The sequence below is a fragment of the Notolepis coatsorum genome (genome assembly GCF_963971535.1).
Source record: "Notolepis coatsorum genome assembly, chromosome: 3".
Taxonomy (NCBI): domain Eukaryota; kingdom Metazoa; phylum Chordata; class Actinopteri; order Aulopiformes; family Paralepididae; genus Notolepis; species Notolepis coatsorum.
In genome coordinates this window covers 72,974,877-73,263,234 of record NC_140167.1, presented here as the reverse complement: position 1 = coordinate 73,263,234, position 288,358 = coordinate 72,974,877, and the positions used below count along the sequence as shown (strand labels likewise).

Sequence of the window (288,358 nt, the reverse complement as noted above, 5' to 3'; positions counted from 1 at the left end):
GCACATTGCTGCCTCCCAACTCCACTCCCATCTACAGTCCAATACCCTCTATGAACCCCTTCAGTCTGGCTTCCGTCCTTCACACAGCACCGAAACCACACTGGTCAAAGTCGTCAACGACCTCCTCATCTCCACCGATTCTGGTGCCCTCAACATCCTGATCCTACTCTATCTTAGTGCAGCCTTTGACACAGTGTGTCACTCCATCCTCCTCCAAAGGCTGCACCAACTGGATGTTGAGGGCACAGCACTTGACTGGTTCACCTCCTACCTCACTCACCACCTTAGACCCACACCAGTTTGCCTACCGGGCAAACCGATCCACAGACGATGCCAGCTATAGCTCTCCACTCTGCGCTGAGCCACCTGGAACACCGGGGGAGCTATGTCAGAATGCTCTTCATCGACTATAGCTCAGCCTTTACTACAATCATCCCAGACATCCTGGTCGCCTGTATATTTTCTGCGTGATTTTTTTCCGTAGCCTATGTTTGCGAAGACGCTCTCTGATTGGCTAGCCGCATACAGCGAAGACCCTCTCTGATTGGTTTAGCGCCGAAGGGTCTCTTCCGCATATTCAACAACAATTGATATGTTGTTCCCTAACCCTAACCTTAACCTTAACCCTAACCTTAACCTTAACCTTAACCTTAACCCTAACCCTAACTCTAAGCATAACCCACTTCGAAAGAGGGCCAAAGCATAACCACTTTGAAGCAGAGAATATATATGTACAAGGAAGAAAGAGACCCTTCGGCGCTAAACCAATCAGAGATGGTCTTCGCTGTACGCAGCTAGCCAATCAGAGAGCGTCTTCACAAACATAGGCTACGGAAAAAAATCACGCATATTTCCCCCAACGGAGTTTCACTTACGCATTCGGTTTGCGCGATCTGATTGGCGCCAACCACGTTACTCCTAACAAACTGGTTAAGCTTGGCGACTCTTTCGAAGTCGCTCTCTTTCGAAGTTGGTAAAGGTTAGGGTTACGGTTAGGGTTAGGGTTAGGGTTAGGGTTAGTTGGTTAAGGTTAGGGTTACGGTTAGGGTTAGGGTTAGTTGGTTAAGGTTAGGGTTAGGGTTAGTTGGTTAAGGTTAGGGTTAAGGTTAGGGTTAGTTGGTTAAGGTTAGGGTTAGGGTTAGTTGGTTAAGGTTAGGGTTAAGGTTAGGGTTAGGTGGTTAAGGTTAGGGTTAGGGTAACAGCCTGCTGGCGCGATTGTTAGGAGTAACGCGATTGGCGCTGAAAAAAACATCAGTGGCCAATCAGATCGCGCAAACCGAACACGGAAGTGAAACTCCGTTGGGGAAAATATACACGCATCCTGGTCACCAATATTTTGTATATTGTTATTTTGTATATTGTTGTTATTTTGTATATTGTACAGTATTGTAACATTGTTTTATTGTATAGTATTTTATGTTTCTCTTTTATTGTGTGGTTTTATATTTGTTTCCACTACTGCACCTTAAGTTTGAGTCCCAAATCTCGTTGTATGCAAATATAATGACAAGAAAGTACAATCTAATCTAAATCTAATCTAATCCAGCTAAAGTTAATTCGGTGGTCATCACAAGTAGCTTTTGGTCTAGTTGGGAAATCGCACAGCACTTCATTGCGTCACTCTGTCTTCGCTCCGTCTGTTGTGTGTCACAAGCTTCAACTCGTCTGAAGCACTCGACAACTCATTCCCACACATTTATCAATGGATTACTTAATCCAGGTATCTCCTCAATCAAAACCAGTTTGAACAAAAGGTGACTCAAAGGAAGGAAAAATGCATAGAAACCCCTCCGCCTTCTGAAAACCATTGGCTTACTTTACTTTGGCTAACCTCGGTTAATTCGCTAATACTAAAAGCCCTGCACATCAGACTTCAGCTTGGTATCATCTCCCCAGCGCTCCCAGTTGCAGCTTCCAGTAAAGTAATACAGTAACGTTAGCAAACGTAAAGGTGCAGTTTTTGTCACAAGGGTAAATTACCTTGCAACTGTAACATTTCAGGGTATATACCTCCCCTTTTCAACATCAACGGCAGTGTGAAAGGTAGGCTGAGATCTACCAAAACATGTACCTATGCACACAACATTTGGTAAAGACACAGACAATCTCTGGTGATGGAGAGACGTCAGAATTACACTAGTATATTCATAGTGTCATAGATGTGAAGCATTCTCGCATTCTCAAAGTCAACTTCCTGTCTGTTGTTGCTACGCAACTGCAGCGTGGGGGGAAACTGTCCCGCCTGGTACATTGTGTACGCTTCATTTAGTGGAGAAACGGATCGTTAAAGTGGCAAATTAAAGACAATCAAGCGGAATTTTCTTCAGTCCTTCACAATGCCAAAGAGCTGCTGTGTTACGCGTTGTACTAATGACAAAAACAGAAATCCAAATCGCAAGTTTTATACCATCACGGAGGAAAAAGTGGCTGGCAGCTAACGTTAGCTACGTTAACCTAGACAAATAGCTACATGCTGAGCTAACGTTAATTATATCATATCGAACCGATAGGAGCTTATCTTATCTAATCTTACGTGGATGTTTGATCGGGTAGTGGCACACGTGGTACCACCATGTAAAAATAGATAAAATAAGCTCCTATCGGTTCGATATGATGTAATTAACGTTAGCTTAGCATGTAGCTACCACGACCACAACACCAGAGGCATCATGGGGAGCTTCTTTGACTCATATCTCGCCTTAGAATCACCAGAAAGGCTTTCGAAAAAGTGAAATGCCATGTTGGCCTCAATATTTTCAATACAAATCGTATGAAAATGTTATGAAATTAACAAGAATGTGATAAAACATGTAATAAAAACGGAGCTCAACGCATGCATTTGATGGTAGAAATCCGTTTGTTACCCTCATACCAAGATGGCGGCGGTCTCGTGACATCAGAGTGTCTTCTAGAATAGATTGAACTGGTCCTACACAAGGTGCCATGCCTGTGAGCCACCATTAGGGGCAGACTGGCTAAATGTGAATGAATGAATGAATGAATGAATGAATGAATGAATGAATGAATGAATGAATGAATGAATGAGTGAATGAGTGAATGAGTGAGTGAGTGACTTTGACATTCATTGAGGTGCTGTTGTGACAATTTATAGATCAATCTCCTGCTGTGTGGGTTCTCTCATTCATAACAATGGAAGGGATCACACATTCTATCTGGCAAAAATCGCCCGCCGTGTGCATTGGATTTAAGAGCTTCCCTCTCCCTCATTTCGGGTTTATTTTTTCCCCTTCCTGATATCTGCCAACAGCACTGTCAGGTGCAAACAGCTCCACAAGCCAACTGTGCTGACAGATACCAGGAGCAAATTGCACATCTATGGGCGTGTTTGCGCTAGTATATCATCCGCGCAATATCATTAGTGAATGGCTCGCAAAGTACATGGCTTGTGTCCCCTCCCCACAGTACATGGCTTGTGTCCCCACAGTACACTGCTTGTGTCCCTGTAGTACATGGCTTGTGTCCCCACAGTACATGGCTTGTGTCCCCACAGTACACTGCTTGTGTCCCCACAGTACACTGCTTGTGTCCCCACAGTACACTGCTTGTGTCCCCACAGTACACTGCTTGTGTCCCCACAGTACATGGCTTGTGTCCCCTCCCTGCAGTACATGGCTTGTGTCCCCACAGTACACTGCTTGTGTCCCCTCCCCACAGTACATGGCTTGTGTCCCTGCAGTACATGGCTTGTGTCCCCACAGTACACTGCTTGTGTCCCCACAGTACATGGCTTGTGTCCCCTCCCTGCAGTACATGGATTGTGTCCCCACAGTACACTGCTTGTGTCCCCACAGTACACTGCTTGTGTCCCCACAGTACACTGCTTGTGTCCCCACAGTACACTGCTTGTGTCCCCACAGTACACTGCTTGTGTCCCCACAGTACATGGCTTGTGTCCCCACAGTACATGGCTTGTGTCCCCTCCCTGCAGTACATGGCTTGTGTCCCCACAGTACACTGCTTGTGTCCCTGTAGTACACTGCTTGTGTCCCCACAGTACACTGCTTGTGTCCCCACAGTACACTGCTTGTGTCCCCACAGTACACTGCTTGTGTCCCTGTAGTACACTGCTTGTGTCCCCACAGTACACTGCTTGTGTCCCCACAGTACACTGCTTGTGTCCCCACAGTACACTGCTTGTGTCCCTGTAGTACACTGCTTGTGTCCCCACAGTACACGGCTTGTGTCCCCACAGTACACTGCTTGTGTCCCCACAGTACACTGCTTGTGTCCCCACAGTACACGGCTTGTGTCCCCACAGTACACGGCTTGTGTCCCCACAGTACACGGCTTGTGTCCCCACAGTACACTGCTTGTGTCCCCACAGTACACGGCTTGTGTCCCTGTAGTACATAAGATGTATCTCAGTGTTACAACATAATTTGACTCTCTCCTTTCCCCCAGGGACGTGGGTCACTCAGGTGACGGCCACAGACGCTGACAAGAATGGCACCCTGCACGCAAACGTCACTTACATCATCATGAAGCAGGAGCCGTCCGATGGATCTGACCACTTCTTCGTAGACAGGAGGAATGGATCCGTATACGTTAAAGATGCAGATTTAGATAGAGAGGTGAGTCTAGGTGAGGGATGATGCACGGACACCAAGGAGAATTCCCCCCAAAACTGAAATCTGATCGCAAGAGTTACATGTAATCAGAGCAGAATCTCACTACTTCAGTTCTTCAGTGTTACTTAATTATTCATGTTGATTTTCTTCTCCACAGAGAGTGGATTTGTATATATTGACTATCAAAGCAACTGATATGTTTGGAGCACCTGATGGCATGACAGGTACCACCGAGGTCAAAGTCAAGATCAGAGACATCAACGATAACGCCCCCACGCTGGAGAAACTGGAGGTTTGAACATCAGCTTGGCTTTGACATGGAAAATCCATCCTAAAACAGAATGTACATTGTGCTATTCCAATTATATTGGACAGATCAGTCAATATAGACTAGGTGAGTCTAGTACAGCTAGACCCAGGAGGAAAAGTAATGTTTTCAGAAGACAAAAACATTACAGCCAAAAGAGTAAGTAAATGAATAATGTTACGAAGGATCAGATTAAACCGAATATATATATTTATTGATTGATATATATTGCATAATATTTGTATATCGTCTGATATCCCTTGTGTATTCTTTGTACATATACACAGAATATCCCTTTAACCTAGTACAGACCATAATATTTCGTTCTCCTATTGGACAGCGGTCCCCTAGGCGCCACTGCCATACCCCCAGGGTCTGGTTCAAAGTCACCGCCAGAGACATGCCTGCACATGAACGGCTCTGCGCAAGAATACGAGACAGGAATAAGGCTGGTACTAGTTTGTTCGCCTAACGTATAAATATGGCGCAGGTGAATACAGAAGTAGTTCGAGTTACCCAAGTGAAGCCTGACCCACGATACAACGTGCGGTGAAGTAGGGCCCGTTTGGCCCCAAATAGAGCATTGAGACCGCATGCGAATTGATAGCTGAAGTATCAGAGTTTAACGCTGTACCGTCGAGTTCGACCTATTCTATTAATTCAGTAATAGTCTATTTATGTATAGTGTATCGTGCGGCTACCGTTCTACAGTGACCAGCATCACCAGCGTTTCCTCGTACCAGCTAGTGTGCTTATCCAGGCTGGGCAGCTTAACCTGGCGCCTTCCCCGAGGAGCCCTAGACGAGGACCGTGTGGACATGTACACTGGATAACCTACCCGACGACTACATAGCCCTTTTCGTCTGGATTATATTTGCTTTGGTCCTGTAACTGATGGAGCGGAGAATCGTCTACACCCACAATTGTGTGGGATTTACCCTGTGAGGAGCATCGTCGAGCCCGCCTCTAGGACGCCCGAGGCTGGCTAGCTTTCTTCAATGCGGAGCTGCATACCGGAGAATAGCTGCTGCTTTCGTCTGCTGATCAAGGGAGTAATGTACCGTCTCCCGTAGCAGGAGCTTATTGAGTCCCCGTTGATCCAGACTTTCGTTACCGACAAATCCTCTCCCCTTGCTGGCCTACAACCGGAGGGACCCTACCAGTATCTCCCGCTGCCTTACTAGTGTACCATAGATATAATTCCTAAGATACAGGTGGTATTCATTATCTCCTGCATAATATGCCAATGGACTTACGTTATTGATTTACTCACGCACATTCTTTCGCCTTATAAGCGCGACCCTACGTAAAGTATTGTTATATACTATCATTGCTGCTAATAAATATTATTATAACCCAGATTTGTGTGGAACCGTGTCATTGTGGAGGTGTTCATATCATATACCTGTGTACTGTATGGCCAGTAGTAATGTACATAAGACAGTAGTGGTTTAATGATACCATACTTATTAATACAGTCAGGGAATTGTACCCCTCAGTTACAATTGGTCCTTCGAGCCGGAGGGTATTAGCGTAATATTAATATAATATTAATATTAACATGGCCGATGATGAACACTCCACAAACGGTTCTCCCGAGCTAGAACGCCCGCAGCGCAGACGGCAGCCACCTCCCTATCTAGAGGCATACACTGTCAGTCCAATACCTAGCTTTAAAAGGAAGTTAAATGCGGATAAAATAACTAAAGCGGATAGTAAAAGTATGTCAAACCCTACCGAACAGGCGACCCCGCCAGTAGAGACCCTAGTGGGTTCTAACGTAACTGACCAAGCTCACGGGGGGGGACCAGGAGGGACATGACATGACTTTACCCCCCGCCGACGCCAACGAGGTAGTCCCCGGAGAGCTCCAGGATAAAGAAAGCGCTCCAGGGACGGAACCCGACCCACTACCAGAAGAGACGCACACCCAGGATATGGACCTCCTCGGAGCGCGACAGGAGAACGGATCTCCAACGAGCACTGCCAGAAGCCGATCACCTCCGCCTGTGTCTTCCCCCAGCGAAGCGGACAAGATGCTGGCGCAGGCACTCATCGCCACCCTGGCAGCCTCCACCGAACGCGATCGACTTCAGGGTGAACGCGATCGACTCCAAGCGCAACAGACGAGCGAGCGCGAACAAGCTGCAGACGAACGAGAGCGCCTTCACGCGCAACTCCAAGCGCAAGCCCTCAGTGAACGCGAACATTCTGCAACCAAGCGAGAGCGCTTCCAGGCGCAACAAAGGAGTGAAGACGACCGCATAAGACTGGAGACCAGACGCCTTCAGACAGAAGAGAACATTGAAAGAAGCCGCGCCGAGGCGCAGCACGCCGCCGTCAATGCGCAGCGCGACGCCGCCCATGCCAGCGCCAATGCGCAGCGTGACGCCGCCAATGCCCAGCGCGAAGCAGTGCGCGAAGCCACCCATGCCCAGCACGAGGCAGAGCGCGACCGGCTGCAGGCGCAGCTGATGGACAAATTGATTGCCATGGCGACACCCCCTCACTCCGCACGGAGCTCCCGGAGATCATCACGACAAGGGTCTAGGGCACATTCCCCTACCCGACCAAGCGACCCGGGACCCCGCCAACAAGAGGATCCTGTCCACGTCTCCGAACCCCCTCCCCGGCCGGTCCATACGAGACCCAGCAACCGGGAAGAACCGGACCACGCCGAGAGACTGAACAGAAGACTCCAGGACCTGGCAGAGGAAGAGGAGGAGGAAGAGGAGGAATGTCAAGCCGACCAGCAGCAACGTACTCTGGACCAGGAGGCCCAGTACAGCCCCGACCAGCAGCAACGTACTCTGGACCAGGAGGTCCAGTACAGCCCAGACGTCAGCCCCGAGGCACTACGCTACAAACCCCCGACTCAACTCACGGGTGAGTTTGACGCACCGCCAGCCCCGAGGAACAGCACCTGGGTACCCGGGCTTCGGTACCCACCAAGTACCAGCCCAAGACGACACGCACGGGGAGACTCGCCCAGGAGGCCTCTCCCCCAACGCTCACCGATGTGCCAGCCATCCATGGCATCGTACCTTGGCACACCGACGTTCCCGGACTTCACACACGAGAACAGAGCACAGTACACAGAGCTACGAATGTGCTTAGAGACAATGATGTCCGATGTACCAGATGAAACGTACAAGTATGCTATCCTACTCAAGCACCTGAAGGTGCCCAGAGCGCACAATATAGCGCTGGCATATTCCAACTCTACTACCCCATACACCGCGGCGCTAGTAGCCCTCGACCAACGTTATGGACGCATATGGGACTACGTGATACAGGAGATAAGAGACATTGACCGTCTCCCCCCAGCCAGAGACAACAGAGCATTAGATGACCTCTCTATCAAGGTACAGTCCCTGGTAGGGATGCTGGGGTCCCAAAAGGAAAAAGGGATCTATGAACTGTACGCTAACTCTAATGTAGAGAGGATATTAGAGAAGCTCCCTCCCGCCCGACAAGAGCGCTTTCGGCGGCAGAGAGACCACCGTGACCCCAACGGCCCAGAGGCATCCCTCCTAGACCTGTCTGAGTTCCTCGCCAGGGAGGTCAGCAGCTTACGACTGGACACGTTCGTATGGAGTGGACCAAGCCCAAGACCAGGACCTCTGGGATTAAATGATAACCGCCGGTCGGTGACCGTTATGCACCAAGCCGAATCAGTACCGCAGCACAAGAACCACGACACCCCCTCGACGAAAGAGGAGTGGAAGATTGAATGCCAGTACTGTGAAGGGGAACATCGGCTGTATCAATGCGACGATTTCAAGAAGCTGACCACGGATGAGGTGAGTCAGTGGATCAAGGACCACCGCCGCTGCTTCCGCTGCGCGCGCAGCCACATGGCAGCTGCGTGCCGCTTGAAGAAGAAGTGCGGCAGGTGCGGCGGCGCCCACTTGGAGGTCCTGCATGACATCAACAGGCGTCAGCCAGGACAACAGAGTGTGCCCGTCGCGGTAATGTACCATGCCGAGGCGGTGGCACCAGTACCGAAGATCCACCAGACCGCTCCCTACTGTTCCGACTGCTACAGCAGACACTGGGAGTCACGGTGCTACTCGGACGACCGCGAGTCGGCACCACCCCAGACGATCCAAAGCACAGGAGTGCTCCACATTGACCAGCATAGCGGGACCCCCCGAGTGCTCATCAAAGTGGTCAGAGTGCTCCTGAGCTACGAGGACAAGGTCCTGGACACTTACGCCGTCCTGGACGATGGGTCTGAAAAGACTCTCCTCCTCGCTTCCGCAGCAGCCCAGTTGGGCCTGCGGGGTGCCAAAGGTACCATGACAATACGCACCATCAGAAGGGACCAGAAGACCATAAAAGGTGAGAAGGTCTCCTTCAAGATAGCAGCGGTGGACCAGCCCGAGAAGCAGTATAGTATAACCAACGTCTTCACCAGCCACGACATAGGCCTGTCCCAGTACACCTACCCCATCCCACAGCTGATGGCGAAGTATGTGCACCTACGTCAACTACCTATACCGCTTATCGACGGCGCCACACCGACCCTGCTCATCGGCTCCGACCACGCGGACCTCATTCTCCCAATTGAGGCGGCCCACATCGGACCCAAAGGATGCCCAGTCGCGGTTCAGACCCGACTGGGGTGGACTCTCCAGGGCCCCTTCTACGGACTTGACAGTCAACCCACGTCTACACGCTGCCTACACACAAAGGCGAGCGACACCGGCCACTCCCTCGTACAGCCCGTTGAGAGGCTATTGACATTAAGCGAGAGGCCTGTGAGAGAACCGTGGGCACAAGAGGGAGTTCGGAACTCCACCCCCCTCAGCTGCGCTCCAGACGTAGCTGACCTCGAACCCAGCACCCCAGGCGACTCCTTGACGGGGCGGCCGGAACCGGCCCCTCCTCAGACGGGGTACAGAGCAAACAAGAGAAACAGACGGAGGAGGAGGAGGCACAGCCAAGCACAGATCAAAGCAGTCTCAGGCCCGCTTCCTCCTAAGCCCCCCTTCATCCCGTCCAGTCGTCATGATCATAGACCAGTCACTACCCCGAGCTGCGTGGCCGGCCGGCCGCGTAAGCAAAGTGATCACTGGTGCCGACGGAAAGGTCAGAGCGGCAGAAGTGCTCGGCCAGGGGCGGACATACACCCGACCCGTGGCGAGGCTGATAGAGTTGCCAAGGCTCCCCGACTCGCTTAATGACGACCATGACCCCTGACTTTGTGAACTGCCCTACCCTCACAACGGACATTGAGTAGTGGACAGTGCGGTTAATCTGTCTCTGCTTATCTAATTAGGTGGGACTAATTAGGAGGCGGCTGTTACGAAGGATCAGATTAAACCGAATATATATATTTATTGATTGATATATATTGCATAATATTTGTATATCGTCTGATATCCCTTGTGTATTCTTTGTACATATACACGGAATATCCCTTTAACCTAGTACAGACCATAATATTTCGTTCTCCTATTGGACAGCAGTCCCCTAGGCGCCACTGCCATACCCCCAGGGTCTGGTTCAAAGTCACCGCCAGAGACATGCCTGCACATGAACGGCTCTGCGCAAGAATACGAGACAGGAATAAGGCTGGTACTAGTTTGTTCGCCTAACGTATAAATATGGCGCAGGTGAATACAGAAGTAGTTCGAGTTACCCAAGTGAAGCCTCACCCACGATACAACGTGTGGTGAAGTAGGGCCCGTTTGGCCCCAAATAGAGCATTGAGACCGCGTGCGAATTGATAGCTGAAGTATCAGAGTTTAACGCTGTACCGTCGAGTTCGACCTATTCTATTAATTCAGTAATAGTCTATTTATGTATAGTGTATCGTGCGGCTACCGTTCTACAGTGACCAGCATCACCAGCGTTTCCTCGTACCAGCTAGTGTGCTTATCCAGGCTGGGCAGCTTAACCTGGCGCCTTCCCCGAGGAGCCCTAGACGAGGACCGTGTGGACATGTACACTGGATAACCTACCCGACGACTACATAGCCCTTTTCGGCTGGATTATATTTGCTTTGGTCCTGTAACTGATGGAGCGGAGAATCGTCTACACCCACAATTGTGTGGGATTTACCCTGTGAGGAGCATCGTCGAGCCCGCCTCTAGGACGCCCGAGGCTGGCTAGCTTTCTTCAATGCGGAGCTGCATACCGGAGAATAGCTGCTGCTTTCGTCTGCTGATCAAGGGAGTAATGTACCGTCTCCCGTAGCAGGAGCTTATTGAGTCCCTGTTGATCCAGACTTTCGTTACCGACAAATCCTCTCCCCTTGCTGGCCTACAACCGGAGGGACCCTACCAGTATCTCCCGCTGCCTTACTAGTGTACCATAGATATAATTCCTAAGATACAGGTGGTATTCATTATCTCCTGCGTAATATGCCAATGGACTTACGTTATTGATTTACTCACGCACATTCTTTCGCCTTATAAGCGCGACCCTACGTAAAGTATTGTTATATACTATCATTGCTGCTAATAAATATTATTATAACCCAGATTTGTGTGGAACCGTGTCATTGTGGAGGTGTTCATATCATATACCTGTGTACTGTATGGCCAGTAGTAATGTACATAAGACAGTAGTGGTTTAATGATACCATACTTATTAATACAGTCAGGGAATTGTACCCCTCAGTTACAAATAAGTTACTTAGCTATTTAGATATTTCGTCCTTCCTCAGACTCCTTCGTTCAACACAGAGGATGCGCTAATGTTGCCGCTAATGCAGCCGCTAATGCAGCTACTAATTACTAATGTAGCTCCCTAGCAACTAATTACTAATGCAGCACTCCCTAGTTACTAATTACTAATGCAGCACTCCCTAGCTACTAATTACTAATGCAGCGCTCCCTAGCTACTAATTACTAATGCAGCTCCCTAGCTACTAATTATGAATGCAGCTCCCTAGCTACTAATTACTAATGCAGCTCTCCCTAGCTACTAATTACTAATGCAGCGCTCCCTAGCGACTAATTACTAATGCAGCACTCCCTACTAATTACTAATGCAGCGCTCCCTAGCTACTAATTACAAATGCAGTGCTCCCTAGCTACTAATTATGAATGCAGCTATCTAGCTACTAATTACTAATGCAGCTCTCCCTAGCTACTAATTACTAATGCAGCGCTCCCTAGCTACTAATTACTAATGCAGCACTCCCTAGCTACTAATTATGAATGCAGCTCCCATAGCTACTGTGACGTACCTGGGTACGTGGGTTGGTCATTACCATTATTACTGTATTTATGACACCTTCTGAACATCAGGTTAGTATATTTAATGTGTTGTAGATGATGTGTGTGTGTGTAAACATGAGAGCTAATGCTGTCTCTTCTCTCCCTGTCAGGTGCTGCCCATCCCTACTGAAGAGTGCTGATTGCTAATGAATGACAGCTGATTGGCAATTAGCTCAAGAGGGATGGGTAGCCAAATACCTGACAGCACACACACGTCTCGGCGCCTCAGTCTCAGTCAATTGCTGGTGACTAGAGAGGAGTGAGGTTGCCATTGTTAGACCACTGTTGTGTGCATATATATATATATATTGTTGGCCTAGGTGCCACTTCTCTACCTGAGTGAGTATCCTCTTGTTGGCCTTTGTGCCTATTTTCCACTGAGTGTGGAGTGATACTTTACTGCCCTTTTGCTATTGTTCCCTTCAAGTGGAACTGTATATATATATGTGTTGGTAGGCTGTATGCCATTGCCACTTTATTTATATGTCTTGTTTGTCCTCCATTACCTTTTCCCCTTTGTGTGTGCGTGGGTTGAAATCCCCACCGACAACATCCCCTTTTCCTTTTGGGAAAAGGGCCGTGGGTTGAAACCCCCACTATATAATAAAAACCTGATTTACCATTTGAAAACGTCTTTGTTTACTATCTGCCTACCCGGGACTGTTTGAGAAGCATTTTTCTACTGAGGGGGTTGTTTTTTGCTCATGTAACACCTGCCCAGATTACTATCTTGTATGGTCAATAGACCTTCGTACATGACATGGGGGCTCGTTAAGTTTGCGCAATTGTATGGTTCCTTGTTGGTAAAATAACGGGGTCACTTGTCGATTGAAGCATATCAGGTGTAATAAGATAGCGTTTTCTAAATTGGTATTGGTAGGGGTCCATTGTCCGTGCATAGTTGATTGATGTAAGTCATTATTGTTGTGATGCTCTTAACCATTCTATTTTTCTGCCACATAGGTAACGGGGGGGTCACCTGCTTGGCTAGAGGGTGGGGGGCACGAGTCGTGATTCCGGTGGAGCGCGCAATGAAATCGGTAAGCGATTGAAGACATGTGTAGCCTTTCATCCATCTAGTGGAGTAGTTTATCTGGGATAGGCTAGAGTGACACAGGTGACTCCTAGTTGAGTGGTTAGGACCATTTGTTATTATTTTCATTTAGTAGATGTGGTCAGTTGGATTGTTTTGGTTAAGAGGTATAAAAGCAGAATGTGTCTATTATTATTGTGCACGGTCATGGTTAATTAAGTGAGGACGTGATATATATGTATATTTTTTCTTTTTTTCTCACACACACATAAAAACATAATATGGCTGTGTCGGCATTTGTTTTTGAAGCCTTTATAGCGGATCCGACAGAGGGTCAAGTGGAAGGTTGCACTAAGGCGGAATTAGGCCTTATTGCTAGGCATTATGCTATTGCTGTACAAAATTCCCAATCCAAGGCGGATATGACGGCAGCTGTTATAGCGCGGTTGGTGGAGCAACAGGTGTTCAGCCCGGCTCAGGGAGTAGTGAGTCATAGTGATCAGGAGGTTGCACACACTGGCGAATGGGTTAACTCTCCCTTACGTGATCTTAACATGGATGGTGGTGCTATTAGGAAGGATGGTAGTACGGCCGGAGCTGAAAGTGAGGCCGCGGGCGATTCGGATAAAGACTCCACGTCTTCTGGCCATGCGCGCTCTAGTCTGCGTTTGGCCCGTCTCCAGATGGAGGAGAGAGCGCTGTTGCGCAGAGAGGACAGAGACAGGGAGGACAGAGCAGCTGACAGAGAGGACAGAGCAGCTGAGAGAGATAGACGGGACAGAGCTGACAGAGAGGACAAAGCAGCTGAGAGAGATAGACAGGACAGAGCAGCTGAGAGAGACAGGGAAGCTGTACGAGATAGGGAGGACAGAGCAGCTGACAGAGAGGACAGAGCAGCTGAGAGAAACAGGGAAGAGAAGGAGAGAGATAGAGAGCTCCAGATTACACTGAAGAGGATGGAGCTGGGGAGTGTTGGCTCTTCTTCACCCTCATCTGAAGGTGGCCATGGCAGTTTTAATGTTGGGCAACATATTGCTATGGTTCCTGTTTTTCGAGAATCTGAGGTGGAGACCTTTTCTTTTGAATTTTGAGCGGGTAGCGGGGGCTGCGAATTGGCCGGAGGATCAGTGGGCACTATTAGTGCAATATAAGCTCACGGGTAGGGCTCAGGACGCGTGCCAGTTTTTATCAAAGGAGGACAGCATGGTATATGAGAAAGTGAAGGGTGCTGTCTTGCGCGTATATGAACTGGTGCCGGAGGCTTATAGGCAGCGGTTTAGGGGACTAAGTAAAGCTCCCTCGCAAACACATGTCGCATTTTCCCATGAACAACGGATGGTGTTCACTCGTTGGTGTGAAGCGTGTAAAGTGGATGGGGTCGAGGCTTTGAGCGAGTTAATCCTCATGGAACAATTTAAAAAATTTGTGCCCGAACACATGATAATACAGTTGGAGGAGCGAAAGGTTTCTACCCTCCAGGAAGCTGCAGTTTTGTGTGACGAGTTGGCAATGATCCACAAAAATGTTTCTGCATCACATGGTTCTGTGCGAAATGATGTGTATGTAGGAGGCGACGAGCGATCATTTCGACCACGCTCGCCTCCGTCAGAAAAGAGACATTGTAATTATTGTAGCAAGCAAGGTCATTTGGCGGCGGACTGTTGTGCATTTGTGCGCAATCGGCAAAATACTGACAGGCCAGCTCAGGAACCAAAGGTGGTGGGGTTGGTTAGCACTGTCTCACGCCCTGGGCGGAGGAAACCGGACAGTTGTTTTGATCCTTTTATATCTTCTGGTTTTGTGTCACTGTCGGGTAAGGTCTGTGACCAGCGCGAGGTGAGGATCCTTCGTGATACAGGTGGTTCACAGTCCTTTATGCTGGCGGATGTATTGCCGTTAAGTGTGGAGTCGTCTTGTAATACAAGTGCTATTGTGTGCGGAATAGAGATGGGCTACACGCCCGCTCCGTTACATATGATACATGTGAGGTCAAAACTAGTCACAGGTTGTTTTCCCGTGGCGGTTCGTTCCTCTTTTCCGGTAGCCGGAATTGATTTTATCATGGGAAATGATATAGCTGGGGGGAAAGTTCTGTGCAATGCGTTGATTGAGTCGGCAATCCGGCCACGCTCACCGCCGTCTAGGAGACCGGTGGTGTGCAATTATTGTAAAGAGACAGGCCATGTGGTGAAAGGATGTCGTACGCTGAGGAAGCGACAGGACAGAATCACAAAGTCAGCCCAGAAACCAAAAGGTGTGAGTGTTGATTTTGTCGTGGGGAGCAAGTTTGCTGGGGAGAGTGTGATTCCTGTAGTGGGGGTTGAAAAGGCTCCATTGGCTGACTTGTGTTGTGATAATGTTGATAATAATCACCCCAATGTGTTTTCTGCTTGTGTTGTCACCAAGGCACAGGACGGAATGCGAACTCAAGTTTTGTCGTTGAGTGACTCTGTCGGTGGCGAGGCGGCTCTCGCCGAGGACAGGGGGGCCGTCTGTTGGAGAGATGGAAGAGGTTGCTATATGTAGCGTTCAGGGGGAGCTGGTAGTTCCCGAACCCTTTATTGGAGAGTTGATGATGGAAGACATACCACTACCACCTGAAGTTGCATTCGTCAAGCAGGGTCGCCCGAGCAGAAAAACTCTAAAGCGAGCTCTAAAGCGGTGGAGGCTGGGTGTGTAGCTGACCATGTGCATTTGACATGGTTTTTTGTGAGTTAGATCTCACCGCATTTTTGAGACCGGTTTGCATTCGGTAGTCGGTGTGTGCTACATGCAGTTTTCAATGACGTCACTGCGCGTCTATTTTTGCATACGTGCATTGATTGTGAGAGGAGAATTTTGTTTTTGTTGTTTCTGTTTTCCCTGGTGTGTGGTACTAATCGGATGTTGGGTAATAAGTAATAATGTTTTGCTAACCCTACAGGTTCGCTCTTATGGGGGGAGGTGTGACGTACCTGGGTACGTGGGTTGGTCATTACCATTATTACTGTATTTATGACACCTTCTGAACATCAGGTTAGTATATTTAATGTGTTATGTTTTGTAGATGATGTGTGTGTGTGTAAACATGAGAGCTAATGCTGTCTCTTCTCTCCCTGTCAGGTGCTGCCCATCCCTACTGAAGAGTGCTGATTGCTAATGAATGACAGCTGATTGGCAATTAGCTCAAGAGGGATGGGTAGCCAAATACCTGACAGCACACACACGTCTCGGCGCCTCAGTCTCAGTCAATTGCTGGTGACTAGAGAGGAGTGAGGTTGCCATTGTTAGACCACTGTTGTGTGCATATATATATATATATTGTTGGCCTAGGTGCCACTTCTCTACCTGAGTGAGTATCCTCTTGTTGGCCTTTGTGCCTATTTTCCACTGAGTGTGGAGTGATACTTTACTGCCCTTTTGCTATTGTTCCCTTCAAGTGGAACTGTATATATATGTGTTGGTAGGCTGTATGCCATTGCCACTTTATTTATATGTCTTGTTTGTCCTCCATTACCCTTTCCCCTTTGTGTGTGCGTGGGTTGAAATCCCCACCGACAACATCCCCTTTTCCTTTTGGGAAAAGGGCCGTGGGTTGAAACCCCCACTATATAATAAAAACCTGATTTACCATTTGAAAACGTCTTTGTTTACTATCTGCCTACCCGGGACTGTTTGAGAAGCATTTTTCTACTGAGGGGGTTGTTTTTTGCTCATGTAACACCTGCCCAGATTACTATCTTGTATGGTCAATAGACCTTCGTACATGACATGGGGGCTCGTTAAGTTTGCGCAATTGTATGGTTCCTTGTTGGTAAAATAACGGGGTCACTTGTCGATTGAAGCATATCAGGTGTAATAAGATAGCGTTTTCTAAATTGGTATTGGTAGGGGTCCATTGTCCGTGCATAGTTGATTGATGTAAGTCATTATTGTTGTGATGCTCTTAACCATTCTATTTTTCTGCCACATAGGTAACGGGGGGGTCACCTGCTTGGCTAGAGGGTGGGGGGCACGAGTCGTGATTCCGGTGGAGCGCGCAATGAAATCGGTAAGCGATTGAAGACATGTGTAGCCTTTCATCCATCTAGTGGAGTAGTTTATCTGGGATAGGCTAGAGTGACACAGGTGACTCCTAGTTGAGTGGTTAGGACCATTTGTTATTATTTTCATTTAGTAGATGTGGTCAGTTGGATTGTTTTGGTTAAGAGGTATAAAAGCAGAATGTGTCTATTATTATTGTGCACGGTCATGGTTAATTAAGTGAGGACGTGATATATATGTATATTTTTTCTTTTTTTCTCACACACACATAAAAACATAATATGGCTGTGTCGGCATTTGTTTTTGAAGCCTTTATAGCGGATCCGACAGAGGGTCAAGTGGAAGGTTGCACTAAGGCGGAATTAGGCCTTATTGCTAGGCATTATGCTATTGCTGTACAAAATTCCCAATCCAAGGCGGATATGACGGCAGCTGTTATAGCGCGGTTGGTGGAGCAACAGGTGTTTAGCCCGGCTCAGGGAGTAGTGAGTCATAGTGATCAGGAGGTTGCACACACTGGCGAATGGGTTAACTCTCCCTTACGTGATCTTAACATGGATGGTGGTGCTATTAGGAAGGATGGTAGTACGGCCGGAGCTGAAAGTGAGGCCGCGGGCGATTCGGATAAAGACTCCACGTCTTCTGGCCATGCGCGCTCTAGTCTGCGTTTGGCCCGTCTCCAGATGGAGGAGAGAGCGCTGTTGCGCAGAGAGGACAGAGACAGGGAGGACAGAGCAGCTGACAGAGAGGACAGAGCAGCTGAGAGAGATAGACGGGACAGAGCTGACAGAGAGGACAAAGCAGCTGAGAGAGATAGACAGGACAGAGCAGCTGAGAGAGACAGGGAAGCTGTACGAGATAGGGAGGACAGAGCAGCTGACAGAGAGGACAGAGCAGCTGAGAGAAACAGGGAAGAGAAGGAGAGAGATAGAGAGCTCCAGATTACACTGAAGAGGATGGAGCTGGGGAGTGTTGGCTCTTCTTCACCCTCATCTGAAGGTGGCCATGGCAGTTTTAATGTTGGGCAACATATTGCTATGGTTCCTGTTTTTCGAGAATCTGAGGTGGAGACCTTTTCTTTTGAATTTTGAGCGGGTAGCGGGGGCTGCGAATTGGCCGGAGGATCAGTGGGCACTATTAGTGCAATATAAGCTCACGGGTAGGGCTCAGGACGCGTGCCAGTTTTTATCAAAGGAGGACAGCATGGTATATGAGAAAGTGAAGGGTGCTGTCTTGCGCGTATATGAACTGGTGCCGGAGGCTTATAGGCAGCGGTTTAGGGGACTAAGTAAAGCTCCCTCGCAAACACATGTCGCATTTTCCCATGAACAACGGATGGTGTTCACTCGTTGGTGTGAAGCGTGTAAAGTGGATGGGGTCGAGGCTTTGAGCGAGTTAATCCTCATGGAACAATTTAAAAAATTTGTGCCCGAACACATGATAATACAGTTGGAGGAGCGAAAGGTTTCTACCCTCCAGGAAGCTGCAGTTTTGTGTGACGAGTTGGCAATGATCCACAAAAATGTTTCTGCATCACATGGTTCTGTGCGAAATGATGTGTATGTAGGAGGCGACGAGCGATCATTTCGACCACGCTCGCCTCCGTCAGAAAAGAGACATTGTAATTATTGTAGCAAGCAAGGTCATTTGGCGGCGGACTGTTGTGCATTTGTGCGCAATCGGCAAAATACTGACAGGCCAGCTCAGGAACCAAAGGTGGTGGGGTTGGTTAGCACTGTCTCACGCCCTGGGCGGAGGAAACCGGACAGTTGTTTTGATCCTTTTATATCTTCTGGTTTTGTGTCACTGTCGGGTAAGGTCTGTGACCAGCGCGAGGTGAGGATCCTTCGTGATACAGGTGGTTCACAGTCCTTTATGCTGGCGGATGTATTGCCGTTAAGTGTGGAGTCGTCTTGTAATACAAGTGCTATTGTGTGCGGAATAGAGATGGGCTACACGCCCGCTCCGTTACATATGATACATGTGAGGTCAAAACTAGTCACAGGTTGTTTTCCCGTGGCGGTTCGTTCCTCTTTTCCGGTAGCCGGAATTGATTTTATCATGGGAAATGATATAGCTGGGGGGAAAGTTCTGTGCAATGCGTTGATTGAGTCGGCAATCCGGCCACGCTCACCGCCGTCTAGGAGACCGGTGGTGTGCAATTATTGTAAAGAGACAGGCCATGTGGTGAAAGGATGTCGTACGCTGAGGAAGCGACAGGACAGAATCACAAAGTCAGCCCAGAAACCAAAAGGTGTGAGTGTTGATTTTGTCGTGGGGAGCAAGTTTGCTGGGGAGAGTGTGATTCCTGTAGTGGGGGTTGAAAAGGCTCCATTGGCTGACTTGTGTTGTGATAATGTTGATAATAATCACCCCAATGTGTTTTCTGCTTGTGTTGTCACCAAGGCACAGGACGGAATGCGAACTCAAGTTTTGTCGTTGAGTGACTCTGTCGGTGGCGAGGCGGCTCTCGCCGAGGACAGGGGGGCCGTCTGTTGGAGAGATGGAAGAGGTTGCTATATGTAGCGTTCAGGGGGAGCTGGTAGTTCCCGAACCCTTTATTGGAGAGTTGATGATGGAAGACATACCACTACCACCTGAAGTTGCATTCGTCAAGCAGGGTCGCCCGAGCAGAAAAACTCTAAAGCGAGCTCTAAAGCGGTGGAGGCTGGGTGTGTAGCTGACCATGTGCATTTGACATGGTTTTTTGTGAGTTAGATCTCACCGCATTTTTGAGACCGGTTTGCATTCGGTAGTCGGTGTGTGCTACATGCAGTTTTCAATGACGTCACTGCGCGTCTATTTTTGCATACGTGCATTGATTGTGAGAGGAGAATTTTGTTTTTGTTGTTTCTGTTTTCCCTGGTGTGTGGTACTAATCGGATGTTGGGTAATAAGTAATAATGTTTTGCTAACCCTACAGGTTCGCTCTTATGGGGGGAGGTGTGACGTACCTGGGTACGTGGGTTGGTCATTACCATTATTACTGTATTTATGACACCTTCTGAACATCAGGTTAGTATATTTAATGTGTTATGTTTTGTAGATGATGTGTGTGTGTGTAAACATGAGAGCTAATGCTGTCTCTTCTCTCCCTGTCAGGTGCTGCCCATCCCTACTGAAGAGTGCTGATTGCTAATGAATGACAGCTGATTGGCAATTAGCTCAAGAGGGATGGGTAGCCAAATACCTGACAGCACACACACGTCTCGGCGCCTCAGTCTCAGTCAATTGCTGGTGACTAGAGAGGAGTGAGGTTGCCATTGTTAGACCACTGTTGTGTGCATATATATATATATTGTTGGCCTAGGTGCCACTTCTCTACCTGAGTGAGTATCCTCTTGTTGGCCTTTGTGCCTATTTTCCACTGAGTGTGGAGTGATACTTTACTGCCCTTTTGCTATTGTTCCCTTCAAGTGGAACTGTATATATATGTGTTGGTAGGCTGTATGCCATTGCCACTTTATTTATATGTCTTGTTTGTCCTCCATTACCTTTTCCCCTTTGTGTGTGCGTGGGTTGAAATCCCCACCGACAACATCCCCTTTTCCTTTTGGGAAAAGGGCCGTGGGTTGAAACCCCCACTATATAATAAAAACCTGATTTACCATTTGAAAACGTCTTTGTTTACTATCTGCCTACCCGGGACTGTTTGAGAAGCATTTTTCTACTGAGGGGGTTGTTTTTTGCTCATGTAACACCTGCCCAGATTACTATCTTGTATGGTCAATAGACCTTCGTACATGACAGCTACTAATTTGCAGCACTCCCTAGCTACTAATTACTAATGCAGCACTCCCTAGCTACTAATTACTAATGCAGAACTCCCTAGCTACTAATTACTAATGCAGCTCCCTAGCTACTAATTACTAATGCAGCACTCCCTAGCTACTAATGCAGCTCTCCCTAGCTACTAATTACTAATGCAGCTCTCCCTAGCTACTAATTACTAATGCAGCCCTCCCTAGCTACTAATTATTACTAATGCAGCACTCCCTAGCTACTAATTACTAATGCAGCACTCCCTAGCTACTTATTACTAATGCAGCTCCCTAGCTACTAATTACTAATGCAGCGCTCACTAGCTACTAATTACTAATGCAGCTCTCCCTAGCTACTAATTACTAATGCAGCTCCCTAGCTACTAATTACTAATGCAGCGCTCCCTAGCTACTAATTACTAATGCAGCACTCTAGCTACTAATTATTACTAATGCAGCACTCCCTAGCTACTAATTACTAATGCAGCTCCCAATTACTAATGCAGCGCTCCCTAGCTACTAATTACTAATGCAGCACTCTAGCTACTAATTATTACTAATGCAGCACTCCCTAGCTACTAATTACTAATGCAGCTCCCAATTACTAATGCAGCTCCCTAGCTACTATTTACTAATGCAGCTCCCTAGCTACTAATTACTAATGCAGCTCCCTAGCTACTAATGACTAATGCAGCACTCCCTAGCTACTAATGACTAATGTCACACACCTGTGGTTAACTGCTGGCATTGGGGGGAGGGTTTGAAAGGCAGCAATCGACACCACAGTCAAATAATAGTGACAGTGACAACAGGCGCTCCGCCCGCTCCGTATCTGACAGCTGAAACAGCCGTAACAGCTGTTGTTTGAGAGCGGCGTATTTCCCCATGGCCGGCGGCTCTCGTAAAAATCCCATGACGCGACGGGTGGTCTGTGCATCCAATGCAGCGACGACATGATAGTATTTCGTGTCGTCCACTGTGACACCTCGCAGATGGAATTGAGCCTCGACATGTTGGAACCATGGGCCCGGGTCGTGCTGCCAAAACTCGGGCAACTTGACAGACACCGCAGCCGCCACCGCAGCGGGCCGAACAGCGTTCTCTTCGTTATCACTCATAATAATAATAACAATAACAATAATAATCGTTATCACTCATAATAATAATAACAATAACAATAACAATAATAATCCAACGATCAGGGTCACCAATGTGGGAAGTTGAAGGAAGAGGCGAATCAATAACGCGCGTGACAGGTCCTTCAGTGACTTCCTACTTTATTCATTCACAGAATCAACCACGTACACACACCTACTACTCCCCTATATCCCCTCCCCTGTGACGCGTCAACTCTGGCGTGAAAGACTCCCATAATGTGACACCACAATACTGCTCAATGTAGCAGCAGTCAAATTAAAAATTTAACACTAATGAAATATTACTCACTTTAGCTGCCCATATGATGTCACCTGTGTAGCTAGTTGATACACAATGATTATTTACAACACAGACCATCGCTTCAGCTGTGGCCTGGCCCTGACAGTTAACACCCACTATAGCACAACAATGGCAGTACCGAAACCAGTCAAGAATCGCCCCACTTAAACCAGTTAAAATCACCCAACTATTGACACTGCAGACAAATACTAGTATAGCCTACTGCTCAATGTAGTATCAGTCAATTATTTTCAAATACTCTAGATAGAACACTAATGAAATATTACATACACTTTAGAATGCCCGTAGGATGTCACCTGTGTAGCTAGTTGATACACAATGATTATTTACAACACAGTCCAGTTCTTTTAACAGCTGTGGCCTGGCGCTGATACAGTATTATTGTTCATCCTATCATACATAGTAGGGCCTATATATGTATAGTTATATGCAGGTGTATAAGTACATTAAGTAGGTATATAGAAGGATTATAATTGTATATTCAGATAGATATGGGTATGTGTATATATAATATGCAGTAAATATATAAATGTATGGTATATACAGCACTACATTCACACCAATACCAGCAGTTAAAATAATGAATACATTAAAACAACATGTTTGAAAAGTAGAAGAGAAGGAGTGTATGCAAACAAATCATAATAATAAAACTGGTACTGAACCAAAAATATCTGATTGAAGTAAAGTAATGTCAGCACACAGTACACTACTGCCCCCTGCTGCCAGGGTGAAACGTTGATATCATTTAGTGTGGTGAAATAAAGCACAGGATGATTACGTGTGTCATTCCAAAATGTCATATCATGTCTATCGTTGGAAAAAATAAATGTTACATAATGTTCTTTGATGAATATGAATTAATATATTAGGTAATATATTAGGTTAATATTCACAAGTCAACGTTACCCGTAGCTGAAGTAGCAAACACTAAACCTTTACTACTGGAATAAGGATATCCATAATTGTGATACATTGCAAGGGTGTTTATTAATACATATGAATCAATAATTCTCTTTATCCATAGCGAGATTAAATTACAACCTTCATAAATGTCTAAGGCTGTCCCCGACTAAGGATTTGGATAGTCGACTATGATTGGCCGAAATTTGCAGATAGTCGACTATTAGTCGACTAAGAAAAAAAAATGGAAAAAAATAGTATAATTTTTATTTTTATTTTTATATCATTCCATTTGGACTGTGGGGGTGCTTAATGTCTGAAGGAGTCGACGGAAGGCTTCTTCCGTCCTCTGCAAAAGCATGCAATTGGTCCACTGATGGATACATCTTGATATTTGTCTAGTCTAGTGTGTTCATTAGATGGGTGAAATCCTCTTTCAGTGCCTCTGTGCCTGTTTTCTTAGGCAGTTAGCCTCTGGTATGTGTGCCATTAGCGTTAGCCACGCTTCTAGGCCTCTTTTCTTTTGGAAAGAATGATACAAAAAAAAAGATTTATAAAAAAGAAATTTGAAAAAAATAATACTTTTTATTTTTTATTTTATTTATTCGACTAAGAGGTTGGCAGTTGGCAGTCGACTACGGCTCCTTTCGACCGATTAGTCGACTATTCGACTAATAGGGGTCAGCCCTATAAATGTCCTTCATGGAGAGTCATAAAATGTTATAAGAGCTTCTCTAGGCTCATACTGTGTACACTATAATAACACAATATAATTATTACATAATGGATATAATCTACAGTATATATTTCATTACTTTTTAACAATACAATAATGATGGTGTCACATGTGCCAAAAATGTACTTGCGTTATGTTCCAGTGACTTGAAACCTGGACTTGACTTATGTTATGTTCCAGGGAATTGTACCTGTTATAATAACTTGAAACCTGTACTTGACTTACATTTTGTTCCAGTGACTTGAAACCATGGACTTGACTTACATTTTGTTCAAGTTTCAAGTTCAAGTTTCAAGTTTCTTTAATAGTTGTCATACAGAAGTACAGAATACTTTTGTACAAAATGCTTCTTACTGTTGCGCTCCAGAGACTGTGCATGACAAGATAAGTATGAAATAAAAACATAGTAAAATTTAGAAGTAAAAAAAGAGGTCACAGTGTTCAGTTTAGACATATGTACAATGTTCGTAGACGTAGTTACCATACAATATACAATACTGTGCAGTGTACTAATATACAATACTATACTATATAGTGCAAGGCACAAATGGACGAGGTGCAGTTTAGGTACAATTCACAGTAGGTGTACGAGTTGTAGTGCAAATCCTTTATCAATAAATATAAAGTGTAAGTGTGTTTGTGTGATCTAAAGTGTGGAGAGTGGGTGCTGCAGTGTGTTGTTTGTTTGAGTGAGTGTGTGCGTGTGGGTGTGTGTGCTGTGTGCATTTGATGGTTGTTGCATAGTGATTATTGTTCGTTTAGCGATTTTTTTTCGTTTAGCAGCCTGATGGCCTGGGGATAGAAGCTCCTTCTGAGTCTTTCTGTGCTCGCCTTAAGACTCCGGTATCGCTTGCCTGACGGCAGCAGTTCAAAGAGGCAGTTGTTCGGGTGGCTCGAGTCCTTAATAATTCTCTTAGCCTTCCCCTTGCACCGCTTGTTGTAAATGTTCTGGAGGGTGGGAAGCCCCCCTCTAATTGTGCGTTCGGCTGAACGTGTCACTCTTTGTAGTCTGCTACGGTCTTGTGCAGTGCTATTCCCAAACCAGGAGGTGATGTTGCCGGTCAGGATGCTCTCTATTGTACATGAGTAGAAGTTCCTAAGGATCTTCTGACTGACTTGGAACTTCCTTAGGCGCCTGAGGAAGTAGAGGCGTTGTCGTGCCTTCTTCACAACACTGTCAATGTGTGTGGTCCATGTCAAGTCCTCGGATATGTGGGCTCCGAGGTACTTGAAACTGTTCACTCTCTCAACCGGTGCCCCGTCGATGCTGAGGGGGCTGTAGTCCTTGACCCCCGACCTCCTGAAGTCCACAATCATCTCTTTTGTTTTGCTGACGTTCAGGGAGAGGCAGTTCTCCTGACACCACTGTGACAGGTTCTCTACCTCTTCCAGGTAGGCCCTTTCGTCGTTGGCAGAGATCAGGCCCACCACTACTGTGTCATCAGCAAATTTGATGATGGTGTTGTTGTTCCGCTGTGCTACGCAGTCATGTGTGTACAGGGAGTAGAGGAGGGGGCTCAGAACACAGCCCTGGGGGGCCCCTATGTTGAGCGTGATGGATGAGGAGGTGCAGTTGCCGGCTCTTACCACCTGGGGTCTGCCCGTCAGGAAGTCCAGGACCCACTGGCACAGGTCATAGTTCAAGCCCAGGTCCCTGAGCTTGGCTATGAGTTTGGAGGGGACTATGGTATTGAATGCTGAGCTGTAGTCGATGAACAGCATTCTCACATAGTTCCCCTGCCTCTTGTCCAGATGTGATGCTGCTGTGTGTAGCACATGGGCTATGGCGTCCTCCGTGGACCTGTTGGGGCGATATGCAAATTGCAGAGGGTCCAGGTTGATGGGGAGGGAGGAACAGATGTAGCCCTTCACTAGCTTCTCAAAGCACTTCATGGCTATGGAGGTGAGGGCTACAGGGCGGTAGTCGTTGAGGCAAGCGGGCGTAGATTTTTTGGGTACAGGGATGATGGTGGACTTCTTCAGACAGGTGGGGATGACGGCCTGTTCCAAGGACAGGTTGAAGATGTCAGTGAATACCGGGGCCAGTTGGTCGGCACAGACTTTTAGGACGCGGCCGGGGATGCCGTCCGGTCCTGCTGCCTTCTTGATATCCACTTTTTTAAAGATCCGTCTCACCTCATGCTCTGTTACCCTGAACACTGAGTCTCCATCAGCAGACCCCCCCCCCCCCCATTGCCGTGGTTTGTAGGCTGGTGTTGTTATTCACAGCCTCAAACCTCGCATAGAAGGAGTTGAGATCATTTGCTAAGGAGATGTCACTGTTCAGTTTGAGGGGGGTTCCTTTGTAGTCTGTCATTGTTCTGAGGCCCTGCCACATGCCTCTAGAGTCAGCCTGTTCAAACTGAAGTTCAACTTTATCCCTGTAACGCCGTTTTGCCTCTATTACTGCTCTCCTGACGTTGTATCTTGCCATCTTGTGTTCTTCCATGTTGCCTGTCACCAGCCCGGTGTTGTATGCTGATGTGCGCACTTTCAGAGCCTCACGGACGGATTTGTCTACCCAGGGCTTTTGATTTGGGTAGATATTAATTTTGGTGGAGGGGATTATTACTTCTACCTGAGTACAGACATAGTCAATCACCGTTTCTGTGTATTCGTTAATATTGGCTGTGTTATCACGGAATACACTCCATTCTGTGCTTCCCAGCACTGCTTGGAGTGACTCCACTGACGTCACGGCCCAACGCTTAACCTCTCGCGAGACCACCGGCGTTCGCTTGAGACTTTGTCTGTACTTTGGCAAAAGGAAAATGGCGGCGTGATCGCTTTTACCGAATGGACTAAGAGCCTGTGACTTGTACCCATTCTTAAATTGCGAGTATACATGGTCTAATATGTTCTCGCCTCTGGTGGGACAGGTCACATGCTGATAGAAATTCGGCAGCACCTTTTTAAGACGCGCGCTGTTGAAATCCCCCAAGACCAAAATGGCAGCGTCAACATTAGCTGCCTGGAGTTTGTTTACCTCGTCGTGAAGTTTTGAAAGTGCGACCCCAGTGTTCGCGTGTGGTGGAATGTACACTCCGATGAGGATGATGGACGTTAACTCTCTTGGGAGGAAGAAGGGTCGACATTTTATCGTGATAAACTCCAGGTCTGGGGAGCAGTGGTTAGACAGTTCCTTTGTGTTGCCTAAATCGCACCACTCCTTGTTTATCATGAAGGTGTCGTAAATTAATTGAATCAAAAATGTACAATAGTGCTAAGTAATGAATTTAAGAGACAGCATCTCAAAGGAAAATAGGATTCAGTGTGCAAACAGTAAAATACCCTGGCTGGTTAATAATAGACTTGGGACGAGGGGCAGACATTCTGGTGACATCCAACAAAGTGGTTTGCTAAAGTCATAAACTAAGTCCCTCCACTATATGCTAATGATAAAACTAAAGGTTGTGGGTGATCAGTTCAAAGATAGACCAGAGCATTTGTGCAAACCTTCCCCCCTGTTACAGTTTGAACCTTCTGGTCACATTACTTAACAAGAACCAACAGACAGGAAGGTCAGAGGGCGTTTAGGGCCGTCAGCAGGGCCGTAAGAGGAAATAGCAGAACGCAGCTGTGTAGAGATTAAGTATTTAGATTAGGAAGCAAAAGACTAAACTCCAAAAACTATAAAGAATTATTAATTAAAAGATAAAGTAGAGAACAAATCAAGAAAGTACAAGCACAATGACACTAAAAAGGAGACTAATTGATCACTGCTAAAGGGAAACACCACATAGGTTCCTCTCAAAATTGGAGAAAACATATCATTGTCAAAGAAATAGAATTCTAGTTAATTTAGGAATAATAGTTAAAGACCATTACCAGCGAGAGACTAAATTAAATAACACAGGATTTAGAACTTAAATTAAGATAAAGTAAGATTAAAACAAACTGTTATCCTTTCTCCTAATACATTAATTAGATAGGGAGTTATTGCATCAAACATTATATAAAGGAAACTGTGGCCACAATGATCTAAATCTGAATTATACTATAAGATTTAGATAGTCTAGCACAATCTGGAATGTAACAGTAAAAAGCATTTAGCAAAGTAGTGTGTGTTCATTTAGTAAAAATGCTAAATACTATGAATTGAAAATGGGTGATCCTGATGTAAACTTTCCAAAGAGGGTTTTTGCTAATCTAAATCCCTTTGGCAAAGTTGTGTGCTTGTGCTGTGTTATAACCATTCTGCAATCTGTTAAACAAAAGTATTCACTCATATATTTTGATCAAACAATAACTGTGTAGTCTTTGAAAAACGGCCCGAAATAAGTTACTTCACCTCCTTATTTGGAGAGGAAGACAGTCTCCTAGAGTGGTAAGCCAATCACATTGGAGTCCTTGGCATGTGACATCACATCTCAGGGACTCGATCAATGGGGGATGGGTTGTCGAGTCCCTATATCTACCACAGGATCGAGACATGAGAGACACCCACGGAGACCAGGAGCAGACCACGAGGACGCACGGAGAAAGCATCTTGAGAAAACCTCACCCGCGCTGAAAACCTATCCAATCGAGACGTGCTGCAGATGCTGTTATAGAATAGGAAAAGTTGACAAGAACTTTAAGCTGTTTGGATCTTCCAATAAACGACGGCCAGACTGTCTTTGTACCTTAGCGCCTGGCTCCGACTCCAAATCATTTATAAGACAATTGAACAGAACGTGTGAGTACAACAGCCGAGATACTAGAAAGAGATCCACTATACGATTAGAAATACACGTCAATCTGGAGCCGTTTTCCTGAGCTGAAAATCCACTATACCATCCTTCGAAGACAAATCTCTCATCTGGCAGAGCAACGACGTTTTCAACGACTGTCTACACTCTACTCTACGGACATCCAAACGCCGGCGGAGAATAGACGGTAAGTTGCGTCATGAGAGATGGGTTTAGGGGGATGCTGGGTGGGCAGCCATGGACTGGGGGTTGTGACAAGGCACCTAATGACATCAAAACAGCCGACGTTTGGCTCCAGTTCTCACATGACTGGACTGGCGTCAGCTGTTGTGATGAAGAGTTAGATGCTGGGAGTCGGAGGAAGGACGCGGGCAGTTGGAACAGGACTCAATCATAAATGTAATAGACTAGATTGTGTTCGTTCGGCCGCGTCGTCAAAAAGGTAAATTGCTTTTTCCGTGCTATCAATCACGAACTTCACTCTTAGAATCGGCACGCATGTACGGACGAGTTTAAAAAGACGTTTTGAGACGGATCTGATATATGGTGGCCCGACGTTAATCTGCTTATAGAATTCGCCAATTTGTACGGATTCATAGGAAGGCATTTGGTCGATTGAGTGCGAGACGTATAGTTTCCTCAACGATGCTTGAATGTCAAAGATAGAGAGGCTGAGAAGAGGTTTGGTGGGGGTAAAAAGTAGAAAGTAAGCCGTGGGATGGAGCACTTATTGAAACTGCGCTTAAAATAAAATTAAAAGAAGGGCACTTAGAAGCATTATGAGTTAGTATATAAAGCACTGTTTAGTAGCGGGGCTAATAAAGACCTGTGTAGAAATGTATAAAAATATGGGTAAGGGATGTAAATTGAGATATGCATTAATTCGGTGTGATAGGACACTGATGCGCCAGCTTAACATTTAGCGTCACGAGGTGCGGCGGAAACCGTGATAAAAAGTTGCCGTTGGAACCCGTGGGATAGTGTTATGCTGGAGCAGGCTGGATACATGCTAAAGCTAGGCTACAAGCTAACGGGTGATGCTGGGAGCCGGTGGAGCTTATAGCATCGTGTCGGGTGGCTGGAAAGCTACCGGGCGGGGCTACATGCTGTGTTGAGCTGCCCAGGGCTGAAGGTTATTATAATGTTGGATGAGAGTATGTGTGTGATTGTGGCGTTGTATGAAAGAGAATGGGGATGAGTTGTTTAGGAGGTTAGGAATGAATGAATGAAACAGATAATTTTGTAAACAAATGAAGTCCCGTGACGAAGCCTCGCGTGTTGCTATTCTGGTGTCCAACGAGATCTCAGAAATGGCGGACGTGACGTAGTTTCGGGGATGACGTCTGCAGGAAGCCGGCCTGCAAGACGAACTACAATTCGGTGCAGGGGATTCTGGGTGTTGGGGTTAAAATTGAGAGGGCACGTGGGCTGGCGTGCTACGTAATGATGCACGTGTGGTTAGAAGGTTGAGGGCGCCTCCTGCAGGATGTTTGGGGGTACTGTGGTGCAATAGAAGTGATGTGCGAAAAAATGCAGCAGGGGGCGATGTTGTCATAGGAATTAATATAGCCTCTGTTGTGCCACGGTCCCCTTTGCTGTGAGGGGTGCTTTCAAATCTCCCTCATCTCTCTCCCTCCCTCCCTCCTTCTCCCTCCCTCCCTCCTCCCTCCCTCTCCTCTCCTCTCCTTTCCTCTTCTCTCCTCTCCTTTCCCTCCCTCCCTTCCTTCCCTTCCTCCCTCCTTTCCTTTCCTCTCCTCCTTCCCTCTTCTCCCTCCCTCCCCCCCCCTCCCCCCCCCCCTCCTCCCCCCCCCCTTCCCTCCCTCCTTCCCTCTTCCCCCTCCCTCCCTCCTCCCTCCCTCTCCTCTCCTCTTCTCTCCCTTCCTCCCTCCCTCCCTCCCTCCCTCCCTCTCCTCTCCTCTCCTTTCCTCTCCTCTCCTCTCCTCTCCTTTCCCTCCCTCCCTTCCTCCCCTTCCTCCCTCCTTTCTCCTCCCTCCCTCCCTCCTTCCCTCTTCTCCCTCCCTCCTCCCCCCCCCTTCCCTCCCTCCTTCCCTCTTCCCCCTCCCTCCCTCTTCTCTCCCTTCCTCCCTCCCTCCCTCCCTCCCTCCTCCCTCCCTTCTTCTCCCTTTCTCCTTTCCTTTCCTTCCCTGTCTCCCTCACTTCTCTCCTTCCCTCCGTTTCTCTCCCTTCCAATCTCCCTCACTTCTCTTTCACTCCCTATGTGGTGCAGTCAGCAGAGGTTTAGTGTGAACCCGCCTCCCCTCCATCCTCTCCTCCCCGATCCCTCCCTTCTCCCCCCCCCCCCTTCCCTCCCTCTTTCCCTCTTCCCCCTCCCTTCCTCCCTCCCTCTCCCTTGAACCCCCCTCCCCTCCTCTCCCTCCCTCTCCCTTCCTCTCCACTCCTCCCTCTCTCCCTTCCTCCCTCCCTTTCCCTTCTTTCCCCAGGAGTACCCCCCCCTACAGTGATGCACCCTTCCCCCCCCTTTCCCTAGACGCCTCCCTCCCCTCCCTCCCTAGTGTATCGTTCCCTCATTTCCGTTTATGCTATGGTATGTGCCCCCCGCCCCGCTGTAGGATTGAGATATCAGTTCTCTCCGCCAGAGGGGTGAGACCCCGTGCGGAAATGGTGCGCTTTTTGCCCCCCCCCCCCCGTCCCTTCCTTATCTCTGGGTCCCTTTTGGGGGGATCCGGTCTGGGTTCTGTGACGCTGTAGGCAGGGTCTAGGGTGCTAACAGGGTTGGGGTGTTGAATGTGGGGATTAATTGGGCAATTAAGGTTGTCTAATGCTTGACTGATCTGACTATTGAAAGATGGTGAAAGGCCAGACGGTGGAACGGCGGCCTGCACCACAGGGCTGGTTCGCACGGACAATCGCAAGAATGAGGGGAACCAGTGCGCCATCTGCATCATCACAGATGACTCGGGGTGCCCTGGTCAGGTCAAAAAGACTTATGAGGGAACTTCAGGAGGTCAGACGTCTGGGTGGCGGTTTTATTACAGCAGAATTGGTTGGGGATGATCTGTTTAGCTGGGAGATTAGGTTGTTTCAGTTGGATGTGGACTCCTTGTTGTGGCAGGATATGAAGGAGGCTAAGACGGAGTTTATATTGTTGGGTGTCTCTTTTCCACAGGATTTTCCGTTCTCTCCGCCTTTTATGAGGGTACTCTCCCCGAAGTTAGAACATGGTTATGTGAGCAAGGGTGGGGTCATATGTATGGAATTATTGACACCAAGTGGTTGGTCTAGCGCTTATACCATGGAGGCTGTCGTGAGGCAATTTGCGACTAGTCTAGTGATGGGTCAGAGTCACATGGTTAAGGGGGGAGAGGGAGCGGGAGGGGCGTCTTTGAGTCAGAAAGAGGCAGAGGCAGCCTTTAAAACACTGGTGGAGACCCATGATAGGTTTGGCTGGAGATCTCCACCAAAGTCGGAAGGTTAGGAGGCAACGCCGACCGCCATTTAGACATAGGTAGTGTTGTGGTATGTGGTGGTATTGTTGTTTCGGCCCCCCCTCTTGTCAGATATTTCTTCCCCCTCCCCTCCTGTCCTAGCTCCTTTCCGAGGTGCGTCACTCCCTCCCTAGTGGTGTACTCCCTCACGGGACGTTCCCTCCCTTCCGGTCTAGCATAAACGTGCTCTGGTCTAGACCGGGTCTCCTCTCCTCTGGGGGAATTGGGTGTGCTCCCTCCCTCCCGGGCCTTTCCCAGTGTGTGTCCCCATCCCCGGCCCGGGGGCGCTTTCCCACCCCCCCCTCTTCCACTCTCCTATTAGGGATATATTGGAGGGTTGGTTAGGGGGAAAAGTAGGAAGGGGTAAAATGTTGTATAGTGAACAGTTTGTAATAAGGGATGTTGTTGGTTGTTGTCTGTGGGGCGTTGCAGGGAGAGTGGGGAGACGCGCAGCAGGAGGAGGGAAGCAGTGATAACGCAGAGGAGTGCAGGCCGGTCCAAGGATGTTTGGTTTGTCTAGGCGTGCAGAGTGCGTGTTGGTTTTGGGCGCTCTGGTAACGGGTTGGTTGCTTGTTGTGGCGGGAGTTTTGTTTTATTTTTGGCCCCAGGCACCCGAACTTATAAATATAGACGTGGACAGGCGAGAATTGCGTGAGCCTCACACGAATATGTTTATAAAAATAGCAAGGGAGGTGGCGAAAAGTGCAAATAAAACTGATTGTTATGTGTGTGGCCTAGCGCCAGAGTCGTCTGCAGCCGGTTTGCCGTTGATGGCCCACCCAGTTACTGAGTGTCATAACTCTGTGCTGAGGGGTTTTAATCTACCTTTCCTATGTAAGGGCGTGAGTGAGGAGAGGCAAGAGGGGTATCATAAGGCAAAGGGTTTGTTAGGGGCAGTGGCGGAGCAGGCTGTGTTGGATGTTACGCCTATTCCAGTGGCAGTTAGGCCAGAAGAGTTTACGAGGTGTGAGGACGGCGAAAATGGTAAATATATGGGCACGCTGGGAAATTGTGTAGGAGGGGTGAGCCTGGGGGCTGCGAAGGTGGCGGCACGGGCACCCCCAGGTACGTATTGGGTTTGTGGGGACAATGCATATGCAGCGTTACCGGCAGGTTGGAAAGGAAGGTGTGCGTTGGGATATCTGGTACCGGCGATGAGGATAACTGATGTTTTGCCGACGCACCCTAGGGCTAGGAAGGCGCGAGCTGTGAGTGCGGATCATTTTTTTAGGGTGGCACTTCCTGCGTATGGGACATATGCTAATTGGCAGGAGATTGATCACTTGGCTGCATTGTTTGAAGAGATGACGATCACAACAACTAAGGGGTTTAGCCTAGAGAATGAGGAGATGCGGTCGTTGAGATTAATGGAGATGCAGACAAGGGCGGCAATGGATTTTTTGTTGTCAGCTTCAGGGGGTACGTGTGCGTTGATTGGTCAGGAATGCTGTTCTTATGTGCCAGCAAATGATGAGATAGGGATGCCAGATGTGATAGAACATTTGAAGAACATTACGAGGGATCTCCATGAGACTCGGGAGACATCGTGGGAAGATTGGGGTCAGGAGCAGATGGGGTATATAGGTTGGGTGATAGTTAAGTACGTTCTCTGTGCGGTAGTGATATTTGTGATATTGGTCGTGTGTGTGTCGGTGATTAGAGCATGCTTTGGGTATCTGATTAGGACTCTCTGCGCAGCCGGTCCGGCGGTGGAGAAGTCACTCCGCTCGGCTACACCTGTTATGACTAGGATAATGGCGGTGAAGGAGGATGACGAAGGGGGCCGAGCGGGGGTGGGCGTTCCGTTGGTGCAAAGGTACCATGAGTACGCCCTGTCTGTCGCTTTTTGATCTGGGCTGCTGGACAGTCTGGGTCGAGGGGTGAGGGATGGGGTGTGCATGGGGTATGATGTTGGGGGACGTGCCTGGGGATATTGTAAAGGTAATGTTGTTTTTGTGAATGAGTTTTGTTTCCATAAGTAGGTACAAGGAGGAGGACTGTGTTGAGTTGTTAGGTCCCTGGGGTCTGGTGCTGAGTCTGTACGGTTATGCATGATCGTTTAGCAGGGCACTGGGCTTCCTGGGGTAAGTGACAAGAAGGGGTGCCTGGGCGTTAACTACCTTGTACCTGTGGTGAGGTTATCCTGTCCTCTGTGGGGAGTCTGTAATGGACGCTTCGGAAAACAGAGGGTGGGGCCTCGCGGCGTGCAGGGAGTGATGTCGGAAGGTGCGTAAAAACAAAGTTAGTGGACACGTGTCTGAGGAGGACAAATGTCCACTGGGGGGAAGTAGTATTGAAAAATGGGAACAAGATGATTGAATGAAATGTAATAAGGGCTGAGACACTAATCAAAAACTTTGTGATTTTCGAGGTGAAACAGAACATTGGAGCGGGAGAACGGGGAAAACATCGGAAAGCGGATATTCAACGAAGGAGGAGTCAACATAAAAGCGGAAATAAGGGAGTAGACACCGAAAACGCAAACACCACTGTCAATCACAACATCTCTCAAGAATTTGAAAAAATTGTATGAATTAAGTAAATGATTATTCATACTGTTGATAACCAATCTCTCAAAAATTAGATGTGGTATGAATATTAGATAGAAGATATATTCATACTGGAAAAACGGAGTAAAGTGAAATTCCAGTTGAAAAATTAAAAAGAACTGTTGTATTTTGTGCTCTATTTTTTCAGCAGTTCTGCCAGGCAACAAGGGCACCACAAGTCAGGTAAGACTACAGATCACCAGTGAAAATGGAAAGGAGAGAATAGACAGGGCTACAGGTACCGTTAGCGGTTGTTCGAGTAGGAGATAGTCACACAAGCATAGACACCTACACTTAGACAGGGAATACAAAGATCACTCTTGCCTGCTGCCATTTTTAAAAAATAAAATAAAGTACATGAGAAGAAGAAACGCATATAGAAAAATGACAACGGAGGCAAGTAAAGATGTGAGTACACCAATTGGTTGGATGGAGGATACCCCGATACAAGTGCTTGCTAAAAATAATCCTTACACAGAGGACAATCCTTACTATGTGGAAAGACTTATTAAATTATCAGAGAAATGGAATAAAAGATGGCCACACATCACCAAACCCTGGCCTATTGAGGGCTCTTTTGATTTAGAAATAATATCAGATCTGAATGCTCTAATTAGGACATATAGAACGGGAGAGGAAAAAGTGGGGAAGCTGACGAAGAGAGGGAAAAAACGCATGTTAGAAATGGACACCTTATCAAAATTCGCTCGGGAAGCTGAGAGAAGGAAGAGTATGGTTGAGGACAGTTCGACTGTCAATAAGGAGGCCCTGCCGACAGAGGAGCTAGCTCCCATTCTGATCACTCCCCTGGCCCCTAAAAGGACAATAGTCATCTCCCAAAAAGCACCTGAGGTAATTATAGCACCTCCACCATATGCCAGCAGGAATAGGGAACCAATCTACCCTATCCTGCCTATAATAGACATGGATAGCCAATACGAGATAACCAATAATAGCGGCAGTAGAACAGAGATGGGACGGGCAGTGACCACAATCACCCTAACACCTGAAGTAGACGAAACGGACCAGGAGAGAAGAAGGGAGCGAGACGTTCAGTCCCACAGTATTCCTTATCCCAGGGCGGCGGAGAGATATCGAGACGAAGAGAGACATCGAGGCATATATACACCACTCAGTTCCGCAGCCAAAGAAATTCTCTGGGCAGAAGGAGAGGGACGTCGAAGCGATGACATCAGGGAGATAGATGACAAAATAGATAGTCTATACGTCAGGAGTCGCAGCCACAGAGGAGACTATCCCCGGGAGAGGTCAAGACAAGCTCCCAGCTATCGCCGGTCCTATTCCCCCGAAGGCCGCGAATACTGGGAAGACACAGAGGACGAGGACCAGACATGGGAGCCCCAGACCAAGTATCAGGAGAAAGACAGAGAACGAGAGGAAGAGGAGAGAAGGGAGAGACCCATCAAAGGAGTGACGCCGAAGACCTTACCTGCTCCAAGATACTCTACAACACTCTCCGTGCCCTCACCTTCCCTCGAAGGAAGCAACCGGCGGATGAAACTGACGGCTACCATGGAGGAATTAAAGCGACGACATCATGGGATGAATAAGGAAAACCGAGAGATGGAAGCACAGATACAGGCCTACCAAGAGGAAAAAGACACTGATTCCGAGGGATACCGAGCAATCGCCGAACGCTGGAGAAGGGGCACCGACGCACGAACAGAATTGGAAGACCAAATGAGAGAAGCAAGAGATGAAATCAAAGCGTTGAAAAGGGCGGAAGAAAAAAGAGTGACCAGATCCAGTACCCGAGAGTCTACGGTCAACATACAACCCTTGATGATAAGACATCAGGGATTGGAGTACCAGCCATGGAATGCTTCAGACATGTCCCAAATATCGGAGAAGTTGCCCTCCCTCCAGAATGGGGCTTTTCCATGGATTGCCAAGCTGGAGGAAATAATGGTAGGCCAACAGCTGGCTATCGGCGATGTCAAGCGACTACTCTCTCACAAAGTAGGAGTCGCTGGCATGGAAGAACTACTAACCAAGGCTGCCTTGGTGCGGTATGTGGTGTCTGGAGCCCACGACCAAGACCTCTTCGCCGCTCACCGAGGAGCACTGTGGCGGGTCCTGCGAGAGACCTATCACACCCTGATGCATCCAGATAAGATCCACATTGGTGCGTTGGGACCTGATACCCCCCCCAGAGAGTATGTGGCACAAGCCTACGCCACCTGGAGAGACATGACCGGCCAAGACCCTGCACAAAATCCAATGGGAGAGGCGATGCTAAGAGAGAAAATACAGAAGGGCCTCTCCAGCGAGGTGAGACAAAAACTGAACGAAGTGGTATGCCTGGGAAGCCTTCCTTTAGATGCATACATGGAGAACGTGAGCCATCAAGTGGAGCTGCACAGGAAGAAGGAACAACAGGCCAAAGACAAAGAAACGGCAAGTCAGCGAAAGCTCATGTACCAACAGCCGGTCGAGGCAGTCAAGATGGTAGAGTACCTCCAAGCCCTGGTACAAGCCACACCACCCAGAGCCGAGACGGGGAATAGTGGACAACTGAACAACCAGGAAACAGCACAGCCCACCAAACAGGAAGCACCGGCACCCACTCAACAACCAAATCAGAGGGGATCAAACGGGCAGTTACGACGAGGAAATGGACAGCAAAGAAGTGGACCCCTGGAATGGCCAGCGTCAGCGGAGTGTTGGCATTGTGGAGAAATCGGACATTTCGCCCGGAACTGTCCGATGGCTGGTTGGCGAAGCCAAGGACCCAGCAGCAGGGGTCGAGGAAATAACAGAGGAGGTGGTCGAAGAGGTTATGGCCGATCCCAGGAGCAGTGGTACGGACCCAACCAATACCAGAACCAATACCAGAACCAGGACCAGATGCAAGACCAGAACCAGCAACAGAACAGGGGCCCAGTGAATCCGTCCAGAGGGCCGGAACAGGAGTTCTGACGAGGCCCAGAGAGTTCAATGGGGGGGTGCCAGCTGTCATTGTCACACTTAAGGGAGGAACCGATAGTGCACGTAGCGGTGAATAATAAATCTGTCAGAATGATGGCAGACACCGGGGCGGCGTACACTGTGGTCCAACCTAAAGATGCGACACACCTGCCCATGTCCAGTCGATATGTACGGACCATTGGATTTGAAGGGATAAAGAAGCTGATTCCAGTGACAGAGCCTGTCACCCTGAAGTACAGAGGCAAAGAGGCGACGGTTTCCATCTTGGTCTCCGACACCGCACCCATTGGCTTACTGGGCAGAGACGGCCTTGGTATGTTGGGGATGAACATTCTATGCACGCCGGATGGTTGTGTGATCGACGTCCCAGAAGACCAATACTACGAAATGATGCAAAGAACAGACCCCCGACCCCCGGAAGTATACTGGTTGGGGAACCTAAGCCAGGAGTTGCTCGGACCAGCGTTGGAATGGGAGACCTTCATCACCGCCAATATGCCATCGGCAAGGAACCCAGAGACACCATACCACTGCACTCTACAATACTATAAAGATGCGGATGAAAGACAAGCCGAGGAGTGGATGAGAAATCAACCAGAGGAGGTGCAGCTCAACGCCACCAGCATAGTGATGGGTCCCCAAGGAGCAGCAATACGGCTTGCACGAAGCAACTATCTACAAAAGGAACACGAGATCACAGACAGCGTTCCCCACGTGACGCTAAAAGTGACCGACTCGTGCGACCAACAACACATCGGAAGGATGATGAAAGAGGCAGAAGGAATAAAGTTCGAACAGACGACGGAGAACCGACTCATATGGATAAGCCCAGACAAACGGTTCATCAAGATAATGATTCAAGGCACAGGGATGGGACGTCCCCAGACGGTGCAGCTGTCACAGGAGACAGTAGAAGAAACCCCCCAGAAATTGAGCCTCCAGGAGGAGATGATGGGGGCCATACCAGAAGTGCTGTGGTCAAAACATAGCACCGACATTGGACTGATCAAATCTGCTCAACCAGTGAGGGTGGAGCTTAGACCAGGAGCAACCCTGCCCTGGAAAAGTCAGTACCCACTGAAGGAAAAAGCGGTGGCCGGAATTGAGCCACAAATCAAAGGACTTCTAGAAGCCGGAGTACTACGAAAGACAAAGAGCCCCAAGAGCAACACGCCGTTGCTGCCAGTGGAGAAACCTGACACCTCGTACCGTCTGGTACACGACTTGAGGGCCGTCAATGAGGTTTTAATTGACTATCCCGCCGATGTCCCAGATCCCCACACACTACTGACATTCATCCCGCCGCAAGCTGAGTATTTTACAGTTATAGATTTGTGTAGCGCCTATTTTAGTGTACCTTTGAGCAAAGAGTGCCAGCATTTTTTTGGTTTTACCTATAAGAATGAGCATTATGAGTACACTAGGCTCCCACAGGGATTAAAGCATTCCCCACACATCTTTAACAAGATCTTGAGAGAGGATCTGGACGGGTTGGACCTGAGATTAAAATCCAGAGTCATTCAGTATATGGATGATATTATCTTGTGTGCCGACGATCAGACAACATGTCACAAGGAATCTATTGAACTATTGCAACTACTAGCAGAGAAGGGACACAAGGTGTCTTTGAAAAAATTGCAGTATGTCAACCTAAAGTAGCATATCTAGGTCAAACGATTTCAAAAGGCCATCGAGCTATTACAGAGGAACATTTGGCGGCTATTAAGAAAGCTCCAAAGCCAGTGACTGTAAGACAGATGATGATGTTTTTGGGAATCGTCGGGTATAGTTCCACTTGGGTGGAGAATTATACAGAACTAGTAGGGCCTTTAAGAGCTATGATAAAAGTTTGCGGAAATGATAAGTTGAGTGCTAAAGTAACCTGGACTGAGGAGGGCCTAAGGGCATTTGAGACCATAAAGACCCGTATGTTAGCTGCCCCGGCCTTGACTTTGCCTGATTATACCAAGCAGTTCATACTGTATGTCTCTTCCTCTTCAGATCAGAGGTATGCATGCGCAGTACTGGCACAAAACACCGGAGTGGGGATCCATCCACAACCAATAGGATACTACTCCATCGCCTATTCAGAGGTGGAAATGGGAATGCCTCCGTGCTACCGAGATTGCGCCGGAGTCTTCCTGATGTACGAGAAAGCTGCAAGTATCATGATGGGGTATCCAGTCAATATTATGGTAGGACATGCGATCCAAAATTTGTTGGAATCTGGTAAATCTGCACTAACGATACCCCGTCTGAAAAACTATTACAGGATTTTGGAACAGGAAGATGTTACTTTGACTAGGTGTTCCACAGTGAACCCAGCGCAGACCCTTCCTAAGCCTGAGGATGGAGAACCTCACGACTGTGTGGAACAAGCTGAGAGGTACTCCAGACTTAGAGCTGACTTGCAGGCTTTCCCGTTTAGCAGTCCTGATTTGGAACTTTGGACAGATGGCTCATGTTACAGAGTTGGAGAGGACCTAAAAGCAGGTTACTCTGTAGTAAAATCACAAGGTGATGGGTTCGTCGTAGAAAAGGCCGAAGCCTTGACACAACCCTGTTCAGCTCAGCTGGCGGAACTAGTCGCTCTGACTGAAGCGTGCAAAATGGCAGAAGGTAAGAGCTGTAATATCTTTACGGATAGTAGCTACGCACAAAATATAGCTTTTCTCTACGGAGCAGTGTGGAAAGGGCGAGGTTTTAAGAGAGCAGATGGTACCGCCATAAGACACTGTAGTCAGATAACCGATTTGTTGGAAGCAATAATGAAACCCAAACAAATTGCGATTATCAAATGTGCTGCCCATCAGTCTGATGAGTCTAAAGTGACCAGAGGTAACAACATGGCGGATGTCGCTGCCAAGCAAGTGACAGGTGCGGACAGAGCAGGTAAGGTATTGGTTATCACACATGAGGTGGAGTTGGAAGATAAGATTACTTACAAAGATGTTTTGACCTTTCAGGAAGAGGCGAGTCAGGTGGAGAGAAATCTCTGGTCAGCAAGAGGGGCTAGTAGGGATGGGACAGGTTTGTGGCGGAACCATGAAGGACTTGTGGTTGCACCAACTGGCCTGGTCGGACTGCTGATCCAAACTGCGCATGAGTTCTGTCATGCCCACCGGAGAGAGGTGAGTAGGAAAATTGAGGAGTATGGGTTTTGGGCGCCAAACCTGCTACGGCAGATTGATTGTGTAATAAGTAGATGTGCAATTTGCTTGAAGAACAATGCACGCAGAGGGATCGTTGTGTCTCCGGGACACATCCCCACCCCAAATGGCCCAATGAGAGAACTTGTGATTGACTATGTAGACATGATAAAACCGATTAACCAAAAAAGGTACATTCTTGTCGTGGTGTGTCGATTTTCAAAGTGGGTGGAGGCTTGTGCGACTAAACATAAGGATGCTGCCTCAGTGGCTAAGTTCTTATGCCGTGATATAATAAGCCGTTACGGAATTCCCGATAAAATCGCGTCGGATAATGGAAAAGAGTTTGTGGACAAAACTGTACGTTTAGTACTCCAACAGATGGGGATAAAACAGCGTTTCGGGTCCGTTTACCACCCTCAGAGCCAGGGGGCTGTGGAACGCATGAACGGGGTACTTAAGAACAAATTGGTTAAGATCTGTCAACACACCGGTCTAAACTGGCTGAGCGCGTTACCGTTAGCATTAATGGCTTGTAGATCTAGCGAGATCCGGGGCCTGCGTTTAACTCCGCACGAAATGTTGTTTGGCCGATGTATGGTTGTGCCCGGATTGCGCGCAGCAGGAAAAGGTCCGAGTTTGGATATTCTAGACCACGAGATGCGTGAGTACGTGAAGTACATGTCAAAGCTCCACGGGGCAATCTATGATTATGTCTCTAGTAAACGAGAGACAGAGGAGGAGGAGGATAGGCGGAATGTTCCCCAGATAGTACCAGGGGACTACGTTTATGTTAAAGTGTTCAGACGTAAGTGGTATGGAGCGCGGCGGGAAGGACCGTACGAGGTCGTAAGAGCTACGGAAAGAGCGCTACAGGTAAAAGGATCTTCAATGTGATTTCACCTTTCGCATTGCGTAAAAGCCCTGCAAGATGGGCAAGAATTGGAATCTGAACCCCTGTTCATTGATCAAGAACAGGAGGAAAGGCACGACGAAGGGGAGAATGAAGACGATTATGGGGAACCAGACCGAGGCGAACATGATGGTCCCTCTAGGGGAAATGAAGGATTTTTGCAGGAACCAGACAGAGGAGATCATGAATTGGAATTGGAAAATGATGATTTTTCCTCTGTGGATTTTGGCGGAGTACCAACAGCGGAACCAAGGACGTTGGAGGAGAGAGCGATTAGCGCAACTGCAACGAAAGAGACACGGCCAAAAAGGGTTATTAATAGACCGCAGAGGTTTCAGTGAGGATAACTGGTAGAATTGCAGCTAAGAGGAAATAGACCTCAGAAGGTCTTTTGCGAAGGAGAAATTTAGTTTTTATATGTTTATGGTTTAAGTCTCCTTCGGGGTTTTTATTAGAAATGTTAGTCTTCTATTTGTGTGAAGTAGAATCTTTTCTTGCAGAGGCCATTACACAAATAGACACAGGTGGTAAGTAAGGACATGGATAAATATAGTCGTAAACAAAAAGAAACTGAGAATGGTACGATCATCTCTTTGCATAGAGAGACGGACCTAGACTGGATGTCATAATAATAACTGATAATGTGTATAACTGTGCAAGAAGAAGAGGTAAGTGAAATTTTGGATTTTTTGAATTTTTGAGAATTTTGAGAAATTGTTTATATTTTATGGAAATTATATCATTTTTGATTTTGGAAATTTACTGGTTACATAATGAGGGTAGACCCCTCAGAGAAGGGATTGTCGTAAATTAATTGAATCAAAAATGTACAATAGTGCTAAGTAATGAATTTAAGAGACAGCATCTCAAAGGAAAATAGGATTCAGTGTGCAAACAGTAAAATACCCTGGCTGGTTAATAATAGACTTGGGACGAGGGGCAGACATTCTGGTGACATCCAACAAAGTGGTTTGCTAAAGTCATAAACTAAGTCCCTCCACTATATGCTAATGATAAAACTAAAGGTTGTGGGTGATCAGTTCAAAGATAGACCAGAGCATTTGTGCAAACCTTCCCCCCTGTTACAGTTTGAACCTTCTGGTCACATTACTTAACAAGAACCAACAGACAGGAAGGTCAGAGGGCGTTTAGGGCCGTCAGCAGGGCCGTAAGAGGAAATAGCAGAACGCAGCTGTGTAGAGATTAAGTATTTAGATTAGGAAGCAAAAGACTAAACTCCAAAAACTATAAAGAATTATTAATTAAAAGATAAAGTAGAGAACAAATCAAGAAAGTACAAGCACAATGACACTAAAAAGGAGACTAATTGATCACTGCTAAAGGGAAACACCACATAGGTTCCTCTCAAAATTGGAGAAAACATATCATTGTCAAAGAAATAGAATTCTAGTTAATTTAGGAATAATAGTTAAAGACCATTACCAGCGAGAGACTAAATTAAATAACACAGGATTTAGAACTTAAATTAAGATAAAGTAAGATTAAAACAAACTGTTATCCTTTCTCCTAATACATTAATTAGATAGGGAGTTATTGCATCAAACATTATATAAAGGAAACTGTGGCCACAATGATCTAAATCTGAATTATACTATAAGATTTAGATAGTCTAGCACAATCTGGAATGTAACAGTAAAAAGCATTTAGCAAAGTAGTGTGTGTTCATTTAGTAAAAATGCTAAATACTATGAATTGAAAATGGGTGATCCTGATGTAAACTTTCCAAAGAGGGTTTTTGCTAATCTAAATCCCTTTGGCAAAGTTGTGTGCTTGTGCTGTGTTATAACCATTCTGCAATCTGTTAAACAAAAGTATTCACTCATATATTTTGATCAAACAATAACTGTGTAGTCTTTGAAAAACGGCCCGAAATAAGTTACTTCACCTCCTTATTTGGAGAGGAAGACAGTCTCCTAGAGTGGTAAGCCAATCACATTGGAGTCCTTGGCATGTGACATCACATCTCAGGGACTCGATCAATGGGGGATGGGTTGTCGAGTCCCTATATCTACCACAGGATCGAGACATGAGAGACACCCACGGAGACCAGGAGCAGACCACGAGGACGCACGGAGAAAGCATCTTGAGAAAACCTCACCCGCGCTGAAAACCTATCCAATCGAGACGTGCTGCAGATGCTGTTATAGAATAGGAAAAGTTGACAAGAACTTTAAGCTGTTTGGATCTTCCAATAAACGACGGCCAGACTGTCTTTGTACCTTAGCGCCTGGCTCCGACTCCAAATCATTTATAAGACAATTGAACAGAACGTGTGAGTACAACAGCCGAGATACTAGAAAGAGATCCACTATACGATTAGAAATACACGTCAAAGGCAATGCCGCCTCCTCTCGTCTTTAGTGACTCTTCTGCCGTCCGGTCTTTGCGGAGAACGAAGAAGTGGTCTGCCGGTTCTATTGCGTGATTCGGGACATCTGGACTCAGCCAAGTTTCTGTGAAACAGAGGACGTTACAATCCCGAATGTCCCTCTGGAATTGGATCCTTGCTCTGATGTCGTCCAATTTGTTTCCTATCGATTGCACATTGGCCAACAATATGCTGGGCAATGTGGTTCTGTGTCGTTTGGACCTCAGTCTGTTCCGGACCCCGGCTCTCTTTCCTCGTCTTCGCGGCGGCTTCTTCTGGTCTTGGCCATGGCCGGCATAACAAAGGATCTCGGCGGGCCATTTCTGCTGTTCAGCGATCCGATCCAGAGAGCAATCCAAACGGTAAGATTTTCTTAATCCAATGTCAATGATTGACTGACGGTCATACACATATAATGCACCAACAGTTGGTGCAAATAAAACTCCTAATACTATAAAAATTAACAAAATAAAGCACAGTCTCGTCGGAGCGATCAGAAAGGCAGCCATCAGAGCAGCGCCAGTGGTCATTTGTTCCAGTGACTTGAAACCTGCACTTGACTTGAGTTATGTTCCAGTGACTTGAAACCTGCACTTGACTTACCTTATGTTCCAGTGACTTGAAACCTGCACTTGACTTACTTTATGTTCCAGTGACTTTGACCTGTGATATGACTTGAAACCTGGACTTGATAAGGCGACTGGGTAGCGTAGCGAAGATTGCGCTCGTCACCAATGCAAGAGACTCCGGTATCTAATCCCAGTCTCAGCATTGCCTTCGGTTTGGACCGGCCGTCGTACTGGCTCATTTGGCAGAGTCAGCGGGTGGATGTCGATGGGTGGGGATTGGACGTTGTGGACAGTGACCCCTACAGGTCGGTTGGGAGACGCCTGCACAGCAGAGACAGGAAGTGGCGAGGGTAGTGTGAGCCTCCCATGCGTTACACCTTGCCAATGAGAGTCCGCGCTGGCAGGCGAAAAGATGTGACAGGCTGCCTCCTCGTGTGCCGAAGGGAACACGTGATGCACGGCTTCTATCCTCTCTACAACCGACCAGTGGGCGGCATAGTCGAGCAACGTTCAAGACAGGGGAGGGGATAATTGGATACACAAAATTGGGATGGGAGAAAAATAGAAAATAAGGAGAAAAAGTGGATAAAACAAAGAAACCTGGACTTGATTTACATTGTGTTCCAGTGACTTTGACCTGTGATATGATGATTTCAAAATGCATTCATACTTGGACTTAAGGGTGGGTGATACACCGGTAGAAATGTGTGCTATGGTACAAATGTACCTGTATAATTTCTACTGGGTGGGTAAACAGGTATGTGATGCCAGGCTGTAAATACTTCAGTCAAATAGAAAGTCATCAAAGTCATCCAGACCGAGTTGTGAAAGAGTTTGTATGTTGCATATATAATATAGTTCGCACTGCGAGAGGTTACATGCACCTCCTTTATAGATCATCATCTATCAATCATCCCATGCCTCATAACATTAGACTCGACTAACCTTTGTTCCAATTATAATGTGATGGTTGTAACGCTATCCTGACATTTAAATGTAATGTAATGGTCACGATTTGGGTAGGTGTGTTGGACCCAGGTGCAGTGCAGAACGGATAGACGAGAGGCAGGTGTTGATTCTCAAACAAAGGATACTTTTATTGTAACTGTGCAGGGTTTACACAACGACAGCGGCGTACAAAGAAAAGAGGAGAATACTTTGTCTCAAAAAAGGGAAAGCAAAGGGGATAATTCAAGTCTCCAAAAACACGCTGTAGCATAATATATAAACTGAGCTGTATTACAAAATGGGGAAAGCAAAGGGGAGAAACGTTGTCTCCAAAACACATAACAAAAGAAACACGTCGGGCGACGGTACTACATCAGCACACAGTAACGTTATACCAAAACGATAAGCTACGACACGATAATCTAAATATGAACGGCGAATTAACTTATCCTCCGTGGCAAGGAATGATAAGACATTAACAGGAATGCAAGGTACTTAGGGCAAGGTTCAGTGATCGACTGACAATCTCAACAGTAACCAGGAAGAGCATATAAAGCCAACCTAACTAGACACACCAGGTACCAATGAATGCAATCAGGGCAGATAGACAGGTTAATTACCATCAGGTAACACTAGGGGTTTGCTCCCTGAGGAGAGCAAAACCCCAAACGTTACAGGTCGTAACGCTATCCTGACATATCAGTTTAAATGTAATGGTTGTAAAGCTATCCTGACATATCAGTTCAAATGTAATGGTCGTAACGCTATCCTGACATATCAGTTTAAATGTAATGGTCGTAAAGCTATCCTGACATATCAGTTAAAATGTAATGGTCGTAACGCTATCCTGACATATGAGTTTAAATGTAATGGTCGTAAAGCTATCCTGACATATCAGTTTAAATGTAATGGTCGTAACACTATCCTGACATATCAGTTTAAATGTAATGGTTGTAAAGCTATCCTGACATATGAGTTTAAATGTAATGGTCGTAAAGCTATCCTGACATATCAGTTAAATAAATGTAATGGTCGTAATATGTGGGCCGTTGCATGTTAAAAATAATTAATGTGTATGGTCAGTTACCATTTGTAATAATTACATTACCTCCACTGTCTGCAACAGGTCTCTCTGCTCATGGAGTGGCATGTCCATATATAAATAGTCTATGAATAGGGCCTACTATGCAAAGTGGGTGACATGTTGTTTGCACAATTTGGAAATGCATAAACTAGGGCTGGGACTTTATCGCATTAATTTTGATTAATTAACGACAGAAAGAATTAAAAAGTAAAGAAAATTTATGCATTTAATCGCATGAGGATTTTTCTTTATTGTGTAAGAATGTTACCTTTCAAAGGAGACCAGACTCATGCAAGTGCTATAAGTATAAAGTATAATAAATCACAAATAACTTTTTTTCTTAGTCTGGTTTGTTCATAAAAAAAATTAAATAAGAGAAATTGAGATAAATCAAGAGTTTTTTTTCCCCAATTGTCAACTGTTCTGGAATGTACTTGAAAGTACTGCGTTTTACTTTTACCTCGAAAGTGCTTGAGTTTACAAAAGGTCCTTTGCGCTATATATATATTATTATTCCTAAAATTGCTGCACTTTGTTAAAAATGGCATTGATCTGTTGGTCTGTGTAGTAGCGAATACAGGAGTTTGCTGCTTAAATGTATGTATAATGTATATTCATTGATTCACTCGTATACCCAAATTAATTTGAATTGAAAAATCTAGCTTTTCGCATCAAATATTGATAATAATTGATATGCGATTAAAATGTGATACATTTCGATTAATTAACTATAAAGTCTCAAATTAATTCGATAAATTTTTTTAATCAAGTGCCACCACTAGCATAAACACAACCCACTGTTTTTATCTTATTTAGCTAGCTTTCAACGCAACAAATCTTTCGGGGTACGCTCTCATGCTCCACAGCTGACCAGTGTTGTCTTCCTGCAACTCGCACCTTGCAGGATTTCAGAGCGAGATTTCTGTTTCAGTGGCACAGACGAGCACTAATCGATTCATCAATTTCTCACGCCCATCCCTAAATCTCATGCTCCAAAAGGAGCATTTGTGACCACGCACAGCGATATCGACCAGTATTTGGCTCGCATTTCGTGTGAGATCAAAACAAACTTAAAATTTTTTATTGTTTTCATATTATCACAGTTTGAATGTTTAAGAACATATTTACTATAAAAGTGAACAGTTATAGTATCTCTAATAGTAACAATTCTTTTTATTTTTTAAAGGCTGTTTCCGTGTCCATTGCATGGGGCGGAATCAAATTTGCATGCGAATCAAGACAAATGTTTTCATTGGCAAGTTTGATGTTATGGTTTGACACCGACCCCAAACGCAACGACACAAGAGAGTTGGATTCAGAGTTGCCAAATACAAGGGCTTGTTTATTTGGTGACTAGAATAAGTGAAAACAGGGAAAGCAGGTCAACAAGAACAGGTACAATGAACAAGGGGCAAAGTTCTGCTGCTCTGCAGCTTCTCCCGGAAGGGTAGTCTTGGGAAGCAGGAGCAGACCTCTGTACCGCTCTGCAGACTCTCACGGCGGACCTCTCAGATGTTGTGCAAGACCGAGAGAGGGAGAGAGGGAACGGGTCAGTGACAGAGCAGACTTGAAACGAGCTGGAGGACAGGGTGTTATATTCTTCGTGTTAAACAACACAGTGATGTGCAATATTCCAAAAACAGCCCAAGTGATTATCTTCATGTAAGCACACAGTGAGCAAAAATCCAAACACCGTCCAAATGTGAAATACTATCTTCGTGTAAACACACAGTGAGCAAAAATCCAAACACAGTCCAAATGTGAAAACAATATCTTCGTGTAAATACACAGTGAGCAAAAATCCAACACAGTCCAAATGTGAAATAATATCTTCGTGTAAATACACAGTGGGAGGTGGAAGATCCCGAAATATTATTCCATAAAGGAAAGGGCAAAAACGATAAAGGCTGGGTGAGTGACTGTCTGACAAAAAGGTGGTAGACTTCAGTGTAAAGGTTACACACGAAAATAGGAAATAGGTCAAGACAGTCAATCTAGAAAAACTCACCCAGACGAGCTGCGTAAAGGAACAGGAACAAACAGTGGAGGCGAGCGCGCGCCACGGAGCAGGTATCCAAGCGAAGGCTTCTAGGAATTTCCTGGAGATTAGCACAGTGAAACAGAAGCAACGGGGAAAAACATCCAGCGACAAATCAAGACGAACCAACAACTTAGGGTGGGGAAAACGGGGTATAAATAATGAGGGATCGATTGATTGAAAGGCAGTGACAGCTGGGGAATGTGATTGAAAAGCGTGGGGAAGTGAGGGAACCAATCAGCGACGTCTCAGATGACGTCAGCGGGGAGAAACGTGTGAACAGAAAAAATGAATGAAAACAAAGCGAGGGTGGTTAAAGGAACAGAACGAGTGAGAAGGCAAGGACAGAAACCTCACAGTACCCCCCCCTCAACGGGAGCCGCCCGGCGACCAGGCCGACCCGGCTCGTCAGGATGGGCCCGATGGAAGTCGGTGATCAAGCCGGGATCCACGATGAGCTGCCGGGAGACCCAGCTACGCTCCTCAGGGCCGTAACCCTCCCAGTCCACCAGGTATTGGAATCCCCGGCCCCGCCGACGAACGCCCATCAACCGGCGGACCTGCCACTGGGGGTGACCATCCACTAGCACAGGAGGCGGTGGATCAGGAGCCGGAGGCATAAGGGGACTGAGGGAGACGGGCTTAACCCGGGAGACATGGAACACGGGGTGGATGTGCATGGATGCAGGAAGCTTCAGGCGCAGGGCCGCCAGACTGAGTACCTTCAGGACCTCGAAAGGACCGACGAAGCGAGGGTTGAGCTTCTTGGCCGAGGACCGTAGCGGGAGGTCCTTCGCGGAGAGCCACACCCTCTGCCCAGGGCGGTAAGTCGGCGCGGGAACCCGGCGCCGGTCGGCACCACGACAGGCGCGCTCAGATGTCCGGAGCAGCGCGGTCCTGGTGATCTCCCAAACGCGACGGCAGCGGTCGAGGTGGACCTGCACGGAGGGAACTGCCACTTCCGTCTCCAGTGCGGGAAAAAGAGGGGGCTGGTAGCCTAGGGAGGCCTCAAAGGGGGAGAGGCCGGTGGCGGAACTGACCATTGAGTTGATCGAGTATTCAACCCAGGGAAGGAAACGACTCCAGGATGCCGGCCTCTCGGCTGCCACACACCGAAGAGCAGACTCCACGCTCTGGTTCATCCTCTCCGTCTGCCCGTTTGTCTGGGGATGGTAGCCGGAGGAGAGACTGACCGTTGCCCCCAATCCCTTGCAGAAAGCCCGCCAAACCTGGGAGGTGAACTGGGGCCCCCGGTCAGAGACGATGTCCTGGGGGAAACCGTGAAGGCGAAACACGTGGTGTGTCAGGAGGTCCGCCGTCTCGGCCGCCGAGGGAAGCTTGGGAAGGGCCACGAACCCCCTTGCTGAACCGATCCACCACGGTCAGAAGGCACGTGTTCCCCTGGGAGGAGGGAAGACCCGTGACGAAGTCCAGCGCCACATGTGACCAAGGACGGCTCGGAATGGGAAGCGGCTGTAATAGCCCGGAGGGTGCCTGGTGGGAGGCCTTGCTGCGGGCGCAGACTGTGCAGGCCAGTACGAACTCCTTGACGTCGTTCCTCATGGTGGGCCACCAGAATCGACGAGCCAGGAAGGAGAACGTGCGATGAACGCCCGGGTGGCAGGCGAACCGGCTGGTATGGCCCCACTGGAGGACCCGGGACCGGACCGAGTCGGGGACGAAGAGACGATGAACCGGTACATTGCCTGGAGCGCGATGGAAGCGCAGGGCACGCCTTACCACCCCCTCGATGCCCAAGGTGACGACTCCTACCACCCTGGCCTCTGGGAGGATGGGAGTCGGGTCCTCAGTGGTTGGAGCCCCCTTGGAGTGTAACCGGGACAGGGAGTCGGCCTTCGTGTTGCGGGAACCAGGGCGAAACGTCAGCGAGAAGTCGAACCGACTGAGGAAGCTGGCCCATCTTGTCTGCCGGCCATTGAGGCGCTTGGAAGCACGGATGTACGTCAGGTTCTTGTGGTCCGTCCAAATGGTAAACGGCTCCTCGGCCCCCTCTAGCCAATGACGCCACTCCTCCAAGGCAGCCACAACCGCCAGCAGCTCCCGATTGCCGATGTCATAGTTCCTCTCGGCAGGGAGGAACCGACGCAAGTAGAAGGCGCACGGATGTACCTTCTGGTCTGTTGCCGACCGCTGGGATAAGATAGCTCCCAGTCCAGTATCCGAGGCGTCCACCTCAACGATGAACTGTCTCTTGGGGTCTGGATGGAGCAAGATCGGGGCGGAAGTGAACCTCTTCTTGAGGGAGCGGAACGCAGCACACGCCGCTGGGGACCAGTCGAACGGCAGGGCGGGAGAGGTCAGTCTGGTAAGCGGTTCCGCCACTTGACTGTAGTTCCGGATGAACCTTCGGTAGAAGTTGGCGAACCCGAGGAAGCTCTGTAACTCCTTCCGAGAGGTGGGTTCCGGCCATTCCTCCACGGCCTGGATCTTGCGAGGATCAGCTCGGGTCAAGCCTCTCTCCACGATGAAGCCCAGGTAATCGACGGAGTCGGAGTGGAATCGGCACTTCTCCGCCTTGACGAAGAGCCGATTGTGGAGGAGGCGCTCCAGCACACGGCGGACATGCTGGATGTGTTCCTCGAGGGTCTTGGAGAAGATGAGGATGTCGTCTAGGTATACTACCACAAACTCCTCCAGCATGTCATGAAGGACGTCGTTCATGAGCGCCTGGAATACCGCCGGAGCGTTGGTGAGGCCGAACGGCATCACCAGGTACTCGTAGTGGCCCCTGGGAGTCTTGAAGGCGGTCTTCCATTCATCGCCCTCTCGGATACGGACTAGATGGTAGGCACTCCGGAGGTCCAGCTTGGTAAAGACGGTAGCCTGGGTGAGAGGCTCGAAGGTGGAGTTCATGAGAGGTAGAGGATACTTGTTCTTAATGGTGATCTCGTTGAGCTGGCGATAGTCGATGCAGGGTCGAAGGTCTCCGTCCTTCTTCCCAACAAAGAAGAAACCGGCCGCCACAGGAGAGGAGGAAGGCCGAATGAGTCCTGCTTCCAAGGACTCAAAGATGTATTGATCCATCGCTGCCTTCTCCGGGACGGTCAGACTGTAGAGGCGGTTGCCGGGAAGGGGAACCCCTGAGCGGAGGTCGATGGCACAGTTGTAAGGCCGGTGAGGCGGAAGGGCCTGAGCCCTGGACTTACTGAAAACCTCCATGAGGTTGTGGTACTCGGAGGGTATGGTCGAGAGGTCCGGAGGCGGCTCACCAACGGATCTCCGGGGCGGGGGACAGGACGCCGCCTGAAGACACTGGGCATGACAGGAGGAGCTCCAACCCTTGATGGTACCGGAGGACCAGGCGATGTGGGGCTCGTGCAGCGCGAGCCAGGGCCGGCCCAGGACTACTGGGACAAGAGGGGATCTGGTGATAAGGAACTGGAGTCTCTCAACGTGGTTACCAGCAATGGTGAGCAGGACAGGGCAGGTGCGTTGAGTGATGTCAGCCAGGCGGTGTTGGTCCAATGCGAATACCTCCAATGGCCTCACTAGGTCCTCAAGTGGAATGTTGGCCCGGGTAGCAAACTCGAAGTCTAGGAAACTCTCGTCAGCCCCCAAGTCAATGAGTGCCTCCACCGTGGCCCGTTGGTCCGCCCAGGCCAGGGTGACGCTCATCAGACGGCTAGGTGGTGCACGGCTCTGGGAACGAGAAAAACGGCTCACCAGGATCTCCCGGGGTCCCGGCGAGCCTGGTCTTTTGGCCGGGTGGGGCAGTTGGCGATACGGTGTCCATCCCGACCGCAGTAGAGGAAAAGGCCGGACCTGAACCTCGCCTCCCGTTCAGCTTGGCTAAGATGAGAATGTCCCAGCTGCATGGGTTCCTCCTCGGGCACCGAACGGGAGGGAAAAGATCCACCAGTCGTGTTGGGAGCAGGGCGACCAGCAGTACCGTCACGAGTACGGGGGGTCCGGAGTACCTCTGGAGGTCCCAGTCGGGTTCTCTCACGTCTTCTCTCCTGGAGGCGTCCGTCGATGCGAATGGCGAGGCTGAACAGGTCCTCGAGGGACTCAGGTTCCTCACGGGTCGCGAGCTGGTCCCTGACTGCGTCGTTGAGCCCTCTCATGAAGGTGAGACGAAGTGCTTGATCGTTCCAACCGCTCTCCGTAGCCGCCAGTCTGAACTCCAGCACGTAGTCGGTAACCCCGCCACTGCCCTGCCGGAAGGTACCCAACCGGGCTCCAGGGTCCTGGCCACGGGCTGGGTGGTGGAAAACCCTGCGGAGCTCAGCCACGAAGTCAGGGTAGGAAAAACAGAAATCTGCCCCCATTGCCCAGGAGGCAGTGACCCACTGGGCTGCCCGGCCTGAGAGCAAGTTAGTCATATAAGCCACTTGGGCTCCCCTTGAAGTGAATCGACTGGGTTGATGACGAAAAACCAACTCACATTGCATGATGAATGTGGCACAATCCTCGAAGTTACCGTCGAACAACCGTGGTTCGGAGAGACGGGGCTCCCGAGGTGCGGGATCGGGAGGCGCAGGGCCTGCCAGGGCTGCGGGTGATGCTCCGGCCGAGGCTCCTGAAGGAAGTGGGGTTACAAGCAAGGTGTTAACGGTTTCACTCAGCGTTTGTAAGTGGAGGAGAATATTAGCCTGCTGGCTACCCAAACAGCCCAGGGACCCCTGAATAGGCAGGACCTGCTCTCGGAGTTCCTGTACAGCAGCCGCAGCCGCATCTAGCTGAAGGCTGTGGTCGTTGGTTAACTCTATCTGGACTGCTAACGCTGTTCTGACTCTCTCTGTGTCGGCTGGGGTCGTCATGGTTGGATCGTAATGTTAGGGTTTGTAACCGACCTCAAGCGCAACGGCACAGAGAGAGTTGTTTCAGAGTTAGCCAAAGCAAGGGCGTATTTATTTTCTGAGTCACAAGATTGAATTAAGTTGAGCAACAGAACAAACGGGGAATCTGGCATGTGAAGATTGTTGCGGCTCTGCAGATTCTCCCAGTAGGTGGTGGTGAGGAATTAGCTTGTGACGTCTGAAGCCGCTCTGCAGATCCTCCCAGCTTTCACTCCAGGTGGAAACGGAGAGAGAGAGAAATCTGAGTTAGCCCAGCGCACAACAGAAACAGAGGGGTGACTGATCCAAATAAATATCCAAGTGACTTGATCTTCGGTGTAACACACACAGTTAGCAGAGTCCAGAGAAAAAACAATACGGTAATCCAAAGTGTAAATCCAACACAAAAAATAGGTGAGAACAGTATGAACAAAAACGGGATCTCTTCGGTGTTTCACAAACACACAAAAAACTGGTGATCCAAAAAGAACTGTTTCCAAAAACTCACCAGAGCGCAACGCGTAAAGCGGGCAGATAACGAGGCGCAGCTTCGAACGGGGAATCAGGTTCTCCACAGGGATTACTTCACGAAAGTCCTGGGGAGCAACAGACAGGGAACAGCGACGGGGAAGACAGGCAAATGCAGGAGTATATTCAAAACGATCCAACATCGATATTAGGGGGATCAGGGTATATAAAGCCACAGGGCGCTGATGACAAGCTGTGACAGCTGCGGGATGAAATTGATCATTGCTCCAGAAGCGTGTGGTGGGGAGAGCACCAATCAACACGGCACTTTACAGGAACGGAGCGTGTGGCGGGGAATGCAATTAATCAACAAAGTACCTTAAAGGAACTGAGAGTGTGGGTGGGGAGCGGACCAAACCTCACAGAGGGGAGCTGGGCATACTGGTAACCCACCACCCTATAACTGTATTCCAATGGTAATTAAGCTGATACTGTAGGTGCTGTGTGCCCATGAAAAGTAGCATCAACAATTTGAAAGATTTCCAAGGACTTTCCTTGTGTTTTTCCCCTCCCCAGCCTGTTGATTTTGAAGAGACTCCCGACATTAATCTTGGGCTGGTGGTGTCCAACATAGCGCTGATAGTTGGAGAGGGGGGTGGAATAGTAGAGGTGGAGCTTGCGGGTTCGGCTACAGCAGAGGTGGAGCTTGCTGGTGGGGCTACAGCAGGGGTGGAGCTTGCAGGTGGGGCTACAGCAGGGGTGGAGCTTGCAGGTGGGGCTACAGCAGGGGTGGAGCTTGCAGGTGGGGCTACAGCAGAGGTGGAGCTTGCTGGTGGGGCTACAGAAGAGGTGGAGATTGCAGGTGGGGCTACAGCAGAGGTGGAGATTGCAGGTGGGGCTACAGCAGAGGTGGAGATTTCAGGTTTGGCTACAGCAGGGGTGGAGCTTGCGGGTGGGGCTACAGCAGGGGTGGAGCTTGCAGTTGAGGTTGTAGCTGTAGCTGGGGCTGAAGTTGAGGGTGGAGTTACAGCCATATCCAGCATATCTAAGACGACGACGCGGAGGAAGATTAAAGCGTACCCGGTGAAAATCAAGGTGAAGAATGCACCTGATGGAAATTCATTCAAGCCCAAAGTTATGCTGGTGCCTGTGTCTGAGAACCCGGAGGATAATCTAGTGTCGGCGGTTGTAGCGGTCTATCAAGCCATAGACGGAGACTCTGGAATGCCCGCCAAGGACGTCCGGTGAGATGAGCCGCCACCCATCTCTCTGCCTAATCCCTGCAATGTTATGCTTCATAAAAGTAAAAGTAGGAGGAAAATGTAATGGTAAAAAACAAATCAAAACTACACAGCTATAAAATACTGGCATCAGTGTGAAATGTAAAACTTGTCCTCATGCCCACAGATATGCTAAAGGTCACGACCCGGCCAACTGGTTGGCCATCGATCCGGAAACGGCTGAGATTATGCTTAAAAAAGTGCCAGACAGAGAGTCACCATTCTTGGTTAATGGGACCTACTATGCTAAAATCCTCTGCATGTCTGAGAACAAGGGTGAGGACATTTTAAATCCATGATTTTAAACCATTCTGTCTCTGTTTGTACCTGTCTCGGACTCGAGATAGAACATGTCTCTCTGTTGTATCTCTCTATAGCCTTGTGCTGTCCCACAACCCCTTCCCTCTGTCTGTGTGTGTCTTTCTCTGCTTTTCCTCCTCTCCTCTCCACAATGGATTGCATTTGTATATGTATAGCTCCTATCATTATAATTCAGCTGCCGCTACAGCCTCCAGAAGATAGTAATGTCAGCTGAATCCAGGCCATTCTATATGGATAATGCACTAAGGTACCATAAATATGCACCAAGATATCATACATATGAACTAAGGTATCATAAATATGCACTAAGGTAGGGTGACCAAATGTCCTCTTTTGCCCGGACATGTCCTCTTTTCACGCCTTGTCCGGGGCGTCCGTTTTTTTTTTATAAATTCATGAAAATGTCCGGGTTTCAAAGACCTGCGGTGCGTAAAAAGATGCTCGCCTGACATATAATCATGTAACTCGGGAACCGAGGCACGAGTGAGGTGACATTTGAATGGCAACAAAAATAGATCTTTCTAATGGTATATTATATGTTCAGCAAAAAATGCAGCCCGAGCCGCTATACGCTCGCAAAGTGCCGTGACTTGCATACGTAAGCAGGCAGGACGAGACTGAGTGACAATAAAAAATTGAGCTTTACTTGAAACAGAACTAAATGCAACAACAGAGGTACTTCACTATACACTACGGCTGACCCCTATTAGTAGATTACTCGACTAATCGGTCGAAAGGAGCCGTAGTCGACTGCCAACCTCTTAGTCGAATACAAAAAAAAAGAATTATAATTTTTTTTTTGTATTATATATGTAGCAGGGTGGATTATCCCTGCTTCGTGGGAACGGGTGTGCACAGCCACTGGGTAGCGAGACACAGTAGATCTCTGTCCGACTGCACCTCCGTCTTTGGGTCTGGAGCACTGTTGTGAAGGATCAGATTAAACCGAATATATATATTTATTTATGGATATATATTGAATAGTATTTGTATATCGTTTGATATCCCTTGTATATTCCTTGTACATATACACGGAATATCCCTTTAGCCTACTATAGCCCATAATAGTTCATTCTCTTATTGGACAAGGACCTGGCGCCAGGAGACAAGCCCCTTGGAGCCAAGTTCAATGGTACCGACGAGACATGTCTCTACTAGCCCCGGCTCTGCGCAGGAATACGGCTACCGAAAGGAGAGTGGCACTATTTGTTCACTGTGCATATAAATATGGCGCAAGTAAATGTAGAAGTCCTCTTATCCCTTAGTCCTTTACCCTTCTACCCAACTAAGTAACAGAACGTGAAGCCTCACCCACGATACCGCGTGCGGTGTAGTATGGCCTGTTTGGCCTTAGAATAGCATCGAGACCTCGTGCGAATTAATAACTGAATTGTCATAGTTTGGCACTGTACCGTCGAGTGCGACGTATTTCTATTAAGTAATAATAGTCTATCGTGTATGGTGCATCGTGCGGTTGGAGTTCTAAAGTGAGCAGCATCCCCATCGCTTCCTCGTGTTATCTAGAGTCTTAACCAGGTTGGGCAGACCACACGTGGCGCTTTCATCCGAGGAGTTCTAGGCGAGGACCGAGTGGACCTGTACATTGGATTACTTACCCGACGACTGCTGAGCCCTATGCGGCATGGAATATATATTTGCTTTGGTACTTTGATTTGTGGAGCGGATAATCGCCAACACCGGTGAGTGTTGGATTTACCCCGAGAGGAGTCAAGGTGAGACGGCGCTCAGACCAGACTGAGGTCGCCTCGCTTCTTCTTCATTGTGGACCTACAGCTACAGCTACAGCCTACAAGAGAGCCAAGGCGTATTCATCTGTGGATCAAGATTCTACTGCACTGTCTTCTGTACCTGAATTCTCTCTAGAAATCGTTGACCAGACGGGCTACTACTGACGGCTCTCCTACCCCCCCTACCGGCCTACAACCGGGAGGACCCCTTCCAGAATTATCCTGCTATATCATTAAGAGTACCATAGATCTAATTCCCTAAGAGCCAGGTTGTATACTTGCTTCCTGCGTAACCAGAGATTGGACATTCAGTGTTGATTTGCCTACGAGTACTCATTTGCCTTACAAGTGCATTCAAATCATAAATGTAATAGTAACTATTATATGTACCCTTTGCTATATATTAAATATTTGATTATTACCTTTGTGTGGACCCGATTTCATTGTGGGAAAGTGTTCATCATATTTAGATATCGTGTACTGTATGGCCAGTAGTTAAAGTACATAAAGCGGTAGTGGTTTAATGATACCATACTTATCAATACAGTCAGGGAATTGTACCCCTCAGTTACAATTGGTCCTTCGAGCCGGATGGTAATTAGTGTAATATTAATATAGTGGTATTAATATTGAAATGGCCTATGATGAACACTCCACGAAACGGTCCTCCTAAAGTAGAACGCCCGCAGCGTAGACGACAGCCACCTCAGTACTTAGAGGATTACGCTGCCAGTATACTACCTAGCCTTCTACAAACGGTAAACGCGGTAAAAGTAGAAAGTAAAATTATGTCCGACCCTATCAACCAGGATACCCCGACCACAGAGGCCCTAGTGGGTTCTAATGTAACTGACCAAGCTCACGGTGGGGACCGGGAGGGAACTGACACGACTTTACCCCCCGCCAAGACCGAAGAAGTAGTCCCCCAAGAGCTCCGGGAGGAAGACAACCCTCCAGAGATGGAACTCTGCACGGAACAAGATGAGGAGAGCGCCGAGGAGATAGAGCTCCAGGACTCCCCGCAGGGGAACGCATCCCCAACGGGTACTGCCAGGAGCGGATCACCTCAACCAGCGGCTTCCCCCAGCGAAGCGGAGAGGATGCTGGCACAGGCATTCCACGCCAGCATAGCAGCCTCTACGGAGCGTGATCGACTCCAAGCAGAGCGCGATCGACTCCAAGCACAGACGCTTAGCGAGCGCGAACATTCTACCATTGAAAGAGAACGCCTCCAAGCGCAGCAACGGAGCGAAGAAGAGCGCATACGTCTGGAGATGAGACGCCTTCAGACGGAAGAGAATATGGCAAGAGACCGGGCCGACACCCAGCGTGCCGCTGCCGGTGCCCAAAGAGAAGCAGATCTCACCAAGCGCGAAGCCGAGCGCGACAGACTACAAGCCGAGCGCGACAGACTACAAGCGCAGCTAATGGAGCAGCTGATCACCAGGGCAACACCCCCTCCCTCCACAAGGGGTTCCAGGGCCTCGTCAAGACACGGGTCAAGGGCACCCTCCCCTAACCGATTAAGCGACCCTGAGCCCGACCACCAGAGAGAGCATACACCCCCCTCCGAACTCCTTCCCCGACCGGTCCAAGTGAGACCCAGCTACAAGGAAGGAACGGCAGACACCGCGGAGAGGCTAAATAGACGACTACAGGATCTAGAAGACCTGGCAGAGGAAGAAGAGGGAGAAGAGGAGAGTCAAGCCCGACAGCAGCACATTACTCCACAGGACCAGGAGGTCCAGTACAGCCCAGGCTATACCCCCGCCGCTCTGCGCTACAGACCCCCGACTCGATTCACGGGTGAGCATGACGCACGACCAGTCCCGAGGAATAGCACCTGGACCAGCGGGCCATGGTACCCTGCCGGTACCAGCCCACCGAGAGGCGTAAGAAGAGACTCGCCCAGGAGGCCTCTCTTCCAACGCTCACCGATGTGCCAGCCATCCACGGCGTCATACATTGGCACACCGACGTTTCCAGACTTCACCCATGAGAACCGAGCACAGTACACGGAGCTACGGATGTGCTTAGAGACAATGATGGTGGATGTAGCTGATGAACGCCACAAGTACGCTATCCTATTGAAGCACCTGAAAGTGCCCAGAGCGCACAACATAGCGCTGGCCTATGCCACCTCTACTACCCCATACACAGCGGCTCTAGCAGCACTAGACCAAAGATATGGACGTATATGGGATTACGTAATACAAGAGATAAGGCATATTGACCGCCTACCCCCAGCAACAGACAATCGCTCACTAGACGACCTGTCTATCAAAGTACAATCCCTGGTAGGGATGCTGGGGGCGCAACGAGAAAAGGGTATGCACGAACTATACGCAAACTCGAACGTAGAGAGGATTTTAGAGAAGCTGCCGCCCGCCCGACAGGAGCGCTTCAGGCGGCAAAGAGACCACCGTGATCCTAACGGTCCCGAGCCATCCCTCCTAGACCTAGCCGACTTCCTGGCGAGAGAAGTCAGCAGCCTACGGCTGGATACGTTCGTGCGGAGCACACCAAGCTCCAGAGAGGGACCTAGGAGAGCAAACGATGGCCGAAGATCGGTGACTGTCATGCACCAATCAGAATCAGTACCGAGCAGCAAGAACCACAGTACCCCCTCGATGAAAGAGAAGTGGAAGATGGTGTGCCCGTACTGCGAGAAGGAACACTGGTTGTCACAATGTGACCTGTTCAAGAAGATGACCGCTGAAGAAGTGAGTCACTGGATAAAGTCCAACAGGCGCTGTTACCGATGTGCGCGCAGTCACATGGCAGCCGAGTGCCGCCTCAAGAAGAGGTGTAGTCGGTGTGACGGAGCCCACCTAGATGTCCTACACGACAGTAACAGAAGAAAGCCTGCACCATCCAGCAGCACAAAGGCCAGCGTTATGTACATTGACCCCGCTAGCAGCAGCGGCGCCCAGGTGCTCTTAAAGGTGGTCCGCGTAACACTGAGTTACCAAGATAAGGTCATGGACACTTACGCCGTCCTCGACGACGGGTCAGAGAAGACCCTTCTCCTCGCGTCCGCTGCGGCCCAGCTGGGGCTGCGGGGGAGCGAGAACCAGATGACGATTCGGACAATAAGAAGAGATCTAAAGACGATAAAGGGCGAGAATGTCTCCTTCACTATCGCAGCAAGCGGGCAGCCCGAGAGACGGTATAGGATTACTAATGCTTTCACCAGCCAAGAAATAGGACTATCGCAGTACACCTACCCCATCGCCAAGCTGATGGATAAATATGTGCACCTGCGTCAACTCCCTATCCCGCTCATAGACGGTGCCACCCCGACCCTGCTGATAGGCTCCGACCATGCAGACCTCATAGTCCAGATAGACCGGGTCCATACAGGACCCAGAGGTTGTCCTGCAGCAGTCGAGACCCGCCTAGGATGGACATTACAAGGCCCCCTCGCCAAGTCTCTTAACCGAACAGCAGCCACTAGCTGCCTCCACTCCAGAGCGACAGAAGGAGACACCACACTCCTGCAGCATGTCGAGAGGCTATGGACACTAGAGACAATGCCCTTTAAGAACGAAAAGAAAGACATTCGTTCTAAGGAAGATATTTACGCCATAACCCTCCTCGAGCAAGGGACAAAGAGAGTCACAGTCAACGGAGTGATGAGATACGCAACTCCACTCCTGAGGCGAGAGGGAATGCCCACCTTTCACGCCACAAAAGAGGGGACGGAGCGGTATCTATTGAACACAGAGCGGCGCCTAGCCAAAGACCCCGCTCAAGAAGCTGTGTACCGCGCTGAGATTAACAAGCGAATCACAGCGGGACACATAAAGAAAACTGACTGGCGACGTCGTGCACTGCTCCGCGCCTCCCTGATCAAAGGCGGCTTTGATATCAGGCAGTGGGCCAGCAGCGACCCGCAAGTATTGCGCAGCCTCTCCCCCGAGGACAAGGCAGCGAGCAGCGACACCTGGATGGCGACCATCCCAGGAGAAGCCCAAGAAATGACACTAGGACTAGTCTGGCGGTTCAAAACAGACTCGCTCCATTATAGACACAAACCCCTGACCAAGGAGCAGGGAAGGTCAACGGCAATACCGACCACCAGACGGAGTGTATACAGAACACTCGCCAGACAATATGACCCGTTGGGATGTATTCTACCTTACACCACCAGGGCAAAGATGATTGTAAGAGCGCTATGGGACAAGGACCAGGGCTGGGACGATCCCATACCCGAACACCTTGCATCCACATGGAGAGAGTGGGAGACGGAACTCCGCTCACTCCCAGGTGTTAATATACGCCGCAGCTACTTCCCACCCACAGTGAGGCCAGAGACATGCAAGATGGACCTGCACGTATTCAGCGACGCCTCCGAAGTAGCCTACGGTTCGGTGGCCTACTTGCGTGCCCGAGAGGAGGGAGGAGAAATACATACTGCTTTCATCCTGGCTCGCTCAAGAATAGCCCCACGAAAGCAACAATCCATCCCGCGTCTAGAGCTCTGCGCAGCCCTAGCAGGAGCGCAGCTCGCCACGTTAATCCAACGTGAACTCACCATCCCGGTGCAAAGAACAATCTTGTGGTCAGACTCCACGACCGTACTCACATGGATCCGGTCTGATTCGTGCAGATACAAGGTCTTCGTGGGAGTCAGAGTCACCGAGATTCAAGAGTTAACAGAAGTAGCGAGCTGGAGGTATGTGGACACCAAACACAACCCAGCTGACGTCATCACCCGGGGAATGTCCCTGGATGACCTCACCCGTCACAACCTCTACAGTGACGGACCAGAGTTTCTCAAGCTCCCCGAAGAAGAGTGGCCTACACCCACCTCACGGGAGGCGAGTAAAGAGGAGGCCGAAAACAAGAAACCTATGTTCTGTGGATTGAACACACTTGTCTCCACAGACCCCGACATAGACGATTGCCTCACCCTACAGAGTGCGCAGCTAAAGACATTTCTGTGGCACCACCCAGAGGTTCAGCCCACAACTGACATTTCAGCAGCTGACTACGAAGAAGCAGAACTTCTTCTACTACAACGAGCCCAGAGAGACTCGTTCCCCGATGAGCTAGCCTGTCTACAGGGAGCAAAGCTCGTCCCATCAGACAGCAGACTGCTCCACCTAGCCCCCGAGAGCGACGCCCATAGTCTCATCAGAGTGGGTGGTCGTCTGCGGAGAGCCCCAGACTTACCGGATGACGTCAAGTACCCGATAGTCTTGAACAGCCGACACAAGGTCACGGAGCTGATCATAAAGAAATACGACGAGGATGTGCACCACGCAGGAGCAGAGAGAGTCTTCGCGGAGATCAGACGTCGTTATTGGATACTGCAAGGGAGAGAAGCAGTGCGGCGCTTCCAGCGAACCTGTCTAGACTGTCGTAAGTGGCGAGCCCAGCCCAGTATACCCCGGATGGCTGACCTACCTCCCTGTCGCCTCCGACTCGGCGACAAGCCTTTTCACTCCACCGGTATGGACTGTTTTGGCCCGCTGTATATAAAGAAAGGAAGAGGAACCGAGAAGCGGTGGGGTATTGTATTCAAATGCATGACCACCAGAGCGATACATATCGAACTCCTTCCAACCATGAGCACAGACTCATTCCTTATGGCCTTCCGAAGATTCACATCGCGGAAAGGAAAACCGTCTACATTGTTGTCTGATCACGGGACAAACTTCAAAGGCGGAGAAAGAGAGCTGAGAGAGAGCTTCCAAGCTATGGGCCCAGAACTTAAGACCCACCTCGCTCCATCCCAGATTGACTTCCAGTTTAATCCCCCGAACGCACCTCACTTCGGTGGAACCTGGGAACGAGAAGTACGTTCCATAAAGACAGCCCTGTACGCCGTGCTTGGGGCCCAGACCGTGGCGGAAGAAGTCCTAATGACAGTCCTCACGGAGATCGAGGGAGTATTGAACTCAAAGCCCCTCGGTTACGTCTCAAGTGATGTAGCAGACGTCGACCCAGTCACCCCCAACACACTCTTGATGGGGCGGCTGGACCCCGCGCTACCCCAGACAATGTACAGGCCTGAAGAAGCGAACGGCCGAAGAATGTGGAGGTACAGTCAAGTACTGGCTGACAAGTTTTGGAACAGCTTCCTACTCCACTACCTACCGTCTCTACAGACCCGCCAGAAATGGGTGAAAGAGAGAGACAATTTGACAGAAGGAACAGTCGTCATGATTATCGACCAGTCACTACCCCGAGCTATGTGGCCGGCTGGCCGCGTAAGCAAAGTGATCACCGGTGCCGATGGAAAGGTCCGAGCAGCTGAAGTGCTCGTCCAAGGGCGGACTTACACCCGACCCGTGGCGAGGCTAATAGAACTGCCAAGGCTCCCCGATACTATCGATGACGACCATGACCCCATGACTTTGTGAACTGACTGACCTTACAGCGGACATTGAGTAGTGGACAGTGCGGTTAATCTGTCTCTGCTTAGCTAATTAGGTGGGACTAATTAGGGGGCGGCTGTTGTGAAGGATTAGATTAAACCGAATATATATATTTATTTATGGATATATATTGAATAGTATTTGTATATCGTTTGATATCCCTTGTATATTCCTTGTACATATACACGGAATATCCCTTTAGCCTACTATAGCCCATAATAGTTCATTCTCTTATTGGACAAGGACCTGGCGCCAGGAGACAAGCCCCTTGGAGCCAAGTTCAATGGTACCGACGAGACATGTCTCTACTAGCCCCGGCTCTGCGCAGGAATACGGCTACCGAAAGGAGAGTGGCACTATTTGTTCACCGTGCATATAAATATGGCGCAAGTAAATGTAGAAGTCCTCTTATCCCTTAGTCCTTTACCCTTCTACCCAACTAAGTAACAGAACGTGAAGCCTCACCCACGATACCGCGTGCGGTGTAGTATGGCCTGTTTGGCCTTAGAATAGCATCGAGACCTCGTGCGAATTAATAACTGAATTGTCATAGTTTGGCACTGTACCGTCGAGTGCGACGTATTTCTATTAAGTAATAATAGTCTATCGTGTATGGTGCATCGTGCGGTTGGAGTTATAAAGTGAGCAGCATCCCCATCGCTTCCTCGTGTTATCTAGAGTCTTAACCAGGTTGGGCAGACCACACGTGGCGCTTTCATCCGAGGAGTTCTAGGCGAGGACCGAGTGGACCTGTACATTGGATTACCTACCCGACGACTGCTGAGCCCTATGCGGCATGGAATATATATTTGCTTTGGTACTTTGATTTGTGGAGCGGATAATCGCCAACACCGGTGAGTGTTGGATTTACCCCGAGAGGAGTCAAGGTGAGACGGCGCTCAGACCAGACTGAGGTCGCCTCGCTTCTTCTTCATTGTGGACCTACAGCTACAGCTACAGCCTACAAGAGAGCCAAGGCGTATTCATCTGTGGATCAAGATTCTACTGCACTGTCTTCTGTACCTGAATTCTCTCTAGAAATCGTTGACCAGACGGGCTACTACCGACGGCTCTCCTACCCCCCCTACCGGCCTACAACCGGGAGGACCCCTTCCAGAATTATCCTGCTATATCATTAAGAGTACCATAGATCTAATTCCCTAAGAGCCAGGTTGTATACTTGCTTCCTGCGTAACCAGAGATTGGACATTCAGTGTTGATTTGCCTACGAGTACTCATTTGCCTTACAAGTGCATTCAAATCATAAATGTAATAGTAACTATTATATGTACCCTTTGCTATATATTAAATATTTGATTATTACCTTTGTGTGGACCTGATTTCATTGTGGGAAAGTGTTCATCATATTTAGATATCGTGTACTGTATGGCCAGTAGTTAAAGTACATAAAGCGGTAGTGGTTTAATGATACCATACTTATCAATACAGTCAGGGAATTGTACCCCTCAGTTACAAGCACCAACTGGAGGCTGGCAGTGGGAGTGGATGGGGCCCGGGATTTACCAACCTGGTCTGGTACTCTGGTCTTCCTCTAGGGCGGTCAGCAGTACTCCCCAACACGCTCTCACCTCCCCCAATTACTCCTTTAACCCTCCCACACCTAGTGACTGAATTGTAAATAAATAACTTGGTTCCCCCCGCAAGCAGTACCCTCCCTCAGTGACACTAGAAACCTTACAATAAAAAGGGAAAAGTGGAATAGGAAGGGGTTAATTATAGTAGCGTTACCCACACCAAAATAGCTAATACTGTGCACAGTAATGGACACGCACACATTTACATTTTATCCAAAGCGACTTACAAGTTCTGTACGACAAGCATCAGGAAGGGCACAACTCTATCAGCTGAGCAACAATGTTCATCAAAGTGTTGAGTGCTACAGTGTAGGTTAGTTTATTAGGACAAGTGCATGACAGTACGGTTAGTTAGGGTTAGATCTTTTTTTATTGTTTTTTTTTTTTTTTTTTTTTTTTTTCAGATAATGGTTGAAGAAGTGCGTCTTTAGTCGACGGCGAAAGATTGGACGTGATTCGGCTGTCCTAACTGGGGTGGGTAGTTCATTCCACCATTGTGGGGCAAGGACTGAGAATAGGCGACTTCTCTTTGATGACCCTCCCGGAGCTTGGATAGGAGTAGGTCTGAGGCGGCCAGAAGATGCAGAGCGTAGGGGTCTTGAGGGTGTGTAGTTAGAGACCATTGACCGGAGGTAGGCGGGAGCGGTTCCCTTTGCCGCACGGTATGCTAGGTCGAGGGCCTTGAAGCGGATTCGTGCAGCAATGGGGAGCCAGTGCAGGTCCCTAAGAAGTGGGGTGACATGGGCCGACTTCGGTAGGTTTGAGATCAGGCGGGCCGCTGCGTTCTGAATGAGTTGAAGAGGCTTAGTGGCAGTGGCCGGGAGGCCAGCGAGCTGTGCATTGCAGTAGTCGAGGCGGGAGATGACTGTTGATTGGACGAGGAGTTGGGTGGCTTCTTTTGTCAGGAAGGGGCGTATCCTTCTGACGTTGCTCAGGAGGAATTGGCAGGTTCTGGTCGTCGCTGCGATGTGAGCAGAGAAGTTCAACTGGTCGTCGAGGACAACACCAAGGTTCTTGGCGGTCGGGGACGCAGTCACAGCTGCATTCTCGACTGTGATTGAAAGGTCGGTTAGGGGGGAGGATTTGGCCGGCAGGTGGAGCAATTCTGTTTTGCTTAGGTTCAGTTTGAGGTGGTTGGACGTCATCCAGGCTGAGATGTCGGACAGACAGGCCGAGATCCGCTCAGAGACGTGGATATCTGAGGGAGGGAAGGAGAGGAAGAGTTGAGTATCGTCGGCATAGCAATGGTAGGAGAAGCCATGAGACGTGATAATGTTACCCAGTGATTTAGTGTAGAGGGAGAAGAGAAGGGGTCCTAAAACCGAGCCCTGGGGGACACCCGTCCGCAGGGGGCGGGTGGCCGACAGGGTCCCTCTCCATGACACTTGGTAGGAGCGGTCATTGAGGTATGATGACAGCCATGTCAGCGCAGAGCCAGCCACTCCCATTCCTGCGAGGGCCGCAAGGAGGATCTGGTGGTTGACTGTGTCGAAGGCTGCAGATAGATCTAGGAGAATCAGGACAGAGGAGAGGCCTTTCGCTTTTGCTAAGTGAAGTGCCTCTGTGACCGCAATGAGGGCTGTCTCTGTGGAGTGACCAGTCCTGAAGCCTGACTGATTAGGGTCTAGGAGGTCATTCTGTAAGAGATAAGCAGTAAGTTGGTTGGATACAGCACGTTCAAGTGTTTTAGAAAGGAAGGAGAGAAGAGAGACAGGACGGTAGTTGCCTATGACGGTAGGGTTCAGGGTTGGTTTTTTTATGAGCGGCGTGACTCTGGCTTGTTTTAGGGAGGTGGGGACCACCCCCGAGTTGAGTGAGGAGTTGATGGTTGCAGTTAGGAATGGGAGGATGTCTGGTGCTATGGTCTGGAGGAGTGGGGAGGGTAGCTGGTCCAGCTGGCAAGTAGTCGGACGGTTTGACGTTACCAGTGTCAGGGTCTCTGCTTCTGTAATGGGAGAGAAAGATGACAGAGTGAAGGATGAGGTTCTCGATTCAGCATTTGGAATGGGTGGGGGTTGGGAGAAGGAGCTGCGGATGTTCTCCACTTTTTCCTCAAAGAAGATCGCAAAGTCTTCGGCAGAGAAAGATGAGGGAGGGGGGGGTGGGGGGGGAGTGAGGAGGGAGGACATGGTAGCATGCAGTTTGCGAAGATTCTTGGCAGAGGCCTCGATCCTATGGTGGAAGAAAGAAGCTTTGGCATTAGTGATGGTTTTGGAGAATGTTAACAAGAGGTTGTGATATGTGTCGATGTCAGCAGTGAGGCGTGACTTTCTATACTTCCTTTCAGCTGCTCTCAGGACCTGTCTTTGTTCTCTCACTGGATCTGTCAGCCATGGACTGGGTGGGGAACGGCGGGCAGGTTTCTCAACGAGGGGACAGAGCTTGTCGAAGGAGGTTGCAAGGGCTGAAAGGAGGGTGGAGGTTGCCATCTCTGTGGAGAGAGCAGAGAAGGTGTCACTCAAAGGTAGAGCGGATAGTATGTCAGAGGAGAGGGTGGAGGGGGATAGGGAGGGCAGGTTGCGTCTGAGTGAGACTGTTTGAGTTGGGGTGAAGACCTTTCGGTTAAGCATGAGAGTTAGTGAGAAGGATATGAAGGAATGGTCAGATACATGTAGGGGAGTTACCGTGGTGTTAATGATGCTGGAGTTACGGGAAAATATGAGATCCAAGGAGTTGCCTGCTTTGTGGGTGGGAGGCATGGCAGTGGGAGTCAGGTCAAACGATTGTAGGAGGGAGACTACTATGACTGACTGAGATGAGTCAGGCAGGTTGAAGTCGCCCAGTAGAAGGAGAGGGGTACCATCTTCCGGTAAGGAGCTAAGAAGCATGTCCAGCTCATCTGTGAAGTGATTGAGTGTACCTGGAGGGCGGTAGAGTGTAACAATGGTGAGATTGAAAGGATTAGAGACAGATACTGCATGATATTCGAGAGAGGAGAGTGACAGTTCTGGGAGTGGTGTTACGTTTGTAGCCCATGAAGGAGATGTCATGAGGGCAGTGCCTCCACCCCGTCTGGAAGGTCGAGGTGTGTGAGTGAAGTTATAGTTTGTAGATAATGCTGCAGGTGTTGATGAGTTATTGGGGGTTATCCAGGTCTCAGTTAGAGCCAGGAGCTGCAGATTTAGACTATGGGCGTAGGCAGTAATGAAGTCAGCTTTCTTGACTGCTGATTGACAATTCCATAAGCCTCCCCGTACTGTGACAGGTGTATTAGTGGCTGTAGGAGGGTAGGAGAGATTAGCCGGGTTGCTAGCAAACTGGCGTGGATGGGTAGAGTCAGTTCTGGAGGAGCAGATTGTGGATATAGGTATGAGACACATTGTCTTGTCAAGAGTGGCAGGGAGGAAATAGAGAAATAGCAGTGTGGGAGGGACATATAGGATTATGGTGTACTTAGCACTGGGTGGATCGGTGGATCCCTCGGCGGAGAACTCCAGGAAAACTCCTCCTCTTTGTCCCTCTTCGTTTCTCGACGCTTCGCTGACGCTACACCAGCAAGCCTTTAAATCACTATCACTAATTAGTGCTGTCTTAACACCTGGCCCTTAATGGGGGCACTTAACAAAACAAAATGGCCGTTTTAAACACGCCCCTTTAATCAAGTCAGCTGGTTCCTCACTTTTAAGATTCACTAATAAACTTAAAATGGCTTACCCTAGTTTTCAGTATAAAGCAATGTTTCTCAGTGAGTGTGTCCTGTCCTTCCTTAACAGAGCTCAGTACAGAGTGATTTCAACACAGTCTGGACCTCTGCTTTTAAACAGGGCAGGCTCTTAATGGCTCACTCAGCAAATCAGATGCTACTAGTAAACAGGAAACAGTCCCTTAATGGGGGCACTTAACTAAACAAAATGGCCATTTTAAACACGCCCCTTTAATCAAGTCAGCTGGTTCCTCACTTTTAAGATTCACTAATAAACTTAAAATGGCTTACCCTAGTTTTCAGTATAAAGCAATGTTTCTCAGTGAGTGTGTCCTGTCCTTCCTTAACAGAGCTCAGTACAGAGTGATTTCAACACAGTCTGGACCTCTGCTTTTAAACAGGGCAGGCTCTTAATGGCTCACTCAGCAAATCAGATGCTACTAGTAAACAGGAAACAGTCCCTTAATGGGGGCACTTAACTAAACAAAATGGCCGTTTTAAACACGCCCCTTTAATCAAGTCAGCTGGTTCCTCACTTTTAAGATTCACTAATAAACTTAAAATGGCTTACCCTAGTTTTCAGTATAAAGCAATGTTTCTCAGTGAGTGTGTCCTGTCCTTCCTTAACAGAGCTCAGTACAGAGTGATTTCAACACAGTCTGGACCTCTGCTTTTAAACAGGGCAGGCTCTTAATGGCTCACTCAGCAAATCAGATGCTACTAGTAAACAGGAAACAGTCCCTTAATGGGGGCACTTAACTAAACAAAATGGCTGTTTTAAACACGCCCCTTTAATCAAGTCAGCTGGTTCCTCACTTTTAAGATTCACTAATAAACTTAAAATGGCTTACCCTAGTTTTCAGTATAAAGCAATGTTTCTCAGTGAGTGTGTCCTGTCCTTCCTTAACAGAGCTCAGTACAGAGTGATTTCAACACAGTCTGGACCTCTGCTTTTAAACAGACAAACACAGAATCCCATCTAATGTTTTTATGTTAATTGGTACGCTTGATTACAAAAGTTTAATAGGAGTGGTCCAATGGAATGAAATCCTACTACTGCTCAGTTGTAACTCAATACCTTATGTACACGTATATTCTACCCACACCTCTGTGTTAGCACCAGGAATAAGATACTTTAATGTATTTCACTCATCACCCACGTCTGGGTCAGTACCATGTATCATACCTCTATCAGGCTTTAATTATATGGTAGGAATAATACCTCAGGTCTGTAACCTCCCCACTGGGAAAGGGTTGATTAGATGGGAAATTATTATTAAAGAACCAACACGTTATCACACTCAAAGGAAATCAAAAATGTGGGCCCACTGTACCAAAACAAAAGTCCTATACTAATGCCGGCATATAATGTGTATGGGGTACCCCTATGAACTGGATTTAGCAACGTTAGCTTCGCCCGTAGGCCGCATTACACTGTGTACTGTGCAATAAGATCCGGAGCACTGGCGCTCTACTGTACTCAACCAAGATGGCGTCCTCGCCGCGCCACCACTGTTCGGGGTAGCAAGATGGCGTCGAACACTCTCGTCACGGGCACTAGCAAGCGGGGCTGGAGCAGAGGAAGCAGTAGCGGCCTGGGAGCGTGTGCTGGATGATGGCGCCTCTGCTGGACGGGAAGAACTCCCGCGCTGGGCTGAAGACCGCCGGTGCAGAGCAGACATCCACGCCGGCGAAGACTGGTTGTTGACGGCCGGTACTGGATAGACGCGCAGCAACACTCTGGCCCTACCTTAACTGAAGCTACTCTTAGGGTCCCAAACAGCCCTCCTGCTAGCCGTGATATATAATGACGCAGGGTGTCTCTAAACACAGGTCCTCTTCAAGCCACGCTGGCGGGGCACCTCACTAGAGGGAACATCTTTAACTTAAAGTGGAGATGAAGCAGTGCGATAAATACATATTCATAGCATCACATTAGTATTTAGATAAGCCACAGAAGAAATCACGTTATAAAAATAAGCAGTTTCTAAGAAAAAACGATTTGTTGTGTGCATTTCTGAAGCATTTAGCATTATGGGCGCGGCCATTTTGTTGCTGACGTCATGCCGCTGGTTTGGTGTATACACTGCTGGTCAGCTGCCTATAGTGAATGGGTCAGTAAGTAAATAAAATGTTGCCTACAAAACAACGGGACCGCGGTGGTTCTGTTTGTATTGCTCCTGGCTGTTCAAACTAATTTTACCATGTGAGAGAGAGGAAAGTTGGTTAATTTCCACAAACTACCAGTGAAAAAAACAGTGTTGTTGGCATGTTGGCTCAGGCTGGCTGCACTCAGGCGGCGCGACCAGCCTGTTGGACAGGGAAGGAGGATCTGCAGAGAACACTTCATTGCCTCGGATTATGTTGTTGGGGTGGGATGTTTGTCCAGAAGACCACTAATCAGCTGAAGCCTGATGCGGTTCCCTCGGTCTTCGACAGACAGACGGACTGGCGTTAGCAACCGGGAGCGTCGCGGAGCATTCAGCCTGCTGGCTACCTAGATCCACTTCAACCAGCGTCGCGGAGCATTCAGCCTGCTGGCTACACAGCTTGTCGGTGTGCTAATAGCCTCTGCAAGCTAACGGTAGCTGGCTAAACAGCTTGTCGGTGTGCTGGAGCCTCTGCAAGCTAACGGTAGCTGGCTACACAGCTTGTCGGTGTGCTGGAGCCTCTGCAAGCTAACGGTAGCTGGCTACACAGCTTGTCGGTGTGCTGGAGCCTCTGCAAGCTAACGGTAGCTGGCTCCAGGCTATTAGCACATCGACAAGCTGCTGGAGCTCCCGACGCTCGGCTGGTTGAAGTGGATCTAGGAGGTAGCCAGCAGGCTGAATGCTCCGCGACGCTCCCGGTTGCTAACGCCGGTCCCCGGCTGGTGCTAACTAGCTAGCGATCGCTCCCCGGCTGGTGCCAACTAGCTAGCGATCGTTCCCGAAAGCTAACGCCGGTCTGTCTGTCGAAGACCGAGGGAACCGCATCAGGCTTCAGCTGATTAGTGGTCTTCTGGACAAACATCCCACCCCAACAACATAATCCGAGGCAATGAAGTGTTCTCTGCAGATCCTCCTTCCCTGTCCAACAGGCTGGTCGCGCCGCCTGAGTGCAGCCAGCCTGAGCCAACATGCCAACAACACTGTTTTTTTCACTGGTAGTTTGTGGAAATTAACCAACTTTCCTCTCTCTCACATGGTAAAATTAGTTTGAACAGCCAGGAGCAATACAAACAGAACCACCGCGGTCCCGTTGTTTTGTAGGCAACATTTTATTTACTGACTGACCCATTCACTATAGGCAGCTGACCAGCAGTGTATACACCAAACCAGCGGCATGACGTCAGCCATGACGTCAGCAACAAAATGGCGGCGCCCATGTTGAAAACAGGGATATTATATTTGATTTTTCAGACAAATAAGATAGATTTCACATTTGATTATAGAACCCTGTCTTACACAAGGTACACAACAAACAAACTAGGATCACATTGCTCACTGCTTCATTTCCACTTTAAGCCACACTTGGCTATACCGCATTTCTTCTAGGATAACTCGTTGTATCACTAGGGTTATTCAGTGGGGAAAACATGCAACGCTCCACTACGGTTACTTTTCTAAGATAACCCGTAATATACTCAAGTTCAATACGTTCACCCGTGTGGTACACCACGGGGCTCCGTCTAGACACGACCGATCACATCCAAGTCCAATGTCGAAGAGGCTCGTTCCTCCCACTTCCGTCTCAGTTGGCTTGCTTCCTTCTCCGTCTCTCTCGTACGCTCTGCCTGCCACCGCTGCCCCCTGCTGGTACCGCCAACTAGCCCTGCAGGAAAGCACTGGGTGGAAGAATATGATCCAGTGTTACTGTTTATAATCCATATTCCAGCCGGTAGGAGAAGGAGAAACCCGCGTCATTGTTCGAGAGAATATCAATGGAAACTAGTTAATAAGTCTTGGTGCACCAGGGGAGATAAAAGGCAAGTCAGCACTTCTGAATAATAGCCATATTTTCAGGGTGCTACATATATTTTTTTATCATTCTTTCCAAAAGAAAAGAGGCCTAGAAGCGTGGCTAACGCTAATGGCACGCATACCAGAGGCTAACTGCCTACGAAAACAGGCACAGAGGCACTGAAAGAGGATTTCACCCATCTAATGACTAGACTAGACAAATATCAAGATGTATCCATCAGTGGACCAATTGCATGCTTTTGCAGAGGACAAGAAGCCTTCACTCGACTCCTTCAGACATTAAGCACCCCCCACAACCCAAATGGAATGATAAAAAAAATGTATATATATATTATACTTTTTTTTTGTCGACTAATACTCGACTAGCGGCACATTTTGGCCAATCATAGTCGACTATTCAAATCCTTAGTCGGGGACAGCCCTACTATACACTATACTTAACACGAGGGGACCAGGAACAAACAGCAACGATAGCAAAGGGTACAGGAACATCCAACTCCATGAATGACAGGAAACAGAATACAATGAACCGGCAGGGAAGACAGCGCAGACCAGACATATATACACCGACTAATTATCACATGAGGGTTGAGTGGAAACGAGACACACCTGGGAGGGAATACAGACTGGCAGACTACAGTGACACTAAATACAAGACAAGACTGAACACTAGACAAGAGTAACCCTAGAAACATACAACAACACAAGGAATAGGAACAAGACACTAACAGGGGATAGGGAGCATGGAGGGCCAGAGACACACTGGGAGAGGAAGGATACAGAGGAATATGTAAGGGATAATGTATAGCTACGAGGTCATTGTCGCAAAATAATTGACCGACACAGAGTTTAAAATACCGAGCCGCCTCGGCGAGGTGTTTTAAACGTCAGTGAAGGTCAATTATTTTGCGACAATGATCGAGTATAGCTATACATTATCCCGCTTATTACATGGCTAACTTACTAACAATATACCTAATTCATTTTACATCGACTCGCAACACTGGTTCTGGCTGCGTTCTGGCTCCGCCCCCTGTCATCGCCGGCAGCAGAACACCGGCAGTGTGTAATTGCACTGAAACAGTGTGTGTCAGTGGGCTTGATTGCGAACAGCTGCGCACAGCGGTCATTATTGTCCCACAGCGGTCATTATTGTCTGATAATGACCGCTGTCGGGGGGCTATTGACCAATCACAAGCAAGCATTTCGGCGAATGTGAAAACGCCATGTAATAAGGAAACCTTAACTAAGCACAAAAGAATGAGGAGCAGTGGGGGCATTTGTCCAGCAGGTGGGGGTAGAGGACCACGAATGGGTGGAGAATAATAGGAGAGCTGTCCAAGAGAGAGTGAGGGAAGGTGAGGTGCAGGGATAAGTCTCTGAATAGGAGGGGGAAGTGGGCAGGTCCAGGTGGATTGTAACAGTACCCCCCCCCCTCAAAGTACGGCTTCCAGACGGCCAATAAGACCGACCGGGAACGGGCAAGGTGGGAGGGTGGGATCCAGGAAAAAAACTGGGGCACGAGACCAGGATGAAGGGGACTAGGATGAGGGGGCCTGGAGCAGGGAGGCGGTGACATAACCTTAGGAGGAGGTTTAATATTATGATGTAATATTGTGGTAGTGTAATATTGCACTAGTTTGTAAGAGTGTGATATTGTGCTAGTGTGTAATCATGTGTAATAGTGTGTAATACTGTAATATTGTGCTATTGTGTAATAGTGTGAAAGTGTAATACTGTGCTAGTGTGTAATAGTGTGATATTATGCTAGTGTATAATAGTGTGATATTGTGATAGTGTGTAATGTGATATTGTGCTAGTGTGTAATAGTGTGATATTATGCTAGTGTGTAATATTGTGATATTGTGCTAGTGTGTAATAGTGTGATATTGTGCTAGTGTGTAATAATGTGATATTGTGCTAGTGTGTAATAATGTGATATTGTGCTAGTGTGTAGAATATAATAGACTTTTAATTGCCATTGCACAGTATACAATGAATATAGTGTGATATTGTGCTAGTGTGTAATAGTGTGATATTGTGCTACTGTGTAATAATGTGATATTGTGCTAGTGTGTAATAGTATGATAGTCTAATATTGTGCTAGTGTGTAATAGTGTGATAGTCTAATATTGTGCTAGTGTGTAATAATGGGATATTGTGCTAGTGTGTAATAGTACGATAGTCTAATATTGTGCTAGTGTGTAATAGTACAATAGTCTAATATTGTGCTAGTGTGTAATAGTATGATAGTCTAATATTGTGCTAGTGTGTAATAGTACGATAGTCTAATATCGTGCTAGTCTGTGATAGTTTGATATTGTGCTAGTGTGTAATAGTGTGATATTGTGTTAGTGTGTAATAGTGTTATAGTGTGATAGTGTAATATTGTTAGTGTAATATTGTGTTAGTGTGTAATAGTGGTATAGTGTGATAGTGTAATATGCTAGTGTCTAATAGTGTGATAGTGTAATAGTGTAAAGGTTTTTCTTGTGTGATATTTTGGTTCCATCCTGTGATTGAAGCACATTGAACAGTGGATATTTGTGCTCTACCAAGCTTACCTTTCTAGTTGCTTCTGCTTGAGTGCTGCTGCATCTTTAACACCTTATGGCGCTTTTCCACTGCATGGTACCTACTCGACTCCATTCTACTCTACTCTGCCTTTTCGGTTTTACATTCCCGGAATTTGCGGATGGTACCTGGTACCGGGTACTTTTTTTAGTACCTGCTTTGTTGAGGTTCAAAGCGGGTAAAACGGGTACCAAAAAGTGACCTGAAACACTGATTGGTCAGAAGATAGAATCATCGCTACATCATCTTTGCGCTACACAGAGCTTGCACAAAAACACAAGCCCACCATCTTTAAATAGCCTCGCGAATACTAAACATTAGCATTCATTATTTGTTTGCAGCAAGAACAAAGTGCAATACAAATTTTTTTACTCATTTTTACTCACTGTACTTAGATTGTACTTAGGTTGTACTTTCGATTGTATATTGTATTGTATATTCCTCTTTTACTTTTTTTACTTACCTTTTTATTGACTTTTTTACTGTATGAAGCACACTCTCAGGGGCTCATACAGAACCAAGCATTTCACCGTAAAGTCCTACATGTATTTTATTGTGACAAATAATAAACTTGAAACTTGAACTTGAAACAATAAACAAAAAAAGATACATTCACAGTGTATTCTGCCTCATTTATTGATGAAACTAAACCAACAGCAACACAATTTACCACCAAGAACAAAGACTTTAGTCTCACAATTTTTTTTTGCTTATGTGCTAATGTGACTGGGATTTCCCATTCTAACCGTTAGCATTTCCTTAGCTAATAAGGCACTGGTTTCATAACTAGCTCCTCCTTCAGTCTTCTTCGGTCTCCTTCAGTCTTCTTCAATCTCCTTCAGTCTCCTTCAATCTCCTTCAGTCTCCTTCAATCTCCCTATACAGCCATGTTCTCTGTCGTTCCTCCAGGTGTTCCTAGCAAGACTGCCACAGGAACAATAGCCCTGCAAGTGGGGGATGAGAACGACAACTGCCCCGAGCTGATGAACGATCTGGAGTACATCTGCTCAGACACCCAGCTGGTCAACATCACGGCGCGGGATAGGGACGGAGACCCCTACGGACCCCCCTTCCATTTCAGTGTTGTGCCCAAAGAAACCACAGGGGAGTGGGCAGTGGAGCCTCATGCTGGTATGGAGACCCGTCTGCTAGGACATGGAATACTAGAATCAGTGGTATGAAACCCCTCTGCTAGGACATGGAATACTAGAACCAGTGGTATGGAGACCCCTCTGCTAGGACATGGAATACTAGAACCAGTGGCCCCATGCCCATTAAAAAAGTTTTGGTATCTCTCTGAAAGGTAATGTATTTTACACCTAGGTCTTCAGTGCTATCAATTAAGCAATTTAAACCACTTCGAATAACCTTGTCATGACACTATGGCTATTAGGCTATTGTCATTTGACGTAACCACCCCATATTCACAGTGACAGTAAATTATTGAGTGGAATAAAGTGATTTAACAGAAGGCTCAACACTTGAGTTACAATACACTAATTGCAGAGACATGATGGTGACTGCTTTTTTAATTATGCACCACTATTCCGCAGTATGACAGAATGCTGCATCACAAATACTCTGATGTCTCACCTCTGCCGAAAGGTAATGGTACCAGACGATATTACCATCATCCACAGGCTCTAGCTGGCTGACTTTTTAAGCTAATGTAGCATGAATCTAGTGTCATCATTTCATCACAAGGAATTTGTACGTATCATGTCATGCTAGCATACAAGGGGCTAAATGTTGCTCCAGAATTAAGCAAAATGTTTACAGGAAATATTTGCATGGCGTTTTTCAAAGGAGTCTCTCTACCATGTACGTGGAGGTATCTGAATAGAATCAGGCTCAATTAAATCACAAGACTCTCACCTTTACAGACATGCCACATTAAATTAACTGGTATTGTCCATGCTGGAGCATTGGCACATCTAAATGTATAGAGCAGCTTTAATTAATTGGTATTGTCCATGCTGGACTCTGGAGTACTGGCACATCTAAATGTATAGAGCAGTTTTAATTAACTTATTTAATTAACATATTGTCCAAAGTAATATATATTAGATCACAGTACTACCATATCATCACAGTACTACCATATCATCACAGTTTAGTAGTCACATCAGTACTATATCATCACAGTTTAGTAGACACAGCAGTACTATATCATCACAGTTTAGTAGTCACAGCAGTACTATATCATCACAGTTTAGTAGTACAGCAGTACTATATCATCACAGTTTTTTTTTTAAACTTTGACCAGACAGTTGGTTCTTTTTAGCGTTTATCGCTTTTTTCTGGTCAAGCATGACCGACAGAAACAGGTTGAATGGGATATAGATCAGGGGAAGACACTCTGAGAAAATACGGCGAGTCCGGGAGTCGAACTCGTGTACCCCAGATCCGTGACGCGCACGGTTGTCCCAGACGCCGAAATAGCGGCGAGATACGCGGTGAGCTACTGGAGCTCCCTATATCATCACAGTTTAGTAGACATCAGTACTATATCATCACAGTTTAGTAGTCACAGCAGTACTATATCATCACAGTTTAGTAGTACAGCAGTATTATATCATCACAGTTTAGTAGTACAGCAGTACTATATCATCACAGTTTAGTAGTACAGCAGTACTATATCATCACAGTTTAGTAGTACAGCAGTACTATATCATCACAGTTTAGTAGTCACAGCAGTACTATATCATCACAGTTTAGTAGTACAGCAGTACTATATCATCACAGTTTAGTAGTACAGCAGTACTATATCATCACAGTTTAGTAGTACAGCAGTACTATATCATCACAGTTTAGTAGTACATCAGTACTATATCATCACAGTTTAGTAGTACATCAGTACTATATCACAGTTTAGTAGTACATCAGTACTATATCATCACAGTTTAGTAGTACAGCAGTACTATATCATCACAGTTTAGTAGTACATCAGTACTATATCATCACAGTTTAGTAGTACATCAGTACTATATCATCACAGTTTAGTAGTACATCAGTACTATATCACAGTTTAGTAGACACACCAGTACTATATCATCACAGTTTAGTAGACATCAGTACTATATCATCACAGTTTAGTAGTACATCAGTACTATATCACAGTTTAGTAGTACATCAGTACTATATCATCACAGTTTAGTAGTACAGCAGTACTATATCATCACGGTTTAGTAGTCACAGCAGTACTATATCATCACAGTTTAGTAGTCACATCAGTACTATATCATCACAGTTTAGTAGTACAGCAGTACTATATCATCACAGTTTAGTAGACATCAGTACTATATCATCACAGTTTAGTAGTCACAGCAGTACTATATCATCACAGTTTAGTAGACACAGCAGTACTATATCATCACAGTTTAGTAGTACAGCAGTACTATATCATCACAGTTTAGTAGACATCAGTACTATATCATCACAGTTTAGTAGTACAGCAGTACTATATCATCACAGTCTAGTAGTCTCAGCAGTACTATATCATCACAGTTTAGTGGTCTCAGCAGTACTATATCATCACAGTCTAGTAGTCTCAGCAGTACTATATCATCACAGTTTAGTAGTCTCAGCAGTACTATATCATCACAGTTTAGTAGTACATCAGTACTATATCATCACAGTTTAGTAGACATCAGTACTATATCATCACAGTTTAGTAGTCACAGCAGTACTATATCATCACAGTTTAGTAGACACAGCAGTACTATATCATCACAGTTTAGTAGTACAGCAGTACTATATCATCACAGTTTAGTAGACATCAGTACTATATCATCACAGTTTAGTAGTACAGCAGTACTATATCATCACAGTCTAGTAGTCTCAGCAGTACTATATCATCACAGTTTAGTAGTCTCAGCAGTACTATATCATCACAGTCTAGTAGTCTCAGCAGTACTATATCATCACAGTTTAGTAGTCTCAGCAGTACTATATCATCACAGTTTAGTAGTACATCAGTACTATATCATCACAGTTTAGTAGACATCAGTACTATATCATCACAGTTTAGTAGTCACATCAGTACTATATCATCACAGTTTAGTAGTACAGCAGTACTATATCATCACAGTTTAGTAGTACAGCAGTACTATATCATCACAGTTTAGTAGACACAGCAGTACTATATCATCACAGTTTAGTAGACACAGCAGTACTATATCATCACAGTTTAGTAGACACAGCAGTACTATATCATCACAGTTTAGTAGACACAGCAGTACTATATCATCACAGTTTAGTAGACACAGCAGTACTATATCATCACAGTTTAGTAGTACATCAGTACTATATCATCACAGTTTAGTAGTACAGCAGTACTATATCATCACAGTTTAGTAGTACAGCAGTACTATATCATCACAGTTTAGTAGTACAGCAGTACTATATTATCACAGTTTAGTAGTACAGCAGTACTATATCATCACAGTTTAGTAGTACAGCAGTACTATATCATCACAGTTTAGTAGACAGCAGTACTATATCATCACAGTTTAGTAGTACAGCAGTACTATATCATCACAGTTTAGTAGACACAGCAGTACTATATCATCACAGTTTAGTAGACACAGCAGTACTATATCATCACAGTTTAGTAGTCTCAGCAGTACTATATCATCACAGTTTAGTAGTACATCAGTACTATATCATCACAGTTTAGTAGACAGCAGTACTATATCATCACAGTTTAGTAGTACAGCAGTACTATATCATCACAGTTTAGTAGACACAGCAGTACTATATCATCACAGTCTAGTAGTCTCAGCAGTACTATATCATCACAGTTTAGTAGTCTCAGCAGTACTATATCATCACAGTTTAGTAGTACATCAGTACTATATCATCACAGTTTAGTAGACATCAGTACTATATCATCACAGTTTAGTAGTCACATCAGTACTATATCATCACAGTTTAGTAGACACAGCAGTACTATATCATCACAGTTTAGTAGACACAGCAGTACTATATCATCACAGTTTAGTAGACACAGCAGTACTATATCATCACAGTTTAGTAGACACAGCAGTACTATATCATCACAGTTTAGTAGACACAGCAGTACTATATCATCACAGTTTAGTAGTACATCAGTACTATATCATCACAGTTTAGTAGTACAGCAGTACTATATCATCACAGTTTAGTAGTACAGCAGTACTATATCATCACAGTTTAGTAGACACAGCAGTACTATATCATCACAGTTTAGTAGTCACAGTGGTACTATATCATCACAGTGTTCAGGAAATGTTATAAGCAAAGAAGTGATCTCATGCCTTCTTAAAATTCTCAACTTCATTATTTACTCCAGCTAACATTTGTTGACACTATTTCTAACACTTTTTAAGATCTGGAGAGGATGTACTTTTCCAACATCTGAGGATCATTTGTGCACTTCTATTACTGCAAAGTCATATTTTAATATACTGGGCTACTTCTGTTTTGTCCACCAATAAACTTGGTGGTTCTTTGAGCTCTCCTAGATATTCTATATGTTTTCCCAGAATGGGTAAACAAGTTTACACTCCCAAATTACATGTAGAAATGTTCCTGTTTCTGTATTATATAGGGGCGACAGTGGCTCAGGAGGTAGAGCAGTCGTCTGGCAATCCGGAGGTTCCCGGTTCGATTCCCGCTCCTCCTGGGCAGCGTGTCGATGTGTCCTTGAGCCAGACACTTAACCCCTAATTGCTCCCGATGAGCAGGTTGGCATCTTGCATGGTTGCTTCCGCCGTCGGTGTGTGAATGGGTAATATGTAAGTAACTAATTGTAAAGCGATTTGGATAAAAGCGCTATATAAAAAAGCAGCCATTTACCATTTACCATTATTACATTTCCAACATAGATTATTAGGCATCAAGCCCATCATTTGGAGCTTAGGGGTTTAAATAAATCATATGTATGCATTGTATTGTGTACATTTCCCGCTAGCCTTCTTTATATATTTCCCCAGTATTTGAGAGTATGTGGACCCACTATTAATGTTATTTGCTGCAGCTTACATACTGGAGATTTGCCCAATTTATCTCACTTCTTTGTTGGAGTGGACATCTGGACCCTATAATACACGTTTCAATGACTGGCTCACGCTTAAAGTTTGTACTGGACTTGTGAGATCTGCTTTTAGCTTCTGTGCTCCTGACACGTGGAACATCAAACAACAGACTAAAACCTCTTTAGTATTCTTTGGTCAGTTTAAATCCTCAATCACCAACCATTCCACCATAATCTGCAGTTGTATTAATTGATTGTACAACTATATTATTATGATTAGTATATATGAGTATCCTTGAGCAAGACACTTAACCCCTAATTGCTCGGAGCAGGTTGGCACCTTGCACGGTCGCCTCCGCCGTCTGTGTGTGAATGTGTGAGTGAATTGTAAAGCGATTTGTATAAAAGCGCCACATAAATGCAGCCATTTGCCATTTACATTGTATTGTTTATTGTATTTATCATGTATTTATGAGTATGCTTGTGTGCTCGACTTCATAGAAAATGAGGGCTTTCCCTCGATGAATATTCCAGTTCAAATGAAGATTGAATGAATGAATAAATATCTCTGAATGCTCTGAATGTTTCAGATGGTACCAGTGCCTCGCTGAGGGCTAAGCTGCTGTGGTCCGGGCACCACGCGGTGACGCTCGTCATCCAGGACCAGCAGGGAACGTCCTGCCCGGAGCCCCAGAGGCTGGAGCTGCATGTGTGCACCTGCGCTGACGGCGACACCTGTGCACCAGGAGATCGAGTGGGAGCACTCAAAGATGCAAGGACAACTCTCGGAAAACCAGCCATAGCTGTCCTGTTCCTGGGACTTGTGATGCTGTTCTGTGAGTGTGACTTAACCCTTTCACTACCACACTACAGAAAGTTAACCGTCTGTAGTGTGGTAGTCAGGGGTGCAGTCGTAATATGGGCGAAGGCCAAACGCCCGCGCACGCGCGTGCACGCGCATACATGTTCCCTCTGTTGCGCACAAAACAGATAATACACCTTGTCTCATATCCTTCCAGTGAAGTCGGGAGATCAAGCAAGTTCAAGTTCTTTAATAGTTGTCATACAGAAGTACAGAATACTTTCATACAAAATGCTTCTTACTGTTACGCTCCAGAGACTGTGCTAGACAAGATAGTATCAAATAACATAATAACATAATATAGCATGAATTTAGAAGAAGAAAAATGAGGTCACAGTGTTCGGTATAGACATATGTACAATGTTCTGAGTTACCATATAATATACAATACACAATACTATGCAGTGTACTAATGTACAGTACTATCTAGTGCAAAGCAGAAATGGGATGAGGTACAATTTTAGGTACAATTTACAGTAAGGTGTACGAGTTGTAGTGCAATCCTTCATCCATAAATATAAAGTGTGGGGAGTGGGTGCTACAGTGTGTTTGTTTAAAGTGGGTGTGTGCTATAAGTGTGTGGAGTGGGTGCTACAGTGTGTTTGTTTAAAGTGAGTGTGTGCGTGTGGATGTGTGTGCTATGTGCGTTTGGTGGTTGTTGTTGTGTAGTGTTCATTCATTGTTCGTTTAGCAGCCTGATGGCCTGGGGATAGAAGCTTCTTCTGAGTCTTTCTGTGCTCGCCTTGAGACTCCGGTATCGCTTGCCTGACCGCAGCAGTTCAAAGAGGCAGTTGTTCGGGTGACTGGAGTCTTTAATGATTCTCTTAGCCTTGCCCTTGCAACGCTTGTAGTAAATGTTCTGGAGGGTGGGGAGCCCCCCTCCAATTGTGCGTTCGGCTGAACGTGTCACTCTTTGTAGTCTGCTTCGGTCTTGTGCAGTGCTATTCCCAAACCAGGAGGTGATGTTGCCGGTCAAGATGCTCTCTATTGTACATGAGTAGAAGTTCTTAAGGATCTTCTGGCTGACTTGGAACTTCCTTAGGCGCCTGAGGAAGTAGAGGCGTTGTCGTGCCTTCTTCACAACACTGTCAATGTGTGTGGTCCATGTCAAGTCCTCGGATATGTAGGCTCCGAGGTACTTAAAGCTGTTGACTCTCTCAACCGGTGCCCCGTCGATGCTGAGGGGGCTGTAGTCCTTGACCCCCGACCTCCTGAAGTCCACAATCATCTCCTTTGTTTTGCTGACGTTCAGGGAGAGGCTGTTTTCCTGGCACCATCCCGCCAGGACCTTGACCTCTTCCAGGTAGGCCCTCTCGTCGTTGGCAGAGATCAGGCCCACCACCACTGTGTCGTCAGCAAATTTGATGATTGTATTGCTACTCCGCTGAGCCACACAGTCGTGTGTGTACAGGGAGTAGAGGAGGGGACTCAGAACACAGCCCTGGGGGGCCCCTATGTTGAGGGTGATGGATGAGGAGGTGCAGTTGCCTGCTCTCACCACCTGGGGTCTGCCAGTCAGGAAGTCCAAGACCCACTGGCAGAGGTCATAGCCCAAGCCCAGGTCCCTGAGCTTGGCTATGAGTATGGAGGGGACTATGGTATTGAATGCCGAGCTGTAGTCGATGAATAGCATTCTCACATAGTTCCCCTGCCTCTTGTCCAGGTGTGATGCTGCTGTGTGCAGCACATGGGATATGGCGTCCTCCGTGGACCTGTTGGGGCGGTATGCAAATTGCAGGGGGTCCATGTTGATGGGGAGGGAGGAGCAGATGTAGCCCTTTACTAGCTTCTCAAAGCACTTCATGGCTATGGAGGTGAGAGCTACAGGGCGGTAGTCGTTGAGACAAGCAGGCTTGGATTTTTTGGGTACAGGGATAATAGTGGACTTCTTCAGGCAGGTGGGGATGACAGCCTGTTCTAAGGACAGGTTAAATATGTCAGTGAATACTGGGGCCAGTTGGTCGGCACAGACTTTTAGGACGCGGCCGGGGATGCCGTCCGGACCTGCTGCCTTCCTGATATTCACTTTTTTAAAGGTCCGCCTCACCTCATGCTCTGTTACCCTGAACACTGCGCCTCCATCAGCAGCCGACCCCCCCCCCCCCATTGCCGAGGCTTGTGAGCTGGTGTTGTTATTCCCAGCATCAAACCTCGCATAGAAGGTATTGAGGTCATTTGCTAAGGAGATGTCACTGTTCAGTTTGAGGGAGGCGCCTTTGTAGTCTGTCATCGTTTTGAGCCCCTGCCACATAGCTCTAGAGTCAGCTTGTTCAAACTGGAGTTCAATTTTATCCCTGTAGCGTCGTTTGGCCTCTGACACTGTCCTCCTTACGTTGTATCGCGCCACCTTGTGGTCATTCATGTTGCCTGCCACTAGGCCGTCGTTGTATGCTTTGGTGCGCTCTCTCAGAGCTTCACGGACGGATCTGTCTACCCAGGGTTTTTGATTTGGGTAAACTTTCATTTTGGTAGTGGGGATTGTTTCTTTCACCCTAGTACAAACATAGTCCAGCACTGTCTCCGTGTAGACATTAATGTTATCTGTGTCGCGGAACACATTCCAGTCTGTGTGGTGAAACACTGACCGGATCGTCTCCTCTGACGTCAAATCCCATTTCTGCACCTCTCGCGAGACTACGGGAGTACTTTTAATTCTCTGTTTGTACTTTGGTGAAAGAAAGATGGACGCGTGATCTGACTTACCAAAGCCACTATCAGAATGAGCCTTGTAGCCACCTTTAAATTGCGTGTAACAGTGATCTAGGATGTTACCGCCTCTGGTGTTGCAAGTCACATGCTGATAGAAGTCAGGCAATACCTTTCTCAGATTGGCGCTATTGAAATCTCCCAGCACTAAAATGGCGGCGTTAACATTCGCCACTTGGATTCTATTTACCTCGTCGTGGAGTCTGGAGAGCGCAACCTTGTTGCTGGCTTGCGGTGGAATATACACTCCGACCAGGACGATCGCCGTTAACTCCCTCGGGAGGAAGAAAGGACGACACTTGATGGTTATATATTCCAGTTCTGGGGAGCAGTGGTTGGATAATTCCTTCACTTTAGTTGGATCGCTCCAATTTTTGTTAAACATGAAGGCAATACCTCCTCCACGTTGTTTACCGGACTCTGCTGATGTTCGATCCTTGCGATGGATAAAGAAGTGATCAGCCGGTTGAATTGCGTGGTCTGGGACGTCCGGCGTCAACCACGTCTCGGTGAAGCAGAGGACGTTGCAGTCCCTAACGTCTCTTTGATATTGAATCCTTGCTCGGATGTCATCCAGTTTATTGTCAATTGATTGTACATTGGCTAGCAATATACTGGGCAGTGGTGTACGGTGGCGTCTGGATCTCAGCCTGTTACGGATCCCAGCCCTCTTCCCTCGCCGTCTGGTTCCTCTGTTCCTGGGGTCTAGGAACAAAGGATCTGGTCCTGATCTCCGGAGAATTTCTTCAGGCCATTGATGCGGGCTTGTATTTGGTTGTCGGTATCCTATTATTATGCAAAGTCTAGGTGATAAGTGGCGCGACGAGTCATTTTATCACCTAGACTTTGCATAATAATAGGATGCGCGCACTTCGGCCTCAGTGACGAAGGCCAAACGCCGTTTGACCGCGTTTGCCCAGCACTGCACCCCTGGTGGTAGTGAAATGGTTAACCTTCTGTAGTGTGGTAGTGAAAGGGTTAACACTTTGTCGTGTGGCAGTGAAAGGGTTAACCTTCTGTATTGTCGCAGTGAAAGGGTTAACCATTTGGTAGTGTGGTAGTGAAAGGGTTAACGTCTGAACCAAAGCCTTCTGATAGCCAAACAGAAAGTCTGCTTTGAGTTTTCACATGAGTTTTTGAATCTCAGTGTCGAAGTTGGCCATTGTGTACAATCGTTTGATGTCGATACATTGATCATCTGATAATTGATGCGCCCTCGGAATGACCTCCAACTCACTCTGAAGTTGGAGGTTCTTCCAACATTTACAGAAGAGGATGATTTCCGATCACTTTGGGTCAACTTCAACAACTGATTTAGTTGTTTATTTAAATTTCTATTGTGTTACGTGACTTTGTTTATTTGTCTTTTTTAGTAGATCGTAAATGTGTCGTTGAGGAGAACCTCAGCTTCCCAACGAGTTGAAATAAAGTTTTGAAATTAAATGAAAATGAACGGTCCAAATGATTTGGATTATATTATTGCAAGGCCTCAACTATGATACATGCCCAAGTAATAATGTGAAATATATGGGTTTTAAACGACTCCTGTCTTTGTGTTTCCAGTCATGGGCCTTTTACTGACCACCTGCTCCCCTGGAGCTTTGACCTTCACTGAGCTCGCTGTCGGAACCCAACACCTGATCTCCTACCACACAGAGGGCCAAGGAGAGGACTGGGTGAGTTCTACTACTGTGTGTCTACTACTATTGTGTCTACTACTGTGGGGTGACAGTGGCTCGGGAGGTAGAGCTATCGTCTGGTAATCCAGAGGTTCCCGGTTCGATTCCCGCTCCTCCTGGGCAACGTGTCGAAGTGTCCTTTAGCAAGACACTTAACCCCTAATTGCTCCTGATGAGCAGGTTGGCACCTTGCATGGTTGCCTCTGTGCCGTCGGTGTGTGAATGTGTGAGTGAATGGGTAAAATGTGAGGAACAAATTGTGAATCGCTTTGGATAGAAGCGCTATATAAAATGCAGCAATTTACTAAACACAGCCATGAAGACAGGAAGCTACTGTTCAGGAAGCTACTTGTGTGATGTGTAATTTCAACATTCCCGATGGAGGGCGAGGCCGGTGTCATGGAGTAAAAAGCCTTTCCTTAGGTGAAACCCGTAAGGTTTAAATCTGAATAGACCAGCTGTCTGAGATCTAAACAAAAGGTCTTTCAGAACCTCTTCACACCTAACAGGAGGTTTCTCTGGGAAACTCACACAAATTAGCTTCACGGGAGAATTGACTGTCCTCCATTCTCAAACCACCATATGACCTTTCGTTCAAACAGGAGGTCACCGTAGTTAACTATTTATACAATATTATTAATAACACCTTATTAATATACCTCATAAACACATAGATATTACAGATAAAAGTAATTTTGCACACAGAAAATATGGGCTTCACCATAGCCTTAAATACATTTAGGATTACCTTTGAATCTTAAGATCAGACTGAAGATTGTTCGAAGCTGTAGGTGCAGATTTTTTTTTTTTTATTATTATCCACTTTTTCTCCTCCTTTTTCTATTTTTCTCCCATCCCAATTTCGCCTCGCCAATTCTCCCTTCAATTCTACCCTCCCCTGTCTCGAACGTTGCTAGACCATGCCTCCCACTGGTCGGCTGCAATGTGGACGAAGCCTTGCATCACGTGTCCCCTCCGGTACACGAGGAGGCAGCCGTCGGATCTTTTCACCTGTACAGCGCGATCTCTCAGTGGCGAGGAGTAACGCATGGGAGGCTCACGCTGCCCCCGTTGCTTCCTGATTCTGCTGTACAGGCGCACCAACCGACCTGTAGGAGTCGCTGTCCACAACGTCCGATCCCCACCCACCAGCTTTCCCACCCCTAACACTGCCAATTGTGTTAGTATGAACGACCAGCCAAGCTGGTAGCAACGCCGAGAGCGCTAGTGGCGAGCGCCTTGCCCACTGCGCCACTTAGTCGCCCTTAGGTGCGGAAAACTTAAAAGATTTCTTTCCCATTTCTGTTTGGACTTTGGGAACAACACAGTGCAGAAAGTCGTAGCTGACCTTACGTGATAGTTCTGGTTATTTTCAACCTTCACTCTATTTTCATATCATCTAGCATCATACCAATCAATTCTGACCAACATCTCAATCAATGGGACCACTACTGAGCGCTGTGTTGTTTGGTCCTTGTATTAGCTGAAGCTTCTCTCCCGGCTGCACTTCAATAGACCTCTCATGCGGTCACATCATTATGATGTCATAATGCATTTTGTTTCCCCGCCTATAGCAGAAATAAACTGTCTTTTTCATTCCCATTTCCCAGTAGCTTTGTCCCTGATGCTGCATGTGGGGTTAACTTTCACCAAAGGAATTTATATTTTGTTAACGTTCCAATTTTCAAAAGCCAAATTGCTAACCCTAAATGATCGGCTGCTGCAGAGAATGCACTGACGCTGGTCATCAATTCTGTCCCATTTGCCAAACTCCCATCTTTAGCAACATTGCCTGTTTCTTCAAAAGGTTTCCCTGCAACACTTAAATGATTGTTGCCTCTCTATTCAACAGGAGGTTCCTCTCTCATCAGTTCCACTCCCCGCTTCGCTTCAGATGACACAACCGGTCCTGCTGGGCTCTGCTGGGGCCACGATGGATATAGACAGTATAATAGACAGTATGTTTGAAGAGAGCATCCTTGGAGGACAATACCGAAACTATGAGGAGACGGATATGCAGGATTTCAAAGGTAATGTCAAAATGTAATCTGTTACGGATATGCAGGATTTCAAAGGTAATGTCAAAATGTAATCTGTTAACTGTCGTGGCCTGGCTCGAGACTCTAACAAAAAGTGTCCCAACACACCAGTTAAACGAAAATGTCTAATTAAAAAATATATATATTCTCCACATAGTAAATACACAACATGTTTACAGGAACGTTTTGGAGTTGTATTTGGAGTGTATTTCGTGACTGTTGGGAACTAGGCTACACTGGCACACCTACTTCCAGTGAATGATGCTAATCTAGGCTAACATTGTGGCTGTTCCCTAAGCCTAATGCATGCACAGAGAAGAAAAGGGTATGTATCTGCTTGTCTAACTCCAGGGTAGATAGCAAATAAGCAAATTTCCCAAAAGGTTGGCGTGTTCCTTTAAGGTGTTTAACCCCTGACTGAAATTAAGGCATGTTTAAGGGGTTTGTATTGATTGATCTTTATTAAGGGGTGTGTGCATAGATTAAGGCAGAGCATTTCTAAATTAATTTGAAAGCATGTACCCTAGTACTGTAATGGAAAAGCCCAAAAGCCTCCTGGGATTCATAGGTTTTCTCACACAGTGCTGCCAGTTAGTCATCCAGCCACTGCCACCTCTGAACCAATGCACTCAAGAAAACTGCAATGTATAGAGCCATAACATAATATGGAATAGGATCCCATTGCATATCATACGGACGGAAAACGAGGACAGTTTAAAAAATAAACTTAAAGGAGCCATAATCCGGAAGGAAATCAATATGTCATGCATGAGTGTAGCTGCAGCCATGTTATCCAAACTTCTTCTGTTTACTTTGTGTTTGAGGTATGGTGAAATGGATTCACCTATGACCTTTTGTTTTATTTTTTTCATTGATTATGTATGTGATATAATCTGATTTATACTGAATGTTTCATATTTGTATGTGTATATCTGTGAGGACCCCAGGAAGAATAGTCAACACGTCGATGATGACTAATGGGGATCCTAATAAACATAAACATAAACCTTTATGGGAAGAACCTAGAAATACAACTTCTAGATTAGAACCCAGGCAACAAACATCCAAACAGCAGGGCTGGTAAAAGATCAGGCTGTGACATCACATCTACTGCCATTTCAAGATGTGGAGGATGATTATGAGTAATTCCAAAAAGTATTCACCTTCATTTTGTTTTCCAAAAGTAATTGCTATCTAATTGTGTTGTTTTTTCCAGTAACTGTAAAACACATTTGTTACCAATAATTTGTAATATGATTACTGTGCTCTGATTACAATTAATATATTTCTCTCCAACCCAGCTGATGCGATGTATTCCATGGCAATGGAAGAACGAAGACTTGATTATGAAGGCATCACACTCCCTGATGAATACCTGCATGCTTACTTCTCACAGGTCAGTAATCATGTTTACACACTGCCAGATATGGAGACATAGATATGAACTCCTTTCAGGCTCATAGCTTTGTTTTTTCATCATGTTTATAATGTGATTCTTAGTCAGTAACCTTGTATAAATGTTGAGTACCTCAGACAAATCTGTTTTAAGTTTTCAGAGGAACAATGTTTTCAAACTATTATCTAAATATGGTAAGTTAGTGTTGTGTTCATTCATAGTTAAATACAGTAGAGGTTGAGTACTTTATTGTCTAAAGATGGTAAGTTAGAATGTTGTGTTCATTCGTAGTTAAAGACAGTAGAGGTTGAGTAGTTTATTATCTAAAGATGGCAAGTTAGAGTGTTGTGTTCATTCATAGTTAAAGACAGTAGAGGTTGAGTACTTTATTATCTAAATATGGTAAGTTAGAGTGTTGTGTTTATTCATAGTTAAAGACAGTAGAGGTTTGGCACTTTATTATCTAAAGATCGTAAGTTAGAGTGTTGTCTTCATTCATAGTTAAAGACAGTAGAGGATGAGTACTTTATTATCTAAAGATGGTGAGTTACTGTGTGTGCAACAGCCTCTTGGTCTTCCACTTGTGAGTTTATCAGGTTTTAGCTGTTGGACATGTCTGGGAGTTCTCTCTCCATTTTGTCCTCAACTCTGGAGTCCTCCTTCTGCATAGCTTCGGCTCGCTGTGAGGTTTCCCAGGCTAATATTTTTCACAGAAGGGTTTTTTCTATGTAACCTAGGGCAGGCTACCCTGCTTTCCTTATTCCTTACCCTGTATCTGTTCTTTTACCCTACCCCTACTTTTTAACAGGGACGTGAGTTGTTTATCCCTCTACTCTGGTCAGGGCTTCATGCTAGCTTTGCCCACTTTTCCAATAGGTGAAGCAAGACACTGAAGCCAGTATGAGATATAACAATGGTTATGTTATAGTAATAATGGCAAAGCATCTTGCTTTTACTTCCTGTTGTCCCTAGTTTATTTTACATGAAAGAAGCTTTGGGATAGTGATTAGCGGCTACAATACCTGCTTATATGCAAGAGGGGAGAGCACCAATAGGTGGCAGGAGCAGTCCAATAGGTGAAGCAAGACGCTTTGCCAGTATTAATATAACTAGGATTACAATTCATAACTTTCATTATGATAAATACTAGCTAATGTTATCAAAGATAGAAACTCTACCAAGTATAGGATATAATGGTAGCTAATGTTACTACCAAAGCTATTTAAGTGTTACATGGTGCGACAGTGGCTCAAGAGGTAGAGCAGTCGTCTGGTAATCCGGAGGTTTCCGGTTCGATTCCCGCTCCTCCTGGGCAGCGTGTCGAAAGTGTCCTTGAGCAAGACACTTCTCCCCTAATTGCTCCTGATGAGCAGGTTGGCACCTTGCATGTTTGCCTCCGCCGTCGGTGTGTGTGAATGTGTGAGTGAATGGGTAAAATGTGAGGAATAAATTGTAAAGTGCTTTGGATAAAAAGCGCTATATAAATGTAGCCATTTACCATTTACATTGGCTCGCATTTGCTAGTCACTAACTGAATCAGAAACCGGGCTCCATTGCACTGTGGGGTCTTTCTTTAGTGTAAATGATGGGGAATGGACTATAAGTAATTAGCATGCTTTTCAGTTTCTTTGTTTTGATTTTTACCTTACTGCAGAAGGTGAGCTGTGCGGGGGAGACCCACCTCCAGAACGACAGGCTGCTGGTGTCCAACTACGAGGGCCAGGGTTCTCCTGTGGGCTCAGTGGGCTGCTGCAGCCTCTTGGAATCTGACAAGGACCTCCAGTTCCTCAATGACCTGGGATCCAAGTTCAAGACATTGGCTGAAATCTGTTCCCCGGAACCCCTACCGCTCCCAAAAGTTGAACACATTGCTCCCCCTAAACTTGAGCCTGTTCGTAGCACCCGATTAGAGCCTAAACCTACCACTGTCAACAGGGAGACCACCACCATCGCTAAGAATGTTGCCAGCCCATCACCTATCAGCAATGTAGGCTTTAGCCACTCCTCAACCAGCAACATTAATGCCAGTCATATGAATGCCAGCCACATTAATGCCAGCCACATTAATGCCAGTCACATTAATGCCAGTCACATGAATGCCAGTCACATGAATGCCAGCCACATGAATACCAGCCACATGAATACCAGCCACATTAATGCCCGCCACATTAATGCCATCCAGTCATTGAGCAACGCCAGCAGCATCTCAGCTCAGCAATCGCCTCCAATCAACCCTATCACCACAGTTACCACTGCTGCTCTACCCCCTACTGGCCAGACCTTCCTACTGCAGCAGCAGCCAGTCTACTACACTCCCACCACTATGCTCCAGCCCATGCACTACATAGTCCAACCACAGGTTAAGAACCCGGCTGCTGCCAACCTGCAGGACATGATAGTGGTCAGTGGTGCCCCGTCAACGTTGCCCCACGGTCTGATGGTGCAGGGCGTGATGTCCAGTGGCGCAGCCCCAGGACGCGGCGTGGTGCTGGTGGAGACGAGCAGCGGTGGAGCTCAGGGCGGTGCTGCCAACAGAACCTTTGGTGACACAGTGAATGGTTACGCAGTGTACGTCAGAAATGAGGTTGTGTCTGGTGGCCCAGGACAGGCCACCCTAGGCAGGCGGGAGAATGTGGTTGTTATGCGGGGTGGGGGGATAGGCCAGAGTGTTATGGTGGGGGGTGGTGCTGGCTCTATGGGCATATTCCAAAGTCCTCAGAGCATCATGCTAGCAGGGCCAGTGACCCTGGGGCAGGTGGGGTTTGAACAGGGGATGGCAGAGCAGGTGCTTCAGGGAGGGCTCATACGGGGAGGCAGCCATATCATGGTGGAGCGTCCCAAAAATCTCAGTCCAGTCTCCTTGGGCCCAGTATCCATGAGTCCAGTCTCCTTGGGCTCAGTATCCATAAGTTCGGTTACTTTGGCTACATCTCCAGCAGGGTTAGGGTCAGTGCACCCAGTGCCAACCAAGGTGGGAAATGTGATTTTGGGGTAGAGGCAGGTGAACCGTGCCAAGATGAGGCCAGATCAATAGATGTAATTCAGACTAGAGGAGGTGATGTTGCACAGCTGCAGGCCGGATTAGAACTTGTATGGAACAATTCCGATGATGCTCATATTATGAGTAACATATCACTGCATGGGTTGTGTTTTGTGTGTGAGGGTTCGCTTGAAAAAACATGACTATGGGAAATAATTACAGTATTCATGAATGAAATGTCTTTATAGTGTCCTTTTATGTATTTTAGGTATGTTCTTCATAGATTGTTAAAGACGCTAGGGAGGGACTTGTCGTGGATATTGATTGCCGTTTACACTAGCTAATAGCGATGTATGTGTGTTATGGTCAACCCATTAGCTAGCAATGTTATCAAAGTTATGAATGTTACACAACGTTAGTAACGTTAGCAAGCTAACGTTGAACATTGGTTTCAAGGCTGAGAGTGTTAGCTTAGTTACAATGTGCAGTAAATGTCATTCTAGAAAGCATTTAATTGAATGCAAAATTAGTACACACCCCTGTGTGCAGGATGACTCATCAATTTTTTTGATTGTTTTCCAGGAAATTGCCAACTCTAAAATATTATTAAGAATACCTACAAAACTACTTTTTTGTCATTGTTGGGACAGATACTGGCATATAGGTGACAAACAGCGCAAGCCATTTGTGATAAAACATCTATTTTGATTTCATGGGGCCTTTAACACTTTCAGCGTCACGCTATATCCCCATCTGCGCTGCCGTGGACCACGCTTAAAAAGATGGTCATTTTCACAGTGCTTCATGATGTTTGCAGAGATATATCTATATTCTATATTATAGCTATGGAGACAATACTATGGCTCATTTGACAGTCACTATCTCTCGTCATAAATTTTTTCATGTATACGTTCGCCTGTTATCCCGTGGTGAATATTGTATAGTTTCAGAGTGATCCGGGCTAATTCCTGGAAGCTGAGTTATGGAGCGCTATGTGCATTTTGCTAAAGTCATTTGCGTTGCTTGCCTGGACACGATACTATTTCCAAATCAAAGGTATATAATAGGTATTATGTTTCATCATGAAGGCATCAAAGGGGGGGGGGGTCGTTCTGTGATGGAGTATGTGACGTATGATCGTTTCGATCTATGTGAAATCATTGTAGGATCAAAGTAGGGTTGACGTCATATAGTCCTTACCTTTGAGGTATTCCAAAATGAATATTTCAATTGTCTGATCGCAATTTCCAGTATTGATGTCCATCGGGTCCCTGACATGGAATGGGACAAACTATGCATCAAGTGTGCTGGACGCGATCCAAGTGGCTCGAATGAAGCATTTCACTTGCCCGGGTCGCGTGAATACTTTCGACAACAAATGTTTGTTTCCGCGTTCGAGTTTTGCGCTCTGATTGGCCAGGTCATGTGACATGTGCGCCAATCGTGGGACGGCAAGTTCGGCGCCTATTTCCGGGTCTAACAGCCTGCAAACACATTAAAGGATGCATAAAAACTAGCACAGATATCCATAGTATTCATTCCAAAACAAGTGCATAGACCTAATACTGTCTCAGCCTCCAGTAGTAGTAGTTTTATTTACATTAAGTGCAAACTTAAGACCAGTAAGCGCATCTTGCAGAGTTGTCAGTCAGCAATACAATAGACAATAGTGTCCTCCTGGTGGTAGGCCTAGTTTTGCACAGACCACGTTGGATATGAGAACCCGCTATCTCTGCACGGAGGAAAGGTGAGATAATGGATGCCATCATGAATTGCGTTGACATGAGGCCCATTGCCTTGTCGAGGGAGAAGGCTTCAAGAAGATAGTGAAGATCCTGGAGCCTGGTTAGTACCAACACGAGAGAAGGTTATGCATAATACTAACATCAAAATATCAATACATACAGTATATCAATAATATCATATAAAACACAAAATAAATAGTTTTGCAGTGGGTCCCTGGTAACCAGGTTGTACGTTTTATAACAGACACACAGACATCTCTGCATGGAGTATGTGACCATTTTATTGCTAAAACAAATGGAAGAAGCCCACACAGGTTAAAATATCACCTTGAGACTTTGTGAAGTGACCTTTTGGACCCCCCAGGGAATCCCTTAATTACATCAATGTTGTGCTGTCAGAACAGTATTATATTTTTAGGTGAAGTATTTAATGTTCACCATATTGGCCATTGTGTACAGCAACCAGGAAATGTCCAAGAGAAAGTTGTAATATATGCCACAGGTTGACGGGACAGAGATCTCCTACATACCCTCTTCCTGACTGACATTTTAACATTCACTTTTTGTTATTCATGAACACTAATTACTCCTAAGACTGTGGAATATGCCCCCATTGCATTACCAGTGCGGTTGGAGTAAGATTAATATACATGTGGATTATTGCATAACTGAAACGCAACTATGAAACGCTTGAACTGTGTGTTGCAGGATGTCTCTCCCACAGCTGTGCCCATAAAATTTTCTGACAAATTTATACGTGATTGGGCACCGCTATGGACAAACAATGGTGTCGGGAGTGGACCTGGGCATTGACTGATGGCTTTAGTTGCACCCTCCAACTTTGTCCTCTACCATCCATCCCAATAGCATAAAACTGCAGTGCCGCAGCCCCATACATAGGAGGGGCCTGTACTGTGCGTTGGGGGCCTGTACTGTGCGGTGCACTACTGCGCATGCGAGAAACAGAGTAAAGTAATTCTAATCTAGTCTAAGGGTTAAGTTTAGGCCCTCATCCAGAAGAGGTTAAGTTTAGAGTAACAGTCAGGGCTGGTAATACAATTGATATTCAGTTTAAGATAAAAATTCTAGTCTATAGACAATTGGTTGCATTGAATGCTTTATTTGGTTACTCCTAATCCAATTGATATTCAGTTTAAGACAAAAATATTTTGGACATTAGGTCCTATTTTCCGTATGTTACTTTATGTTCCGTATGTTACTTTATGTTTCTAGTGTCCTATATTATATGTTACTTTGTTTCTCGCATGCGCAGTAGTGCACCGCACAGTACAGGCCCCCAATGCACAGTACAGGCCCCCAACGCACAGTACAGGCCCCTCCTATGTATGGGGCTGCGGCACTGCAGATATACCCTACTCATCCATCCTCTCCACGGCCGGTGCAGAGGCTACTCATCTGGGGGGACTTCAACTAGAGTTGCTGCGGTGATGTGAAATTTCCCATGACTAATAAACACTGGTATTAACCGGTGACACCGGACATTTGACCAAATAACGCTCAATATCTGTAGAGCGCTTACTTTACTAATCTAAGTCTGTTTTTAATTCATTTTCAATGACTAGTATCCATTTGTTGGACAGACAGAATTGACATTGTGTTAAAAAATAAACCAACAAGGCGGCCGGGTGGCGCAGTGGGCAACGCAGGAGATACTGGTATCGAGCCCAGCTCTCTGCGTTGCTTCCGGCTTGGCCGGCCGTCGTACTAACACAGTTGGCAGTGTTAGAGGGTGGGAAAGCCGGTGGGTGGGTCCTGGTCGTTGTAAACAGCGACTCCTACAGTTCGGTCGGGGCGCCTGCTCAGCGAGGAAAGGATCTAAGGGGGGTAGTGTGATCCTTCCACACGTTACACCCTCTCAGTGAGAGTCCGCGCTGCCAGGTGAAAAGAAGCGGTTGATTGGCTACACATGTGTCGGAGGAAGCATGTGATAGCCTCCACTATCCCAGACCGACTGTAGGGGGTAGGTGGAGTAGGGTATATCTGCAGAGCCGCAAGCCCAACGTCTGGGCGGGGCTTCAGGGGCAGGGCTTGTACTCTGTTTGAGGCAGGGCTTCAGTGCTTGTACTCTGTTTGACTGTGCGTGGGCGGGGCATCGGGGCTTGTATCTTGTCTTGTTTCCTGTAAAACCCGGAAGTAGTCGGTTTGTGCTGTTTATTTTGAACCCTAACCCTAACCTTAACCCTAACCCTAACCTTAACCTTAACCTTAACCCTAACCTTAACCTTAACCTGCAACACGGAACACAGAAATGCAAATGCTGCCGAGTCCTCACTGCTTGTAAAAATAAACAGCACAAACTGACTACTGCACAGTCAAACAGAGTACAAGCCGAATGCACAGTCAAACAGAGTACAAGCCCCGAAGCCCCGCCCAGACGTTGGGCTTGCGGCTCTGCAGATATCCCCTATTGGAGCCTGTGGCTCTTCTGGTTACTAACTGTCATACACAATGTAACCACAGGGTGGAGCAGTTGACTAAGCAGTTCAAGTTCAAGTTTCAAGTTTGCTTTTATTTGTCATATAAAGTACATGTACATTACAGTGAAATGGTTGGTTCTGTATGAGCCCCTGAGAATGTGCTTCATACAGTAAAAAAAATTAAGTAAAAGAGGAATAAGTCCCAACACTATACAATATACAATATAAAGTACACCCTAAGTACAATGACGTAAAATGCAGACAATGAGGTACAAAAACCTTTTAAAAAGGCAAAATGCAAAATGAGGTATGGATGTAGTGCAAATCTCTTTAATAAATAGATAAATATGATGTAGTGTTAAAGTGTCTAAAGTGAGTGTTACGGTGAGTGTTTGTTTAAAGTGAGTGTGTGCATGTGGATGTGTGTGCAATGACCGTGTGATGGGTTGAAGTTACATAGAGTCATTGAGCATCCTGATGGCCTGGGGATAGAAGCTCCTTCTGAGTCTTTCTGTACTGGCCATGAGACTCCGGTAGTGCTTGCCTGACCGCAGCAGTGCAAAGAGGCAGTTGTTTGGGTGACTAGAGTCTTTGGCTATTCTCTTAGCCTTGGCCCTGCAATGCTTGGTGTAAATGTCCTGGAGAGTTGGAAGCCCATCTCCAATTGTGTGTTCGGCTGATTGGGCCACTCTCTGCAGTCTGCTGCTGTCGTGTGCGCAAACCATTCCTTAGGCGCCTAAGGAAGTAGAGGCGCTTCCATGCCTTCTTCACTACACTGTCAATGTGTGTGGTCCATGTCAAGTCCTCGGATATGTGGACTCCGAGGTACTTGAAACTGTTCACTCTCTCAACCGGTGGCCCATAGATGCTGAGGGGGCTGTAGTCCCTGGTCCCCGACCACCTAAACTCCACAATCATCTATTTAGTTTTGCTGACATTCAGGGAGAGGCTGTTCTCCCGGCACCACATCGCCAGGTTCTCCACATCTCCCAGGTAGGCCCTCTCGAGATCAGGCCCACCACAGATGTGTCATCACCAAACCTGATGATTGTATTGCTGTTTTGCTTTGCCACACAGTCATGTTCAGTATGTACATCAATGATTTGCCTTCTGTGTGTGGTCAATGTTATGTATTGATGTATGCTGATGATACAGTGATCTTTATACACGGTAAAACCGCAGAAGAGGTTGCAACCAAATTGTCCGATGTCATGGTGAATGTCACGTCCTGGAACAGTTGTCTACAATTGAATGTCTCTAAGACTGTCTGTATGTTCTTCTCTAAGGGCCACAGGGAAGTTGCAGTCAGAGCAGGATATCTTCATCTCTGGACAGAATTTGCAGGTAGTATCTAGTAGACTACTGGTGCTGTTTGTTATTCGCGTTAGGCCTTTAACCATTTGAGTTAAGTTAAAACTGTAAGTAATTTGCTTGAGCTTCTTTCTTGTTGCCTTGTCTTCCCAGTTCAAAGTCACCCATTACAATGACCTCTCTCTTAAAATCACATTGAGAGGACAGATTACTTTTGGGTGGAAGCTCACCACACACAGAGACTGAAGTCTCACAAGGCGAACAGCTTGAGGCTTTTCTTCCACCAGCTCTGGCCTCTGTGGGACTGACAATTCCGCATGGAGATTCTCATCAATGCACCACGTGTTCTGCCCTGTGTGAGCTAGCTGGCTAGCTGTGCCATGTTGGCTGGGCAATCTACGCCCAGGGCGGCAGCATTCAATTGAATTCCCCATCCCGTTCATTAGCTGTCTCCCCATGTACGTATCTTCTCTACCTCATTTATTGTGTTTTTATAGATGTAACATCCACCTGCATAGACGGTGCTTCACACCCGCAATTATTTACATGTGTGGCCATTTGGTGTTTTCCTCATGTGTGTATACGTTTCACCAGTTTGCCGTAGTAACTGTGTATATGTGCCGCCATTTTGGCACCTCTATCCTCTTGCTCAGTGTTGGGGGGTCAGAGTACCGCCCGATCCTTGCTTATAGGCTGCTGTGGCCACGTGAGGTGTCCACAGCATCGAATAGGAGGTTCCCTGGCCCCAAATTCCTCTTTTTCTTAAAGGTGCTGTAAGTGGTATTTTCTTTGTTAAAATAAGTGGTCTACATGTTAAAGGATAACTCCACTATTTTGGGAAATTTGCTTATTTAACATCTTCCCTGGAGTTAGACAAGAAGATGCATACCTTTTTTGTCTCTGTGCGTGCATTTTAGCTTTGGGAATAGATGCTCCGTTAGCATAGCTTAGCTTCATCACTGGAAGTGAGGCAGGACAGTAGCCTTACAGTGCCTTACAGTGTATTGCAAGGTCTGACATTGACCAAACTTGATATGCATGACCTTGGTGGGCTCTAGGTCAACTCCTGAAAAGGGGGTCAATGTCAGACCTTGCAATCAAAAGTTAGGGGCGCACTGAAATTATGGCAAGGGTTATTAGCCCCCTAACTTTTGATTGCAAAGTCTGACATTGACCCCCTTTTCAGGAGTTGACCTAGAGCCCACCAAGGTCATGCATATCAAGTTTGGTCAATGTCAGACCTTGCAATACACTGTAAGGCACTGTAAGGCTACTGTCCTCCCTCACTTCCAGTGATGAAGCTAAGCTATGCTAACGGAGCATCTATTCCCAAAGCTAAAATGCACGCACAGAGACAAAAAAGGTATGCATCTTCTTGTCTAACTCCAGGGAAGATGTTAAATAAGCTAATTTCCCAAAATAGTGGAGTTATCCTTTAATATAATATCTCTACATTCCAACAGCCATCATCGATATAGAGTGTTTGGTCAGTAACACGGGGTCTCCCAGTCCCTCCACTCTGCAATAAACAGAAAATTGATTTTCTGATATCCCGTTCCCCCTTTATCCAATTAGGAGAGAGAACTGCACACTGCAAAAAAATGGTTGGACAAAAGTAAGAAATACAAACTAGCTTTAAGTAAATATGTGCTTGAAACAAGTAAAATAATCTGCCAGCAAATTAGGCTTGGCAAGATTTCTTGAAATAATTAGAAATATCTAGGGTTCTCTGTCCTGAACGGATAAAGTGGGAACAGGATACCAGAAAATGTATTTTGTGTGTACTGCAGAGCTGAGGGACTGGGAAACACACGTCTTCAATCAATATCTGAAAAGATTAAACAAACGATCCCACTAACCTTCTCACTGTCCTATACTACCATGCACTCCTATACTAATATGTCTTATTTCTATGCAATACTGCAGCACCCAAGTTTCAGCACTGTATGATTATCATTGTTGCTCAGGGTGACAGTGGCTCGGGAGGTAGAGCAGTTGTCTGGCAATCCGGAGGTTCCCGGTTCAATTCCCACTCCTCCCGGGCAGCGTGTCGATGTGTCCTTGAGCAAGACACTTAACCCCTAATTGCTCCCGATGAGCAGGTTGCATGGTTGTCTCTCGCCATCGGTGTGTGAGCGAATGGGTAAAATGTGAGTAACAAATTGTAAAGCGCTTTGGATAAAAGCGCTATATAAAAAAGCAGCCATTTACCATTCAGCTGAAAGAGTTGTACCCTTCCTGCTGACTTGTCGTACAGAACTTGTAAGTCGCTTTGGATAAAAGCGTCAGCTAAATGCTAAATGACAACATGTAAATGTATACAATCCTAGTAGCCTATTAAGTATTTCATATTTATGGCAAGCCTATAGCATAATAACTTTTGTGTTCCTTTCAGACCATACACACACACACACACACACAAACATTGATTGATTGATTGATTGAAAACTTTATTAACAGATTGCAGAATGGGTACAATACAGTACAGCTCAATACACACAATTGTTATGGGGATGCAGACCAGAGAAAGACTTTCGTCTTGTTTACATCAGGGTCCCCCATTTTCAATTCATCAGACCTGAACAACAATAAATCTGTAGAGTATCAAGTTTCCTGTCCTGATAGACACCCCTCTCCTAAACCGTATAGTTAGTCACTTAATCTAAACCATTACAAGACATTCTGCCTGCTTATATATTCCTTTATGCTGTGTAGCAAACGGAGAGTAAGAATCCCATTATACTTGTTGTATTATGGCAAATAAAATCTGAATCTGAAAATGTAGTATAGTATATTGAGCGCTTCTAGGGTAAGCACTTTTTTTAATCCACTTTCATTGTTCTATTTTTCTCCCATCCCAATTTCGCTGTTTCCAATTCTCCCCTCCCCTGTCTTGAACGTTGCTCGCATATGCCCCCCACTGGTCGGTTGTAGGGAGGATAGAAGCCTTGCATCACGTGTCCCCTCCGGTACACGAGGAGGCAGCCTGTCACATCTTTTCACCTGCCAGCGCAGACTCTCATTGGCGAGGTGTAACGTGTGGGAGGCTTACACTACCCCCGCCATTTCCTGTCTGCTGTGCAGGCGTCCCCCAACCAACCTGTAGGAGTCGCTGTCCACAACGTCCAGATTACCACCCATCGACTTCCACCAGCTGACTCTGCCAATTGAGCCAGTATGACGGCCGGCCCAAGCCGGAGGCAACGCCGACAGCCGGATTCAAACCTGGTGTCTCTTGCGTTGGTGACGAGCGCAATGTCCGCTGCGCCACCCAGCCGCCTAGGGTAAGCACTTTTATACTTCTAATGATTTATTTTTGTCACGTTTTGTTGATGCTGCTGCAAGGCCGAGGAGCCAAGAACTAAATTTATTTCACTCCTTTTTAGCTAAAGTCTGAATCTGAATTATAGACAGCCGCTTTTATTTTGAAAACACCAGACCGGAAGTATTTCTCTTGTTCTTACAAAAGTTCGAGCAAGTTAGACGCGCTTGTTTTTCTTCAGGTTGTCGGTGGAGGCGGACTGAATAATTCAGTAAACAAACTTTTTCCAGTTTTGCAAAACATTCGTCAAATCCCGGTCCGTATTTCAATAGGCGACTTCATTTTGAGGTACGTTTCTTTTAGTTTTACCAACAATTCATTTTTACCTCAGATTTGTGTGGTCTTGGTGATTAAACTGATTATTAAACACAAAATAAAATAATAACTTTGAATGCCTTCGCAATATGTGCCAACGTTGTATGACTCGATAAACAGAGAGGGGGGGGGGGGTGGCATCATGTTGCGTGAGGAGTCTGATTGAATTGAGACTCATCATTACCAGGTTTCTTGTCATAACTGCCCTGGCTTCACACACGCGACACTGACATGAATGAATGAATGAATGAATACTTTATTTAACAGATTGCAGAATGGGTACAATATGTACGGCTCAATACACACAATTGTTAAGGGGATGCAGACCTGAAAAAGACGTTTGTCTTGTTTCCATCAGGGTCCCCCATTTTCAATTCATATAGACATTTATGACATACACAACATACATGCCATTTATGATGATAATATGATGAATTGAAAATGGGGGACCCTGGTGGAAACAAGACTAAAGTCTTTCTCTGGTCTGCATCCCCTTAACAATTGTATGTATTGAGATGTACTGTACTGTACCCATTCTGCAATCTGTTAATAAACTTTTCAATCAATCAATCAATATGGCATAGGGACATATAGGTATTTAGTACTGATACATTTGTGACATAAACGGTATTCAAATATACAGTACTGTTACCCCTAGATCCTGACAGAGTATATACATATGATGGGGAGGGGACTGTACATTAGGAGGGGGTGGGTGGGTGGGTGGGAGAGAAATATCCATACGGCGGGGAGGGAATATATGCGGTGGGGTCCGTGGGGAGGAGACTGTCTATTAGGAGGTGGTGGGGGTTTTGGGCATTTACGGTGGCCAGTTTCGAATTGCAGCCTCCCGTAGGTGCTCTTTAATAGCAGTTTTGAATGTGGGTAGGGATTCACATTCCTTTACAGCTTTGGGTAGGGTGTTCCACATTGATGTGGCATAATTGCGAAACGTGTTTAGTCCCTTGTTTGAGCCGAATCTGGGTTTAACATGATTTGTTGAGCTTCCTCTGGTGTAGTGGTTGTGGTATTCATTGACCTTTGGGAAGTATTTTGACATGTACATGGGTACCTTAGTCGTATAGTGTATCTTGTAGACCAGGCCCATTGCAAGTTGCTGTACTCGGGCTGGTTCCCCCCCCCCCACCTACCCAACCTCCTCCAATGTACAGTTTCTACGTCGAATGTATATACTCTCTTTTTTAGACTATTTTTGTATCACAAACAGTACTGTATTTGTAAATCTGGTATGTCATAAATGTATAGATGTAGCAGCAGTACTGTCTATCTGTATGTCATATTATGTTATGATGAATTGAAAATGGGGGACCCTGATGTAAACAAGACGAAAGTCTTTCTCTGGTCTGCATCCCATTAACAATTGTGTGTATTGAGCTCTATACTGTATTGTACCCATTCTGCAATCTGTTAATAAAGTTTTCAATCAATCGTTCTTAGCCCCCCATTTCAACCATACAACATCACACATGCAGGCACACTGACTTGATTGATTGATTGAAAATTGATTGAATTGATTGATTGAAAACTTTATTAACAGATTGCAGAACGGGTACAGTACAGTACAGCTCAATACATTTGTTAAGGGGATGCAGACCAGAGAAAGACTTTCGTCTTGTTTACATCAGGGTCCCCCATTTTCAATTAATCATAACATGACATACACGACATACAGATAGACAGTACTGCTACATCTATACATTTATGACATACCAGATTTGCAAATACAGTACTGTTTGTGATACAAAAAGAGTCCAGAAAAGAGAGTATACATTTGACGTAGAAACTGTACATTGGAGGAGGTTGGGTAGGTGGGGTGGGGACGTGGGTTGGGTGGGTGGGTGGGGGGGGGACTGTACATTGGAGGTGGTTGGGCGGGTGGGGGTTGGGTAGGAGGGGTGGGGGACACTGTACACTGGAGTTGGTCCCCGGGCGCCCGGACTGACTGTGCCTCTACCCACCGCTCCTAAATACCGGCGTCAAGTATTATCTCCCGACTCCCGAGTGAAATAACGTCCGACTTCCTGCAGTCTGGTACTGTCTGCTAGATGGGTAGCCCCTTTCGTGACTGTAATGCACGCCAACAAGTTTTGGCCGAGTGAATACACACATCACAGTCACGAAAGGGGCTACTAGATGGGATACATGAGATTCCAGCAAGCGATATCTGTTTTTAGGTTATAGCCGGGGTTACACATGACTCCAGTACTTGTAAATACTATACGTGCATACATACATACTCCTTATATATTTATATTTTCCGCATATGTCTGTCTGAATATACCTGCATATAATCCTTTCTATATTCATATGTCCATAAGTTAACCCATATAATTCTGTACGATAGCATGTACAATAATGCTAGTATATACTGTATTCAGGCATGCATTGCTCGTCTTAGAACTAAGTATGGTTTTGTCGATATTCCAATGTACAGTTTTGCTTGTACAGTTTCCCCCACCCCCCCCACCCAACCACCTCCAATGTACAGTCCCCCCCCCCCACCCAACCCCCTCTTTCTCTGGTCTGCATCCCCTTAACAATTGTGTGTATTGAGCTGTACTGTACCCATTCTGCAATCTGTTAATAAAGTTTTCAATCAATCAATGGGACGACTGGTTGCACTATGTTTTAATGACGCCACGCGCTCCCGCATAAATGTCCCTCGCATAGCACAGACTAAAGACAGTGCCTAATTGCCTCTACGAATGGAATGTAAGACATTTCATTCACAAGTTTTGTGTGAATGTATCTGAGAACGTATTTGAACACACCTGACGACCGGCCGTATTGTTATGCAAAGTAGTACTTAGCGCAGGGGTGGCCAACCAGTCAGAGTAAGAGCCACAAAAATGACTGTGGTACCACAAAGAGCCACACCATATACCAGCGTTTCTCAACTTTTTTTTTCAGTCACGGCACCCTTCATGTGTTTATACAGTAGGTCTCACCCTCTGGCCTCTGAAGTTGCTAATGTCTTTTTTATTTGGGCCTCACAGGGTTAACCTCTTAAGCCCGATATATACAGTAAAAGTGTATATTTTCAGCATTACGTTTGTTTACCAATTATTTTAACTGTTATTAGTGAAATATAAGATTATAGAAATCTCAGGGCATCGAGTCGGAAACCGGCGCATATTGACAGGAGGAAGTGGCACAGCCAAAAGTGAGTGTAGTCTTTTGAAGGAAGAGACTCAGGGCTTTTGAATTTCGAAAAACTACCCTACCCAGCTCACACCAGCCCCTGTCAATCATCTGACTTCTGGATTTACTTTTTTATTTCTCCTATTGTTTGGGATTATCTCTCACAAACCTGAACGTTATTGCCATAGAACAGAACGCAGTTAGTTTCTCTACCTTTCTGTGAACGTCTTGCAAAAAACGGTGTTGCAATACGATGAAAAATGGTGGAGAAATGTACATTATAAAAAAGATGGCAGAATTCAGTACTGTATCTACAAAACCTTCTGTTTAATCATCTTCCCTTTATTCATTTGCTTAGATTTTTCAGGTCTGGTAAATTTTAGCATGGTGTTATTCACAGTCAAAGATAATTATATATTTTTTTAAATAGAATTGATATTCTCCTTTGGTTCATTACAATTTACTCAAGCCTAGTAACAGACACACTATTTCTGACACTGATCCATATATGTCCCTAGATTCAGATACCAAGAACATGCAAATGGTCCATTAAAAAAAAAATATTGTAAATGTTTATTCTACGTCCTTATGGAATGAGTGACATACAAAAAGAATTAAAAAAAGTTAAAAAAAATGTAATTATTATTGTAACTGAGGGGTACAATTCCCTGACTGTATTACTAGATATGATACTTACTACCACTACCTTTGTACTTAATATTCGGCCACCCAGTACACGGCATAAATATATTATCATAAACACTCTCACGTAGATGAAACGGATCCAACACAAATGTACGAAGTCGAAACAGGTCTTTATTTCTACACAGCGATGGTGTGTAGAACAAGCACTTAATCACTTAATTACATTTATGAATTGAAATAGTATGCACTTTTATGGCAAAGAGTATTCGTCGGTATATCAATAGAGAATGTCCAATCTCTGAAGGCGCAGGTGGTAAATATACGACCTGGAATAGTTAAGGAATAACAGCAATGATACTTTAATGATTATATACTAGATACACTAGAGGGGGTTAATCCGGTCGCTTGTAAGCCGACAGGAGTAGGAGGGGGGGGGGGGGGTAGAATCCGGCTGCCTCGTCCGGCCAAGGGTATCCCAGGTGAACCCACTGTAGTGCCGTTCAATGCGCCGGCGATCCTTGGACCACAGATGAAAGCAGGTGGACTCTTTGTGGGCCGGCTCTCTCCGGTCCACGGGGGAGAGACGTGAAGCGACCTCGTCTTGCAGAGCGTCTCCTCACCTTGCGTCCTCTCCAGGGGGGGGGGTTCCAACACACGGCAGTGTCGGGGGTCTTTATCCATGGAATAATCAAAGTATACAAAGCATAATCCGTGCCTGGGAAGGCGGGCTGTCGTCGGTAGAATAATCCGGTATACAGGTCCACTCGCTCGTCGGCTCTGGGGCTCCTCGGGTGCAGCTTCACATGGGGTCAACCACCCTGGGTAAGCAGCCAGTTCTCTGCCCGAAACGATGGGGTACTGACTACGGTAGTATTCTCACCGCACGAAGCACTATATATTAACAGACTATTATTAGCTTAATAGACTACGTCCAACTCGACGATATAGTGCCAAATATGACTATTCAAATATTAATATACACGATGTCTCAATACCGATGGTAGGCGAACTTGGCCTTACTCCCACACGTGGCGTCGCGGGGAGGCTTTACGTCTGTGACTCTATTGGAGGGTAAGAAACTGGACTGAAAAGAAAGTCCTACTTTAGTAGCGCAGTATATATACGCACTATGAACAAATAGTCCCATTAGTGGTGCGGTAGCCAGATTCCTACGCGGAACTAGGACTTGTTCGTACATGTGGAGCGGTACGTTTGAACTGGGTCTGAGGGGTATGGCAGCCTGGCACCAAGGTCTCGACCAATAGTAGAATGGAGACTATTATGGGATGTTCAGTAGGCTAGAATGGATATTCAATGCATATTGTACAAGGAATATACAAGGGATATCAGGGAATATTAGAGAATATACAAATACAATTAAATATATATATATAAATAAATATATATATTCGGTTTAATCTGGCCCTTCACAACAGCCACCCCCTGAATAGGTCCCAGACATAATCAGTTAAACAGAGACAGATTAATCGCGTTGTCTATTTACACATAAGGGTTTGCTGTAGGGGTCAGTCAACTTCACAAAGTCATAGGGTTGTAGGGTCATGGTCATCATCGATTGTGTCTGGGAGTCGAGGCAGTTCTATGAGCCTCGCCACGGGACGGGTGTAAGTGCGACCCTGGACGAGCACTTCAGCTGCTCGGACCTTGCCGTCGGCACCGGTGATCACTTTGCTTACGCGGCCGGCCGGCCACATAGCTCTGGGCAGTGATTGATCAATAATCATGACGACTGTTCCTTCTGTCAAATTGTCTCTCTCCTTTACCCACTTCTGGCGGGTCTGTAGAGACGGTAGGTAGTGCAGTAGGAAACTGTTCCAAAACTTGTCGGCTAATACTTGGCTGTACCTCCACATTCGTCGGCCGTTCGCTTCTTCAGGCCGGTACATTGTCTGGGGTAATGCAGGATCTAGCCGCCCCATCAGGAGTGTGTTGGGGGTAACTGGGTCGATATCCGCCACATCACTGGAGACATATCCGAGGGGCTTCGAGTTAAGTACTCCCTCAATCTCCGTGAGGACTGTCATTAGGACTTCTTCCGCCACAGTCTGGGCCCCAAGTACTGCGTACAGGGCTGTCTTTATGGAGCGCACTTCTCGTTCCCAAGTGCCACCGAAGTGGGGTGCGTTTGGGGGGTTGAATTGGAAATCAACCTGTGCTGGAGCGAGGTGGGTCTTAAGTTCTGGGCCCATAGCTTGGAAGCTCTCTCTCAGCTCTCTTTCGCCGCCTTTGAAGTTTGTCCCATGATCGGACAATAGGGTAGACGGTCTTCCTTTCCGTGATGTGAATCTTCGGAAGGCCATAAGGAATGAGTCTGTGCTCATGGTCGGGAGAAGCTCGATGTGTATCGCTCTGGTGGTCATGCATTTGAATACAATACCCCACCGCTTCTCGGTTCCTCTTCCTTTCTTTATGTGCAGCGGGCCAAAGCAGTCCATACCCGTTGAGTGGAATGGCTTGTCACCGATTCGGAGGCGACATGGAGGAAGGTCAGCCATCCTTGGTATGCTGGGCTGCGCGCGCCACTTGCGGCAGTCTAGACATGTTCGCTGGAAGCGTCGTACCGCCTCTCTTCCTTGTAGGATCCAGTAACGACGTCTGATTTCCGCGAAGACTCTTTCTGCTCCTGCGTGATGTACATCCTCATCGTATTTCTTTATAATCAGCTCTGTGACCTTGTGTCGGCTGTTCAATACGATCGGGTATTTAATGTCATTCGGTAGATTGGGGGCTCTGCGTAGGCGACCACCCACTCTGATGAGGGTATGAGCGTCGCTCTCGGGGGCCAGGTGAATTAATCTGCTGTCGGATGGGACGGGCTTTCCTCCCTGTAGACAGGCCAATTCATCGGGGAACGAGTCTCTCTGGGCTCGCTGCAGTAGAAGCAATTCTGCTTCCTCGTAGTTAGCTGCTGACATATCAGCGGGGGACTTGCACTCCGGGTGGTACCGCAGGAATGTTCTTTGTTGTGCACTCTCTATGGACGTGCAATCGTCTATGTTAGGGTCGGTGGAGGCTACGGTGCTCAATCCACAGAACACAGACTTCTTATTTTCCACCTCCTCTGGACTTGCTTCCCTCGGGATAGGCATGGGCCACTGTCCTTCCGGGAGTCTTAGGAATGCGGGGCCGTCACTGTAGACATTGCGACGGGTGAGGTCATCCAGGGGCATCCCCCGGGTGATGACGTCAGCTGGGTTCTGTTTTGTATCAACGTAGCGCCACTCTGTTTCTCCGGTTAACTCTTCGGTTAAGTCTTGAATCTCGGTGACTCTGACTCCCACGAAGACTTTGTACTTGCATGAGTCCGATTTGATCCAGGCGAGTACCGTCGTGGAATCTGACCACAGGATTGTTCTAGACACCGGTATGGTGAGCTCACGTTGGATGAGCGTGGCTAGGTGCGCTCCGGCTAGGGCTGCGCAGAGCTCTAGACGTGGGATAGATTGTTGCTTGCGTGGGGCTATTCTCGAGCGGGCGAGGACAAATGCTGTGTAGATCTCTCCCCCCTGGTCTTGGGCCCGCAAGTAGGCTACTGATCCGTATGCGACCTCTGAGGCGTCACTGAAGACGTGTAAGTCCATTTTACATGTCTCTGGCCTCACCGTGGGTGGGAAGTAGCTTCGGCGCATATTAACGCCTGGGAGTGAGTGGAGCTCCATCTCCCACTCTCTCCAGGTGGATGCAAGGTGTGCGGGAATGGGGTCGTCCCAGCCCTGGTCCTTGTCCCACAATGCTCGTACAATCATTTTTGCCCTGGTGGTGTACGGTAGAATACATCCTAGCGGGTCATATTGTCGGGCGAGTGTTGTGTACACACTCCGTCTGGTGGTCGGCGCGCCGCCGGCCTTCCCTGCTCCGTAGTCAGGGGCTTGTGTCTGTAGTGAAGCGAATCTGTTTTGAATCGCCACACCAATCCCAGGGTCATCTCCTGGGCTTCTCCCGGGATTGTAGCCATCCAGGTCTCGCTGCTGGCTGCCTTGTCCTCGGAGGAGAGGCTGCGCAGTACTTGCGGATCGCTGCTGGCCCACTGCCTGAGATCAAAGCCGCCTTTGATCAATGAGGCGCGGAGTTTAATCAGGAGAGCCTCGGCTTCTTCCTGGGTTGAAAGGCTTTGTAGACAGTTGTCTACGTAGAAGCTGTTCTTTACGCTGTGTCGGACCTCTTCGTCCGCTGCTGGGTCCTCTGCTACATGTTTCTGTAGTGCAAATGTCGCACAGCAGGGGCTGCACGTCGTTCCGAAGGGGAGGACTTCCCATTGGTAGATGGCTGGGTGCTCATCTCCTGGTTTCTCTCTCCATAGGAACCGTAACAGGGGCTTGTCCGCCTCTACTAATCTCACCTGCAGGAACATTCCTTTAATGTCCCCGCTGATGGCCACCTTTTCCTGGCGGAAGCGGAGTAGAACGCCGAGTAGGGAGGGGCCGAGTGTGGGACCGGGCAGTAACTCTTTATTCAGATTTTGGGATCCGATCTGGTAGCTGCAGTTAAATACTATGCGGTCTTTACCGTTGTGATGGACCTTGTGGTGGGGCACGTACCACGATTCAGTGGTCTGGTCAGCCTCTTTAATGTCCATCTTTGTGACGTGTCCCGCTGTGATGAGCTTCTCAATCTCAGCGCGGTATACACTCTCTTGGGCGGGGTTCTTGGCTAAGCGCCGCTCCGTGTTCAGCAGGTACCGTTCTGTGGCGTCTGTCTTGGCGTGGAAAGTAGGCATTCCTTCTCGCCGCAGGAGTGGCGTGGCGTATCTCAACACGCCGTTGACCGGGACTCTCTTGGTCCCTGTCTCGAGGAGGTGAATGGCGTAAATGTCATCTTTAGAGATCGAATGTCTTTCTTTCCGTTCTTAAAGGGCATTTGTTCCAAGGTCCATAGCCGCTCTACGTGTTGCAGGAGTGCGGTTTCTCCCTCTGTGACTCGGGAGTGGAGACATCTAGTGGCTGTACTTCGGTTGAGAGATTTGGCGAGCGGGCCTTGGAGAGTCCATCCCAAACGGGTCTCGACTGCTGCAGGACAGCCTCGGGGTCCGGTATGAACCCGGTCTATCGGGACAATGAGGTCTGCATGGTCGGAGCCTATCAACAGGGTCGGCATAGCATTGTCTATGAGCGGGATCGGTAACTTGCGCAGATGTGCATATTTCTCCATCAGCTTGGCGACGGGGTATGTGTACCGCGACAGTCCTATTTCTTGGCTGGTGAAAGCGTCTGCAATCTGGTACCGTCGCTCAGGCTGGCCGCTTGCTGCGATAGAGAATGAGACATTCTCGCCCTTTATCGTCTTCAAATCTCGTCTTATTGTCCGAATTGTCATTTGGGTTTCGCTTCCCCGCAGCCCTAGCTGGGCCGCAGCGGAGGCGAGCAGCAGGGTCTTCTCTGACCCGTCATCGAGGACGGCGTAAGTGTCCAGGACTTTATTCTGGTAGCTTAGTGTCACACGCACTACTTTTAGGAGTACTCGGGCTCCACTGCTGCTGGCGGGATCGATGTACATGACGCTCGCTTTGCGGCTGGATGGTGCGGGTGAAGGGCGCCGTCTGTTACTGTCGTGAAGTATGTCCAGATGGGCTCCATCGCACTTGGTGCACCTTTTCTTTAAGCGGCATTCGGCTGCCATGTGTGAGCGCGCACAGCGAAAACAGCGCTTGTTGGACTTTATCCATTGACCTGCTTCCTCCGCGTTCAGCTTGGGGAAGGAGTCACATTGCGCTAGCCAGTGTTCTTTCTCACAGTAGGGGCACACTATCTTCCACTTCTCCGTTCTGGAGGGGGTACTGTGGCTCCTGCTGCTCGGTACTGACTCCGATTGGTGCATCACAGTCACCGATCTTCTTCCATCATTTAGTCGTCTGGTTCCTTCTCTGGAGCCAGGGGTGCTCCGTCCGAATGTATCTAGCCGTAGGCTGCTGACTTCTCTCGCCAGGAAGTCTGCTAGATCGAGGAGGTTCGGTTCGGGGCCATTCGGGTCTCTGTGGTCCCTCTGCCGCCTAAAGCGCTCCTGACGAGCGGGCGGCAGCTTCTCCAGGATCCTTTCCACATTTGAGTTGGCGTAAAGTTCATGCCTCCCCTTCTCTCTTTGCGCTCCCAACATCCCTACCAGGGACTGCACTCTGATGGACAGGTCGTCCAGTGCTCGATTGTCTATTGCTGGGGGTAAGCGGTCGATGTGTCGGATCTCCTGGATCACGTAATCCCATATGCGCCCATACCTCTGGTCCAATGCTACCAGCGCTGCTGTGTATGGGGTGGTGGAAGTCGCGTAGGCGAGCGCTATATTATGTGCGCGGGGTACCTTTAAGTGCTTCAGTAGGATGGCGTATTTGTGGCGTTCATCCAATACATCCACCAACATGGTCTCCAGACACATGCGGAGTTCTGTATACTGGGCCCGGTTCTCTTGGGTGAAGTCGGGTACCATAGGCGTGCCAATGTATGACGCTGACTGTGGATACATCGGCGAGCGTTGGGGGAGAGGCCTCCTAGGCGAGTCTCCTCCCGCTCCTTGGTATGGGCTGGTACCGGCAGTGTACCATGGCCCGCTTGTCCAGGTGCTGTTCCTCGGTGCGGGTCGTGCGTCGTGCTCACCCGGGTATAGAGTCGGGGGTCTGTAGCGCAGCTCCGCGGGAGTATAGCCTGGGCTGTACCGGGCCTCCTGGTCCGGTAGAGTACTGTGCTGTCTTCGGGCGTGGTTCTCCTCCTCTTCCTCTTCGTCTTCAGTTAGGTCATCCAGTGCTTGTAGTCTCTGGTTTAGCCTCTCCACAGGATATGCTGCTCCTTCCCGGTTGCTAGGTCTCGCTTGGACCGGTGGGGGGAGGTGGTCTGTGGGGGGTATAGACCTCGTCTGTTGGTCAAGTTCAGGGTTGTTTACTCGGCTAGGGGATGCCGCCCTGGAGGTGTGTCTAGACGAGTTCCTGGAGCCTCTGGCGGAGGGAGAGGGTGTTGTCCGTCTGATCAGCTGTTCTATTAGTTGCGACTGCTGTCTGTCGCGCGCTGCGTCCCGTTGAGCACCGGCTCGTTCTCGGGCCACATTCTCTTCCATCTGAATGCGTCTTATTTCTAGACGTATCTGCTCGTGTTCGCTTCGCTGCTGGATCTGCAGTCGGTCGCGTTCAGCAGCGGCGTTCAGGCTGATGAGGAAGGCCTGCTGTAGGGTCCTCTCTGCCTCGCTGGGAGAAGGCGGTTGTATAGGGGAGCCTTCCCTCGGGGTACTCCTTGCGGAGCCTTGGAGTTCTATCTCCACGGTGCTCTCCCCGTCTTCTTCCGTGCCGAGTTCTCTCTCGGTAGCGTTGTATTCCTCCCGGGACTCATCGGGGACTACTTCTTCAGTACTGGCGGGGTGTGAAGTCATGTCTGGTTCCCACTGGTCCCCACCGTGAACTTGGTCAGTTACATTAGAGGCCGTAGGGGCCTCTATGGTCGGGGTAGTCTGGGCGTTGGGGTTAGACATACTTTTACTTTCTAGTTTTACCGCGTTTACTGTTAGTAGAAGACTAGGTTGTTGACTGACAGCGTAAGCCTCTAAGTACTGAGGGAGCCGTCGTTCGCGCTGCGGGCGTTGGTTAGGAGGATCGTTTCGTGGAGTGTTCATCATAGGCCATTTCAATATTAATAACACTATATTAATATTACACTAATTACCCTCCGGCTCGAAGGACCAATTGTAACTGAGGGGTACAATTCCCTGACTGTATTACTAGATATGATACTTACTACCACTACCTTTGTACTTAATATTCGGCCACCCAGTTCACGGCATAAATATATTATCATAAACACTCTCACGTAGATGAAACGGATCCAACACAAATGTACGAAGTCGAAACAGGTCTTTATTTCTACACAGCGATGGTGTGTAGAACAAGCACTTAATCACTTAATTACATTTATGAATTGAAATAGTATGCACTTTTATGGCAAAGAGTATTCGTCGGTATATCAATAGAGAATGTCCAATCTCTGAAGGCGCAGGTGGTAAATATACGACCTGGAATAGTTAAGGAATAACAGCAATGATACTTTAATGATTATATACTAGATACACTAGAGGGGGTTAATCCGGTCGCTTGTAAGCCGACAGGAGTAGGAGGGGGGGGGGGGGGGGTAGAATCAGGCTGCCTCGTCCGGCCAAGGGTATCCCAGGTGAACCCACTGTAGTGCCGTTCAATGCGCCGGCGATCCTTGGACCACAGATGAAAGCAGGTGGACTCTTTGTGGGCCGGCTCTCTCTGGTCCACGGGGGAGAGACGTGAAGCGACCTCGTCTTGCAGAGCGTCTCCTCACCTTGCGTCCTCTCCAGGGGGGGGGGGTTCCAACACACGGCAGTGTCGGGGGTCTTTATCCATGGAATAATCAAAGTATACAAAGCATAATCCGTGCCTGGGAAGGCGGGCTGTCGTCGGTAGAATAATCCGGTATACAGGTCCACTCGCTCGTCGGCTCTGGGGCTCCTCGGGTGCAGCTTCACATGGGGTCAACCACCCTGGGTAAGCAGCCAGTTCTCTGCCCGAAACGATGGGGTACTGACTACGGTAGTATTCTCACCGCACGAAGCACTATATATTAACAGACTATTATTAGCTTAATAGACTACGTCCAACTCGACGATATAGTGCCAAATATGACTATTCAAATATTAATATACACGATGTCTCAATACCGATGGTAGGCGAACTTGGCCTTACTCCCACACGTGGCGTCACGGGGAGGCTTTACGTCTGTGACTCTATTGGAGGGTAAGAAACTGGACTGAAAAGAAAGTCCTACTTTAGTAGCGCAGTATATATACGCACTATGAACAAATAGTCCCATTAGTGGTGCGGTAGCCAGATTCCTACGCGGAACTAGGACTTGTTCGTACATGTGGAGCGGTACGTTTGAACTGGGTCTGAGGGGTATGGCAGCCTGGCACCAAGGTCTCGACCAATAGTAGAATGGAGACTATTATGGGATGTTCAGTAGGCTAGAATGGATATTCAATGCATATTGTACAAGGAATATACAAGGGATATCAGGGAATATTAGAGAATATACAAATACAATTAAATATATATATATAAATAAATATATATATTCGGTTTAATCTGGCCCTTCACAACAATTATACTTTTTTTTTTTTTTTTTTTTATGGATGGAAGAGCCGCACATTGACGGGGCAAAGAGCCGCATGCGTCTCTCGAGCCGCAGGTTGGCCACCCCTGACTTAGCGAGTTGGCGCATCAGTCGAGTGCAGCGCATTCCTGTGTGCACGCGCGTGCACATCCGTGCATGTGCGTGCGTGACTGCGCGTGCTTCTGCTCACAGACTGTTTGCACGGCGTGCAACTCCGTCCCATGAGCAACGCATGCCTGACTGTATTATCTACATCTGTTACATACCTTTCCTTCCATTGTCTCAATACATACAACCTCCATCACATAGATCACCTCTCCTCAAACCCCCCCTCTGTTGTCTCAAATGCATATACGTCAGTCTTTCCATCACATAGATCTCATGGATCACCCATCCTCAAACCTCTCCCTCTGTCGTCTCAATACATACGTCAACCTCTCCATCATGGATCACCCCCCCCCCCCTCTGTTGTCTCAGTTCATAATGTAACTAAGTATTTCCATCACTTAGACCTTATGGATCACGTCCATCCATTCTCCCTCCGTCTGCACCACCTGACTCATCCACTTCCTTGTGAGAGCTTGTTTGATTGCCAACCTAAGTACATCACTTCAAAATGTAATGGTATTTCTGCTTCTAGTGGATGGACAATCCCAGAAGATATGATAGTGCAGGGCTGTACGGTAACCCCCCCCCAAGGAGCATGCAAACTTAGGAGCACACAAAGAAATTTAGGAGCACAGTAATTTTTTTTCAAGTAAAAGAGTTTATTAACAAACTATTTATTACATGCATATTATACTGTGCGTGCGTGTGCATACTAAGGCCATGACCAACATCTGTGCCAAAATACCACATACCAAAATCACACATTGGCCTATGCCTACTAGACACAAAGGATATCGGTTGTCAAGCTGCTTTTGTATGTTGTAGTGTTGTCACGATACCAACATTTTGACTTCGATACAGATAGGAAAGGTAATGGAATATATTATTAGATGACAGAAGAACATGGAAAATTCTTTATACAATTCTTTAATTCATTATAATTTAAACGCTATTGACCTTGCGAGATGAGTTCTTACAGAGCTGTCGAACGCAGGGCTAAATAGCTAGATGTCATGGCTTCTAAAATTGAAGGTTCGTGCTGCTCTGTCTAATATGAAATGACAATTGCGCGTTGACACGGCCACTACGCAAAACTATTACTCACACACTGTGCTCCTAAATGATTTTACCGGTTTGCATAAATACATTTTTAGGGGCAAATGTATGAAATGCCCGCACTGTAGAGCCCTGTAGTGGTAGTCATCTTTATTCCTACATTCCCTCCAACTGTCTGCTCCCTCATCGTTCCATTTCTCCTTGATATACAGGTATATGTGTCAGTTTCAAGTTCTGTAATACTTTCGCTATAATCCTTCTAATCGGTTCTGATTTGTATGCTGCTAAGAATACCTTCAATATACCTTCTTCTATAGTTCTTCTATACTATTTTGCAATGGTTTTATTTAAATAGTGACATACCTGGATATATCTATAGAAGTCATGTTTTTTCCAATCCATGTTTCAGTTTCTCAAAGCATTCTATTGCCCCCTTACTAGTATATAGTTCAGAGTGGAATGTGAGGCCTTTCTGCTTCCATCTCCCCCCCCCCCCCCATCTGTTCAGGATGAAGTCGTCGTGTGCACACCATCTTAACACCCTTCCCTCATGTCTCACATTTTTTATATTTCATTCAATATCTTGAGTGGTAATTTGATCCATGGGTTTTCTTTATCGGCCAGGTTCTTCATCAGAGCCCTGCATCTCGAACCAATGCCACCTCTCACCAAGTCACTTTATTTATATATCCTTCCGTTTTGCATTATAGTCCCAACACACAGAGCAGATGGCCCTGTTGTCAGGTGTTTTAGCTCCGGTGTGATTCAGACATTGTTTTTGTGTGACATTATTGAAACATTACCTTGCTTGTGTAATCCATTGTTCAGTAAAGCCTCTCTGAGAAAACATTTCTGCAAGTCAGTATTTCAAAATCATGGTCGTTGCTGCAGAGATCCTCTGAACGTGGTTGACTTGGGAGAGTGGTAGGTATTTCTCTCAGAGGTATGGGATGAAATGACTGGCCATGTAGAAGAGAGTTCTTGTCTGTACTTTCTCTAAAAAGTGCGTAGTCCATACTGTTATCTAGTCTAAATCTTAGATCTCATGAGCCATAGTAATTTTAAGATGTCTGCCTTTTCTGCTTTTTAAAACCAATTCTTTTATCCACTTTTTCTCCCCATTTAAAATTTTTCTCCCATCCCAATTTCATATTTATCCAATTCTTCCCTCCCCTGTCTTGAACGTTGCTAGACTATGCCTCCCACAGGTCGGTTGTAGTGAGGACAGAAGCCTTGCATCAACGTGTCCCCTCCGGTACACAAGGAGGCAGCCTGTTGCATCTTTTCACCGCAGCAGCTCGAACTCTCAGTGGCGAGGAGTAACACATGGGAGGCTCACGCTGCCCCCGCTACTTCCTGCTTCCGTCGCACCGGCGTCACCAAACCGATCTGTAGGAGTCCACAACGTCAAATCCCCACCCACCTGCTTTCCCACCCTCTAACACTTGCCAATTGTGTTAGTATGAACGACCGGCCAGCCGGTAGCAACGCCGAGAGCTGGGCTCGAACCCAGCGTCTCCTGCGTTAGTGGCGAGCGCCTTGCCCACTGCGCCAATCAGCCGCCCCTTTTTAAAACATAATTTAAATGGAAAACACAAGGGTAAGTTCCAAATAAGTTTAAGTTAATTAAGTACAATGTGTAAGGTTGCATAATTGTTTAACTCATTCAGAGCCACGCCCTTATGACCATATTAGGGCTAGCGTGCCAACACTGAAGTCAATGGGAGGACGGGGAAATTTGCGAATGCTTAAACTATATCTTAAATTATGGGTTAGGGCTGGGCGTCGTGGCGATATAACGATAACGATAACTATAATTATCGCGATATATTTTAATAATCAATATCAATATTTTTATTTTTTTGTGACCTGCAACAGGGCAGTTTTAAAACCAGAGACAGTGGACAGACTTGTCTTTCTTGCCTGCAACTTAAAGTAATGGCTTTGCTTGTCCAAATGACAATACTGACCAAATTGAGATTTTTTTTTCTCTTGTCCATTTAGTCTGGTCAGTTTAGGCATAATGGCTGCAAAAAATGATTAACATTTGAGCCAATGTTTTTCTGTTAATTTAGGGCCTGATAAACAAAAAAATGCAAGGAGCCCAAAAAATTTGCTAGGCGAAGTCCCTGAAACGGCCATGCCCACTTTTTAGGCCTGGCATTTTGCATCTCGGCTCCTGAAGGTCAGAGTTGATTTTGGGCTCAAAAGTTGCGGAAACACCACATTTATATTAGTGTTATGCCCTAAAACTTTTACTTTTTCTCATTCATACTTTGCTTTTATGGGTGGGTTGCACCTTGAGAAGGTTTCTCTGGTCTGTGTTGGCCAGTTGATAAAAGGAACTGGCCTGGATACCATCTTAACCTCAGCTAATCTGAACATCACTGGTCTGACAACTGCTGTATGTGATGTGAATACCATTAAGAAGGCTAGATACTGCATTCAAATCCTGGCTGTGGTCCTGGCCAATAAGAGAGACGGGCATTAATTTCCAGGCAAAACATCTAGAGGACAACAGTTTGATTTGGAGCAATTGGGTGGCCAATGAAAACAGCCCCATGTTTCACTACTGGACCAATGTCCTTGAAGCAATCAAGAAGGATCTTCATCATGATGGTCAGTGGACTTGAGCAGCTCATTCCTTTTTACTTTGCACTTGATCATACACACTATGCCAGATGGACATCAGTGTTTCTTCAGGATCTCAAAGAGCTCAAATGGAGACACCCAGAGTTGTTCAAGGAATTTCTATCGGGCTCTTTCGCAGTAAACACCAGAGGTAACCGATTTTCGAAGATTGTATGTGATCAAAAGCAGGAGCATAATATAAAGGTCATCAAGTCTGACACTGGATACGTCGATATCATCAATCGGGGAGATCAGGAATTCTTCAGGAAACTCGAACTTGCCCTACCAGAAATCCAGTGCTACCTAGCTGAGGTCGAAGGTCAAGATCTAGCACACGGACACAAAGAAATGCTGGACTCCTTCAAGGAAACGTTTTCAAGCCACACTCTCAAGGTGTATCAGGGGATCCTTACCAACAACCAAGCTCCGTTCATGAGGTTGAACTCATCCATTCCCTTCCCAGATGTGGTAACTAAAGATGCCAGCCTTGTTTTTACAGTTGGCAAAACACAGCATGACCAGTTTGTGCAGGAGCGATTTCTATATGCTCAGAAGGATGTTAGTGCGAAAATCTCCCGAAATGCCCTGAAACTCCCAAGTTCAGGTGCAAAAGTCCAGCTTGCTAGCCCTGCAATCAAGCCACCTAAAGGAACCTTTGCAAAGCTGAAGGAGGCCTGCAGATCAAGAGAAAAAGAGACAAGGAGGCTCTTTGGTGGTGAATTCACAGGTAAATCTAGTTGATATAATTTCAAAGTTATTCAATGTTTTAGACACAGGCAACTTTCGTCTTACCAGATTCTCGATACAGTGACAGTTCAATTATTCATTTTATAAGTGAATTGATTTGACAGTGCTAATTTAGTTTTGGTAAAACTATTCATTTCAATCACAGGTTTACCAGAAGCCCTGTCAAGAAAGGATGGAGACATTTATCACAGCCAAAAGTCTCAAATGCTGAAGGACATCGGAGTACAAGTTCAATCTACAGCCTCAGAGGGACTTGTGATAGATCTATCTGTGCAAGTACGAATCCTGGCCAAGTCTCTCACCAAAGGCATGACATTCCGGGACTTTGTCTTCAAGGTGTTGAACAGCGTTGCCAAGATTGGTCATGAGGAGGGAGCAAATCGTATTGACATTGTGGCTGACCTCTACCAGACTATGAACATTAAGACTGCGACTAGGAATAATCGGGGGTCAGCAGGTAGTTCACAGATGGCCTTCAGCGAGAATGACACCGTGCCGGAATCTAAGCAATTCTTTGAAGGTTTTCTGTCTAATCAAGACAACAAGGTAGCCCTGAATTTAATGTTTGCCAGGATTGCTAAGGAACATGCATGGAACTGGAGCAAGGAGTTCAGCATCACCTACGGCCGGAAGATCCTTGCCAATTTTGTCAAATGTTGAGATCCAGCTTTATGACCGCATAGAGATGCTTGAGGAGGCTAACAACCGCATCATTTGCCATGAGATGGACATGCTAAACAAGGGGATCAAGTCAGTTACGGTTAGAACAGTCGACTCCGATGTAGTTGTCATCCTACTAGGGTTCACTACAAAGTTCCTGTCAGTATGTTGTGATTTGCAACTTCGTCGACTTTGCTGTTCCGGACAAATGCCAGTTCTACTCAATCACAGAAGCACACAAGAAGCTTGGTGGAGATGTGGCTGATGCCATGCCTGTGTTCCATTATTTCAGTGGCTGTGATTCTGTGAGCGCCTTCTTTGGCCACTCAAAGAATGCTCAATTCAAAGCCTGGATGAACCACAGGAAGTTGACAGAGCTCACTGCTGCATTGAGAGGACTAAGTTGCTGCCCTAGTATTGAGACTGTTAGGAACAGCATGGAAGTTATTGAACCCTGGGTAATGAGCTGGTACAACAAGGCTGGACTGTACGACTGCAAGTATAGATGGACTCAGATTCCAGCTGTTCAAGCAGTCGGTTAAAGATGAGCTGTGAGACCTGCCCCCAAGACAGGATGCACTTCTACAGCATCTGTTGAGAGATACAGTCCAGGCAGGATGGCTGTGGGGGAGCAGCCTTCTACAACTCCCTTGTCCCCCGGTTGTTGAATGGGGATGGACTACCGATGGGGAGAAACTCTTCGTCAAGTGGAGCACAGTTTCCACAGGAGACACATTGTCTCAGGTAACAGGGGTGTGTAGCTGCAGATCTAATAAATGCACCTCATGTTCTTGTGCTGGCAGGGGGATGAAATGTCTCATTTATTGCAAGTGCCTCAGCAAGTGTTTGAATCCTGTGTGATGTGTTCAAATTAGGGATGTCCCGATCCGATCACGTGATCGGGATCGGGGCCGATCACGTGATTTTCCGAAGATCGGGATCGGCAAAAAAATAAATAAAAAATCAGCTATTTTCTTTTCTTTTTTTATTCAACAAACATGACCATGTTCACGTCTTAAACTCATACTGAGGCCTTCGTTTTGGTTTTAAATTGCATATCATCATCCATTTATTTATTGTCACACAGAGCAGAAGAATTTTGCCAAAACAAACCAATAGTATCCAGCTGCAGAACGGCAGACCAGCCACACTCTCAGACCCAAATAATTTAATTTTTATTTTTTTAATCCCAATTTCTCACATTACATTCACCCTGAATGTTGATGTTATCCAGGTGAAAAGTTTACTTCATTCAAGCGAGGCATTGCAATCCTTGACATAAATCATTTGATGTATAATTAAATCAAAGGAAATGCGTTTGGGTCTGAGAGTGTTTCAAGTTTCTTAAATAGTTGTCATACAGAAGTATCTGCCGTTCTGCAGCTGGATACTATTGGTTTGTTTTGGCAAAATTCTTCTGCTCTGTGACAATAAATAAATGAATGATGATATGCAATTTAAAACCAAAACTAAGGCCTCAGTATGAGTTTAAGACGTGAACATGGTCATGTTTGTTGAATAAAAAAAATAAAAATAATTTTTTTTTATCGGATCGGGAAAGATCGGTATCGGTAGCAGTGGCGTAACTCTGTTGCTAGTGGTGCGGGGGACAGATTAGGGGGCGTGGTCAGTGCCAGCGGTCGCTCAGATTACAATTTAAAACAACACAGCACAGCTATCCGACATTAAACTGGGCTCAGCGTAGGGCTGGGCGATATAACGATAACGATAAATATCGCGATATATTTTAATAATCGATATCACCTGCGGTCGCTGCATTTCAATGCCCACCAAAGCGCACTGGTCACTGGCACACTCCCAGATTGCATTCCACGTTTCACCGTTGCGTTTCTCTTTGAGGGCATAAATCCACAGGACCACCAGGCCTTTTGCCGCCAATGACGGCAGATATGGTAGTCAACGGTACCTCTTCTCGCCCGACTCCACTCTCATTGTCATTATCCGCGTCTTCTGCCGAAGATGAACCCTCCGCGGGCCTCGCCACTACCCTTCGTAGGGCGAACTGTTTGAGCGAACCACGCAGCCGCAGAATGCTCCCAAAACTCCGCCAATCGAAGAATAACGGCATCGTTTGCCATGTTCGGTTTGGTCCCTGATACTTCAGCGAGACCAATGTCGGGGTGGTCACCAGTGTAGTGCCGAGAGATGGGAGTCGGAGACCGTGGCTCGAGGCAGAGTGAATAGCATTTATCGACTGACCTGTGATGGCAGGTAGTGCCACCAGGTATAATGTTCGGGCGGAACTCTTGTTCCTAACAATAGTTCCGTGGGTGAATTATGTACAATTAACAATCACTACATGTACTACATGTATAGACGCCTGCGTAATGGAGCATTCGGAGCATCTGCTCTCCCACTATTGAACTTGGGGGAGCAAAGGTATGCTCTTGCTCCACCAGTTTTTGATCACATGAAAAATATGATAATAATTGCGTAGTTATGGTTAGATTTATATATTGGGGGGGTATATAAATCTAACCATAACTACGTAATTTCAATCAAATTAATAATACGCAATGACACTTAATAGCAAGTTTTTAAGTTTCCAAAGATTGCGACCCCCCCCCCTGCCCCCCCATATGGTTTGAACCAGTGCCTCTCCCACCCCCAGCAGAGCAGACAGTGGCGCACGGCGCTGGAGCTGCAGGTAGGCTGAGTGTAAATATCAAAGGCCACAGAAGTGTGTCATTTGGTGGCAGGCAGGATTTTCCAGTAAGTTGTTCAAACAAAAGATTATTTATGTTAGACATGTCTTTACTATTGAGTGGTAGAACTTCTACCACGCAATACAATAAAAGTGTTTCACATCCCGAAATGCCATCTGGTCATACCGTAAATCCTCTAATAATAATAATAATAATAATAATAAAGTTTCCCTCTGGTTGGCGTTAGCTTTAGTGCTAGCCGCTAGCTAACGTTGTCATATTATCTAGATATGTGGTGTCAGCTGTTGGGTTTGCAAATTTTAACGTTCGCTATCTATATGGCAGACGAGCAGGGCCGGATTAACGACGGCCGCGGCCCGTGGGCCTCTAGTGACTTAATGTAGAATGATATGGTGACTGTACAGACTCAGGAAGGAGAGAAAGAGACCCAAGAGTTACAGGTAATGGAAATATCAGACAGCTTAAAGTGTAGGATAACATAACAAATTAAGACACAAATACTTGGATCATATATCCCCCCTCTCTCTCCCTTTCTTTACAGAGTAGCATAAAGATTGTGTATTCAAACCGGTTCAGTGTATTCATAAGTGTATTGTTCTCCTTAATGTAGAATGATATGGTGACTGTGCAGACTCAGGGAGGAGGCAGAGAAGGAGAGAGAGACCCAAGAGTTACAGGTAATGGAAATATCAGACTGCTTAAAGTGTAGGATAACATAACAAATTAAGACACAAAATAGGCTATATTTACAGCAGACCCTGTTATTGTTCCTTGTTGGTATTTTTTCTCTCTTTCTTATTAAAAACTTGGCCTATTTGAAAGGAGATTGATTTAATAAAAATAAAAGAGCGAAAAATCAATATACAGTATATATACAGTATATATATATTAATATATTATTATTATAGTAATTGGCTATCATACTGCAATATAAACTGAGTTTTATAGTGAAAAGAGCAGCAGCTTTATTGGTCAAGATTGAAGGATCTATATTGCAGGAAATTGCACATACAGGTTCATTAAATGAAAAAAAATATCGCCCTCCAAACCACCCCTTGCCTGTCCCAAAAAAATTAAAATAATAAACAAAAGAAAAAAACAAAAAATTTATTAAATAAAAAATAAAATATTTGCACCCCCACTTTCAACTATAACTAGGCGGCCATGATATTATGCAAAGACGAGTACTGTAGCGAGTCACAGTGCTGGTCGCGCGGTCGCGTGCATGTATTATCTTTGGACGGTAAAAACGTGGGGGGGGACAATACGTGCATTCTGAAATCATGCGGGGGACATTTCCCGGGGACCCCCCCCATAGTTACGCCCCTGATCGGTAGATACTTACATGATCGGGATCGGATCGGGAGCAAAAAAACGTGATCGGACATCCCTAGTTCAAATAAAGTTTTTTTGGGGGCGGCTGGGTGGTGCAGCGGACATTGCGCTCTTCACCAACGCAAGAGACACCGGGTTCGACTCAACTTCGGGTTGCGCCAGCCATCATACTAACTCAATTGGCAGTTAGCGGGTGGAAGTCGATGGGTGGTAATCTGGACATTGTGGAGAGCGACTACTACAGGTCTGTTGGGGACGCCTGCACAGCAGAGACAGGAAATGGCAAGGGTAGTGTGAGCCTCCCACACGTTACACCTCGCCAATGAGAGTCTGCGCTGGCAGGTGAAAAGATGTGACAGGCTGCCTCCTCGTGTATCGGAGGGGACACGTGATGCAAGGCTTCTATCCTCCCTACAACCGGCCAGTGGGGGGCATATGCGAGCAACGTTCAAGACAGGGGAGGGAAGAATTGGCACAGTGGAATTGGGATGGAAAATAGAAAAATAGGAGAAAAAGTGGATAAAAAAATCGTTTTTTTGGACTTCCAAGTGGTTTGCTTTGTTTCTTGGGTGGTTGTTGGGGTCCTCATCTTATAACAAAGCCTCAACCTAAACACTAGTATGCCCCATGAGTAGATTTAGAACTTTGGCCCAAACTAACTGCATGGCCTTCATGAGCAGATTTGGCTGAAGTGACTTGGGCGCTGATCAATTCAGAGATAAAAAAGGGTTTTTCATGAATATCTCAAAGTTAAGCTTTTAGGGCATATGCTTGTTCATAACACTAATATAAATGTGGTGTTTCCGCAACTTTTGAGCCCAAAGTCAACTCTCTGCGACCTCCAGGAGCCGATATACAAAATGTCAGGTCTAAAAAGTGGGCGTGGCCGTTTCAGAGACTTCGCCTACATAATTTTTTGGGCTCCTTGCTTTTTTTTCTTTATTGGACCCTAAATGAACAGAAAAACATTGGCTCAAATGTTAATCATGATTTGCAGCCTTGACCCCATATTTGCCCCAAACTGACCAGACTTTATTTTGTTTGCTTTCTAAAATACAGTTTGAAACCGTCTGTACACAGTAGGCTATGTGTGCTAGATAGAAAAGAAACGAGCAGAGCCAGAACTGTTCAACTCCCCTGGAGCCACAGCCAGCAGAGAAGCCGGTTTACTTTCGCTTTCAAACCAGCTGCAGCCTGAGAACTGGAGTGTGAGGGGATGTAACACTAAAGATGGCGGCAACGACAAAGAATTGCTGCAAAATAAACATACATCTGTTGTTTAAAAATAAATAAATAAAATAATAATAATACTTGCCTTTTTTATATCGAGTGATATGATATTGTTATCGATATCGTTATCGCGATATCATTTTTGGCCATATCGCCCAGCTCTATTATGGGTCTAATACACCCGTCGCTTATCAATGACTTGCTTGCAGTCAACATGTACGAAACGGATTGTTTTTTCATTGGTACATTTCCGTTTTATACCGTTTTGAATAAGAGTATAGTTTTGGAGATGTCTAGTAATTCCAGAGAAATTCCGCGATATTAGCTCTTTAGTGGAATACACAAAACGTTGTCATTTTTCGGCTGATTTATGAATCTTTTTCAAATAAACGCTAGATTATTGATAGTATATGTGTACTTATGCACGCTAGAGAAGCGGGCTGAAAATCGATTATCCATGCCGTGGTCAGCGCTAACGTTACGCACACACACACACACACACACACACACACACACACACACACACACACACACACACACACACACACACACGCTGCGATGGTGGAGAAAAAAACATCTGATTAACCCAAGACTCGTAAAATAGAGTCCTTACCTCACATCAGATGTTCTGCAAAAAGATTAATCCAATTCCTGATCGCCATTCCAAATATTGATCACGTTTATTGATCCAACGTTATAGCAACAAGACACATAATCGACGCTGCTCCGAGCCTCCCCAGTGAATGTGGTAACGGCTACTGCTTGCCCGAGAAGGGAAACCCCGGGACCAGAGTTTTTTTCTGATTCACAGTCTCACCCAATCCAATCCAATGATGTGCAATACCATCCGGGAGACGATAGGCGGCGGTATTTGCCCTTTTCGAGCTCAGACCCATTCCCAATGATAACGTCAGGCTGGATGGATGAAAAATGTATGGATATTGCTAATAAAATAAATAACTATTAAAACCCGAGTTTTCTCGGGTCTTGGCACTCAACGCATGGCGAGTTAACCTGACTAATCTCATGGTTGGCACTGAATGGGTTAATGTTGAACACGAAAACACACACACACACACACACACAGAGGATGGAGCAATCATGTATTAGACAATGATGCATCGGTTTCTAAGCTTTCACTGCAAAAAGAAACTCATACCATTGTTTAGGGAAAGGTCCATGATGCATTTAGTACCAGGAGCTCTGCCATGTTGTTGGTTTAAAAGAAATACAAATAAAAAAAGAGTGCTCCACAGCTTTGAGTCCCCCATCAAATGGAACGCTAGTGACTCAATGTCTATGGTTACTAGCATAGGCGTAGGTGTAGAGGGGGGCTGCAGGGGACATGTCCCCCTCAATATTGAGAATAGTTAAATTTGTCCCCCTCTAAAATGTTTGCTAATGAATGCCTAGTCGTGAATATCTACACTATCTAATTCATACCCAAGATACCATAATTTGCGTACAGCCAGAATCCAGCAGAGCCTGATGTGTGCCCCCTTGTAAGTTTACGACATGCTGTACACCTCTACCAGGCCGGGAGAGGAGGCAGACTGGAAAAGAGACTGGAGGGGGAAAACGAAAATGTCCATTTATTTTTTCACATGGTAAATACACAGGTCACAACATGTTTACATGGACATTTTGGAGTTGTATTTGTAGTGTATTCCATGACTGTTGGGAATTAGGCTACAATGGCACACCTACTTCCAGTGAATGACGCTAAGCTAGGATAACGGTGCGGCTGTTCCCTAAGTCTAGGCTATGCACAGAGAAGTAGAGGGTATGTATCTGCTTGTCTAACTCCAGGATAGATGGCAAATAAGCAAATTTCCCAAAAAGTTGGCATGTTCCTTTAAGTCCTGCCATTTATAGACTGGTTTGTCTGGTTTCTAGTACACTAATCAATCATACTCCGTGTTGAGTCATTCATTACAAATGCCTGTTGGCCTGTACAAGCAAAGTCAAGTCAATGTTGCATCAGAGAAACGGTTATTTTGCCATGATCTAAATGCCTCTCATTCACCCTGCCCTTGTGAAGGCATGGGGCAGCAGAAATGAGAGGGACACATGGTCCCATTTGCTTCTCATTAAAAACTTGGATCTAATGAACACTCCATGTGGCACTCTCTGCCATCGTGCGGGCCCGTTTGTGTGAGTGAGCAGGGGATGCTGCAACAAACACCCACAGCTGCATGCAATAAAGCACATACTATTATTTTAAAGTCCTAACTGCATGATTCCAGCCTCTTGGCAGATATCGAGTCACATTTACACCTCAAGCTGCAGTACACACCATTTGATTACTCAACATGAAATCACATCACATTTACTTATTTTCTCAAAGTCAAAAGTCATTAACGTTTGTTCCGTTGTTGCCACCATCTTCCACCTGTAGTTTGAGCAATAACACTGGCGCCCAGAAAAGTGGCAATTTTTTAACTTGAACTTGAGGACTTTTTTTGCAAAGCTGAACTTTATATACTTTATACTTATAGCACATGCATGAGCCTGGTCTCTTTTGAAAGAGTGAAAATTCACTTTTAGTGCTAATGAAATAGAGTAACATAGGTCTGAACTTGAGTTGTAGAAGAACTTGTTACTCACGTTTTTCTGTAGTAGTTGCAATATCCAAATATAGTATTTCCAAAAAAGAATTATGAGCTGGAAAACACCCTGGGTCCATAGCCTGAAGTCTTATGTAGTCCATGTCCAAATTTAAAACTGGTAAACTGAAAAGCGGTTTTTCTCGTCCTGTTTTGGCTCGTGACTTTTCACCTAGATCCCTGATTCGCAGATCCCCACGTGGGGTATCATTGGAAAGCCACATTGGTTACAACCCTCTCCAATAATTTTTGAGATCGCCAAATGATTGACTGAGCTAGAGCCTCGGGAGTTGCGGGTAAAAAATGTAAGTCTGCCATGTACTTTGGCACACGCCTCACATATCGGCATGTAACTCGAGAACCGCTGAAATGGCAATCGACAGGCAACAAATAGGGCTTTAATTCGATATATATATTGTATTAAAAAATATGCACACCGAGCCGCTAGAGGTTGCGTGTCATGCTGGTGGGCAAATCGTCCTCAAAACGTCCCGGGCCGGGTCGGTGCCAGTTAAGAGGTTAAAATGGGATTTTAGGTGAACGTCTTTGTTTTAGACGTTCCATAGTCATATTTTGACCAGTATTCATATCTTGTAATTGGGTTGTAAACATTATATTTGTATACCTTTTTTGAGCTTTCCAGATCGAGCAAACTGCAAATAGGATTTTAGGTGAATTAAAACGATTCACAGCACTCGTTATTGATGGTAATCTGTATTTTAGATGTTCCAAAGTCATGAATCAGTGCACTGCATTGTGGGTCATGAAGCGAACATCAGTGAACAGAAGTGGCTGAAGTGAAAGCATCATCTGCTCCCTCGAGTTTTTTTTATTTTTTATTATATTTTTTCCGATTTTTCTCCCATCCCACTGTTAGTTGTTATGCCAATTCCCAACCCCCTTCCTGGTTGTTGCGCACTTTCCCCTACTGTTGGTCCGAGAGGCCGGAGACTGTCACATGCTTTCCTCCGACGCATGTGCAGCCAGCCGGCAGCCAGCCTGGCCGCGCAGATTCTCACTGGGAGAGTGTAACGTGTGGGAGGCCGCACTACCTCTCTCCAGATCCTACCCTCGCTGAGCAGGCGCCCCGACCGAACTGTAGGGGTCGCTGTCCACAACGCCCAGGACCCACCCGCCAGCTTTCCCCACCCCCTAATACTGCCAATTGTATTAGTGTGAACGGCCAGCCAAGCTGGTGACAACGCCGGGAGCTGGATTCGAACATGCAAACCCAGCGTCTCCAGCGTTGGTGACGAACGCAATCTCCGCTACGCCACCTGACCGCCCCTCCCTCGAGGGTTGAGGGTTCAAAGTAGTGAACTTGACCTGTATCATTCATGGCCTGGACCGAGACTTTGTGACATAAAAAACAACATAAATGGGGTCTGCATTTATATTACAAAGAGCTTTACAACTTATGCCTCATATTCACTCACACACCTACACACCGACCATGCAAGATGCCAACCTGCTCATCGGGAGCAGTTAGGGCTTTAAGTGTCTTGCTCAAGGACACTTCAACACACTGCCGGGAGCAGCCGAAATCAAACCTGGAAACTTGTCATTACCTGAACATCTGGTTTGAATGGGGATTCCCCAAAGGGCTGAGGGTGAGGGGATCCAGCCAGAGATTCCCTGATTCAAGCCCCGGCACCAACAATAGATTCAAGATTCAAGATATTTATTTGTCATATGCACAGTTAAATAGACAAATCTTTGCTAGTCCACCCTTGAAAATCACGAAATATAGACTTAAACTAAAATTGTATTATTGAGAAAATGTTTAATGCTAAAATAAAGAATCTTAAAAAAGATAAAGAAGAAAAATAAGGCATGAGTGACAGTGTTGCACATCCAGTTCACAGTGTAGTGGTAGAAAGGATGTAAAGTGCGCTATGCATTGTTGCAAATATTGGCAGTGCAGGTGACGGTGAGGTCACGGCAGCATTCAGTGTCTGTGCGTTCACAGTTCAAGTGATGTGGGGGGGGGGGGCTTGTTGAGGGAGCTGTTCGCCTGAATGCCTTCTACAACAGAACTGCGTTTCCGCGTCTCTGATTGGCCAGGTCATTTCTGGTCATGTGACATGTACGCCCAATCGTGGGACCGCAAGTTTCTACACTGGTTAAGCTTAGGCGCTCTTTCGAAGTTGGTTAAGGTTAGAGTTTGTCTTAGAGCATGGCGATAGAACGCCTGCCCTGATTCCGACGGTTAAGCTTAGGTGCTCTTTCGAAGTTGGTTAAGGTTAGAGTTTGTCTTAGAGCATGGCGATAGAACGCCAGGTAGTTTGCAGGCTGTTAGACCCGGAAATAGGCGCAGAACTTGCTGTCCCACGATTGGCACACATGTCGCATGACCTGGCCAATCAGAGCGCAAAACTCGAACGCGGAAACGCAGTTCTGTTGTAGAAGGCATACACGCGAGCTGTTCACAAGCCTGATGGCCTGTTTGTTGTCTAGTGGTCCTGGATTTCAGACTCCTGTTATGTAGCGTCTGCCAGATGGCATGAGAGTGGATATGGCAGGAGAGTGGAGAGTCTGTGCTAGGGTGTGATTGATTGATTGATTGAAAATTGGGTAGGCGGGGTGGGGGGAAACTACATTGGAGGGGGTTGGACATTTACAGGGGCCAGTTTTCGAATTGCAGTCTCCCGTAGGTGCTCGTTGAGAGTGGTTTTGAAAGTGGGTAGTGATTCACATTCCTTTACAGCTGTGGGTAGTAGGGCTGAGCCCAAACATTCGAACCTTCGTTCGTTACGTTGGCATTCGAATTCAAATTTTTAGAATTGTCATGTCATTTTTTTTTATGCATCTATTTTATTTAAACCAATGGGGTTTTTCTTCACAGTTGCAGATAAAGGTTAGGCTACACTAATATTATAGTATTAAAAGAAACTGATGAGTTATATTCATTAAAGAAAGTTGATTTAATAAAAAATAAAAAAAATACTAATTTAATCAGATTCATCACTTTATTCAAATTGAGGATTTAGTTTGAGGATATAAAAAAAAAAATATATAATCGGAAAAACCCTGACGAAGTCCGGGGGGGGGGGGGGAGTCTTAGGCTGAACGTGCTCTTCATTCTGGCCAGCTCCTCGTAGAGGGGGTGAGAGGGGTTCTCCAGGATGGCTTCTAGCTTTTTCCTCATCCTCCTGTCAGCCACCACCTCTAGATTATCCAGCTCACCACCCACTACTGAGCTAGCCTTCTTCACCAGCTTGTTCAGCTTGCTGGAGATCCTCGAGTTGATGTTGCCCCCCCAGCACACCAGAGCAAAAAAGAGGACGCTGGCTACAACCGACTGGTAGAACGATAGCAGCAGTCGGCTGCACACGTCGAACGACCTGAGCCTCCTCAGGAAGAACAGCCTACTCTGTCCCTTCCTGTAGAGGGCCTCAGTGTTGTCCGACCAGTCCAGATTTTTGTTCATGTGAACTCTAAGAAACTTGTAGGACTCCACCATCTCTACCTCCTCCCCTCCAAGGATTATGGGAGAAGGGGGACCCTTCCTACCTCTCCGATAGTCCACCACCAGCTCCTTTGTCTTGCTGATGTTGAGTTGGAGATGGTTACTGTCCGACCATCCTACAAAGCTCTCCACCAGAGCCCTGTATTCAGCCTCATAGTCATCCACAATGTAGCTGACGATGGAGGAGTCATCGGAGAACTTCTGCAGGTGGCACGTCCTTGTGTTGTAGCGGAAGTCAGAGTGAATGAATGAAAACTTTATTTAACAGATTGCAGAATGGGTACAATACAGTACGGCTCAATACATACAATTGTTAAGGGGATGCAGACCTGAGAAAGACGTTTGTCTTGTTTCCATCAGGGTCCCCCATTTTCAATTCATATAGACATTTATGACATACACAACATACATGACATTTATGGCATAGGGACATATAGGTATTTAGTACTGATACATTTGTGACATAAGCGGTATTCAAATATACAGTACTGTTACCCCTAGATCCTGACAGAGTATATACATATGATGGGGAGGGGACTGTACATTAGGAGGGGGTGGGTGGGTGGGAGGGAATTATACATACGGCGGGGAGGGAATATATACATGCGGTGGGGAGGAGACTGTCTATTAGGAGGTGGTGGGGGTTTTGGGCATTTACGGTGGCCAGTTTCGAATTGCAGCCTCCCGTAGGTGCTCTTTAAGAGCGGTTTTGAATGTGGGCAGGGATTCACATTCCTTTACAGTTTTGGGTAGGGCGTTCCACATTGTTGTGGCATAATTGCGAAACGTGTTTAGTCCCTTGTTTGAGCCGAATCTGGGTTTAACATGATTTGTTGAGCTTCCTCTGGTGTAGTGGTTGTGGTATTCACTGACCTTTGGGAAGTATTTTGACATGTACATGGGCACCCCGGTCGTATAGTGTATCTTGTAGACCAGGCCCATTGCAAGTTGCTGTACTCTGTCGTCTACTCTAAGCCATCCTAGGTTGTCAAAGTGGGCAGGGGTGAGGTGGGTTCTGGGGTTCAGGTCAAGTAGTAGTCTGACCAGTTTGTTTTGTGATGTTTGTCATTTTGTTTTAAGCGCCTTTGAGGTGCTTTGGTACCATGAGGTGCATGCATAGTCATAGTACCCTTGAATGAGTGCTCCTGCCAGAGTCTTCAGGGTATTCTTGTTTACCAGAGAGGAGATCCGGTACAAGAATCTAGTTCGTTGGTTGACTTTTTTTATTACATTGGATGCCATTTTGTCACAGGAAAGATTTGCCTCTAGGATGGAACCCAGGTAGGTAATTTCGTCTTTCCTTGTGACAATATTGTCACCCACTGTAACTGAGAAGCCGTCGGTCTTGCTGAGTTTGTTATTTGAACCGAAGAGAATGGACTCTGTTTTGCCCATGTGTAATGATAGTTTGTTATCAGCGAGCCATATGCAGATTTTGCCTAGTTCCGTGCTGAGGGTTTTTTCAACCTGCAACTTGTTCTTGTCAGAGACCAGCAGGGCTGAGTCGTCCGCAAACAGGAACAAGTTGCAGTCACAGGCTGACGACATGTGATTTGCATAAATTAGGAAGAGTAGCGGTCCTAGTATGCTTCCTTGTGGAACACCACAGCTCACTGTGAGGGGGGGGGGATAGAGTACCGTTTACCTCTACCATCTGTTCTCTCCCCTCCAGGTAGGATTGCATCCAGCTCACTGATAAGCTATCAAAACCAATTGCTTTTAGCTTGTCCATTAGAATGGAGTGATTGACAGTGTCGAAGGCCTTTTGTAGGTCCAGCATGACCATGCCGCAGTATTTGCCCGCGTCCACCTCTTGTTTGATGTGGTCGTTCAAATAGAGGAGGCATGTGTCAGTGGAGTGGGACGTTCTGAAGCCAGATTGGAATTCGTAGATTAGATTTTTTTCCGCCAGGTACTTTTCGACCTGTTCGTAGACTATTTTCTCCATGACTTTCGAGATGGAGGTAAGAATAGAAACAGGGCGGTAGTTGCCTGGGTCTAATTTGCTGCCCTTTTTGTGCAGAGGGGTCACTCTCGCAATTTTGAAGTCCTTGGGGACGTGCCCCTGTTTTATAGAGGTTTATTATGTGTGTGATGACTGGGGTGATGGTAGGGCTGGGCGATATGACGATATTATATAAATATCGGGTACAGTTCATTAACGATACACTTTTTTAACGTATCGTGGATATCGTGATGTTTTGCCCAAGAGGATTGTGTCGCGTCAATCTGGTCCACCCCGTTCAAACTTTTGAACAACGCCGCTCCCACACACACACTACTGCATCAAAGTTAGTTAGTACTTATGATTAACAAAGGCATTCGTTTTGTGGCATCAACATTATATAGTTACACGTTATATAGTTACACATCAGCGTATTTACCCAAACATAGCAACGTCCGATGACGACATAGATAGCAAGCGTTACTGTTCATATCTCAGTCCGTGCCGAGTTGTGCGTGCCCATTTTGCGGTCTGTTAATAAAGTTTTCAATCAGACAGATGTATGGAAAGGCTTTTATTATAACATTTGTTGCAGTAAAATCATTATGCCTCGTTGTCATGCTGCGGTGCGCTAGTAATCACTCGTCGGCTGCGGTGAGCTGTTGTTGTTGTCGTTGAGCTGAGCTCTCGTTAAAATCAAGGAGGGCATTCAGGAAGTAAAAAAAGAATAGCGCTGCTTGCCGATTGGTGCTAAGAACAGCAGGGCGGGTACAAGCGGTGTGACGTAATTGGCAGACTCAACTGTCAATCAAAATTATTCTGTTTCCGGCTGAATGATTGAATGAATGAACGTTATTAACGATTGCAGAATGGGTACAATACAGTACAGCTCAATACAACAACAGTGGACTGACTGGAGGATGAAGACCAGAAAAAGACTTTCGGCTTTTTTACATAAGGGTCCTCCATTTTCAATTCATCAAAACATTTAGACATACAAATATACAGTAGTTTCATAAAAATGCTAAAATCCTATTGATTGATTTAAAACTTTATTAACATATTGCAGAATGGGTACAGTACAGCTCAATACATACAATTGTTAAGGGGATGCAGACCAGCGAAAGACTTTCGTCTTGTTTACATCAGGATCCCCCATTTTCAATTCATCATATTTCATATCTAAATCATATAATATCTCATTGCTAAATATATGCAATATATAATCTAATAATCCAATAATCTAAATCTAATATATAATATAAAAATGCTAAATGCATGGGTATTTTATTTTGTCTTTAATGTTAGCTTGCAAACTCAAATACTGTCTTGGTAAGCCTCATAATGAATTGTTTGGGGAAAAAAAGAAAAACATCGTGATGCGTATCGTGTATCGCCGAAAGGTCAGAAAATATCGTGATATCATATTTAGGCCATATCGCCCAGCCCTAGGTGATGGCGGCTGCTGCGTCTCTGAGGAATTTGGAGGGGATGTTGTCATGGCCAGTGGCCTTGTTAGGTTGGTAGATTGGAGGTGTAGAGGGTAAACAAAAATGGTGACAGCACGGTACCCTGGGGAGCGCCGGTGTTGGTAGGTTGGAGGTGTAGAGGGTAAAAAAAAATGGTGACAGCACGGTACCCTGGGGAGCGCCGGTGTTGCTCACCAGCACCTCTGATTGGCTGCCCTGAAGTCTCACGTACTGAGGTCTGCTGGTGAGGTAGTCAGTGATCCAAGCCACCATTCCCCGGTCCAGCTGCATCCCAGTGAGCTTCTCCTCTAGCCGCAGTGGCTGGATGGTGTTGAATGCGCTGGAGAAGTCGAAGAACATGGAGCATGTAGGTGATGGCATCCTCCACACTAGTGTTGTCACGATACTGGAATTTCGACTTCGATACGATACCTTGAAAAGTATCGATACTTCGATACCATTTCGATACCAAAAAAAATAAAATATATAATATTATTTTTTTTGTTGCTGGTTGATTCTCCTCAGCTTCTCTCTGGTACTATACGAGAAGATGAATACACTTTTAAAACCCTTTGTTTATCTTTAGATCAGAGAATGAGAAAGAGAGAGTGGCTGCTGGAGATTTGAGGTCTACTGAGCGCACCTTTCTAGTTATGACCCGAAAACAAGGGTACTTGAGAGAAAGAGAGAGGGAGATTTCTCCGGAGCTATGCTCGGAGCATTTATTAACGTTACATTTTCAACAACATTGCTGCTAATTGGACACTTCATGGAGGCGGGGTAACGTTGTGTCGAGTTCATGTGTGTACTAGTGTAGGATGGGCTCCGCTCGACCTAACGTTGGAAACGGGGTAGTTGTGTCGAGTTCATGCGTGTACTGGTGTAGTGTGGGTGGGCTCGGCTTGACGTTACTCCGTTTCCATGAAGTAATAGGTGGCCAGCTAGCTAGCATAAGCTAACGGAGGAACGACAGCTAACGTTAGCTAATAATAGCTTTGTTTACTAACTGAAGACAGGGCTCCTGTGAGGGGGAGGAGGCTGCAGCAGCCTGTGTCTGTTGCCAGTCTCTGAGGAGGAGGAGGAGGAGGAGGAGGAGGAGGAGGCGGAAGGGCAAGCGTGCTCTGGCAGCGCGTCTGTCTGTCAACAACTTGCGGGAGCAAGCCAGCTGGTATCGGTATTGCAGAAAGTATCGATACTTCGGGAAATGAGTATTGAAACCATTTTAAATATTCATGTGTATGTATCGATATTTCGATATTTTTGACAACACTACTCCACACCAATGTTTGCCTGGTAAGCAAACTGCAGGGGGTCCAGGGAGTCACTCACCAGGGGCTTGAGGTGCTGCAGGACCAGCCGCTCCAAGGTCTTCATGACGTGTGACGTCAGAGCGACCGGCCTGTAGTCATTGAGGGCACTTGGGTGCCCCTTTTTGGGCACCGGGACAATGCAGGAGGTTTTCCATAGCTGGGGCACCCTCTCCAGTCTCGGGGAGAGGTTGAAAATGTGCTGGAAAGGTGCCGCCAGTTGTCCAGCGCACTTTTTGAGCACCCTGGGGTTGGTGTTGTCGGGTGCTCTGGCTTTGTTCATGCTGATTTTGGAGAGCTGCCTTCGGACCTGGTCATTAGTGATGATCAGTGGGGGTGGGGTGGTGCGCCTGTCATCGCTGGTGGCGGTGGGCGGGGGTTGGGTGGTGCGCCTGTAGTTGCTGGTGGGGGTTGGGGGGTGGGGGACACTGGTGCGTATGGGTGGGTGGGGGGGGTTTGTCAGGTCAAATCGGTTGAAAAACCGGTTCAGCTCATTTGCACGTTCAAGGGGCCCCTCCACGGCCGTGCTCTGTCGGAAGCCTGTTATTTTCCTGACCCCTCCCCACACCTCTCGAGCATTGTTTGCTTGTAGTTGGCCCTCCAGCTTGTCCTTATAGATGTGCTTGGTGACTCTTGAGTTCTTTTTTGAGCTCCTTCTGTACAATCTTGGCTCCCTCAGTGTCCCCAGCCATGAATGCTCTCTTCTTCCTGTTCAGGAGGTATTTGATGTCCCTATTGATCCATGGTTTGTTATTAGGAAAGCAGCGTACCTTCTTAGTGGGTACGATGCTCTCCTCACAGAACCTGATATAATCAGTTATACATTCGGTGAGTCCATTGATGTCCTCACCGTGGGTCCGTTGGAACAGGTCCCAGTCTGTGGAGCTAAAGCACTCCCTTAGATCTTCCTCAACATCCTCCGACCACTGTGGGACAAGCCTAGTTGTTGCTGGCTGTCGTTTGATCACAGGCTTATATATTGGATCAAGTCTGACCAGGTTGTGATCTGAGCTGCCATGCGTATGCTTCCTTGATATTTGCATACAATAAGTCCAGGGTCTTGTTGTCTCTTGTTTTGTAAGTGACATACTGTGTGAAATTGGTCAGGGATCTGGATATCCTGACATGGTTGAAGTCGCCGTTTATAATGATTAATGCCTCAGGCTCAGGGTGTTTTGTCTGTAACCCCACGACAGTGGAGTGGATGACGTCACACGCCTGCGCCGCCGCTGCACTGGGTGGGATGTAAACAGTGACTGCGATAACGTGTGAAAATTCCCTTGGTAGATAATATGGTCTCATGCTCAGGGCCAACAGCTCAATGTCCGGAGAACACATACGCTCTTTAACCGTGATATGACCGGGGTGACACCAGCTGGAATTAACGAAAACGGCAAGACCACCTCCCTTCCTCTTACCGCTCTGTTTATTCCTGTCAGCTCGTACTACGTTGAACCCCTGTTGTTCCACGCTGCTGTCCGGGATGTTGTCGTTCAGCCAGGACTCCGTGAAGCACAATAGACTGGCTTCTCAGTATTCCTGCTGGTTATTAACCAGGGCTGAGAGCTCATCTATTTTGTTGACCAGCGACCGCACATTACCCATGACAACGGAGGGCAGGTAAGGCTTGAATCTTCTCTTCTCCCTTATCTTCCTCTCCTTTACGGTCACACCAGCTCTATTGCCCCGTCTGTGAATCCTGATTTCTTTAGGTAAATTCCTCTGTGGTGCTGCGGCTCTATCCTTGAAACAGAGTAGCTCCTCTCTCGAATACACAACAGTGTTGCTGGCTCTGTTGTCGTTGGCAACAACAACAACAATATCGTTGCCGTCGTCTTGTTCCATTTTCTGGCTAGACCTAACTTAAACTAACTCTTAGCTGTCTAACTTCATGGAAGTGTTTAGCCTACAAACCAAGTACTGTTAGAAAATGTAAGTATCGAAAAAATAAAGAGTATAATCAAAGATAAATAAGTAAAGATGGGGAGAGGGGCTCTAACAGGCTGCCATTCTCTCCAGGCGCCATGACAATGATTATATGCTACGCAAAGAGGTTCGGGCTGCAAAACGGCGATATGCGAACAAGATGGAGACACGGATGATGGCACAGAACGACACGAGAGGCTTATGGCGGGGAGTACGAACGATAACTGATAAAGTCAGCCCCCCCTCAATAATGAGTGCCGATGCCTCTCTCGCGGATGAACTCAACTCCTTTTACGCCAGGTTTGGGGCGAGCAATGGCGACGTTAGCTCACCGGCTAACGGCGCCACTGGCGTGCCGGCTGACGCGGGGAGGGGGGGTTCATCCGTGGGGGGGACACACACACTCTGTCATTGACGGAACACAGCGTGAGATTAGCGTTTATGGGAGTAAATACTAGAAAAGCTACAGGCCCAGATGGGATAACAGGACGAATACTAAAGACCTGTGCATCAGCTGGCCCCAGTATTTACAACCATATTCAATCTATCCCTGGCTGAGTCCGTGGTCCCTGCCTGCTTCAAAATGTCCATTATAATCCCTGTACCAAAAAACTCCTCTCCAGCAGGCCTAAATGACTACAGACCGGTGGCACTCACCTCTGTGGTCATGAAATGCTTTGAGAGGCTGGTCAAGGACCACATCTGTGCCTCTCTCCCTAGTAACATGGACCCACTGCAGTTTGCATATAGGACAAACGGGTCCACTGACGATGCGGTCTCCCAAGTACTACACAACACACTAACTCACCTTGACAGTCAGAAGGGGCTATGTGAGATTGCTGTTCATTGACTATAGTTAAGATTTCAACACCATAGTCCCACATACATGAAATGGGGTCGTGGTATAAAGGTTTGAGAACCCCTGATCTAGACGGTCTCTAAATATCTCATGTGCGTAAACCGTGCGTACGATCATTTCTAAGCAAAGTGTGGGATTTATCAATTTGAACGTGTGCTTGAGATTGTGCATATCTACGCAGAGCTCCGACCGTGCGTACATATGCACCAAGCGGTAGAATATGAAAACTTCAACAGACGGGATAAGCTACCATGCAATCGTTTGAACATGACGTGTTGGGTATGACACGTAATTAATTATAGTTCATTGTAAAATAGCGGCATTAGTGTAATTATTGTCAAACCCTATAATTAGCATTTGGAATAGGTCTTTCTGAATGAATTCAGCATGGTTTATAGCGTTATAGGAATACTTCTCGTGGGGTGCGACCGTGCGCTCCACTGGGAGTTGTTTTCAGAGATGGGGCAGTCTATTTGCAGAGAGAGAGAACATAATATTAAGTAGAGTCCGCTACCCTTAGACACATTCTCCTTGATTTGTACTGCAATTTGGTACCCAAATTGGAGCGTGGAACAAAACGCAGTGTTGGATGTCATAATTTCCCCAACCCCCAACTACATACTGTACAATATCCATATATCAATAATAACAGCAGACCAAGGCCAAGAGAGGATTTTATGCCAGGTTACCCAACATCATCGGAGCAATAGACTGTACCCGTGTAGCTTTCAAAGCTCCATCAATAAACAAATCCAGTTATGTGAATAGAACGCAAAATAGTGGTTACGAGTAGAGTTGTGCCGATACCAGTATTGGAAATGCCTCCGATACTGCCTAAAATGCTAGTATCTGTATCGGCGAGTACCCTCTAATTCTGCGCTCCGATACCATATGACGTAATTTATCAACAACACTGCTGAGTGAGCATTATAAAACAAATGTGTTTTTAATCGACCGTGAATTAAAGTGTCAATGCCATTTGTCATTTTAACAGCAGATACTTTCTTAAATGCCATCGTCCCGACAGAGCAGTGTTGACGGGGAGCTCTGATGGGCTTGCTTGCTGGTGTTATTAGCATTAGCTGAACAGCTAACCGAAAGCTAGTTTTAGCTTTAACGTTACCTTGGCTAAAGTTCGGGCTATTCATAATCCAGCAATAATGGCTGCAGACCTGCAAGCAAAGTACAGCGAGTTGGCACAGGAGTATTCCAAGGTAAATCACTTTCACCAGTAACATTATATTGCCTTGTTTCCATCTAAAGTTAGCTCACGTTAACCTAGCTCACGTTAACCTAGCTCATGTTAACCTAGCTCACGTTAACGTAGTCACTGATCGACCTCTCGCACACAATTAATGACATGTTGCGGACAGCCATATCGGTGACAATGTTTAGCTTTTAGTGCCAAATGATAAGCGTCTGAGGCGGAGTCTCAAAAGAGAATGTTGAATATTTATTGTGCAAAAATCACAACAGAGCCTCTGCTAGCTAACTGAAGTCACCGGAGCCTTCTGGATAGGAAGTGCGCAACAACATATAACGTCCGTGCGGAATCAATGTCTCAACAACCGTTCCGTGGGTGAACTCATTGAGCATAGTTGTCAATTAATGATACTAATACTAATCTATACAATCACCTGTTAGTATATATAAACAGTAGCTGTAAAAAATAAAAAATAAATAAAGTTTTATAATTTTTCTTTTTTTTAATGTATGCACTGGTATCGGATCAGTATCGTTATCGGCCGATACCCAAAGCTTAGGTATCGGAATCGGATCGTGAAGGAAAAAATGGTATTGGAACATCTCTAGTTACGAGTTAGTTTGTATTCTTCATTGGGTTGCACAGATATCGGTGTGCTTCAGCGACTCGTTCATTTCAGTCATTACAGTGCTTAATGTCGGGTCAGCTTGTCATTTATTTCTGTCAATGTGCTGGTTCTGTAGGAATGGGTCAGTCAACATCCTTGGCTCCTGGCGCACCGAAGATAGTCTGCATGCTCCCTCCTCCTCAGCAGAGTTGTCTGTGAAATTGACAACTTCATTGGATTTATTTATTCTCAAAAAATATCTATAATCATACAATTAAATATTGTTTAAAGGGGAAGTATTTTGCTATTTTATTCACTATTTGCTAGGGGTGTAAAGGTACACGTATCCGTACCGAACCGTTTCAGTGTGTACCGTACCGTACCGAGCGGCTCTGTACCGAACTAATACAACGGTATGTTAACCCTTTGATCGCCAGGCTTAAAATATTAATATACCATCCTCCGCCAGCCCTATTTAATATGGAGAAGTTCCCCTTCTTTGCAGGGCTATAACTTTTTAAATTGTATTGCTAAATTGACATTACTATGGCCCATTCAACGTCCTATATCTATTGTTCAGGGTGTAGCAACGTTATACTTTTCCAATCACATATTCATACTAAAATACGGTCTAAAGTATAAGTATGTTTTTATCGTTTTCTAGAGCTTTCTCCAGAACGTGATTTATAGCCCCAAATGCATTATATTGATGATCAAATACAGTTTGATAGCAATCTGCGCAAGATAAAAAATTTCAAATGGACGTGCTTCTAGAAGTTACTACTTATGATCTGATGTTGACCGGATGGGGGGGGGGGGGGTCGTTTATAATTCCGTGGCCAACGTTATATGATTCATCTAGTGTGGGTGATATGATCATTAGAGCAGTTAGTATCGAACACGTTAAAAAATAACAATGAATCTTACCGTAGTTTCCTCATAGCGTTGGGCGATGAGCGTGGAACAGAAATTTTCCTATTATGGGATGTAGAAATATGCGATCCATTTCCAGGTTGTATAATAGTATATACGTCCAAATCATGTTGTTTATCGAGTTATTGGTAACAGATTGCTATCCGTTGTGTCCAGCTCTAGTCATGGGACTATTACCGAGTGATCGGACCGAATTGAAATGAGCACCAGCTTCCATTTTCTGTTTCCGCCCTGGGCGATCGGCCACCAGATGGCGCTCTTGAACCGTTGGAGAGTTGAGAGGGGATCAACAGGAGATCTCAGGTCTCCGGGGGAGAAATATGATTTCGATCACATATTTTTGAAATATTGATATCAAAGACGTGGTACGGCGTCTTTGGCAGAATGAGCATGGCGGGGAAAGACGTCCTACGGCGTTTTTGGCGATTAAAGGGTTCTTAACCACTAACGACCGCCCACTGGGGGCAGTTTTTTTCACAATCTAATATAATTATTATTATTTAAAAAATTTTACAAGTCGATTATTAATTTCAATATAGAATATTCGTTGACAGCCCTACAAGTACAATTAGTTACTGCACACTACATCACCCCTGAGTGGAACATGGAAAGCCAAACTTTCCCCCACTGTACCGAAAACCTGTACCGAACCATGACTTCAAAACCGAGGTATGTACCGCCCATACTCGCAATGCGCTTTGAGTGACAGTCACCCACCTGCACTGGCAGATAACTTTGGGAGGGAGGGAGGGAGAGAGGGAGAGAGAGATAGAGAGATAGAGAGGAGAAATCGCTCCAAGAGCGCGCGTGTGTGTGTCAAAAGCAGGGGGAGAGACAGAGGAGAGATCGCTCCAAGACTCGCACGCACCGTATGAGTCTCTTTCTTTCTTTCTTTCTTTCTTTCTTTCTTTCTTTCTTTCTTTCTTTCTTTCTTTCTTTCTTTCTTTCTTTCTTTCTTTCTTTCTTTCTTTCTTTCTTTCTTTCTTTCTTTCTCTCTTTTGGGGAAGTGCAAGTGTCTGACAGGGAAAACGCTTCCGCATTATTTCCACTAGCTCCGTTTTGGTCATAACTTCAATGTTACACTAAGTTCCTTGAATTATTGATTGTGGGCGGTGGCTACAACCACAGAAGGAGCTGAGGTTACGCAGATCACTATTCTTACACTTCACAGATTGACGTAAATTCAGAATGGCTTCGGTTAGTGGGGGAGGATCTTGTCTCAGCTGAACTGGAGGAATGTGCCTGAATGAGAATTTCACACCTAGTCAGTGTTGGTACAACCCCACATTGCTAGAAAACAATGCAAACTACTGGAAAAGGCCATTTATAAGATGGGGGACCTTTAAAATAAAAAGCTAAATACTATTATTCTGTGTCATGTTTCCAAATAAGATTGTTCACAACGGAGCTGTATACGTTAAATTTGTTGGTTAGACCTCCGTGATCAATCTCACTCTTTCAGTGAAGTTTCTCATAGTTCGCTCAGCTTAGTAAATGTTTCCACATTTCATGGGGGTTGTTACCTTTTTCCGTGTTAACTCGAACCTTAGTAAGAGTACAGGAGAGTGTTCTCTTCACTCTAGGGCCGAAGTGGTCATGTACAGTCACGTACTTATTAACGTACTGTCCGGACTTCGGGGTAGTTTCAAGTTTCTTTAATAGTTGTCATACAGAAGTACAGAATACTTTTATACACAATGCTTCTTACTGTTACGCTCCAGAGACTGTGCAAGACAAGATAAGTATGAAATAAAATAACATAGTATAGCATGTAAATTAGAAGTAACGAAATGAGGTCACAGTGTTCAGTATAGACATATGCATAGACGCCTGCGCATAAGAGCACGCGATGCAGCTGCTCTATGACTATTGAACATGGGGGGGCAAACATCTGATTTTGCTCCCCCACTTTTTGATCATATGAAAAATATGATATACCCCCCCCTCCCATATATAAATCTAACCACAACTACGTAATTTCAATCAAATTAATAATACGCAATGACACTTAATAGCAAGTTTTTAAGTTTCCAAAGATTGTGTGACCCCCCACTTTAATGGTTTGATCCAGTGCCCACGGGCCACGGTTCGTCGGCATGACGTATACGACATGTTGGGGGAGGCGGCTTTTTCGAAAGCCCTTGAAAAATTCAGGCTGGATATTGGATAACATTGTTGTGAGGATTATTCTTCGGCGTTTACATCAAAATGGAGCAAATCATCATGTAAGTCGAACACTGTGACTGTATACTAAATGCGCAAACAGATTGAAACTGAATATTTCTCGTATGGTGAGCCTCGGCGCTGCTGCGCTGCACCGAGTGAATCCAGAGATACGGGATGGTGCGCAGGCGCTGTGATCACCCAACGGCGGAAATAATGCCGCTTTGAGCAGTTTATAAAAAAATATTAAAAATATTTATTAGCAACGCCGAGCTTTCAAACCATCCCGTATCTCTGTGCGAACCCCTCGTGCAACTGTGAGCACCTTTGTAATGTCTCTGTGATACTTGTATAACGAACGGTTCGGCCAGAACCAGTCCTTCATGGTAAATCTAGGTTAGTTTCCCATTGAGGAGCAAGTGACTGTGGATTCACTCGGTGCAGCACAGACAGTCACGAAAGGGGTTAACATGGACCCTGATGTAAACAAGACAAACATCTTTCTCTGGTCTGCATCGCCTTAACAATTGTGTGTATTGAGCCGTACTGTATTGTACCCATTCTGCAATCTGTTAAATAAAGTTTTCATTCATTCATTCAGCCGCCGCGCTCACTGGGGCTATTGATAGCGTCAATTAGTTGTTGTTGTTGTTGTTGTTGTTGTTGTTGTTGTTGTTGTTGTTGGTACTGCGCTGCGGATGTGAACGGGGCCGGAGGGGCTTTGGGAGGATGGGAAAGTTATTATTATTATTATAATAGTAATTGGCTATCATACGTGCCTAGCTAGCGTTAGCTAAAAGAGCCCTTGCAGTGAAGTTATTATTATTATAGCTATCATACTGCAATATAAACTGAGTTTTATAGTGAAAAGAGCAGCTTTATTTTGGTCAAGATTGAAGGCTCTATATTGCAGGAAATTGCACATACAGGTGTTCATTAAATGTTAAAAAATGTTCGATGCAGAATAGACGTAACTGAGTTTAATATACAATACTATGCAGTGTACTAATATACAATACTATATAGTGCAAGGCAGAAATGGGGTGAGGTGCAATTTAGGTACAATTTACAGTACTGTAGGTGTACGAGTTGTAGTGCAAATCCTTTATCAATAAATATAAAGTGTGTTTGTTCAAGTTCAAGTTTCAAGTTTCTTTAATAGTTGTCATACAGAAGTACAGAATACTTTCATACAAAATGCTTCTTACTGTTACGCTCCAGAGACTGTGCTAGACAAGATAGTATCAAATAACATAGTATAGCATGTAATTTTAGAAGAAGAAAATGAGGTCACAGTGTTCAGTATAGACATATGTACAATGTTCTGAGTTACCATATAATATACAATACTATGCAGTGTACTAATGTACAGTACTATCTAGTGCAAAGCAGAAATGGGATGAGGTACAATTTAGGTACAATTTACAGTAAGGTGTACGAGTTGTAGTGCAATCCTTCATCAATAAATATAAAGTGTGGGGAGTGGGTGCTACAGTGTGTTTGTTTAAAGTGGGTGTGTGCTATAAAGTGTGTGGAGTGGGTGCTACAGTGTGTTTGTTTAAAGTGAGTGTGTGCGTGTGGATGTGTGTGCTATGTGCGTTTGGTGGTTGTTGTTGTGTAGTGTTCATTCATTGTTCGTTTAGCAGCCTGATGGCCTGGGGATAGAAGCTTCTTCTGAGTCTTTCTGTGCTCGCCTTGAGACTCCGGTATCGCTTGCCTGACCGCAGCAGTTCAAAGAGGCAGTTGTTCGGGTGACTGGAGTCTTTAATGATTCTCTTAGCCTTGCCCTTGCAACGCTTGTTGTAAATGTTCTGGAGGGTGGGGAGCCCCCCTCCAATTGTGCGTTCGGCTGAACGTGTCACTCTTTGTAGTCTGCTTCGGTCTTGTGCAGTGCTATTCCCAAACCAGGAGGTGATGTTGCCGGTCAAGATGCTCTCTATTGTACATGAGTAGAAGTTCTTAAGGATCTTCTGACTGACTTGGAACTTCCTTAGGCGCCTGAGGAAGTAGAGGCGTTGTCGTGCCTTCTTCACAACACTGTCAATGTGTGTGGTCCATGTCAAGTCCTCGGATATGTAGGCTAGGTACTTAAAGCTGTTGACTCTCTCAACCGGTGCCCCGTCGATGCTGAGGGGGCTGTAGTCCTTGACCCCCGACCTCCTGAAGTCCACAATCATCTCCTTTGTTTTGCTGACGTTCAGGGAGAGGCTGTTTTCCTGGCACCATCCCGCCAGGACCTTGACCTCTTCCAGGTAGGCCCTCTCGTCGTTGGCAGAGATCAGGCCCACCACCACTGTCGTCAGCAAATTTGATGATTGTGTTGTTGTTCCGCTGTGCTATGCAGTCATGTGTGTACAGGGAGTAGAGGAGGGGGCTCAGAACACAGCCCTGGGGGGCCCCTATGTTGAGCGTGATGGATGAGGAGGTGCAGTTGCCTGCTCTTACCACCTGGGGTCTGCCCGTCAGGAAGTCCAAGACCCACTGGCAGAGGTCATAGTTCAAGCCCAGGTCCCTGAGCTTGGCTATGAGTTTGGAGGGGACTATGGTATTGAATGCTGAGCTGTAGTCGATGAACAGCATTCTCACATAGTTCCCCTGCCTCTTGATGTGTGGTGGTGACAATAAACCACTGGAAACCGTTATCTTCAGGACTGTGCATTTATTTCCATTGTATTCTTCATATCATGCTGTTGACTAACGTTACATATCTCACAACAAGCTACCTGCTTCTGTTCCTGTGTACACACAGTCTGTCTCATCACCTATTCGCTCCTTGCGTAGCTGACCTGTATGCGTGGGTGCCTCCCTCTTAAAGGAACAGACCATAATCTTATAACAGGGTGTTTCATTACCATATATGGTCAATTATGGCCGGTTCTGTATAGGGCTGGGTGATATGATATATCGAGTATACTCGATGTATCGCGGCTTGTTCTACATGAGATGTAGTAAATTACTATATCGTGAACAGCGAGTATTATGTCATCACGTCACGGCAGAGATGAGACTTGCTTTAGCGCAGAGCTTTCCTCATTTCATTATAGACACAGACCAGCGCGGACCTTCAATGACATGCATTTTAATTGATGCGAGCAATGGGCTAACGTTAGCTGCTAACTAAGTTATCCCATAACTAGGCTAAGCTAACTAGCATTAGCCGCTAACCCTGGAAACGTTCAAAGCGACTCCACGACACCAGGTCCATTTGTGAGGAAAGGGGGTGGGTTATATTGACTAGGCTTGACAACAGAGGTTCAAAGATAACTTCATATTTATTGGTTATTCGTTTCTTTATATCGGGCATCCAGTTTCCATCTTCGTGTGTTCAACTGTTCCATGTGTTGAAGTTAGAGTGTGACATCATCGCCTACGGCAGCTTACACGCTCAAAACGCAAACCTAGAAACAAAACCCGGGGGGGGGGGGGATTGGCTGGCTCTCTCTCTCTCTCTGTTCAATGATTTAAAGTAGCCAAACGTTACAGTATAAATACTAACTGGATAGTTGATGATATAAACATTTAATTTCATTATCTGAAATATTCTAAAATCATTAAGCCTGCTATAAGCCATTATCCCTTTGTGTGTGATTATTATTTTCTCACAGTAGTGTGTATATAAGTGTGTGTGTGTTTGGCTAAAGTGGATAGAAAACAGTACTGTACAAAAGTCTTAGGCACCCAAGAGTTTTTAATATAAATTGTCTTAGATGTAAATCAATTTTTTATTAGTGTGTCAGTAGACTACTCTTAGTACATTTTCATTTAATAATTTTTTAAAGCATCTTCATGGTTTAATAATGCAAACATGTTGCAGGGACTATTATAATCATCATATTGGCATGACTGTATGCACCAAAGGCTTAAATCAAGCATTTTTAAGTGCTTTAGAGGAAATGTCAAAATATTGCGATATGTATCGTGATATGTCAAAAAAATATTGCGATATCATTTAGATTCATGTCGCCCAGCCCTAGTTCTATATGCAAATACTTAAAATCGTGCATGAGCGAGGAGCATAGAACAAGTGGTATTTATCAACACCGAGTACTTGCAGGTGTGCGTAGGACCTGTGTACGCACGTTTGATAATCCCAATTTTTCTGTGCGTAGAGACATTCTAAATTATGTGCTTAGGAACGAAAATGGAACACTTTCTACGCATTATTGATAAATGAGGGCCCTGGGTTTTTTAAGTCGTATTTGGGGGCAATTGACCAATGGTAGGCTTTTAAAAAATCTGGGTAAGAGTTTCTTATCTGGGTAAGAGTGCTCTCGGCCACTCTTAGAATTTGGTCTTGCCTAAGAGAAAAGCAAAAATAAGAAATCATTGCTGAATCCCAGGTAAGAACAAAATGCTAGTTAAGAACAAAATAAAAGGAAATCTGTTCTTATATCGCTTCGTGAATGAGGCCAAATCTCTCTGGCTGGTAGTTTTTTAAATCTAAATGCAAAAAGTAAATGTTCCCTGTTTTTCAGCATTTAGCTATAGGCATAGATAAATTGAATGTAATGATAAACAATGTCATAGTAACTGGTGGGTGTTATATTATTTCAAGATAATAAAGTGTATAATGAGTCGATAGATAAAAATCAGTAATGCCATGTAGGTTACTCACCCTGACCATACTCATGTACAGTAGGTAGGCATCCACACTACACAGCTTTTACAGACGTAAATAAACTTCATGGCTCATCTCCTACTCTGGGTATTTAGTAGGTGGTGTCAAGAGAGGCAACAACCCATGTGACCTAAGGATAGTAGTACCACACTTGAAAAACATGTAAATAATTAGTTTGTGAAATGTTCAATTGCAAGTTGAATCAATTGTTGTTGTTTTTCTGGTAAATTGATCATTTTGATTAATTGACTAATTGATCAGATTAATCTCAGATTAATCGATAACAAAATAATCGTTAGTTTCAGCCCTAATATATTCTAACTTCTAGTGAACAAGTTGATGAAATTAAACTTCCCCATTTTTCTGAGGACCCCCTGCAATTCTGTGTGCACTGACTGCACACACACACGCTTGAGTTAATCAGATGGAATCAGAGGGCAACGTGTGAGCTGGCCTCTGGTACACTAAGGTGGCAGCTTTCATGCCATCTGGCCAATGTGAAGGCTCATAGTGGCCGTGACGTTTGGCCGGAACACAGCCTCTCTTTGAGAGCACCTTGGGCCAGTCACCTCAGCTAATTCAGACAAGTGGATTGACCGCAGCTGTCTTGACACGGAAGGCCAGGGAAAGAGGACCATGAAGCGCACAGTGGAATTACTGCTCTGCTGTCTCCATCGCGTTTGACTATGGACAATGGGCCACATAAGAGATGAGTGGCGTTCACCTAATCCACCTCTACTTCAAACAGTGATTTTTCTTTTTTTTCCTTCTTACAAATCACAAGCACGGCAGTGTTTTCTGTCTGCGTAAGCTGCAAGCAAGCTGAATGACGACTTCGCGGGGGAATTGTTCCAAGTAGCAAGGGCCACTTAAGAGTGGCTATAATCACTGCTGTGTCTCGCCACTAATTGGAAGTGACACACACCATCAGGTGGCTCAGAGCGGTGGGTGGGGGCCAAGACAAAGGAGAAATGCAGCCATTTGGCTAAACCCGGCTTAGGACTTCAGATGTCGAGATTTCAGCCTTCGCGGCACCTGACCACCAGGGTCAGCTGGGGATCACAGAGCAGATTTAGCCCTTTGTTTTGCTGTTAACGCAGGTCGGCGCGGCACTTAAAAATTTTTTCCCCCGGATGGCGACAACGTGGAGGGGAGCACTAGTTTTTTGGTCGGCGAGTGGTTCACTGTGGCATGCGGTATGCACACCAAGGGAGAGCGACTGAGGAGTGTTTTTTTGCGGTGTCCACAGAGAGCCTCCGAGATGTCCATCCTGTCAAAATGTCTAGAATGCATCAGAATGAGAAGAGGGAAAAGGTATGCAGTGTGGTTGGTTCACATCAAATTAGTTAATCAAATTTGCTAAATGTTCTAAATTTACAAATGTTGTAGTCCTGTCCTCTATGCCTGGCCAATATGGCTAGATTTTCAGGGAAATCTAACATAAGAAGCAGCCCTTGTCACTGAGCACAAACGTAAGGGATTTTAATGACGCAGGACTTCAGAAAGCACACATCTCCTACATAGGAGACTCAATGGCTTGTCGAAGGTTTGTCACCGTTCCCTCCCGCAAAGGGAAGAGGTAGCTTCTGAGTCACGTAGTTGCCACCCACGTGTAGCATTGCAGCTGGGGCATGCTCTCTGTGGTACAGTATGCGCTCTCCGCACTTGGTCCTGCACTTATATCAGTGGATAGAATTAGGGATGGCACGATACCACTTTTTCATGTCCGATACCGATATCACAGCCTTGAGTATCGGCCGATACCGATCCTACCCCCCCCCCTCTTAAAAACAAAAACCTGTGTTTAACCTAGCCATATATGAAACATCACGCTAAAACTGTGAAACAAATCCTACTCCCCTAAAATAATAAATACATAGCATACACTACTCAATTATGCAATAGTGCTGCTGCTTTTTATTTTGTTCAAATCTTTTACTACAGCGATATCATGATGGCTTCCTGTTCCTGGCTTCCTGTCCTCGCCCCCGTTTTCCGGTGCAATGCGCAATTTTTTTTTAATCATTGGCAAACAAACGTAGTGCTGAAAATATACACTTTGACTGCTGTTTTGATAGGGTTATGGTCTCTACATTTGAAAAAATGCTATATTTGGGATAGCCGTGTTGGAGATAAAATACCGGTTTGGCAACATGAAGCGAGGATAATGTCGGAAACCAACATTTTCAACAACTGAAAGGGGTTGGTTGTCCTGCACAATAAATTCAGTTATTTTATTTATTATTTTATTTAGTTATGAGCTTTGCTTTGTTACCATCTGCAGGGAGTTTCTCGCACTTCTGAATGGTTTCCAGCTACGTTAGTTGTGGCAAAACCTTTCCTCTTGGCATTCGTTGCACGTATAAACTCGGCATACTCAGTTTCCATGATTAATCTGCAAGTGTTTAATTAAGTCTGTGGTGTGGTGTTGAAGTTTCCAGTGTTGCTGCCACCCCTAGAAATACTTCCATTGCAGTAGTGTTGTCACGATACTGGAATTTCGACTTCGATACGATACCTTAAATTATCGATATTCGATACCATTTTCGATACAAAAAAAAAGTAATAAAAAATGTATATATATATATATATATTTTTTTTTTTTAACAAATTTTGCTTTTGTTGCTTGTTGATTATCCTCAGCTTCTCTCTGGTACTATACGAGAAGATAAATATAACACTTTAAAACCATTTGTTTATCTTTAGATCAGACATTTAAAAATAACTAAATTATCTAATCTAAATCAAACCCCTCTTAAAAACAAAAACCTGTTTAACCTAGCCATCTATAAAACATCATGCTAAAACTGTGAAACAAACTCTCCTAAAGAAAGAAATACATAGCAAACATGACTTAGTTATGCAATAGTGCTGCTGCTTTTTATTTGGTTAAAACAACTACAACAATTTTCATGACGGCGAGAGAGAGAGAGAGTTCATACGTGTACTAGTGTAGTTAGTATGAACTCGATTTAACGTTACTCCGTTTCCATGAAGTAATTATAAAGGTGGCCAGCTAGCTAGCATAAGCTAACGTTAGCTAATAGCTGTATCGTTGGCACTGCTCTGTAACAACGCTTGCAAATGGGCATCGTGGCATCTTTAGCTTTTCCCGAAACGGGGTAACGTTATGTCGAGTTTATACGTGTACTAGTGTAGTTAGTATGAACTCGACTTAACGTTACTCCGTTTCCATGAAGTCATTATAAAGGTGGCCAGCTAGCTAGCATAAGCTAACGTTAGCTAATAGCTGTATCGTTGGCACTGCTCTGTAACAACGCTTTAGCTTTTCCTTCATCGTTTACTTCAAACCCGAAGTACTTCCAAACAGCACTTCTGCTGTTTTCTTTATCCACAAGCACAAGTTGCGGAGGCTCTGCACTGGCCATATTCTGAGCTAAAATCTTTGTTTACAAACTGAAGACAGGTCTGTGAGGAGGAGGAGGGGCAAGCGTGCTCTGCAACAGCGTGTGTCTGTCTGTCAACAACTTGCGGTAGAACACTGCGAGCAAGCCAGCTGGTATCGATACTGCAGAAAGTATCGATATTTCGGGAAATGAGTATCGAAACCGTTTTAAATATTCAGTATCGATATTTCGATATTTTTTACAACACTACATTGCAGATATTACACTCGGCTGTGTTGTGTTATTCCACAAGTATACACGTGAGTCCTCTGTATGTGTGAGTGTCTTTATTGTTAGCTGTTAGCTCTGTAGCTCCACCATTATCCGCTCCTAGTCTACTCTGCCCTGCATACTTCCTGTTTTTCCGATATCCGATCCTGTGAATTTGACCAGTATCTGATCGGTGCCATCCCTAGATAGAATTGCTCTTGTATTTTGGGAAATTGCTACACAGGGCTGTCTTTAAAAACAATATCCTACCTATTGGCACTTTACTAATTTTCAGCATCAAAAACCGAATGAGCTTTGTTTCTAAAGTATCTAACATTATCACATTGAAAAATAGAAAATCCTTAAAAAAACGTGTTTACTAGTTGCCATTCGCTTCTTTTTCAAAAGCAAATGGCACATAGCGAAATAATGTTACACAATCGCACACGGAATAGTTGACTCTTATATTCTTATATTATTCTGTCCTTATATTCTTACTTGGGATGCACCGATCCGATATTGGCATCGGTATTGGCCGCCGATAATCGGTAAAATAGCTGGATCGGGTATTGGTAAAAAACAAAAAAAATCTGATATATATATATTTTTTTAATAATAAATAAAATAAGAAATAACCATTCAGTACATTTATATCTGTGTAAATTTGTTACATTTAGTTTCACTAAGTTAGGAAAGTAATGTTTTAAGTCAAGCGACTCAAGCCTGATGTTGCCTTGCACAAAATAATGATCCCAGTCTCTTCCACACAGTGACAGTGAGGCATACAGTTTATTAATTAATTGAATGAATGAAGTTTATTTTCTGTCTTCGTTTACAACAAATCAAAAACACACTTGTGATCCTTTACAATTCATATATATATTTGAATATAAAAAAAATGAATGTGGATTAAATATTTGACAATGGGTATCGGATTGGCCGATACCCAAACCCAGGTATCGGTATCGGGACTGAAAAAGTCGGATCGGTGCATCCCTAATTCTTACTCTTATTTCTTACTCCTAACACTTTCCGTGCCAGCCATGCGGTGCCCCGGAACCCCGTTGCGTGCCACCACCCACTTCAATGATAGAGCTCTCATATTTGCGAACGCATAAACTATATCTTAAATTATGGCTATGTGTCTAATATGGCCGTCGCTTATCAATGACTTGTTTGCAGTCAACATTGTCGAAACGGATTGTTTTTTAATCGGTTCATTTCCGTTTTATACCATTTTGAAAAACGCTCGTTTTATGAAAGTTCCAGAAGAAAATAACGATTCTGTGATAAACGCCCTTTACTGGAATACACTGGAATACACAAAAACGGCCTATTTATGAATAGTTTTCAAATAAACGCTAGATTATCGATAGTATATGTGTACTTATGCACGCTATAGAAGCGGGCTGAAAAATCGATGATCCATTTCCCGATCAGCACAATCACAGCCACACACGCACATAGGGCCCACGTTGATATATCTGTGAAAAAAGCTCTGATTATCCCAAGACTGGTAAAATAGATTCCTTACCTCAGATCAGATGTTCTCCAAAAAGATTATTCCAATTCCTGATCGCCATTCCAAATATCGATCGCGTTTATTGATCCAATGCTGGGTACTGGAAACACACATTATCCGCTGTGGTCGGCAATGACTTCGATCGTCTCGGGTTACTTGTCTGACAAGTAAAATGTGGAAGCAGGATTTTTTTTCCTCCATGAGTTTCATTCAATCCAATCCAAAGGTGTGCAGTACCATCCGGAGCAGTGGCGGCTCGCCACTGGTGGCGCTATGGGCGCCGACCCACCTGTTAAATGAGAGAATAAGAAAAAAATAAAACTTTTTTGTTTTTTGTTTTATAGCCCTATAAATAATATAAACATGTTTAAAATGAATAATATTTACTCATTTTAAGTATGTTTGTATTTCCAATGCACAATATAACGTTATTATCTAAATTAAAAAAACAGCGTTTTCATGGGCAGGAAGTGACGTTTTTTTTTATTTTTTCGTATTTCTCGCCCGGGCAAGAAGCGATAGCGCTCTGAGTGCGCGTCACAGTTTGATCGCTGTCTCCGTCACAGCCAATCAGTGCATACGGCGTTGTGCGTTGAAATATGACTATGTTGGAATCCGAGCACGATTTGAAGCGGTCTAGAAAGCAGCGTGAACTTCCGTGAGAATTTCCATAGCCGCATTTCGCGGAGACGCTCTCTGATTGGCCGACGCCAGTATTTTTTTCTATGGCAGAATTTCACAGAGACGATCTCTGATTGGCCGAATCCAATTTCTAATGTTCCAATTCTAGCAAGTTCTAGCTTGGTTCCTGGTACTAGGACTGTTGTTTGTCTTAGAGCGTGCCGTGCTGTGACTGCAAGTTCTTTAGACTGTTAAGCTTAGGCACTCTTTCAAAGTTGGTTAAGGTTAGAGTTTGTCTTAGAGCATGGCGATAGAACGCCAGGTAGTTTGCAGTCTGTTCGAGCGGAAATGGACAAAGGAATGTACTTGTTGAGTGTTGTGCTAACGTCGACGAGCTCAGCTGAGCTAACACTTGGCTAACAAGCTATATGGCGGATTATACACGTTTCCTGCCCTGGACGTTTCAACTAAACAGTGAGTCTCTCTCTCTCTCTCTCTCTAACGTTAGTACTACTAGGCTGGTGCGGGCTAACTGGCTATCGTTCTGGGAGCTAACGTTAGTAGTACTACTAGGCTGGTGCGGGCTAACTGGCTATCGTTCTGTGATTTGTTTACTTGGTAACACGGGTTGCTAAGGAATTTAGGTTCGAGGTTGAAGAAATCTCTCTCTCTCTCTCTCTCTCTCTCTCTTCTTAACGTTAACGGTTGTAAATAGTTTTTTTAGGAGCAGTACTACTGCTGGCCATTCATGAAGCGAGACATTGCTGATTGTTTATTTATCGATGGCTCATTGATTTAACTACTGCAGCTCTCTCGGATTGAAAATACGTGGATTATGGCTTGTTCAATATCGTCTATGTTTGAATGAATGAATGAATGAATGAGAACTTTATTAACAGATTGCAGAATGGGTACAATACAGTACGGCTCAATACACACAATTGTTAAGGGGATGCAGACCAGAGAAAGACGTTTGTCTTGTTTACATCAGGGTCCCAGATTTTCGATTCATATCGATAGTTTAATAGCTAGCCTTGGCTCGTTTAACAATATGCAAAATATGTGTACAGCCCTGTACTCATACTGAAGTTATTCTTGGTATATAATAGGTCTGATTGTGTAACGAATCGATTCCACGTCGCGCTGTGTGTGAGAGAGAGAAGGAGAGAGGGAGAGATCTGCCTGTGTTTGGAGACGGGCGAGTTTTGTTTCTAACTTTTCTATTTATATTGTGTTTCAAGTTGTGAATTAGAGTCTAGACTATACTTTATTTGACTGGTTGTGTGTTGTTGTAGTAACAGCTGAGCGACTCGTTCATAAGAGCCGATTCATTGCCGTGAGCGTGAGTCGAATCGCTCACGTCTTGCCATGAGTCTTGCGTGGTACAGTACTGTACTGTACTGTACATGTTCGCAAAATATTTGGTATAGCGCCCCTAGTGGCGAAGTACCCAGCGGCCGCCACTGATCCGGAGAGACTATAGCGCAGGGCTCTACGCTAACCTTTTTCACTAGGGGCACAGGTGCTCCTAAATGAAAAAATTTAGGAGCACACAAAGAAATTTAGGAGCACCCAAAAATATTTAGGAGCACAGTGAAAATATTTCAAGTAACAGAGTTTTTTTTTTTTCAAAAATAAATATATTTGTACTGTGCGTGCATGTGTGTAAATTAGCTCTTGCTACAACCCTGCATGTTTACATTTTGTATTTTGTACTTGATGTTCATTAACATGTGCTGTCCCTATCAAATAAACTATCAAATCAAACTACTGCTACAAAAGGTTCAGTCACTTAACTTTAGCCCCTTTTATGCATACAATGCTTATGTTTTGGCTGTGTTGCTCTTCTAGAAAAATAATCCTTTCAGGGTTGCCTATTGAAATACTGTACACTTTCCTACTGTACACTTTCCTGATTAATTGAAATGGGGGACCCTGATGTAAACAAGACGAAAGTCTTTCTCTGGTCTGCATCCCCTTAACAATTGTGTGTATTGAGCTGTACTGTATTGTACCCATTCTGCAATCTGTTAATAAAGTTTTCAATCAATCAATCAAACCTCCAGTACAGAAACATTGTTTGAGTTTGCGTGTCAGGTAGACCATTGATTGACAGTCGAGTCTGCCAATTACATCACATCGCTTGCGCTCCGGCGCTGCAGCTGGACCCATTGCCCACCTCTGCTGTTGATAACGCTAGCCAAGTTATTATACACACAGATACACAGTGGGCCAGTGACTTTGGTGTAGGGGTGTAACAATGCATCGATCCTAAGGGGGAAATTCAACTGCATCGATTTGAAAATGTTAGAATAGATTATCGCAATTTTAATGTGTACACATTGTTATGTTATTGTCATGTCCGTTACAGCCAACACACCGACATACGCTACTGCATCAACGTTATGATTAACAAAGCAAGGCATTCGTTTTGTTGCATTAACGTTATATTACTATTGCTATCGATAAATCTAGGTGTTCTAAAATCTATTGCTATTGGTAAGAGAGACTATAATAAATTGGTGTCTCGGAAAACGAGAGCCCTGATCGCGGAGTTTCAGGAAGTAAACAAGAAAAATGAGAGCTTCCGATTGGTCATTTGCTTTATTTCCCATGAAACCAGTCACTTCACTCTACTGTGATTGGACCGTTGGCTTGAGTGCAATGTGGGACTTGTAGTTTTTTAACGATCTCGCAGCGGAGGAAAAAAAAGACGAGAGAGGCTATAATCTGTATTTGCACAGCGTGCGCGTAATTGATTTTTACCGTTCGCATACAAATATTTTTAGGGGCATATGCGAGCAATTTGGTCGCACTGTAGAGCCCTGTAGCGGGCGGTATTTTCCTAATGGAGCTCAGAGAGTTCCAGTGGTAACGTGAGGCTAGATTGATGAAATATGAATAATAAAAAAAAAACAAGATCTCTCGTAGTTGGCACTGAGCGGTTGGCCTGAACTAACGAGAAATCTCGTCGTTGGCACTCAAAAGTGTTAACAAACGCATATAAAACAAATGTGTCATTTAAAAGTGGTATTGGATTTGAAGCGTCAGAACCAGTGACTGTATTGAAGCATTTTCCACAGACGTCGCTTTACTGTCAGTCGCTGGCATGCAATATGCCATAGCTACAAGCCGGGACTCATGCATGGCAGCTTTAATATGTGATTCTTATGATGTAATAAGGGTCTATCAACCCTGAATTTCCCCAAGGGGATCAATAAAGGAATATGGTGGTGCTGGTGCCTTGTCATTGTACTATTGCTTAGAGAAAGCCCTGAGCCTCTTTCCTTAGCCAATACTGAGATGACTGCGAGAGCCTGTCTGTGGATTGTTTTGATTCCTGAGGTGTGAGGGATGTGTGGAGTAGGGGGGATAGTAGGCGCCGTCAGTGTAGAAGTCAAGACTCTCTGGATTAGGGGTGTGCACAAATAACTGGTGTGCTCCAGCTAACCGCTTATTTTCAATTATTCTGATATTCATAACAGTCCATTTGCATATATTGGATATTATTTAGTATTTATTTTAAAGGGTGCCAAAAAATAAAAAAGTTTAAAAAAAAAATTAGATCATTGGCATCGAACCAGAGTGCAAGGTGCCAGTAAAATGCAGAGAATAAAATAAATAAGTTTAGAATATACAGTGATTTAAATGAAATATATATATATATATATATATATATAACAAAGCTACTGACTAATCTGATGCATGTATAGTATTATAACTAGCTGACTTTTGAGATGTGAAGAAGCAATGAAAGGAAGTTAATGTATTTGGTTCAGGAGAAATAATGTCAGCTGGGGCCAAAGTAACCAAAGGGTAAGAGTATTCCTTTTCGTCTTTGTTGTTGCTGTTTTATGTGTGATATTGTTATCAGGAATTGTTCTATTTTCCACAGGATAAAACAAGGACGTTTGGTGATATGCTGGCTCTCGCTGGCTATCTATCTACACGTTAGGTTGTGGTGGCCTTTGGGGACCATGTGGTAGGGTATGTATGTAGCATAGATATATTTACACGTTGGGTTGTGGTGGCCATTGGGGCCATGTGGTAGGTATGTAGCATCTATCTATCTTCATGTTGGGTTGTGGTGGCCATTGGGGCCGGGGGCCATGTCGTAGGGTATGGAGCATCTATCTATCTACATGTTTGGTTGTGGTGGTCATTGGGGGCCATGTCGTAGGGTATGGAGCATCTATCTATCTACATGTTTGGTTGTGGTGGCCATTGGGGGCCATGTCGTAGGGTATGGAGCATCGGCATTGTCAATATCTGGAGCTCACATTTTAACCATTTCCTCAAGTATCTTGTGTTTTATAAAAATAACAGGGTTATTGGGATTTATGCAGATATAGTATATTTAGCATGTACATCGCACAGAGTGGGTATGTATATAGGTATGTAAATGGGAATATATGCAGATATATTCATCCAGATATAGATCCAGATATAGATACTTTGCTATTAAGTAATCGACCTTGCCTATATTACTACCTACTATGCTAATCTGACTATACTACTATGCTCCAAAGACTAAGCGCCCAAGTTCAACACTGTTTGACGAACAATGTTACTTAGCTGCCAGAGTTGTACCCTTCCTGCTGACTTGTTGTACAGAACTTGTAAGTCGTTTTGGATAAAAGCATTGGCTAAATGACTAAATGTAAATGGATAAAAGTATATAAAGTGAACACACAAGGGCGAAATGAAAGTATTTTGGCTGTCACCTGGTTCAGCAAGGTGCAACCCTTGAGCTCATGCTGGCATAGCACTCGGATCATTGGGGCACGCAAGCTTTCCTGCCACGTCAAGGTCACAGCGAAAGGGAAAGTTCTCACACTTTCCACTCTATCATAGTGAATACCACCACATGCTATCACTAGATTAGAAGTTGATGTTTCTAAGTAACTAACTTTAGAACCTTCCTGGCGCAAGTTTAGCGTGCTGCTGACGTTTAATCGTCCGTCAGTCCGTTATTAGACAGGGCTCTACAGTGCGAGCATTTCGCTCTCATTTGCCCCTAAAATTGATTTGTGCGAACCGGAACAATAATTTAGGAGCTAGGGCTGAGCCCAAACGTTTGAATGTTCGAACCTTCATTCGTTACGTTGGCATTCGAATTCTAACTCGACATTAAAAATTTTGATTTTTAATAAAAATAATTATATATTTAAAAGAAAAAAATGTATGCGTCTATTCATTCTGTTTAAACCAATGAGGTATTTCTTCACAGTTGCAGATAAAGATTAGGCTACACTAATATTATAGTATTAAAAGAAACTGATTAGTTATATTCATTAAAGAAAGTTGATTTAATTAAAAAAATAACTCATTTAATCACTTTATTCAAATTGAGGATTTAATTTGAGGATATTTCTAAATATATATATATATACTTTTTTATATTAAAAAATAACCCTGACGAAGTTCGAATCCCAAAAACAGGCTTCTGGGACAGCCTTATTAGGAGCACAGTGTGTGAGTAATAGCTTTGCGTAGTGGGCGTGTACTGTCAACACACAATTGTCATTTCATATACCTATTTCATTCAAAAGGAAGATATTGATGTCTATGACTATGACTATAGTAGCTATAGTATAACCGAATAATTTGATTATTTTTGTTTATTTACGTTTCAATAGCGTTTAAATTATAATGAATTCAAGAATTGTATAAAGAATTTTCCATGTTCTGTCATCTAATAATTAAGGCTGTCAATCGATAAAAATATTTAATCTGATTAATCGCATGATTGTCCATAGTTAACTCGCGATTAATCACATATTTTTTATCTGTTCTAAATCTACCTTAAACAGATATTTTTCAAGTTTTAATACTCTTATCAACATGAGTCAACAAATACTTGCTTTATGCAGCCATTTAACACAAAAGGATGACCCTCATGCATTGCAAATTTGCATCAAATTCAAAACCGAGTGATGCACAAAATAACTTAAAAGAAAATAATAATTTAAAACGATGAATAAAGTGTGCATGAAATAATAGGGTAAAGAAAACGTTAGGAACTTGTTACATTCACCCACACAAGGGCTGAGGACTCACACCCCGCCCCCCCCTCTCTCTCTCTCTCTCTCTCTCTCTCTCTCACACACACACACTCTCCCAGCTCTCTCTCTCTCTCTCTCTCTCTCTCTCTCTCTCTCTCTCTCTCTCTCTCTCTCTCTCTTCTCTCTCACACACACTCTCCCAGCTCTCTTTCTCTCTTGCCCCTTCCTCATCTCACTCACACACACACACACACACACACACACACACACACACACACACACACACACACACACACACACACACACACACACACACACACACACACACACACACACACACACACACACACACACATACTTTGAGTCAGAAACAAACATAGTATCAATGAGAGTATCAATAATACATCGGAGTGAAGTCTAGTAAAATTTAAAAAAAAGACAGCCTTACTAATAATACATTCCATTACCTTTCCTATCTGTATCGAAGTAAAAATGTTGGTATCGTGACAACACTACATACAAAAGCAGCTTGCCAACCGATATCCTTTGCGTCTAGTAGGCATGGGCCAATGTGTGATTTTGGTGGCATGTGCTATTGCACAGATGTTGACCCTTAGTATGCGCACGCACATTATAGTATGCATGTTTCACTGTGCTCCTTGGGAAATAAGTTAGCGTAGAGCCCCGTTAGGCTACACCCCGACCCAAACAGATATAGCATGTAGTGTTGTCAAAAATGTCGAAAAATCGATACATATCGATTCTGAATATTTAAAGCGGTTTCAATACTCATTTCCCGAAATATCGATATTTAATTATTCATAAAAAAATGTAATCTTTATTTTATTTTTATAAGGAAGTTGCATTGTTCATTTCAATACCTGTAATAGTACAGTAGTCCACACACACACACACACACACACACACACACACACATGTGCATTCAGTTAAGTCGGAATATGACTGTAATACAAACAGTTCAGTTTGTCAGGTACATGCAACACAGATTACAGTGTTTACATCTGTCTGCTTGAGAAAATACCACGTTCTGCAATAAAAATGATTGAAGTGAGATGAACAGTTGTTTTTAAATGTGTGATCTAAAGATAAACAAAATTTTTTTGCATTTTAAGATTGAACCCTTTTCCCCCGTGGTATCGAAAATGGCAGGGATGCACCGAATGGGAAATTCTTGGCCGAAACCGATACCGAAAATAGAAACAGTTGGCCAAAAACCGAATGCCGAAAGGCCGAAAATGATTCATATAATAGAATATATATTTTTTTTTTTATTTTTTCTTTTTTAGCGTTTATCGCTTTCCTGGTCAAGCATGACCGACAGTTGCAGGGTGAAACGGGAGAGAGAGCAGGGGGAGACATTCGGCAAATGACGGCGAGTCCGGGAATCGAACTCGGAGTCAACCAGATCCGTGACGCAGCACGGAGTCCCGCGCGAGCGCGGTAACATGGTGTGCTACTGGAGCACCCAATAGAATTATTTTTTTACCAATGTTGTGGAACATTATGATTATGGAAAAATATATGATTATGGCAAAACTTAACTTAAATAATAAATAATCACTATTATGGGTCCATAAAACATTTATTCAGCACTTCTGAATGCATACAGTACATTAATTCCATCTTTTCTCTGGCTGCCGCAGCAGACATCTGTGCTCTACTGAGCGCACCTTTCTAGTCCCCAGATGAATGCACTCTCTTGACTTTGACACAGTAGACGCGCGACAGACAGACAGCGTCAATGTGAGAAACACAATCCCCCCCCCTCTCGCTCTGAATAATATGCATATTAGATCACTCAGTGATTAACCGCAACGGGCATATAGTAAATAAGGATATAAAAGCATGTTAAAGACGCATTTATTGGACGCGTTGCGCGCAGAGTTTACATAGAAACAGCGCGACTCCCGACAGAGCGACATCATCACAACAACACGCGTTCGGTTACAGGTTGTTTCTGTTTCGGTGGTATATTTTCGGTGAAAAAACTCTTTCGGCCGAAAGCCGAAAGGCCATTTTTTGCCATTTTCGGCCTAAAACCTTCGGTGGCCGAAATTTCGGTGCATCCCTAGAAAATGGTATACTTTTCAAGGTATCGTATCGAAGTTCGAAATTCCAGTATCGTGACAACACTAATAGCATGTACATAATAAAAACAGGAGGCATCTTCTGAGTTAAATAATCTATAATCATGACGTGTGCATTAGTCTTACAACATTAGTGCCACACTGAGACGTGTCCCTAACATAAAAACCGTGCAGGTGATTGATTGATTGAAGATTTTATTAACAGATTGCAGAATGGGTACAATACAGTATGGCTCAATACACACAATTGTTAACACTTTGACGACCGATGGGCTTAGTCTAATTAGTGGCTAGAGGACCGGGGAATGTAAACAAACATGTACGTTTTCTTTTTTTTTTTAACTTTTTTTTTAGCGTTTATCGCTTTTCTGGTCAAGCATGACCGACAGATACAGGGTGAAACGGGATATAGAGCAGGGGAAGACATTCTGGTAAATGACGGCGGGTCCGGGAATCGAACTCTGAGTCCACCAGATCCGTGACGCAGCACGGTTTTCCCCGACGCAGAAATAGCGCCGAGATATGCGGTGAGCTACTGGAGCTCCCCTCATGTACGTTTTCTAACAGCTATATCTATACTTTATAGTGTTGCTATCTGTCCATTCTCATTGTCAATTGAGTGCATAAACTGTCCCTTCAGAATGGCTTAAAGAAAAAAAAAATCCATCGGTAGGTTATTTTATAGCGCCGTGAATATAAGCTTTATCGCAGATTTCGTATCCTATTTTCTGGAAAGCTAGTTATAGAGCTAAAGGCTACTAACGTTATATTCAACGGCATTTCCGTTGTATATATGGTAATGAAATAACATAAACTGCTTATGATCCGGACTATCCCAGAGCATCTATGGATGAAAGGGGGCCGGCGGGGAACGTCGATTAGTATTATTGATTACCAATAGAGTGTCCGTGTAAGTAGCCACATTCACAGATCGATTGTTTGCGTTGTACATCAAGCTCCGATCCGGCTATAAATTAGGTGATAAATGTCTTACCGTCAGCCCGTGTGATACCCGGCAGCATTTCCCCGTTATCGATCGGCATCTGGTAGATCCATATGTCCATTGGTTGATGATAAATCCCCTTATTCCATGGTGAAATCTCCGCTTCGAAACGTGATATACATATCCATTCGCCCACAATGATACTGCAGTGGAGCGATGGCGCCCCTAAGAGGATCTGGCCGGTATTGCATGTTGCCGATTCCACAGAGGCGGGTAGATCTGCAGAGTCGATCTGGGATCTTGATCCGGTTATTAATATGGAATAAAACAATAACAACTTGCCACGGCTATATACGTGCCTCTGGTCCACAACGCATGGCACCGAAACACGTATTTATACGTGGCCGGTCCCCATTGTGTTAAGGGGATGCAGACCAGAGAAAGACTTTCGTCTTGTTTACATCAGGGTCCCCCATTTTCAATTCATAATGAATTGTAAGTAAGGGTGCAATTAGCACTGTGCAATCCATTCTTTGTGGATCCTGCCCATAGAGAGCAGAACGTATCAATATGTATAACCGTACAAGAAGGTAAAGTTGTGTGTTAGTCCTTGATATGCCTGTAACCACAACCCTGCCCAACACGTGTGAACAGTTTAGTACTAGTTTGGCACCAATTGTAGTTATTTTCCAATGCCAAGGGCACAGAATGGACAGCCTAGCTTAGGGAAAACAACAGACTGAACCTGAACTTAGAAGCAACAATAGGTGTAAAGGTAAGCAGAAATACAGCTCTTGTGTCAAATATGATAGGATACAGGTTTGCCACGGTTAAAATACAAACAAATGTGAATGTCCACACGAGCAATATCAATCAATACAGGTATTTATTGAATTTAGGGTGAATCCAGCGGGAAAAGCAATAGAATGGTCGTGATCCGGTCCAGGTGTCAATAACACAAAGCAGACTCGCAGACAGAAAAAGGGATTGTTCACAGTTCAGCGTCGTCATCAAAATCAAATCAAATTTATTTGTAAGGCCCGACAACACACGGTAATGTCCCCATGGGCCGGACACGTCTTCTTTAAAGGTGCTATGCATTATAAATGTCATTTTTCAGTCTCTAGCATTGTATTATAGTAATAGGAGTTCGTATCAATGTGTTTTTGGGCCTAAATACTATATTGGCGAATTCCTCAGCTACAGCCCATCCCCTCTTTGCCTCTAGTAAATCAGGTCATGTTGATTTGACGACCTGGTGCACGTCACAGGGCGCTGTTTATAGCGCACGGTGATGTGATTGGCTCTGTGGTTTTAGTAATGCCCGCCTCCATTCTTGCTACCTGCAGGGTGGAAGGTTTGTCCAGAAGATCACTAATCAGCTGAAGCCTGATGCGGTTCCCTCGGTCTTCGACAGACAGACCGGCGTTAGCTCTCGGGACTCGGGAGCGATCGCTAGCTACTTAGCACCAGCCGGGGCCGGCGTTAGCAACCGGGAGCGTCGTTGAGCATTCAGCCTGCTGGCTACCTATATCCACTTCAACCAGCGTCGCGGAGCATTCAGCCTGCTGGCTACACAGCTTGTCGGTGTGCTGGAGCCTCTGCAAGCTAACGGTAGCTGGCTCCAGGCTATTAGCACATCGACAAGCTGCTGGAGCTCCCGACGCTCGGCTGGTTGAAGTGGATCTAGGTAGCCAGCAGGCTGAATGCTCCGCGACGCTCCCGGTTGCTATCATGTGCAGGTCCTCTTCTCAGACCTGTGTGGCAAAGCACTGCACACGCATCATGCAAGCTACACATCGCTGCATGTTGATCAATGGTGGCCCACTCGGTGCATCACAGTGGGCTACTATTGTGCTAACAACAACCGCGGTGTCCGGCTTGTCGGCCGGCATGAGTGCTCGATTTTGGGTGGTTCTCTCCTCCTTGTGTGCCCCCGTTCTCGCGGGTGTCCTGCCGGGGAGCTTGTGGACGCGACAACAGCGGCGGCCGTAGCGTTAGTTAGCTCATAGCTATTGTGTACCACTAGCGTTACGGCGGGCTCGAGCACCCTACGGCTGCCGCCGTTGTCGCGTCCATGGGCTCCCCGGCAGGGTACCCGTGGGGACGGGGGTGTACAGAGAGGAGAGAACCATTTTGTGTCGGGCGTGCATGCCGGCCAGCGAGCCGGACGTCGGGATATGTTGTTAGCACAATAGCTACCAAGCTAAGCTATGTTAGCTTCTAACGGTGTATACACAATATGTACAACGACACAATGATTTACATTATTACAAATATGGTAACGTGGTTGTGGCTTTTACAAATAGTGGTAACATATATATAGATAGACAGTACTGCTACATTTCTATATTTATGACATACCATATTTGTATTGCTTCAGTACTGCTATGATGGAGACCAGAGAAAGACTTTCGTCTTGTTTACATCAGGGTCCCCCAATTTCAATTCATGGTAACATATTATATATATATAGATAGACAGTACTGCTACATCTCTATATTTATGACATACCATATTTGTATGTAACCTGAAACCTAATCTCTGACGGCGAGATGGGCGGAGCTATTTGGTGGGTGGCTGTCACTCAAAGCATTCTGCCAGAATGGGTGGAGCCAAGCCAATAATAGCCTGCTTTCATGAGGCTGAAAAATGCTGGTTTTGAGTACAAGATTAGAAATATAAAACAATGATTATTTTTGGAATAAAAATTACAGATGTGTTACATAGACTCACAGGAAGTGTGTAAAGTTGCCCAAATAGTGCTAGGAATAGCAGTGCATAACCCCTTTAAACAAGTCAAGAAGAAACATCACAATAAGTCAAGAACAAAACAAAAACACCATAAAGTCCCAGACATACCCCACGCGAAGGTAAGGAAAAACTCACTAAAACCTAGCAATAGGAAAAAGTCCAAAGGTCAGTTCACAAGGGGGCATCTTTATTTATTCTCGAAAAGGGACAATTGAGAAGAAATGTCTTTTTATAAATGTATTTAGAAATATATAATTACATTTTTATAATTTTACTTATTATTATTTTATTTCTATATGGGGTGGGGTGTTTTAGGCCCTTTGTGATGGGGCTCGGGATGTTTTACTTTATAATGTCTTTTCCTTTATATATTTAATTTATTCTATAACTATTTTATTGATTTAATTTGATCACAAAAAAAATACCTCAAGGTCGGAGGCTTAACACATTCCTGGCCAACCACGTATATATATATGTGATTGGGAGCCGACGCTTGACGGCCAACCACGTGTATATATACGTGTTTAACTCATTATTTCTTTTATTCGCTATTGACATTCATAATTCATTGAGGCACCTTGTGCATACTGTTCTGAGTGTGTCTGCGATGGCCCCCTAACGCATTGTGGCAGCAACTGCACTATTGATTGATTGATTGATTGAATTGATTGAACATTTTATTAACAGATTGCAGAATGGGTACAGTACAGCTCAATACATACAACTGTTAAGGGGATGCAGACCAGAGAAAGACTTTCGTCTTGTTTACATCAGGGTCCCCCATTTTCAATTCATCATAACATACCGGTATATGACATACATGACATACAGATAGACAGTACTGCTACATCTATACATTTATGACATGCCAGATTTGCAAATACAGTACTGTTTGTGATACGGAAAGAGTCCAGAAAAGAGAGTATATACATTTGACATAGAAACTGTACATTGGAGGAGGTTGGGGGGGGAGGTTGGGTAGGAGGAGTGGGTGGGGGACAATGTACAACTGAACAAGCAAAACTGTACATTGGAATATTGACAAGACCATACTTGGTCATTTACTGTACATTGGGGGGGGTTGTGTTAGGACATTTACAGGGTCCAGTTTAGAATTGCAGTCTCCCGTAGGTGTTTTTGAAAGTGGGTAGTGATTTACATTCCTTTACAGCTTTGGGTAGGGCGTTCCACATTGATGTGGCATAATTGCGAAACGTGTTTAGTCACTTGTTTGAGCCGAATCTGGGTTTAACATGATTTGTGGAGCTCCCTCTGGTGTTGTGATCGTGGTATTCACTGACCTTTGGGAAGTATTTTGACATGTACATGGGTACCTTGGTCGTGTAGTGTATCTTGTAGACCAGGCCCATTGCAAGTTGCTGTACTCTGTCGTCTACTCTAAGCCATCCTAGGTTGTCAAAGTGGGCAAGGGTGAGGTGGGTTCTAGGAGTAAGGTTAAGCAGTAGTCTGACCAGTTTGTTTTGAGATGTTTGTAATTTAGTTTTTAGCGCCTTTGAGGTGCTTTGGTACCATGAGGTGCAAGCATAGTCGTAGTACCCTTGAATGAGTGCGTCTGCCAGAGTCTTCAGGGTATTCTTGTTTACCAGTGAGGAGATCCTAACTACATTAGAAATGCTGTGGTTTGTTATCTGGGCTGAGCCATGCGGGCGGGGTTTTTTCATTATTGCATGAGGAAGGATAATAACGATAATCTAGCGTTGATTTCAGGATGATTAGATAATCAGGCAAAAAATGACCACGTTTAGTGGATTCCACTGGAAGCAACTCACTGACAATCGACGGGTGTATTCGACCCATAGCTATAATATAAGATATATTTTAAGCACTTGCAAGTGAACAAAGTGCCCCATTGACTTACAGCACTGGCGTTCTATACAGAAGGTAAACAGCGAAAGGGTTACCCTTCTGTAGTGTGGTAGTGAAATGGTTATCCTTCTGTAGTGTGATAGTGAAAGGGTTAACCTGTAGTGAAAGGGTTAACCTTCTGTAGTGTGGCAGTGAAAGGGTTAACAAGTGACCTGAGCTGCACTAAACTCCAGGCTTTACTCACATGGCTATAAGATTATAACATCTCTTCCAGGTTCAGGATCTGAAATTCACGACTCTCCATTCATTTCTAATTAAGATGTTCCCTTCTCCTGCTTTCCCCCCTCATACCTGCGTTGCCTCCTGCAGGATGGAGTCGTCTTGTCTGGAGCTGGCTCTCAAGGGGGAGAGGCTATGTAAGGCTGGAGACTACCAGGCCGGCGTCTCCTGCTTTGAGTCGGCCATCCAGGTGGGGACGGAGGACCTCCAGATCCTCAGCGCCATCTACAGCCAACTGGGAAATGCATACTTTCACCTCCAGGACTATGGCAAAGCCCTGGAGTACCACCGCCATGACCTGACCCTTACCAGGTAAAAGAAAAACAATGTTAATGTGGTTAAGCACATTGTACTGCTAGCAGGCGCTTACTCTCCCCATGTAAATAGAATGTTGTATAGTGCAGTGGTTCAATCCAGATAAGAGATAAATACAAATACTGTACCATATCTGCACTTGTTAATCAGATGCGTTACTTTAACCACTAACGGAACGCCCGTGAACGGAACTTAATTCAAAATTCCAAGTCCCCCCCCCTTTCCTAAAATAGAACTTGCAGGCTGGATGTTGTTCGTTCAGCCCACGCACACCACTGAGAGATTACCTGTAATTTAGCATAGACTCATAGTATGATGAACGCAAACGACAAGCCAGAGCTAGAAGTTCTCTATTCATTATTCGATATCTACAAGTTTTACCCTGAGGGATGATTTACAATTAAGTGCTAAAAACAGAAAAGTAGGCTACTTACATTCTTGATGCTAGAACTCCCAAAATAGTAGGGGTGGGAATCACCAGAGGCCTCACGATACGATATTATCACGATACTTAACACAATACGATAGTATTGCGATTCAAAATATATTGCGATATGCTGAGTATTGTGATATTAATATTGCGATATATTACGATTTACCTTTTTCCAACTGCAAAGTAAAACTGTCAACATGTTTTATCTAATAAAATAAAGTGTTCAGTCTGTTCATCTCACTTCAATCATTTTTATTGCAGCAAATGGGATTTTCTCAAGCAGACAGATGTTAACACTGTAATCTGTGTTGCATGTACCTGACAAACTGAACTGTTTGTATTACAGTCGTATTCCAACTTAACTGAATGCACACATGTGTGTGTGTGGACTACTGTACTATTACAGGTATTGAAATGAACAATGCAACTTCCTTATACAAAAAGAATTTATCAAAAAATATATATTCTTTTAAATAAATAAATTATAAAATATCAATACTTGGCGTCCTTGTATCGATACAGTATCGCCACGCAAAGTATCGCGATACTACTACCTATCGATATTTTCCACCACCACTACAAAATAGCGTTAGCATGAAAAAAGAAGGTAAGCCAGCTCTAGTTTACATAGCTTACAAACAACTTTGTCTTGAGGTTCCACAAGCTGATCAAAATCTGTAGTATTTCCAAATGGGGCTTTTAGAGTGCAAATCACGGTCTTCACTGACCGAGTCGGGTTCTGAAATCTCTGCTATCATGTCTTGCGGTTCTTGTTGTTGTTACTACTGGCACGTTCTTCAGATCTTTAAAAAAAAAAATACAAGTCAATTATTAATCTTAATATAATAATATTCGTTGGCAGCCCTACTTAACAGTAACTGCACACTATATCGCCCTCGAGTGGAACATGGAAAGCCACGTTCTGCAAACCAAAATATTACTGATCTGTGACTTAAAAACCGAGGTACGTACCGAACCGTGGTTTTTGTGTACTGTTACACCCCTAATAGATTGATATCATAGGGGAAATATCTCTAATGACAATATAGTGACATCTGAGACAATCTCCATAATTTACCTAAACTCGTTAAAGAATCAAATCAAATTAAATTTATTTGTAAGGCCCGACAACACACGTTAACACATTGGGTGCCACGCCCCTTTGCCCAGATAACCCCTTGAGTGCCAGAGCTTTAGTCAATGGGAGGTTGGGGATATTTGCGAACGCTTAAACTATATCTTAAATTATGGCTATGGGTCTAAAACAACCCTCGCTTATCAATGACTTGCTTGCAGTCAACATGTACGAAACGGATTGTTTTTTCATTAGTACATTTCCGTTTTATACCGTTTTTAATAAGAGTATAGTTTCGGAGAGTTCTAGTAATTTCAGAGAAATTCCGCGATAATAGCCCTTTAGTGGAATACACACAACATCGCTAATAAAATAAATAACAATTAAATAACGATTAAATAACGAGAGCTCGTCATTGGCACTCAACGCATGGCGAGTTAGGACGAGAAATCTCGTCGTTGGCACTCAAAGTGTTAATGTCCCCATGGGCCGGACACGTCTTCTTTAAACAAGTCAAGAAGAAACATCGCAATAAATCAAGAACAAAACAAAAACACCATAAAGTCCAAATAATGTAAAATAAATGAATGCAACACTCCCAGACATACCCCATGCGAAGGTAAGGAAAAACTCACTAAAACCTAGCACCACAGGCAATGTGGAGGAGAGAAACCTTAGAAGGGCCGTTAAAGGGGGGGATCTCCCTTCTTAGATGTCAGTGAAACAGGCGGACAGTTGGTAAGCATGCACTCATATGCGTAATGAAACACATAAGTGCATGCAATAGCAACTGAACATTTTGAAATATTTTTAAATAGAGCTGATAGGGCTGGGCGATATGGCAAAAAATCATATATTTTTTCCGATATCGATTATTAAAATATATTGCGATAGTTATCGTTATATCGCCCAGCCCTAAGCTGATGGCAGATCTATTTGAGGTATGGCGGCGTGGGGGCGGCGCAGAGAGGGTCACATCCTCCTGGTCATCATCACGGGACGTCCGCTACTCCGGTCATCACCACGAGACAGCCACTCTCAGGGAGACAGGGCGTCTATCGCAAAGAGTAGGGGGTTCCCCGACATTCCTGGCCAAATTCCCAATCAGGTCTCTGACATCAAGGCCACCTAATCATCCCTTGCCCTTAATTGGCTGATATGAATCCCTGTCTCCTGAGCCGTTCAGCCATTGTGTAGTGTGATGTGTGCCTGGTGCCAGTGTATGGCAGCCATTGAGCCTGCATAGCCCAAGGTTGGGTGCTACCAGTGGTGGTGAAGGAGGCAATTTCCACCCTACAGTACGTTGTGGGGAGCGCTTGGAGTGTCTAAAAAAGCCCTATATAAAATGTAATGAATTATTATTATAATTGATTACCGTGACTCGTTAGTGTGCCTTGAGATTCTGGTTCTGACTTGTGGTGTGCCTTGGGCCCAAAAAGGCTTGGAACCACTGGTATCGTGTGTATAGAATAACATTTCAAATGATGGTTGCTTAAGGCAGTGATTTTATGACTACAACACAGTTTTTGTGGCACTAAATAAATGTTAAATGTTTTTAGGTGTAAGCACTAGGCTTGCCGCGGTAGTCTGTGTTCAGGCTCCACTGACTACCGTAAATCCTCAAATATAGGACGGGTCTTGTATTTACCTCAGCTGCAAAGAGCACCAGGCCTTTATTAGAGAGAGGCTTATATAAGAGGCAGGCCTTAATTTCTAAAAATGACACTCATGGACATAATCCCTTCATTTTCAGACTTTTATTGCATTATTATTATTATAATAATAATAATTATTATTATTATTATTATTATTATTATTATTATTATTATTATTATTATTATTATTATTATTATTATTATTATTATTATTATTATTATTATTATTATAATTTTTTTTTTTTAATACGTACATTGTCTGTCTACATTTATTTAGACTAGCATTGGTATTTAAATATTGAGTGCAGTTGAGTAATTGTGGGATTAACGTAATTCACACACTGAAGTTGGAACTGTCTATAGGTTGCGGGGTCCGCACGGATCATTTTGCGTGTTGTACCTTCTCGACTACTATCTTGTTGATAACATGCAGGCAATAGCTTTAGATACTAACGCTATCATCATAGCATCATGATCTGTAATGTGTCAACTGGACAACGCCAGCCTCGCCTGCCAACGCCATATAGATAGCGAACATTAACGTTTGCAAACAAAGTCGACATCATCCAGCCGACACCACAGATCTAGATATTATGACAACGTTAGCTAGCGCTAAAGCCAACCAGAGGGAAACGTTAATGTACGGTAGTCAGTGTAGCGGGAGGCAGCACTTGATTTGCATTGGCAAGAGTTTATCTCATTCTATATCACGGCATGAAAAATAAATATAAATACTTTTTTTTGCAACCTTATATTGGAGACCGGCCTGTGTTTGTCTGCATGCATCAAACCCCCGTCCATTACAAGAGGCCCGTCCTCTATTCGAGTACCCTCCACTATTAGAGGATTTACGGTACATTACTTACCCACGGCCCCCACCGGTGTATGCTTTTTAAAATTCTTTATAGAAATAAAACCCATTTAGTTAATGTTCACATATTAGTGCCCACATTCAAATAAAGGAAATTTATCAAATACTAAGCGTGTTATCAAGCGTGTAAGTCAGACAACATTATAAACTGAACCTGACCAGCCCAGCAACGGTATGTTTGTGCAGTATGTGAACAGATTGAAAAGTGACGGAAGGTATTACTGTCTGTTGGCAATTTTTTTTTATTGGAACCTAACGTCAACTCTGTCCAACAATGGATACTAATCATTGAAAATGAATAAAAAACGGACGTCGACGGACAGACTCAGTGGATCAATGTAGCCGCATAGCGTTAAAGATCAAAGTAAGCCCTCTACAGATATTGAATGTTTTGTAAAATGTCCGGTGTCATCGGTAATATCGGTGTTGTCATGAGTTATTAGTCTTGGGAAATTCCACATCACCTGTGCCTTGCCAGTTTGCTATCAGAGATTAGCAAACAATATTCCCATCGATCATATTTGAGGAAAGACATGCCTGTTGGACACAATGACAACAAATTAATAAATATTTGGTAAATGCACATGCCTTACTGTTACGAAGGATCAGATTAAACCGAATATATATATTTATTTATTGATATATATTGAATAGTATTTGTATATCGTTTGATATCCCTTGTATATTCCTTGTACATATACACGGAATATCCCTTTAGCCTACTATAGCCCATAATAGTTCATTCTCCTATTGGACAAAGGACCAGGCGCCAGGGGACCAGCCCCCGGAGTCAAGTTCAAAGTTACCGACAAGACATGTCTGTACTAGCCCCGGCCCTGCCCAGGGATACGGCGACAGAAATGAGAGTGGCACTATTTGTTCACCGTGCATATAAATATGGCGTAAGTGAATACAGAGGCACTTAGTCAGAAACTTAGTAACCAACGTGAAGCCTCACCCACGATACGACGTGCGGTGAAGTATGGCCTGTTTGGCCCCAGAATAGCATTGAGACCGCGTGCGAATTAATAACTGAATTGTCAGAGTTTGGCACTGTACCGTCGAGTGCGACGTATCTCTAAATAAATAAATAATAGTCTATTGTGTATGGTGTATCGTGCGGTTAGAGTTCTAAAGTGACCAGCATCTCCAACGCTTCCTCGTGTTAGCTAGATTCTTATCCAGGCTGGGCCGACCACATGGCGCTTTCATCCGAGGAGATCTAGGCGAGGACCGAATGGACATGTACACTGGATTACCTACCCGACGTCTGCATAGCCCTGTGCGGCTGGAATATATATTTGCTTTGGTACTGTGATTTGTGGAGCGGATAATCGCCGACGCCTGTGAGTGTTGGATTTACCCCCGAGAGGAGTCAAGGTCGAGTCGGCGCTCAGAGAGCCTGAGGCCGCCTAGCTTTCTTCACTGTGGAGCTACAGCCTACAAGAGAACCAAGCTGTATTCGTCTGCGGATCAAGAGTCTATCGCACTGTCTTCTGTACTCGAAGTCTCCCTAGATATCGTTGACCAGACGTTCTACTACCGACAGCTCTCCTACCCCCCCTGCCGGCTTACAACCGGGAGGACCCCTTCCAGTATATCCCGCTATATCATTAAGTGTACCATAGATATAATTCCCTAAGAGCCAGGTTGTATACTTGCCTCCTGCGTAACCAGAGAATGGACATTCAGTGTTGATTTGCCTACGAATACTCATTTGCCTTACAAGTGCAATCAAATGTAATATAAGTATCATATGTACCTTTTGCTCCATTAAATACTTGATTAATACCTTTGACTGGAACCGATTTCATTGTGGGAAGTGTTCATCATATTCATATATTGTGTACTGTATGGCCAGTAGTTAAAGTACATAAAGCGGTAGTGGTTTAATGATACCATACTTATCAATACAGTCAGGGAATTGTACCCCTCAGTTACAATTGGTCCTTCGAGCCGGAGAATAACTAGTGTAATATTAATATAGTGGTATTAATATTGAAATGGCCTATGATGAACACTCCACAAAACGGTCCTCCTAAAGTAGATCGCCCGCAGCGTAGACGGCAGCCACCTCAGTACTTAGAGGATTACGCTGCCAGTATACTACCTAGCCTTCTACAGACGGTAAATGCGGTAAAAGTAGAAAGTAAAATTATGTCCGACCCTATCAACCAGGATACCCCGACCACAGAGGCCCTAGTGGGTTCTAATGTAACTGACCAAGCTCACGGTGGGGACCAGGAGGGAACCGACATGACTTTACCCCCCGCCAAGACCGAAGAAGTAGTCCCCGGAGAGCTCCGGGAGGAAGACAACCCTCCAGAGATGGAACTCTGCACGGTACAAGATGAGGAGAGCGCCGCGGAGATAGAGCTCCAGGACTCCCCGCAGGAGAACGCATCTCCAACGAGTACTGCCAGGAGCGGATCACCTCAACCAGCGTCTTCCCCCAGCGAGGCGGACAAGATGCTGGCACAGGCGTTCCTCGCCAGCCTAGCAGCCTCAACAGAGCGCGATCGACTCCAAGCACAGACGCTTAGTGAGCGCGAACATTCTTCCATGGAAAGAGAACGCATTCAAGCGCAGCAACGGAGCGACGAAGATCGTATACGTCTAGAGATTAGACGCCTTCAGACGGAAGAGAATATGGCAAGAGACCGGGCCGACACCCAGCGTGCCGCTGCCGGTGCCCAAAGAGAAGCAGAGCGCGACAGAATACAAGCGCAGCTAATGGAGCAGCTGATCGCCAAGGCAACACCCCCTCCCTCCGCACGGGGTTCCAGGGCCTCGTCAAGACACGGGTCAAGGGCACCCTCCCCTAACCGATCAAGCAACCCTGAACTCGACCACCAGAGAGAGCCTATACCCCCCTCCGAACCCCTTCCCCGACCGGTCCCAGTGAGACCCAGCTACAAGGAAGGAACGGTGTACACCGCGGAGAGGCTAAATAGACGACTACAGGATCTAGATGACCTGACAGAAGAAGAAGAGGGAGAGGAGGAGAGTCAAGCCCGACAGCAGCACAGTACTCCACAGGACCAGGAGGTCCAGTACAGCCCAGGCTCTACCCCCGCGGCTCTGCGCTACAGACCCCCGACTCTATTCACGGGTGAGCATGACGCACGACCAGTCCCGAGGAATAGCACCTGGATACGCGGGCCATGGTACCCTGCCGGTACCAGCCCACCGAGAGGCGTAAGAGGAGACTCGCCTAGGAGGCCTCTCTTCCAACGCTCACCGATGTGCCAGCCATCTACGGCGTCATACATTGGCACACCGACGTTTCCAGACTTCACCCATGAGAACCGAGCACAGTACACGGAGTTACGGATGTGCTTAGAGACAATGATGGTTGACGTAGCTGATGAACGCCACAAGTATGCTATCCTATTGAAGCACCTCAAGGTGCCCCGAGCGCACAACATAGCGCTGGCCTATGCCACCTCTACTACCCCATACACAGCGGCTCTAGCAGCGCTCGACCAAAGATATGGACGCATATGGGATTACGTAATACAAGAGATAAGGCATATTGACCGCCTACCCCCAGCAACAGACAATCGCTCACTAGACGACCTGTCTATCAAAGTACAATCCCTGGTAGGGATGCTGGGGGCGCAACGAGAAAAGGGTATGCACGAACTATACGCAAACTCTAATGTCGAGAGGATTTTAGAGAAGCTGCCGCCCGCCAGACAAGAGCGCTTCAGGCGGCAAAGAGACCACCGTGATCCTAACGGTCCCGAGCCATCCCTCCTAGACCTAGCCGACTTCCTGGCGAGAGAAGTCTGCAGCCTACGATTGGATACGTTCGTGCGGAGCACACCAAGCTCCAGAGAGGGACCTAGGAGAGCAAACGATGGCCGAAGATTGGTGACTGTCATGCACCAATCAGAATCAGTACCGAGCAGCAAGAACCACAGTACCCCCTCGATGAAAGAGAAGTGGAAGATGGTGTGCCCGTACTGCGAAAAGGAACACTGGTTGTCACAATGTGACATGTTCAAGAAGATGACCGCTGAAGAAGTGAGTCAATGGATAAAGTCCAACCGACGCTGTTACCGATGTGCGCGCAGTCACATGGCAGCCGATTGCCGCTTAAAGAAGAGGTGTAGTCTGTGTGACGGAGCCCACCTAGATGTCCTACACGACAGTAACAGAAGAAAGCCTGCACCTTCCAGCAGCACAAAGGCAAGTGTTATGTACATTGACCCCGCTAGCAGCGGGGGCGCCCAGGTGCTCTTAAAGGTGGTCCGCGTAACACTGAGTTACCAAGATAAGGTCATGGACACTTATGCCGTCCTTGACGACGGGTCAGAGAAGACCCTTCTCCTCGCGTCCGCTGCGGCCCAGCTGGGGCTGCGGGGGAGCGAAAACCAGATGACGATTCGGACAATAAGAAGAGATCTAAAGACGATAAAGGGCGAGAATGTCTCCTTCACTATCGCAGCAAGCGGGCAGCCAGAGAGACGGTATAGGATTACTAATGCTTTCACCAGCCAAGAAATAGGCCTATCACAGTACACCTACCCCATCGCCAAGCTGATGGATAAATATGTGCACCTGCGCCAACTACCTATCCCGCTCATAGACGGTGCCACCCCGACCCTGCTGATAGGCTCCGACCATGCAGACCTCATAGTCCCGATAGACCGGGTCCACACAGGACCCAGAGGCTGTCCTGCAGCAGTCGAGACCCGCCTAGGATGGACATTACAAGGCCCCCTCGCTAAGTCTCTTAACCGAACAGCAGCCACTAACTGCCTCCACTCCAGAGTGACAGAAGAAGACACCACTCTCCTACAGCACGTCGAGAGGCTATGGACACTAGAGACAATGCCCTTTAAGAACGAAAAGAAAGACATTCGTTCCAAGGAAGACATTTACGCTATAGCCCTCCTCGAGCAAGGGACAAAGAGAGTCAACGTCAACGGAGTGATGAGATACGCAACTCCACTCCTGAGGCGAGAGGGTATGCCTACCTTTCACGCCACAAAAGAAGCGACGGAGCGGTATCTATTGAACACAGAGCGGCGCCTAGCCAGAGACCCCGCTCAAGAGACTGTGTACCGCGCTGAGATTAACAAGCTAATCACAGCGGGACACATAAAGAAAATTGACATTAAAGAGGCCGATCAGACGACCGAATCATGGTACGTGCCGCACCACAAAGTCCACCACAACGGCAAGGATCGTATTGTGTTCAACTGCAGCTACCAGATCGGATCACAAAATCTGAATAAAGAGCTCTTGCCCGGCCCAACACTCGGCCCCTCTCTACTAGGCGTGTTACTACGTTTCCGCCAGGACCAGGTGGCCATCAGCGGCGACATCAAAGGGATGTTCCTGCAGGTGAGACTAGTGGAGGAGGACAAGCCCCTGCTGCGGTTCCTATGGAGAGAGAGGATCGGGGATGAGCAACCAGCCATCTATCAATGGGAAGTCCTCCCTTTCGGAACCACATGCAGCCCATGCTGTGCTACGTTTGCACTGCAAAAACACGTCGCAGAGGACCCAGCAGCAGATGAAGAGGTCCGACAAAGTGTAGGAAATAGTTTCTACGTGGACAACTGTTTGCAAAGCGTCTCGACGCCAGAAGAAGCCGAGGCTCTTCTACTCAAGCTCCGGGCCTCCCTGATCAAAGGCGGCTTTGATCTCAGGCAGTGGGCCAGCAGCGACCCGCAAGTATTGCGCAGCCTCTCCCCCGAGGACAAGGCAGCGAGCAGCGAGACCTGGATGGCGACCATCCCAGGAGAAGCCCAAGAAATGACACTAGGACTAGTCTGGCGCTTCAAAACAGACTCGCTCCATTATAGACACAAACCCCTGACCAAGGAGCAGGGAAGGTCGACGGCACTACCGACCACCAGACGGAGTGTATACAGAACACTCGCCAGACAATATGACCCGTTGGGATGTATTCTATCTTACACCACCAGGGCAAAGATGATTGTAAGAGCGTTATGGGACAAGGACCAGGGCTGGGACGACCCCATACCCGAACACCTTGCATCCACATGGAGAGAGTGGGAGACGGAACTCCGCTCACTCCCAGGTGTTAACATACGCCGCAGCTACTTCCCACCCACAGTGAGGCCAGAGACATGCAAGATGGATCTACACGTCTTCAGCGACGCCTCCGAAGTAGCCTACGGTTCGGTGGCTTACTTGCGTGCCCGAGAGGAGGGAGGAGAAATACATACTGCTTTCATCCTGGCTCGCTCAAGAATAGCCCCACGAAAGCAACAATCTATCCCGCGTCTAGAGCTCTGCGCAGCCCTAGCAGGAGCGCAGCTCGCCACGTTAATCCAACGTGAACTCACCATTCCGGTGCAAAGAACAATCTTGTGGTCAGACTCCACGACAGTACTCACATGGATCCGGTCTGATTCGTGCAGATACAAGGTCTTCGTGGGAGTCAGAGTCACAGAGATTCAAGAGTTAACAGAAGTAGCGAGCTGGAGGTATGTGGACACAAAACACAACCCAGCTGACGTCATCACCCGGGGAATGTCCCTGGATGACCTCACCCGTCACAACCTATACAGTGACGGACCAGAGTTTCTCAAGCTCCCGGAAGAAGAGTGGCCTACACCCACCCCACGGGAGGCGAGTAAAGAGGAGGCCGAAAACAAGAAATCTATGTTCTGTGGATTGAACACACTCGTCTCCACAGACCCCGACATAGACGATTGCCTCACCCTAGAGAGTGCGCAGCTAAAGACATTTCTGTGGCACCACCCAGAGGTTCAGCCCACTACTGACATTTCAGCAGCTGACTACGAAGAAGCAGAACTTCTTCTACTACAACGAGCCCAGAGAGACTCGTTCCCCGACGAGCTAGACTGTCTACAGGGAGCAAAGCCCGTCCCATCAGACAGCAGACTGCTCCACCTAGCACCCGAGAGCGACGCCCATAGTCTCATCAGAGTGGGTGGTCGTCTGCGGAGAGCCCCAGACTTACCAGATGACGTCAAGTACCCGATAGTCTTGAACTGCCGACACAAGGTCACAGAGCTGATCATAAAGAAATACGACGAGGATGTGCACCACGCAGGGGCAGAGAGAGTCTTCGCGGAGATCAGACGTCGTTATTGGATACTGCAAGGGAGAGAAGCAGTGCGGCGCTTCCAGCGAACCTGTCTAGACTGTCGTAAGTGGCGAGCACAGCCCAGTATACCCCGGATGGCAGACCTACCTCCCTGTCGCCTCCGACTCGGCGACAAGCCCTTTCACTCCACCGGTATGGACTGCTTCGGCCCGCTGTATATAAAGAAAGGAAGAGGAACCGAGAAGCGGTGGGGTATTGTATTCAAATGCATGACCACCCGAGCGATACATATCGAACTCCTTCCAACCATGAGCACAGACTCATTCCTTATGGCCTTCCGAAGATTCACATCACGGAAAGGAAAACCGTCTACATTATTGTCTGATCACGGGACAAACTTCAAAGGCGGAGAAAGAGAGCTGAGAGAGAGCTTCCAAGCTATGGGCCCAGAACTTAAGACCCACCTCGCTCCATCCCAGATTGACTTCCAGTTTAATCCCCCGAACGCACCTCACTTCGGTGGAACCTGGGAACGAGAAGTACGTTCCATCAAGACAGCCCTGTACGCCGTGCTTGGGGCCCAGACCGTGGCGGAAGAAGTCTTAATGACAGTCCTCACGGAGATCGAGGGAGTATTGAACTCAAAGCCCCTCGGTTACGTCTCAAGTGATGTAGCAGATGTCGACCCAGTCACCCCCAACACACTCTTGATGGGGCGGCTGGACCCCGCGCTACCCCAGACAATGTACAGGCCTGAAGAAGCGAACGGCCGAAGAATGTGGAGGTACAGTCAAGTATTGGCTGACAAGTTTTGGAACAGCTTCCTACTCCACTACCTACCGTCTCTACAGACCTGCCAGAAATGGGTAAAAGAGAGAGACAATTTGACAGAAGGAACAGTCGTCATGATTATCGACCAGTCACTACCCCGAGCTATGTGGCCGGCTGGCCGCGTAAGCAAAGTGATCACCGGTGCCGACGGAAAGGTCCGAGCAGCTGAAGTGCTCGTCCAAGGGTGGACCTACACCCGACCCGTGGCGAGGCTAATGGAACTGCCAAGGCTCCCCGATACCATCGATGATGACCATGACCCCATGACTTTGTGAATTGACTGACCCTCACAGCAGACATTGAGTAGTGTACAGTGCGGTTAATCTGTCTCTGCTTAGCTAATTAGGTGGGACTAATTAGGGGGCGGCTGTTACGAAGGATCAGATTAAACCGAATATATATATTTATTTATTGATATATATTGAATAGTATTTGTATATCGTTTGATATCCCTTGTATATTCCTTGTACATATACACGGAATATCCCTTTAGCCTACTATAGCCCATAATAGTTCATTCTCCTATTGGACAAAGGACCAGGCGCCAGGGGACCAGCCCCCGGAGTCAAGTTCAAAGTTACCGACAAGACATGTCTGTACTAGCCCCGGCCCTGCCCAGGGATACGGCGACAGAAATGAGAGTGGCACTATTTGTTCACCGTGCATATAAATATGGCGTAAGTGAATACAGAGGCACTTAGTCAGAAACTTAGTAACCAATGTGAAGCCTCACCCACGATACGACGTGCGGTGAAGTATGGCCTGTTTGGCCCCAGAATAGCATTGAGTCCGCGTGCAAATTAATAACTGAATTGTCAGAGTTTGGCACTGTACCGTCGAGTGCGACGTATCTCTATTAAGTTAATAATAGTCTATTGTGTATGGTGCATCGTGCGGTTAGAGTTCTAAAGTGACCAGCATCTCCAACGCTTCCTCGTGTTAACTAGATTCTTATCCAGGCTGGGCCGACCACATGGCGCTTTCATCCGAGGAGATCTAGGCGAGGACCGAATGGACATGTACACTGGATTACCTACCCGACGTCTGCATAGCCCTGTGCGGCTGGAATATATATTTGCTTTGGTACTGTGATTTGTGGAGCGGATAATCGCCGACGCCTGTGAGTGTTGGATTTACCCCCGAGAGGAGTCAAGGTCGAGTCGGCGCTCAGAGAGCCTGAGGCCGCCTAGCTTTCTTCACTGTGGAGCTACAGCCTACAAGAGAACCAAGCTGTATTCGTCTGCGGATCAAGAGTCTATCGCACTGTCTTCTGTACTCGAAGTCTCCCTAGATATCGTTGACCAGACGTTCTACTACCGACAGCTCTCCTACCCCCCCTGCCGGCTTACAACCGGGAGGACCCCTTCCAGTATATCCCGCTATATCATTAAGTGTACCATAGATATAATTCCCTAAGAGCCAGGTTGTATACTTGCCTCCTGCGTAACCAGAGAATGGACATTCAGTGTTGATTTGCCTACGAATACTCATTTGCCTTACAAGTGCAATCAAATGTAATATAAGTATCATATGTACCTTTTGCTCCATTAAATACTTGATTAATACCTTTGACTGGAACCGATTTCATTGTGGGAAGTGTTCATCATATTCATATATTGTGTACTGTATGGCCAGTAGTTAAAGTACATAAAGCGGTAGTGGTTTAATGATACCATACTTATCAATACAGTCAGGGAATTGTACCCCTCAGTTACACTTACCATCCACATACAGAATTTAGTGTATATTACATAATATAATATTACACATTATATATCACTCCCCCCCCCCCAGATTTTCAAACAAGACTGCTGAGTTTCAAGTACGAGGTGTTCCGTCTGGGAGACCAAAACATTTGCAATAAAGAAAGCCATTTGCTGACATTTCCTGCAACTTAAAAACATAATTTCAATAAAATGGCAAACACAAAGGTAAATTTCAGTTGCATTATAGTTTAACATTGAACACACACACACACACACACACACACACACACACACACACACACACACACACACACAGAGTGGAACAGAGGAGCAAGCAATCATGTATTAGACCAGGGGTTCCCAAAGTTTTCAGGCCGCGACCCCCGAAATAACTGTCAGAGAGCCGCGACCCCCACTATTATAGGAGGTAAAAAAAATATATATAATAATATATATATATTTATATTTTTTTATTGAATTTTTTTATAAATGGAAATTTATGGTTGAAACATGCAAACGTTCAAACGCACACACACTAATAAGCATTGGAGGCTTTTAACCAGGGCCGGACTGGGGAAATCATTCAGGCCAGGAAATATAGTGCGAAATATAGCCCCAGTCAGGCCACTTTTTAAGCGGGGGTCTGGGGGTCCCCCACCAGGAAATTCTTGGTTACAAAGACTTAATTTCCTGCATTCTGGTGCAGGAATTTTTTTATTTGTACCCTTTAAATGCCAGTGTTTGTGATGGCCTCACAAATTATTGTTAAACAGGCTAGCATATATGATTAGCAACAATGGATTTTCAGTTTTTTTGTAATGTCAGATTGTATTTTCAATCTTTTATTCAACTTCAGCCCTGATCATAACACCACATATTCATTTTGTAATTCTAACCCTTTAAATGCCAGTGTGTGTGATGGCATATATTTGCAATATATCAAATGCAAAGTAGATTTTTCTGGGGGGGATTATTACAGGCTAGCATGTGTCAATGATTAGCAACAACACTGATTTTGATGCATTTTTTTTGTTTTTGTAAGGGTCCCGCCTCCACCAATCACATGCGGCTCCCTTTGTGTGTGTGTGTGTGTGTGTGTGTGTGTGTGTGTGTGTGTGTGTGAGCAAGAGAGAGAGAGAGATGGTTCTCCAACTTGTGTTGCAGTGATCTCCTGGTTGTTCCCCACCTAGGTTATCTAACTATTGCGCCGCTGCAACTCGAACCACTGGCCTGGCCTACTTCTAAGTTCAGTGGCCTGACTGCATAATAATAAAAAAATATATATATATATTTTATTATATTTTCTGGCGACCCCCCCCCCCCCCCCCCCCACGGCGGCTCGCGACTCCCACTTTGGGAACCACTATATTAGACAATGATGTGTCTGTTTCTAAGCTACCCTCGAGCTTTCACTGCAAAACAAGCACATGGTGTGGCGCTGGTGCGTTGTCACAGTGGCGCTGCGCCCCTATACCATTGTTTAGGGAAAGCCCTGCCTATCAATGGTTCATTTACATTATTCTATATCCAAGGCTCTGATGTGAGGCGCATTTTTTTTTTTACTCTGCCCCTGCCCCATCTACATGAGAGATGGTGCTAGCTAGGCTAACATCACATTAAGTCTACTAGCACTAAGTTACTAACATTATGTTTTGAGATGTGTATGTATAATGTATTCGCAATTTTCAGCACACTAACCTTAACCGTATGCTCTAGTAAATAAAATAAATAAACAGTTTTTTCTCGTTAAAAAGCATATGTGTAGGGCGGCTTGGTAGCGCAGTGGCGAATGCACTCGCCTACCACCGCAGAGACTCTGAGGTCGAATCCAGCTATCAGCGGTACCTCCGGCTTGGTCAGTCGTCCCTACTAACACAATTGGCAGTGTTAGCGGGTGGGAAGCCGGCGGGGTATGTGTCCTGGTCGTTGTAAACTGCGGTTCCTACTGGTTGGTCGGGGCCCCTGTTCAGCAGGGAAGGGATCGGGGGAAATGGCGTGAACCTCCGCACGCGTTACATTCCCCCAGTGAGAGTCCTCGCTGTCGGTGAAAAGAAGCAGCTGGCTGACTCCACATGTGGAGGAGGCATGTGGTAGTTCTACACCCTCCCCAGGCCGACAGTGGGACAATGCGCGCAACGACCAGGAAGGGAATTGGCATAACGACTAAATTGGGATGGGAGCAAAAATACAGAAAAAGTGAGAACTAAAAAATAAAAGCTTACGTGTAAAAGCTGTGTAGGAATATGTTCACATTGACTACTTGTCTTTTTGTATTGTATCAACCTTTTGTATTTTTCTATTATTCATGTTGATGATTTTTGTTTTGTTCTATTTTGTCTTCTAGTTCTATGTTAACATAATCTAAGTGACTGAAGTAGTTCGACCATGTTCACCAAGTCTAGTTTACTAGATTGGGATTTTGTCGCTTATGTTTTTTGCATTAATTGGAACTAATGTCATGTTGCAAGTGGTGCACAGTATGCAATTTGTGATTTTACTTAACTGTCTTAAAGTAAAGTCCATCGGTTCAAAATCCCAAAGGAGGTTCCAGTACATACCATTCGCCAACACCATACAATGTTCTGGTTGGATATCTGAATAACTTAAACTGAGAGCAGGGCTACTGTAAATGCACACTTTACTCAACTAGAGCCCAAAGAGATTGCTTCTAAAGTTAGGACTGAATTGTAAAAGAACATGGGATTCCAACCCGATGGTTGTCATCCCTCTTTTACCCAGAACCATCGGGGATGAATTCGGAGAGGCCAAAGCCAGCGGTAACCTCGGCAACACACTGAAGCTGCTGGGACTGTGGGACGAGGCAGTGGTCTGCTGCCAAAGACACCTGGACGTCACCAGAGCCATGTCTGATAAGGTGGGCCATGAAACCCATTTCCATAATAATAGTGTAACTATAGATGGTAAACACATTTATACGATTGCTTTCAGAATCGAAGGACCCATGAAACTGACTCGCAAAAACATTCAACGACAGTATTTACGACCTTTGACATTTTGGAGAAAAGGACAAATTTTTTGACTGCAGAACCATCCTGTGATGGCTAGTGTTTCCATGCATGTCAAAGTGTCCTTGAGGAAGGCACTGACCACTACTTGATCCAGGGGTGCTACAAATTGCTGACCCTGCCCTCTGACCTCTGGCGAAATGCCTACATGCATGTTTCTCTTAGGGATATGCAAATACATTCAGAGTTTTTTTTTTATTTGCCACATGGAATCATACAATCAGAGTTTCTTCATTACACAATCATAAATAACATTCCATGGACAAAAGGAGCAGGAAGAAGAATAAATCTTATAGTTACCTGCCCCTTATTCCTAAACTAAAGAAGTATTTTCTTAATGGTCGGCGTACAACCTAATTTATACAAATAATAAGTTATACCATTATACAAGAAACTCACAATTCACAGTTAAACAAGGACAACATTTAATAATAATAATAATAATAATAATAATAATAATAATAATAATAATAATAATAATAATAATAATAATAATAATAATAATAATAATAATAAAGAATAAAGAATAAAAGAAAAAGAGAAAAAAAAAATATCTCACTATTCGGATCACATTTGATTTTCATACTGAGTAAATATTTCTTTTTTATAATTTTTTTTGAATAGTTAAACACTACTACATCCCTTAAGCTCGCTATGGAGAGAATTCCATAACTTTACACCAATAACTGAAGGACACATCTGTTTAAGTGTGGTACGTGCAAACTGATGTTTAAAATTGTATTTTCTCCTACTAAACTCACTTTCTAAATGAAAAAGATTTTGTAGTTTTTCTGGCAGTGTATTATTTCTTGCCCTAAACATAATTAACATTGTTTGAAACTTAACCATGTCTTCAAGTTTAATTATTCTAGATTTAATAAATAATGTATTTGTGTGTTCTCGATAACTCACTTTATGTGTGATTCTTATGGCCCTCTTCTGTAGTATATATAATGGTTTTATATTGGTCCCATAAGTATTCCCCCATACTTCAACACAATAATTGATATAAGGTGAGATGAGTGAACAGTAGAGTGTTCTCATTGCCTCATACTCTAACACATCCTTTACTTTATTCATAACAAAAATACTCTTGGACATCTTTTTTTTTAACGTGTGCTATGTGCGATTTCCATGTTAATTTATCATCCATAATCACACCAAGAAAACGAAATTCATTAACTCTCTCTATATCAACTCCATCTATTGTCAGTACTATATTTTCATCTAGTTTTCGATTGCCAAAAATCATAAATTTAGTTTTTTTCAGATTCAGTGATAGCTTATTTACATCAAACCATTTCTTTAGCTTTGTCATTTCATACACAATATATTCAGCTAGTTCCTTTAAATTATTTCCAGAGCAAAAAAAATTGGTATCATCAGCAAACAAGACAAACTGTAATAGTTTTGAAACATCACAAATATCATTAATATATAAAAGAACGAGTTTGGGCCCCAAAACCGAACCTTGCGGTACCCCACATTCAATTTTCATGAGCTCAGATTTGACATTTTAAATTACACTGTAAGGCTGGGCCATTAATCAAGTTTCAATTAAGATTTTGACTTCCCACGATCATGAAAACAAGATAATCGCGATAAAACAATTATTGTGCCACATGCCGTGTTTTGTCTTGTGTTGTAAACGCAGCACACCCGTCCTCTCCCAAAGCCCAAACAGTAATTCCAGCTCATGGTGAGAGGGAGGAGGGAGCCACAGCGTGTTCCTCCAGTTATTTTAAATGTCTCTGGTAACTTGTAGAAGAAAGGCAGCCTTTGGGTTGAGAAGAAAGGTAAAACAAATTCAGTCGTCGTCATATGATGTTCTAAAATCAGTGAGTAATCATGTTTAATAATCGGGGGGGGGGGGGGGGGGGACACCACAGGCGCCGTGGAGGAGAGAAACCTCAGATGAGCGGTTCAAAGGGGATCCCCATCAGGATGTTGGTGATATTATAGTGTTGCTATGGATGATAGATGGATGGAGAATAGAACAAGGTAATGATTGGTACAGTATGTGTATATATTAGGGCTGTCAAAATTAATGCTTTAACTTTGGAGATTCATTTAAATGATTTAAAGCATTAAAAAAAATGTATCTAGATTAATCTATAGAGTGAACATTTTTCAACGTTCTGAACTTTCAGCAGTATATTTGCTTGTTCTTTTTTGCATTGACTCACGCACCTTTTTGAAAATCATCTGACATGAAGATGGAACACATTTCTGTTGTTAATATGATTTATATTACTGGTAGTTCATACAAGTTTGTGTTGATTCTACATTAATTCCATGATTTTACTCAAGTAAATATCTGTTACAAGCTTCGGTCTTAAGTAGAAAAATGCAATTTTTTATCTAGATTAATCTAGATTAATTACAGAAAATTGTGAGATTAATTAGTAAAAAAGAATATATCCATTGACAGCACTAGTATATATACATGTAATGAAACTCATATACGTACATACTGTACATGGTAGCAATAGTATCTAGAGAACATTAAAAAAATAAAATGGAACAAAGAACAAAAAAGCATAGAGATACGAGCACTCGTATGAAAATTAGATGGAGGCTAAAAGTCACGTGTAATGTTGGCTAAATGCTTGCAGGAGAGATAGGCTGGAACAGAATAGAAAACACCAGGGGGATACCACAACTCATTACAGTGAGAAAAAAGGTTATTCAGACATGCCCCCGTATGAGAGCCACCTAGAATGAACAAATAAGCGAATATCCTTATGCTTTGAATAAATAAGTATTTTGCTGATCCGGGGCGGCTACGTGGCGTAGTGGGCAAGGCGCTCGCCACGAAATCTGGAGACGCTGGGCTCGGCTGTTCGAGCCCAGCGCTCCACATTTGCTTTCAGTTTAGCTGGTCGTCCATACTAATACACATTGGCCGTATTAGGGGGTGGGAAACTGATGGGTGGGGATCGGGCGTTGTGGACAGCGACTCCTACAGGTCGGTTGGTGCGCCTGCGCAGTGGAATCAGGAAGTGTCGGGGGCAGCGTGAGCCTCCCACGCGTTACTCCTCGCCACTGAGAGATCGAGCTGCGCAGGTGAAAAGATGCGACTGCTGTTACCTCAAGTACCGGAGGGGACTTGTGCTATGTATGACTTAGTCCACATTGCAGCCGGCTTGTGGGAGGCAAGAAACAGCGTCCGTGACAGGGGAGGGTTGAATTGGATGATACGAAATTGGGATGGGAGAAAAATATAGAAAAATGGGAGAAAAAGTGGATAAAAAAAAAGTATTTTGCTGATCCATGACTCGAAACCGTGATACGGGGTTCGAGCCCAGCTCTCGGCATTGCTACCAGCTTGGCTGGTCGTTCATACTAACACAATTGGGAGTGTTAGGGGTGGGAAAGCTGGTGGGTGGGGATTGGACGTTGTGGACAGCGACTCCTACAGGTCGGTTGGTGCGCCTGCGCAGCAGAATCAGGAAGTGACTGGGGCAGCGTGAGCCTCCCACGTGCTACTCCTCGCCACTGAGAGGTCGCGCTGTGCAGGTGAAAAGATGCGACGGCTGCCTCCTCGTGTACTGGAGGGGACACGTGATGCAAGGCTTCGTCCACATTGCAGCCGACCAGTGGGAGGCATGGCCTACCAACGTTCGAGACAGGGGAGGGTAGAATTGGATAACGCGAATAAAATAAAAAACTTTAAATAAACATGATAAGACCCCATCGCTTATATTATATTGTGTTACAATATATATAGATGATAAAGAATTTGAATCTGAATATACTATGCGTAAAAGTAAACGGTATACACAAGGTACCCTAACTGACATGATATACTGTACATCATATGCTGTAGTCTCTGCAGGATTCCCACACTGATGTGGTGGTCTAAAGAAAAATTTCTCAACCTGGTACCAACCTGGCACCTTAACCAAACATTTGACCATGCTCTAGGCCTCCGCTACCTGGCCATTAAGCAACCTGACACCTAAAAGTCCCGCCCCCCACCCTCGATGTGTACTACCAAATCCTGGATGCTAGGTGGGGTAGATGGCTACAGAGGTACAAAAAACTACAAATAAATAAACTAAGAACACCACAGAAGGGTTCCAACACCCAACTGCAAGCTTCAATGTCTTTATAGTGTTGGTTCTCTGGTTTCTAGCTTCGGGATTAAGAGTTGTTCCATATCCACAAATGGAGCTTGTAATGTGAAAACTAAGAGGAACTTATTAACTCTACTGTATGCATATTCATAAGACAGGAAATTGTTTGTTTGTCTTCAGAGTGGAATTGGAATGAAAGGATATGTGCATTTGTTTCCGATTATACCCAGCGACATGCTCACCGACCACAGAATAGTTCTGGTACACATCATTACTTGGGAGCAGCTGCTTACCAACATCTAGAATAGTTTGCCAGCCCGCATGCATAACATAGGCTCCGGCATCAGTGTATTTTAAGTGTATAATTATAACCTGGCCCGCTCTGTTCTATTTCCTGTGAAAAGGTTGGGCAAGCTCGGGCGCTGTATAATTTTGGGAACGTTTACCACGCCAAGGGGAAAAGCATCTGCTGGATGGGAGCCGAGCCAGGAGACTTCCCCGACGAGGCCAGGATCGCTCTGAGGACAGCTACCGAGTACTACGAGTGAGTTGGTGTTTCCCTTAAAGGTGCTGTAAATCATATTTATTTGTTCAAATAAGTGGTCTACATGTTGAAATAATAGCTCTACATTCTTTTTTTTTTATCCACTTTTTGTCCTTATTTTCTATTTTTCTCTCATCCCAATTTCGTGTATCCAATTCTCCCCTCCCCTGTCTTGAACGTTGCTCGACTATGCCCCCCACTGGTCGGTTGTAGAGAGGATAGAAGCCTTGCATCACGTGTTCCCTCCGGCACACGAGGAGGCAGCCTGTCGCATCTTTTCGCCTGCCAGCGCGGACTCTCATTGGCGAGGTGTAACGCATGGGAGGCTCACACTACCCTCGCCACTTCCTTTCTCTGCTGTGCAGGCGTCTCCCAACCGACCTGTAAGGGTCGCTGTCCACAACGTCCAATCCCTACCCATCGACTTCCACCCGCTGACTCTGCCAAATGAGCCAGGACGACGGCCGGATAGCTCTACATTCTGACAGCCATCACTAGTAGTGTCTGGTCAGTAGCATGGGTCTCCCATTCCTTTCGCTATGCAGTAAACACAAAATACACTGTATCCAATCAGGAGAGAGAACTCCACGCTGAAATAAAACGGTCTTACAAAATTAAGAAATAAAAACTAGTTTTAAGCAAATTTGTGCTTTAAACATGTAAAATAATCTGCCAGTGCAGTAAGTAAATATGGATTGGCAAGATTTCTTGAAATAAGTGCAAGTTCTCTCTCCTGAATGGATGAAGTTGGAACGGGATGTTTAGTGCTTACTGCAGAGCTGAGGGACTGGGAGACCCATGTTACTGACCAAACACTCAGTGATGGCTGTCAGACTATAGAGCTACTTAACACTTATTTGAACAAAGAAATAAGATAATATTTCTTACACCACGTGCACACTTTTCTGGGTTTCCAGGTGTTCGTTAAAAACCATTTAATGTGCATGTAGTCTATCTCAAGTTTAATCACTGTTCTAAATGTATCCACTACCCAACCTGTAACTGTAGCAACATTAACCTCTTAAGCCTGAGCGGTCCGGTACTGGACTGCAAATGACATCACGCCATAAATCCATCTCTACAGAATGTATGAATCAATGTTGTGTTTTCTTTTTCAAATGTAGCCAAGAGTAAAGACCCTAACCCTGTCAAAACAGCAGTCAAAGTGTTTATTTTCAGCATTACGTTGGTTTACCAACGATTTTAACTGTTATTAGTGAAATATAAGATTATATATAAGATTTATATAAAAATCTCAGGGCATTGAGTCGGAAAACGGTGCATATTGACGGGAGGAAGTGGCACAGCCAAAAGTGAGTAGTCTTTTGAAGGAAGAGACCCAGGGCTTTCGAATTTCGAAAAACTACACTACCCAGCTCACGCCAGCCCCTGTCAATCATCTGACTTCTGGATTTACTTTTTTATTTCTTATTTTTTGGGATTATCTCCCACAAACCTGAACGTTATTGCCATACAACAGAACACAGTTAGTTTCTCTACCTTTCTGTGAACTACGTTGCAATCTGATGAAAAATGCCAGAGAAATGTACATTATAAAAAAGTAACTGTACTTACAGTAGATTTCATTCATGGTTTGTGAATCACGCCTGGTGAGACTAATTGCATGTGTCCGGATGGCAGAATTCAGTACTGACTACAAAACCTTCTGTTTAATCATCTTCCCCTTATTCATTTGCTTCGATTTTTTGTACATGTGATCTCAAGAAGGTGCTGAACAAGCAGAGTGGCAATTTTTCATGTCTCGTACATTTTAGCATGGTGTTATTCACTGTCAAAGATGAAAAAGAAAAATATATATAATTGATATTCAACTCCTTTTGGTTCATTACAATTTACTCAAGCCTAGTAACAGACACAACGTTTCTGACACTGGGAATACGTTCCCTGATCCATAGATGTCCCTAGATACCAAGAACATGCAAATGGACCTTGTAGAAGTGGAGCAATCTTCCATTTACTTAGGTATGTCTTTTTAGGCCGATTTTCTGAAAATAGGTCTTTAGCACAGCTGTCGAAGCGTATCAACTCGTTATCAACTGCAGCGAAGCACAGCTGACTTATCAACTTGATAAACTAACAACCAGGAACAGAAAACACAAAACCGGAAAGTGCAAAAACCAAACATTTGCGAAAGCTTTTATTTTATATTGCTGGCAAATGACTGTGGTATAAGTGGAATAATCAATTTGTAGGCGTGCGGTAAACGGTTTTTAGGGCTGGACTTTTTTTTGGGGTTTTTAGGGTGGTTCTTCTCCTTATATGATGGCACCGGACCCAAAACCAGACACTTATTCAAACAGGCTTCAGGGTTCACACTCGTCCTGGAAAACCTGGAATTCAGAGATTCGATTTCCAGAATTTACTAAAATGACCAAATATCCTGGGAAGTGCTGTCCTGCATGAAAAACGACATGGAAATATCCTGGAAAAGTCCTGGAAAATGATTCCTCAAAAAGAGTGGGAACCCTGAGGCTTGCTTCTTTTTGGGTACCAACATCAGGACCCAGAATACAATGCTGTATGTTTTAAAGGGGGGATGACTTTGACATTTCATGAATTCTTTCTTCCATTATCTTGAAGGAAAACTCCAACATTTTGGGAAATTAGCTTATTTAACATCTTCCCTGGAGTTAGACAAGAAGATGCATACCTTTTTTGTCTATCTGCATGCAGTAGGCTTAGGGAACGCCCGCACCATTAGCGTAGCTTAGCTTCATCACTGGAAGTGGGGCAGTCCTTTACCCTGAAGTTCCCTACAGTCACGAAATACACTCCAAATACAACTCCAAAACGTTCCTGTAAACATGTTGTGACCTGTGTATTTACCACGTGGAGAAATAAAAAATAATTGAATTCAACATTTACGTTTTCTAAGCAAATATACTTGAATTTTTTTTTGCCCAACCACTCCTCTCCGGGCACAGTGATTTCACGCAACGCAGTGCTACTTTCTAATGTGACGCCAGTGTTTGTTTACATTCTCATTTCATTCAAAGGATCCGAACCGATTGAAGTTTATGGATACCATGCCTTCAAATCCTCTTACCTTGACTATTAAAAGCCTCCACAATTTAGAAAACAGTATTCCCATGGCTGGTGTTGATATGCTGCTAGCTAACGAAAACCAACAAACACAGAACCGGACACTAAAGCAGATAACGAAGCATCTACTATACTTCCGGTCGGGGGGTATCAAAATAAAAGAGCGACGTCTAAAGCACCGGAAATACGTTTATTTTGTACATTATCTAACGTTAAAACGAACCTAAACTAACATTACAACTAACCTAAAGTTAGTTTAGGTTCGTGTTAACGTTAGATAATGTACAAAAAAAACGTATTTCCGGTGCTTTAGACGTTGCTCTTTTATTTTGAAACCCCCCGACTGGAAGTATAGTAGATGCTTCGTTAGTGTCCGGTTCTGTGTTTGTTAAGTATATTTGCTTAGAAAACGTAAATGTCTAATTACATTTTTTATTTCTCCACGTGGTAAATACACAGGTCACAACATGTTTACAGGAACGTTTTGGAGTGTATTTCGTGACTGTAGGGGACTGTAGGGAACTTCAGGGTAAAGGACTGCCCCACTTCCAGTGATGAGGCTAAGCTACGCTAACGGTGCGGGCGTTCCCTAAGCCTATTGCATGCAGATAGACAAAAAAGGTATGTATCTTCTTGTCTAACTCCAGGGAAGATGTTAAATAAGCTAATTTCCCAAAATGTTGGAGTTTTCCTTAACACTTTGATTGCCACTCACGAGTTGTCTCGGATTTATAATAGTTACGTTGAAAGCCACTCACGAGATTTCTCTGATTTTTTTTATTTTTATTATTATTGATCTGAAATCACGCGAGCCTACCCTAGCCTACCCAAGGACCGCCGGCGATCAGATGTGAAAAAGCGCCCCCTATCGTCTCCCAGATGACATCAGGGATTTTGGAATGGACTCAATGAAAATGGATGGGGGGAAAAAAATTATTCCAGTCCACTGATGCAGCCGGGGTTACCAGAGTTCTTTCTGGATCCTCTGAGCGCCGCGGAACGAGTTCTACTGTATACACGTTAGCTCTATACACTTATCGATTTTTTCGAATGGTGATCAGGAATTGGAATATACCAGTTGGATACCATCTGATGTCAGGTAAGGAATCTATGTTATCAGCTTTAGGATAATCAGACTCGTTTTGATGAAGATATAAGCTTTTTTCTGACCATTGTGCTCCAGCGGTTTCACTGTAAAATCCATGAGGAAATGAAAACGGCTATTATCAGCGCGCGCCTCGAATGGGCGTGCGTGTACGTATAATATTGATCATCTAGCGTTTATTTGAAAACGATTCATAAATAGGCCGACAAATATCAACGTTCTGGAATATTCCAGTAAAAGCCGATTATCACAGAATGGCCCAGAATGGGCTGTTTTTTACCTCAAAACGGGTGCTTTTTAAAATGCTCTCAAACGGAAATGAAGCGATAAAAAACCAATCTGCCTTGACAGCACTGACTGGAAAATGATTATTTGATAAGCGACGGGCAGATTAGACACATAATTTTACACCCATAATTTAAAACATAGATTAGGCGATATTAACGTTAACATTGAAGTGGATGGTGGCATTCAAGCACTAAGTCGTGCGCCCCCTGGTGGCATAGAAAGTGTTAAGTACGAGATTTAAAAATCAGCTTTTGCATTATTGCACGTGGGAAACACAAATATTATAGATTTGTCGATTCTCACAATGCTTAACTAGGGATGGGCATGAGTAATGTTTTCCAAGACTTGCATGAATTACACGAGTAGTGCAATTTATTTTTAGAATGCATCTTAAAGCGCATGGCAGCAGCAATAATGAGATATTGCGCAGTCACACACACAACCGATTTGATTGTCTCACTCTGAAGACATAATGATGCACAGCGATATACCTGATGCTTAACTCATTCACTGCCAACGACGATTATACTCGTTATTGGCTGCCAATCGTTGAAAGCCAACAACGAGTATACTCGTTATTTGATCGTTATTTCTTTTATTCGATATTTCTATTCATTGCAGGCCCACTGACTCGGGGTTAACATTGGGAATCGTTGGGGGGGCAGGTGGCGCACGGAGATTACGTTCGTCACCAACACCGGGAGACACTAGGATTCGCCTGTTCGAATCCAGCTCCCGGCGTTGCTATCAGCTTGGCTGGCCCCTCGCACTGATACAATTGGCCGTATCAGAGGGTGGGAAAGCTGAAGGGTGGGTCCTGGGCGTTGTGGACAGCGACCCCTACAGTTCGGTCGGGGCGCCTGCTCAGCGAGGGTTGGATCTGAGGAGAGATAGTGTGGCCTCCCACACGCTACACTCTCCCCGGTGAGAACCTGCGCGGCCAGGTTGGCCTGCCCCAGGCTGCACATGCGTCGGAGGAAAGCATGTGACAGTCTCCGGTCTCCCGGACCAACAGTAGGGGAAAGTACGCAACAACCAGGAAGGGTGGGATGGGAGAGAAATCGGGAAAAAGGAGGGGAAGAAAGATAATAAAATAAAAAAATAAATAAAAAAACATTGGGAATCGCATTGAGAATGCCTAGGTGCAATACCGGCCGCATCACGCTAGACGGCGGTATCGAGCACTTTTTTTTTTTTATCAAATCTTTTTCAAACATGAAACAAAACAACTCACAACACAATAATAATAATAATACATAAAAGACATCCAAAAACACCAACTCGACACAATAATGACTAGACAATAAATTAGACAGATCGTACAGTTAACATCCCAAGCCCCCTCCATCACCACCCACCGCAACCACGACCCCCAACCCTCGAGGGCCCCGAGTCTGGCACCCCAGCGAGTCAGAGCATCATGCCTCTTTAACACCATGACTCCCCGAGGCCCCGAACCAAGGGCCCCCCCCACCCCGAGCCTGTGACCCTCCGACACAACCAAAGGGGCCCAGAACACATACATAACCAGTTAAAATAAGTTGCCACAAAATATACCAGTAAAGGAATAGGGGAAATAAATCATTTACTATATAAGGGGCTTCCTGAGCCCCCTTCATCTCCAGACCCGGCAGCCGCGAACCCCAACCCCGGAGGACCCAGAATCCAGCGCTCCCGCGAGCCAAAGCATCACGCCTCGACCCGCAGAGACCCCGAACCACGGCCCCCCCAGTCCGAGCCCACGACCACCAGACCCACAGCCAAAGGGGCCCAAAAATTGCCAACCAGATTGCAATATTCGACTCGTTAACCCCTAAAACTCGTGCAGTGGATATCTCCAGATATATCGCATCGAGGTAGGTAAGAATCTATACCTTCGGGCATAGCTTGTCTGGGTGTATCCATCGTGAAGCAATACATTTTTTGGCGGCTGTGAGGGCGGCTAGAATGAGTCTCTTCACATGTGTAGAGGTCGGTAATTGAGAAACCTCATTCAATAATAATACAGAAGGCAGAACAGGTATGGCCAGAGAGAAAATATCTGATAGCTGGGTGGTAATCTCTTCCCAAAAAAGCTCAACAGGAGGACATTCCCAGTACATATGATTAAATGTTCCGATGGCGCCGTTTGGACATAAGGTACATCGAGAGTCAGGTCTGAGACCCATTAGATTCAATCGTCTAGGGGTCAAATAAGTCCTATGAACAAAATGTTTATGAATGTTGGTGATCTGGGTTGCGTGAGGACAGCCGGACATTTTCCCAGACTGCATCCCAATCAAAATCTACATTCAACTCCGGGACACCCTTGCTCCAAATCGTATCCAGGGGGAGGTCCTTATACGAGGACGTAAGTAAATGGCGATAAAAGTCAGAAACGAAGCCTCTCGATGTGTCTGTCATAAAATTATTTGTGAAAGCGGTGACGCTCTAGTGGAACATCCCATGGAACGCCATGAGCCCTGAGGGCTGCTCTTATTTGTAAATAAAAGAAAAAGGAGGTTCCGGGGAGATCATATCCGTTGGATAGATCTTGGAAAGATCGGAGACCAGAGTTATCGAAGATGTCCCCCAGCGTATGGATGCTTTTCTTTTCCCATCTAGGGTACCTAATAGGTTGTTGTCCAATAAGGAGTAAATTGTTATTAAATAGAGGGGAATGCGTGTGCCATTTATGGCGGTTATGCTTTCTGGGTGTCACGCCAGGTCTGGATCACGTGTGTGATAAGCGGGCCAAATCATAATTTGCATTGCTTAATTGAAATGTTGGTATACACAATATCTTTTTTTTTATCTACTTTTTCTCCCATCCCAATTTCGGTATCGGCGGTATCGAGCACTTTTTTTTTTTTATCAAATCTTTTTCAAACATGAAACAAAACAACTCACAACACAATAATAATAATAATACATAAAAGACATCCAAAAACACCAACTCGACACAATAATGACTAGACAATAAATTAGACAGATCGTACAGTTAACATCCCAAGCCCCCTCCATCACCACCCACCGCAACCACGACCCCCAACCCTCGAGGGCCCCGAGTCTGGCACCCCAGCGAGTCAGAGCATCATGCCTCTTTAACACCATGACTCCCCGAGGCCCCGAACCAAGGGCCCCCCCCACCCCGAGCCTGTGACCCTCCGACACAACCAAAGGGGCCCAGAACACATACATAACCAGTTAAAATAAGTTGCCACAAAATATACCAGTAAAGGAATAGGGGAAATAAATCATTTACTATATAAGGGGCTTCCTGAGCCCCCTTCATCTCCAGACCCGGCAGCCGCGAACCCCAACCCCGGAGGACCCAGAATCCAGCGCTCCCGCGAGCCAAAGCATCACGCCTCGACCCGCAGAGACCCCGAACCACGGCCCCCCCAGTCCGAGCCCACGACCACCAGACCCACAGCCAAAGGGGCCCAAAAATTGCCAACCAGATTGCAATATTCGACTCGTTAACCCCTAAAACTCGTGCAGTGGATATCTCCAGATATATCGCATCGAGGTAGGTAAGAATCTATACCTTCGGGCATAGCTTGTCTGGGTGTATCCATCGTGAAGCAATACATTTTTTGGCGGCTGTGAGGGCGGCTAGAATGAGTCTCTTCACATGTGTAGAGGTCGGTAATTGAGAAACCTCATTCAATAATAATACAGAAGGCAGAACAGGTATGGCCAGAGAGAAAATATCTGATAGCTGGGTGGTAATCTCTTCCCAAAAAAGCTCAACAGGAGGACATTCCCAGTACATATGATTAAATGTTCCGATGGCGCCGTTTGGACATAAGGTACATCGAGAGTCAGGTCTGAGACCCATTAGATTCAATCGTCTAGGGGTCAAATAAGTCCTATGAACAAAATGTTTATGAATGTTGGTGATCTGGGTTGCGTGAGGACAGCCGGACATTTTCCCAGACTGCATCCCAATCAAAATCTACATTCAACTCCGGGACACCCTTGCTCCAAATCGTATCCAGGGGGAGGTCCTTATACGAGGACGTAAGTAAATGGCGATAAAAGTCAGAAACGAAGCCTCTCGATGTGTCTGTCATAAAATTATTTGTGAAAGCGGTGACGCTCTAGTGGAACATCCCATGGAACGCCATGAGCCCTGAGGGCTGCTCTTATTTGTAAATAAAAGAAAAAGGAGGTTCCGGGGAGATCATATCCGTTGGATAGATCTTGGAAAGATCGGAGACCAGAGTTATCGAAGATGTCCCCCAGCGTATGGATGCTTTTCTTTTCCCATCTAGGGTACCTAATAGGTTGTTGTCCAATAAGGAGTAAATTGTTATTAAATAGAGGGGAATGCGTGTGCCATTTATGGCGGTTATGCTTTCTGGGTGTCACGCCAGGTCTGGATCACGTGTGTGATAAGCGGGCCAAATCATAATTTGCATTGCTTAATTGAAATGTTGGTATACACAATATCTTTTTTTTTATCTACTTTTTCTCCCATCCCAATTTCGTATTGTCCAATTCTACCCTCTCCTGTCTCGAACGCTGTTAGGCCATGCCTCCCACAGGCTGGCTGCAATGTGGACCAAGCCTTGCATCACATGTCCCCTCCGGTACACGAGGAGGCAGCTGTCGCATCTTTTCACATGTACAGCGCGATCTCTCAGCGGCGAGGGTCTGCATGGGAGGGACACGCTGCCCCCGTATATACACAATATCTTGAAGTCTATGTGGGGACACCATCTTCTCCTCCAATGGTCACCAAGACACAGCTGCTTGAGCATCAAACCAAGTGATCAGAGGTCTCGGAGAGAAAGCTTGAGAATAATATTTAAAATCTGGAAATGCTAAGCCTCCATCGAGTTTACTTATTTGGGTAGTTGATCTCTTCAAGCGCGGGCGTAGCCTTCGCCGGCTCATTAAGTTGAAGAAAAGCAGATTTTGGCCAGTTGATCTTAAAGCCGGACAGGCTGCCAAACTCATCTATCACATTGAGAAGATGAGGCAGAGAGATGGAGGGATTCTGCATAAACAGGAGTACATCATCATAAGCTGATATGGTGATGTCTGCCCTGAATTGAAACAGGAGATATAATTTTGGATTGTCTTATGTATTGAGCTAGAGGTTCGAGGGATAAGGCGAAAAGACCGGGACTAAGAGGGCAACCCTGTCTAGAAGAGAGCGAGAAGAGTGGCGAGCAGAACTTTCCCGTTAAGATCATGGCCGAAGGCCCTGTGTAGAGAACTTTGATCATATGAATGAAACCCTCTCCCAACCCCATCCTTCTAAACTGCCCACAAGTAAGAACACTCCAATCTGTCAAATGCCTTCATTGCGTCCAAGGACATGACCGCTGTAGGGGTTGCAACATCCTTGCTGGCATCAATCACGTGCAGTAACCGTCTGATGTTGTCAGTAACCAGGCGGCCTCTTATGAAGCCGGTCTGATCAGGGTGAACTAGAGATGTCATATGCTTTTGAAGTCGGGTGGCTAGAACCTTGGCATATAGCTTAAGATCGGCTCAGAGGAGACTTGGGGGCCTGTAGCTGCCACACTCGGTGGGGTCCTTATCTTTCTTGAGCAAAACAGATATAAGCGCCATATTGACATCTCTGGAAAAATTGCCCTCTTTGATTGAATGTAAAATCATTGAGAGCAATAAGGGACAGAGTACATCCCAGAATGCGAGAGAGTTCCGGTGGGATGCCGTCCCATCCGGGAGCCTTGCCCCGTTGCATATCTGCAATCACCTCTTTAAGTTCAGCTAGCGTGATAGGTGCAGCTAACAGTTTAGCACTATCTTCCGAGATCTGTGCTGCAATGAAGAGATCATCGTGGCATGAAGCTTTTCCAGTTCCACCAGCTTGGAGAGACGTCCCATGCGGAGTTTACTGTAGATGCAAAGAGAGTAGTGTTACTTCTGATAAAACCCTTAACCGAATCCCATATAATTCTGGGATCCTCTACGACGAGAGCGAGCCGAGGCGAAGAGTCTGCGACGCAAATCCTATCGGCTGACTGTCCCCTGGCGGGGGAACCAGGGCCGGAACCCGGCCACCTCACAGGAGATGGATGCTCAACGGCCCCTCTGCGAGGCACACTCTCCGGGCGCACCCGGCTGCCACGACCGTGGAACCAGAGACGCCCCCCGCGATAGTGAAGCGCTGGTGGAGGGTAGCGTTGCAACAGTCTAGACCCTCCGACGGTGAAGACATTATCTTTGTTTTTTTGGAAATTTGCGAGAGAGAAAAAACAAAGATACAATGTCAACGTAGCTCCTTTCCAACAACTATTTTGGCACTAAACTTAAAGTGGTGTGTTACAGACACTTTCGGTGGTGAAAATAGGGAAAGAGCTGATGGTGTGGCCACGACCCCGCTTATGTAGAGGAGCGGATGTGGGTGTGGCCAGGCGGATGGGTGTGTGCATGTGGAGAAAATTATTCATTATTAGACTGGATAAAGGGTCAGTTCCACTAAGAGCAGAGCGTAAGCTATACGATATATAACTACCATTCTCAAAAACCACTCAAGTTCAGTTGAAACAGCGAGTGCTTGAGTAATCAATTACTAAATCTCGAGGTCGAGTCCCTAGTGTCCGAGTCCAAGTCCGAGTCACCAAAGAAGAACCCGAGTCCGAGTAGAGTCCCCATTACCTTAGTCCAAGTCATCAACGTTGAGTCCGCTCCATTTTGGCAGTCAAAGAGCTGATGTATAAAAAAAAATAGTCTAAATTAAACAAATGACACAGCGGTCACCATTTCAAAGGGAGTTTATTTACTTTGTGACACAATAGCTAAACAAATGCACTAGCCATCAATATCTTATGCCAAATGAGTAGGGCCTATTACAAAAAAAAAAAAATATTAACGTCCGAGTCCTCGTCTGCACCTTCCAAGTCCGAATGCAGTCGATGCTCAAGTTCAAGTCTGAGTCATCAGTGCTCAAGTCGAGTCACGAGTCCTGAACTCAAGTACTAGAACACTGCTCACACCCATCCCTATGCTTAACGCTGATATGCCCTAATTCAAATGGGGACCTGCCAATTGAAGGCATTCCAAAGGCTGTTCCAATTCAAATAATGCAAATTTAAGTGATTGGATGAGTGCCAGGACTAATTGTGCCTTCAAGTGCATCCAGGCAGCTCCTCCTTCCCAGTTTGGAAGCTGTACTTATGACTCGACTGGCATTCAAGTGCTCTGGCTTGAAAATATTGTGTAACTATCATAACAAACGTGGAAACCGTGAGAAAGCGCTTTTCCCCCTGTGGGTAATGTTTACTAAACTTATAACCAGGGTTGGGTACTGAGAACTGGTTCCAACGTGGTTTGTGCTAACTACCCGGACAGAGTCACTACACTGATTTTAGTTTCCTTATGAATAACTATCATCAATCGCCCTTTTTGTTGGAACAACACTTTTCTCACATCTACTGGCCACCCAGCGAACACACATGTGATAAGCAGAACATTGTCACTTCATCAGCAGATGAAGGCCGCATTTGGCAACCTTTTTACATGGGGATGTGCCAGTTAATTTTCAGTAGTTCCTCAAGATTTGGTCAAACAGTACAAGTACTGTATGCATTCTCATATAATCCGACAATCCGGTATCTCCTTGGTGCATTGGTGTGGATGGGCCATTTGTGTGACATCATGCTCTGAGCTTTTTAACCCCCCCCCCCCTACCCCCATCGAAGAGAAGCAACTACCCCCATCGAAGAGAAGCAACTACCCCCATTAGAAAGAAACAACTACACCCCCATCACTGTGCCTCACTGAGCAGTGGCAGCTCCATAGTGGCACCCGCCCCACCCCTTGCACTCTTGAGTTGTATTTAAGATGAGATATTCCTTTATTGATCCGCTTGGGGAAATTCTGGAATCTTTCAGGAATCTTTCAAGAAAAGTCTCTACTTCGCTCTAGCATAGTGCCTCAGCAAATCAACCGGTACCACAAGCAGATTAAATGGAAACCAGGACAGTCTGTGAAACATCCTGCCTTGTGGGGTCATTTTCTTCTCATCTTACTTAGGGATGTCTGATAGTATCGGCCGATATTCGCATTAAAATGCAATATCGGAAACTATCTTTTTTTTTAAACATTTAACCTTTATTTACCCAGGCAAGCAAGTAAGAACAAACTCTTATTTAATTTATTGTCAAAAGTATGCATAATGCTGTGTTAATTCCACGACAAGAGATATGCGAGGCGCCTCGGTATTCTAAACTCTGTGTCGGTCAATTATTTTGCGACAATGACAGAGTATAGGCTATACATTATCCCGCTTATTACATGGCTAACTTACTAACAATATACCTAATTCATTTTACACCATCGACAAGACGAGATCAAATGCAGACGCAGTTGTTCTGTGGCTCTGTCAGCCCAAATAAAGTTATTATTATTATCGCTGATTGCACTGATGCAGTGTGTGTCAGTGGGCTTGATTTCTCCAGCTGCGAACAGCGGTCATTATTTCTCGGTTGCACTGATGCAGTGTGTGTCAGTGGGCTTGATTGCTCCAGCTGCGAACAGCTGTCATTATTGCTCGGCAGCGGTCCGTTATCCTAACGGACCGCTGCTAGGGGCAACCGAGCGCTATTGACAAATCACAATCAAGCATTTCGGCGAATGTTAAAACGCCATGTAATAGTAATGTTAATTACCTGAAATTATTCTTTTTTTGGGGGGGGGGGGGGACCCAGCATATATCTGTATCGGTTGATATCGGTATCGGAAATTAAGAGTTGGACAATATCGGATATCAGTAAAAAAGCCAATATCGAACATCCCTAATTTTACTAGATAAAGTACTGCAAGATAACAAATAAAACACACTGTACATACTGCAAGCAGTCTGGTGCAACCCAAATAGTTGTAATATATCTGTTCAGTCATGTGTTGGATCAGAGAGGCTGCCCCCCTGGTTGTGGGCGTTCACAGGCTGGACAGAGGGAAGCAGTCAGTTATGGGTGTAAGTAACTATGGTTCACCTAAAAAGAAATGCCATTTTAAAACCTGTACTATGTAGTCTTTGGAAAAAAAGGTGAACCTCTGAAAATAGCACATGGTGTATCATTAGAATTTAGTTAAATAAGTGTCCCAAAAGGAAAGGTGGGTCCTGAAACACTGAAGCTAGAAATTGTGGATCCTCATACCAGTCATAGGGTCTAACTACCAGTGTCATCCAAGACACTGTTCCTTTTCATCTCCTCGCTTATGCAGGTTACTTGTGGTAGCATTAGCTTGAGCTAAATGATCTACTCGGAGCTTGTCGCCTTGTGACCACTGGTCAGAGTTGTGGATTACTCTCCTCCCAAAGGCTGCGACAGGCTTGTCCCTCACCAGGGAGGGAACAGTGTGTTCTAGGCATGCCACGGTTCTCAATATAATATTGTACCGTACGGTACGCCATCCATTGTTCAGTGCGCACAATACGGCATTTTTGGTGTTGCAATTACATTTTGTGTTACTAGTTTCCATGCATTGTATTTATCTTCCAATTGGCTCTGTGTGTGTCTTGTGTCCACACTCTGGGATGAGGAAACTAAATAATCCAATCACTGCTCAGATGTTGGGGTGACACTGGAGTCATATTTCACACAACACTGGAACATGGCAGCAGTGGACATTTCGGGTGTTTGGCTTGAATACAATCACGAAGGAACAAAAATGGTTAACAGAAAAAGTACTTGTCTGCAAGCATTGCTTCACATGTGTCTCCTACGTACATGGAAATACTTCAATATGAGCGCACATCTGCGCTGCCACCACCCAGCTATATCCTCGCGATTGGGTTTAGTTCCTATTTATTTATTCACCGTCATTTGCCATGTTTGTGTAGTGCTTTTATTTATTTACTCACAATGCCTCATTGAGTCATGACTATAAATGTAAAATGTAATTTTATGACACAAATATTGTCGTATTTATTATTATAATAAGGATGTCTGTAGAATCGACGTGAGCGCAATCACCAACGATTTCTCCCAAATGAAGCCCTTAAAGGTCCTGTGTCTTATAAATGGCCTTTTCCAGTGTTTAGCATTGTTTTATAGCAATGGGGGGTTAGTATCAATGGGTCTGTCTCTAATTACCATTTTGGCGGATTGCTCTAATTCAGTTGAGACAATCTCCTCCCCCAGTGAATTAGGTAATTTTGATTTGACTGTTTTGCTGACGTGAATAAGGCACTGATCTGCATAACTAACGCCCCCTCTATGGTTGTAGCGCAACCATGCGAGTGGAAATACCTGCACTTACTCAAGCGGGTGCCGACAGAGAGAGGCAGAGAACGAGAGAGGGAGAGAGCGAGGGAGAGAGAGATAGAGAGGGACAGGAGCTTCTGTCGGGGAAACAAACACTTACACACACAACCTGACCGGAGCGCGGGGAAACACAAACACACGCATTTACACACACACAACCTGACCGGCGCGCGGGGAAACACAAACACACACGCATTTACACACACACAACCTGACCGGCGCGCGGGGAAACACAAACACACGTATTTACACACACACACAACCTGACCGGCGTGCAGGGAAACACAAACACACACGCATTTACACACACACAACCTGACCGGCGCGCGGGGAAACACAAACACACACGCATTTTACACACAACCTGACCGGCGCGCGTGGAGGATCTTCTCCCTGGTAGAGAGAGAGAGGGACCGCGTGCAGGGGTGTGTAGATCTGTGCGTGCGGGCCTGGTGGAGGGTCTTCTCCCTGCGATATCACTATCAAAATATCTTTGACTCCCACGCACACGCCGATATTCCGATCCGTGCAATAATATTCACAGCGGTATATATAGTCATTTTAAACAAGTTACCAATGCATTGTCCTGTGGGATTATGCCCCCCCGCGGCGAAATTATTTAGTATCCTCCTCAATCTTTCGATCTCTCTCTCTGTCGCAGTCACTCAAAGCGCTTATGGGCGGTGCCCAGCCCAAACAGCTTGGAATCTTGAAGTCGAAAATGTTTTCTTTTGAGTAATTGATTAAAAATGTAAAACAATGAATTAAAAAAAAATATATTTACAGATTTGTTCCATAGACTCTCAGGAATTGTGCAAAGTTGCCCAAATAGTGAAAGGAATAGTAATTGTTACAGCCCTTGGATCCAAACGACAGAGTCTCGACTGATGCATAAGACGATCTTTATTTGATTGTCTCTCCGTGACGTCATCTTAGCGCCGTGAAAACTGCATTGGAAACGTACATAAACAGACAAACGTTTCACATAACGGTTTCCACAGCACAGTACAAACACTAAACTAAATAACATTGGTATCAAAACTACAAGGATTACATTCTTACACAAGACAAAATCATTCATTCACAAATTACATTATACAAAGTTACAACCATAATCAAATAAACAAAGTATACCTTGTTGCGCTCTCCAAGGAATGTAAACGAAAAGGTCCTTTCTTCCGTTTAAAACACACAATCAATACATGATACAAAAGGATAAAAGTCGCGACGCACAGGAATACAAAGGCGAAACGAAGACGCACCAAACGTTCCTGCTGCCGACCGACTACATCACTTCACAGGTGCTTCCAGCTGTCCTGATTAACGGTGCGCCAATAGGGACAGATTTATATAGACATACGGGTATCGAACTCGGGTAAAATCCCACACGTCATTTCAAGGCGTACATACAACATCAATATTATTTAGTAAACAGCAAAGGATATTGTCTAGACATATTTAATCTCAAGTGGTCCATTATAGTAATGCATGTCCCCTTTAAGAACATGATGGCGCACACCAGTCTGCCCTACTTACGACTGCCTTTCCGCACTCGTAAATCCTGCTCTTAGCTACGAGTGAATCCCATAGAAGGAACCGTTTGTGAATGCCAAAATCGGCCTGAAAAGGTCGTAAGTGGAGTTACGATGAAATATGCCCGTGACTTTTCTCTGAAGTCCATTGATGAATGAGGACCACTGTCTAGAAACGAGACAGTCCAACAAGTAAGAACATCGCCAGTGGAAAAACAGTCTCTCGCAGAACAAGTGCAGTCGGGACGTTCGTTGCAAAAGATTTGTAGTCCTTTTCGGTGGTTAGTGATAACTGTGGATCCGCCCTCTCGTACATCTTTACCTCCCATGTATGAAAGTCATACAAGCGCTCACTCGGCAGTGGAACTGACAGTGGCTGAGTGGAAGTTGGAGTCCAAACATGACACTCTCAGTAACCCAGTAAATATTGTGACATAAATATAAATAATATTTCTATTTATATGTTTATTTATTTATATTGTACAATACGCCAGAAATGTGTCTGAAATGGAAACCTTTAAAGTTGTTTTTGCTAATAAATAAAAAAAGTTTGGGAATAAATACATTTTCTTTCTCCTCACGTACAAAATGTGTATCTTGGAGGCTACGGCTTATTAAATATTATGGTTCTACCAACAGAAGACAACTTTCTTTCTTGTAGTACAGTAGCATAATTCAAAATGTTTGAATTTCACCTTTTTTTATTAAACAAAACCATAACATTCCTTCAAATGACTGTGTTCACCTTTTTTCCTGCTGTGTCCTCTTTGTGTTTGTTCCCATGAAGAGCCAACCTGTCCCTGGTGAAGGAGTTGGGGGACCGTCCAGCCCAGGGAAGGACCTACGGTAACCTGGGTAACACTTACTATCTGCTCGGTGACTTCCAAAATGCCGTGGAGGGCCACGAAAAGGTAGGAGAAGCCAAGGTCTGACACACATGTGACATGTAACCTCTACTCTACATGTAACATATAACCTCTACTCTACATGTAACATGTAACCTCTACTCTACATGTAACATGTAACCTCTACTCTACATGTAACCTCTACTCTACATGTAACCAGTGTTGTCAGAAATATCGATACATATCGATACTGAATATTTAAAACCGTTTCGATACTCATTTCCCGAAATATCGATACTTTCTGCAGTATCGATACCAGCTGGCTTGCTCGCAGTGTTCTACCGCAAGTTGTTGACAGACAGACACACGCTGTTGCAGAGCACGCTTGCCCCTCCTCCTCCTCACAGACCTGTCTTCAGTTTGTAAACAAAGATTTGGCCCAGTGCAGAGCCTCCGCAACTTGTGCTTGTGGATAAAGAAAACAGCAGAAGTGCTGTTTGGAAGTACTTCGGGTTTGAAGTAAACGACGAAGGAAAAGCTAAAGCGTTGTTACAGAGCAGTGCCAACGATACAGCTATTAGCTAACGTTAGCTTATGCTAGCTAGCTGGCCTGGCCACCGTTATAATTACTTCATGGAAACGGAGTAACGTTAAGTCGAGTTCATACTAACTACACTAGTACACGTATGAACTCGACATAACGTTACCCCGTTTCCATGAAGTGTTTAAGTAGCAGCAATCTTGTTGAAAATGTAACGTTAATAAATGCTCCGAGTCCGAGCATAGCTCCGGAGAAATCTCTCTCTCTCTCTCTCTCTCTCTCTCTCTCTCTCGCCGCCATTTTAACCAAATAAAAAGCAGCAGCACTATTGCATAACTGAGTCATGTTTGCTATGTATTTCTTTCTTTATGAGAGTTTGTTTTACAGTTTTAGCATGTTTTATAGATGGCTAGGTTAAACAGGTTTTTGTTTTTAAGAGGGGTTTGATTTAGATTAGATAATTTAGTTATTTTTAAATGTCTGATCTAAAGATAAACAAATGGTTTTAAAGTGTTATATTTATCTTCTCTTATAGTACCAGATAGAAGGTGAGGAGAATCAACCAGCAACAAAAGCTAAATTTGTTAAAAAAATATATATATATATATAAATTTTTTTTTGTATCGAAAATGGTATCAAATATCGATACTTTTCAAGGTATCGTATCGAAGTCGAAATTCCAGTATCGTGACAACACTACATGTAACATGTAACCTCTACATGTAACATGTAACCTCTACTCTACATGTAACCTCTACTGTACATGTAACATGTAACCTCTACTCTACATGTAACCTCTACTCTACATGTAACATGTAACCTCTACTCTACATGTAACATGTAACCTCTACTCTACATGTAACCTCTACTCTACATGTGACATGTAACCTCTACTCTACATGTGACATGTAACCTCTACTCCACAGTGTACATGTAACCTCTACTCTACAGTGTACATGTAACCTCTACTCTACAGTTTACATGTAACCTCTACTCTACATGTGACATGTAACCTCTACTCTACATGTGACATGTAACCTCTACTCTACATGTAACTTCTACTCTACATGTGACATGTAACTTCTACTCTACATGTGACATGTAACCTCTACTCTACATGTGACATGTAACATTATCCCGGTACCAAAGAAACCCTCCCCAGCAGGTCTCAATGACTACAGACCGGTGGCACTCACCTCTGTGGCCATGAAATGTTTCGAGAGGCTGGTCAAGGATCACATTTGTGCCTCCCTCCCCAGTGATATGGACCCTATGCAATTTGCATACAGGCCAAACAGGTCCACTGACGATGCAGTCTCCCAAGTACTGCACAGCACCCTCTCTCACCTGGACCGTCAGAAGGGGGGCTATGTGAGACTGTTGTTCATTGACTACAGCTCAGCGTTCAACACCATAGTCCCCACCAGACTGGTGGACAAGCTGATCGAGCTGGGTCTGAGCTCCGCTCTGAGCTCCTGGGTACTGGACTTTCTGAGCGAAAGACCCCAGGCGGTCAGGGTGGGGGGTCAGACCTCCAACACCATCACCCTGAGCATCGGGTCCCCCCAGGGCTGTGTTCTGAGCCCCCTGCTGTACTCACTCTACACACACGACTGTGTGGCCAAGTTCAGCTCCAACTCCATAGTGAAGTTTGCAGACGACACGTGGTGGTGGGGCTGATCTCGGACAACGACGAGAAGGCCTACCGGGAGGAGGTTGAGGTACTGGAACGCTGGTGCCAGGACAACAGCCTGCTCCTGAACATTTGTAAAACCAAGGAGCTGATCGTGGATTATAGGAGAGGACAGCAGGAGACACACACACCACTGAGGATAAACGGGGCCACCGTGGACAGGGTGAGCAGCTTTAAGTACCTGGGGGTCCACATCTCAGAGGATCTGACATGGTCAACACACATAGACACAGTCGTAAAAAAGGCGAAGCAGCGCCTCTACCACCTGAGACAGTTAAGGAAGTTCAGAGTATCGGGGAAGATACTCCAGTCCTTCTACTCCGGAGCTGTAGAGAGCATCTTGACTGGAAACATCACTGCCTGGTATGGAAACAGCACGGCACAGGACAAGAAGGCCCTACAGAGAGTGGTGCGCTCTGCCGAGTGTACCATGGGTATTGCACTACCTCCCCTGCAGGTTCTATACAACAAGAGGTGCAAATCCAGAGCCTGCAGAATAATGAAAGACCCTCACCACCCCAATAACAGCCTGTTCCAGCTGCTGAGGTCAGGCAGACGCCTGCGAACACCAGCTACTAGGACAGAGAGGCTTCGGCTCAGCTTCTTCCCCCAGGCCATCAGAGCCTTGAACAATGAACACGGAGTGTCACAAAACACTGAACTCTCTCCACACACAAGCACACATTAGCACACACACGACACGCACGCTGTGCACGCTCGCACACTAGCAGCCACTTTAACATGAGCACACACACACTCATGCTGCACACGCCCACACTTAGGGCCACAAAGGAAAGGTCACTTTAAAAATAGTATAGTAACAGTGTATTGCACTACCAAAGGACCTGTATATCAAAGCAGGGTAGCCGGACCAGCACTCACAGGTTCAATGTTTTTTAATGGCAGCCTGAATAAAAAGCAGACATGTTTCGGACAATGTCCTTCTTCAGTGGTATGGCTAGCACTGGAAATACATTCAAGGTGATGGTTAAATACACCTGGCAGGTAATTGACACGGCAGGAAATGACATCACAACACAGGTGTGCCTGTGCAATATGACCAAATGAATGACTTATCAAAATAGAGTCCAATCATAATTTATACATATATATAGATATATCTATATCTAACACCAATCTATATTATAAACAATACAATACAAAACAAAACAAAATTACCAGAAACTTGATAACATATAACATGCCCATTAATTTATAGGGCTGATTGAGCCACTTTACGTAATTAATTAATTCGTTTCAAATTATCCTTTGGGCATCTTTGTGAAGCATGCCTCTAGCATGTCCTTCATGCTCTGTAAATAACTATGTACAAATACCGTGATGTCCCACTATGTTACCTGTTTATTGCACAATGTTGTTTATTGGATTCTATTATATGTTGTACTACTGTATTGCACATCGTTGCGGGCAAGACCACCCGCATTTCATTGTATACTTGTATGCCGTGACAAATAAAACTCTTGACTTGACTTGACATCTACTCTACAGTGTACATGTAACCTCTACTCTACATGTGACATGTAACCTCTACTCTACATGTGACATGTAACCTCTACTCTACATGTGACATGTAACCTCTACTCTATAGTGCACATGTAACATCTACTCTACAGTGTACATGTAACCTCTACTCTACAGTGTACATGTAACCTCTACTCTACAGTGTACATGTAACCTCTACTCTACAGTGTACATGTAACCTCTACTCTACATGTGACATGTAACCTCTACTCTACATGTGACATGTAACCTCTACTCTATATGTGACATGTAACCTCTACTCTACATGTGACATGTAACCTCTACTCTACATGTGATATGTAACCTCTACTCTACAGTGTACATGTAACCTCTACTCTACATGTGACATGTAACCTCTACTCTACATGTAACATGTAACCTCTACATGTAACATGTAACCTCTACTCTACATGTAACCTCTACTGTACATGTAACATGTAACCTCTACTCTACATGTAACCTCTACTCTACATGTAACATGTAACCTCTACTCTACATGTAACATGTAACCTCTACTCTACATGTAACCTCTACTCTACATGTGACATGTAACCTCTACTCTACATGTGACATGTAACCTCTACTCCACAGTGTACATGTAACCTCTACTCTACAGTGTACATGTAACCTCTACTCTACAGTTTACATGTAACCTCTACTCTACATGTGACATGTAACCTCTACTCTACATGTGACATGTAACCTCTACTCTACATGTAACTTCTACTCTACATGTGACATGTAACTTCTACTCTACATGTGACATGTAACCTCTACTCTACATGTGACATGTAACATTATCCCGGTACCAAAGAAACCCTCCCCAGCAGGTCTCAATGACTACAGACCGGTGGCACTCACCTCTGTGGCCATGAAATGTTTCGAGAGGCTGGTCAAGGATCACATTTGTGCCTCCCTCCCCAGTGATATGGACCCTATGCAATTTGCATACAGGCCAAACAGGTCCACTGACGATGCAGTCTCCCAAGTACTGCACAGCACCCTCTCTCACCTGGACCGTCAGAAGGGGGGCTATGTGAGACTGTTGTTCATTGACTACAGCTCAGCGTTCAACACCATAGTCCCCACCAGACTGGTGGACAAGCTGATCGAGCTGGGTCTGAGCTCCGCTCTGAGCTCCTGGGTACTGGACTTTCTGAGCGAAAGACCCCAGGCGGTCAGGGTGGGGGGTCAGACCTCCAACACCATCACCCTGAGCATCGGGTCCCCCCAGGGCTGTGTTCTGAGCCCCCTGCTGTACTCACTCTACACACACGACTGTGTGGCCAAGTTCAGCTCCAACTCCATAGTGAAGTTTGCAGACGACACGGTGGTGGTGGGGCTGATCTCGGACAACGACGAGAAGGCCTACCGGGAGGAGGTTGAGGTACTGGAACGCTGGTGCCAGGACAACAGCCTGCTCCTGAACATTTGTAAAACCAAGGAGCTGATCGTGGATTATAGGAGAGGACAGCAGGAGACACACACACCACTGAGGATAAACGGGGCCACCGTGGACAGGGTGAGCAGCTTTAAGTACCTGGGGGTCCACATCTCAGAGGATCTGACATGGTCAACACACATAGACACAGTCGTAAAAAAGGCGAAGCAGCGCCTCTACCACCTGAGACAGTTAAGGAAGTTCAGAGTATCGGGGAAGATACTCCAGTCCTTCTACTCCGGAGCTGTAGAGAGCATCTTGACTGGAAACATCACTGCCTGGTATGGAAACAGCACGGCACAGGACAAGAAGGCCCTACAGAGAGTGGTGCGCTCTGCCGAGTGTACCATGGGTATTGCACTACCTCCCCTGCAGGTTCTATACAACAAGAGGTGCAAATCCAGAGCCTGCAGAATAATGAAAGACCCTCACCACCCCAATAACAGCCTGTTCCAGCTGCTGAGGTCAGGCAGACGCCTGCGAACACCAGCTACTAGGACAGAGAGGCTTCGGCTCAGCTTCTTCCCCCAGGCCATCAGAGCCTTGAACAATGAACACGGAGTGTCACAAAACACTGAACTCTCTCCACACACAAGCACACATTAGCACACACACGACACGCACGCTGTGCACGCTCGCACACTAGCAGCCACTTTAACATGAGCACACACACTCATGCTGCACACGCCCACACTTAGGGCCACAAAGGAAAGGTCACTTTAAAAATAGTATAGTAACAGTGTATTGCACTACCAAAGGACCTGTATATCAAAGCAGGGTAGCCGGACCAGCACTCACAGGTTCAATGTTTTTTAATGGCAGCCTGAATAAAAAGCAGACATGTTTCGGACAATGTCCTTCTTCAGTGGTATGGCTAGCACTGGAAATACATTCAAGGTGATGGTTAAATACACCTGGCAGGTAATTGACACGGCAGGAAATGACATCACAACACAGGTGTGCCTGTGCAATATGACCAAATGAATGACTTATCAAAATAGAGTCCAATCATAATTTATACATATATATAGATATATCTATATCTAACACCAATCTATATTATAAACAATACAATACAAAACAAAACAAAATTACCAGAAACTTGATAACATATAACATGCCCATTAATTTATAGGGCTGATTGAGCCACTTTACGTAATTAATTAATTCGTTTCAAATTATCCTTTGGGCATCTTTGTGAAGCATGCCTCTAGCATGTCCTTCATGCTCTGTAAATAACTATGTACAAATACCGTGATGTCCCACTATGTTACCTGTTTATTGCACAATGTTGTTTATTGGATTCTATTATATGTTGTACTACTGTATTGCACATCGTTGCGGGCAAGACCACCCGCATTTCATTGTATACTTGTATGCCGTGACAAATAAAACTCTTGACTTGACTTGACATCTACTCTACAGTGTACATGTAACCTCTACTCTACATGTGACATGTAACCTCTACTCTACATGTGACATGTAACCTCTACTCTACATGTGACATGTAACCTCTACTCTATAGTGCACATGTAACATCTACTCTACAGTGTACATGTAACCTCTACTCTACAGTGTACATGTAACCTCTACTCTACAGTGTACATGTAACCTCTACTCTACAGTGTACATGTAACCTCTACTCTACATGTGACATGTAACCTCTACTCTACATGTGACATGTAACCTCTACTCTATATGTGACATGTAACCTCTACTCTACATGTGACATGTAACCTCTACTCTACATGTGATATGTAACCTCTACTCTACAGTGTACATGTAACCTCTACTCTACAGTGTACATGTAACCTCTACTCTACAGTGTACATGTAACATCTACTCCACAGTGTACACGTCTCCCTGCCAGTATTGTAACGAGCATGGATCGGTTTGTTTTGCTCGCCAGCGCCTCCTCATCGCCAAGGAGTTTGGGGATACTTCAGCCGAGCGGAGGGCCCACTGTAACCTAGGCAACGCTCACATCTTCCTAGGGCAGTTTGACGTAGCGTCTAGTCATTACAAGTAAGTGAAACATTGTCCAGAACTTCTTTGCTGCTGTGTGAAAAGCCTTTTTTTTCTCTCTCTCTCTCTCTCTCTCTCTCTCTCTCTCTCTCTCTCTGGGACCCTTCTCTCCTCACCTCAGGGGGTGAAGTGTGGTCGTGATTTACGAGTGCCACTGCTCTTGGTGGTTTGAAAGCATTGGGTTTGAGATGAGATGAGATGTTCCTTTTTATTAATCCCCTCTGGGGAAATGCAGGTGTCATAGCAGAACTTGGGTGGGGAGGTACAGGCAGAGCAATAGAAATGACGATAACATATCGATAATAAAATGATTACAGTAGAGGTAAAGAACAAGATAAAATATGAATACGAATTAAACAGCAAAACTGATGAAGGGGAGGATGAAGGGGAGAATTTTCCGCCATCGACTAAAAACACACTTCAATCAATATCTGAAATACAAATTTAAAACCACTAACCTTCGTACTGTCTTTTACTATTATGCACTTTGCTACTAAGTAATCTACTTTGTCTATTTTACCAAGTACTATTCTATACTACTATGCATTCAAGAATGTAGCACTCAAGTTTGACACTGTTTGACGAACAATGTTACTTAGCTGCCAGAGTTGTACCCTTCCTGCTGACTTGTTGTACAGAACTTCCAAAAGTCTCTTTTGGATGAAAGCATCAGCTACATGTAAATGTTCAGTGATTGTGACTCTGTGGTTCTCCCCCAGGAGGACTCTGCAGCTGGCCATGCTGCTGAAGGAGCGTGCGGTGGAGGCCCAGGCGTGCTACAGCCTAGGGAACACATACACCCTCCTCCAGGACTACGACAGAGCCATTCAGTTCCACCTCAAACACCTCTCCATAGCGCAAGACCTCAAAGACCGGTAGGCTTACCGAACGCGTGCGGTCATGTGACCCAGATATGTTAATGACTAGGGCTGCAACTAACGATTATTTTGGTAGTCGACTAATCTGTCAATTATTTTTTCGATTAGTCGACTAATCTAACGATTATTTCTGTCACACCCTCCAACTCTGCTTCCTGTGGGCGCGGCTCCTTTTCCGGGCTCTTAGCAGACTTCTTAGCTTAACACATTAACTGCCACAGAGTTTGCCCGTCTCATACCACTCTCTGCCACCACTCTAAGCCTATGGAGATGTTTACCTTCTTTGCAGGGCTATAACGTTTTAAATTGTATTGCTAAATTGACATTACTATGGCCCATTCAACATCGATTATCTATCGTTCAGGATGTAGGAACGTTATACTTTTTCATTCATAGATTCATACGAAAATACCGTCTATCAACTGCCGTTTGTTGCCAATACACGCTATATAAAAAATTTCAACTGTACATGATCCTAAACATTATGACTGATCATGCGCGGATGAACGGGGGGGGGGTCGTTTATAATTCCGTGATCGTCAGTAAATGCTTTATGTAGTATGGGTGATATATTGATCAGAGCAGTTTGCATTAATAATAATAAACAATCACGCTGAAAATGACGTCGGCGTCCTCTTACCGTTCGCCGATGAGACTGGAGGAAAAAGATCCCACTTATTTGACGTGGGTCGACTAGATCCATTTCCGGTTTGTATAATAATAATAAACGCCCAAATCATATCGATGATTGAGTTATGGCAGCGATCCATATGTACGGCTGTGTGTCTAGAGTCCCGCAACAATATGTGAGTGCTGCACGCATTTCCCCGGTACACGGAGATCACCAGAGATCCATTTCCGGTTGTAACTCGCCCGATCACCACCAGGCGGCAGTATTGAAGCGTTGCAGAGTTGTGCAGGCTCCCACTGTATCAGCCGAGGCTGGGTGAGGGCATTATGAATACCATGGCGAAAAAATGAAATATGATCTCAATAACGTTGTACGCCGTGGAATGGCAGAATTATCATGACCTTGAAACACGTTGTACAACGTTTTTGGCGCAGGATGTGTTAACATAACAGACCGACAGTAAGTTTGGGGGAACTAATGGGATAACTGGGGTTGCAACAAAAGTGCAACAAGGGCTAAAAACACAATGAAATAAAATAATAATAATAATAATAAATAACATATCCTTCTTAGCAGACTTCTTAGCTTAACATCCCAGAGAACTAATGGGATAACTGACTGGGGATGTTGTTTGCTCCTGACAAGAGTCTCAAAGTCTGGGGTGATGGTAGACAAAGCAACTCTGAGGTCATGCTCAATGTCCAATCTGTTCCTCTGCTTTGTCTTCAGCTGGACCAGAGCTGAGAAGCCACTTTCACAAAGATAGGTAGTGCAAAAAAAAAGAGAAATTTATAAATACATATATATATATATATTTTTTTTTTTACTACGACGCATCGACGCAAAAATTCGGCGTCGACGTGTTTTTATGATCGACGTCGTCGATTATGTCGACTAATCGTTGCAGCCCTATTAATGACCCATTAACCCTTTGAAACCAGCATGCCGGGCTGACATTATATTATTATCTTTCAGAGGCTGTATTTCTAAGCAAAGATAATGAGACTAGAGACCTTCAATACGATACCAACCATGTCCTGCTGGCTTACATGACAATTGGCTTAAAGGATAAGGGGAGTATAATTAGGGTGCAAGCCCCTGAAGGGCTCTGAACCCTATTGTGATAGTAGCTTCCTCAACATATATGCGTAACCTTTTCTGCAATTTTGCATGGTGATAGTCCAGAGAACGATATGTGATTAACAGCAAACCTCCTGGGGGCGCTATAACCAGCATTGAACATCGCTAATGAAAATGGTAGATCATGAGCCTCGTACAGTAGCAATGTGAAACTTCACACCTATATATATATATATATATGTCATATATAAAAGAGATATCATATTTAAAAAACAGACTGGGTTGGGGCTACGGCCTGCTTAACCCGTTCACTGCCACACAACAGAAGGTTAACCCTTTACTACTGTCGGTTGTGTGATAGTAAAGGGTTAACCTTCTGTCGTGTGGCAGTGAAAGGGTTAACCGGCTGTCGTGTGGCAGTGAAAGGGTTAACCTCTGTGAATTGTCACAGTGGAAGGGTTAACCGTTTTGGTAGTGCGGCGGTGAAAGGGTTAAAAACAGACTCATCATTGTCTAATACATGATTACTCTGTCCTCTGTTCCACTGTGTGTGTGTGTTTTCGTTAAACTATTGTGCAACCTTAAATTAATAACTTATTTGGAAGTTATCCTTGTGTTTGCTATTTTATGCAAACTATGTTTTTAAGTTGCAGGAAATTACAGCAAATGGATTTCTTTATTGCAAAATGTGGCCTCCTGGACCCAGACCAACCCCTAGTTACGACTCCGCACCATCTTGTACCCCCAACCCAGTCTGTACCCCAAACCCGGGTCGGTACCCCCAACCCAGGCAGAGTCAGTGCCATGTTCACCCCATCGAGCTACGCAAGACTACATGTTGCTTCATATTACAGATCTCTCTCTGGTCAACAGTCGTTAAAACTGTGATCATCCTCCCTTTGTACCATAAACTAGGGCCCCGTAGTGCTCACATGGGAACCTAGTCTAGATGTGGAAGCAGGCAATGTTAAAGGAAGCAGGAATATACAAGCTAGAAACCTAAGAACACATATAATGCTACTGCATTTTTGTTTTATCAACTCATATTTCCCATTCATTTTATGGAGTACAGTTCTTATGCCCCGACAAACACCACTACTGCCAACCAGTAGTGACAGTTTGTCTTCCTGTGTTCCTGTCTGCAGGGTCGGCGAGGGCAGAGCGTGCTGGAGTTTAGGAAATGCCTACACGGCCCTGGGGAACCACGAGCAGGCCATGCACTTTGCTGAGAAACATCTGGAGATCGCCAAGGAGGTGACTGTTTGTTTACCTCCTCCCCAGTGGAATGCAATCACTAGCTCTCATCTGGCCACTGCGCCCTCTGCCAGCTGTCTGAGGAACTACAGGAGCCTTGTGTGCATGGTGTTTACGTATTTCAGCTCCATTTCCCTGAAAACAATTGTGTTCAAATGTATTGTGGTGCTAAACATTTTGAAACATTTCCACAGGCATACAGTCTAGGTATTTATTGTTGATTTGCATCCCCATTAGCTGTCACCTAGACTACAGCTATTCTTCCTGGGGTCATCATAGAACAGAACAAAAACATACATGCATACATATACCTATATTACCAAAGATGTAACACTTTGATTGCCCAAGCTTAATTCCTTTTTACCTCCTTGAATGCCCAGGGCCACTTCAATGTTAACGTTAATATCGCCTAATCTATGTTTTAAATTATGGTCTAATCTGCCCGTCGCTTATCAAAGACTAATTTTCCAGTCAACATTGTCGTAGCAGATTGTTTTTTTTATTGCTTCATTTTCGTTTTCTAGCATTTAAAAAAATAAGACATTGCATGATAATCGCCTTTTACTGGAATATTCTAGAACGTTGTCATTGTTCGGCCTATTTATGAATCGTTTTCAAATAAACGCTAGATTATCGATAGTATACTGTATGTGTGCGCATGCACGCTTGTGCCGCGAGTTGATTATCCTAATACTGGTAACATAGATTCCTTACCTGAGATCAGATGGTATCCAAATGGATTATTCCAATTCCTGATCGCCATTCGAAAAAATCGATCTTTTTATTGATCCACCGAGTATAGTGTAAAAACACATAATCCCCGCTGCTCTGAAACTCCAGAGTGAAACTGGTCGACGGCGGTTGCATGAGTGAGAAGTAAAACGTGGATTCCGGATATTTCTTTCTCATTCATTTTCATTGAGTTCAATCCAAAAGGGTGAATTACCATCTGGGAGACGATAGGGGACGCTTTTTTCCACATCTGAGCGCCTGGAGTGGGTGATTTTCCAACGGTAGACTTGGTTGATGAAATATGATTTCAGATCGCTAATAAAATAAAAAAAACAAGAAAATACGAGAATTCTCGTGAGTGGGCATTCAACCCGTGGGGGGTAAACTCGAGAAAACTCGGGTTGGGCAATCAAAGTGTTAACAGGCACCCAGAAAAGTGGCAATTTTTAAACTTGGAACTTGAGGGCTGCTTACTTTTTTTGCAAAGCTTAGCTTTATACTGTATACTTATAGCACGTGCATGAGCCTGGTCTCTTTTGAAAGATAACATTATTTTTTTTTATTATTTTTTCCCCCTCCTTTTTCCTCCGATTTTCTCCCATCCCAATGTTAGTCGTTTTGCCAATTCCCAATCCCCTTCCTGGTCGCTGTGCACTTACCCCCCACAGTCGGTCTGGGAGAATGGAGGCTATCACGTGCTTCCTCCGACACACGTCTAGCCAATCAACCGCTTCTTTTCACCTGGCAGCGCGGATTCTCACTGAGAGGGCGTAGCGTGTGGAAGGATCACACTATCCCACTTAGATCCTATCCGCGCTTAGCAGGCGCCCCGACCGAACTGTAGGAGTCGCTGTTTACAACGACCCGGACCCACCCCGCCAGCTTCTCCCACCCTCTAATACTGCCAATTGTATTAGTGTGAACAGCCAGCCAAGCTGGTGACAACCCCGGAGCTGTGAGCTGGATTCGAACAGGCGAATCCTAGCGTCTCCGGGGTTGGTGACGATCGCAATCTCCGCTACGCCACCTGACCGCCGAAAGATAACATTCTGAAGTTACTAATGCAAAAAAGGAAAATCACTTTGTTTTAGTGCTAATGCAATGGAGTAACAGATGTCTGAACTTGAGTTGAACTTGAACTTGTGTACTCACATTTTTCTGTAGTAAGTAAGTAAATTGTATTTGTAATACTGTAGCACCTTTCACAGATAAAATCGCAAAGTGCTTCACAGAAGTAAAACATAGCAACAGTTACATAGAGATAAATGCACTACACATAAGACAATTCTGACACAACGTAAGCATAGGCATAACATAAGTAAATTAAATAACTAACTATGAATGCAACATAAATGTCAATCGTTCAAAAAAAAGATATACCGGTATATAAATAAATAAACAGAGTATACAACCAGGAATTAATTCAAATAAATTAAAAGCCTGTCTGAATAAAGTGGTTGCAATATAAAAAAAAAAGATAAGATGGAAAATACAGCGGACCCATCGCCTGAAATCTTATGTAGTACAGGTCCAAATTTGATAAAAATCCGTTCAGAAATGGGTCTTTGAGAGAGATCCGGGTAAACTGAAAAATAAAAAATAAAAAAAACTCTCCATGGCCATTCATTCTGAAGTGTGATTGACCTCTGGTTTTCGCTTGTCAACTGTCACCTAGATCCCTTATTTGCCCCCCCCCCCCCCCCCCCACGTGGGGTATCATTGGAAAGGTACACTCATTGGCTACAGCGCTGACCAATAGTTTTTGCCATCAGCGGATGATTGGCAGTTCTGGAGCGTCGGGAGTCCGGGGTGGACGTCTACTTTATGCGGTGCGTAAAAAGACGCTCGCCTGACAAATCGCCATGTAACTCGAGAACCAAGGCATGGATTTGGTCGAGTGAGGAGGCGTTCGAACGACAATAAATGGATCTTTAGAACAGTAAATTATGTGTTCGGTGAAAAATGCAGCCTGAGCCGCTAGACACTCGCAAAGTGCCGTGACATTGTGCGTTCCGCCCACGGGCACATCGGCCGGAATACGGTACCCCACCTGTTACTTAATTTTTTCCCTTTAGTTAATTAACAAACACTTTAAAAATCGAAAAGTAAAAGAGTCGAACAAAGAGAGAATAATCTCAGATAAAAAGTGATGTTAAGAAATACACACACACGCACAAACACACACATTTAAAATAAGAATAATAATAAAAAATAAATGTCGAATCAAACACTAGAAAATAAGAAGAGAGAAATAAACAACTTAAAATCAAGACTCAAGAATCAAACAATAATACAGAAAAAGAAAATAATGGACACTATAATTCAGACAGACTGTAAAACAAGAGCCAGACTATTCCTTAATTATCCATCCCTGTAGTTGTTTTTTAACCCCAATGCAACAGCTAATGTCCCGTTGCCAAGCGTAACACACCACTCCTTGGTGCTGTCGGCACCCCGTTACAAAGGAGCGCTGCCTCGGGTTCAGCATGGCGAGTGTTTAGTACAGACGGGACCATCAGAGGAAAATTATATCAGAATCAGATGGCAAAGTAAAACGTGAGAAGCACATGCCGGCGAAGGTGAATGTCATGGTCCTCTATCAATAACAGTGACCGTCTGCCAACTCCTTCTTCTGCACAGGCATTTCCTCTAGGCTATTTGTGCGTGAAGATATTTCCTTCTCAAACTGTGTGAGATGAATAAACACACCATCCCCATTGTCCGAACTACTGAGGTCCCACCTAGTGCCTTATTGTAAAAACTAACGTATTGTCAGGAGAATGGGCATTGTGTGGTAATGGCAGTGTTTCAGTTGGATTTCATGGCATCACTTGTTTTCTGGCCAGGTGGACAGGAATGCAGAAACGCACATTGTTCAGGGTATCTGTGGGATATTAGAAAGTCTTAAATAAAATTTGCACAGGTATTAGAATTTGAGGGGGGGGGGGGGGCAGTCCGGCTGTCAGAAGATGAAATTATATAAAATATATGAAATGTATAAGTGGTTTTCAGGGTTCGCACAAAGTCCTTGAAGTGCTTAAAGTGCTTGATTTTATAAAATAAATGTCTCACGCGCTCCAACTGCTTTTCCTCATTTCTTCTTCGCGTGTGACGCTATAGCTGGCTCTAGCTGGCAAGCAGGCCAAGAAGATGCTTTAAAAAAAATGACATTTAAAAGTGAATTGTATCCTTCAAGTGACATCCTTGAAAACGAAAAAATAGTGCTTGGAAAATTACTTAAAAGTCCTTGAATTTAATTTTGCAATGTCTGTGGGAACCCTGGGTTTTTGCGGGGCTACCGGGAGCTTGGTGCGTCTGGTGAGAGCTTGTATGGAACATGCAATAATTCAAATTGGCACGCAAGTACAGCCACCAGTTCACCCACTGTGCTAGTATGGTCGTGGAATTGGTGGTTATGTGCACCACCGAGGCCATGCATCAGCTTCATACCGTCTTCTGTCCGTGGTCTGTCAACGTGGTCTAGACGTTGAGTTCATTGCTGGGTTAAGTATTTCTATTCACATATATGCTTACTACATATATCTATTCTATTCACATATATGCTTACCACATGTATCTATTGCTATGTCCGCCCATCACAATCACATGAACCGTCTAACACCTGTCCTGTCTCCCTGTGAGTGGCTGTCTCATGGTGATGACCGGAGTGGTGGACGTGATGATGACCAGGAGGATGCGACCCTCTCTACCCCGCCCCCAGGCCTCAATCAGCTCCATTTTCAATCTTTCAAAATGTTCAGTTGCTATTGCATGCATTTATTTGTGTTTCATTACACGTATATGTACATGCTTACCAACTGTTTCACCTGTTTTGCAACACTACTATCACCGACATCTAAGAAGGGAGATCCCCCCTTGAACGGCCCTTCTAAGGTTTCTTTTTTCCACATTGCCTGTGGTGCATTTTTTCCTATTGCTAGGTTTTAGTGAGTTTTTCCTTACCTTCACATGGGGTATGTCTGGGAGTGTTGCATTCATTTATTTTATTTATTTAAAATTGTTTGGACTTCATGGTGTTTTTGTTCTTGATTTATTGTGATGTTTCTTCTTGACTTGTTTAAAGAAGACATGTCCGGCCCATGGGGACATTAATGTGTGTTGTCGGGCCTTACAAATAAATTTGATTTGATTTTGAAATCGGTATTACATTTTGCAAGTGGTATTAAAAAAAGTCTTAAATTTTACTCAATGATGAGATACTATTAATTAACACACAGGGGCACTACCATCCATTTCAACCAAACCTAACCGCTTAACGTTAAAGACCGTTAACTCGTTGTAGTCTTATCACTCTGACAAGTTGAACAGTGAGAACATTCTTTGCAGTTTGGACCCATTTTTTTTTTTTTGTGATCAATTTTTAATTTTATTTTTATTTTTCAAACATGAAACATCACAACTCACAACACAATAATAACAATAATACGTAAAAGACATCCAAAACATAAACTAACCAAAATGATCAGACAATAAATTAGACAGAATATAATATACATTTGCATACATATCTAGTTCAAATAAGCTGTCACAAAGTATAAGGCTTCCTGAGCCCCCTCCATCCCCAGGCCCGGCAGCTGCGAACCCCAACCCCGAAGGACCCGAAGTCCGGCGCCCCCACGGGCCAAAGCACCACGCCACTTTAATGCTTCAACCCGCAGAGACCCCCCAACCACGGCCCCCCCCAGTCGGAGCCCACGGCCACCAGACCCACAGCCAAAGGGGGTCCCGAAAATATACATCATTAAAATTACAAGAGAAGAGAAAAAATTATAATAACAATAATAATAACAAAAAATAAATAAAAAATAAAAAACACAAGTGGACAATGGCACTCGCTCACCCTGCTCCCCCCCCCACTCACCCCCGGACCTCAATGTGGGTTAAATACATTATATACAATAGATTATCTAGCAAATGAACGTTATATGCGCTCTTTAAGCTTTGTAACCGCTGCCAACCAGATAGCAATATTGGCTTCGTTAACCCCTAAAACTCGTGCAGTGGATATCTCCAGATATAACGCATCAAGATAGGTGAGAATCCATACCTTCGGACATAACTTATCTGGTTGTATCCAGCGTGAAGCAATCAGCTTTTTGGCAGCCGTAAGGCCGGCCAAAATGAGTCTCTTTACATGTACCGACGTCGGCAATTGAGAAACATCATTTAACAATAATACAGAAGGCAAGGTTGGTATGGTCAAAGCGAAAATCTCTGATAGCTGAGAGGTAACGTTTTCCCAGAAGACCTCAACAGGAGGGCATTCCCAGTACATATGCATATATGTTCCAATGGCACCGTTTGGACACAAGGTACATCGAGAGTCAGGTCTGAGGCCCATTAGGTTCAATCGCCTGGGGGTCAAATAAGTCCTATGAACAAAATTTAGATGAATCTGTTGGTGATCTGGGTTGCGTGATGATAGCCTAACATTTTCCCAGACTGCATCCCAATCAAAATCTATATCCAACTCAGGGATATCCTTTCTCCAAATCGTGTCTAGGGGCAGGTCCTTATATGAGGACATAAGTAAGTGCCGATAAAAGTCAGAGACGAAGCCTCTCGATGTCTCCCTGTCATAAAATAATTTGTGAAATCGGTGTCGCTCTAGTGGGATGTCCCATGGAACGCCATGAGCCTTCAGAGCTGCTCTCATTTGTAAATAAAAGAAAAAGGAGGTTCTGGGGAGATCATATCCGTCGGATAGATCCTGGAAAGAGCGGAGACCAGAGTTATCGAAGATATCCCCCAATGTATGGATGCCTTTATTTTCCCATCTAGGGTACCTAATAGGTTGCCGTCCAATAAGAAGTAAATTGTTATTAAATATAGGGGAGTGCGTGTGCCATTTATGGCGGTTAGTGCACGCTTTCTGGGTGTCACGCCAAATCTGGATCACATGTGTGATAAGAGGGCCAAATCGTAATTTGCATTGCTTAATTGAAATGTTGGTATACACAATATCCTGAAGTCTATAAGGGGTCACTATCTGCTCCTCCAATGGTTGCCAGGACACGGCTGCATGAGCGTCAAACCAAGTGATGAGAGGTCTCAAAGAGTAAGCTTGAAAATAATATTTGAAGTCTGGAAATGCTAAACCCCCGTCGAGTTTACTCCTCTGTGCAGTGGATCTCTTTAAGCGTGGGCGTTTGTTGTTCCAGATGAATTTATATGCAGCAGAGTGCAGTTTTTGCCAGTAACCAACAGGAGGAGATAACGGCAACATGGAGCTGATAAAGTTAATCCTGGGTAAAACATTCATCTTAATTATTGAGGCTCGGGCCTGTAGAGTTTTTTTTAATTTGGACCACCTGTTAAAATCATTCGTAATCCTGTCACCCAAGCTGGAGTAGTTATACTTTACTGTCTGGTTAATAGTGGGGAAAATTTCAATCCCAAGACACTTAAAGTGCTCTACCATGAGTATGTTTGCTGGGAGGATGGTTGCCTTCGCAGTCTCATTGAGTGGAAGAAAGGCTGATTTTGGCCAGTTAATCTTAAATCCAGATAGACTGCCAAAATCATCTATTACCTGGAGAAGATGAGGTAGAGAGATGGCGGGGTTCTGCATAAATAGGAGTACATCATCCGCGTATAAACTGATATGGTGATCTGTGCCCTTAATTGACACAGGGGATATAATCTGGGATTGTCTTATGTACTGAGCTAGAGGTTCGAGTGATAAAGCAAAGAGTCCGGGACTAAGAGGACAACCCTGTCTAGAAGAGCGCGACACAGGAAAGAGTGGTGAGCAGAGTTTCCCTGTTAAGATCATGGCCGAAGGCCCTGTGTAGAGAACCTTGATCATGTGAATGAACCCCTCACCTAACCCCATCCTCCTGAGGACTGCCCACAAATATGACCACTCCAATCTATCGAAGGCCTTCATCGCGTCTAAGGACATGACAGCCGTAGGGGTTGCGACATCCTTGCTGGCATCAATCACGTGCAGTAATCGTCTGATATTATCCGTGACCAGTCTGCCTCTTATAAAGCCAGTCTGATCGGGGTTAACCAGAGATGTCATATGCTTTTGGAGTCGGATGGCCAGCACCTTAGCATATAGCTTGAGATCGGCTCCGAGGAGACTCAAGGGCCTATAGCTGCCACATTCGGTGGGATCCTTATCTTTCTTGAGTAGGACAGATATAAGTGCCATATTGACATCCCTGGAAAAATTGCCCTCTTCGACTGAGTATAAAATCATTGACAGTAATAAGGGACCGAGTACATCCCAGTGGACCCATTATTCATATGACCAGACAAAGAAAATGAACGGCAGTTAATTACAACGTGAACGTGTTTCCATGATTTCCATGATATAACCCTGATAATAATGTGGTGACTGGATTAGATTATCAAAATATTATCAAAACTCAAGAAACTGTAGGAAACCATTATGCCACTTTTAGATTATCAATCAATTGGGATGACGGATTAGGATACAAACTTGCAGATGAGACAGACAACTAGATCTAGCAGATAATTTATCCTAATTGAACACCTACACTAACCTATTTTAGCCTAATCGATAAATTTGCATCAATTACCAAATATGCCACGATAATGATCAGTGCTTGCTCTGAACAGAGCTGGTCAGGACGCCTGTATCTTTTCCCCAACGGAGTTTCACTTCCGCGTTCGGTTTGCGCGATCTGATTGGCCACTGACGTTTCTCTCAGCGCCAATCGCGTTACTCCTGACAAACTGGTTAAGCTTGGCGACTCTTTCGAAGTCGCTCTCTTTCGAAGTTTGTTAAGGTTAGGGTTAGTTGGTTAAGGTTAGGGTTAATTGGTTAAGCTTAGGGTTAGGGTAACAGCCTGCTGGCGCGATTGTTAGGAGTAACGCAATTGGCGCTGAAAAAAACGTCAGTGGCCAATCGGACCACCCGCATTTCATTGTATACTTGTATGCCGTGACAAATAAATCTCTTGACTTGACTTGACTAGATCGCGCAAACCGAACGCGGAAGTGAAACGGAACACGGTCAGGACAGCCAGGGAAGGGCCGATGCAGGCAAAATGATGATGGGACGACGGTCTTTCCTTGGCCCCCCAAATGGTCCAGGTGTTCGCTCCACGGAACAGTTCAGTGGCTTTGTAATGAGCCTCGGTTTCTCAACCAAGATGGTGAAGGTTGAGAGAGATTTCTGTTGGAATGGAACAGTTCAGACAAACATGGAGTTTGGTTCAGTAAAGTTCTTCATGGATGCCCTCTGCTTCAGCTAGGCCCAACTATGCGTATATAACGGCAGGGAGGCAGTATATAACAGCAGGGAGGCAGTATATAACAGCAGGGAGGCAGTATATAACAGCAGGGGGTCAGTATAGCCTCGTGGCTCAGGTGGGCAGTCAGACAGTGGTCCGAGCAAGGTCCAACAAGTTCGTTCTTTGGCCTTTCGCTCCAATGCAGTCTGGGAGAATGATGCAGAGTGGCTGAACAGCTCCAATGCAGTCTGGGAGAATGATGCACAGAATGGCTGAACAGCAGTTAGTTACCAGCTCCAATGCAGTCTGGGAGAATGATGCACATAATGGCTGAACAGCTCCAATGCAGTCTGGGAGAATGATGCACAGAATGGCTGAACAGCTCCAATGCAGTCTGGGAGAATGATGCACAGAATGGCTGAACAGCTCCAATGCAGTCTGGGAGAATGATGCACAGAGTGGCTGAACAGCTCCAATGCAGTCTGGGAGAATGATGTACAGAATGGCTGAACAGCAGTTAGTTACCAGCAGGTAGTTGGATAAAGTATCAAAGTTCTTGACAAAGAAGCACAGTTCACAGTCGTTCACAGTTGATTTTCAATTAGATGGAGCAAACAAACGCATCCCATGATACTTGGGCACCTATTAACTTCCCCTTCCTGGAGAGGCGGGCTGAGGGTTGGGCTGGGGTTTTGGATACCGTACTCGACTTAATCAGTTAGGCCTCAAACTTTATTTTTGCTATAAAATCTCTTATGCTCCAGCCTAGGGGAACCAGGACATAACATAAAATAATGTAAAAGACCACATCTCTTACTTAACGAAAGGACAAATGATGTGGATCAAATATATTTTATCCAATGACCTGCATGCACTCACTTTGCTAAATAATCATCTGTCAAATATTGCTCTTAAAAAAAAAAAAAAAAAAAAAACGAATGGGTTGACTGTGCATCTCAACAGCCTTGAATTTCATCTAGTAATCGAGTCATTGATTTTTTTATCTGGTGTAATCGATTTGGACTTCTTATTCATTTGGATGTCATTATGGCTAGTTTAGTTAAACATTTTTAACAAATGTCATGCATATATTGTGGTATATCGAAATATACAGACGTACAATGCTTATGTACTCCCTGTAGCGTGATACTATGGTATCTTTTGATAGTATTGTATTATGAGTTCTGTAGTGACTCTCCATCCTGGTCCCTGTGCGCTGCTTATATCCTGGTTTACATGACATTCTGGTTCCTGGTTTCAGACTGGAGACCAGACTGGCGAGGTGACGGCCAGGATGAACCTGTCAGACCTGCGGCTGGTGCTCGGCCTCAAGTCCAGCTCCAGCGCTCGGCTGGGCAGCTACACAAGCACCAACAGCCCTCTGCTGATGGGGAGCAGTCACCAGATGCACCACAACTTCCCAGGTATAGTGTATCACCACTAGGGGTGAAATCATTCACAAAACTCACGGTTCGGCTCGGGTCACGGTTTTGGGTTCACACAGTTTTCGGTACTATTGCCAATTCCAATAGTATTTGTTAAAAAAAGGTTTTACCAACTGTCATTTACATTGTCATTTAGCTGACTAAATGTAAGCAACTTACAAAGTGTAAGTCAGCAGGAAGGGTAAATCTCTGGCTGCAGCTAAGGGTCGGTGGCATTGTTAAACAGTGTCGAACTTGAGTGTTACACTCTGAGTGCATAGTAGTATAGGCATACTTGCATGATATATAGTAGTTTAAATATAATTTAGTAGAATAGTAGTAGTAAGGTACATAATAGCAAAACGTAAGAATGTTATTTTTATTTATTTATTTAAAACTTTTATTTCAGATATTGTTTGAAGAGGTGTGTTTTTAGTCCATGGCGGATCATTGACAAAAAAAAACAAAAAACGGCTGCATTGGGCTGCATACAGTTTGCTATAAACAACCTTGGTGCGACTGGGTAGTGTAGAGGTCAGGTCCGGCTTGATCAGTCATCCCTATGAACTCAATTGGCAGTCTTCACAGGTGGGAAGCCGGTGTGGTATGAGTCCTGGTTGTTGCAACAGTGACTCCTACTGGTCAGTCTGTTCAGCAGGAAGGGGTTCTGGGGGAGACGGCTTGAACCGCTTCATGTGTTACGTTCTCCCAGTGAAACTACTAGCTGTCAGGTGAAAAGAAGCGGCTGGCGACTCCATGTGTGTCGGAGGAGGCATGTCATAGTCTTGCACTAGTGGACCGGGGTGATAGTGACTGGCCCATAATATAAAATATTTTGATGTCACATAAGATGCACAATTCCCGCATACAGTCACTATCACTATCATAGACTAAACTAAGCTTGTAATGATGCTGGAGAATATTATGTGATTTAGCTTGTCTCGTCCACTTACTGGTAATTGCCATTTCTTACTTTACCATCAAAGTGTGTGTGGGCAGTGACGGACTTGGATCAAAAAATGATCTTGGCATTTTTGACAAACCACACTGGGTCTGGGGTATAACCTGTGAAATCACACAACCAAGACTATGTTCCATCACAAAACAGTTGAATCAGTTCAGGCATAAGGCTGGCAAGGCAACGCTACCCAACAGTTATATTATCCACCCTTGCCTTGAAAGACGGATTGACTGAAAATACGACGGACATCTCTGCATTTATTGCACTTTTATAGTTATTTGTTCACAAAGAGTCATCTTATAGACTTTGACTTGAGGACCTTTTTATTTTGAAAATGTTTGACCGGAAGTCCAATGATTCTCCTCTGCTCCTTGCTTCGCTTGACACTCCCACTGATTCCTGGGGGGAAAGTATACTGCCTACTGATTAGTCTAAATTGTCCTCCCTCCTCGTCATAATTTTGGGACTAGCTACCGTCTGTGGCACAGAAGGATCTTGTATTTTCTTCTGAAAAAGGAATTCATAAGCTGTAATGCGTTAACACTTTAATAAAGTGAGGGCACACATTGGTGAGAGGGTGAGGTGGTTGACTGCTGCGGATCTGAGAAAAGTTTCCTTTCTTGATGACTTTAAATGGCTAGAATAGCCACCAAATCATCTTAGCTATATTTCTCGTGTTACAACTATCCTATGTACATGTAAAATAACTAAATTATATGTTGTAATTGTTATTTCTGCCATTATTCTTGAGGAATTAGGCATACACACACTGAAAGCTGTGACTGCAAGGAAGGCCTGCACAATCGGCTTGATTGCTAGATATTGAATACCTATTGGCGAGGCTTACTTTCTTTTTTTATACGTTTTTATTTTCCTTTTTCAAAACATAAATAGAACAAGACATCACAATACAGTAGTCTTAATAACAAAGACACTAACAACACTAGCACTAACAACAATAATGACAATAAGCATAATATAATAAAGACATAATATAAACTATAAAAGTACAGTAACAGACATGACAAAAGACAAACAACAAAAACATGGCTCAGATGGCTTCATATGTTATACAATGTATATATAGCAATAGTGGCGATTAGGGAGTCGGCTCCTGGCCAATGATGGCACCCAGTGGACTGATGCAGACTGTGTGTGTGGAGTGTGTCCGTTTGTTTTGTACATGTGTGTTTTATGTGTGCGTGTGTTTTATGTGTGCATGTTTTATGTGTGAGTGCACGTGTGTTTCGTGTGTGTGTGCGAACAGGCATGCACTTTTAAATACATTATGATACCTTCTGCAACAACACAAAGCACCTACATACAAGACATTAGTGATCTCTAGGGCAGTGGTTCTCAACTGGTCTAGCCTCGGGACCCAACATTTTCCTTAGTCATTAAGTCGCGACCCCAATTTTTGAACCAATATGATTTATATAAAAAAAAAATTGCAGTAATACACAATCTTTCATGCACTGTTAAAAACATGAAATACCGTAAACACAAAAAAGTGCAACAAAAGTGCAACTAGAGCTAAAAACCCAATGAAATAAAATAATAATAAATAATATATGCTTCTTAGCAGATTTCTTAGCTTAACATAACAGACCTAAGTTTGGGGAAACTAATGGGATAACTGGGGTTGCAACAAAAGTGCAACTAGGGCTAAAAACCCAATGAAATAAAATAATAATAATAAATAATTATGCTTCCTAGCAGACTTCTTAGCTTAACATAACAGACCTACAGTAGGTTTGGGGGAACTAATGGGATAACTAGGGCTAAAAACAATGAAATAAAAGAATAATAATAATAATAAATAATATATCCTTAGTAGACTTCTTAGCTTAACATCCCAGGGAACTAATGGGATAACTGGGGGTGTTGTTTGCTCCTGACAAGAGTCTCAAAGTCTGGGGTGATGGTAGACAAAGCAACTCTGAGGTCATGCTCAATGTCCAATCTGTTCCTCTGCTTTGTCTTCAGCTGGACCAGAGCTGAGAAGCCACTTTCACAAAGATAGGTAGTGCAAAACAAATAATAATAATAATTTTCTTTTTACTTTTTTTTTTTTTTTATATATATATACACATCCGCGACACACTCAAAATGGCCCTGCGGCCCACTTTTGGGTTGCGACCCACCAGTTGAGAAACACTGCTCTAGGGAGGCTACGAGTAATGGGGAAACCCACCAAGTACAGTGGCGGATAGCGCAGGTCCAATATGAGATAGATATGGGTCCCATATTTCATAAAAAGTGTCCAACTTGGAGTGCAGCATACATGTGATGTATTCACAAGGAATACAGTCCATAATAATGTTGTGCCATGATCTCATTGATGGGACCTCGTCCTTGATCCAGAATAAAATAATGTTTTTCCTGGCAGCAAATGTCAACAAATTGAACAGTCTCCTATGTTTGAAGTTGGCAATATGAACATCTGGGAGACCGAGTAACAGGCATATGGGATCCAGTTCGATGGGGATCTGGAATATATCAGAGTTCCTCTGCGATGTCGAACCAATAGCTCTGGAGCTTTACACAGGAGCAGTGGACGTGGTTTCCAATCTCTATCTTGCATTTAAAGCAGAGTGGGGACGCATTGGGATCCATTTTACTTTTGAGGGCAGGGGTTATATGAATGCGGTGTAAGATTCTAAATTGAATAGATTTGGTGCGGTTGCAACCCGAGATTTTATTATATGGCCCGGCTTAAAGTCAGGGTTGCCTACAATCTGGGTAAGAGGAGAAGTTAACTTAGCTCGGTCCTCCACCTTACGGACGGACCTCCAGGCCTTGATTGAGCATAGCGTGATGGGGTTAGAGCATAGTTTCCTAACAGACTTAAAGTATTTGATAAATAGTAGGTTCCACAAGGGGGACTTAGATTGTGAAGATTCAATTGTCTAGCCAGATAGAGTGTGGGTCTAATTTAAGCCAGCCAACAAGCACCCTAACCTAAGGTGTGCTGCTAGTTGGTAATGTCTTATATTAGGCAGGTCCAGACCCCCATCAACGCCATCCATCTGTAACTTGGCCATTTTCAGACGTGGTTTCTTCCCATTACAAATGAACGAGCTTAGCCAGCCTTCTAGCACCTTGATAACCTTGTTTGTTAACAGCACAGGGATCATTTGAAGAGCATATAACAGTCTATGGAGTACGTTCATTTTAACGAGGACTATCCTACCTAGCCAGGAGATTGGTAAAGGGGCCCATCTAACTAAGTCTGCCCTTATGGTGTCTAAAAGAGGGGGGAAGTTGGCCTTGAATAATGTATCAAAAGTGGGTGTTACCGGTTAACGATCATGCCGAGTGTCTGACCTCCGTGGAAGTCGGTTTAAAAGTGGGTGTTACCGGTTAACGATCATGCCGAGCGTCTGACCTCCGTGGAAGTCGGTTTAAAAGTGGGTGTTACAAACACTCCTAAGTATACCAAACCGGAGGGTGACCAACGAAATGGGTAGGGGCTTGGGCAGGATTATTTTTTATAATCGAATTTTATTTTCATATTCGAATCCCATGCCCATCGAACGAAGCTTTGAAGTATTTAAGACAGCCCTACCACCCACAAAGGCATTTTCATACGCCAAGCCGGCAAATTCAGTACCGTAAATATTTTAGATAGAAAGTCAGGGGAGTAGCCTGGGGGACAGTATACATTCATGAATGTCATTTCTTTACCGGCCGGCCGCGCTCGACAGGGAAGTGCCAGGATGGGCGGTCTGCATGCAGGCCGAGATATTGGCATATATGAAAACAATGACGGACGCAATATTGGCGGATATGCAGACAATTACGGACACGATAAGGACCGATGTCGGGAGGCTGGGGGAGGAATTGAAGACGGAGCAGGAGGATATCGGGGGAGAAATGGATGCGGGACTCGAAGCGGTCAATGAAAAGATGGTGGAACAGGGTGAGAGCGTGGCGGCGTTGGAAGGGAGAACGGCAGAGGCGGAGGAATGGGAAACGAAGATACAGTACACGAAGTACTGACAATTGCAATTCTACAACAAGAAAAAATGAAGGAAAAGCTGTCGGACATGGAAGGGAGACCGCGGAGAAATAATACCCGGTTATGGGGATTGGAGGACGGAGTGGAAAGGGAGTCTATGGCCCTGTATGTGGTGATGGAGATTCAGAGAGCCCACGGGGCGCCTGTGCCGAAGCAGCCCGCTGGCAGGCCCCCCGAGAGCGGTTACTATTAACTTTTTGAGATTCGAGGTGAAGGAAATGATAAGGAGACGTGAAGGAAGAGACGAGGTGAGACACGGGGAGGCGAACGAGAGGAGTACATAAAGAACGGATTAACCACCCCAGCTATAGACAATAATGCCCAATGGAACACATACACGAATGCGCACTATAATCACTGCAGATGGAAATAATTAGGAGGGTAAATATACAACACATAGAATAATTGGAGGAGTAAACATGCTACACACAGAGAATGGAGAACTATAATCACACAGAGGTTTACACACATTGGACTGGGATGAAGGAGAGTCAATGGAACATGGGACTCGAATCACAGGAGGACTGGAAGGCGGGGGTCTCGGAACAGGAGGAAAAGCAGACAGAGAACTTTGACCAGGAGTTCTAGCACAATAGACAACACGAATGTTGGACAATTATAGTGAGATGAAGGGGGGCCAAGACATCAGGCACCCCTCGCCACTAGGCAGAGCCCTCTCACCAAGAGAGCCAATACTCTGCACCTACCAGCAGGGGAGAGGGGGAGACTTATGGATCCCCCGTGCACCTTGGGAGCGATTTATGTAAAGTATATATGTTTTAAATGTGCACATGGACAAATATGAAGGACAAAAATTCAAAATGTTGGACATGAAGAGAGGCTTGGAGAGCCTCCTGCGGGGGGTATCTTCGTCTCTGGGGGGGGGGGGGGGGCTTCTCCAGTAGGAGGGCTGATCCCCCTCCAAACCGCCAACCGGGGAAAGAGTGTGCTTATTGTATTGTTAGTTTTATTTGTGTGCGGTGATGTCGGTGACATGGGAGGTACAGTGGGTTTCCTGGGGTCCTCGGCCGTCGTGCCTGGGCGGTCAGGTGTCGGGGCCGGGGGGGCACCGGGCTTGGCGTCGCGGGGGGTCGGGGGGCCATTGAGGCGTGGTGCTTAGACCTTCTGCGGATCTGGGCTTGGGGCTCTAGTGGGCCAGGGGCCTGGCGGTCGGGCGGCGGTGGGTGGGGGCTCTGGGGGCTCAGCTCTGTGCATGGTGGACCAGGATATGGGGGTGTTCTATCTCTCGGGGAGGAGGGAGGGGTCTCTCACAGGGGGATCAGAGAGGCTGGGCTTTGCCCGGCGGGGCCCTGTGTGTTGGTGGGCCGATGGGCGTGGGGTGGGGCTCTCGGGGGCATGGGTAATAGCGGGCTTGGCTCGTGGGGGGGAGTCCCCTATCCTTTCCTCTACTGGGCCTGGCCCAATTAATTCAAGGGACCCGTGTCGATGGGGGCCCGGCTATGGGCGCAGCGGCCTAAGATATGGGGGGCGCCAATGGGCTCAACTCAGGGGGGTGGGGGTCAGCGTTTAGGTGGTTTGACCCGGGAGAGTGGGATCCCGTGGGTTGTGGGTTGGTTGTGCGTGGGGTGGGGGGCTTGGTGGCATGGGAGGTAGCGGGCTTGGCTCGGTGGGGGGGGGGGGAGTATTGCCCCTCGCCCCTCTACTGGGTCAGGGCCAATCAGATTCAAGATGCCCGTGTCGCTGAGTGCTGGACCCCGTGTGGGACGGACCTGGGATGCGGGGGAGCCCGGTTTCTAGGGGGGGGAGGGTGGGAGGTTCCTCTTGCGGGGGTCTGGGAAGATGAGCGCAGCCGAGCTCAAGGGGCCTACATCATTGTACTGTTGTGTTATTGATGTTATTGTATATGTTGTGTTGTATGTCTATAAGTGTTCAATAAAAATTTAAGTAAAAAGAAAAGAAAAGAAAAAAACTTTGATGATCACATAGCGGCCTTGGTTGTCTATAGAGGAAGTAATGAGAGCAAGATTCTTATTAATCAATATGGCCACCCTACTGAATGTGGAGTAGTTTGAAGCGAAGGCCTGCCCCACCCAATTCTTTTTGGAGTTTAGCAGCGTCATTGGGTCCCATATGGGTCTCTTGTAAAAAAAACAATATAAACATTCTCCTTCGTTAAAAAGGATAGAATCGCCTTCCTCTTTGATAGCTTCTGGAGACCTCGAACATTCCAGGAGCAGGGCTTAAGGCTTTCAGAATTAGCCATAGTCATAGTATATTAACTTCTTCCACCCGACGGGACCGGTACCGGTCCCGAAATGACATCTGGTCATAAATCAATATTTTTTAGACTGTTGTATAAAAGTTGCGATTTTAATTTCAAACGTATTCAAGTATTAACATCATGAACATGCCACAACAGCATGTAGAATGTATATTATCATCAATACATTAGTTTAGCAATAGGTTAAAAGTGTCATTAGATAGATTTAACTTTTCTATTTGGTCAAGTCTATCCGCGAGGGCGACCATTTTGGATATTTTGAACCATAGGAATTGTAGTCTTTTTGTGGCCATTTTGTAGCAGAGTTCCACAGATATGGTTCTGTGTTGAAAGTTTTTAAAACTACACTTCCTGGAAGAATCTATGGGGTTCAGAGTTATGTATGAATTATTTCAATAACTGTTAATATTCCGTATAATAAGCCACTAAAGTAACGTTTTTGACAAATATTGAAAGGCTTTCAAGCTTCTCTTCCCTATTGTTAACATGTAGGAACAATTAGATCTGAAATTAGTTTCAAAACCGTCTCATATTTACTGTGGGGAAAATAAAAAAGTACAGTAGATTTCATTATCTGTTCTTATGCACACCTGGTGATACTAATCTACTAAATCCAAACTCATAGCCAAGCTCAGAGACCTGGACTTGAACTATGACCTCTGCCAGTGGGTCTTGGACTTCCTGACGGGCAGACCCCAGGTGGTGAGAGCAGGCAACTGCACCTCCTCATCCATCACCCTCAACATAGGGGCCCCCCAGGGCTGTGTTCTGAGTCCCCTCCTCTACTCCCTGTACACACACGACTGTGTGGCTCAGCGGAGTAGCAACACAATCATCAAATTTGCCGACGACACAGTGGTGGTGGGCCTGATCTCTGCCAACGACGAGAGGGCCTACCTGGAAGAGGTCAAGGTCCTGGCGGGATGGTGCCAGGAAAACAGCCTCTCCCTGAACGTCAGCAAAACAAAGGAGATGATTGTGGACTTCAGGAGGTCGGGGGTCAAGGACTACAGCCCCCTCAGCATCGACGGGGCACCGGTTGAGAGAGTCAACAGCTTTAAGTACCTCGGAGCATACATATCCGAGGACTTGACATGGACCACACACATTGACAGTGTTGTGAAGAAGGCACGACAACGCCTCTACTTCCTCAGGCGCATAAGGAAGTTCCAAGTCAGTCAGAAGATCCTTAAGAACTTCTACTCATGTACAATAGAGAGCATCCTGACTGGCAACATCACCTCCTGGTTTGGGAATAGCACTGCACAAGACCGAAGCAGACTACAAAGAGTGACACGTTCAGCCGAACGCACAATCGGAGGGGGGCTCCCCACCCTCCAGAACATTTACAACAAGCGGTGCAGGGGGAAGGCTAAGAGAATTATTAAGGACTCGAGCCACCCGAACAACTGCCTCTTTGAACTGCTGCGGTCAGGCAAGCGATACCGGAGTCTCAAGGCGAGCACAGAAAGACTCAGAAGAAGCTTCTATCCCCAGGCCATCAGGCTGCTTAACGAACAATGAACACTACACAACAACAACCATCAAACGCACATAGCACACACATCCACACGCACACACTCACTTTAAACAAACACACTGTAGCACCCACTCCCCACACTTTATAGCACACACTCACTTTAAACAAACACACTGTAGCACCCACTCCCCACACTTTATATTTATTGATGAAGGATTGCACTACAACTCGTACACCTTACTGTAAATTGTACCTAAATTGTACCTCATCCCATTTCTGCATTTCTGCTTTGCACTATATAATATTGTACATTAGTACACTGCATAGTATTGTATATTATATGGTAACTCAGTTACGTCTATTCTGCATCGAACATTGTACATATGTCTATACTGAACACTGTGACCTCATTTTCTACTTCTAATTTACATGCTATACTATGTTATTTGATACTATCTTGTCTAGCACAGTCTCTGGAGCGTAACAGTAAGAAGCATTTTGTATGAAAGTATTCTGTACTTCTGTATGACAACTATTAAAGAAACTTGAAACTTGAACTTGAATCCAAATTGAACTTGGGCATTTGAAAGATTATATATATATATATATATATATATATATATATATATATATATATATATATATATATATATATATATGTATGTGCGAATTGGCTATAATAAGGTAATTTATAAGCCTCCTATTCTATAGTCATATTTCAAATTCCATGGGTCCGGATGGCAGAATTCAGTACTGTATATACAAAACCTTCTGTTTAATCATCTTCCCTTTATTCATTTCCTTAGATTTTGTACATGTGATCTTAAGAAGGTGCTGAACGGGCTCAGTGGCAGTTTTTCATGTCTGGTAATTTTTTGCATGGTATTATTCACTGTCAAAGATGCAAAGAAAAATCATAATTTATATTCTCCTTTTTTGTTTCATCACAATTTACTCAAGCCTAGTAACAGACACAATAATTCTCACACTGGGAATACATTCTCTGAGGTCCATAGATGTCCCTAGATACCAAGAACATGCAAATGGCACTTGTAGAAGTGGAGCAATCTTCCATTTACTTAGGTATGTATTTTAGGCAGGATTTTCAGAAAATAGGGCTACGGCTTAACAGGTTAAGTACCATAGGTGTCTGTCATATCGAAGTGATATTGACATGACATAATTACCGGTAGGTATGCTCCGATATTGATATCGGATATCAGCCCCGATATCACTAAAATAGCTGGATCAGGTATCGGTAAAAAAAAATATATATATATATATATATAATAAAATAACAATTCAGTACATTTATATCTGTGTTAATTTGTTACATTTAGTTTCACTAAGTTAGGAAAGTATTGTTTTAAGTCAAGCCTGATGTTGCCTTGCACAAAAGAATGATCCCAGTCTCTTTCACACAGTGAGGCATACCGTTTATTAATTAAACAATGGGTATTTTTACATTTACATTTAGTCATTTAGCTGACGCTTTTATCCAAAGCGACTTACAAGTTTTGTATGACAAGTCATCAGGAAGGGCACAACTCTTATCAGCTGAGTAACAATGTTCATCAAAGTGTTGAATGCTACAGTGTAGGTTATTATTAGGACAAGTGCATGACAGTAAGGTTAGTTAGGGTTAGAATTTTTATTGAATTTTTTTTCAGGTAATGGTATGGGTATCTGATCGGTACTCTGTATCGGCCGATACCCAAAGCCAGGTATCGGGACTGAAAAAGTTGGATCGGTGCATCCCTAGACATAATATTAGCATGACATCTCATTGTAATGTCAATACTGAACGACAAGAGCCAACCGTGCAGTCGTTCAGTATTGACATTACTAAATGAGATGTCATGCTAATATGTCATGTTCTACAGTAGGACTTACTACTATAATACCTAATATCATGATATCATGGAGAAGAATACAGTATGGCATATTAATACACTATATTCCACTGTACAGTAGCTATATCCGCGGCGATCGGTTTAGTTCTTATTTATTTAGTTTGCAATGTGTGTAATACTCATTGAGTCAGGACGTTAAATGCAAAACGTAATTATTAATGATACAAATATTGTCGTATTAATTATTTAATTCCACGGATGTCTGTAGTATTGGCAATCCCCAATGACTTGTCCCAGGGAGTACGTAAATCCTACAAAGAATTTACAATACGAAGCCGTTTGAGAATGCCGAATAAGTACGTAAATCAAGTTACGAAGGAATTCCTTGGTAAGTTTTACGTACCTATAGGTCTGTTCGAGAATGAGGACCTTGATCTAGGCTGTGATGTCTATTTGTAATGCAGCATCATGTCATACTGCGTAATAGTGGTGCATACTTGTTTCAGTCATCATGTCTCTGCAATTCGTGTTTTTTATTAATTTTTTTAATTTTTTTGTCACTGTGAATATGGGGTGGTTATGTTGAATGACAATAGCCTAATAGCCCTAGTGTCATGGTGAGGTTATTTAAATAGCTTAATTGATGGCACTGAAGGCCTATGTGTAAAATACACGCCCGCCACTGGGGTCTGTGGCCTATCATTTATCAATGTGGGGGTCCATGGCCTGACGAGGTCTGAGAACCACTGCTCTATGGGACTCCGGTTGGTGCAAGTTCACATCATCTGGAAGGATAGACACCCTTTTAGAATATAGTCCAACAATCAATAAGTGAATTAATAACCGAACAGAGAGGCTTTGGTGAAAGATGTTTCTAATTCGTCCTCCTACAGGCACCCCTGATCCATGCTTGAGTCTAGTAGTCCCTGGGCATTTGCAGAGCTGCTAGGCTCTCTTGAGTCCCTGTCCATGGTGCTGAATCCTTGCACACTGACTCATCACTACCATACAGCTGCTCGTTGGAAAAATGATTTCCACTGGAATAACTTGTCTCACAGATGCTTTGGTGACTTGAAGCCTCTGTTAATTGTCCAATTCCTTCCAATATTTTTCTTTTCACACTCGGAATAGATGCACTATCGCAAATTTAGAGGTGAGACACTCATAAAAAGGAGGGGACAGGGACCACTTACTCATACAGAGAGAGGTGTATTGGATTCACTCTCTAGAGACAACATTTCCTAAAGGAGTGAATGAGGAATTGATGTTAAATTGTTTCTTGTAATATATAAATTCCACCATTTAAAGTTATATTTATTATATTTTATAAAGTGGTATTTATTTGTTCTACATTCCAACAGCCATCACTGGTATAGAGTGTTTGGCCAGTAACATGGGTCTCCCAGTCCCTCCGCTTTGCAAAATACATGTCCTGGTATCCCTTCTCACTTTATCCAAACGGGAGAGAGAACCCTAGATATTTGTACTTATTTCAAGAAATCTTGCAGAGCCAAATTTGCTTACTGCACTGGTAGATTATTTTACTTTGTTTCAAGGACACATTTGCTTCAGTGTGGAGTTATCTCTCCTGATTGGATAAAGTGGGAACGGGATACCAGAACATGTATTTTGTGTTTACTGCAGAGTGGAGGGACTGGGAGATCCATGTTACTGACCAAACACTCTATACCAGTGATGGCTGTTGGAATGTAGAGCTATTATTTTAACATGTAGATCACCTATTATATATATATATATATAAACATAGAACAAAAAGTTCAGAAGGCGGTTAGGTGGCCGAGCGGAGATTGCGTTCGTCACCAGCCCCGGAGCTGAGCTGGATTTGCCTGTTCGAATCCAGCTCACAGCTCCGGGGTTGTCACCAGCTTGGCTGGCCGTCTGCACTGATACAATTGGCTGTATCAGAGGGTGGGAGAAGCTGGCGGGGTGGGTCCGGGTCGTTGTAAACAGCGACTCCTACAGTTCGGTCGGGGCGCCTGCTAAGCGCGGATTGGACGTGAGGGGGATAGTGTGGTCCTCCAACACGCTACGCCCTCTCAATGAGAATCCGCGCTGCCAGGTGAAAAAGAAGCGGTGATTGGCTGGACGTGTGTCGGAGGAAGCACGTGGTAGCCTCCACTCTCCCAGATGATCTGACTGTGGGGGGTAAGTGCGCAGCGACCAGGAAGGGACTGGGAATTGGCATACGACTAACATTGGGATGGGAGAAAATCGGAGGAAAATGGAGGGGGAAAAAGACCAATAAAAAAAAAGAACAAAAAGTTCAGAAATCTGTGTTTGGTAGATTATTTCTCTATTGTAACAATGCTTCTTGGCAATACATTTTATACCATTGGAAAGCCTGTTTATTTACCTTTTTTAAATGGTAAGGAACATGCATTTGTGGGATGAGCAGCACAGCTGAGTATGTGGGTTGCGCCCATGAAAAATTGTGCCAAATCTTATTCAAACAGCTTCTGCTGTTGCTATTGACTCTTGTTTGGTGGATTGGATGATTTGAAGTATATCAGTAACGAGGAAGAAACGAGACATATTGGCAATTTTACAATTTATTAATTTAATAAACGGTCAGAAGCCTCAGTAGCGTGTGGAAGAACCAGACACAGCCACAACAGCCTGGCACCTCCTCAGATATGGACCTCGATCGGACCTGCCTACGCTGAGCTATGGTCACTTTTCCACAACTACCCCCTACCAGTGGCAACCCCATATCTCCAGTCTGGGACCGAACTCCATCCTCCAAGATGACAACGCTCGCCCCCACAGAGCGAGGTTTATCAGAGACTACGTCCAGAATTTGGGAGTAGAGAGAATGGAATGGCCTGCCAACAGTCGTGATCTCAACCCAATTGAACACTTGTGGGATCAGCTTAGGCGTGCTATTCGTGCTAGAGTGACCAACACAACCACGTTGGCTGACTTGAGAGTTGCGACAAATCCTGGTTGAGGAGTGGAATGCCATCCCACAGCAGTGTGTGACCACGCTGGTGTCCAGCATGAGGAGGTGCCAGGCTGTTGTGGCTGTGTCTGGTTCTTCCACATGCTACTGAGGCTCCTGACTGTTTGTTAAATTAATCAATTGTAAAATTGCCAATATGTCTAGTTTCTTCCTTGTTACTGATGGACATCAATCATCCAATCCACCAAACACCAAACAAGAGTAAATCGCAACAGCAGAATAAGCTGTTTGAATAAGATTTGGCGAATTTTTCATGGGCGCAACCCACATACTCAGCTGTGCTGCTCCTCTCACAAATGCATGTAAATAAACAGGCTTTCCAATTGGTATAAAATGTATTGCCAAGAAGCATTGTTACAACAGAGAAATAATCTACTAAACACAAATTTCCAAACATTATGTTTTATGTTTATATATACCACTTAACTCTTTGCCGGCCAAATTACGTGTTTCACCGCCAACGCTTGAGCGCCAAAAACGTAATAATACGTTTTTTGATCCTTTGATCTTTTCCCTTTGATCCCTATTCTAAACGGTCATCCGGATCATTCTAGGTGTCCCTGGCTCATTTGCCTGTGTAGAAACAAACAATTTTTTACATGTTGGACTAGAAATAGTGTCTTGTCAAATGAGCCATACTATTGTCTCCATAGCTATAATATAGAATATACAATAGCTCTGCAAAGATCGTGAAATATTGTGAAAATGGTCAAGAAAAGCTGGCGCTAGTCAGTGTAGATGGGGAAAGCTTGTGGCCGTCAAAGAGTTAATTAAAGCACCTTTTAATATTTTTGATTTATTATTGTGTTTATTGTGGATTATTGAGATTTCATCATATTTAGCTGAGTTTTGGAATATTGTGTTGATGACTGGTTGTCTATATACAGTGTACGGCGGCATAAATGCTGACTAAGGCCTGAGGGCTAAAACACCTTTGTTTTTTGTCTGCTGCTGTACATTAAAAGATGTGTCCGTCTTGTATCTCTGTCCCAGGTGTCAAGTCCCATTCGGTGAGGGGGAGCAGCATAGAAACCTTGGAGTTGCTGAGACGAGGTCCTGATAAAACCCCACCTGTGAGTAATCATCCCACCAACCAGAGACACTTGGACAGACTCTCCTCTAGTACAAACCTCCCAAAAAGTGAAACTACAGTTGTGTCTATAAATATTTGGAAATCAACACAATTGATCATTTCTGTATACCACCACAATGGATTTGAAATTAAACAAGGCGTGCTTTAAGTGTAGACTTTCAGCTTTAACTTCAGGGTATTTACATCAGAATCAGGTGAACGGTGTAGGAATTACTATGTGTAAATGTGCCTCCCCCTTTTGAAGGGACCAAAAGTAATTGGACAATTGGCTGCTCAGATGTTCCATGGCCAGGTGTGTGTTATGCCCTCATTGCATGCAGAGGGAAAATGCTCCCAGAACAAGCAGGAGCTGAAGACGGCTGCAGTAGAGGCCTGGCAGATCATCTGCAGGGATAAAACCCAGCGGTACTTAAACTGCACTTGAAGCACATCTTGGATGTTTCATTTCAAGTCCATTGTGGTGGTGTACAGAGACACAATTGTGTCAATGTCCAAATAATATATCTATGAACCTGACTGTGTAACATTTGTTTTGAGTATGTTTATGATCTCTCACAAAAAAAGACCATGCGGACTACAAATAGTCCTTAAAAAAGGACACTGTTCCAAGCTGTGTATTAGGGCTGTTGGAACAGATTTCAGGATTCGAATATCATTTTAATATAAACAGAATAATACTATTCAAATGCTAAAATTGCCATTGGAGTCTATCATATTTCCCATATTTATTTAATAAATTTTTATTTCATTATTAATATTACTTGGCAAGAAAGCTACCACCTGTATGTTACAACAAAACAATAGATTTGAATGGTTGGAATGCCCTCTAGTGGACAGAATGTACATAACTGATAGTGAGCCAATTACTGTATATACAATACATACATACATACATACATACATACATACATACATACATACTAGAGCTGGGCCGTTAACGGCGTTAACGCGCTGCGTTAACGCGATACTATTATACTTTTTTTTTTTCTTTTTTTTTTTACATTTTTTTTTTTTTTTTTTTTTTTTTTTACCCAGGGTAGGTTCGCTGAGCACAGATGCTCTTTTTCAGGAACGCCCTGCTTCACATTCACACAGTTCCATTCACACCTGGGAGCTGCCCAGTACAACCACAGTTGACACCATTGGCCACTGAGCAACTCCACTGGAGCAGTTGATTTGCATTGGCACCCAACGGGAAAAATATTATAGGCACTATAAGTAGACATCACTACATAAAACAAGCTGGTCTGCCTGAGTGACTGGTGGAAGAAGGAGAAATAGAGATTGGCCTGATTGAGTCAAGCCATGTCACATAGTTCAAGTTTGAAATGCTTCTTTCTGTTTTGCTCCTGAGAGTGTGCTAGATACTGTACTGGTAATATTATTTATTTGTGTTAACTTCTGAATAAAACAACTTATTAAACACAAGTACATCTTATTGAACATTATTTCGATATTTCATTACCAATTATCATAGCAAAACAGCTTTTTCAAACAGTCTGTAATGCATTTTGGAAATGGGAGATGGGCTCATGGTGTAATGGGCCACCTGGCCTGAGAAACATAAGGAGGAAAGAAAAAGTAAGGACTTACTTCTGGTCATTATTTGGGTAGAACACACATATTTTGAATGCCTTCGGCAGTTTATATTTATTTTTTTTGAGCCATTTTAATCTAGATTAATCTAGATTAAATCCAGGATTGCAGATAGATTAATCTAGATTAAAAAAATGTATCTATGCCCACCTCTAATACATACATACATACATACATACATACATACATACATACATACATACATACATACATACATACATACATACATACATACATGGTATTACATAGTAATGGGCTACATTTGAGCATTAACTATTTAAATATCAAAAATAAGTTGGATATAAAAAATAATAAAACATAGAAATTCAAATGGGGGGGCGGCTGGGTGGCGTAGCGAAGATTGCGCTCGTCACCAATGCAAGAGACTCCGGTCTCGAATCCCGGTGTCAGCATTGCCTCCGGCTTGGTCCAGTCGTCATACTATCTCAATTGACAGAGGTAGCGGGTGGAAGTCGATGGGTGGGGATTGGACGTTGTGGACAGTGACTCCTACAGGTCGGTTGGGTGACGCCTGCACAGCAGAGACGGGTATGGGGGGCAGCGTGAGCCTCCCACGCGTTAGTCCTCGCCACTGAGAGTCCGCGACAAGCTGCCTCCTCGTGTACCGGAGGGGACACGTGATGCAAGGCTTCTATCCTCACTACAGCCGACCAGTGGGAGGCATAGTCTAGCAACGTTCAAGACAGGGGAGGGGAGAATTGGCAATACGAAATTGGGATGGGAGAAAAGATAGAAAAATAAGGAGAAAAAGTGGATAAAAAATTAAGAAATTCAAATGGATTATAGAGGAAGATTGACTATCGCTTCTGCTCTGGGTGTATTCCATATGTACCATGTAACACACAGGACTGGGACGAGGACGTTTTCACCAAAACTGCCAAAACCAGCCCCATCAAGTCTCCCACCAAGCTCTTCCTCTTCAACCGTCTGAGAAGCAAGAAACAAAAGGACCACACGTCGCCCCCCACAGGTCCCCAGAAGAGCAACAAAGAGCCCTCTGTACCTCAGCTGGACCTGCCAGCGTTGACTAAGGTAGCTCGTAACATTTGTCATGCTCACTTCCTTGTGCCATGTTGGAAGAAAAGAGGACATGGCTGCCTTTAGTCACCAAGACAACACCAACATAATACCTTCATTAATAAGTCCATTGTCCATAAGTCCCTTTTTATATTTTCTGAAAAATGTATAAGCACATCTCTTAAGCACTAGATTTAAAAATCATTGCATGTGAGAAGCAATTTTACAAATGTGTCATTTAAATCAACTCGACTATTCATTAATTCATTCAACCTTTGTTTAAATTGAGGTTTCCCTCATGTACAGTGACGTTGAGTGTACAATTAAAATAGTCAGAATAACACAAAGATATAAACAAGTAATCAGCATGATAAAATCAAGTTAAAATAGGATGGAAACAGGAAAAGCAGAATAAAGCAATTACAGAATTATGTACAATGGTTATTAATCACTGTAGTAGTTTACTCTCTACTAAGATTGTCAATATGGGGTTGTGGGTATCGTAGGCTGCAGGCTACTTGAATCTCTCAAACTCTTAAAGGTGCTATAGATAACATTTGTATGTAGAGTAATTTTTTACTCTCTCAAACAATGCATATAGACATGAGTGGTTTCTATCAGCTGTCTATCAAAATAAGGTAATAATCTGATCATTTACACACAACTTACAACTGAGCACAAATGTGAAAAAGCCCTCATGTTATTTCTTCCTGCACCGTTAAGGGACTTGTGTGCAAGCGGTATTGTTGTGGTAGTGCAGTTATTGTTGCAGCCCTGATGGCAACACTGTCTACTTTCTAGCTGTGAGCTTGCATGCTCAACTCCTGCTTATAAACCTGCGTGACTACTCAGAAAGCCTCGTCTGAGTAGGGGTGGGCGATATGACATCATATGCGATGATATAGATATGAAGGCGTCTACAAAATGCCATCTTAGCATTTACGCCTTTGCATCAGCCAATCACACATCCTGATACAAGAACGGCTTCTCGAATGACTTAATCAGTTGTTGGCATTTGAGAAAACTGTAATACAGTTAAGTGTATGTATTGGCTAACATGAATCCAGCTAACCATAATTCTATTATGCTACCAACACTAACCCTGATAGCTTATCTAGACAGTGATTGTATGACAGTCAGATGTCTTTAATGCATTGTATCATCCCCAATTGGATAAAGAACAAGAGAAGCATTGAAAGAAAATAATCTTTATTGCTGGGCAAGTTAAAGTTGGCTTCCTGCTGTGGGCGTAATCGCAACTATACTGCCTCTCCAAAAGGTCAACGAGCTGAGGGTTAAATCTAGCTCTTTGTTACTCCATCTCGCTACTGTTGGTTAACGGAATGGCATTTCTATCTCTTGAATTATACTTTTAGCCGGCTTTTGCTTAAAGACATTACTTTTAAATATAATTTGTGTAATGTCATTGTTCCAAGCGTTGCACACAAGCGTGCTGTCATCTTCTTCTTCTCCTCTGGGTTTAATGGTGGATGGCAAACAATTTAAGGTGCATACTGCCACCTACTTAGCAGGGTGCAATTACATGTACAGTCACTAATTTACTAATAATATTTATAACACTTTTTCACTGGTTTAAAGTGTCACATATCGGTTAGATTTGTATTTCTTCTCTCCTCTCGAGCTCCTGTCCTCTCGTCTTCTGTCCCCATGTAGCCTGGAGCGCCAGACACTCTGGGCGCAGACGGCTTCTTCGACCTCCTTACTCGTTTCCAGGGCAGCCGAATGGATGACCAAAGGTGCTCCCTATTGGACGGCCCTGAGTGTCTCTCCGCCCCTCCCTCTCCCTGCTCCACCCCTCCTGTAGTTGAGAGAAGATGTGAGTCAGCCTCGTCCTCCCCCTGCTTTCCGACTCTGCCTTCAAGCCAAGTTTCAAGTTTCAAGTTTGTTTTTATTTGTCAGGTATAAAGTACATGCTAAATGCTTGGTTCTGTATGAGCCCCCTGAGAATGTGCTTCATACAGTAAAAATACCACAACACTATACAAAACGCTATACGAAAATATACAATATACAAACTAAAGTACAAAATGCAAACAATTAGGTAAAACTTTTAAAATGCTAAAATTAGGTATGGATGTAGTGCAAATATTTTCGTAATAAAGATATACTATATGGTGTAGTGTTTTTAAAGTGTCTAAGTGAATGTTAACTCATTCCCGCCAACAACGAGTTTACTCTTTATTGGGAGCCGACGCTTGAACGCCAACAGCGAGTATACTCGTTATTTGATCGTTTTTCCTTTTTTTTCGATATTTGTATTCATTATTCATCCAGGGACCTTGGTGTTACCATAGGGAATGAGTCTGATATCGCCAAAGTGCAATACTGGCCACATCCAGCTAGACGCCGGTATCGAGCACCCTTTGTAACCTTGTATCTTGGCCTGTGTAACGGCCAAATGTCTCCAGTCTCACTTTTCCTTGTCGGCCGAGTGGAGCGGTTCTCCCGGTTCCATTGAAGCGCGTCAAATATCCCCGATCCATATGTTGTGGTGGGTTATGCCATGGACCAAATGGACATCGGATGTACCAGATGTATATACACTCTTTTCTGGACACTTTTTGTATCACAAACAGTACTGTATTTGCAAATCTGGTATGTCATAAATGTATAGATGTAGCAGTATGTCGTGTGTGTCATATATGTTATGATGAATTGAAAATGGGGGACCCTGATGTAAACAAGATGAAAGTCTTTCTCTGGTCTGCATCCCCTTAACAATTGTATGTATTGAGCTGTACTGTACCCATTCTGCAATCTGTTAATAAACTTTTCAATCAATCAATGGCGATCAAACAATTGGAATATTATTTTTGGAATACTCCCGATCACAGGTAAAGACTATCTGATGTCAATTTTAGCTTGATCCTGCAATGCTTTTATAACGATCAAGCTGATAAGCGTTTTTAGTAGAGGTGGGCATAGATACATTTTTTAAATCTAGATTAATCTATCTGCAATCCTGGAGTTAATCTAGATTAATCTAGATTAAAATGGCTCATTTGAAGTCTGCCGAAGGCATTCAAAATATGTGTTCTACCTAGGGATGGGTATCGTTAGGATTTTATCGATACTACTACTCTTATCGATACTGCTTAAAGGTTCGGTACTTTATCGACATTGCTTTATTATTTATAACTTTATAAATAAATATTATTTCTTCAGCAACAGCAGCAGCAATGTTCTTTTATATAACTTTATAAATAAATATAATAAATAAATATAATTTCTTCAGCAACAGCAGCAACAATGTTTTAAATGTGTCTGAATTATAGACTTTTTATAATAAACAACAAATGTAAGATACAAAAAAAATATATACACTGAATGATTAGTTGTTACCTAAAGCCCTTGGACTCCACTGTAGAGAAGGGGTGCAGGCCTTTGACAACAAACTGGGTCACAGCCCTGTGACACTCGTCCCCCCCCCCCTACCTCTGTCATCCCTCCTAGCTGCTAGGGTGAAGGGACTTGGCTTGGCTGGGACGCCTGTATTCGGTGGGAGAGGGAGGAGGCGTGGGCTGTCATCTTTCAAATATATTTGTAGCTAAACAATTGTATTTTATTTATTAGCCTATTCGTATTAATTCGCTATTAGCCTAGCTAACTCCGTATTATCTTGGCTTACCTGCAGTGGACGTGCATGGAGATGGAACACTGCGAGCAAAGCAGTCGAAAACGGCGCATTTCTCCAGACTAATGTTATGTTTTGACAACAGATGTTTTGACAAATTGCTTGTATTGCCACCCATACTTGCAAATGTTTTATTGCACTTGTGGCAACGTGCGTTGTCGGCATCGACTTTCGTAAAGTGTACCCAGCCTTTTGTTTTGTTCTCTCCACCATGACAATAATAATGAGCGCAGAGCTCGGTCTGTGTCCTCAGTGCTTCAACACTGAGCCACAGATAGGCCCCACCCTTAAGTACCTGTATGTGTATGTGTGAGTGAGTGAGTGAGTGAGCGGCTCGCTTCTCGTGCAGACCGAGAGAGGAGAGGAGACCCAAGTTTGAGAAATAGATTAACGGCGTCAATTGTATTATCGCGCGATAACAGTCCGGCGTTAACGGCCCAGCTCTAGTTTTTAGTGTTCAATACGAATGCCGTTACTGACGATCAAATAATCAGAAACGACCCCCCCCCCCCCCCCCCCTTTCATGCATTCATGATGAAACATAATACCTATGACATAGATGTGATTTGGGAATAGTAGCCTGTACAGGCAAGAAACGGCAACGTCTATAGTAGAATTGACGTATAAGGCTATTACTCAGCCTTTCGGGAATTACCCCAGACCACGCTATAACCACACTTATATTCACCGCGGTATAACACGGGAACATATGGATGAAAACATTTATTCTTTTTCACATATTGAACGATAGATAGGTGATGTCAAATGGGCCATAGTATTGTATCCATAGCTATAATATAGAATATAGTTATAGCTCTACAAACAAGGTGACGCACTCCTATCTTTTAAAGCGTGGCAGTGCTAGAGCAGGGCCCGACTAATTCCTGAGTGTTTGTTTAAAGTGAGTGTGTGCATGTGGGTGTGTGTGCAATGAATGTAGATGGGTGGTTAGTGATTCATAGTCATTGAGCATCCTGATGGCCTGGGGATTAGGCTGGTAAAGCTATGCCTCCTAAAATGTGAATCGGAAATACAGAAATACCGGCTACAGGCTTTCCGGTTTCCGGGCACCCCCTGATCTGTTTATAGTCCCCAGCGAAACAAACAACAAGCAGGTCTGTCAGCCTGTCGAGGGAGGAGATAACGAGGTTGTTTCTGGGGGGAATACATTTTCATGCGCACCGTGTCGTGATTTCAGGGGCGGGACTTCCTACCTGATTCCCACTTTCGGCCGTAGTGCTTTACCAGGCTTTATCTCTCGAGATAAAGCTGGGAACGAGGTTACCTGGGGATAGAAGCTCCTTTTAAGTCTCTCTGTACTGGCCATGAGACTCTGGTAGCACTTGCCCTGACCGCAGCAGTGCAAAGAGGCAGAAACCCTCTGAAAACCAGCATTTTTGCAGAGTAGGGCTCAAAAGTATTTTAATGATCCTCTATGGTGTTTGTATGCTTGTTTTCCTTTTTAAATGAATATAAATAATGCAGGATTAACACAGGAACAAGGAATAAATAATAATAATACTTTATATATATATATTTAATTTGATAAAAATCCATTCAGAAATGTGTCTTTTAGAGAGAACCAGGTAAACCGTGTGCCAAAAAAGAAAGCTCTCCAGTATTCCTCGTCTTTTACTTCTGGTTTTCGCTCGTCACCTTCCACCCCCCCCCCCCCCCCCCCCCCCCGTGGGGTATCATTGGAAAACTACACTCATTGGCTACAAAGCTGACCAATCATTTTCGCAATCGGCATATGATTGGCAGTTCTGGAGCCTCTGAAGTCCGCGGTGGTAATATGATGCGTGCGCCTAAAAAGTGGCACGCCTGACATATCGTCATGCAACACGTAGGGCTGGGCGATGAAACAATAACGATAATTATTGAGATATATTTTTCCTCGATATAAATATGAAACGTGGTCAATAATACATTATTATTAATGCCAGTTATAAAAGTTTTATTGTTATACAGTTCGTGTTCATGTTCTACCTCAGATTTGTGGACAGACTTGTCTTTCTTGCCCGCAACATAAAGTAATGGCTTTGCTTGTCCAAATGACAATACTGACCAAATTGAGATTTCTTTTCCTGTTGTCCATTTATTTTGTTTGCTTTCTAATTTAAAATACAGTTTGAAACCGTCTGTACACAGTAGGCTATGTGTGCTAATCAGATTTGAGATTTAATTAATTTAATAAATGTTTCATTATTAATACCAGAATTGAGATTTTATTTATTTATTTTCATTGTTAATGCCAGTTATAAATGTTTTATTGTTATACAGTTCGTGTTCATGTTCTACCTCAGATTTGTGGTTTGGCAAGTAGGCCTAGTTTGTCATGTTCTGACAATAAAGAATATTCTGAACCACAATTAACCTTCTGGTTTCTTCAGCTTTCATTCAGCAGCAAAAATAGCCTTTAAACTTGACAGAAATAATAATTTCATGTATATCGTTTTCGAGTGATATGAAATTTTGTATCGCAATAAAATGTTTTGCCATATCGCCCAGCCCTAGTAACTCAAGAACCTAGGCACGGATTTGGTCGAGTGAGGTGGCGTTCGAACGGCAACAAATATAGCTTTAATTCTGTATTTTATTTGTCCGGCGGAAAATGCAGCCCGAGCCGCTAGACGCTCGCAAAGTGCCGTGACGTTCGTCTGTTCCGCCTGCGGGCATGAGGGCCCTCTCCCGGGCCGTTGCGTGTTAAGTGCTTTAAGCTGAGAAAACGCCTCTCGAACGTCTCTGCCGGTCTGTACTGGGCGTGAACAATAGCCCCCTACAACCCGCTCAGCCACTCCCCTCACATGAATAGCATTAAAATAACATCTTATGTCTTGTAGTGTTTGCTAAGGTTTTTGAGACGTCCTACGCTGATCCTCAACAAATCAGTTTTTAGACCAGCGTTTTGTTTGTGTTGATTTAGTTAAATCCCTAAAGGAATGGTATCTATTACCATTGTATTACTATAACATTTTCTAAAAACAGATTTTAATCAATGATGCAGTCACACAAACATTCAAAATATATTTATATTAGGACTTATAATATTTTATACTTATTATAATCATTTTAACGCATGCGGGCCGTCACGCACTCGCGGCACATCGCGGCACTTTGCTCGTCTGTCGGCTCTGGGCTGTGTTTTCACCGATCTACCAATAAATTGTTGGAAAGTTGAATTTGCCGCCTTTCGATCGTCACCCCACTCAACCTATTGCATGCTTCCATTCTCGACGAAATATCCGGCGAGCGTCATTTGACAAGCCGTTCGGACGAGTGACCACGTCCGGTTGTGACCGGTCCCTGAATTGACCAGTCACCGCTGATGGCGAAAATGATTGACCACCGTTGTAGCCAAGGAGCGTCTGCTTCAATCCCAGAGTGAGAGTGGGGGAAGGTGACACAAGAAGACTAAGAACTCTTTGAAGAATTATTGCCGGTACACACATTACAAAAACCTCCCCCGTCTCTCCTCTCCCTCTCCACACATCCCCCTCTCTCCCCCGTCTCTCCTCTCTCTACACCTCCCCTGTCTCTCCTCTCTCCCCCTCTCTCCATACCTCCTCTCTCCCCCGCCTCTCCTCTCTCCCCCGCCTCTCCTCTCTCCCCCGCCTCTCCTCTCTCCCCCGCCTCTCCTCTCTCCCCCGCCTCTCCTATCTCCCCCGTCTCTCCTCGCTCCTCTCTCCCCCGTCTCTCCTCTCTCTCCTCTCTCCCCCGTCTCTCCTCTCTCCTTTCTCCCCCGTCTCTCCTCTCTCTCCTCTCTCCCCGTCTCTCCTTTCTCTCCTCTCTCCCCCGCCTCTCCTCTCTCCCCCGCCTCTCCTATCTCCCCCGTCTCTCCTCTCTCTCCTCTCTCCTCTCTCTCCTCTCTCCCCGTCTCTCCTTTCTCTCCTCTCTCCCCCGCCTCTCCTCTCTCCCCCGCCTCTCCTATCTCCCCCGTCTCTCCTCGCTCTCCTCTCTCTCCTCTCTCCTTTCTCTCCTCTCTCCCCCGTCTCTCCTCTCTCCTCCGTCTCTCCTCCGTCTCGCTCCTCTCTCCTCCGTCTCTCCTCTCTCCCCCGTCTCTCCTCTCTCCCCCGTCTCTCCTCTCCCCCGTCTCTCCTCTCTCCCCCGTCTCTCCTCTCTCCTCTGTCTCTCCTCTCTCCCCCGTCTCTCCTCTCTCCTCCGTCTCTCTCCTCTCTCCTCCGTCTCTCCTCTCTCTCCCCCGTCTCTCCTCTCTCTCCCCCGTCTCTCCTCTCTCTCTCTCTCTCCCCCGTCTCTCCTCTCTCTCCTCTCTCCCCCGTCTCTCCTCTCTCTCCCCCATCTCTCCTCTCTCCCCCGTCTCTCCTCTCTCCCCCATCCCCCCCCCCCCCACCTCTCCTCTCTCTCTCATTTATCCTTTCAAAAGTTGTCATGAGTTGTCCTGGTATAACAAATACCAGTAACTCACAGGCGTTGTGAAGATAATGTGGCTTTTTTCCCATTTAACTTTTCTCCACACACAGTTTCAAAAAAAAATATTCCACGTCTGAAAGAAATAATGACTAGGTATCTTTTGGCGGTGGACAAGATGGTTGTGTCCATTTAACGATCGGACGTGGGCAAAACTGCTCAATTGGAAGAACCAGGCGGTACCGCTCCTCATTTATGCAAAATAGCCCATGAATTGTATAGATAATAGACTTGAGCCGACTCCACATGTATCGGAGGAGGCATGTGATAGTCTACACCCTCCCCAGACCGACAGTAGGGCAGCATGTGATAGTCTACACCCTCCCCAGACCGACAGTAGGGCAGCATGTGATAGTCTACAGTACACCCTCCCCAGACCGACAGTAGGGCAGCATGTGATAGTCTACACCAGGGCTATTCAACTAAATTGTTCAGGGGGCCACATTGTCAGAAACCCAAGGGGCCAGGGCGCCTCCCCGTGCTATGAATATATGTACACTTGACACAACACGCAACCACATTTTCACAACTTTTATTTAAAGGGGAACTATTTTACTATTTCTTTCACTATTTGGGCACTTTTACACAATTCCTGTGGGTTTATGGAACACCTCTGTAATATATATATTTTTTTAATTCATTGTTTTGTATTTCTAATCAAGTACTCAAAAACACGTTTTGAGCCTGGGCTCCAACCACTGTGGGAACTGTGTGGAAACTCAGCTGATTATCATGCAGCAGTGTCTCTCTGACATCACAAATCAGCACATTTTCAGATGACTCAGTTCAGTGAGGGTGAATATTGTGAGAGGAGAATTGGAAGAATGCGCCAATATGAGAATTAGAGACATAGACCATATTAATATAAGTCCACATAGCTAGGAAACAATGCTAAACACTGAAAAAGGCCATTTATAAGATCCCCTTTAACTACATTGCAAAAGTAGTATACTTTTCAAAAAAAGTGCTTCATTTATGTGCAACAACTGCAACATCTCCTCTTCAACATTTCAATATAAAAATAAAATTAAAAACAAACAAGTGCATGATGTGCATATGAACATTCTAACATCAACACTTGAACAAAAAAACACATTTATAGTGCAGCTGAGCTTATGAAAAAGTGCTTCATGTCTGTGCAACAACAGCAAATCACAGCATCTTATTAGCACTTATTGTCGACTCTTAACTCTCAAACATCAGGGGGGTGGGGGGCAGACAGGCCTAGCCTACATACACACATCTAATGAGAGCGATTGCACTTCTTTGACTGGGCAATGGCAGAGAAAGAGGGTTCATAGGAAGTGAGGGCTACCCGCAAACAGTGATGCAAATGCTCATTTGTCAAGGAGGCATGGTTGCTTGTTTTAATGGCATTCATGTGAGAGAAACTGGATTCACAGGTGTATGTTGAGCCAAACATTGTTAGCACAGATATTGCCAGCGTTTTTATTTTGGGGAATGTCTTGACATGAATACACTTTATCCAAAATGTTGTGGTGGATTCATTCTCAAGTGCCTGCTTCAGAGCAGATGATGCTTGTATGTCAATTATTTCAAGTTGCAGGAGACCTTCATCAATGTGAAGTGATGCAAGGAACTCTTGTCCTTTTGTGGAAATAGCAGCTACATTGGCAAATGGGTTGCTCACAAAATGCATCAATTATCTGGACATGTCAAATTCATCAAATCAACTTGCAAAATTTTCCCTCAATTTATCAATGAAATCTGTCATTAATTGAGTGACTTTTGGCTCAATTGTGCGTGTTAACGTTGACATGAAAAAAAAAAGTAAAAAAAAAAAAAAAAAAAAATTATCATGTAATCCAAGACCAACAGTAGGGCAATGTGCGCAATGACCAGGAAGGGAATTGGCATAACGACTAAATTGCGGATGGGAGGAAAAGAGACAAAGGCAAAAAAGAAACGAACCGGGACACCGCCTGGTGACCCAATTAAGATGTTTTGTGGCACAGATCAGATATATATGAATGTGTAAATGTGTATGTGGAAACGGGGGGAAAAGCATTTGGATATTTTCAGATCCAATTATGGATTCATGTGTATTGGAGGCCGTCTTCAAGAAATAATCGGCTTTCGATTGATTGATTGATTGAAAAATGTATGAAGAGATTGCAGAATGGGTACAATAATACAGTACACCTCAATACACACAATTGTTATGGGGATGCATCAGGGTCCCCCATTTTCAATTCATCATAACATAATGACATACAGGTAGACGGTACTGTTGCATCTAGACATTTATGACATACCAGATGTACAAATATACAGTACTGTTTATGAGTACAAAAAGAGTATATACATTTGAGGGGGAAGAATGAAACTGTACATTGGAGGAGATTGGGTAGGTGGGGGGGGGGGTAACTGTACATTGGAGGTGGTTGGGTGGGGGGGGATTGTACATTGGAGGGGGTTGGGTTTGGACATTTACAGGGGCCAGTTTCGAATTGCAGCCTCCCGTAGGTGCTCTTTGAGAGTGGTTTTGAAGGTGGGTAGTGATGCACATACCTACAGCTGTGGGTAGGGCATTCCACATTGATGTGGCATAATTGCGAAACGTGTTTAGTCCCTTGTTTGAGCCAAAACTGGGTTTAACATGATTTGTGGATCTCCCTCTGGTGTCGTGGTATTCACTGACCTTTGGGAAGTATTTTGACATGTACATGGGTACCTTAGTGGTGTAGTGTATCTTGTAGACCAGGCCCATTGCAAGTTGCTGTACTCTGTCGTCTACTCTATGTCGTCTACATGTCATTTGCATAAATTAAGAACAGTAACGGTCCTAGTATGCTTCCTTGTGGAACACCACAGCTCACTGGGAGGGGGGGGATAGAGTACCGTTTACATCCACCATCTCTTCTCTCCCCTCCAGGTAGGATTGCATCCAGCTCGCTGATAGACTATCAAAACCAATTGCTTTTAGCTTGTCAATCAGAATGGAGTAATTGACAGTGTCGAAGGCCTTTTGTAGGTCCAGCATGACCATGCCGCAGTATTTGCCCGCGTCCACCTCTTGTTTGATGTGGTCGTTCAAATAGAGAAGGCATGTGTCAGTGGAGTGGGATGTTCTGAAGCCAGATTGGAATTCGTAGATTAGATTCCGCAAGGTACTTTTCGACCTGTTCGTATACAATTTTTTCCATGACTTTCGAGATGGAGGTAAGAATAGAAACAGGGCGGTAGTTGCCTGGGTCCAATTTGCTGCCTTTTTTGTGCAGGGGGGTTACTCTCGCAATTTTGAAGTCTTTGGGTACGTGTCTCTGTTTTATGGAGAGGTTTATTATGTGTGTGATGACTGGGGTGATGGCGGCTGCTGAGTCTCTGAGGAATTTGAAGGGGATATTGTCATGGCCAGTGGCCTTGTTAGGTTGGAGGGCTCTCAGTTTTTTGAGTACCTCCGCTGTTTTTACCATGTCATGTCGGCGTGCGCATATGTGTCTGGCTGGCTGTGGAGGCACCTGCCTCTCCCTGGAATTTATAGCGGTTCAACTGGTTGTTGCAGGGATTTCCCCTTAACTCTTTCAGTGCCAGCAGGGGGCGCACGATTTAGTGCTTGAATGCCCACCATCCACTTCAATGTTAGCGTTAATATCGCCTAATCTATGTTTTAAATTATGGCTATGCGTCTAATCTGCCCATCGCTTATCAATGACTCATTTTCCAGTCAACATTGTCGAAGCGGATTGTTTTTTTATCGGTTCATTTCCGTTTTATAGCATCTTGAAAAGCCCTCGTTTTCAAGGAAAATAAAAATATTCCATAATAAACGGAAAATTCTAGAATACACAAACGTTCAAATTGTTCTGCCTATTTATGAATCGTTTACAAATAAACGCTAGATTATCGATAGTATATTATGTGTACGTATGCACGCTATATAGGCGATCTGATATCTGATCTGATTTATTTCCTGATCGCTCGCACAGCCAAACAGCCATATCACATATAGGGGAAAAGCTTATATCTCCGTGAAAACGGGTCTGATTATCCTAAGACTGGTAAAATAGATTCCTTACCTGAGATCAGATGTTATCCAAAAAGATTATTCCAATTCCTGCTCGCCATTCCAAAAATCTATCCTTTTATTGATCCAATGCTACATACTGTAAACACATATTACACACTGTTCTGATGGTCCACAATGACTGAGATCATCTCCGGTTACATGCGTGAGAAGTAAAATGTGGATTCCGGATTTTTTTTTTCATCCATTTTCATTGAGTCCATTCCAAAAGGGTGCATTACCATCTGGGAGACGATAGGGGGCACTTTTTTCACAGCTGAGCTCCTGATGGGGCTGGTTTCCCAACGGTAGACTCGGTTGATGAAATATGAATTCAGATCGCTAATATAAAAAAAAATCACGCTAATTGTCGTGGTGGGCATTCAGGGGGCGGGCTGATAACATGTGTTATGTCGTGGCTGGCATCCAAAGTGTTAATGAAAGGGATATATGTTCTATTCAGGACAGACAGCAGGTCAGCGACGGCGTATGTAACTGAGGGGTACAATTCCCTGACTGTATTGTTAGATATGATATTTAATACCACTACCTCATGTACTTTAACTTCTGGCCACCCAGTACAAGATATAAGTATGATGAACACTTTCCCACCTGATGAAACGAATCCACACAAATGTACCAAATCGAAGGTTTAATACAGCAAAGGGTGTATACAACGATCACTTAATTACATTTATGATTTGAAATATGAAATATGCACTTTTATGGCAAATGAGTATTCGTAGGTAAATCAACATTGAATGTCCAATCTCTGGTTACGCAGGGAGTAAGTATACAACCTGGAATATTTAGGAAACGATAGCGATGGTACTTAAATGATTATAGCTGGATACACTAAGGGGGGGGGGGGGTCCCGCTGGTTGTAAGACAGTAGGAGGGGGGGTTAGAGAAGCCGCTGGCGGTATCCCATCTGGCCGACGGTGTCTTGGGAGAATCCAAAGTCTTGGACACGGTGCCCACAGAACCTCGGACCGCAGACGAATACAGCTGGACCCTCTGTGGACGGTAGCTGCCGGTCCACAACGGAGAGACGTGAGGCGACCTCACTGGTGTCGAGCGCCGTCTCACCTGGAGTCTTCTCCGGGGGGTAGTTCCAACACTCCGCAGTGTTGGCCTTTATCCATGGAATAATCAAAGCACACAAAGCATAATCCAAGCCATGGAAGGCTCGCCGTCGTCCGGGTAGAGTAATCCAATATACAGGTCCAGCCGCTCTTGGCCCGGAGCTCCTCGGATGCAATCACCACTAGGGGTCTGACCAGCCTGGTTAAGCGTCCAGATAACGTCAGGAACGATGGGGGTACTGATAACTTTAGAACTCTAACCGAACGATGCACCATACATAAATAGACTATTATTAGCTTAATAGAATACGTCCAACTCGACGGTATAGTGCCAAACTATGACTATTCAACTATTAATCTACACGATATCTCAATGCCTATTCTGGGGCCAAGTTGGCCTTACTACACCGCACGTGCGTCGTGGGGAGGCTTTGCGTCTGTCACTCTGTTGGAGGGTAAAGAACTGGACTAAAAGAAGTTCTACTTTACTTGCGCCATATATATATGCGCTATGAACAAATAGTACCATTCGTATTTCGCCCGACATATTCCTGCGCGGAACCGGGGCTTGCCACGACATGTTAGGCGGCACGATTGAACTTGGACCTAGGGGTATGGCAACCTGGCGCCAGGTTCTCGTCCAATGGTAGAATGAAACTATTATGGGCTGTTTAGTAGACTAAAGGGATATTCAATGCATATTGTACAAGGAATATACAGGGGATATCAAACGATATACAAATACAATTAAATATATATATATAAATAAATATACATATTCGGTTTAATCTGATCCTTCACAACAGCCGCCCCCTAATTAGTCCCACCTAATTAGCTAAGCAGAGACAGATTAACCGCACTGTCTACCACTCAAGGTCCGCTGTAAGGGTCAGTCAACTCACAAAGTCATAGGGTCATGGTCATCATCGATAGTATCTGGGAGTCGGGGCAGTTCTATGAGCCTCGCCACGGGACGTGTGTAGGTGCGCCCTTGGACGAGTACTTCAGCTGCTCGGACCTTGCCATCGGCACCGGTGATCACTTTGCTTACGCGGCCAGCCGGCCACATAGCTCTGGGTAGTGACTGGTCAATAATCATGACGACTGTTCCTTCTGTCAAATTGTCTCTCTCCTTTACCCACTTCTGGCGGGTCTGTAGAGACGGTAGGTAGTGAAGTAGGAAGCTGCTCCAAAACTTGTCAGGCTAGTACTTGGCTGTACCTCCACATTCTTCGGCCGTTCGCTTCTTTGGGCCTGTACATTGTCTGGGGTAGCGCGGGGTCCAGCCGCCCCATTAGGAGTGTGTTGGGGGTGACTGGGTCGACATCTGCTACATCACTGGAGACGTAACCGAGGGGCTTTGAGTTCAATACTCCCTCGATCTCCGTGAGGACTGTCATTAGGACTTCCTCCGCCACAGTCTGGGCTCCGAGTACGGCGTACAGGGCTGTCTTTATAGAACGTACTTCTCGTTCCCAGGTTCCACCGAAGTGGGGTGCGTTCGGGGGATTAAACTGGAAGTCAATCTGGGCTGGAGCGAGGTGGGTCTTAAGTTCTGGGCCCATAGCTTGGAAGCTCTCTCTCAGCTCTCTTTCTCCGCCTTTGAAGTTGGTCCCGTGATCAGACAACAATGTAGACGGTTTTCCTTTCCGTGATGTGAATCTCCGGAAGGCCATAAGGAATGAGTCTGTGCTCATGGTCGGAAGGAGCTCGATATGTATCGCTCTGGTGGTCATGCATTTGAATACAATACCCCACCGCTTCTCGGTGCCTCTTCCTCTCTTTATATACAACGGGCCAAAGCAGTCCATGCCTGTGGAGTGGAATGGCTTGTCGCCGATTCGGAGGCGACAGGGGGGTAAGTCAGCCATCCGTGGTATGCTGGGCTGCGCGCGCCACTTACGGCAGTCTAGACAGGTTCGCTGGAAGCGCCGTACTGCTTCTCTCCCTTGCAATATCCAATAACAACGTCTGATCTCCGCAAAGACTCTCTCTGCTCCTGCGTGGTGTACATCCTCGTCGTATTTCTTTATGATCAGCTCTGTGACCTTGTGTCGGCTGTTCAAGACGATCGGGTGCTTAATGTCATCTGGTAGATCAGGGGCTCTCCGCAGGCGACCACCCACTCTGATGAGATTATGGGCGTCACTCTCTGGTGCCAGGTGAATCAGTCTGCTGTCTGATGGGACGGGGTTTCCTCCCTGTAGACAGTCTAGCTCATCGGGGAACGAGTCTCTCTGGGCTCGTTGTAGTAGAAGAAGTTCTGCTTCTTCGTAGTCAGCTGCTGACATGTCAGTGGTGGACTGAATCTCTGGGTGGTGCCGCAGGAATGTTCTTTGTTGCGCACTCTCTAGGGTAATGCAGTCATCTATGTTGGGGTCTGTGGAGGCGACAGTGCTCAGTCCACAGAACATAGGTTTCTTGTTCTCAGCCTCCTCGTTACTTGCTTCCCTCGGGGTGGGCGTAGGCCAATCTCCTTCCGGGAGCTTGAGGAATGCTGGTCCGTCACTGTAGATGTTGCGACGGGTTAGGTCATCCAGAGACATTCCCCGGGTGATGACGTCAGCTGGGTTGTGTTTGGTGTCCACATACCGCCAGCTTGCTTCTTCTGTTAACTCTTGAATCTCGGTGACTCTGACTCCCACGAAGACTTTGTATCTGCATGAATCAGACTTGATCCATGTGAGTACTGTCGTGGAATCTGACCACAAGATTGTTCTATGCACCGGAATGGTGAGTTCACGTTGGATTAACGTGGCTAGATGCGCTCCTGCGAGGGCTGCGCAGAGCTCTAGACGTGGGATAGATTGTTGCTTACGTGGGGCTATTCTTGAGCGGGCCAGGATGAAAGCAGTGTGTATCTTTCCTCCCATCTCTTGGGCACGCAAGTAGGCCACCGATCCGTAGGCTACTTCGGAGGCGTCGCTGAAGACGTGTAGCTCAATCTCGCATGTCTCTGGCCTCACTGTGGATGGGAAGTAGCTGCGGCGTATATTGACACCTGGGAGTGAGCGGAGTTCCGTCTCCCACTCTCTCCATGTTGAGGCAAGGTGTGCGGGTATTGGGTCGTCCCAGCCCTGGTCCTTGTCCCATAGTGCTCGTACAATCATCTTTGCCCTGGTGTAAGGTAGAATACATCCCAACGGGTCATATTGTCTGGCGAGTGTTCTGTACACACTCCGTCTGGTGGTCGGTATCGCCGCCGACCTTCCTTGCTCTGGAGCCAAGGGTTTGTGTCTATAGTGGAGCGAGTCTGTTTTGAAGCGCCAGACTAGTCCTAGTGTCATTTCTTGGGCTTCTCCTGGGATTGTCGCCATCCAGGTCTCGCTGCTGGCAGCCTTGTCCGCGGAGGAGAGGCTGTGCAATACGTGCGGGTCGCTGCTGGCCCACTGCCTGAGATCAAAGCCGCCTTTGATTAGGGAGGCGCGTAACTTGATTAGGAGAGCCTCGGCTTCTTCTTGAGTCGAGACGCTTTGTAAACAGTTGTCCACGTAGAAACTGTTCTTCACACTGTGTTGGACCTCTTCATCTGCTGCTGGGTCCTCTGACGTGTTTCTGTAGTGCAAAGGTAGCACAGCACGGGCTGCATGTGGTTCCGAAGGGGAGTACTTCCCACTGGTAGATGGATGGGTTCTCATCTCCGATCTTCTCTCTCCATAGGAACCGTAGCAGAGGCTTGTCCTCCTCTACTAGTCTCACCTGCAAGAACATCCCTTTGATATCCCCGCTACTGCGCTTGTCCTGGCGGAAGCGCAGTAGCACGCCTAGTAGGGAGGGGCCGAGTGTGGGGCCGGGCAAGAGCTCTTTATTCAGATTTTGGGATCCGATCTGGTAGCTGCAGTTAAACACAATGCGATCCTTGCCGTTGTGATGGACCTTGTGATGCGGCACGTACCATGATTCGGTCGTCTGATCGGCCTCTTTAATGTCAATCTTTGTTACGTGTCCCGCTGTGATTAGCTTCTCAATCTCAGCTCGGTACACACTCTCTTGAGCGGGGTCTTTGGCTAGGCGCCGCTCTGTGTTTAGTAGATAGCGCTCCGTGGCGTCTTTCTTTGCGTGAAAGGTGGGCATTCCCTCTCGCCTCAGGAGTGGAGTTGCGTATCTCATCACTCCGCCGACTGTGACTCTCTTTGTCCCCTGCTCGAGTAGGTTGATGGCGTAAATTACTTCTTTAGAGCTTATATCTTTCTTTTCGTTCTTAAAGGGCATTGTCTCTAGGGTCCATAGCCTCTCGACATGCTGCAGGAGAGTGGTGTCTTCTTCTGTCGTTCTGGAGTGGAAGCAGCTAGTGGCTGCTGTTCGGTTGAGAGATTTAGCGAGGGGGCCTTGTAGGGTCCACCCTAGGCGGGTCTCGACTGCTGCAGGACAGCCTCGGGGGCCTGTATGGACCCGGTCAATCGGGACTATGAGTTCTGCATGGTCGGAGCCTATCAACAGGGTCGGGGTAGCGCCGTCTATGAGCGGGATACGTAATTGGCGCAGGTGCACATATTTATCCATCAACTTGGTGACAGGGTAGGTGTACTGCGATAGTCCTATTTCTTGGCTGGTGAAAGCATTTGTGATCTTGTACCGTCGCTCTGGCTGCCCGTTGGCTGCGATGGTGAAGGAGACATTCTCGCCCTTTATCGTCTTTAAATCTCTTCTTATTGTCCGAATCGTCATTTCGTTCTTGCTCCCCCGCAGTCCCAACTGGGTCGCAGCGGAGGCGAGCAGAAGGGTCTTCTCTGACCCGTCATCAAGGACGGCGTAAGTGTCCATGACTTTATCTTGGTAGCTCAATGTCACACGGACTACCTTTAAGAGCACTTGGGCTCCGCTGCTGCTGGCGGGGTCAATGTACATGACACTTGCCTTGGTGCCGCTCCGTGGTGCAGGTATAGGCCGTCTTCCGTTACTTTCGTGTAGTATATCTAGATGGGCTCCATCGCACCGGCTGCACCTTTTCTTTAGGCGGCATTCGGCTGCCATGTGGGGCCGCGCACATCGATAACAGCGCCGGTTGGACTTTATCCATTGACTCACTTCTTCTGCATTCATCTTTGTGAATAGGTCACATTGTGACAGCCAGTGTTCTTTCTCACAGTAGGGACACGCTATCTTCCACTTCTCTTTTCTCGAGGGGGTGCTGTGACTCTTACTGCTCGGTACTGACTCTGATTGGTGCATGACAGTCACCGATCTTCTTCCATCATTTATTCTCCTGGGTCCCTCTCTGGAGCTTGGCGTGCTCCGCCCGAAGGTGTCCAGTCGTAAGCTGCTGACCTCTCTCGCCAGGAAGTCGGCTAGATCAAGGAGGGATGGCTCGGGGCCGTTGGGATCCCGGTAATCCCTCTGCCGCCTAAAGCGCTCCTGTCTTGCGGGTGGCAGCTTCTCCAAAATCCTCTCGACGTTAGAGTTGGCGTATAGCTCATGCATGCCCTTCTCCCGTTGCGCTCCCAGCATCCCCACCAGGGACTGCACTTTGATTGACAGGTCGTCTAGTGAGCGATTGTCTGTGGCTGGGGGTAGGCGGTCAATATGCCTTATCTCCTGGATTACGTAATCCCATATACGTCCATATCTCTGATCCAGCGCTGCAAGGGCCGCTGTGTATGGAGTCGAAGAGGTAGCATAGGCTAGCGCTATATTGTGCGCTCGCGGTACTTTCAGGTGCTTCAGTAATATTGCATACTTGTGGCGTTCATCAGCGACATCCACCATCATTGTCTCTAAGCACATCCGGAGCTCCGTGTACTGTGCTCGACTCTCATAGGCGAAGTCTGGGAATGACGGTGTGGCATTGTATGACGCCGTGGATGGCTGATACATCGGCGAGCGTTGGGGGAGAGACCTCCTGGGCGAGTCCCCTCTTGCGCCTCGCTGTGGGCTGGTACTGGCAGGGTACCATGGCCCGCTGGTCCAGGTGCTGTTCCTCGGGGCTGGTCGTGCGTCGTGCTCACCCGTGAATAGAGTCGGGGGTCTGTAGCGCAGCGCCGCGGGGCTATAGCCTGGACTGTATGGGACCTCCTGGTCCGGTGGAGTACTGTGCTGTCGTCGGGCTTGGTTCTCCTCCTCTCCCTCTTCTTCCTCTATCAGATCTTCCAGATCCTGTAATCATTTATTTAGCTTCTCCGCAGTGTATGCCGCTCCTTCCTTGTAGCTGGGTCTCGCTTGGACCGGTCTGTGAAGGGGGTCTGCGGGGGGTATAGGCTCTGTCTGTTGGTCAAGTTCAGGGTCGCTTGCTCGTTGTGGTGACGCTGCCCTTGACTGTTGTCTCGACGAGTTCCTTGAACCCCTGGCGGAGGGAGAGGGAGTTGTCCTTTTGATCAGCTGCTCTATTAGTTGCGCTTGTAGTCTGTTGCGCTCTGCGTCTCTTTGGGCACCGGCAGCGGCACGCTGGGCGTCGGCCCGGTCTCTTGCCATATTCTCTTCTGTCTGGAAGCGTCTCATCTCCAGGCGGGTGCGCTGTTCTTCGCTCCGTTGCTGTGCTTGGAGGTGTTCGCGCTCGCTAAGCATCTGCGCTTGGAGTCGGTCGCGTTCGGTAGAGGCTGTCAGGCTGACGAGGAACGCCTGTTGTAGTATCCTCTCCGCTTCGCTGGGGGAAGGCGGTTGTGGAGGTGAGCCGCTCCTGCGTGAGCCGCTCCTGGGGGTACTCGTTGGGGAGTCCTGGAGCTCTAGTTCCTCGGCGCTCTCCTCCTCTTCTTCCGTGCAGAGTTCTCTCTCTGTAGGGTTGTCTTCCTCCCGGGGCTGGTCGGGGACTACTTCTTGAGTAGTGGCGGGGGGTAAAGGCATGTCAATTCCCTCCTGGTCCCCACCGTGAGCTTGGTCAGTTACATTAGGACCTACTAGGGCCTCTGTGGTCGGGGAAACCTGGTCGTTAAGGTCAGACATAATTTTACTTTCTACTTTTACCGCGTTTACCGTTTGTCGAAGGCTAGGTAGTTGACTGACAGTGTAAGCCTCTAAGTACTGAGGTGTCTGTCGTCTGCGCCGCGGGCGTTCTAGGTTAGGAGGATCGTTTCGTGGAGTGTTCATCATAGGCCATTTCGATATTAATAACACTATATTAATATTACACTAGTTACCATCCGGCTCGAAGGACCAATTGTAACTGAGGGGTACAATTCCCTGACTGTATTGTTAGATATGATATTTAATACCACTACCTCATGTACTTTAACTTCTGGCCACCCAGTACAAGATATAAGTATGATGAACACTTTCCCACCTGATGAAACGAATCCACACAAATGTACCAAATCGAAGGTTTAATACAGCAAAGGGTGTATACAACGATCACTTAATTACATTTATGATTTGAAATATGAAATATGCACTTTTATGGCAAATGAGTATTCGTAGGTAAATCAACATTGAATGTCCAATCTCTGGTTACGCAGGGAGTAAGTATACAACCTGGAATATTTAGGAAACGATAGCGATGGTACTTAAATGATTATAGCTGGATACACTAAGGGGGGGGGGGGGTCCCGCTGGTTGTAAGACAGTAGGAGGGGGGGTTAGAGAAGCTGCTGGCGGTATCCCATCTGGCCGACGGTGTCTTGGGAGAATCCAAAGTCTTGGACACGGTGCCCACAGAACCTCGGACCGCAGACGAATACAGCTGGACCCTCTGTGGACGGTAGCTGCCGGTCCACAACGGAGAGATGTGAGGCGACCTCACTGGTGTCGAGCGCCGTCTCACCTGGAGTCTTCTCCGGGGGGTAGTTCCAACACTCCGCAGTGTTGGCCTTTATCCATGGAATAATCAAAGCACACAAAGCATAATCCAAGCCATGGAAGGCTCGCCGTCGTCCGGGTAGAGTAATCCAATATACAGGTCCAGCCGCTCTTGGCCCGGAGCTCCTCGGATGCAATCACCACTAGGGGTCTGACCAGCCTGGTTAAGCGTCCAGATAACGTCAGGAACGATGGGGGTACTGATAACTTTAGAACTCTAACCGAACGATGCACCATACATAAATAGACTATTATTAGCTTAATAGAATACGTCCAACTCGACGGTATAGTGCCAAACTATGACTATTCAACTATTAATCTACACGATATCTCAATGCCTATTCTGGGGCCAAGTTGGCCTTACTACACCGCACGTGCGTCGTGGGGAGGCTTTGCGTCTGTCACTCTGTTGGAGGGTAAAGAACTGGACTAAAAGAAGTTCTACTTTACTTGCGCCATATATATATGCGCTATGAACAAATAGTACCATTCGTATTTCGCCCGACATATTCCTGCGCGGAACCGGGGCTTGCCACGACATGTTAGGCGGCACGATTGAACTTGGACCTAGGGGTATGGCAACCTGGCGGTTCTCGTCCAATGGTAGAATGAAACTATTATGGGCTGTTTAGTAGACTAAAGGGATATTCAATGCATATTGTACAAGGAATATACAGGGGATATCAAACGATATACAAATACAATTAAATATATATATATAAATAAATATACATATTCGGTTTAATCTGATCCTTCACAACAGCGTACATTAACCATCGGCATCGGAGTTCACTCCTCTGCTCTGCACAGAGAAGCAGTGAGACTTGTGAATGGCCGCTCTTTCGGAAAATAAAACTTATTTATTTAGGCCGTGCCATAGTCTTACATTGTTCACGAGTCCCTAAAAACCTTTTTATTTATTTTGTATGGCGTGAGAGTGTGTGCAGGTCATTCTCGCACGCAATGCGCAACAACCTCAAGTGCTTTTACTCTCCTTTTTTATTTTATTTTTATGGATACTTTAAATGTAAACTTTAAAAGAATGCTATATTACATACTATAACTGTACTTTAACCCTCTGGGGTATTTTGTGATATGTGACCCAGCAGCACAGACTCTGGTCCTTTAGAGGGATAATTATTTTTACATGATATGAAAGTACAGGTTCATACCTTCAAAATAAGCCATCACTTGTACAAATCAGGCGGATACTTTTCAATCTAAGTCTTAGGAATCATGCTGATAACACACTACTTATTCCAGAGCTACAGGGCCTCAAAGAAACCGGAGCCATTTATCTTGCTATGCATAATGACTACTTTGCCCAGAAAGCAATGTAACCCCCCCCCCACTTAACACCTTCCAGTCTGAGAGCCCTGCCTTGTCTGATGACTTGTGACCCCGCTTCTATCCATAGAAAGGAAGGAAACATTCAGAATTTTTTAATTTTACGTTTTTTTTTTTACTTCCATTTGAATTATCTTGCAAACAGAGGCCTCTTACAGTTTCCATCTGATAGGTATCTAGTGCAGGTCCAAAGTTGATAACAATACCACAGAAAATGTGTTTTACGCAACTTTTTATAATGGTATGTCTATGCGTTTTTCCAAAATGGCCACTTTGGATTCTCCAAATGACCATTTGGAGACCCTATGTCTCCAAACGCTATAACTCTTGAACGCTTCAATGTACAGTCAAAATCTTGGGCTCTAATGAAAGGTTACACATAGAGCTATCTTCAGATTCACTCAATATTACTGAAACAGTAAGTGTAGCATAAACACATCCCATTGACAAACAAAGCATAGGCCCCTCCCTTCAAGCCCCAAACTAACTAAATAAATATTTACTGTAGAATAATCTCAGAACAAAGCATTTTAAATATATGGCTTTCGAGTTATGTATCCCCGTTTGCAGAATTTCATTGGCTACAAAAGTGGCCAATCATTTACCGGTCAGACGTGATTGGACCGATTACCGGAAGACGAAACAGGAGGTGGTAACTTTTTCAGAATGACACTCGTTGGTTGTTTCGTCTTATGCCCGGAGATTGCGAGCACCTAATACATCGAGTAGGGTGTCAATCGAACGGTGACAATCTTAGCTTTCAAGCAATATATTGGTTCATTGGCATAGAAGCATTGGATCGCCTAAAAAACTAGGCCAAAGTGCCGCGAGTGCAAAACAGGTTGTATAAGACCCGGTGCATGTTAACACTTGAGTGCTGCTCTGTTTTCGGGACCCATCTATGCAATGCCACGCTTTAAACGATAGGAGTCTGTCACCTTGTTTGTAAAGCTATAACTATATTCTATATTATAGCTATGGATACAATACTATGCTCATTTGACAGTGACTTTCTTCCGGTCAATATGCAAGAAATAGATAATTTTTCCATGCATACATTCGCGCATTATACCGTGGTGAATAAGTGTTTTTAGATCGGTCTGGGGTAATTCCTGAAATGCTGAGGAATAGCCTTATTCCTGTATTATACTATAACCGTTGCCGTTTCTTGCCTGGACCCGCTATTATTCTCGAATCAAACCTATATCATAAGTATTATGTTTCATCATGAATGCATGAAAGGGGGGGGGTCGTTTTTTGATGCTTTGATCGCCACCAACAGCGTACGTTGTGGACTAACGTTACAGACACACATTCAGGTCGAGGTGAAGACATGCTTGGATCAACGCAAGATTGATATCATATAGCCCTTACCTTGACTAGGATGTACCCCAAAAAGAATATTCCAATTATCTGATTGCGATTCCAAGTATTGATGTCCATCGTGTCGCCAACATAATCCACCACACATCATGTGTCGGGAGCATTTGATTCTTCTCAATCTCTTCACGCACAGGCCAAGATACAAGGTTTCAAAGGGTGCTCAATACCGCCGTCTAGCTGGATGCGGCCGGTATTGCACTTTGGCGACCTCAGACGCATTCCTTATGGTAACAATAGGCTCCCTGGGTGGATAATGAATAAAAAATGGAAAAAAAGGAAAAACGACCCAGAAACTACTTGAGTCGTTTTTGGCACTCAACGGCATGGACCCAGAAACTACTTGAGTAGTTTTTGGCACATTCAGCGCCAATCACAAGTATAGTCGGGTTATCTCGCCAGCGGTTGAGCAAGTAAGAACAAATTCTGATTAAATTTATTGTCAAAAGTATGCATAATGTTGTGTTAATTCCACAACAAGAGATATGTAATGTTAATTACCTGAAATTATTCCGTTTTTTGGGGGGGGGAAACCCTGCATATATCTGTATCGGTTGATATCTGTATCGGAAATTAAGAGTTGGACAATATCGGTATATCGGTATCGGTAAAAAAGCCAATATCGAGCATCCCTAGTTTTGATCCTTTGATATTTTTCCCCTGATCCCTGATCCTCTGATACATTGGAATTGCAATACATTGGCGTGGATATTTAATTTAAATTTTTTTTGGTAATTGCTCCTCCTCAGATACACTTTGATCACCTCGAAATTCTGTTGCCTAAGCGTATTTACCATCGAAACGTGTATAGACATATACACAGGTAATCGCGATGGCGATGCGATCACTTGGAATTATTCTTTTTGGAATACCTTCTGGCTAAGGTAAGGTACCAAAAGCACATCAAAGGCGCTTAAAACAAAATTACAAACATCACAAAACAAACTGGTCAGACTACTACTTGACCTGAACCCCAGAACCCACCTCACCCCTGCCCACTTTGACAACCTAGGATGGCTTAGAGTAGACGACAGAGTACAGCAACTTGCAATGGGCCTGGTCTACAAGATACACTATACGACCGGGGTGCCCATGTACATGTCAAAATACTTCCCAAAGGTCAGTGAATACCACAACCACTACACCAGAGGAAGCTCAACAAATCATGTTAAACCCAGATTCGGCTCAAACAAGGGACTAAACACGTTTCGCAATTATGCCACAACAATGTGGAACGCCCTACCCAAAGCTGTAAAGGAATGTGAATCCCTGCCCACATTCAAAACCGCTCTTAAAGAGCACCTACGGGAGGCTGCAATTCGAAACTGGCCACCGTAAATGCCCAAAACCCCCACCACCTCCTAATAGACAGTCTCCTCCCCACTGCATGTATATATTCCCTCCCCGCCGTATGTATATTTCTCTCCCACCCACCCACCCCCTCCTAATGTACAGTCCCCTCCCCATCATATGTATATAATCTGTCAGGATCTAGGGGTAACAGTACTGTATATTTGAATACCGTTTATGTCACAAATGTATCCGTACTAAATACCAATATGTCCCTATGCCATAAATGTCATGTATGTTGTGTATGTCATAAATATCTATATGAATTGAAAATGGGGGACCCTGATGGAAACAAGACAAACATCTTTCTCAGGTCTGCATCCCCTTAACAATTGTATGTATTGAGCCGTACTGTATTGTACCCATTCTGCAATCTGTTAAATAAAGTTTTCATTCATTCATTCATTCATTCATTCATTCTATGTCTATTTTACCGAACCTGAAACGTGTTTTTCTAACGATCACAGTTTTGTGTTTTACCGGACGTAAAACATGCTCGGCAAACACGATCAGTTTTGAGTTAACCTCTTCCACCCGGAGCCTATTTTCTGAAAATCTGCCGAAAATACATACCTAAGTAAATGGAATATTGCTCCACTTCTAGTCAAGTCAAGTCAAGTCAAGAGTTTTATTTGTCACGGCATACGAGTATACAATGAAATGCGGGTGGTCTTGCCCGCAACGATGTGCAATACAGTGGGTACAACATATAATAGAATCCAATACAAAAAACGTTGTGCAATAACAGGTAACAGGTAACATGGTGTGACATCTCGGTATCTGTACATAGTTATTTACAGAACATATAGGACATGCTAGGTAGCTTTGGTAGTGCAATACACTGTTACTGTTGCTAATACTGATTTAAAGTGGCCTTTCCTTTTGGCAATAAGTGTGGGTGTGCGCGACATGAGTGTGTGCCCGCTCATGTTAAAGTGTTAAAGTGGCTGCTAGTGTGTGAGTTTGCACAGCGTGCGTGTCGTGTGTGTGCTCATGTGTGCTTATGTGTGGATAGTTCAGTGTTCTGTGGCACTCAATGTTCATTGTTCAGGACTCTGATGGCCTGGGGGAAGAAGCTAAGCCTAAGCCTCTCTGTCCTAGTAGCTGGGGTTCGCAGGCGTCTGCGTGACCTCAGCAGCTGAAACAGGCTGTTATTGGGGTGGTGAGGGTCTTTCATTATCCTGCAGGCTCTGGATTTGCACCTCTTGTTGTATAGAACCTGCAGGGGAGGTAGTGCAATACCTGTGGTACGCTCGGCTGAGCGCACCACTCTCTGTAGGGCCTTCTTGTCCTGTGCCGTGCTGTTTCCATACCAGGCAGTGATGTTTCCGGTCAGGATGCTCTCTACAGCTCCTGAGTAGAAGGACTGGAGTATCTTCCCTGATACTCTGAACTTCCTTAACTGTCTCAGGTGGTAGAGGCGCTGTTTCGCCTTCTTTACTACTGTGTCTATGTGTGTTGACCATGTCAGATCCTCTGAGATGTGGACCCCCAGGTACTTAAAGCTGCTCACCCTGTCCACGGTAGCCCCGTTAATCATCAGTGGTGTGTGCGTCTCCTGCTGTCCTCTCCTATAATCCACGATCAGCTCCTTGGTTTTACCAATGTTCAGGAGCAGGCTGTTGTCCTGGCACCAGCGTTCCAGTACCTCAACCTCCTCCCGGTAGGCCTTCTCGTCGTTGTCTGAGATCAGCCCCACCACCACCGTGTCGTCTGCGAACTTCACTATGGAGTTGGAGCTGAACTTGGCCACACAATCGTGTGTGTAGAGTGAGTACAGCAGGGGGCTCAGAACACAGCCCTGGGGGGACCCGATGCTCAGGGTGATGGTGTTGGAGGTCTGACCCCCCACCCTGACCGCCTGGGGTCTTTCGCTCAGAAAGTCCAGTACCCAGGCGCTCAGGGCGGAGCTCAGACCTAGCTCGATCAGCTTGTCCACCAGTCTGGTGGGGACTATGGTGTTGAACGCTGAGCTGTAGTCAATGAACAACAGTCTCACATAGCCCCCCTTCTGACGGTCAAGGTGAGAGAGGGTGCTGTGCAGTACCTGGGAGACCGCGTCGTCAGTGGACCTGTTTGTCCTGTATGCAAATTGCATAGGGTCCATATCACTGGGGAGGGAGGCACAAATGTGGTCCTTGACCAGCCTCTCGAAACATTTCATGACCACAGAGGTGAGTGCCACCGGTCTGTAGTCATTTGGACATGTTGGGGAGGGTTTCTTCGGTACAGGGATGATGGTAGACATCTTGAAGCAGGCAGGGACCACTGACTCCGCCAGGGATTGATTAAATATGGCGGTGAACACCGGGGCCAGCTGGTTGGCACAGGACTTAAGTATGCGTCCTGTTATACCATCTGGGCCAGCAGCCTTCCTGGTGTTCACCTGCATAAATGCTCTTCTCACACTGTGTTCCGACAACGAGAGAGCGTCCCCGCCCCCCCGCGGTTGCCCCCCCCCCTCCACAACAGCCGGCGCGCCAGTGACGTCACTAGCCGGAGAGCTAGCAGTGCCACTGTTTGCACCAAACCGAGCGTAGAAGGTGTTGAGCTTGTCCGCGAGGGAGGCGTTGTCGCTCCCCATTGAGGGGGCGCTGACTTTATAGTCAGTTATTGTCTTCAGTCCCTGCCATAATCCTCGTGTCGTTTTGTGCCATTTGTGTCTCCACTGTTTTTTTTCTGTGGGTCTACAAGGACCATTTGCATATCTTGGTATCTAGGGACATCTATGGACCTCAGTGAATGTATTCCCAGTGTCAGAAATATTTTGTCTATTACTAGACTTGCTTAAATTGTGATGAAACAAAGGAGAATATGAATTATGATTTTTCTTTGCATCTTTGACAGTGAATAACACCATGCTAATAATGACCAGACATGAAGAACTGCCACTGATCTCATTCAGTACCTTCTTGAGATCATGTGTAAAAAAAAAAAAAAAATTAAGGAAATGAATAAAGGGAAGATGATTAAACAGAAGGTTCTGAGATACTGGTATCGAGCCCAGCTCTCGGCGTTGCTTCCGGCTTGGCCGGCCGTCGTACTAACACAATTGGCAGTGTTAGAGGGTGGGAAAGCCGGTGGGTGGGTCCTGGTCGTTGTAAACAGCGACTCCTACAGTTTGGTCGGGGCGCCTGCTCAGCGAGGAAAGGATCTAAGGGGGGTAGTGTAGGGCTGGGCGATAAAACGATAACGATAACTATCGCGATAAATTATTTCCTCGAAATAAACATGAAACGTGGTCGCAAAGTTTCGATATATCGATTTTCCAAGCTTGGATATGAGCACGCACTAACAACCAATCGGTGAAGGAGATGGCCGAGAGCGAAGGAGACCAGGAAGGAGACCCAGCGCTGCACCTCTGGGTAGAGAGGTAGGACTCACTCAACAACAAGGCTTGCTAGGCTAACTAGCTTGCACGGCGACGTTTTATATATTTACGTGCAGAGTACGTGTGCGCTGTGAATTCTGAGGCCACGTTCATAGTAGTGTGGGGTATACAGTGGACGTCGTTTCAATATATTGTGGCGGAAGAGAGTATTTTAGTGTCATATTTATTACATTGCCATGAGATATTCCGCTTGTCGGCTAACTTCTAACGTGCGCGGACTGATGACGACATCAACTCGACTCGAGACATTCGCAGCAGCATAATAAGACAACAGGCTGGCTAGGCTAACTAGCTTGCACGGCGACGTTTTATATATTTACGTGCAGAGTATGTGTGCGCTGTGAATTCTGAGGCCACGTTCATAGTAGTGTGGGGTATACAGTGGACGTCGTTTCAATATATTGTGGCGGAAGAGAGTATTTTAGTGTCATATTTATTACATTGCCATGAGATATTCCGCTTGTCGGCTAACTTCTAACGTGCGCGGACTGATGACGACATCAACTCGACTCGAGACATTCGCAGCATCATAATAAGTTAATTAAACTTGACATACATTATATCGACGATAATTATCGATATCGAATTATATGAAAATAATTTTATAATTTTATCGCGATAACGTTTTTGGTCATATCGCCCAGCCCTAGGGTAGTGTGATCCTTCCACACGTTACACCCTCTCAGTGAGAGTTCGCGCTGCCAGGTGAAAAGAAGCGGTTGATTGGCTATACATGTGTCGGAGGAAGCATGTGATAGCCTCCACTCTCCCAGACCGACTGTAGGGGGTAGGTGCGCAGCGACCAGGAAGGGGATTGGGAATTGGCATAACGACTAACATTGGGATGGGAGAAAAACTGAGGAAAAAGGAGGGGGAAAAAAGATTTAATTTTTTTTCTTTTTTTAAACGGAAGGTTCTGTAGATACAGTACTGAATTCTCCCATCCGGACCAATGCAATTTGAAATATTATTATAGAATACAGAATAACAGGCTTATAAATTATTATTATTATAGCCAATTTGCACATATATATATAATTATCTTTCAAATTACCAAGTTCAATTTGGATTTAGTATCACCAGGCGTGCATAAGAACAGATAATGAAATCTACTGTAATCTACTGTAATCTTTTTATTTTGATCAGGGTGAAACCGTTTTTAAACGAATTTCAAATCTAATTGTTGCTGCATGCTAAAAATAGGGAAGAGAAACTAACTGTGCTTCAAAATAATGCTATAACGTTAAGTGTTGTGGTTTATTATCCTGAATAATAAGAGATATTAAAGAAATTCATACAGCGGTATGAGGCTTGAAACCCCATAGAGGCTTTCAGGAAGTGTAGTTCTGAAAAACTCCAATGCAGATCGACAGCTAGCGATGTCCTTCACAAAATGGCTGCCAAAAAACTACAATTCCCATGGTTCAAAGTTTTCCAAAATAGTCTCCTCTTGCGAAATAACCCTGACCAAAACTAAATTAAAATCTATCTAATAACACTTTAACCTATTCCTAAACTAACGTATTGATGATAATATACATTATAAATGCTGTTGTGACATGGTTATGATGTTTATACTTGAATACGTTTGAAAAGAAAACGATACTTTCGTCAAACAATCTGGAGAGATTGATTTATGACATGTCATTTGCGGTCCGCCGACGCACCGCACGGGCGGAAGAGGTTAAAACGCACTCCCCCCCTTGAAGATTTTGTGAAGGTACATTATGTACATGTTGTATACCTTTGATTTGGGAGTATTTGGGGTTTCAGGGAATCAACCAGAACGATTCAGGCTTATTGCACATAACACGTTTCATCTCGCGATCTATGGAAAAAGACTGGATTATCTTGGAAATGCGCGATGTTTAGCGTGTAATAAACTACAAACTACAGTGTGTAGAAACAAACTCTTTTTTTCCATGTTGGACTACAAGTAGTGTCTGTCAAATGAGCCACACAATGTCTCCACAGCTATAATACAGAACACGCACACAGTTCTGCAATCATTGTGAAACACTGCGGAAATGACTATTTTAAGCTGGCCTTCTAGTGGCCGAGATGGGGACAGTTTATGAAGAGGTTAACACAAACGTTTCTAAAGATATTAACTCATTGACTGCCATGCTGTTTCCCATCTTTACTCCCTGGCGCCAGCGTTATTGACAATTTTCACACTGTTTGCGGACCCATCGTATATTCTATATTATAGCTATCGAGACAATAGTATGGCTCATTTGACAGGCACTATTTATAGTCCAACAGGGACAAACCAGTTAATTTCTACATACTTTCTTGTTTTCTAGATTGTGAGATATGAAGTGTTATATGCATATGCGCAAATCGTTCGGGTTGCTCGCCTGAAACCTATATTATTTCCAAATCAAAGGTATATACCATATAGAGATCATTTTACGAAGCTGCGATCGTTACCAAAAGCATGTTTTAGGTTCGGTAAAATACGACGCTGTGATCAATACAAAAGCATGTTTTAGGTTCGGTACCTTTGTCAGAATCTACTCCAAAATGAATAATCCCAGTAGTTCCATCGCGATCACCATTACCGGTGTGCATTGGGCCTGGCTAGAATATGGAAAACAATAGGTTTCAGGCGAGCAAATCGGCGACAGATGGCTGTGTGCTGCTCACTTTGAGGGGGAGGGGATTCCTGCAACCGGAGGTACTGAGGCACTGAGAGACAACTGAGAGACCCAGTTCAAAAGGTAGGCGATAGTGCCACCTGTCGGGATTCGATCGTCATTGCAATTAAAATGTAGGCAGTGGTGCCAGGGAGACACAGGCAGGTCCGTGCAAGTGTTTAGAATGGGGAAAATCGAAAAAAGGATCAAAACCCGAGATATCTCGGGTTTGGCGCTCAACGCTTGGATTTGAAACACGAGAAATCTCGGGTTTGGCGCAGAATGAATTAAGATTTCTCTGCATATTTTCACACCACCAACAAAGTAGCCTACTGGGTGCATTGTCTTGGAATGGATTTGGTAGCTGTCATTTCTGCGTGTCTGTCTCCGACACCTGAGACTGAAAGTACTCAGCCCCTCCCCTATGACGCAACTGTAGTTCTTTAACACTTTCAGTGCCACGGACGACATATCTCGTTTTATTAGCCCCCCCACTGAGTGCCGATGACGAGAAATATTGTTTTATTAGCGATCTGAAATCATATTTCATCAACAGAGTCTCCTGTTGGTACAGCAGCCCCTACAGGAGCTCAGAATGGGAAAAAAGCGCCCCTTATCGTCTATCCCTGTGTAACTGCAGGTCAGTCGCTTAGACTGACTTGGGATCTGTAGATATGTAGGGGCGGAGCCAGCTGGTTCCTTGTGCTGGTAAGAAGTCTGCTCAACATGGAAGTCATCGCGGGACGGGAATCAGCCTGGAATATATCTTTAAAGCAGCCAATACTCAATCAATAAGCGTGATCGATATTTGGAATGGCGATCAGGAATTGGAATGATCTTTTTGGAGAACATCTGATCTGAGGTAAGGAATCTATTTTACCAGTCTTGGGATAATCAGAGTTGTATTCGCTGAGATCTCAGCGTTTGCCCTATGTGTGATGTGTCTCTGTGTGCGCGATCGCTGATGAGGAAATAAGAGAATCGATTTTTCAGATCGCCTCTATAGTGTGCATACATACACATATACTATCGATAATCTAGCGTTTATTTGAAAACGATTCATAAATAGGCCGAAAAATTACAACGTTTTTGTGTATTCTAGAATATTCCAGTAAATGTCTTTTATCATGGAATCTTTATATTTTCCTTGAAAACGAGGGCTTTTCAAAATGCTATAAAACGAAAATGAACCGATAAAAAAACAATCCGCTTCGACAATGTTGACTGGAAAACGAGTCATTGATAAGCGACGGGCAGATTAGACACATAATTTAAAACATAGATTAGGCGTTTTTAATGCTAACATTGGTTCCGGGGCACCGAGCTCGGGCACGGAAAGTGTTAAACAGCGAGGGGAATTATACAGCCGGACAAGTTAACAATAATTAACACATTTACAAGTCGTATTAAATTTGGTAAATAAGGAAACGGATAGAGAACATTTCAAAGCACTAGAAATTGCGAATAACAAATTTTTGACATTTCTGAATCGCAACGTTTTTGGCATTTCTGAATAATCCTCTCAGCAGAGATAAGGCGGCCTAGACCGTGCCGCGTCACATATTCTAAACCCGCCTACGGGTCTGGCAACCTCTAAGGGTTAATAACCAATATCTCTTGTGGTGTAGGTATTTTAGAGGCAGAGATGTCGTACCAGGATCCTGGCCATTTCCTGGAGCTGCTGGCCAGCTCGCAGGGCCGTCGACTGGACGATCAGAGAGCCAGCTTGACCCATTTTCCCGGCTTGCGTCTGAGCAGTTCGGAAGCTACCCACACATCCAGTGCCCCCCTTCCCCTCCAAGGTAATTTACAGGGACAGGGAGCTGAAATCAACATTTAACTATACTACTGTGCGTTCAGTAGAAAGCTGCAAGCTAGCCTAGTTTAGCACACATAAATGGAAGCATATACGGACCACTAGCCTACCTTAAACCTCCAGGAGAGGTGTTTTTGTTCCATATCGATACCTTTCTACTTTCTATAAATGGGTATCTATCTTCTTGTCTGACTCTGGAGAAGACGGTAAATTCCTTTAAGTTGGCTGGTTTGCAGGTAAGGAGTGGAACATCTACAGCCTCCATAACACTTTATTATCAACAACTAGCATATACCGTGTATTCAATATTATTTATCGTATCTGATTATTCATCTGGTCCCATGAATTTGTTCAAACTCCAAGTGTCTGTGATGACTTGATCCCTGCTTGTTTTTCTGCTCATGTTTAGCCCGGAAGTCTCCCATCCCAGATCCTCCTCACACACCCCCCCCCGACTACAGTTCCCTCGAGACCAGTGCTGAGCACCCTGAAGGGGACGACGTCTTCTTTGACATGCTTGTTAAGTGCCAGGTAACGACATAATCACAACACATTTGAGCATAATATTCCCTGCAGTGGTACCTCTGGCTTGTTCTACACAATTGTACAACGTATGACATATATCAGGCCAGTACCTTGTGTATACTTTTACTCTTACTCAAAGTATATATTCAGATACAAATTCTTTATTGTCTATATTTATTGTAACAGATCCTCATCTGCACCTTTGTTTACACTGTTTAGATCTGAATATAAAAATATGAGAGACATTTTTTTATTGCCTATATCTTTGTCAATAAAGGAATATCTTATCTTGTCTTAACTGGCAGGGTTCGCGAGTCGGAAGCCGGTCGGGTATGAGTCCTGGTCATTGCAATAGCGACTGACTGGTCGGTAGCCTGTTCAGCAATGAGGGGATCTGGGGAAGATGGTGTGAACCTCTGCAAGTGTTACGCTCTCCCAGTGAAACTCCTAGCTGACTGTTGAAAAGAAGTGGCTGGAGTTACGGAGGAGGAGACATTTTGTCTACACCCAGACCGATAGTAGGGCAGCGCAACGACCAGGAAACTAATTTACATAACGACTAAATTGGGGGATGGGAGCCAATTATATTATTATTAATAATAATAAGTAAATAAAAGAGGTTGCACCACACACAAATAAGTTACAACATAACTAGGCAACGGGCGGCTAAGTGGCGCAGTGGGCAAGGTGCTCGCCACTAATGCAGGAGATGCTGGGTTCGAGCCCAGCTCTCGGCATTGCTATCAGCTTGGCTGATTGATTGATTGAAAACTTTATTAACAGATTGCAGAATGGGTACAATACAGTACAGCTCAATACACACAATTGTTAAGGGGATGCAGACCAGAGAAAGACTTTCGTCTTGTTTACATCAGGGTCCCCCATTTTCAATTCATCAGGACATAATATGACATACATGACATACAGATAGTACTGCTACATCTATACATTTATGACATACCAGATTTGCAAATACAGTACTGTTTGTGATACAAAAAGAGTCCAGAAAAGGGAGTATATACATTTGACGTAAAAACTGTACATTGGAGGAGGTGGGGTTGGGTGGGTCGGAGGGGTTGGGGGGGGGAAAACACTGTACAACTGTACAAGCAAAACTGTACATTGGAATATTGACAAACATACTAGGTAATTTACTGTACATTTGAGGGGGTTGGGGGGGGGGAAACACTGTACAAACAAGCAAAACTGTACATTGGAATATTGACAACCATACTAGGTAAATTACTGTACATTGGAGGGGGTTGCGTTGGGACATTTACAGGGGCCAGTTTCGAATTGTAGTCTCCCGTAGGTGTTCTTTGAGAGTGGTTTTGAAAGTGGGTAGTGATTCACATTCCTTTACAGCTTTAGGTAGGGCGTTCCACATTGATGTGGCATAATTGCGAAACGTGTTTAGTCCCTTGTTTGAGCCGAATCTGGGTTTAACATGATTTGTGGAGCTCCCTCTGGTATTGTGATCGTGGTATTCACTGACCTTTGGGAAGTATTTTGACATGTACATGGGTACCTTGGTCGTGTAGTGTATCTTGTAGACCAGGCCCATTGCAAGTTGCTGTACTCTGTCGTCTACTCTAAGCCATCCTAGGTTGTCAAAGTGGGCAGGGGTGAGGTGGGTTCTAGGAGTAAGGTCAAGCAGTAGTCTGACCAAGTTGTTTTGAGATGTTTGTAATTTTGTTTTTAGCACCTTTTGAGGTGTTTTGGTACCATGGTGTGCAAGCATAGTCGTAGTACCCTTGAATGAGTGCTCCTGCCAGAGTCTTCAGGGTATTCTTGTTTACCAGAGAGGAGATCCGGTACAAGAATCGAGTTCGTTGGTTGACTTTTTTTATTACATTGGATGCCATTTTGTCACAGGAGAGATTAGCCTCTAGGATGGAACCCAGGTAGGTAATTTCATCTTTCCTTGTGACAATATTGTCACCCACTGTAACGGAGAAGCCGTCGGTCTTGCTGAGTTTGTTATTTGAACCAAAGAGAATGGACTCTGTTTTGCCCATGTGTAATGATAGTTTGTTATCAGCGAGCCATATGCAGATTCTGCCTAGTTCCGAGCTGAGGGTTTTTTCAACCTGTAACTTGTTCTTGTCAGAGACCAGCAGGGCTGAGTCGTCCGCAAACAGGAACAGGTTGCAGTCACAAGCTGACGACATGTCATTTGCATAAATTAGGAACAGTAGCGGTCCTAGTATGCTTCCTTGTGGAACACCACAGCTCACTGTGAGGGGGGTCGTTCATACTAAAACAATTGGCAGTGTTAGGGGTGGGAAGCTGATGGGGTGGGGATCGGACGTTGTGGACAGCGACTCCTACAGGTCGGTTGGTGCGCCTGCGCAGCAGAATCAGGAAGCGACGAGGGCGGCGTGTCCCTCCCACGCAGACCCTCGCCGCTGAGAGATTGCGCTGTGCAGGTGAAAAGATGCGACGGCTGCCTCCTCGTGTACCGGAGGGGACACGTGATGCAAGGCTTCGTCCACATTGCAGCCGGCTTGTGGGAGGCATGGCCTAACAGCGTTCGAGACAGGGGAGGGTAGAATTGGACAATACGAAAAATTGGGGATGGGAGAAAAATAGAAAATGGGAGAAAAAAACCATAACTAAGCAACAACTAAATAGTTATACAGGCCCTAGGCCAATGGTTCTCAACCTTTTTGTTCATGATCCCTAAAAACAGAGGGATGACTGTTCACGACCATCCCTGTGTAGTCACATACAGAATCGTGAACTTTGACACACATTTTTATTTATTTCCCCTTTTCAGACTGTTTAGCTTGATTAACACATTCAGGGCCATTGGGGCCCGTCTAATCCCACTCTATGAGGCCAGCTTTTCATTACAAGTTTTCACTGCGTGAAGTTGTTTGTAGAGCTAAATCTATATTTTATATTATTGCTATGTGTCCATTGTCATTGTCAATTGACAGTATAAACCTTCCCTTCAATATACCATAAAGAAATAATTTTTTCATCAATACGTTCCCGTTTTATAGCGTCGTGAATATGAACTATGTAGCGCAATGGTCTGGGGTAATTCCTGCAAAGCTAGTTATAGGGCGCTAAGCTAATGACGTTAAATCGATTGGCGTTTCGGCCCTACACAAGCTAGAGTTAAAAATCAAAATGCATATGATCGGTATCATGTTCCACCATGAATGCATGAAAGGGGGGGGGGGGGAAGTCGTTTCTGATTATTGATTACCAATAACTGCATTCGTTATTGCAACATCATACGCTGACCGGGTGGATGGCTATGAGAACAAGGCTTGATCAGACTGAAATTGACGTCAAATCGCTCTTACCTGTGGCCGGTTGGTTGGATTCCAAAAAGAATTTCCCAGTTATTTGATTGCCATCTGGTAGATCAATATGTCCATTGGCTGATGCTATATTCCTTTACTGCATACTGAATTCGGCAAGTATTCCAGGCAATTGGGTAAAGCCCTCGCTTCAGGCTAACAGAAAAGCTAACCCGGAGTGAAAAAAAAGTGACACCCGGTCTGCAACAGGGGAAACTGCATTATCGAGACAGTGCCAATACCAGGATCTGGCCGGTACTGCACTTTCGGAGTCCCGATATGCCGTTTCCAGCTAACATACAGTTCCGTGACATTGAGTAGGACATTAAAATGGAATAAAAGCTAAACCGAGTGGTAACACATATATATACGTGGTTGACCTTTTAAGGATGGCGCCCAATAACGTATATATACACGTGGTTGGCCGCGAAACGGTTAACTCTTAACTCAATCAGCGCCAGGGGTCGGGGAGCCAGGGGGCGCTAGAGCGCCATCGCTTTAATCAATGGGGCGACTGTGACATTTGCGAGTGCTTAAAATATATCTTATATTATAGCTATGGGTCTAATACACCCCCGTCGAGTGTCAGTGAGTTGCTTCCAGTCAACATGCACAAAACCATTCATTCATCCGTACATTTCCGTTTTATACCGTTTTGAATATGAGTATAGTTTTGGTGATTCTTAGTAATCCCAGGAAAAGACGCGATAATAGTGTTTTAGTGGAATACACTTATCACGTTGTCATTTTTCGCCTGATTATCGAATCTTCCTGAAATCAACACTAGATTATCATTATCATGTCTCCTCGTGCATACATGAAATGGCCCTTGTAGCGCGGCACTCCCCCCCCCCCCCCCCCCCCCCTCCTGCACCCAACGGTAAACAGCCACACACACACACAGACAGCTTCAATCTGGTCTCTGATGTAATGCAAAAGAAATAATCCAATTATCTGATCGCCATTCCAAATACTGCTTGTGGAGGTCCATCCCACATTGTCCGGCATTGCATATGAGGGGGGGGGGGCAGCATCGCAGATGTAACGTTGTAACGCTAATCCTGCCGGAGTATTTAAACCCCGCCCGCGCGGCTCAGATCGGCCCAGAAAAGAAACTACACTATTTCTAATGGAGTACAATACCGGCTGGAAGGCGTAGGCGGCGGTATTTGCCCTTTTGCGAGCTCAGACCCATTCCCAATGATAACATCAGGCTGGATGGATGAAAAATGAATGGATATAGCTAATAAAAGAAATAACGATTAAAACCAGACTTTTCTCGTGATTGGCGCTGAACGGTTGGCGAGTTAACCCGACTTTTTACGTGATTGGCGCAGAATGAGTTAAGACTCTAGTCTTACCCCGAAAATTCTATCATTAGAAAAAGCCTTGTTTATGACCGGTACAGTAAGCCACTGTGATCGTTACATGTTCCACGTTTGGTAAAATAGACATTGGGGGTCCTTACCTTTAGCCAGAATGTAATCCAAAAAGAATAATTCCAATGATCCCATCGGCGATTACAAGTTTATATGTAATTATTACACATGTTTACTGGACACTAGGTTTTGAGGCGAGCGGATCTGTTTGCGATTGCTTTGGAAGAGCTCCTCCCCCACAGAGCAAGCCTTGATGCATTCATTGACAATAGTGCTGCCTTCCTATCCGAGTTCAAATGGTCTGGTGAAATTCTATCGGCATTGCAGTTCCAGCGTATGTGGCTGTGCTACAGTGATTCAGAGCGCTCCGGGCGAGTCTGTAGAGCGGGGATCAAAGGAAAAAGATCAAACGATCTAATAACAAGTATACTCGTTGTTGGCGTTCAGCGCATGGCGCCCAATAACGAGTATACTCATTGTTGGCGGAGACTGAGTTAAAGATTGGAGGAGGGCTTTAGACTTAATATTTGTTATTTTACAATACAATTCAAATTCAATCTATACCAAAAATTATAAACATGTTATATTTGTACCTATATATTTATGTGGGCGTGGGGGTCCTGTAAATCATATAAAGCCACATAATTAGATTATCTGGCACTATGGACTTCACACTTTGAGTGTCAACGACGAGATTAGTCATGCTAACTCGCCATGCGTTGAGTGCCAATGACGAGTTTTCTCGTCTTTTAATCGTTATTTCTTTTATTAGCGATATCCATTCATTTTTCATCCATCCAGCCTGATGTTATCATTGTGAATGGGTCTGAGCTTGAAAAGGGCAAACAAATACCACCGCCTATCGTCTCCCGGATGGTAATGCACATCATTGGATTGGATTGGGTGGCCATGTGCATCAGAAAAAAAGTCTGGTCCGGGGTTTTCCCATCTCTGGCAAGCAGTACCGTGTTACCAGATTGACTGAGGACCCTCAGAGCAGCGTCGATTATGTGTTTCGGACTATAACGTTGGATCAATAAACATGATCAATATTTGGAATGGCAATCAGGAATTTGATTAATCTTTTTGCAGAACATCTGATGTGAGGTAAGGACTCTATTTTACCAGTATTGGGTTAATCAGATGTTTTTTTCTCAGCCATCGCAGCGTGTCTGTGTGTGTGCGTGTATGACGTTAGCGCTGACCAGGTCATGGATAATAGATTTTTCAGCCCGTTTCTCTAGCGTGCATAAGTACACATATACTATCGATAATCTAGCGTTTATTTGAAAACGATTCATAAATCAGCCGAAAAATGACAACGTGTTTTGTGTATTCCACTAAAGGGCTATTATTGCGGAATTTCTCTGGAATTACTAGAACTCTCCAAAACTATACTCTTATTCAAAACGGTATAAAACGGAAATGTACCAATGAAAAAACAATCCGTTTCGTACATGTTGACTGCAAGCAAGTCATTGATAAGCAAGGGGTGTTTTAGACCCATAGCCATAATTTAAGATATAGTTTAAGCCTTCGCAAATTTCCCCCGACCTCCCATTGACTTCAGCGCTGGCACAGAACGGCCATATATGGTCAAAGGGGCGTGGCACTCAATGTGTTAATGTGCATTCAGCTGCTGCAACAGGCTGCTGAACACTAATTTGCCCTCAGTTGAATTGATCAATTCATGAAATCTTTGGATATTGTGTTGTGATCCTTTGTTTTGAATTGATAAAAATCCCTATTCACTAAATAAAACAATTCACCAAATTGAAGACGGTGTCCCTCTGTGAGGCTGTAAGCCATTTATTTTCAGTCATTTCTTTGTGCTGTATATAATACCACACGGGGTAAGTGTATTAGTGATTAATTCTACTTGTTTTGTATCTCTCTGACAGGGCTCCAGGCTGGATGACCAGCGGTGTGTGGCGCCCCCTCCCACCAGAAGGGGTTCCACTGTCCCGGACGAGGACTTCCTTGGTCTTGTCATGCGCTCTCAGGCCAATAGGATGAACGAGCAGAGGGTCCTGCTGCCCCCTGGCCCCCCCAGCAGCACTGAAGCCAAACCAGATTGACCCTACGACCTCTTAAAACACTGACTTGTCAGGGGCGCTGCTAGGGATTTTGGGCCACTTAAAAGACCTGGGGCCGTATTCACAAAGCCTCCTAACACTAAACGCCGGTCCTAGTGGGGAAATAATTTTTGAAAATTCTCAGTTGTGATGTGTTCTCAGAATCTACCCTTTCCTACAAAAGAAGAGTTATTAGCTACACATGTTAGCCCTTAGATTATAGAAGGTGGAAAACTGTTAAGAGTAGAGGACGTTTATGGATCTTGGGATTTTTCTCAAGCAGCTGGCAGAGCCAGGACAAATGTGTTTTAATTGTTGAATGATGACGAGTTAAAACATGTTAAAGACTAGATGTGCAGTAACATCCGCCTATAATGTTTGTGCTTTGTGTAGATATTGTTAGTGTTAGTGCTTCGTGTAGATATTGTTACTATAGTGTTAGTGCTTCGTGTAGATATTGTTACTATAGTGTTAGTGCTTTGTGTAGATATTGTTACTATAGTGTCAGTGCTTTGTGTAGATATTGTTACTATAGTGTCAGTGCTTTGTGTAGATATTGTTACTATAGTGTTAGTGCTTTGTGTAGATATTGTTACTATAGTGTTAGTGCTTTGTGTAGATATTGTGACTATAGTGTTAGTGCTTTGTGTAGATATTGTGACTATAGTGTTAGTGCTTTGTGTAGATATTGTTACTATAGTGTTAGTGCTTTGTGTAGATAATATTGTCTCCCACTCCAAGGTGCAATGCTGTCATGCCTTTGATGAAGGTGATCACAGCCTTACGATATTTGCCAACCGGCAAAATGTATAAATGAATCCGTGATCATTTATCATAACCTTCCATTAGCGGAGTCTCAACATCTTTCACAGCTGCAATTTTTTTATTTATTACCTTTCCCTTGGACAAGAACAAAACTATGAATACAAAATATCGTAAGGGCTATAGGTTGCTAGACTACAATTTATCTGAGTTTCAAATTTAGAGTTTTCCTTAAGCTAAAACTCCTGGCTAGGAATGGCCAGCGATGACACTAACTCACCCAGTAACTCACTAGCGATTAGCTGCTCGGACCCTAGTGGTGGCTCAGTCACAGCTGTTGCCACTTCCTAGCTATGCAATCAGGAGGATATAATTGTAGTTTTGCTTAAAAACACACAAATGGCTAGTATGTTGCTTTTTTCTTATGTTTGTTTGGGACATTTTCGCTGAACTGGAAATAACACGCGACATGTGGGATTGAAATGATTGTGTAGCAACTATCCGCTCCATACTTCAAATGTTGGTGCTTTTGATATGCATACAACTCTGTTGCATACAGTATTTTCATCGTAACGGATCACAATACAGAAAATAGCATACACTAGAGTATGTAGCATGGAGAATTGGGAGGCGGAATGTGTGTCCTTTTTGGGACTAAAGTTAGGAGGTTAGTTCAGAGTATTCTCAGAATCTTTGTGAATATCGGCCCAGATTCCTGGCATGTAGGACCACATTCAGATCAATATTATACCAAATACAATTCTATGCTTTCCACCAAAAGTGGAGACTGATCTCCACTTAGGTTTTCTACATGAATAATTACCACCTTTTATCCCTGCGGCGGCCCCTGCTGAAGCAAACACACCTCAGGCTGAGACCCCTGCTGGAGCAAACACACCTCAGGCTGAGACCCCTGCTGAAGCAAACACACCTCAGGCTGAGACCCCTGCTGAAGCAAACACACCTCAGGCTGAGACCCCTGCTGAAGCAAACACACCTCAGGCTGGGACCCCTGCTGAAGCAAACACACCTCAGGCTGAGACCCCTGCTGAAGCAAACACACCTCAGGCTGAGACCCCTGCTGGAGCAAACACACCTCAGGCTGAGACCCCTGCTGGAGCAAACACACCTCAGGCTGAGACCCCTGCTGAAGCAAACACACCTCAGGCTGAGACCCCTGCTGAAGCAAACACACCTCAGGCTGGGACCCCTGCTGAAGCAAACACACCTCAGGCTGAGACCCCTGCTGAAGCAAACACACCTCAGGCTGAGACCCCTGCTGAAGCAAACACACCTCAGGCTGAGACCCCTGCTGAAGCAAACACACCTCAGGCTGAGACCCCTGCTGAAGCAAACACACCTCAGGCTGAGACCCCTGCTGAAGCAAACACACCTCAGGCTGGGACCCCTGCTGAAGCAAACACACCTCAGGCTGAGACCCCTGCTGAAGCAAACACACCTCAGGCTGGGACGCTTCTCCTGCAAGCCAGCGTTAAGCTGCTCTTTTTACAGTCTTCAGGATGTATACGTGCTGTGGGTTCATGGCG

The 288,358-nt window shown here is 45.2% G+C and overlaps 1 protein-coding gene across 1 annotated transcript; it reads left to right on the top strand.

The window, feature by feature from the left end:
* The first annotated feature begins 102,210 nt into the window (after positions 1-102,210).
* On the top strand, positions 102,211-287,893 carry LOC311224425 (G-protein-signaling modulator 2-like). The gene is made up of 15 exons (XM_084309408.1): positions 102,211-102,325; positions 168,614-168,835; positions 185,203-185,338; positions 189,973-190,112; positions 207,123-207,246; positions 214,307-214,422; positions 215,142-215,297; positions 218,157-218,265; positions 228,487-228,649; positions 243,180-243,259; positions 245,743-245,928; positions 247,588-247,750; positions 278,569-278,742; positions 279,166-279,287; positions 285,876-287,893. The coding sequence occupies exons 2-15, from the start codon at positions 168,615-168,617 to the stop codon at positions 286,050-286,052; spliced, it is 2,067 nt and encodes a 688-aa protein (XP_084165534.1). The 5' UTR covers positions 102,211-102,325; position 168,614; the 3' UTR covers positions 286,053-287,893.
* The last annotated feature ends 465 nt before the right edge of the window (positions 287,894-288,358 follow it).

Coding starts and splice junctions, on each gene's coding strand:
- LOC311224425 (XM_084309408.1), top strand. CDS start 168,615: ATGGAGTCGTCTTGTCTGGAGCTGGCTCTCAAGGGGGAGAGGCTATGT. Junction 243,260..245,742: donor GTCCTGATAAAACCCCACCT/GTGAGTAATCAT, acceptor TGTAACACACAG/GACTGGGACGAGGACGTTTT. Junction 278,743..279,165: donor TGCCCCCCTTCCCCTCCAAG/GTAATTTACAGG, acceptor GCTCATGTTTAG/CCCGGAAGTCTCCCATCCCA.